At 54.4% G+C, this 283,232-nt stretch overlaps 13 protein-coding genes and 1 long non-coding RNA gene across 18 annotated transcripts in view; 7 read left to right on the forward strand and 7 right to left on the reverse strand.

The window, feature by feature from the left end:
* Nucleotides 1-1,122: 1,122 nt before the first annotated feature.
* LOC309888305 (telomerase protein component 1-like) lies at nt 1,123-25,313 on the reverse strand. 2 transcript variants are annotated; one of them, XM_082780547.1, is made up of 22 exons: nt 25,116-25,313; nt 24,288-24,402; nt 22,891-23,015; nt 20,191-20,284; nt 19,943-20,107; nt 18,902-19,171; nt 17,270-17,669; nt 16,128-16,343; nt 14,272-14,429; nt 12,911-13,012; nt 12,099-12,206; nt 10,673-10,796; nt 10,520-10,587; nt 9,255-9,390; nt 8,112-8,251; nt 7,393-7,505; nt 6,580-6,729; nt 5,724-5,979; nt 5,001-5,106; nt 3,548-3,642; nt 1,893-1,997; nt 1,123-1,375 (listed from the first exon to the last, which is right to left on the reverse strand). In XM_082780547.1, the coding sequence occupies exons 1-22, from the start codon at nt 25,307-25,309 to the stop codon at nt 1,217-1,219; spliced, it is 3,399 nt and encodes a 1,132-aa protein (XP_082636673.1). In that variant the 5' UTR covers nt 25,310-25,313; the 3' UTR covers nt 1,123-1,216. The 2 variants fall into 2 exon arrangements, with proteins under 2 accessions (XP_082636673.1, XP_082636674.1); XM_082780548.1 differs by lacking the exon at nt 1,893-1,997.
* A 442-nt stretch (nt 25,314-25,755) lies between these two features.
* Nucleotides 25,756-68,552, reverse strand: LOC309888173 (telomerase protein component 1-like; the record flags this gene model as incomplete). The annotated part of the gene is made up of 33 exons (XM_082780411.1): nt 68,416-68,552; nt 65,266-65,400; nt 62,866-63,027; nt 62,022-62,144; nt 60,002-60,037; nt 55,169-55,266; nt 51,705-51,829; nt 50,465-50,574; nt 50,284-50,365; nt 49,192-49,237; nt 48,027-48,144; nt 45,180-45,341; nt 44,366-44,434; nt 44,155-44,279; nt 43,395-43,460; nt 43,163-43,303; nt 41,776-41,949; nt 41,590-41,689; nt 39,744-39,862; nt 38,934-39,050; nt 36,002-36,104; nt 35,744-35,905; nt 32,833-33,110; nt 32,612-32,753; nt 31,927-32,097; nt 31,749-31,841; nt 30,910-31,039; nt 30,226-30,370; nt 29,916-30,082; nt 29,686-29,774; nt 28,685-28,799; nt 25,851-26,490; nt 25,756-25,768 (listed from the first exon to the last, which is right to left on the reverse strand). Exons 1-33 carry the CDS (start codon nt 68,491-68,493, stop codon nt 25,756-25,758), a joined length of 4,434 nt encoding a protein of 1,477 aa, XP_082636537.1. The 5' UTR covers nt 68,494-68,552.
* Nucleotides 68,553-70,431: 1,879 nt separating this feature from the next.
* On the reverse strand, nt 70,432-83,808 carry OSGEP (O-sialoglycoprotein endopeptidase). 3 transcript variants are annotated; one of them, XM_082780555.1, is made up of 11 exons: nt 83,562-83,808; nt 82,521-82,640; nt 81,643-81,818; nt 80,605-80,700; nt 80,445-80,494; nt 80,243-80,321; nt 79,280-79,345; nt 73,116-73,206; nt 72,950-73,025; nt 72,772-72,870; nt 70,432-70,606 (listed from the first exon to the last, which is right to left on the reverse strand). In XM_082780555.1, exons 1-11 carry the CDS (start codon nt 83,674-83,676, stop codon nt 70,567-70,569), a joined length of 1,008 nt encoding a protein of 335 aa, XP_082636681.1. In that variant the 5' UTR covers nt 83,677-83,808; the 3' UTR covers nt 70,432-70,566. The 3 variants fall into 3 exon arrangements, 2 of the variants coding, with proteins under 2 accessions (XP_082636681.1, XP_082636682.1); XM_082780556.1 differs by lacking the exon at nt 72,772-72,870; XR_014319138.1 differs by lacking the exon at nt 72,950-73,025 and having other exon boundaries at nt 70,451-70,606.
* On the forward strand, nt 83,697-103,445 carry APEX1 (apurinic/apyrimidinic endodeoxyribonuclease 1). Its single transcript, XM_082780562.1, has 4 exons — nt 83,697-84,024; nt 89,241-89,386; nt 94,857-95,049; nt 100,182-103,445. Exons 1-4 carry the CDS (start codon nt 83,982-83,984, stop codon nt 100,694-100,696), a joined length of 897 nt encoding a protein of 298 aa, XP_082636688.1. The 5' UTR covers nt 83,697-83,981; the 3' UTR covers nt 100,697-103,445.
* Nucleotides 103,446-104,364: 919 nt separating this feature from the next.
* On the reverse strand, nt 104,365-118,037 carry PIP4P1 (phosphatidylinositol-4,5-bisphosphate 4-phosphatase 1). The gene is made up of 7 exons (XM_082780563.1): nt 117,943-118,037; nt 116,969-117,141; nt 115,270-115,376; nt 113,403-113,508; nt 109,337-109,389; nt 107,938-108,028; nt 104,365-105,885 (listed from the first exon to the last, which is right to left on the reverse strand). The coding sequence occupies exons 1-7, from the start codon at nt 118,013-118,015 to the stop codon at nt 105,742-105,744; spliced, it is 747 nt and encodes a 248-aa protein (XP_082636689.1). The 5' UTR covers nt 118,016-118,037; the 3' UTR covers nt 104,365-105,741.
* Nucleotides 118,038-128,071: 10,034 nt separating this feature from the next.
* On the forward strand, nt 128,072-142,465 carry PNP (purine nucleoside phosphorylase; the record flags this gene model as incomplete). The annotated part of the gene is made up of 5 exons (XM_082780412.1): nt 128,072-128,249; nt 131,160-131,263; nt 133,352-133,527; nt 136,062-136,243; nt 142,170-142,465. Coding segments are annotated over 5 exons (912 nt in total), but the record flags the coding sequence as incomplete, so codon positions are not given.
* Nucleotides 142,466-150,777: 8,312 nt separating this feature from the next.
* LOC309888310 (protein NDRG2-like) lies at nt 150,778-173,785 on the forward strand. Of its 2 annotated transcripts, XM_082780553.1 has the most exons (15): nt 150,778-150,976; nt 157,090-157,201; nt 157,287-157,407; nt 159,857-159,919; nt 163,211-163,271; nt 165,983-166,069; nt 168,443-168,499; nt 169,767-169,861; nt 171,706-171,750; nt 171,877-171,928; nt 172,053-172,100; nt 172,225-172,260; nt 172,397-172,448; nt 172,567-172,596; nt 173,547-173,785. In XM_082780553.1, the coding sequence occupies exons 1-15, from the start codon at nt 150,947-150,949 to the stop codon at nt 173,684-173,686; spliced, it is 1,029 nt and encodes a 342-aa protein (XP_082636679.1). In that variant the 5' UTR covers nt 150,778-150,946; the 3' UTR covers nt 173,687-173,785. The 2 variants fall into 2 exon arrangements, with proteins under 2 accessions (XP_082636679.1, XP_082636680.1); XM_082780554.1 differs by lacking the exon at nt 172,567-172,596 and having other exon boundaries at nt 150,782-150,976; nt 173,547-173,783.
* A 3,008-nt stretch (nt 173,786-176,793) lies between these two features.
* On the reverse strand, nt 176,794-195,937 carry LOC309888309 (alpha-1B-glycoprotein-like). The gene is made up of 8 exons (XM_082780552.1): nt 195,476-195,937; nt 193,600-193,638; nt 190,737-191,033; nt 186,232-186,534; nt 183,547-183,867; nt 182,183-182,476; nt 178,190-178,291; nt 176,794-176,988 (listed from the first exon to the last, which is right to left on the reverse strand). Exons 1-8 carry the CDS (start codon nt 195,504-195,506, stop codon nt 176,906-176,908), a joined length of 1,470 nt encoding a protein of 489 aa, XP_082636678.1. The 5' UTR covers nt 195,507-195,937; the 3' UTR covers nt 176,794-176,905.
* LOC309888316 lies at nt 182,492-199,535 on the forward strand. The gene is made up of 3 exons (XR_014319139.1): nt 182,492-182,679; nt 197,089-197,312; nt 199,128-199,535. It is a non-coding gene; the product is annotated as an uncharacterized lncRNA (long non-coding RNA).
* Nucleotides 199,536-244,595: 45,060 nt separating this feature from the next.
* LOC309888175 (olfactory receptor 14C36-like) lies at nt 244,596-246,328 on the forward strand (the record flags this gene model as incomplete). Its single annotated transcript, XM_082780413.1, has 2 exons — nt 244,596-244,614; nt 245,451-246,328. 2 exons carry the CDS (start codon nt 244,596-244,598, stop codon nt 246,326-246,328), a joined length of 897 nt encoding a protein of 298 aa, XP_082636539.1.
* Nucleotides 246,329-259,520: 13,192 nt separating this feature from the next.
* On the forward strand, nt 259,521-260,483 carry LOC309888176 (olfactory receptor 14C36-like; the record flags this gene model as incomplete). The annotated part of the gene is made up of 1 exon (XM_082780414.1): nt 259,521-260,483. One exon carries the CDS (start codon nt 259,521-259,523, stop codon nt 260,481-260,483), a length of 963 nt encoding a protein of 320 aa, XP_082636540.1.
* Nucleotides 260,484-265,156: 4,673 nt separating this feature from the next.
* On the reverse strand, nt 265,157-266,092 carry LOC309888177 (olfactory receptor 14J1-like; the record flags this gene model as incomplete). Its single annotated transcript, XM_082780415.1, has 1 exon — nt 265,157-266,092. The coding sequence occupies one exon, from the start codon at nt 266,090-266,092 to the stop codon at nt 265,157-265,159; it is 936 nt and encodes a 311-aa protein (XP_082636541.1).
* Nucleotides 266,093-271,031: 4,939 nt separating this feature from the next.
* On the reverse strand, nt 271,032-271,967 carry LOC309888178 (olfactory receptor 14C36-like; the record flags this gene model as incomplete). Its single annotated transcript, XM_082780416.1, has 1 exon — nt 271,032-271,967. The coding sequence occupies one exon, from the start codon at nt 271,965-271,967 to the stop codon at nt 271,032-271,034; it is 936 nt and encodes a 311-aa protein (XP_082636542.1).
* Nucleotides 271,968-278,559: 6,592 nt separating this feature from the next.
* LOC309888180 (putative olfactory receptor 1F12P) overlaps nt 278,560-283,232 on the forward strand; it is a gene marked incomplete at both ends in the record, with an annotated part of 8,096 nt that continues 3,423 nt past the window's right edge. Inside the window, 3 exons of the mRNA XM_082780418.1 lie at nt 278,560-278,564; nt 279,732-279,981; nt 280,258-280,407. Of these exons, the coding sequence (XP_082636544.1) occupies nt 278,560-278,564; nt 279,732-279,981; nt 280,258-280,407 (405 nt within the window). The remainder of the gene's footprint in view (nt 278,565-279,731; nt 279,982-280,257; nt 280,408-283,232) is intronic.

Here is a 283,232-nt window from a genome sequence, read left to right on the forward strand (position 1 = left end):
AGAAGCCGAGAGCTCGGGACCGGCACCGGGACCCCCGGAGCCCCCCCTCCCCGGTGCCCTCCCCTGCCCCCGGAGGCCTTGACGAGCCCGTGAAATCCGCGCTGCCCCGCTAGCTCCGGGCAACGCGAGCGAAGCCGCGAGCCGCTTCCCCTTTTTTTATTTTTATTTTTTTTTATTTAATCTACGACGCCGCTAAAAGCCCGGCGCCTGCTGCTGGCGGCGGCGGGAGGAACGCGGGTCGACCCCCAACCCCCCCCCCCCCCCCTTAAATCCCCCCCCTTTTCCACCCGCCCCTCCCCCCCCCCTCCGATCCGCACCCTTCGGCGTCCCGCAGCCGACTGAGCGCCCCCCGGCGCCGCCGCGCTGCCCCCGCCTTGGCCACGCCCCCCACGGCGCGCGATTGGCTGAGAGGCGGGGGGGAGGAGGGGGAGGAGGGGATTGGGGGAAAGGAGGGAGGGGGCGGGGTTTAAAAGGGGAGGGGGCGGGGCTTGGGGTGAGGGGGAGAAGGGGAGAGGGGTAGGGGAGGGGGAGGGGTTTAGGGGGAGGGGCGGGTTTAGGGGCTAAGGGGCGGGGTTAAGGGGAATGGGCGGGGTTTAGGGGGTAAGGGGCGGGTTTAAGGGGAGGGGGCGGAGTTAAAAGGGAATGGGCGGGGCTTTGAGGCTAAGGGGCGGGGTTTGGGGGCAGGGGGCGGGGCTTAGAGGGCAGGGGCGGGGTTTGGGGGAAAACGGGCGGGGTTTAAGGGGAGAGGGCGGGGTTTTGAGGCAGGGGGCGGGGTTTAGAGGCTAAGGGGCGGGGTTTTAAGGCGGGAGGCGGGGCTTAGAGGGCAGGGGGCGGGGTTTTGAGGCAGGGGGCGTGGCTTAGGGGGCAATTGGTGGCTTAGGGGGGCGTGGCCTTTCAGAGAGGGGCGTGGTTTACCGAAAGGGGGTGTGGTTGTGCCGTTAGGGGGCGTGGCTTGAGCCAGAGGGGCGTGGCTTCTCAAAAATGGGGCGTGGTTTGTGCTTTTGGGGGCGTGGCCTCAAGAATAAGGGTGTGGCTTCCCGGAAAGGGGGCGTGGCTTTCGGAAAAGGGGCGTGGCTTCAACATGGGGGCGTGGCCAATGACGACACAACACAGGGGGCGGAGCCAAACGCCTTTATTCCCTCCGAGGGGGGCGTGGCCTCACAGAAAGGGGCGTGGCCTCGCAGAAAGGGGTGTGGTCTCGTCGGTGGGCGTGGCCTCAGGGGGTGGGCGTGGCCTCGGTGGTGGGCGGGTCCCAGCGCAGGCAGTAGACGCCGCCCAATTGGTCGCCCACCGCCAGCCAGGGGGCGGAGCCTGCCCGGGGGCGGGGCCTGACGGCCAGGCACGTGATTGGCCCGGGGCAGCGGTAGTAGGAGAGCTGGGAGGGGGGGAAAGGGGGCGGGGCTTAGCGGTGAGGACACGCCCCCTTCCGTTAAGCCCCGCCTACTAAATGCTAATTAGGTGTCTATCAGCCTTAAGCCCCGCCCACCGCCTGTAAAGCCCCGCCCACACCCCCAAACCCCGCCCACCTCCTCCCCAAGCCCCGCCCCTTGCCCCCACCCACCTCAAGCCCCGCCCCTTTAAGCCCCACCCCTTTTAGCCCCGCCCCTTCCCCACTCCCTCCATTCATCCTGGTGCCTTGAAGCCCCTCCCACTTAAGCCACGCCCCCTTTAACCCCTCCCACTTAGGCCACGCCCCCTCCATACCCATCCCACTCAGGCCACGCCCCTTTTAGCAACACCCCCTTAAGCCCCGCCCCCTCCCACCCCACCCTCCACCCCTGTCTACGCCCCCACCCCCAAACCACGCCCCCAAACCCCCTCCCACTTAGGCCACGCCCCCTCCGGACCCCTCCCACTTAAGCCACGCCCCCTTTAGGCCACGCCCCCCTCACCGGAGCCCCGCCCCTCGGGTGCCAGAGCCGGGCCAGCCCGTCCCGCGCCGTCGTCACCAAGGCCCCGCCCACCGTCCCCAGCGCCGTCACCGCCCACCGCGACACCTGGCCCCGCCCCCCCGGGATGTGACGTCACCGGTGACGTCACCGGTGACGTCATCGGCTCCGCAAAGACCCCAAAAAAGACCCGAAAGACCCCAAAAAGCCAACAGTGGGCCCAAAGATGACCCCAAAGACCCCAAAGACCCCAAAATTGGCCCAAATGACCCCAAAATTGTCCCAAATGACCCCAAAGATGACCCCAAAGGCCCCAAATATGACCCCAATGACCCCAAAGACCCCCAAAATGACCCCAAAGACCCTAAGGATGACCCCAAAGACCCCATTGTTGACCCCAAAGACCCCAATGACCCCAAAAGTGTCCCAAATGACCCCAAAATTGACCCCAATGACCCCAAAGACCCCAAAGTTGACCCCAAAGGCCCCAAATATGACCTCAAAGACCCCAAAGTTGACCCCAAAGACCCCAAAGGTGACCCCAATGACCCCAAATACCCCAAAGACCCCAAAAATGACCCCAAAGGCCCCAAAGTTGACCCAAAGACCCCAAAATTGACCCCAAAGACCCCAAAGATGGCCCCAATGATCCCAATGACCCCAAAAGTGTCCCAAATGACCCCAAAAGTGTCCCAAATGACCCCAAAGATGACCCCAATGACCCCAAAGACCCCAGAGGTGTCCCCAAAGACCCCAAAATTGTCCCAAATGACCCCAAAGATGACCCCAAAGACCCCAAAGACCCCAATGTTGACCCCAAAGACCCCAAAATTGACCCCAAAGACCCCAATGACCCCAAAAGTGTCCCAAATGACCCCAAAGATGACCCCAAAGACCCCAAAGGTGACCCCAAAGACCCTAACGATGACCCCAAAGACCCCAAAGGTGACCCCAAAGACCCTGATGATGACCCCAATGATCCCAAAGACCCCAAAATTGACCCCAAAAACCCCAGAGGTGTCCCCAAAGACCCCAAAGGTGACCCCAAAGACCCCAATGTTGACCCCAAAGACCCCAAAGACCCCAAAAGTGTCCCAAATTACCCCAAAATTGACCCCAAAGTCCCCAAAGGTGACCCCAAAGACCCCATTGTTGACCCCAAAGACCCCAAAGACCCCAAAAGTGTCCCAAATGACCCCAAAATTGACCCCAAAGACCCCAAAGGTGACCCCAAAGACCCCAAAAATGACCCCAGAGACCCCATTGTTGACCCCAAAGACCCCAAAGACCCCAAAAGTGTCCCAAATGACCCCAAAATTGACCCCAAAGACCCCAAAGGTGACCCCAAAGACCCCAATGTTGACCCCAATGACCCCAAAGATGACCCCAAAGACCCCAATGACCCCAAAGATGTCCCCAAACACCCCAAAGTTGACCCCAGAGACCCCAAAGATGACCCCAAAGACCCCAAAGATGACCCCAAAGACCCCAATGACACCAAAGACCCAAAAGGTGACCCCAAAGACCCCAAAGTTGACCCCAAACACCCCAAAGTTGACCCCAAACACCCCAAAATCGGCCCAAATGACCCCAAAGACCCCAACGTTGACCCCGATGACCCAAAATCGTCCCCTTTTCCCCCAAAAAGTCGTCCTCACCCTGCGCTGGTGCCACTCCAGGTGCCGGTCCCGCTGCCCCCACCCCGCGCACACCCAGAGGGTGCCGTCGGAGCGGGACAGGTACAGCCCCGTGTCTGCCAAAAGACCCCAAAAACGGAGAATTTACCCCCAAAAAACGGTCCCGCGCCGCCCCGAAACCCCCCACGGCAAAAAAACGGCACGAAAAAATCCCAAAACCTACCGAATTTACCCCAAAAACTGCCCCCGCGCCGCCCCAAATCCCATAAAACATAAAAAAGAAGCCCAAGAATACCCAAAACCTACAAAATTTACCCCAAAAGATGACCCTATGCTGCCCCGAAACCCCCCACGACAAAAAAATGCACAAAAAAATCCCAAAACCTACAGAATTTACCCCAAAAGATGGCCCCACGCCACCCTAAATCCCATAAAACATAAAAAAGAAGCCCAAGAATACCCAAAACCTACAAAATTTACCCCAAAAGTTGCCCCCATGTAACCCCAAATCACCCTATGACACAGAACTGACCTTAAAAACCCCAAAACTTACAAAATTTACCCCAAAAGATGGCCCCGCGCCGCCCCGAAACGCCCCACAACAAAAAAATGGACAAAAAACCACCAAAACCTACAGAATTTACCCCAAAAACTGTCCCCACGCCACCCCGAATCCACCCACAATGAAAAAAGGAGTACTAAGAACCCAAAAACCCCAAAATTCACCCCAAAAGACAGCCCCGCGCCGCCCCGAAACCCCCCACGACAAAAAACGGCACAAAAAAATCCCAAAACCTACAGAATTTACCCCAAAATATGCCCCCATGCAACCTCAAATCACCCCACAACACAGAACTGACCCTAAAAGCCCCAAAACCTACAAAATTTACCCCAAAATCTGCCCCAAACCACCCCAAATCCCCCCACACCAACAAAACGGCACCGAGAATCCCAAAACCTACAGAATTTACCCCAAAATCTGCTCCGCACAGCCCCCAAACCCACCCCACAACATAAAACCAACCCCCAAAACCCCAAAATAGCGAAATTTTACCCCAAAATCTGCCCCCGCACCACCCCAAATCTTGAAAACCTATGAACACCCCTAAAAACCCCAAAATCCCTAAAATTCACCCCAAAACCTGACCCCGCACCACCCCAACCCCCCCCGGATATATAAACAACACTAAAAAACCACCAAAATCCCCCAAATTCACCCCAAAACCTGCCCCCACACCCCCCAAACCCTCTAAATCCCCAAAACAACGCAAAAACCCCAAAATCCCTCAAATTCACCCCAAAAATATTACCCCACCCCACCCCAATCCCCACCCCCAACACCCCCCTTCCCCTCCAAAACCCCTAAATCCCCCGATTTCACCCCAAAACCCCTCCGATCGGCCTCGAAAGGGCCCCAAAAGTGATTTTTTGCCCAAATTTGCCCAAAATCGCCGGTTTTTGCCCCAAAACTCACCTGGCAGCAGGCAGCCCCCCGTGAACCAGCGGGTGGGGCCGTGGGGGGGCAGCGGGGCCCCCCGCACCGGGACCACGACGGCCTCGAACCCCGTCCCGTGCGGAGCCTGGCCCCAAAATCGCCCCAACTTGACCCAAAATCCCCCCCGGGCCGTAATCCCGCCCGTAATCCCGCGTAATCCCGCATAATCCCTCCATAATCCCGCACTATTCCCACGTAATCCCTGCCAAAACCCCAAATCATCCCAAATCCCCTCAACCCCATAATCCCCCTCAACCCCATAATCCCCCCCAACCCCATAATCCCTGCTAATCCCGCCCTAATCCCCCCTAATCCCGCCCCAATCCCCCTTAATCCCCCCTAATCCCGCCCCAATCCCCAATAATCCCCCCTAATCCCGCCCCAATCCCCCTTAATCCCCCCTAATCCCGCCCCAAATCCTCCTTAATCCCCCCTAATCCCGCCCCAATCCCCAATAATCCCCCCTAATCCCGCCCCAATTCTCCATAATCCCCCCTAATCCCGCCCCAAATCCTCCTTAATCCCCCCTAATCCCGCCCTAATCCCAAATAATCCCCCCTAATCCCGCCCCAATCCCCCATAATCCCCCATAATCCCGCCCGAAACCCCAATAATCCCCCCTAATGCCGCCCCTAATCCCCCTTAATCCCCCCTAATCCCGCCCTAATCCCCAATAATCCCCCTAATCCCGCTTAATCTCACCAGGTGACACAGGTAGGGGTCCGCAAGCCCCGCCCACAGCAGCCACCCCCCCCCGGGCAGCGCCTGCACCCCAAAAGGGGTCCCGTGGAGGGAGAAGGGGGCGGGGTCTTCGTCCGTGACGTCATCATCCGTGACGTCATCGGTGACGTCATCGGTGACGTCATCGGTGATGTCATCATCCAGGGGGGGCTCGGCCCCGTCCCGCCGCAGCAGCTCCAGGAGCGGCCCCACGGAAGGGGAGGGGGAGAGGGCGACCCTAAAAAAGGGGGGAGGAGGGGGTGGGGGGGACCCCAAAAAAACCCCAAATCCCCCCGAATCCATCCCAAAAGTGCATAATCCCCCGTAATCCCCCATAATCCCCTGTAATCCCCCCAGTATCCCCCCAAAACCCCTTAATTTCCCCCATAATCCCCCGTAATCCCCCGTAATCCCCCGTAATCCCCCGTAATCCCCCCAGTATCCCCCCAAAACCCCTTAATCTCCCCCATAATCCCCCATAATCCCTCCATAACCCCTTAATTTCCCCCATAATCCCCCATAATCCCTTAATTTCCCCCATAATCCCCCATAATCCCCTCAAAACCCCTTAATGTCTCCCATAATCCCCCGTAATCCCCCCATAATCCCTTAATTTCCCCAATAATCCCCCCTAATACCCCCAAAACCCCTTAATTTCCCCCATAATCCCCCATAATCCTGCCTAATCCCCCCATAACCCCCTAATTTCCCCCATAATCCCCCGTAATCCCCCCAGTATCCCCCCATAATCCCTTAATTTCTCCCATAATCCCCCGTAATCCCCTTAATTTCCCCCGTAATCCCCCATAATCCCGCCTAATCCCGCCTAATCCCGTACCGGAGGGGCCGCGCCCCGTCCTTCCCCCAGCCCCAGAGGGCGCCGTCGGCGAGGGCGATGAGCACGGGGGGGGAGGGGCCGGCGTCACGTGACCGGCACAGGTGGATTATGGGGCATGGCAGGTGGGCGGGGTCAGGGAAGCGCTTTAATCTATGGGATTAAGTGGGATTAGGGGATTACGGGGGATTAGGGGATTATGGGGGGAAAAGGGGGGTATAGGGTCGTGGGATTGGGGATTATTATGTGGGATTATAACACGGGATTATGGAATCATACGGGATTATATTGGATTATTCAATGGAATTATGGGATTATATGGGAATTATATGGGATTATGATATGGGATTATGGGATTATATGGGATTATATGGGATTGTAATATGAGATAATGGGATTATACGTGATTATAATCTGGGATTATGGGATTATATGGGATGATATGGGATTATTTTATGGAATTATGGGATTATATGGGATTATATGGGTTACATGGGATTATGGGATTATATATTATATGGATTACATGGGTTTATGGGATTATATGGGATTATATGGGATTCTTATATGGGATTATGGGATTATATGGGATTATATGGGATTATATGGGATTATATGGGATTATATGGGATTATTTAATGGGATTTGGGATTATATGGTATTATATGCGATTAATATATGGGATTATGGTATTATATGGGATTATACGGTGAAAGGGGTTATAGGACTGGGATTATGGGATTACGGGAGGAAAATGGGGCTATGGGGCCGTGGGATTAGGGGATTATGGGGTTGTGGGATTAGGGGATTACCCACCTGAGCCTCCCCTGGCGGCCCCGCAGCGCCCAGAGCTCCAGGCGCCGCCCCGCGGCCACCAGGAGGCGCCGCTGGGCCCAGAAGGCCACGGCCGACACGGGGGGCGGGGCGACCTGCGGGATTATGGGATTATTAGGGGATTATTATGGGATTAAGGGATTATGGGGACGTAGGGCTGCCCCTAAAGTTTGGGGTCACGCACGGGATTACGGGGTCGGCCATCGGGATTTAGGGAAACAAGGGATTATGGGGTCAGACATGGGATTATGGGGTCACCCGTGGGATTATGGGGTCAACCATGGGATTATGGGGTCACCGATGGGATTATGGGGTCGCCTATGGGATTATGGGGCCTCCTATGGGATTATGAGGTCACAGACGAGATTATAGGGCCACCCAAGGCGTTACGAGGGTTACCAACGGGATTACATGGGATTAGGGACGTTATACATGGGATTATATGGGATTATGGACGCTACCCATGGGATTATGGACGTTACCCATGGGATTATGGGGTTTACCCATGGGATTAGGGACGTTACCCTTGGGATTATATGGGATTAGGGACGTTACCCATGGGATTAGGGGCGTTACCCATGGGATTATGGACATTATCCATGGGATTATGGGTGTTACCCGCGGGATTATGGGGTTTACCCGCGGGATTATGGGGTTTACCCGCGGGATTATGGGGTTCCCCCGCGGGATTATGGGATTACCGTGGCACGCGCCAGCACCCGGCCGTTCTCCCATAGGGCCAGGTGCCCCCCGGGGCCCCCCGATGCCACCCGCGCCCCCCGGGGGTCCCAATCCAGGGCGGCCACGGGGCCCACGGGGAGGGGCGGGGCGGGGTCGTCGTCTGCGGGGGGAACACAGGGATTACAGTCCCATAATCCCGTAATCCCATATCCCCATTCCCCCCTGCAAGGCCATAATCCCATTTCCATACGCCATAATCCCATCCCGGATCGCCATAATCCCGTAATCCCAACCCCCAAAACCCCATAATCCCATAATCCCACACACCCCTGACATCCTAATGCCATAATCCCACATCCCTACACCCCCTAACTCCATAATCCCATAATCCCAACCCCCAAAACCCCATAATACCATAATCCCTACCCCCCAAACCCCATAATCCCATAATCCCTACCCCCAAATCCCCATAGTCCAATAATCTCTACCCCAAACCCCCATAATCCCAACATCCCTACCCCCCAAACCCCATAATCCCATAATACCAACCCCCAAACCCCCATAATACCATAATCCCTACCCCCCAAACCCCATAATCCCATAATCCCTACCCCCAAATCCCCATAGTCCAATAATCTCTACCCCAAACCCCCATAATCCCAACATCCCTACCCCCCAAACCCCATAATCCCATAATACCAACCCCCAAACCCCCATAATACCATAATCCCTACCCCAAAACCCCATAATCCCATAATCCCAATTCCCAAAACCCTATAATCCCATAATCCCAACCCCCAAAACTTCATAATCCCATAACCCCAACCCCTTAATCCCATAATCCCAACCCCAAACCCCATAATCCCATAATCCCAATCCCCAAAACCCCATAATCCCATCATCCCACGCCCCCAAACCCCATAATCCCGTAATCCCTACCCCCCTAACTCCATAATCCCATCATCCCACGCCCTCAAACCCCATAATCCCATCATCTCTACCCCCAAACCCCATAATCCCAACCCCCAAACCCCATAATCCCGTAATCCCAACCCCCAAACCCCCATAATCCCATCATTTTACGCCCCCAAACCCCCCTAATCCCATAATCCCAGGTCTCCCCGACCCCCCGAGGCCCTAATCCCATAATCCCATGGCCTCACCTTCCCGTTCCAGGTCCCAGAGGGCCAGGAGCCCGCAGTCGCTCGCCGCCAGCACCTTGCCCCCGGCGCCCCCCGGCACCACCGCCAGCCCCACGGCGCGGCCGGGCAGCGAGCCCAGGGGGCGGGGCGGGGCCGGCTGGGGGCGGGGCCACGAAAAATCCCAAAAAACGGGAAAAACGCCGAAAATCCGGCGAAAATCCGACGAAATTTGGGCGAAATTTGGGCGAAATTTGGGCGAAAATTGGACGAAAATTGCACGAAAATTGCACGAAAATTGCACGAAAATACACAAAAAATTGAGAAAATTTGAAAAAAATAAGGGAAAATGACACCAAATTTGACAGAAATTACACAAAATTAGACAAAAAATAGAAAGGATACATCAAAAATGCAAAAATACAGTAAATAATTAACCCCTAATTAGCTAATTAGCCCCTTCATTAACCAATTAGCCCCCCAAATCCCCCTAATCCCTTACCTCCCACCCCCCGCAATCAAGTTCCAACCCCCTAATTAATTAATTAGCATCTCTAATTAACTAATTAACCCCCTTAATTAACTAATTAACCCCCTAATTAACTAATTAACCCCCTTAATTAATTAATTAACCCGCCAAATCCCCCAATTCCCCCCCAAACCCCCCTTAATCCCTTACCCTCCACCCCTGCCAATTAACATCCGCCCCCCTAATGACCTAATTACCCTCCCTAATTACCTAATCTCCCTCTTAATTACTTAATTATCCCCTCGTTAATTAATTAACCCCTTTAATTACTTAATTAAACCCAAATCCCCCACTTTCCCCCCCGAAATCCCCCCAAATTCCCCAATTCCCCCCCCCAATTCCCCATTAATCGGGCTAATTACCCTCCCTAATTACCTAATCACCCCCTTAATTAACTAATTACCCCTTAATTAACTAATTAACCCCCTTAATTAATTAATTAAACCCCCAATTCCCCCCCAAAACCCCCTTAATCCCTTACCCTCCACCCGCACCAATTAACATCTGCCCCCCTAATGACCTAATTAGCCTCTCCAATTACCTAATCTCTCCCTTAATTAATTAATTACCCCATAATTAACTAATTAACCTCCTTAATTAATTAATTAACCCCCCAATTCCCCCCCTAAACCCCCCTAATCCCTTACCCTCCATCCCCGCCCATTAACATCCGCCCCCCTAATGACCTAATTACCCCCTAAATTAATTAATTACCCCTTTAATTAACTAATTAACCCCCCTAATTAGCTAATTAACCCACCTCCGTCGGGTGCCAGAGCCGGGTGCGCCCGTCGCTCCCCGTCACCGCCACCAGCGCCCGGGGGGCCCCTGGGGGTCACCCCATAATTAATTAATTAGCTAATTAACTAATTAATTAGGGGTGGTGACGTCATCACAGGGGGGCGGGGCTTACCCGGCGGGGCGACGTCGCCATTGGCCGGCGCCCGGAGGTGACCCCGGAGGTGACCCCGGGGGCGCCCGGCCCCGTCCCACGAGGTCACGGCCCCACAGCGGGACACGGCCACCAGGACGCCGCCCTGCCCCATAGATCCCGCCCCATAGATCCGGACCCATAGATCCGGACCCATAGATCCTGCCCCATAGACCTGGACCCATAGATCCGGACCCATAGATCCTGCCCCATAGATCCGGACCCATAGATCCGGACCCATAGATCCCGCCCCATAGATCTGGACCCATAGATCCGGACCCATAGATCCTGCCCCATAGATTCCCATAGATCCCAGCCCCATAGATCCTGACCCATAGATCCTGACCCATAGATCCGGACCCATAGATCCACAAAGATCCCAGCCCCATAGATCCTGACCCATAGATCCCATAGAGCCCACCCCATAGATCCGGACCCATAGATCCTGACCCATAGATACGGACCCATAGATCCTGACCCATAGATCCCACCCCATAGATCCCGCCCCATAGATCCGGACCCATAGATCCCGCCCCATAGATCCCCAAAGATCCCAGCCCCATAGATCCCATAGAGCCCAGCCCCATAGATCCTGACCCATAGATCCCATAGATCCCAGCCCCATAGATCCCAGCCCCATAGATCCCAGCCCCATAGATCCCCGAGATCCCAGCCCCATAGATCCCAGCCCCATAGATCCCAGCCCCATAGATCCTGCCCCATAGATCCGGACCCATAGATCCCAGCCCCATAGATCCTGCCCCATAGATCCCGCCCCATAGATCCTGACCCATAGATCCCCAAAGAACCCAGCCCCATAGATCCGGACCCATAGATCCCCAAAGATCCCAGCCCCATAGATCCCGCCCCATAGATCCGGACCGATAGATCCCGCCCCATAGATCCGGACCCATAGATCCCGCCCCATAGATCCCATAGATCCCAGCCCCACAGATTCTGCCCCATAGATCCCATAGATCCCAGCCCCATAGAACCCAGCCCCATAGATCCCAGCCCCGTAGATCCTGACCCATCGATCCTGCCCCATAGATCCCAGCCCCATAGATCCCATAGAGCCCAGCCCCATAGATCCCAGCCCCATAGATCCCAGAGATCCCAGCCCCATAGATCATGCCCCATAGATCCCAGAGATCCCAGCCCCATAGATCCCAGAGATCCCAGCCCCATAGATCCCGCCCCATAGATCCTGACCCATAGATCCTGCCCCATAGATCCCAGCCCCATAGATCCTGCCCCATAGATCCACCCCACAGTTCCCCAGCCCCATAGATCCTGCCCCATAGCTTCCCAACCCCACGTATCCCGCCCCACAGACCCTGCCCCACACACCCTGCCCCACACCTCCCTCCCCCCCCCCAGCCCCACACTTGTGGGTCCCGTCACTCACGTGCCCCCCGAGGGCGCAGGGGGGTCCCGGCAGCCCCCCAAGTTGCCGCAGCCGCTGCCCCCCGGCCACGTCCCACAGCCCCACGCTGCCGTCCGCCGCCCCCGACACCTGGGGGGCAGCCCCATAGAAAGGGGGCCGGGGGGGACACCCGGCCCCATAGGAGGCCCCCCGGCCCCATAGAAACCCCATAGAGAGCTCCAGCCCCATAGATCCCCCTCCAGCCCCATAGGGACCCCCCTGCCCCATAGGGAGCCCCCCAGCCCCATAGGGACGCCCCAGCCCCATAGGGATGCCCCTGCCCCATAGATCCCCCTCCAGCCCCATAGGGACCCCCCTGCCCCATAGAGAGTCCCCCAGCCCCATAGATCCCTCCCCAGCCCCATAGGGAGACCCTGGCCCCATAGGGAGCCCCCTGCCCCATAGGGAGACCCCCAGCCCCATAGAAACCCCATAGGGCCCCCAGCCCCATAGATCCCTCCCCAGCCCCATAGGGAGACCCTGGCCCCATAGGGACCCCCCTGCCCTATAGGGAACTCCCAGCCCCATAGGGAGACCCCCAGCCCCACAGGGACTCCCCCAGCCCCATAGAAACCCCATAGGGCCCCCAGCCCCACAGATCCCGCCCCATACCCCCTCCTGCCCCATAGATCCCCCCCAGTCCCATAGGGACCCTCCCAGCCCCATAGCGACCCCTGAACCCCATAGGGACCCCCCAGCCCTCCCCAGCCCCATAGATCCCAGCCCCATAGATCCCCCCCAGCCCCATAGATCCCCCCCCAGCCCCATAGATCCTGCCCCATAGCGCCCCGTACCAGCAGCTCCCGGGCCCAGCCCAGGGCCGTGATTTGGTCCCCGTGGGCCTGGGGCCAGCGCCGCAGCTCCCGACCCACGGCAACGCCCCACACCACCAGGGCCTGCCCCATAGAACGGACCCATAAGTGCACCCGGACCCATAAGTGCACCCGGACCCATAAGTAGCCCCAGACCCATAAGTAGCCCCGGACCCACAAGTAATCCCAGCCCCATAAGTAGTCCCAGCCCCATAACCAACCCCGGCCCCATAAGTAACCCCAGACCCATAAGTAGCCCCAGCCCCATAAGTAGACTCAGCCCCATAACCAACCCCGGCCCCATAAGTAAGCCCAGACCCATAAGTGCACCCGGACCCATAAGTAGACCCAGACCCACAAGTAATCCCAGCCCCATAAGTAGTCCCAGCCCCATAAGTAGACCCAGACCCATAAGTAGCCCCAGCCCCATAACCATCCCTGGCCCCATAACCAGCCCCACACCCATAAGTAGCCCCAGCCCCATAACCACCCCCAGACCCACAAGTAGCCCCAGCCCCATAACCCACCCCATAGCGCCCCATAGTGCCCCATAACCCCCCCCATAACCCCATAATCCCCCCATAACCACCCCATATCCCCCCATAACCCCCCATAACCCACCCCATAGCGCCCCATAGCGCCCCATAGTGCCCCATAACCCCCCCATAACCCCATAACCCCCCATAATCCCCCCATAATCCCCCCATACCCACCCCATATCCACCCCATAACCACCCCATACCCACCCCATAGTGCCCCATAGCGCCCCATAGCGCCCCATAACCCACCCCATAACCACCCCATATCCCCCCATAACCACCCCATATCCCCCCATATCCCCCCATAACCCCCCATAACCCACCCCATAGCACCCCATAGTGCCCCATAACCCACCCCATAACCACCCCATAACCCCATATCCACCCCATAACCACCCCATAACCCCCCACACCCACCCCATAACCCCCCATAACCCCCCATAACCCCCCATAACCCCCCATAACCCACCCCATAGCACCCCATAGCGCCCCATAACCACCCCATAACCCCATATCCACCCCATAACCACCCCATATCCCCCCATAACCACCCCATATCCACCCCATAACCCCCCATAACCCACCCCATAGCGCCCCATAGTGCCCCATAACCCACCCCATATCCACCCCATAACCCCCATAACCACCCCATATCCCCCCATAACCCCCCATAACCACCCCATATCCCCCCATAACCACCCCATAACCCCCCATAACCCACCCCATAGCGCCCCATAGCGCCCCATAACCCACCCCATAGCGCCCCATAACCCACCCCATAGCCGCCCCATAGCCCCCCCGTACCCGGTCGGTGCCGCCGGTGCCCAGCAGGGTCGCAGTGGGGCTGAAGGCGGCGGCCGTGGGGTGGCCCCGGTGGGGGTGCAGGAGCTGCCCCACGGCCGGGCAGGACTTGGGGGGCAGCCCCACGGCGTCCGCGGGGCACAGCCACAGCGCCCCGTCCTCTGCCGGACACAGACCCCATAGGGACCCCATAGAGACCCATAGAGCCCCATAGGGACCCATAGACCCCATAGGGACCCATAGACCCCATAAACCCCATAGAGACCCCATAGGACCCATAGGGACCCATAGAGACCCATAGGGACCCATAGAGACTCATAGGGACCCATAGACCCCATGGACACCCCATAGGACCCATAGGGACCCATAGACCCCATAGAGACCCCATAGGACCTATAGAGGCCCCATAGACCCCATAGAGACCCATAGGGACCCATAGACCCCATAGAGACCCATAGGGACCCATAGACCCCATAGAGCCCCATAGGACCCATAGGGACCCATAGACCCCATAGACACCCCATAGGACCCATAGGGACCCATAGAGACCCTCCAGCCCCATAGAGCCCCATAGGGACCCATAGACCCCATAAACCCCATAGAGACCCCAGAGGACCCATAGAGCCCCATAGAGACCCCCAAGCCCTATAGAGACCCCATAGGACCCATAGAGACCCCATAGGACCCATAGGGACCCCATAGGGACCCATAGAGCCCCATAGAGACCCCCCAGCCCCATAGGGACCCATAGACCCCATAGAGCCCCATAGGGACCCATAGAGCCCCATAGGGACCCCCAGCCCCATAGAGACCCCATAGAGACCCATAGACCCCATAAAGACCCCATAGGACCCATAGAGACCCCATAGAGCCCCATAGGACCCATAGGGACCCATAGAGACCCCCAGCCCCATAGAGCCCCATAGGGACCCATAGACCCCATAGAGACCCCACAGAGACCCATGGGACCCATAGACCCCATAGACCCCATAGGGACCCCATAAAGACCCCATAGACCCCATAGAGACCCATAGGGACCCATAGGGACCCATAGGGACCTATAGACCCCATAGGGACCCATAGGGCCCCATAGGGACCCCCCAGCCCTATAGGGACCCATAGACCCCATAAAGACCCCATAGGACCCATAGAGCCCCATAGGGACCCCATAGACCCCATAAAGACCCCAGAGGACCCATAGAGCCCCATAGAGACCCCCAAGCCCTATAGGGACCCATAGACCCCATAGAGACCCCATAGGACCCATGGGACCCATAGAACCCCATAGGACCCATAGGACCCCATAGAGACCCATAGAGACCCCCCAGCCCCATAGCGCCCCATAGGGACCCATGGGACCCATAGAGACCCCCAAATCCCCCAAATCCCCCCAAATTTTCCCAAATTCCCACAATTTCCCCCCAAATTCCCCCGATTTTCCACAAAAATCCCCCCAAAATCCCCCAAAATCCCCAAATTTCCCCAAATGTCCCCCAAAATCCCCAAAATCCCCCCAAATTTTCCCAAATTCCCACAATTTCCCCCCAAATTCCCCCAAAATCCCCCCAAACTCCCCCAAATTTCCCCAAATTCCCCCCAAAATCCCCCAAATCCCCCCAAATTTTCCCAAATTCCCACAATTTCCCCCCAAATTCCCCCAAAATCCCCCCAAAATCCCCCCAAATTTCCCCAAATTCCCCCAAATTTTCCCCAAATTTCCCCCAATCCGCCCCATAGAGCCCCCAGGCCCCGCCCCCTTCCCCAGGCCCCGCCCCCTTCCCCCAGGCCCCGCCCCCTTCCCCCAGGCCCCTCCCACTTCGCCCAGGCCCCGCCCCCTTTTTTAGGCCCCGCCCCCTCACCTGTGCCCACCGCCAGCCCCGTCTCGGCCCCAGCCAGGGCCGTGATTGGTCCGCGCCGCAGGGGGCGGAGCCAGAGGGGGCGTGGCCTGGCGGGGGGGGCGGGGACGGCCCAGCCCCACAGCGTCCCCCCAGGCCCCGCCCCCACCAGCTTGGCCCCGCCCACCCAGGCCAGGTGCGTCACCAGGCCCCGCCCACCGCACCGCCAGGGGGCGTGGTCTAAAAGGGGGAGGGGCAAAAAGAGGGAGGGGCAAAAGGGGAGGGGTCGTGACGTCATTGATTGAACCCAAATTGGCAGAATTTTCCCCAAAATTTCCACGAATTGCCCCAAATTCCCTCAATTTCCCCAAATTGTCACTTTTTTCCCCAAATTTTCACATTTTTTCCCCAAATTCCCACAATTTACCTAATTTCCCACAATTTTCCCCCAAATTCTCACATTTTTTCCCCAAATTTCCCTAAATTTTCCCAAATTCCAACATTTTTTCTTAAATTCCCACAAAATTTCCCCAAATTCCCACAAATTTTCCCCAAATTCCCACAGAATTCCCACAATTTTCCCCAAATCCCCACAAAAATTCCCCTAATTTCCACAATTTTCCCCAAATTCCCACAATTTTCCCCCAAATTCCCACTAAATTTCCACAAATTCCCACTAAATTCCCACATTTTCCCCAAATTTCCACATTTTTTTCCCATATTCCCACAAAAATTTCCCAAATTCCCACAAATTTTCCCCAAATTTCCCACAAATTTTCCCCAAATTCCCTAAATTCCCACATTTTTCCCCAAATTCCCATGATTTCCCCAAATTCCCATAATTTTACCCCAAATTCCTCCCAAATTCCCACAATTTCCCCCAAATTCCCACAAAATTTCCCCCAATTCCCCCCAAATTCCCCCAAATCCCCCCAAAATCCCCCAAATCCCCCAAAACTCCCCAAATTTCCCCAAATTCCCCCAAAGTTTCCCAAATTCCCCCAAATTTTCCCCAAATTCCCAGAATTCCCCCCAAATCCCCCAAAATCCCCCCAAATCCCCCCAAACTCCCCGAAATCCCACAAAATTTCACCAAACTCCCCCAAATTTCCCCCAAATCCCCCCTTCCTTTTGGTCACGTGACCCCGTTAGGCCCCGCCCCTCACCCCACGGGGCCCGGTACAAGGCCACGCCCCCCCGGGGCTGCCCCACGGCCACGCCCCCTCCCCAGGGGTCGAAGGCCACGCCCAGCGCCGTCGTGACGTCATCGAGGGGGGCCGTGACGTCATCGGTGACGTCATCAAAGTCTTCGATGACGTCATCGGGGTCTTCAATGACGTCATCAGGGTCTTCGATGACGTCATCGGGGTCTTCGATGACGTCATTTGGGCCTCCAATGACGTCATCGGGCTTTCCAATGACGTCATCGGGCGCCCCGATGACGTCATCGGGCTCTCCGATGACGTCATCGGGGTAGTTGATGACGTCATCACGGCGGGCGGTGACGTCATCGAGCGGGGGGAGCTCCGCCTGCAGCCGGCCCGGCCCCGCCTCCCACACCAGCACCTGGATTGGGGGGAAATGACCCAAAAACGCCCGGATTCGGCCCAAAATCCCATAGAATGACCCCGCTCCAGTAAAAGGAGCGAAACCGAGCCGAAATCGGCAAAATTCACCCCAAATTCCTGCAGTTTTCCATGAAGTTTCCCCAAATTCCTGCAAATTTACAATTTTTTCCCAAATTCTCACAAATTCACACAATTTTTTCCCAAATTCCCACAATTTTTCCCCAAATTCCCTAAAATTTCAATTTTTTGTGCAAATTTCTACAAAATTTCCCTAAATTTTCCACAAAAACTCCAAAATTTCCCTCAAGTTCCCACAAAATTTCCACAAATTCCCTAAAATTTCACATTTTTTCCCAAAAATTCCACAAAATTTGCCCAAATTTTCCACAAAAACTCTAAAAATTCTCTCAAGTTCCTGCAAAATTTCCCCAAGTTCCCTAAAAAATCCCAAAATTCCCCCAAATTTCTACAAAATTTACCCAAATTTTGGACAAAACTCCAAATTTTCCCTCAAATTCCCACAAATTTTCCCCAAATTCCCTAAAATTTCAATTTTTTCCCCCAAATTTCCACAAAACTTCCCCAAATTTTCCACAAAACTCCAAAATTTCCCTCAAATTCCCCAAAATTTCCCCGAATTCCCTAAAAATTCCCAAATTTTCCCCAAATTTCCACAAAATTTCCAATTTTTTGTGCAAATTCCCACAAATTTTCCCCAAGTTTCCCTAAAAATCCCAAAATTTCCCTCAGATTTCCCCCTACTTCCCCAAATTTTTCTAAAAATTTCCAAAATTTGGGCAAAATTCCCCAAATTTCCCCCAAATCCCTCCAAATTTCCCCCAAATCCTTCCAAATTTTCCTAAATTCCCCAAAATTTCCCCAAATTTTTCTAAAATTTCCCAATTTTTTAAAAATTTTCCTAATTTTTTCTAAAATTTCCCCAAATTTGCCCAAAATTTCCCCAGTTCCCCCCAAATTCCCCCAAATTCCCCAAATTCCCCCAATTTCCCCCCAAACCTCCCTTTAGGCCCCTCCCCTTCCCCTTAGGCCCCTCCCCTTTCCTTAAGCCCCTCCCCTTAGGCCCCTCCCCTTCCCCTTAGGCCCCTCCCCTTCCCCTTAGGCCCCTCCCCTTCCCTTTAGGCCCCTCCCCTTCCCCTTAAGCCCCTCCCCTTTCCCTTAGGCCCCTCCCCTTCCCCTTATGCCCCGCCCCCTTTAGGCCCCGCCCCCTACCTGCCCCCCGGGCCCGGCCGTGAGGATCCGGGTGGGCGGGGCCGGGGGCGGGGCAAAGGCCATGCCGGTCACGTGACCTCCAACCACGCCCAATCGCAGCGGGCGGGGCGGGGGCGGGGGCGGGGCCTCGCCGGGCCCCGCCCACAGCGGGGCGGCCTCGGGCCACGCCCACAGGCGCAAGGCCCCGCCCACCTGGGCGGCGGCCAATCGCGAGCCGTCGGCGCTCCAGCACAGGGCGCAAAATGGCCGCCCCCGGCACGGGCCCAGCTCCTGCACCAGTACAGACCAGTATGGACCAGTATGGACCGGTACGGACTGGTATGGACCGGTATAATCCAGTATGGACCAGTACGGACCAGTATGGATTAGTATGGACCAGTATGGACCGGTATAGACCAGTATGGACCAGTATGGACCAGTATGGCCCAGTATAGACCAGTATAAACTGGTACAGGCCTGGAGAGTACAGGCCAGTATAGACCAGTATGGACCAGTATAGCCCAATATGGCCCCATTACCCCTCCCAGTCCCCTCCCAGTCCCTCCCAGTATATCCCAGTATATCCCAGTATACCCCCAATCCCCCCCCAGTACCTCCCAGTCCCTCCCAGTCCCCTCCCAGTGCCTCCCAGTGCCCCCCCGACCCCTTCCCAGTCCCTCCCAGTGCCCTCCCAGTCCCTCCCAGTATCTCCCAGTACATCCCAGTATCCCCCAATCCTCTCCCAGTCCCTCCCAGTGCCCCCAAACCCCCCAAATTCCCCCCAAAACCCCCCCAAACCCCCCCCCAGTCCCTCCCAGTCCCCTCCCAGTCCCTCCCAGTATATCCCAGTCCCCTCCCAGTATATCCCAGTATATCCCAGTTGCCTCCCAGTATCTCCCAGTCCCCCTAAACCCCCCAAATTCCCCCCAAAACCCCCCCAAACCCCCCCAACCCCCCTCCCAGTCCCTCCCAGTCCCTCCCAGTCCCCCCCAGTCCCCTCCCAGTCCCTCCCAGTCCCTCCCAGTCCCTCCCAGTCCCTCCCAGTATCCCCCAGTCACTCACCAGTAGGGCCCCTCCCCCCCCCCCCAGCAGGGCCAGGCGCCCCCCCCACCCCCCCACGGCCACCGCCCCTCCCCCCCCCCCCCCGGGCCGGACCCCCAGGGCCAGGAGGGGGGGGCCGAGGGGGCGGAGCCAGAGGGGGGCGGGGCCTGGGGGGAGGGGCCACGCCTGGAAGAGAGTGACATCATCAGTGACGTCATCACGGGTGGCCACGCCCCCTCCCCGAGGCCACGCCCCCCCCCCCCCCTTACCTGCAGGGTCCCATCCAGGCCGGTGCTCAGCACCCCCCCGGGGTGGGGGCTCAGCGCCGTCACGGGGCCACGGTGGGCCTGGGCGCCCCACAGCCTGCCCCATAGCGACCCATAAGTGACCCCTAAGTGACCCCTAAGTGACCCCATAGCTGCCCCATAGCGACCCCATAGCCATCCCATAATAATCCCATAATGATCCCATAGCTGCCCCATAAGTGACCCATAGCGACCCATAAGTGACCCCAGAGAGACCCCTAAGTGACCCATAGCTGCCCCATAGCTGCCCCATAGCGACCCATAAGTGACCCATAAGTGACCCCATAGCTGCCCCATAGCCATCCCATAATGATCCCATAAGTGCCCCATAAGTGCCCCATAGCAACCCATAAGTGCCCCATAAGTGCCCCATAAGTGACCCCATAGCGACCCCATAGCGACCCCATAGCCATCCCATAATGATCCCATAATGATCCCATAGCTGCCACATAAGTGCACCATAAGTGACCCCTAAGTGACCCCTAAGTGACCCCATAGCTGCCCCATAGCTGCCCCATAGCGGCCCCATAGCGACCCCATAACCATCCCATAATAATCCCATAATGATCCCATAAGTGCCCCATAAGTGCCCAATAAGTGACCCATAAGTGACCCACAAGTGCCCCATAGCGACCCATAAGTGACCCCTAAGTGACCCCATAGTGACCCATAGCCTGCCCCATAGCGACCCATAAGTGACCCCTAAGTGACCCCTAAGTGACCCCATAGCTGCCCCATAGCGGCCCCATAATGATCCCATAGCTGCCCCATAGCACCCCATAAGTGACCCCTAAGTGACCCCATAGTGACCCATAGCCTGCCCCATAGCTGCCCCATAGCGACCCCATAATGACCCCATAATGACCCCATAATGACCCCATAATGATCCCATAAGTGACCCATAAGTGACCCCATAGCGACCCATAAGTGACCCCTAAGTGACCCCTAAGTGACCCCTAAGTGATCCTATAGTGACCCATAGCCTGCCCCATAGCGACCCATAAGTGACCCCATGGCTGCCCCATAGCTGCCCCATAGCGGCCCCATAGCCATCCCATAATGATCCCATAAGTGCCCCATAAGTGACCCATAAGTGCCCCATAGCGACCCATAAGTGACCCCATAATGATCCCATAGCTGCCCCATAAGTGCCCCATAAGTGCCCCATAAGTGCCCCCTAAGTGACCCCATAGCTGCCCCATAGCTGCCCCATAGCGCCCCATAAGTGACGTCGGAGTGACCCCATAGCGACCCCATAATAATCCCACAAGTGCCCCATAAGTGACCCACAAGTGCCCCATAAGTGACCCCTAAGTGACCCCATAGCGACCCATAGCCTGCCCCATAGCGCCCCATAAGTGACCCCTAAGTGACCCCATAGCTGCCCCATAGCGGCCCCATAGCGACCCCATAATGATCCCATAGCTGCCCCATAAGTGACCCCTAAGTGACCCCTAAGTGACCCCAAAGTGACCCCATAGCTGCCCCATAGCTGCCCCATAGCGACCCATAAGTGACGTCGGAGTGACCCCATAGCGACCCCATAATAATCCCATAAGTACCCCATAAGTGACCCATAAGTGACCCACAAGTGCCCCATAGCGACCCATAAGTGACCCCATAGCGCCCCATAGCTGCCCCATAGCGGCCCCATAGCCATCCCATAATGATCCCATAATGATCCCATAGCTGCCCCATAGCACCCCATAAGTGACCCCTAAGTGACCCCATAGTGACCCATAGCCTGCCCCATAGCGACCCATAAGTGACGTCAGAGTGACCCCATAGCTGCCCCATAGCAGCCCCATAGCGGCCCCATAATGATCCCATAGCTGCCCCATAAGTGCCCCATAAGTGACCCCATAGCTGCCCCATAGCGACCCATAAGTGACCCATAAGTGACCCCAGAGAGACCCCATAGCTGCCCCATAGCCATCCCATAATGATCCCATAATGATCCCATAAGTGCCCCATAGCGACCCATAAGTGCCCCATAAGTGACCCCATAAGTGCCCCATAGCGACCCATAAGTGACCCATAAGTGACCCATAGCCTGCCCCATAGCCTGCCCCATAGCGACCCATAAGTGATGTCAGAGAGACCCCTAAGTGACCCCATGGCTGCCCCATAGTGGCCCCATAGCAACCCAATAATGATCCCATAGCTGCCCCATAAGTGCCCCATAAGTGCCCCATAAGTGCCCCATAAGTGCCCCACAAGTGACCCACAAGTGACCCATAGCGACCCATAAGTGACCCCATAGCAACCCCATAGCCATCCCATAATGATCCCATAAGTGCCCCATAAGTGCCCCATAGCCTGCCCCATAGCACCCCATACGTGCCCCATAAGTGCCCCATAGCTGCCCCATAGCGCCCCATAAGTGACCCAGAAGTGCCCCATAGTGCCCCATAGCGCCCCATAACCACCCCATAAGCACCCCACCCCCGCCCCATAGCTGCCCCATAGCGCCCCATATCTCCCCATAACCACCCCATAGCTGCCCCATAGCGCCCCATAAGTGCCCCATAGCGCCCCATATCTCCCCATAACCACCCCATAGCTGCCCCATAAGTGCCCCACACCCACCCCACACCCACCCCACACCCCCCCACCCCCGCCCCATAGCTGCCCCATAGCCGCCCCATAGCGCCCCTCCCCCACCTGTGCCCCCTGCGCAGGTCCCAGAGCTCCAGGTCCCCCCCGGCCCCGCCCAGCGCGATGACGTCATCGGTGACGAAAGCCACGGCCGTCACCCCCCCCACGCTGCCCTGCAGCTCCTGCAGCACCTGCAACCAGTACGGACCAGTATAAACCAGTACAGACCAGTACAAACCAGTACAGACCAGTACAGACCAGTATAAACCAGTATAGACCGGTATAGACCAGTATAGACCAGTATGGACCAGTATGGACCCACCCACAACCCCTTCTCCCCCACCTCCCGCCCCAGTCTCACACCAGTATAAACCAGTATAAACCAGTATAGACCAGTACAAACCAGTATAAACCAGTACAGACCAGTATAAACCAGTATAGACCGGTATAGACCAGTATAGACCGGTATAGACCAGTATAGACCAGTATGGACCGGTATAAACCAGTATAGACCCATCCCCAACCCCTTCTCCACAACCTCCTGCCCCAGTCTCACACCAGTATAAACCAGTATAAACCAGTATAGACCAGTACAAACCAGTATAAACCAGTACAGACCAGTATAAACCAGTATAGACCGGTATAGACCAGTATAGACCGGTATAGACCAGTATAGACCAGTATGGACCGGTATAAACCAGTATAGACCCATCCCCAACCCCTTCTCCACAACCTCCTGCCCCAGTCTCACACCAGTATAAACCAGTATAAACCAGTATAGACCAGTACAAACCAGTATAAACCAGTACAGACCAGTATAAACCAGTATAGACCGGTATAGACCAGTATAGACCGGTATAGACCAGTATAGACCAGTATGGACCGGTATAAACCAGTATAGACCCATCCCCAACCCCTTCTCCACAACCTCCTGCCCCAGTCTCACACCAGTATAAACCAGTATAAACCAGTATAGACCAGTATAAACCAGTATAGACCAGTATAGACCAGTATGGACCAGTATGGACCAGTATGGACCAGTATAAACTCATCCCCAACCCCTTCTGCCCCACCTCCCGCCCCAGTCTCACACCAGTATAAACCAGTATAGACCAGTATAAACCAATATAGACCAGTATAGACCAGTATAAATGCCCAGCTCCCCCTCCCAGTCCCTCCCAGTCCATCCCAGTTCCCTCCCAGTCCCTCCCAGTTTGTCCCAGTTCCCTCCCAGTCCCCCCATTTCCCCTCCCAGTCCCTCCCAGTCCCTCCCAGTTTGTCCCAGTTCCCTCCCAGTTCCCCCCAGTCCCTCCCAGTTTGCTCCCAGTATGACCCAGTCCCCCCATAACCCCTTCCCAGTCCCTCCCAGTCCCTCCCAGTCCCCCCCAATCCCCTCCCAGTCCCTCCCAGTCCCTCCCAGTCCCCTCCCAGTCCCCTCCCAGTGCTCCCAGTGCTCCCAGTACCCGGCCGTTACTGGTTTCCAGCAGCTGGGCCCCTCCCCGGGCGCTGCCCACGGCCGCCCCCAGCCCCGAGGGGGCCACGGCCACGGCCAGGGGGGAGGGGGCGGCCTGGGGGGGTCTGCGGGGAGGATTTTGGGGTGAATTCCGGCGATTTTGGGACATTTGGGAATTGGGGGAATTTGGGGTGAATTCGGGGGATTTTGGGACATTTGGGAATCGGGGGGTTTTGGGGGGAATTCGGGCGATTTTGGGACATTTGGGAATTGGGGGATTTTGGGGTGAAATCGGGCAATTTTGGGACATTTGGGAATCGGGGGGATTTGGGGGGAATTCGGGGGATTTTGGGACATTTGGGAATCGGGGGGATTTGGGGTGAATTCCGGCGATTTTGGGGCATTTGGGATATGGGGGATTTGGGGTGAAATCGGGCGATTTTGGGACATTTGGGAATCGGGGGGGTTTGGGGTGAATTCGAGGGAATTTGGGACATTTGGGATATGGCAATTTTGGGGTGAGTTTGGGGTTATTTGGGGTGAATTTGGGGCATTTGGGATATGGGGGATTTTGGGGTGAATTCCGGCGATTTTGGGACTTTTGGGAATCGGGGGGATTTGGGGTGAATTCGAGGGAATTTGGGACATTTGGGATGTGGATCATTTTGGGGTGAATTCAGGCAATTTGGGGGCATTTGGGATATGGGGGATTTTGGGGTGAATTCGGGGCGATTCGGCCCGTTTGGGATCAGGGCGATTTTGGGGTGAATTCGGGGCAATTCGGGTCATTTGGGCCGGGAATCATTTTGGGGTGAATTCCGGGGATTTTGGGGCTCACCTGCGGGGCCGGGGGGCTCCGGGGGGGGGGCGGGGGCAGCGCAGGAGCCGGGAGCCGGGGGGCAGCAGCTGGGGGAGGGGCAGCTCCTGCGCCAGCCCCATAGCGAGGGCCTGCCCCATAGCGGGACCCTGCCCCATAGCGAGGGGGTCCTGCCCCATAGCGAGCTCCTGCCCCATAGCGGGACCCTGCCCCATAGCGAGCTCCTGCCCCATAGCGAGCTCCTGCCCCATAGCGGGACCCTGCCCCATAGCGAGCTCCTGCCCCATAGCGAGCTCCTGCCCCATAGCGGGGGGCTGCCCCATAGAAAGGGGGTCCTGCCCCATAGCAGGATCCTGCCCCATAGAGGGACCCTGCCCCATAGCGAGGGGGTCCTGCCCCATAGCGAGCTCCTGCCCCATAGCGAGCTCCTGCCCCATAGCGGGATCCTGCCCCATAGAAGGACCCTGCCCCATAGCGAGGGGGTCCTGCCCCATAGCGGGATCCTGCCCCATAGCGGAGTCCTCCTGCCCCATAGCGGGGGGCTGCCCCATAGAAGGACCCTGCCCCATAGCAAGTGGCTGCCCCATAGCAAGGTTCTCTGGCCCCATAGAGGGGTCCTGCCCCATAGAGGAACCCTGCCCCATAGCGAGGGGGTCCTGCCCTATAGCGAGCTCCTGCCCCATAGCGGAGTCCTCCTGCCCCATAGCAAAGTTCTCCGGCCCCATAGCAAGCTCCTGCCCCACAGAAGGACCCTGCCCCATAGAGGGGTCCTCCTGCCCCATAGCAAGGTCTTTCTGCCCCATAGCAAGCCCCTGCCCCCTAGAAAGGGGGGCCTGCCCCATAGAAGGATCCTGCCCCATAGTGAGCTCCTGCCCCATAGCGAGCTTCTCCTGCCCCATAGCAAGGTCTTTCTGCCCCATAGAGGGGTCATCCTGCCCCATAGCAAGCTCCTGCCCCATAGCAAGATCTTTCTGCCCCATAGCAAGGCTCTGCCCCATAGCAGGGTCCTCCTGCCCCATAGCAAGCTTCTCCAGCCCCATAGCGATGTCCCCGTGCCCCATAGCGGACTCCTGCCCCATAGCGAGCTCCTGCCCCATAGCAAGGTCTTTCTGCCCCATAGCAGGCTCCTGCCCCATAGCGGTGTCCCCCAGCCCCATAGCAAGCTCCTGCCCCATAGCAAGCTTCTCCGGCCCCATAGCAAGGCTCTGCCCCATAGGAGGCTCCCCCTGCCCCATAGCGGGCTCCTGCCCCATAGCGGGGTCCCCCTGCCCCACAGGCAGCAGCGGCTCCAGCCCCACGGGCGGCTCCTCGGTCGCCAGCCCCATAGCGGCCTCCACGGCCGCCAGCAGCGGCTCCAGCCCCACGGCGCGCACGGCCCCACGGCGCTCGGCGGCTCCTGGGGGACGCGGCAATGGGGCTGGACCCATAGCGACCCATAGGGACCCCATAGGGACCCCATAGGGACCCATAGGACCCATAGGGACCCCCCAGCCCCATAGCGCCCCATAGAGCCCCATAGGACTCATAGGGACCCATAGAGACCCATAGAGACCCCTTGGCCCCATAGAGGCCCCCCAGCCCCATAGCGCCCTATAGGGACCCATAGGACCCATAGAACCCCATAGAGACCCCCTGGCCCCATAGCGCCCCATAGAGACCCATAGGACCCATAGGGAACCCCCAGCCCCATAGCGCCCCATAGAGACCCATAGCTGCCCCATAGCGCCCCATAACCACCCCATAGCGCCCCATATCCCCTCACCCCTGCCCCATAGCTGCCCCATAGCTGCCCCATAGCTGCCCCATAGCTGCCCCATAACCACCCCACCCTGCCCCATAGCGCCCCATAGCGCCCCATAACCACCCCACCCTGCCCCATAGCTGCCCCATAACCACCCCATAGCGCCCCATATCCCCCCACTGCTGCCCCATAGCGCCCCACATCCCCCCATAATCACCCCACCCTGCCCCATAGCTGCCCCATAGCTGCCCCATAGCGCCCCATATCCCCCCATAGCGCCACATAACCACCCCATAACCACCCCATACCCACCCCATATCCCCCCACCTCTGCCCCATAGCTGCCCCATAGCGCCCCATAACCACCCCATAGCGCCCCATATCCCCTCACCCCTGCCCCATAGCTGCCCCATAACCACCCCACCCTGCCCCATAGCTGCCCCATAGCACCCCATAACCACCCCATATCGCCCCATAGCGCCCCATATCCCCCCATAACCACCCCATACCCACCCCATATCCCCCCACCCCTGCCCCATAGCTGCCCCATAACCACCCCATATCACCCCATAACCACCCCATACCCACCCCATATCCCCCCACCTCTGCCCCATAGCTGCCCCATAGCTGCCCCATATCCCCCCACCCTGCCCCATAGCTGCCCCATAGCTGCCCCATAACCCCCCCACCCTGCCCCACAGCTGCCCCATAGCTGCCCCATAACCCCCCCACCCTGCCCCACAGCTGCCCCATAGCTGCCCCATAACCCCCCCACCCTGCCCCACAGCTGCCCCATAGCTGCCCCATAACCCCCCCACCCTGCCCCACAGCTGCCCCATAGCTGCCCCATAACCCCCCCACCCTGCCCCACAGCTGCCCCATAGCTGCCCCATAACCCCCCCACCCTGCCCCACAGCTGCCCCATAGCTGCCCCATAACCCCCCCACCCTGCCCCACAGCTGCCCCATAGCTGCCCCATAACCCCCCCACCCTGCCCCACAGCTGCCCCATAGCTGCCCCATAACCCCCCCACCCTGCCCCACAGCTGCCCCATAGCTGCCCCATAACCCCCCCACCCTGCCCCACAGCTGCCCCATAGCTGCCCCATAACCCCCCCACCCTGCCCCACAGCTGCCCCATAGCTGCCCCATAACCCCCCCACCCTGCCCCACAGCTGCCCCATAGCTGCCCCATAACCCCCCCACCCTGCCCCACAGCTGCCCCATAGCTGCCCCATAACCCCCCCACCCTGCCCCACAGCTGCCCCATATCCCCCCATAACCCCCCCACCCTGCCCCACAGCTGCCCCATAGCTGCCCCATAACCCCCCCACCCTGCCCCACAGCTGCCCCATATCCCCCCATAACCCCCCCACCCTGCCCCACAGCTGCCCCATAGCTGCCCCATAACCCCCCCACCCTGCCCCACAGCTGCCCCATATCCCCCCATAACCCCCCCACCCTGCCCCATAGCTGCCCCATAGCACCCCATAACCACCCCATATCGCCCCATAACCACCCCATAACCACCCCATAGTGCCCCATAACCACCCCATAACCACCCCATAGCTGCCCCATAACCCCCCCACCCTGCCCCATAGCGCCCCATAGCTGCCCCATAACCCCCCCACCCTGCCCCATAGCTGCCCCATAGCTGCCCCATAACCACCCCACCCTGCCCCATAGCTGCCCCATAGCACCCCATAACCACCCCATATCGCCCCATAACCACCCCATAACCACCCCATAGTGCCCCATAACCACCCCATAACCACCCCATAGCGCCCCATAACCACCCCACCCCTGCCCCATAACCCCCCCACCCTGCCCCACAGCTGCCCCCCAACTCACTCAGGGCCCTGGCGCCGTGGGGCAGCCCCCCGAGGGCCCCGGCCCCCAGCAGGGCGCGGACGAAGCCGACCCCGCGCAGGAGGCCCCACAGCGGGGCCCAGAGCTCCGCCTCCGCCTGGAGGACACGCCCACCACGGGGTTAGCCACGCCCACAAGCCCTTAGCCACGCCCACAACCCATTAGCCCCGCCCCTGCCTCCAAACCCTCCCCCCCCGCCTCCAAAACCCCGCCCCCTGCCCCATAGACATCGATACCGGGAGCCCCGCCCACCACCCTTAGACCACGCCCATAATCCCTTAACCACGCCCACAACCCCATAGACCCGCCCCCTTACCCGTAGCCCCGCCCACAACCCATTAGCCACGCCCCCTGCCCTTATAACCCCGCCCCCTGCCCCATAGGGACCAATATCGGAGGCCCCACCCACCATTTGGCCACGCCCACCACCACAGGCCACACCCACAACGAGATTAGCCACGCCCACAAACTCGTAGCCCCGCCCATTACCCCTTAGCCACGCCCCCTGCCTCCAAAACCCCGCCCCCTGCCCCATAGGGACCCATATCAGGAGCCCCACCCACCTTGTGGCCACGCCCACAACCCATCAGCCCCGCCCCCTTACCCTTAGCCCCGCCCACAACCCATTAGCCCCGCCCCCGCCTCCAAAACCCCGCCCCCTGCCCTTATAACCCCGCCCCCTGCCCCATAGGGACCCATATCAGGAGCCCCGCCCACCATTTGGCCACGCCCACCACCCGTAGGCCACGCCCACAACCCAATAACCACTCCCCCAACCCCTTAGCCCCGCCCCCAGCCCCTTAACCCCGCCCCTTTCCCCTAAACCCCGCCCCCTTCCCTTCTAACCCCGCCCCCGCCCCATTCCAGAAGCCCCGCCCCCCTTGGCCACGCCCCCACCCCCTTTAAGCCCCGCCCCACCCCCTTTAAGCCCCTCCCCCGGCCCCTTTAAGCCCCGCCCCCCTCCCCCCGGAGGCCCCGCCCACCAGGAGGCGTGGCAGCAGCGCCAGGCTCTCGGCGGCCCCGCCCTCGAAGCTGCCGTCCAATCGGGGGTCGGCGGCGCGAAGCTCCGCCCCTAGGGAGGGCAGAGATTGGCTGAGGGGCTCCAGGCCACGCCCCCTGCCCCTAAACCCCGCCCCCTGCCCCTAAACCCTGCCCCCTGCCCCTAAACCCCGCCCCTTCCCCTTTAAGCCCCGCCCCCTTGCCCCCATCTTACCGGCCAATAGGATCCGGGCTAGCTTGGGCGTGTCGGGGGCGTGGCCCCGGAAGTGACGTCGTGGCCCCGCCCCCAGGAAGGCCCGGGCGGCCTCGGCCAATGGGGAGCTGCCCAGGTGGAGGCGGGCCCCCGGGGCGGCCAATGGGGAGCCGCAGGCCTCCAGGAGCCTGGGAAAAGGGGCGGGGCCACGTCAGAAGGGGGCGTGGCCAAGACGGAGGGGGCGTGGCCAAGCCGGGAGGGAGCGTGGCCGGGTGGGCGTGGCCACGGAGGGACAGGGGGCGGGGCTTGGGGGCAGGGGGCGGGGCCTCACCAGCGCAGGTCCCGGAGCAGGGCCCAATGGGGGGCGGGGCAGGGGGCGGGGCCAGCGGCCGCCGCTGCCTCCGCCCACGTGGGGGTGGCCCCGCCCACTCGCTGCCCCGCCCCCAGCACGGCCAGCAGCTGCCCCTCCCCCAGGCCTGCGGGGAACGACCAAATAAGGGCAAAATTACCATATATGGAAAAAACGCTGAAATATGCAAATTAATATGCAAATTAGCCTCATTTTATGCTAATGAGGTGTTGCTCTGGAGGGCAGCTGGATGTCCTTATATGGTAAGGCCTAATTGGCGCCATATGCTAATGAGCAGCCCGCATTTTTTCCCATCATGACCATATATGGCAAGCTGATATGGACATGCAAATGAGGATGCTAATTTATGCAAATGAGGTGTCCATATATGGAAGGGGAAGTGGTATATTAGAAGGAGATGCCCATATATGGCGATGAAACACTAATATATGCAAATGAGGGCGACTATAGATGGAATTAACCCTCCCTTTCCCATATATGGTAATATATGCTAATATATGCAAATGAGATGACCATATATGGAGATAGACATTAAATATACGGTGTTAGATATGCAGATTATGCAAATTTCCTGCCCATATATGGAGTTGATGCCCCCTTAATCCCACCCTAAGCCCATATAAGGCGTGAGGGGGCGTGTCTCACCGTGGGGGGCGGCGTCGAGGGCGGCCAATGAGAGGGCGAGGGCGGGGCCGTGGCGCTGCTGGAGGCGGAGCAAGAGGCGGCCCAGCAGCCCCGGCAGGGTGGGCGGGGCCGAGGACAGCTCCTGGGTCACCTGGGGGTGTGGCCAATCCGGTGGGCGTGGCCTCCGGGGTTGGGCGTGGCCTCGGTGGGTGTGGCCGGGGGCGGGGCTTAGGGGATGGGGTAGGGGTGGGCGGGGTTTAGGGGGCGGGGGGAGGGGTGGGGTGGCCATAATCTGGGTGGGAGGGGCATAATCCGGGTGGGCGGGGCCATAATCCGGGTGGGCGGGATCATAATCCGGGTGGGCGGGGTCATAATCCGGGAGGGGTGGCCGTAATCCGGGTGGGCGGGGCCATAATCTTGGTGGGAGGGGTCATAATATGGGTGGGCGGGGTCATAATCCGGTGGGCGGGGCCATAGTCTGGATGGGAGGAGTCATAATATGGGTGGGAGGGGCTTAATCCGGATGGGCGGGGCCGTAATATGTGTGGGCGGGGCCATAATCTGGGTGGGAGGAGTCATAATCCGGGTGGGCGGGGTCTTAATCTGTATGGGCGGGGCCATAATCCGGGTGGGCGGGGCATAATACGGGTGGGAGGAGTCATAATACGGGTGGGCGGGGTCTTAATCTAAATGGGCGGGGCCATAATCCGGGTGGGCGGGGCCTTAATCTGGATGGGCGGGGCCATAATCCGGGTGGGCGGGGCCATAATCTGGGCGGAGGGGGTTCGGGGATGGGATGCCGGGAAGGGGGTGGGGCTTAGGGAGTGGGCGTGGCTCGTAGGGGAGGGGGCGGGGCTTACGTCCTCATGGCGGGCGAAGGCGCCGAGCTTGGCCAATAGGAGCTTGAGGTAGAGCGGCTGCCGGGCCCCGCCCTTGGCCAGCACCCGCCGCACCTAGGGGTGACGTCATCGATGACGTCATCCAGCGGGATTAGCCAATGGGCGGGGCTCCCGGGATTAAGGGGCGTGGCCTACCCACCTGGTCGGGCTCCAGGCTCCGCCCACTCCTCTTAAGCTCCGCCTCCAGGAGCCGGGCGCGGTCGCCGGGGGGCAGCGGCCCCAGGGGCAGGTGGTGCCAGGCCCCGCCCACTTCCTCCCAGGGGGCGTGGCCTGGGCGGGGCGTGGGGGCGCTCAGCACCAGGGTCACCCGCTGATTGGATGGGGAAGAAGGGGGCGGGGTCAGGTGATTGGTGGCTCCTCCCCCTTGGATTACGGCCCCGGGATAGCGTGGTATGGCCAGATTATGGCCCCGCCCACCCGGATTATGGCCCCGCCCACCCATATTATGCCCCGCCCACCCAGATTATGGCCCCTACCCCCGGATTATGACCCCGCCCACCCTGATAAAGGCCCCGCCCACCCGGATTACGACCCCGCCCACCCAGATTATGGCCCCTAGCCCCGGATTATGACCCCGCCCACCCAGATTAAGACCCCGCCCATCCAGATTATGGCCCAGCCCACCCAGATTATGCCCCGCCCACCCAGATTATGGTCCCTCCCACCCGTATTATGGCCCCGCCCACCCGGATTATGGTTCATCCCCCGGATTATGACCCCACCCCCCCAGATTATGACCCCTCCCACCCGGATTATGGCCCCTCCCACCCAGATTAAGCCCCTCCCACCCGGATTACGCCCCCCTTTTAGCCCCGCCCCCTTACCGGCGGCAGCGTGGCGGGCAGCCAATCGCGGCGCGGGGCCCCGCCCTCGTGCAGCGCCCCCGGGTCGTCGACCACTAGGACGAGGCGGAGCCCGCGGGGAGGGGGCGTGGCCAGGAGCGAGAGGAGGCGGAGCCTCAGCGACCTGGGGGCGGGGCCGAAATGAGAGTGGGCGGGGCTACAGGCGAAGGGGGCGGGGCTAGGGGGAGGGGGCGGGGCCTCACCCGTAGCTGGCGCCCTCCAGGGGGGTGTGGCCTTGGTGGGCATGGCCTCCGGAGTGGGCGTGGCCTTCCGGGTGGGCGTGGCCTTCCGGGTGGGCGTGGTCTCCCGGGGGGGCGTGGCCTCGGAGGCGGGCCAATTGGGCGCAGAGGTGGGCGAGGGCCAATCGGGCGTCGGCTTGGTCGGGCCGCGCCCCCGCGAAGTGATAGGCCGGCAGGCAGCGGGGGCGGGGCCTGCGGGGGGAAGGGGGCGGGGCCTGGCGCAGGGCGCCCACCAGGGCGGCCTATGGGAGGGGGAGGGGGAGGGGTTAGGCCACGCCCACTCGGCTTTATAAGGGGTAGGGCGGGATTATGGCCATATATGGGCGTGGGGTCTGGGTTAACCCGCCCGGAAGCCCCGCCCCTTTGTCCTTATATGGTCAACGGGTGGTTATTCCCCACTGAAGCCCCTCCCCTTTGTCCTTATATGGTCATTGTCCCATTTCCGCCCCCCAGAAGCCCCTCCCCTTTGCCCATATATGGAAATATACCTCTATAACTCCCTAGAAGCCCCTCCCCTTTGCCCATATAAGGTCACGACCCTCCATATCCCACCCGGAAGCCCCTCCCTTTTGCCCATATATGGTCTTTGATGCAATTCCAGTCCCCATAAGCTCCTCCCCTTTGCCCATATATGGCCATTGTCCCACTTCCACTCCCCAGAAGCCCCTCCCATTTGCCCATATAAGGTCACCACCCCCCATATCTCCTCCAGAAGCCCCTCCCCTTTGCCCATATATGGAAATCTACTGGCTATAGTTCCCTTTAAGCCCCTCCCCTTTGCCCATATAAGGCCACCACCCCCCCAGAAGCCCCTCCCCTTTGCCCATATAAGGTCACGATCCTCCATATCCCACCCGGAAGCCCCTCCCCTTTGCCCATATATGGAAATCCCTTGTCTATTCCTCCCTGGAAGCCCCTCCCCTTTGCCCATATAAGGAAACACACCACGATAGCTCCCCGGAAGCCCCTCCCCTTTGCCCATATAAGGTCACCACCCCCCCATATCTCCTCCAGAAGCCCCTCCCCTTTGCCCATATATGGCCACCACTCGCCATATTCCCTCCGGAAGCCCCTCCCTTTTGCCCATATACGGTCATTGTCCCATTTCTGCTCCCCAGAAGCCCCTCCCCTTTGCCCATATAAGGAAACACACCATGATAGCTCCCCGGAAGCCCCTCCCCTTTGCCCATATATGGAAATCTCCTGGCTATAGCTCCCTTTAAGCCCCTCCCCTTTGCCCATATAAGGCCACCACCCCCCAGAAAGCCCCTCCCCTTTGCCCATATATGGAAAATTTCTGTCCATTACTCCCCGGAAGCCCCTCCCCTTTGCCCATATAAGGTCACGATCCTCCATATCCCCCCTTAGAAGCCCCTCCCCTTTGCCCACATATGGAAACACCCCACCCTAACTCCCCGGAAGCCCCTCCCCTTTGCCCATATATGGAAATCTCCTGGCTATAGCTCCCTTTAAGCCCCTCCCCTTTGCCCATATATGGAAATACACCGCTCTAGCTGCCCGGAAGCCCCTCCCCTTTGCCCATATATGGCCACCACTCGCCATATTCCCTCCGGAAGCCCCTCCCTTTTGCCCATATACGGTCATTGTCCCATTTCTGCTCCCCAGAAGCCCCTCCCCTTTGCCCATATAAGGTCACGATCCTCCATATCCCACCCGGAAGCCCCTCCCCCTTGCTCATATATGGAAATACACCACTCTAGCTCCCCGGAAGCCCCTCCCCTTTGCCCATATATGGAAACAAACCACTATAGCTCCCCACAAGCCCCTCCCCTTTGCCCATATATGGAAATCTCTTGTCTGCTGCTCCCAGGAAGCCCCTCCCCTTTGCCCATATATGGAAATAAACCACTATAGCTCCCCGGAAGCCCCTCCCTTTTGCCCATATACGGTCATTGTCCCATTCCTGCTCCCCAGAAGCCCCTCCCCTTTGCCCATATAAGGAAACACACCACGATAGCTCCCCGGAAGCCCCTCCCCTTTGCCCATATAAGGTCACCACCCCCCCATATCTCCTCCAGAAGCCCCTCCCCTTTGCCCATATATGGAAATACACCGCTCTAGCTCCCCGGAAGCCCCTCCCCTTTGCCCATATATGGCCACCACTCGCCATATTCCCTCCGGAAGCCCCTCCCTTTTGCCCATATACGGTCATTGTCCCATTTCTGCTCCCCAGAAGCCCCTCCCTTTTGCCCATATATGGAAATCTACCGGCTATAGCTCCCTTTAAGCCCCTCCCCTTTGCCCATATAAGGCCACCACCCCCCAGAAGCCCCTCCCCTTTGCCCATATATGGAAACACCCCACCCTGGCTCCCTGGGAAGCCCCTCCCCTTTGCCCATATAAGGAAACACACCATGATAGCTCCCCGGAAGCCCCTCCCCTTTGCCCATATAAGGCCACCACCCTCCAGAAGCCCCTCCCCTTTGCCCATATATGGAAAATTTCTGTCCATTACTCCCCGGAAGCCCCTCCCCTTTGCCCATATAAGGTCACGATCCTCCATATCCCACCCGGAAGCCCCTCCCCTTTGCCCATATAAGGTCACCACCCCCCATATCCCACCTGGAAGCCCCTCCCTTTTGCCCATATATGGAAATCTCCTGGCTATAGCTCCCCGGAAGCCCCTCCCCTTTGCCCATATAAGGTCACCACCCCCCATATCTCCTCCAGAAGCCCCTCCCCTTTGCCCATATATGGCCACCACTCACCATATCCCCCCAGAAGCCCCTCCCCTTTGCCCATATATGGAAATCTCCTGGCTATAGCTCCCTTTAAGCCCCTCCCCTTTGCCCATATAAGGCCACCCCCCCCCAGAAAGCCCCTCCCCTTTGCCCATATATGGCGGCGGGCCCACCAGGAAGACGGTGCGGCCGTCGCCGGGCTCCCCGGTGACCAGCAGGCGGCTGTGGCGGCCATCTTGGATGGCGGCGGCCGTGGCGGCCACCAGGCGCTGCCGGGCGCTGCCGGCGGCCATCTTGGCGGCCAGGAAGGCCTCCTGCAGGGAGGGCGGGGGGCCCTGGCGGGAAAAAAAAGGAAGGGGGCGGGGCCTCGCTGATGACCTCACCGCCGGCAGGAAGTGACGTCACGGGGCCCGGGCGATGACGTCACGCACCCGCAGGAAGTGACGCTGCAGCAGGGCCCAGACGTCGGCCACCACGCGCTCCACGAAGGCCTCCAGGCCCCGCAGCTCCCCGGCCTCCCAGCGGCACCCGTAGCTATAGGGGGGGACACAAAGGGGGCCTTGGGGACCCTATAGGGCCTTGGGGACCCCATAGGGGCTTGGGGACCCCATAGGGGCTTGCGGGACCCCATAGGGGCTTGGGGGACCAATGGGGGCTTGGGGAAGCCAATGGGGTCTTGGGAAACCCAACGGGGTCTTGGGAAAGCCAATGGGATGTTGAGGAACCCAATGGGGTCTTGGGGACAAAAGGGGACGTTGGGGACCCTATAGGGCCTTGGGGACCCCATAGGGGCTTGGGGGACCCCATAGGGGCTTGGGGGACCAATGGGGGCTTGGGGAAGCCAATGGGGTCTTGGGAAAGCCAATGGGGTCTTGGCGAACCCTATGGGGTCTTGGGGTCCCTATAGGGTCTTGGGGGATTCAATGGGGTCTTGGGGACCCCAAAGGGGCTTGGGGGACCCCATAGGGGCTTGGGGACCCCATAGGGCCTTGGGGACCCCATAGGGGCTTGGGGGACCAATGGGGGCTTGGGGAAGCCAATGGGGTCTTGGGAAACCCAACGGGGTCTTGGGGAAGCCAATGGGACATCAAGGAACCCTATAGGGTCTTGGGGTCCCTATAGGGTCTTGGGGTCCCTATAGGGTCTTGGCGAACCCAATGGGGTCTTGGGGACCCCATAGGGGCTTGGGGGACCAATGGGGGCTTGGGAAACCCAACGGGGTCTTGGGGAAGCCAATGGGATGTTGAGGAACCCAATGGGGTCTTGGGGACAAAAGGGGACGATGGGGACCCCAAAGGGACTTGGGGACCCCATAGGGGCTTGGGGGACCCCATAGGGGCTTGGGGGACCAATGGGGGCTTGGGGAAGCCAATGGGGTCTTGGGAAACCCAACGGGGTCTTGGGAAAGCCAATGGGATGTTGAGGAACTCAATGGGGTCTTGGCGAACCCTATAGGGTCTTGGGGACACAAGGGGATGTTGGGGACCCTATAGGGGCTTGGGGACCCCATAGGGCCTTGGGGACCCCATAGGGGCTTGGGGGACCAATGGGGGCTTGGGGAAGCCAATGGGGTCTTGGGAAACCCAACGGGGTCTTGGGGAAGCCAATGGGATGTTGAGGAACCCAATGGGGTCTTGGGGACAAAAGGGGACGTTGGGGACCCTATAGGGCCTTGGGGACCCCATAGGGGCTTGGGGGACCAATGGGGGCTTGGGAAACCCAATGGGGTCTTGGGGAACCCAATGGGGTCTTGGCGAACCCTATAGGGTCTTGGCGAACCCTATGGGGTCTTGGGGACACAAGGGGACGTTGGGGACCCTATAGGGTCTTGGGGACCCCATAGGGGCTTGGGGGACCAATGGGGGCTTGGGGGACCCCATAGGGGCTTGGGGGACCAATGGGGGCTTGGGGAAGCCAATGGGGTCTTGGGAAACCCAACGGGGTCTTGGGAAAGCCAATGGGATGTTGAGGAACTCAATGGGGTCTTGGCGAACCCTATAGGGTCTTGGGGACACAAGGGGATGTTGGGGACCCTATAGGGGCTTGGGGACCCCATAGGGCCTTGGGGACCCCATAGGGGCTTGGGGGACCAATGGGGGCTTGGGGAAGCCAATGGGGTCTTGGGAAACCCAACGGGGTCTTGGGGAAGCCAATGGGATGTTGAGGAACCCAATGGGGTCTTGGGGACAAAAGGGGACGTTGGGGACCCTATAGGGCCTTGGGGACCCCATAGGGGCTTGGGGGACCAATGGGGGCTTGGGAAACCCAATGGGGTCTTGGGGAACCCAATGGGGTCTTGGCGAACCCTATAGGGTCTTGGCGAACCCTATGGGGTCTTGGGGACACAAGGGGACGTTGGGGACCCTATAGGGTCTTGGGGACCCCATAGGGGCTTGGGGGACCAATGGGGGCTTGGGGGACCCCATAGGGGCTTGGGGGACCAATGGGGGCTTGGGGAAGCCAATGGGGTCTTGGGAAACCCAACGGGGTCTTGGGAAAGCCAATGGGATGTTGAGGAACTCAATGGGGTCTTGGCGAACCCTATAGGGTCTTGGGGACACAAGGGGATGTTGGGGACCCTATAGGGCCTTGGGGACCCCATAGGGGCTTGGGGACCCCATAGGGGCTTGGGGACCCCATAGGGGCTTGGGGGACCAATGGGGGCTTGGGAAACCCAACGGGGTCTTGGCGAACCCTATAGGGTCTTGGTGAACCCTATGGGGTCTTGGGGACACAAGGGGACGTTGGGGACCCTATAGGGTCTTGGGGGATTCAATGGGGTCTTGGGGACCCCATAGGGGCTTGGGGACCCCATAGGGGCTTGGGGGACCAATGGGATCTTGGGAAACCCAACGGGGTCTTGGGAAAGCCAATGGGATGTTGAGGAACCCAATGGGGTCTTGGGGACAAAAGGGGACGTTGGGGACCCTATAGGGCCTTGGGGACCCCATAGGGGCTTGGGGGACCCCATAGGGGCTTGGGGGACCAATGGGGGCTTGGGAAACCCAACGGGGTCTTGGGAAACCCAATGGGGTCTTGGCGAACCCTATGGGGTCTTGGGGACACAAGGGGACGTTGGGGACCCTATAGGGCCTTGGGGACCCCATAGGGGATTGGGGGACCAATGGGGGCTTGGGGGACCCCATAGGATCTCGGGACAGCCAATAGGATCTCGAGGAACCCCATAGGGTCTTGGCGACCCCATTGGGCCATCGAGGACCCCGCAGACCCCAGAGGGCATCAGGGCCCCCACCGATGACGTCACCGCCCCCCGATGACGTCACCACCCCCTTGATGACGTCACCGCCCCCTGATGACGTCACCACCCCCTTGATGACGTCACCGCCCCCCCGATGACGTCACCTCCTGACGGCCGCCACCCCCGGGTGCTCCTTAAGCTCCGCCTTCAGCGCCGCCATCATGGCCGCCGCCTCCGCCGACTCCGCCCCGTAGTCGCCCCGCCGGTCCTCGGGCACCTCCCTGCGCCCCCATTGGCTGGATCAGGCCACGCCCCCTCCCTCCGGGCCACGCCCCCTTCCCCGGGATTAACCACGCCCCCCCCCGCGCGGTTGGTGGCCGTGCCCCACTAGGGTGGTGGCCACGCCCCCTGGTTGGTGGCCACGCCCCCCTTTTGGGTGGCCACGCCCCTTTAGGTGGTGGCCACGCCCCCTTGGTTGTGGACACGCCCCCTCTGTGGTGACCACGCCCCTCTAAGGTGATGGCCACGCCCCCTAGGTGGTGTCCACGCCCTCTGAGGTGGTGGCCACGCCCCCTGGGTGCTGGCCACGCCCCCTAGGTGGTGGCCACGCCCCCGTGTGGTGGCCATGCCCCCTTGTGGGTGGCCACCCCCCCCTTTTGGGTGACCACGCCCCCTTGGGGTGGTAGACACTCCCCCTAGGTTGTGACCCCGCCCCTCAGGTTGATGGCCTCGCCCCCGGGTGGTGGCCACGCCCCCCTCTGTCATAGCCCCGCCCCCATTTTTGGTGTCTCCGCCCCCTTTTGGTGGCCACGCCCCTTTTCGGTGGTGGCCACGCCCCCCGGGTGCTGGACACGCCCCCTTGGTGGTGGCCACGCCCCCTGGGTGGTGGCTCCGCCCCCTTTCAGTGTCCAGGCCCCCCGGTTTTGGCCCCTCCCCTTTCTGACAGTGGCCCCGCCCCCCGCCCCCGCCCTTACTGGAGGAAGGCGGGGTCTCGCATGTAAATGAGGGCGGGGGCGGGGCCGTGGGCGGGGCTCCAGCGCTGGAGGAAGGTGCGCAGCTCCAGCTCCGTCACCGAGCGCCCGGGGGGCAGGCCCTGGACAGGAGAAATTGGGGCGAAATCAGGGGAAAATGGGGTCGATGGGGACCCAATGGGGACCCAATGGGGTCAATGGGGACATAATGGGAACATAATGGGGACATAATGGGGACAATGGGGTCAATGGGGAGCCAATGGGGACAATGGGGACCCAATGGGGTCAATGGGGACCCAATGGGGTCAATGGGAAGCCAATGGGGAGCCAATGGGGTCGACGGGGACACAATGGGGACAATGGGGACCCAATGGGGACCCAATGGGGTCAATGGGGACCCAATGGGGTCAATGGGGACACAATGGGGACCCAATGGGGTCAATGGGGTCAATGGGGACCCAATGGGATCAATGGGGAACCAATGGGGTCAATGGGGACCCAATGGGGTCAATGGGAAGCCAATGGGGAGCCAATGGGGTCGACGGGGACACAATGGGGACAATGGGGACCCAATGGGGACCCAATGGGGTCAATGGGGACCCAATGGGGTCAATGGGGACACAATGGGGACCCAATGGGGTCAATGGGGTCAATGGGGACCCAATGGGATCAATGGGGAACCAATGGGGTCAATGGGGACCCAATGGGGACAATGGGGACCCAACAGGGACCCAACGGGGACCCAATGGGGTCAATGGGGACATAATGGGGTCAATGGGGAGCCAATGGGGTCAATGGGGTCAATGGGGACATAATGGGGACATAATGGGGACAATGGGGACCCGATGGGGACCCAATGGGGCCAACGGGGACCCAACGGGGTCCCAACGGGGTCAACGGGGCCAACGAAGACCCAACGAAGACCCAGTTGGGACCCAATGGGGACAATGGGGCCAACGGGGACCCAATGAAGACCCAGTTGGGACCCAATGGGGACAATGGGGCCAACGGGGACCCAACGGGGGCCAACGGGGACAATGGGGACCCAATAGGGTCAATAGGGACCCAATGGGGCCAACGGGGACCCAACGGGGACCCAACGGGGTCAACGGGGCCAACGGGGACCCAATGGGGACCCAAGGGGGACAATGGGGCCAACGAAGACCCAACGGGGACAATGGGGACCCAATGGGGTCAATGGGGTCCCAATGGGGTCAATGGGGAGCCAATGGGGTCAACGGGGAGCCAATGGGGTCAATGGGGTCAATGGGGACCCAATGGGGACCCAACGGGGTCAATGGGGACAATGAAGACCCAATGAGGACCCAACGGGGACCCAATGGGGTCAATAGGGCCAACAGGGACCCAACGGGGCCAACGGGGACCCAACGGGGACAACGGGGACAACGGGGACCCAACGGGGGCCCAATGGGGCCAACGGGGACTCAACGGGGACAATGGGGACTCAATGGGGTCAATGAGGACATAATGGGGTCAATGGGGACAATGAGGACCCAACGGGGACCCAATGGGGACCCAACGGGGTCAACGGGGCCAACGAAGACCCAACGAGGACCCAGTTGGGACCCAACGGGGTCAACGGGGCCAACGGGGCCCCAACGGGGACCCAACGGGGACAATGGGGACCCAATAGGGTCAATAGGGACCCAATGGGGCCAACGGGGACCCAACGGGGACCCAACGGGGTCAACGGGGCCAACGAAGACCCAACGGGGACCCAATGGAGACCCAACGGGGACAACGGGGACAACGGGGACCCAACGAAGACCCAGTTGGGACCCAACGGGGCCAACGGGGCCCCAACGGGCACCCTTGGGTGCCCCCTCACCGCGGGCGGCGTGCCGGCGCCGCGCTGGCCGTAGCGCTCGCCCAGCACCCCCAGCAGCACGTCGCTGCGCGCCACCTCCTCCAGGCACAGCTCCTGCCTCCTGCGGGGGGGGGGGGGGGCGGGGTGAGCACCCATGGGTGCTCCCCACCCCCCCCCCCCCACCCTCCCTGTGACCCCCTGGCTGACCTCTGGGGGTCGGGGGCGGCCACCCCCCAGCGCAGGTCGATCTCTTGCAGGCCCAGACCCCGAGGGGCCGCCAGCGCCCGCAGCCGGGGCAGCGCCGCCCGCACCAGGGCGTCTCGCTCCGCCCCCAGATCCCGGAAGGTCGACGACACGAAGAGGCGGACGCAACGCCATTGGCTGGCCGAGGAGGAGAGGGGCGGGATCACGGGGGAGGCGCCGGGAGAGCTTGCCGGGGCGCGGGGACCACCCGATCCCACAGGATCCCGCCAGATCCCCACCAGATCCCAGCAGATCCCATCAGAACTGCTCGGATCCTCCGTAATATCCCACCAGATCCCACCAGATCCCACCAGATCCCACCAGAACCCCTCAGATCCCACGGGATCCCAGCAGATTCCGCAAGATCCCCCGTAATATCCCACCAGATCCCACCAGAACCCTTCGGATCCCATCAGATCCCATCAGATTGCCCATAATATCCCACCAGATCCCACCGGAACCCTTCGGATCCCACTGGATCCCACCAGATTCCATCAGATCCCCCATAATATCCCACCCGATCCCACCAGAACCCCTCAGATCCCACCCGATCCCACCAGATCCCACCAGATCCCCCATAATATCCCACTGGATCCCACCTCAACCCTTCTGATCCCACCAGATCCCCCATAATATCCCACTGGATCCCACCCAAATCCATCAGATCCCACCGGATCCCACCAGATCTCGCAAGATCCCCATCAGATCCCCCATAATGTCCCACCAGGCCCCACCAGAACCCTTTGGATCCCACCAGATCCCACAATAAACCCACAGATCCCACCAGATCCCCAACGGATCCCCCATAATATCCCAGCAGACCACACCAGAACCCCTCAGATCCCACCAAATCCCACCAGATCCTGCAAGATCACCACCAGATCCCCCATAATATCCCACCAGATCCCACCGGGTCCCACTGGATCCCACCAGACAACACCAGAACACCTCGGGTCCCACCAGATCCCACTGGATCACCACCAGATCCCACCAGAACCCATCAGATCCAGCACAATACCCCAGCAGACCACACCAGATCCCCTCCAGATCCCCCATACCCCACCGGATCCCATCAGATCCCATTGGACCCTGGACTCCCCACCTCACCAAAGACAGATCCCTTCCCTTTTCGATCCCAGTAGATCCCAGTTCAACCCCCAGTACCCCAGTAAACCCCAACAGACCCCAGCAGATCCCAGTTGATCCCACTGGGTCCCAGTAGATCCAATCGGGTCCCAGTGGATCCCAGTATGCCCCAGTAGATCCCAGCAACTCCCAGTAGGCCCCCACCCCCCGAAGACCCCCCCCGATACCCCCCCTCCCCCGGGATCGAGTGGATCCCCGGCCTCACCTGATCAAGGGGGGCGGAGGGGGCGGGGCCTCGCCGGTGGGCGGGGCCGGGGGCGGGGCCGGGGGCGGGGCCAGGCCGTAGCGGGCGGGGGCGGCCTCGACGTAGGCCAGGATCTGGGAGGCGTCGCCCTCGGCCACCAGCCTGGGGGGGCGGGGCCAGGTCAAAAGGGGGCGTGGCTTAACTAGGCCACGCCCCCCCTCCCTCGATAAGCCCCGCCCCCTTCCCGGCTCACCTGAGCACCGATTCGTTGAAGCCGGCCAATGTCAGCGTGTCGCTGCGCCAGGGGGGCCAATGGAGGCTGGGGGCGAGGGGGCGGGGCTTAGGGGGAGGGGGCGTGGCCTACAGAGTGGGCGTGGCCTACCTATGGGGCGAGGCCTAGGAATGGGCGTGGCCTGGGGAGGGGCGTGGTATAACAAGGGGGCGTGGTGTATCGAGGGGCGGGGTTTGTAGGAAAGGGGGCGTGGCTTAATGAGAAGGGGGCGTGGCCTCGTAAGGGGGAGTGGTCGTTAATGGGCGGGGCCTGATGGGAGGGGCGGGGCCTAAAGAGAAGTGGGCGTGGCCTTTAAGGGGCAAGGAAGCGGTGCGGCTCGATAAGAAGGGGGCGTGGCTTAGTGGGAGGGGGCGTGGTCTGGCAAAAGGGGGCGTCGCTTAGCGGGGTGTAGTCAGGGACCAATCAGATGGGGTGGTGGGGAGGGGGCGTGGCCTGGTTAAAAGGGGGCGTGGCCAAATGTAAAGGGAGGGGCGTGCAATAATCCAGGGGAGGGAACGGGAAAGGGGCGTGGCCTAATGAGAAGGGGCGTGGCTTAACGGAAGGGGCGTGGCTTTATGAAGTGGGCGGGGCTATGGAGAGGGGCGTGGCTAAAGAGGAAGGGGGCGTGGCCACAGGGTCTTATAGGGAGGGGGGCAACAGAACAAGGGGCGTGGCTTGGGTTTTGGGGGCGTGGCTTCGCGGAGAGGGGGCGTGGCTTCCCGGAGAGGGGGGCGTGGCTTACTCGAAGGGGCGTGGCGTGACGTTGATGACGCGGCAGGGGCGGGGCTGGCGGCTGCGCAGGCAGAGCAGCGCCTCATTGGCTGCCGGCAGATCGGGGGCGGGGCTTAGGATGAGGAGGGTGGAGACCTGGGAGGGAGGGGAGGGGGCGTGGTCAGAGCCAGGAGTGGGCGTGGCCTCGGTGGGGGGCGTGGCCTAAAAGGGGGCGTGGCCACCTCCTCGCCGCTCTCCACCAGCTCCCAAATGGCCTCGACGGTCGCCGACGAGTCCGAAGGGGGCGTGGCCTAAAAGGGGGCGTGGCCACGAGTGGGCGTGGCCACGGAGAAGGGCGTGGTCACTGGGTGGGCGTGGTCGCGAGTGGGCGTGGCCACAACGAGCCCCGCCCCTTCGTTTAACCCCTCCCATTGGGCTTAATCCCCGATGTACCCTTTATGTTAGCCCCGCCCCTTTCCCGTTAGTCCCGCCCCTTCCATTTAACCACGCCCCTTCCTTAAGCCCCGCCCCCGCTCCCTTCCATTTTAGCCCCGCCCCCTCCCCGTACCCCCTCCCTTAAGCCCCGCCCCTTCCCAAAGCCCCGCCCCCTTTCCCTTTAGCCCCGCCCCTCCCCGTTAGCCCCACCCCTTTCCCTTTAGCTCCGCCCCTTTCGATTAACCACGCCCCTTTCCTTAATCCCCGCCCCCTGGAGCACCCCAATTTAGCCCCTCCCCTCCCTTTAGCCCCTCCCCACCCCCCTTAAGCCCCGCCCCCTTAATCACTCCCTTAAGCCCCGCCCCTCCCTTTAAGCCCCGCCCCCTTAATCCAACACTAAGCCCCGCCTCCTCCCTTTAAGCCACTCCCACTCCCTTATGCCCCACCCCCTTTAGCCCCACCCCTTCGCCCCTCCCACCCCGAGACCACTCCCCTTCAAGCCCCGCCCCCCTCAACCCCCTTCCCCTTTAAGCCACGCCCCCTTTAAGTCCCTCCCTTCAAGCCCCGCCCCTTTAGCCCCCACGCCCTTGAGGCCCCGCCCCCTTTAGGCCCCGCCCCCACCTGCAGGCTCCGCCTCAGGGCCCTGGCGGCTCCCAGCAGCCCCCCGGGGCCCGGAGGGGGCGGGGCCTGGCTCTGGCCCCGCCCACAGATCAGCAGACGCCCCGCCCCTTCCGGGGACAGGCCCCGCCCCAGCAGGGCCAGCAGGGCCGCCGCCTCCTGCGCCTAATTAGGGGGTCATTAGGGGGTAATTAGGGGGGTAATTAGGGTAATTAAGGGGTTAATTAGGGTAATTAAGGGTTAATTAGCTTAATTAGGGCTTAATTAAGCTTCCCCAGCCCCAAATTCCCCTTTTTTCCACCCAAATCCCCCCGGAACCCCCTCCCCACCCCCTCCCCGACCCCAAAACCCCCCCGACCCTATAACGACCCCATAAGTCCCCATAGCCCCTATATGGCCCTATAGCGCCCCGATACCTTCCCCAGCCCCAAATTCCCCATTTTTCCACCCAAATCTCCCCCTTTTCTCCCCAAATCCCCCCGGAACCCCCTCCCCGACCCCACAACCCCCCCGACCCTATAACGCCCCCCTCCGGCCCTATAAGTCCCTATAACCCCTATATGGCCCTATAACCCCTTATAACGCCCCGATACCTTCCCCAGCCCCAAATTCCCCTTTTTTCCACCCAAATCCCCCCGGAAACCCCTCCCCGCCCCCTCCCCGACCCCATAACCCCCCCGACCCCACAACCCCCCCGACCCTATAACGCCCCTATAACATCCTATATGGCCCTATATGGCCCTATAACGCCCCGATAACTTCCCTGACCCCATAACCCCCATTTTTCCCCCCAAATCCCCCTTTTTTCCCCCAAAACCCCCTCCCCGCCCCCTCCCCGACCCCAAAACCCCCCCGACCCTATAACGACCCTATAACATCCTATATGGCCCCATAGCCCCTATATGGCCCTATAACGCCCCGATACCTTCCCCAGCCCCAAATCCCCTTTTTTTCCACCCAAATCCCCCCGGATCCCCCTCCCCGACCCCTCCCCGACCCCACAACCCCCCCGACCCCATACGACCCTATAACGACCCCATAAGTCCCTATAGCCCCTATATGGCCCTATAACGCCCTGATACCTTCCCCAGCCCCAAATTCCCCATTTTTCCACCCAAATCCCTCTTTTTTCCCCCCAAATCCCCCCGGAACCCCCTCCCCGACCCCACAACCCCCCCGACCCTATAACGCCCCCCTCCGGCCCTATATGGCCCCATAGCCCCTATATGGCCCTATAACGCCCCGATACCTTCCCCAGCCCCAAATTCCCCATTTTTCCCCCCAAATCCACCTTTTTTCCCCCAAAACCCCCTCCCCAACCCCTCCCCGACCCCACAACCCCCCCGACCCTATAACGCCCCCCTCCGGCCCTATAAGTCCCTATAACCCCTATATGGCCCTATAACGCCCCGATACCTTCCCCAGCCCCAAATCCCCCTTTTTTCCCCAAAAATCCTCCCGGATCCCCCTCCCCGCCCCCTCCCCGACCCCACAACCCCCCCGACCCTATAACGCCCCTATAACATCCTATATGGCCCTATATGGCCCTATAACGCCCGTATAACTTCAGTGGCCCCATAACCCTTATTTTTCCCCCCAAATCCCCTTTTTTTCCCCCAAAACCCCCTCCCCGCCCCCTCCCCGACCCCACAACCCCCCCGACCCTATAACGCCCCCCTCCGGCCCTATAAGTCCCTATAGCCCCTATATGGCCCTATAACACCCCGATAACTTCCCTGACCCCATAACCCTTATTTTTCCCCCCAAATCCCCCTTTTTTCCCCCAAAACCCCCTCCCCGCCCCCTCCCCGACCCCAAAACCCCCCCGACCCTATAACGACCCTATAACATCCTATATGGCCCCATAGCCCCTATATGGCCCTATAACGCCCCGATACCTTCCCCAGCCCCAAATCCCATTTTTTTCCCCCAAAATCCTCCCGGATCCCCCTCCCCGCCCCCTCCCCGACCCCACAACCCCCCCGACCCTATAACGCCCCCCTCCGGCCCTATAAGTCCCTATAGCCCCTATATGGCCCTATAATGCCTGTATAACTTCCCTGACCCCATAACCCTTATTTTTCCCCCCAAATCCCCCCTTTTTCCCCCAAAACCCCCTCCCCGCCCCCTCCCCGCCCCCACAACCCCCCCGACCCTATAACGACCCCATAAGTCCCTATATTGCTCTATATGGCCCTATAACGCCCATATAACTTCAGTGGCCCCATAACCCTTATTTTTTCCCCCAAATCCCCCCTTTTTCCCCCAAAACCCCCTCCCCAGCCCCTCCCCGACCCCATAACCCCCCAACCCCATACCCACCCCATACGGCCCTATAACGCCCTATAAGTCCCTATAAGCTCTATATGGCCCTATAACGCCCCGATACCTTCCCCAGCCCCAAATTCCCCATTTTTCCACCCAAATCCCCCCGGATCCCCCTCCCCGCCCCCTCCCCGCCCCCATAACCCCCCCGACCCTATAACGCCCCCCTCCGGCCCTATAAGTCCCTATAGCCCCTATATGGCCCTATAACGCCCCGACACCTTCCCCAGCCCCAAATCCCCCATTTTTCCACCCAAATCCCCCTTTTTTCCCCCAAAACCCCCTCCCCGCCCCCTCCCCGACCCCACAACCCCCCCGACCCTATAACGCCCCCCTCCGGCCCTATAAGTCCCTATAGCCCCTATATGGCCCTATAACACCCCGATAACTTCCCTGACCCCATAACCCTTATTTTTCCCCCCAAATCCCCTTTTTTTCCCCCAAAACCCCCTCCCCGCCCCCTCCCCGACCCCACAACCCCCCCGACCCTATAACGGCCCCATAAGTCCCTATATGGCCCCGTACCCGTGGGGTGCCCCCGGGGCGCAGCAGGAGGTGGGCGCCGTGGGGCAGGGGGGGCAGGAGGGCGGCGGCCACGCGGGCGGCCTCGGACAGGGCCCCCAGCAGCTGGGGGGGGGCGGGGCTAAGGGTAATTAATTAGGGGGCGTTAATTAATTAGGGGGTGTTAATTAGTTAGGGGGCGGGGCCCCATATGGCCCCGTAAGGCCTCATAGGGCCCCATGGGGCCGGGGTTGATTATAGGCGGGGACCCAGGGGTTGGCCCCAGTAATTAATCCCCGTTAATTAATCCCCGTTAATTAATCCCCGTTAATTAATCACCGCTAATTAACGCCGTTAATTAACACCATTTACACCACTAGTTATCCTCCATTAATTAATCCCTTTTAATAGAACCACATTGACCCCATTAATTAACACCATTAATTGACCCCATTAATTAATCCCTATTAATTAATCCCTATTAATTAACTCCAATTAATTAACTCCCATTCATTAACCCCTATTAACAGAACAACATTGACCCCATTAATTAACGCCATTAATTGACCCCATTACTTAACTCCAGATAATTGACCCCATTAATTGATCCCCATTAATTAACACCACTAATTAACACCATTAATTAACCCCCCTTAATTAATCCTTATTAATAGAACCCCATTAATTGACCCCATTAATTAACCACATTAATTGACCCCATTACTTAACTCCAGATAATTAACCCCTATTAATAGAACCCCATTAATTGACCCTATTAATTGACCCCCCATTAATTAACCCCATAAATTGCCACCCACACATTTCTCCCCGTTAATTAATCCCCACTAATTAACCCCATTAATTTATCCCCCATTAATTACAACACATACTTCCCCCATTAATTAACCTCCCATTAATTAACCTCCCATTAATTAATCCTCCCCCATTAACCTCCCATTAATTAATCCTCCCATTAATTAATCCTCCCCAATTAATCACCCCAATTAATCAACCCGAATTAATTAACCCCAATTAACCAACGCCATTAATTACCCCATTATAAACCCACCCCCCTCCCCCTTAATCCCCATTAATCCCCATTAATTACCCCATTAATCACCCCATTAATCCCCCAATTAACCCCCCCCGTTCGTTACCCCGCTAATTAACGGCCCCGTTAATTACTCACCGGCTCCGTCTCCTCCGCAGCTGGCGGCCCCGCCCACGGGGGACGCCTGGGAGGGGGAATTGGGGCAAATTTGGGGGATTTTGGGGGTATTATGGGGTCGTGGGGATATGGGATTATGGGATTGGGATTATGGGATTGGGATTATGGGATTGGGTTATGGGATTATGGGGTTATGGGATTGGGATTATGGGATTACGGGATTGGGTTATGGGGTTATGGGGTTATAGGGTTGGGAAATGGGATTATGGGATTGGGTTATGGGGTTATGGGGTTATAGGGTTGGGAAATGGGATTATGGGATTATAGGATTGGGTTATGGGATTATGGGGTTATAGGGTTGGGAAATGGGATTATGGGATTGGGTTATGGGATTATGGGGTTGGGATTATGGGATTATGGGATTGGGTTATGGGATTATGGGGTTATAGGGTTGGGAAATGGGATTATGGGGTTGGGATTATGGGATTATGGGATTGGGTTATGGGATTATGGGGTTATAGGGTTGGGAAATGGGATTATGGGATTGGGATTATGGGATTATGGGATTGGGTTATGGGATTATGGGGTTATAGGGTTGGGAAATGGGATTATGGGGTTGGGCTATGGGATTATGGGGTTGGGCTATGGGATTATGGGGTTGAGCTATGGGATTATGGGGTTGTAGTATGGGATTATGGGGTTGTCCTATAGGATTATGGGATTATGGGGTTGGGCTATGGGATTATGGGGTTGAGCTATGGGATTATGGGGTTGAGCTATGGGATTATGGGGTTGTAGTATGGGATTATGGGGTTGGGCTATGGGATTATGGGGTTGAGCTATGGGATTATGGGGTTGTAGTATGGGATTATGGGGTTGTCCTATGGGATTATGGGATTATGGGGTTGGGCTATGGGATTATGGGGTTGAGCTATGGGATTATGGGGTTGGGCTATGGGATTATGGGGTTGGGCTATGGGATTATGGGGTTGTCCTATGGGATTATGGGGTTATAGGGATGGGAAACGGGATTATGGGGTTGGGCTATGGGATTATGGGGTTGTCCTATGGGATTATGGGGTCGCGGGGTCCCGACCAATCAGGAAGCCTCACCCGCCTCAGGCTCCGCCCCCATCAGCGCCTCCAGCGCCCGCAGGAACTGGGAGGGGGGCACCCGGCTCCGCCCCACGGCCTCCTGCCCGACCCCAAAAGCGGGGTCACAGCGGGGTCGGGGCCCCCCGACCCCGTTAATCCCGACCCCGTTAATCCCGGCCCCGTAATCCCGGCCCCTTACCGGGTTGCGGAGCCTTCCCACGATGCTTTGCAGCGTCCGGGGCCGAAGCCCCGCCCTCAGCACGCCCCGCAGGTTGCGTAATAGGGCCAGCATCGGGACCGCCCCCGCGGCTGGGGTCAAAGGTTATGGGGTCAATGGGGTCAACGGGGTCAAGGGGGTTAATGGGGTCAATGGGGTCAACGGGGTCAAGGGGGTTAATGGGGTCAATGGGGTCAATGGGGTCAATGGGGTCAATGGGGTCAATGGGGTCAATGGGGTCAACGGGGTCAATGGGGTCAATGGGGTCATTGGGGTCAATGGGGTCAATGGGGTCAATGGGGTCAACGGGGTCAATGGGGTTAATGGGGTCAATGGGGTCAATGGGGTCAATGGGGTTAATGGGGTTAATGGGGTTAATGGGGTCAATGGGGTTAATGGGGTCAATGGGGTCAATGGGGTTAATGGGGTTAATGGGGTCAATGGGGTTAATGGGGTCAATGGGGTCAATGGGGTCAATGGGGTCAGGGGGGTCAATGGGGTCAATGGGGTTAATGGGGTCAATGGGGTCAATGGGGTCAAGGTTAATGGGGTTAATGGGGTTAATGGGGTCAATGGGGTCAATGGGGTCAATGGGGTCAATGGGGTCAATGGGGTCAATGGGGTTAATGGGGTCAATGGGGTCAATGGGGTTAATGGGGTCAATGGGGTCAATGGGGTCAAGGGGGTTAATGGGGTCAATGGGGTTAATGGGGTCAATGGGGTCAATGGGGTCAAGGGGGGCAATGGGGTCAATGGGGTCAAGGTTAATGGGGTTAATGGGTTAATGGGGTTAATGGGATTAATGGGGTTAATGGGGTCAATGGGGTCAATGGGGTCAATGGGGTCAAAGGGGATTAATAGGGTCAAGGGAGGTCAATGGGGTCAACGGGGTCAATGGGGTCAATGGGGTCAAGGGGGTCAATGGGGTCAATGGGGTCAAGGGGGTCAATGGGGTTAATGGGATTAATGGGTTAATGGGATTAATGGGGTCAATGGGGTTAATGGGGTCAATGGGGTTAATGGGGTTAATGGGGTCAATGGGGTCAATGGGGTCGGGGGGGTTATGGGGTCAATGGGGTTAATGGGGTCAAGGGGGTCAAGGGGGTCAACGGGGTCAAAGGGGATTAATAGGGTCAATGGGGTCAAGGGAGCTTAATAGGGTCAATAGGGTCAAGGGGGTCAATGGGGCCAATGGGGTCAGGGGTCAGGGGTGGTCACCGACCAATCAGGCGCTCCCAGGTGTCCCGGCGGGGGAGGCGGGCCCTGCCCCCGGCGCTCAGGGCCCGGTCCCAGGTGAGGGGCGGGGCCAGGCGGGGGCGGGGCCTCGAGGGGTCGCAGCCGGGGGGCCTGGGGTCAGAGGTCACCGCGGGGTCAGCCCCGACCCCATAAATCCCAACCGTCCCCAAAACGTCCCCAAAAGACCCCAAAGACCCCAAAAGATCCCAAAAGACCCCAAAAGACCCCAAATACCCCAAAAAGACCCCCCAAAAAGACAAAATCCCAAAAAGTCCCCCAAAACCCCAAAAGACCCCAAAGATCCCAAAAGACCCCAAAGATCCCAAAAGACCCCAAAGACCCCCAAAAGACCCCAAAATACCCCAAATGCACCCAAAGGACCCCCAAAAACGACAAAATCCCAAAAAATCCCCCAAAACCCCAAATGATCCCAAATACCCCAAAAGACCCCAAAGACCCCAAAAGATCCCCAAACACCCCAATGCCCCCAAAGCCCTCCAAGACCCCCAAAACCCTAAAAACCCCCAAAAAAAACCAAAAACCCCAAAAGATCCCAAAGAACCCAAAAGACCCCAAAAGACCCCAAATCCCCTAAAACCCCAAAAGACCCCCAAAACCCCAAAAGATCCCCAAAACCCCAAATGTCCCCAAACACCCCAACGCCCCCAAAGCCCCCCAAGACCCCCAAGACCCCAAAAGCCCCAAAAAGCCCCGAAATGACCCCAAAATCCTAAAGACCCCAAAGACCCCAAAGACCCCAAAAGACCCCAAAGACCCAAAAATCCCCTAAAACCCAAAAAGATCCCAAAAGACCCCAAAGACCCCAAAAGATCCCCAAACCCCAAATGTCCCCAAACACCCCAACGCCCCCCAAGCCCCCCATGACCCCAAAAGCCCCAAAAACCCCTGAAATGACCCCAAAAAAAACAAAATCCTAAAGACCCCAAACACCCTACAAAAGCCCTAAAACCCCAAAAAGACCCAAAGACCCCAAAAGACCCCAAAAGACCCCAAATCCCCGAAAACCCCGAAAAGACCCAAAGACCCCAAAAGATCCCCAAAACCCCAAATGTCCCCAAACACCCCAACGCCCCCCAAGCCCCCCAAGACCCCCCAGACCCCAAAAGCCCCAAAAAGACCCCAAATACCCCAAAATCCTAAAGACCCCAAAAGACCCCAAAGACCCCAAAAGACCCCAAAGACCCCAAAAGACCCCAAAAGACCCCAAATCCCCGAAAACCCCAAAAAGACCCAAAGACCCCAAAAGACCCCAAAAGATCCCAAAGACCCCAAATGTTCCCAAACACCCCAACGCCCCCAAAGCCCCCCAAGACCCCCAAGACCCCAAAAGACCCAAAAAGACCCCAAATACCCCCAAATCCTAAACACCCCAAAGACCCCAAAAGACCCCAAAGACCCCAAAATCCCCTAAAACACAAAAAGACCCCAAAGACCCCAAAAGACCCCAAAGACCCCAAAATCCCCTAAAACCCAAAAAGACCCCAAAGACCCCAAAAGACCCCAAAGACCCCAAAATCCCCTAAAACCCCAAAAGACCCCAAAGACCCCAAAAGACCCCAAAGACCCAAAAATCCCCAAAAACCCCAAAAGACCCCAAAAGACCCCAAAGACCCCAAAAGATCCCCAAAACCCCAAATGTCCCCAAACACCCCAACGCCCCCCAAGCCCCCCAAGACCCCCATGACCCCAAAAGCCCCAAAAACCCCTGAAATGACCCCAAAATCCTAAAGACCCCAAAAGACCCCAAAGACCCCAAAAGACCCCAAAAGACCCCAAAAGACCCCAAATCCCCTAAAACCCCGAAAAGACCCAAAGACCCCAAAAGATCCCCAAAACCCCAAATATCCCGAAACACCCCAACGCCCCCAATACCCCCCAAGACCCCCATGACCCCAAAAGCCCCAAAAAGCCCCGAAATGACCTCAAAATCCTAAAGACCCCAAAAGACCCCAAAGACCCCAAAAGACCCCAAAAACCCCAAAAACCCCTAAAACCCCAAAAAGACCCAAAGACCCCAAAAGACCCCAAAAGATCCCCAAAACCCCAAATGTCCCCAAACACCCCAACGCCCCCCAAGCCCCCCAAGACCCCCATGACCCCAAAAGCCCCAAAAAGCCCCGAAATGACCCCAAAATCCTAAAGACCCCAAAAGACCCCAAAGACCCCAAAAGACCCAAAATCCCCAAAAACCCCGAAAAGACCCAAAGACCCCAAAAGATCCCCAAAACCCCCAAATGTCCCCAAACACCCCAACGCCCCCAAAGCCCCCCAAGACCCCCATGACCCCAAAAGCCCCAAAAAGCCCGGAAATGACCCCAAAAAAACCCAAATCCTAAAGACCCCAAACACCCTACAAAAGCCCTAAAACCCCAAAAAGACCCAAAGACCCCAAAAGATCCCAAAGCCCCCAAATGTTCCCAAACACCCCAACGCCCCCCAAGCCCCCCATGACCCCCAAGACCCCAAAAGCCCCAAAAAGCCCCGAAATGACCCCAAAATCCTAAAGACCCCAAAAGACCCCAAAAGACCCCAAATCCCTGAAAACCCCAAAAGACCCCAAAGACCCCAAAAGATCCCCAAAACCCCAAATGTCCCCAAACACCCCAACGCCCCCCAAGCCCCCCAAGACCCCCATGACCCCAAAAGCCCCAAAAAGCCCCGAAATGACCCCAAAATCCTAAAGACCCCAAAAGACCCCAAAGACCCCAAAAGACCCCAAAAACCCCAAAAACCCCTAAAACCCCAAAAAGACCCAAAGACCCCAAAAGACCCCAAAAGATCCCCAAAACCCCAAATGTCCCCAAACACCCCAACGCCCCCCAAGCCCCCCAAGACCCCCATGACCCCAAAAGCCCCAAAAAGCCCCGAAATGACCCCAAAATCCTAAAGACCCCAAAAGACCCCAAAGACCCCAAAAGACCCAAAATCCCCAAAAACCCCGAAAAGACCCAAAGACCCCAAAAGATCCCCAAAACCCCCAAATGTCCCCAAACACCCCAACGCCCCCAAAGCCCCCCAAGACCCCCATGACCCCAAAAGCCCCAAAAAGCCCGGAAATGACCCCAAAAAAACCCAAATCCTAAAGACCCCAAACACCCTACAAAAGCCCTAAAACCCCAAAAAGACCCAAAGACCCCAAAAGATCCCAAAGCCCCCAAATGTTCCCAAACACCCCAACGCCCCCCAAGCCCCCCATGACCCCCAAGACCCCAAAAGCCCCAAAAAGCCCCGAAATGACCCCAAAATCCTAAAGACCCCAAAAGACCCCAAAAGACCCCAAATCCCTGAAAACCCCAAAAGACCCCAAAGACCCCAAAAGATCCCCAAAACCCCAAATGTCCCCAAACACCCCAACGCCCCCCAAGCCCCCCAAGCCCCCCATGACCCCAAAAGCCCCAAAAAGCCCGGAAATGACCCCAAAAATGCCACCTGCGGCCCAGCAGCGCCCCCACGTGCTGGGCGGGCTCCCGGATGTGCAGGCGCCGAACCAGCGAGCGCAGCGAGAAGAGAGACGGGGGCAGGGGGGGCTGCGGGGACACGCGACCCCAAAAGGGACCCCAAAAGGGTCACGGGACCCCAAAGGGGCACCGGGACCCCAAAAGGGTCCTGGAACCCCAAAAGAGACCCCAGAACCCAAAGGGAGCCCAAGATCCTAAAAGGGACCCCGAGATCCCAAAAGAGATGCGGGGACCCCAAAAGGAACCCAGGACCCCAAAAGGGTCATGGGATCCCAAAAGGGACCCCAAAAGGGTCACGGGACCCCAAAGGGGCACCGGGACCCCAAAAGGGTCACAGGACCCCAAAAGAGACCCCAGGAACCCAATAGGACCCCAAGATCCCAAAAGGGACCCCGAGATCCCAAAAGGGACCCCAAGAACCCAAAAGGACACCAAGACCCCAAAAGGGACCCTAAAAGGGCCACGGGATCCCAAAGGGACCCAGGACCCTAAAAGGGACCCCAAAAGGGTCACGGGACCCCAAAAGGGGCACCGGGACCCCAAAAGGGTCACAGGACCCCAAAAGGACCCCAATAACCCCAATAGGACCCCAATAACACCAAAGGGACACACGACCCTAAAAGGGACCCTAAAAGGGTCACGGGACCCCAAAGGGGCACCGGGACCCCAAAAGGGTCACAGGACCCCAAAAGAGACCCCAGAAACCCAAAGGGACCCCAAGAACCCAAAAGGACACCAAGACCCTAAAAGGGACCCCAAAAGGGTCACGTGACCCCAAAGGGACCCAGGACCCTAAAAGGGACCCCAAAAGGGTCACGGGACCCCAAAGAGACCCCGGGACCCCAAAAGGGTCACAGGACCCCAAAAGAGACCCCAGAACCCAAAGGGAGCCCAAGAACCCAAAAGGGACCCCGAGAACCCAAAAGGGACCCCAAGAACCCAAAAGGACACCAAGACCCTAAAAGGGACCCCAAAAGGGTCACAGGACCCCAAAAGGGTCACAGGACCCCAAAAGGACCCCAATAACCCCAATAGGACCCCAATAACACCAAAGGGACACACGACCCTAAAAGGGACCCTAAAAGGGCCACAGGATCCCAAAGGGACCCAGGACCCTAAAAGGGACCCCAAAAGGGTCACGGGACCCCAAAAGAGAGCCCAGAACCCAAAGGGAGCCCAGGATCCTAAAAGGGACCCCAAGAACCCAAAAGGGACCCCAAGAACCCAAAAGGACACCAAGACCCTAAAAGGGACCCCAAAAGGGTCACAGGACCCCAAAGGGACCCCAATAACCCCAAAAGGACCCCAATAACCCCAAAGGGACCCCAATAACACCAAAGGGACCCCAGAATCCCAAACGGGACCCAGAGAACCCAAAAGGACACCAAGACCCTAAAAGGGACCCCAAAAGGGTCACGGGACCCCAAAGGGACCCCAGGACCCCAAAAGGGTCCTGGAACCCCAAAAGGGTCATGGAAACCCCAAAAGAGACCCCAGAAACCCAAAGGGACCCCAAGAACCCAAAAGGACACCAAGACCCTAAAAGGGACCCCAAAAGGGTCACGGGACCCCAAAGGGGCACCGGGACCCCAAAAGGGTCACAGGACCCCAAAAGAGACCCCAGGAACCCAATAGGACCCCGAGATCCCAAAAGGGACCCCAAGATCCCAAAAGGACACCAAGACCCTAAAAGGGACCCCAAAAGGGTCACGGGACCCCAAAGGGGCACCGGGACCCCAAAAGGGTCCTGGAACCCCAAAAGGGTCATGGAAACCCCAAAAGAGACCCCAGGAACCCAATAGGACCCCGGAATCCCAAAAGGGACGCATGACCCCAAAAGGGACCCCAGAACCCAAAGGGAGCCCAAGATCCTAAAAGGGACCCCGAGATCCCAAAAGGACACCAAGACCCTAAAAGGGACCCCAAAGGGACCCAGGACCCTAAAAGGGACCCCAAAAGGGTCACAGGACCCCAAAGGGGCACCGGGACCCCAAAAGGGTCACAGGACCCCAAAAGAGACCCCAGGAACCCAATAGGACCCCGGAATCCCAAAAGGGACGCATGACCCTAAAAGGGACCCCAAGAACCTAAAAGGACACCAAGACCCTAAAAGGGACCCCAAAAGGGTCACGGGACCCCAAAGGGGCACCGGGACCCCAAAAGGGTCATGGAAACCCCAAAAGAGACCCCAGAACCCAAAGGGAGCCCAAGATCCTAAAAGGGACCCCGAGATCCCAAAAGGGACCCCAAGAACCCAAAAGGACACCAAGACCCTAAAAGGGACCCCAAAAGGGTCACGGGACCCCAAAGGGACCCAGGACCCTAAAAGGGACCCCAAAAGGGTCATGGGACCCCAAAGGGGCACCGGGACCCCAAAAGGGTCACAGGACCCCAAAAGAGACCCCAGGAACCCAATAGGACCCTGAAATCCCAAAAGGGACACACGACCCCAAAAGGGACCCCAAGAACCTAAAAGGACACCAAGACCCTAAAAGGGACCCTAAAAGGGTCACGGGATCCCAAAAGGACCCCAATAACCCCAAAGGGACCCCAACGACCCCAAAAGGTCCCCAACGACCCCAAAAGGACCCCAGCAACCCAAAAGGGACCCCAACGACCCCAAAAGGACCCCAATAACCCCAAAGGGACCCCACTGACCCCAAATGTCCCCAACAACCCCAAAGGGACCCCAACGACCCCAAATGTCCCCAATGACCCCAAAAGGACCCCAATGACCCCAAAAGGACCTCAATGACCCCAAATGTCCCCAACGACCCCATAAGGACCCCGCTGACCCCAAAAGGACCCCAATGACCCCAAAGGGACCCCAACGACCCCAAAAGGACCCCAACGACCCCAAATGTCCACAACGACCCCAAAAGGACCCCGCTGACCCCAAAAGGACCCAACGACCCTAAAGGGACCCCGATGACCCCAAATGTCCCCAACGACCCCAAAAGGTCCCCAGTGACCCAAAATGTTCCCAACAACCCCAAGGGGACCCCAATGACCCCAAAAGGACCCCGCTGACCCCAAATGTCCCCAACGACCCCAAAGGGACCCCAACGACCCCAAAAGGACCCCAATGACCCCAAAGGGAACCCAACGACCCCAAAGGGACCCCAACGACCCCAAAAGGACCCCAACGACCCCAAATGTCCCCAACGACCCCAAAAGGACCCCAATGACCCCAAAAGGACCCCAATGACCCCAAATGTCCCCAACGACCCCAAAGGGACCCCAACGACCCCAAATGTCCCCAACGACCCCAAAAGGACCCCAACAACCCCAAAGGGACCCCAACGACCCCAAATGTCCCCCAATGACCCCAAAGGGACCCCAACGACCCCAAAGGGACCCCAATGACCCCAAAAGGACCCCAATGACCCCAAAAGGACCCCGCTGACCCCAAACATCCTCAGTGACCCCAAAAGGACCCCAATGACCCCAAATGTCCCCAACGACCCCAAAGGGACCCCAATGACCCCAAAAGGACCCAACGACCCCAAAGGGACCCCAATGACCCCAAATGTCCCCAACGACCCCAAAGGGACCCCGCTGACCCCAAAAGGACCCCAATGACCCCAAAAGGACCCCGCTGACCCCAAACATCCTCAGTGACCCCAAAAGGACCCCAATGACCCCAAATGTCCCAAACGACCCCAAAAGGACCCCGCTGACCCCAAAAGGACCCCAACGACCCCACAGGGACCCCAATAACCCCAAAGGGACCCCAATGACCCCAAAAGGACCCCAATGACCCCAAATGTCCCCAACGACCCCAAAAGGACCCTAAAGACCCCAAAAGGACCCCGCTGACCCCAAAAGGACCCCAACGACCCCAAATGTCCCCAACGACCCTAAAGGGACCCCAATAACCCCAAAGGGACCCCAATGACCCCAAAAGGACCCCGCTGACCCCAAACATCCTCAGTGACCCCAAAGGGACCCCAATAACCCCCAAAGGACCCAACGACCCCAAAAGGACCCTAAAGACCCCAAAAGGACCCCAACGACCCCAAATGTCCCCAACGACCCCAAAAGGACCCCAATGACCCCAAAAGGACCCCAATGACCCCAAATGTCCCCAACGACCCCAAAAGGACCCCGCCGACCCCAAAGGGACGCCGATGACCCCAAAAGGACCCCAATGACCCCAAAGGGACCCCAACGACCCCAAATGTCCCCAACGACCCCAAAAGGACCCCAATGACCCCAAAAGGACCCCAGTGACCCCAAATGTTCCCAACGACCCCAAAAGGACCCCGCTGACCCCAAAAGGACCCCAATGACCCCAAAGGGACCCCAATGACCCCAAATGTCCCCAACGACCCCAAAAGGACCCCAATGACCCCAAAGGGACGCCGATGACCCCAAAAGGACCCCAATGACCCCAAAGGGACCCCAATGACCCCAAAAGGACCCCAACGACCCCAAAAGGACCCCAATGACCCCAAAAGGACCCCAACGACCCCAAATGTCCCCAACGACCCCAAAAGGACCCCTCTGACCCCAAAAGGACCCCAATAACCCCAAAAGGACCCCAATGACCCCAAATGTCCCCAACGACCCCAAAGGGACCCCAATGACCCCAAAAGGACCCCGCTGACCCCAAATGTCCCCAACGACCCCAAAGGGACCCCAACGACCCCAAAAGGACCCCAATGACCCCAAAGGGAACCCAACGACCCCAAAAGGACCCCAACGACCCCAAATGTCCCCAACGACCCCAAAAGGACCCCAATGACCCCAAAAGGACCCCGCTGACCCCAAAAGGACCCCGCTGACCCCGTTGTCCCCTCACCTTCTCCGCCGTCCCCCGTTGGGGTCTTCGGGGCCGCTGGGTTTGGGATTGGGATTGGGATTGGGATTGGGATTGGGGTCGGCCCCGTCCCCGTCCCCGGGGGCGCTGTGGGGTCACAAATGGGGTCAAAAAGGGGGAAATGGGGGCAAAAAGGGGGAAATGGGGCAAAAAAGGGACCAACAGGGCCGTTATAGGGCCAATGGGGCCGTAATAGGGCCAATAGGGCCATAAAGGGGCTAATAGGGCCGTAATAGGGCCAATAGGGCCATAATAGGGCCAATAGGGCCATAATAGGGCTAATAGGGCCAAGAAGGGGCTAATAGGGCTGTAATAGGGCCAATAGGGCCATAAGGGGCTAATAGGGCTATAATAGGGCTAATAGGGCTATAATAGGGCTAATAGGGCCGTAATAGGGCTAATGGGGTCAAAATGGGGCTAATAGGGTCAAGAAGGGGCCAATAGGGCCGTAATAGGGCCAATAGGGCCATAAAGGGCTAATAGGGCCATAAGGGGCTAATAGGGCCGTAATAGGGCTAATGGGGTCAAAATGGGGCTAATAGGGTCAAGAAGGGGCTAATAGGGCCGTAATAGGGCCAATAGGGCCATAAAGGGCTAATAGGGCCATAAAGGGGCTAATAGGGCCGTAATAGGGCCAATAGGGCCATAAAGGGCTAATAGGGCCGTAATAGGGCCAATGGGGCCGTAATAGGGCCAATAGGGCCGTAATAGGGCCAATAGGGCCATAAGGGGCTAATAGGGCCATAAAGGGGCTAATAGGGCCGTAATAGGGCCAATAGGGCCATAAAGGGGCTAATAGGGCCGTAATAGGGCCAATGGGGTCAAAATGGGGCCAATAGGGCCATAAAAGGGCTAATAGGGCCGTAATAGGGCCAATAGGGACGTAATAGGGCTAATAGGGTCAAGAAGGGGCTAATAGGGCCGTAATAGGGCCAATAGGGCCGTAATAGGGCCAATATGGCCAAGACGGGGCTAATAGGGCCGTAATAGGGCTAATAGGGCTGTAATAGGGCCAATATGGCCAAGACGGGGCTAATAGGGCCGTAATAGGGCTAATAGGGCCGTAATAGGGCCAATAGGGCCAAGAAGGGGCTAATAGGGCCATAAAGGGCTAATAGGGCCATAATAGGGCCAATAGGGCCAATAGGGCCATAAGGGGCTAATAGGGCCGTAATAGGGCCAATAGGGCTGTAATAGGGCCAATAGGGCCATAAAGGGGCTAATAGGGCCAAGAACGGGCTAATAGGGTCGTAATAGGGCCAATAGGGCCAAAAGGGGCTAATAGGGCCATAAAGGGGCTAATAGGGCCATAATAGGGCCAATAGGGACAAAAGGGGCTAATAGGGTCGTAATAGGGCCAATAGGGCCATAATAGGGCCAATAGGGACAAAAGGGGCTAATAGGGCCGTAATAGGGCCAATAGGGCTATAATAGGGCCAATAGGGCCAAGAAGGGGCTAATAGGGCCGTAATAGGGCTAATAGGGCCATAAAGGGGCTAATAGGGCCGTAATAGGGCCAATAGGGCCATAAGGGGCTAATAGGGCCAAGAAGGGGCTAATAGGGCCGTAATAGGGCTAATAGGGCCGTAATAGGGCCAATATGGCCAAGACGGGGCTAATAGGGCCGTAATAGGGCTAATAGGGCTGTAATAGGGCCAATAGGGCCATAAAGGGCTAATAGGGCCATAAAGGGCTAATAGGGCCGTAATAGGGCCAATAGGGCCAATAGGGCCATAAGGGGCTAATAGGGCCATAATAGGGCCAATAGGGCCGTAATAGGGCCAATAGGGCCATAAAGGGCTAATAGGGCCAAGAAGGGGCTAATAGGGCCGTAATAGGGCCAATAGGGCCAAAAGGGGCTAATAGGGCCGTAATAGGGCTAATAGGGCTATAATAGGGCTAATAGGGCCGTAATAGGGCTAATAGGGCCATAAGGGGCTAATAGGGCCGTAATAGGGCTAATAGGGCCGTAATAGGGCCAATAGGGCCGGGGGGCGCTCACCTTGCCGGGCCGGCCCCGGTACTTGCCCAGTTGGTGGGGGTCGAAGGCGGCGAAGGCGGCGGCCAGCGCGTCCCGAAGGGCCCGCGGCAACGGGGCCAGCACCCCCGGGTCCGGGGCCAGGCTCTGCGGGGACACCGGGAACTTGGTGGCCACCACCGGGATCTTGGTGGCCACTCCGACCTCGGTGGCCACCACGAGGATCTTGGTGGCCACTCCGACCTCGGTGGCCACCACAAGGACCTTGGTGGCCACTCCAACCTCGGTGGCCACCAGGAGGACTTTGGTGGCCATTCCGACCTCGGTGGCCACCACAAGGACCTCGGTGGCCATTCTGACCTTGGTGGCCACCAGGAGGACCTTGGTGGCCACTCCAACCTCGGTGGCCACCACGAGGATCTTGGTGGCCACTCCAACCTTGGTGGCCACCATGAGGACTTTGGTGGCCATTCCGACCTCGGTGGCCACCACAAGGACCTTGGTGGCCACTCCAACCTCGGTGGCCACCACGAGGATCTTGGTGGCCACTCCAACCTTGGTGGCCACCAGGAGGACTTTGGTGGCCACTCCGACCTTGGTGGCCACCACAAGGACCTTGGTGGCCATTCCGACCTCGGTGGCCACCCTGATGACCTCAGTGGCCACTCTGACCTTGGTGGCCATTCCGACCTTGGTGGCCACCACCGGGCTCTTGGTGGCCATTTTGACCTCGGTGGCCACCACCAGGCTCTTGGTGGCCACTGTGACCTTGGTGGCCACCAGGAGGACCTTGGTGGCCACCACGAGGACTTTGGTGGCCACCCCGCCCTCAGTGGCCACCAGGCGCGGCCTGGGGGGCGGGGCCTACCTGGAAGAGGCGGGGCACGGCCAGCCAATCGGAGGGCAGCAGGGTGACGGCGCCCAGGAAGTGACGTAGGTGGGGGCGGGACCAGGGCGACCCCGCGGCCAGGGCCAGCAGCAGGGAGGCCACCGAGCGCAACCCCAAATCCCGGCGGGCAAATAGGGCCACCTATGGGGTTATGGGGTCAATGGGGTCAATGGGGTCAATGGGGTTAATGGGGGTAATGGGGTTATTGGGGTCAAGGGGGTTAATGGGGTCAAGGGGGTTAATGGGGTTAATGGGGTTAATGGGGTTAATGGGGTCAATGGGGTCAATGGGGTTAATGGGGTTAATGGGGTTATTGGGGTCAATGGGGTTAATGGGTTAATGGGGTTATTGGGGTTATTGGGGTCAAGGGGGTCAATGGGGTTAATGGGGTTAATGGGTTAATGGGGTTAATGGGGTTAATGGGGTCAATGGGGTTAATGGGGTTAATGGGGTTAATGGGGTCAATGGGGTCAATGGGGTTAATGGGGTTAATGGGGTTAATGGGGTTAATGGGGTCAATGGGGTCAATGGGGTTAATGGGGTTAACGGGGTTAATGGGGTCAATGGGGTCAAGGGGGTTAATGGGGTCAAGGGGGTTAATGGGGTTAATGGGGTCAATGGGGTCAAGGGGGTTAATGGGGTTAATGGGGTCAATGGGGTTAATGGGTTAATGGGGTCAATGGGGTCAATGGGGTCAAGGGGGTTAATGGGGTTAATGAGGTCAAGGGGGTCAATGGGGTCAAGGGGGTCAATGGGGTTAATGGGGTTAATGGGGTTATTGGGGTTAATGGGGTTAATGGGGTTAATGGGGTCAATGGGGTCAATGGGGTCAATGGGGTTAATGGGGTCAAGGGGGTTAATGGGGTTAATGGGGTCAATGGGGTCAATGGGGTTAATGGGGTCAATGGGGTCAATGGGGTCAATGACAATGGGGACAAGGAAGGTAATAGGGTCTATAGGGTCAATAGGGTCTATAGGGTCAATAGGGTTAACGGGGTCAACGGGGTCAACGACAACGGGTACAATGGGGTCAATGGGGTCTATGGGGTCAATGGGGTCAATGGGATCAATGGCAATGGGTGCAGTAGGATCAATAGGGTCAATGGGATCAATAGGGTCAATAGGTTTTATAGGGTTAATGGGGTCAATGGGGACAATGACAATGGGGACAAGGAAGGTAATAGGGTCAGTAGGGTCTATGGGGTCAATAGGGTCAATAGGGTCACAGTGGGGTCACAATGGGGTCAATGGGGTCTATGGGGTCAATGGGGTCAATAGGGTCAATGGGGTCAACAGGATCAATAGGGTCAACGACAAGGGGTACAATGGGGTCTATGGGGTCTATGGGGTCAGTGGGGTCAGTGGGGTCAATGACAGTGGGGACAAGGAAGGTAATAGGGTCAATAGGGTCAATAGGGTCAATAGGGTCAATAGGGTCTATAGGGTCAATAGGGTCTATAGGGTCAATAGGGTTAATAGGGTCAATAGGGTCAATGACGATGGGTACAATGGGGTCAATGGGGTCAATGGGGTCAATGGGGTCAATGACAATGGGAACAAGGAAGGTAATAGGGTCAATAGGGTCAATAGGGTCTATAGGGTCAATAGGGTCAATAGGGTCAATGGGGTCAATAGGGTCAATAGGGTCAACGACAAGGGGTACAATGGGGTCTATGGGGTCAATGGGGTCAATGGGGTCAGTGGGGTCAATGGGGTCAGTGGGGTCAATGACAATGGGGACAAGGAAGGTAATAGGGTCAATAGGGTCAATAGGGTCAATAGGGTCTATAGGGTCTATAGGGTCAATAGGGTCAATAGGGTTAACGGGGTCAACGGGGTCAACGACAACGGGTACAATGGGGTCTATGGGGTCACTGGGGTCAATGGGGTCAATGGCAATGAGTGCAATAGGGTTGATGGGGTCAATAGGGTCAATAGGGTCAGTGGGGTCAATAGGATCAATAGGGTCAATGACAACGGGTACAATGGGGTCAATGGGGTCAATAGGGTCAATAGGGTCAACGGGGTCAATGACAATAGGGACAAGGAAGGTAATAGGGTCAATAGGATCAATGGGGACAATAGGATCAATAGGGTCAACGACAACAGGTACAATGGGGTCTATGGGGTCAATGGGGTCAGTGGGGTCAATGGGGTCAATGACAATGGGGACAAGGAAGGTAATAGGGTCAATAGGGTCAATAGGGTCAATAGGGTCTATAGGGTCAATAGGGTCTATAGGGTCAATAGGGTTAACGGGGTCAACGGGGTCAACGACAACGGGTACAATGGGGTCTATGGGGTCAATGGGGTCAATGGGGTCACAGTGGGGTCACAATGGGGTCACAGTGGGGTGATTTGGGGTCGGGGGGGCCTCACCTTGAGGGGGAAGCGGGGGTCGTGCGGGGCCAGGCGGGCGCAGAGGTGGCGCAGGCGCTGCCGCAGGGGGGCCCCGGGGCGCTCGGGGTCGGCGCCGGGCACCAGGGCGCAGCACACGGCGGCCACCAGCTCCAGCTGGGGACATCGGGGGACATCGGGGGACATTTGGGGACATTTCAGGACATTTGGGGGCATTTGGGGGCATTTGGGGTCATTTGGGGACATTTGGGGTCACCAGGGGTCATTGGGGGCATTTGGGGACGTTTGGGGACATTTTGGGACATTTCGGGACATTTGGGGACACTTGGGGTCACCAGGGGACATTGGGGACATTGGGGGACATTTGGGGTCATTGGGGGCATTTCGGGACATTTGGGGACATTGGGGACATTTAGGGACATTTCGGGACATTTGGGGACATTGGGGGCATTTCGGGACATTTGGGGGCATTTGGGGGCAATGGGGACATTTGGGGGCATTGGGGGACATTTCGGGACATTGGGGGACATTTGGGGACATTTCGGGACATTTCAGGGCAATGGGGAACATTTTGGGACATCTGGGGACATTTGGGGCATTTGGGGACATTTGGGGACATTTAGGGACATTGGGGGCAATGGGGGCAGTGGGGACATTTGGGGACACCAAGGGACATTTGGGGACATTTGGGGACATTTGGGGACATTTGGGGTCACCAGGGGTCATTGGGGACATTTGGGGACATTTGGGGACATTTGGGGGCATTTCGGGACATTTGGGGGCATTTGGGGCATTTGGGGACATTTGGGGGCATTTGGGGGCATTTGGGGACATTTGGGGGCATTTGGGGCATTTGGGGACATTTGGGGTCATTGGGGGACATTTCAGGACATTTCGGGACATTTGGGGGCAATGGGGATGTTTGGGATCACCAGGGGACATTGGGGATGTTTGGGGTCACCAGGGGACATTTGGGGACATTTGGGGACATTTCAGGACACTTGGGGGCAATGGGGACATTTGGGGACATTTGGGGGCATTTGGGGACATTTCGGGACATTTGGGGCATTTGGGGTCACTAGGGGACATTGGGGATGTTTGGGGACATTTGGGGACATTTTGGGACACTTGGGGGCAATGGGGACATTTGGGGTCACCAGGGGTTACCAGGGGTCATTGGGGGCATTTGGGGACATTTGGGGGCAATGGGGGGCATTGGGGACATTTCGGGACACTGGGGGACATTGGGGACATTTGGGGACATTTCGGGACATTTGGGGGCATTTGGGGGCATTGGGGGACATTTGGGGACATTTGGGGACATTTCGGGACATTTGGGGGCATTTGGGGGCATTGGGGGACATTTGGGGACATTGGGGGACATTTGGGGACATTTGGGGCATTTGGGGGCATTGGGGATATTTGGGGGCATTTGGGGGCATTTGGGGACATTTGGGGGCATTTGGGGGCATTTGGGGCATTTCGGGACATTTGGGGGCATTTGGGGACATTTGGGGACAATGGGGGGCATTGGGGACATTTCGGGACATTGGGGGACATTGGGGGACATTTGGGGACATTTGGGGCATTTCGGGACATTTGGGGCATTTGGGGGCATTTGGGGCATTTGGGGGCATTTGGGGACATTTGGGGTCACCAGGGGACATTGGGGACATTGGGGGACATTTGGGGTCATTGGGGGTCATTGGGGATGTTTGGGGACATTTGGGGACATTGGGGACATTTCGGGACATTGGGGGACATCGGGGGACATTGGGGGACATTGGGGGTCACCAGGGGTCACTGGGGACATTTGGGGTCATTGGGGGACATTTGGGGACATTGGGGACATTTGGGGTCATTGGGGGACGTTTGGGGACATTGGGGACATTTGGGGTCACCAGGGGTCATTGGGGACATTTGGGGACATTTCGGGACATTTGGGGACATTTGGGGGCATTTGGGGACATTTTGGGACATTTGGGGCATTTGGGGTCACTAGGGGACATTGGGGATGTTTGGGGACATTTGGGGACATTTTGGGACACTTGGGGGCAATGGGGACATTTGGGGTCACCAGGGGTTACCAGGGGACATTGGGGACGTTTGGGGACATTTGGGGACATTTGGGGACATTTGGGATCATTGGGGACATTTCGGGACATTTCGGGACATTTGGGGGCAATGGGGGCATTGGGGACATTTCGGGACACTGGGGGACATTGGGGACATTTGGGGGCATTTGGGGACATTTCGGGACATTTGGGGCATTTGGGGACATTTGGGGGCAATGGGGACATTTGGGGCATTTGGGGGCATTTAGGGACATTTGGGGTCACCAGGGGACATTGGGGATGTTTGAGGACATTTGGGGGCATTTGGGGACATTGGGGATGTTTGGGGTCACCAGGGGACATTTGGGGACATTTGGGGACATTTGAGGTCACCAGGGGTCATTGGGGGCATTGGGGGACATTTGGGGACATTTTGGGACATTTGGGGACATTGGGGGCATTTGGGGACATTTCAGGACACTTGGGGGCAATGGGGACATTTGGGGTCACCGGGGGTTACCAGGGGACATTGGGGGCATTTGGGGACATTTGGGGGCATTTGGGGGCATTTGGGGCATTTGGGGACATTTGGGGGCAATGGGGACATTTGGGGCATTTGGGGACATTTGGGGACATTTGGGGACACCAGGGGTCACTTGGGGTTACCGGGGGGACATCGGGGGTCACCGGGGGGACATTTGGGGCCACCAGGGGTCACCAGGGGACATCGAGGGACATTTGGGGACATTTGGGGTCGCCGGGGGTCCGGGGGTCACCAAGGGACACCGGGGGTCACCGGGGGCCACCAGGGGACATTAGGGGACACTAAGGGACATTTGGGGACATTTGGGGACACTGGGGGTCACCAGGGGTCACCAGGGGGACATTTGGGGACACCGGGGGACACCAGGGGACACTTTGGGGACACTTTGGGGACTTTTGGGGACCCCAAGGGACATTGGGGACACTTTGGGGACATTTTGGGGTCCCTTAGGTGGCTTTGGGGACACCGGGGGTCACCGGGGGTCACCGAGGGGACATTTGGGGACATCTGGGGACATTTGGGGACATTCGGGGTGTCCCCTCCCCCCCCCCCTCCCCGTGTCCCCTCCCCCACCTTCAGCTCCTGCAGCTCCTCCGGGGGGGTCCCCCCCGATGACGTCATCGATGACGTCACCTCCGATGTCCCCTCCATTGTCACCTCCGATGTCACCTCCGCTGTCCCCTCGGTGTCACCCGGGGGGGGGAGGGGCGGCTCCCAGCAGGCCCTGCGGCAGGGGACAAAGGGGAGGGGGAGGGGACAATGGGGGGGAGGGGACAATGGGGGGGGAGGGGCAAGGGGAGGGGACAATGGGGACAAAATGGGGACAATCAGGACGGGGACGGGGAACCGATGGCCCCAAATGGCCCCAAATGGCCCCAAAATGGCCCCAAAATGGCCCCAAATGTCCCCAAATGTCCCCAAAGTGACCTAAAGGACCCCAATTGTCCCCAAATCGTCCCCAAAGTGTCCCCAAAGTGACCTAAAGGGACCTAAAGGGACCCCAAAGTGTCCCCAAATGTCCCCAAAATGTCCTCAAATGTCCCCAAATGTCCCCAAATGTCCCCAAAATGTCCCCAAAGTGACCTAAAGGGACCCCAAATGTCCCCAAATGTCCCCAAAGTCACCTAAATGTCCCCAAAATGTCCCCAAATCTCCCCAAATGTCCCCAAAGTGTCCCCAAATGGCCCCAAAATGTTCCCAAAGTGTCCCCAAATGTCCCCAAAGTGACCTAAAGGGACCCCAGAATGTCCCCAAATGTCCCCAAAATGTCCCCAAATGTCCCCTCAGGGTCCCCCAAATGTCCCCAATGTCCCCAAATCTCCCCAAAATGTCCCCAAATGTCCCCAAAGTGTCCCCAAAGTGACCTAAGGGTCCCCAAAGTGTCCCCCAAATGTCCCCAAATGTCCCCAAATATTCCCCAAATGTCCCCCAAATGTCCCCAAATGTCCTCTAAATGTCCCCAATGTCCCCTAAGGGACCCCAAAGTGTCCCCAAATGTCCCCAAAATGTCCCCAAATCTCCCCTCAGGGTCGCCCAATTGTCCCCAATGTCCCCAAATCTCCTCAAAATGTCCCCAGAGTGACCTAAATGTCCCCAAAGTGTCCCCAAAGTGTCCCCAAAATGTCCCCCTGGGGTCCCCAAATGTCCCCAAATTTCCCCTAAGGGTCCCCAAATGTCCCCAGTGCCCCCCCTTGGAGTCCCCAAATGTCCCCAAAGTTCCCTTGGGGTCCCCAAAGTGTCCCCAAAGTGACCTAAAGGGACCCCAAATGTCCCCAAAATGTCCCCAAATATTCCCAAAATGTCCCCAAATGTCCCCCAGATGTCCCCAATGTCCCCTAAGGGACCCCAAAGTGTCCCCAAATGTCCCCAAAATGTCCCCAAAGTCCCCTCAGGGTCCCCAGTGTCCCCAAAAGTCCCCAAAGTGTCCCCAAATCTCCTCTCAAGGTCCCTAAATGTCCCCAAAATGTCCCCAGTGTCCCCCCGGGGGTCCCTAAAGTCCCCTGGGGGTCCCCAAAATGTCCCCAAAGTTCCCTTGGTGTCCCCAAAGTGTCCCCAGTTCCCCCCTTGAGGTCCCCAAAATGTCCCCAAATCTCCCCAAAGTGTCCCCAAAGTCCCCTGGGGGTCCCCAAAGTCCCCCAAAAGTCCCCAAAATCCCCTAAAGCTCCCCAAATGTCCCCAAAATCCCCCAAATGTCCCCAAAATCCCCCAAAAGTCCCCAAAATCCCCTAAAGTCCCCAAAATCCCCCAAAGTCCCCCAAAAACCCCAAAAGTCCCCAAATGTCCCCAAAGTCCCCAAAATCCCCCAAAGTCCCCCAAATCCCCAAAAGTCCCCCAAATCCCCCAAAGTCCCCCAAAAGTCCCCAAAATCCCCTAAAGGTCCCCAAATGCCCCCAAAATCCCCCAAATGTCCCCAAAATCCCCCAAAAGTCCCCAAAATCCCCTAAAGTCCCCAAAATCCCCCAAAGTCCCCCCAAAACCCCCAAATGTCCCCAAAATCCCCCAAAATCCCCCAAAGTCCCCAAAATCCCCCAAAATGTCCCCAAAATCCCCCAGGGTCCCCCCCAGTGCCACGAAGACCCGGACTCAGGGGGCGGAGCCTTTATTGGGGGGCGGGGCCTGTGACAAAAGAGGGCGTGGCCTGACGAAAGGGGGCGTGGCCTGATGGAAATGGGGCGGGGCTTGATGCAAAAGGGGGCGTGGCCTGGCGAAGGGGGCGGGGCCAGCTCAGTCCCGCCACGTCACCTCCACCTCGTCCGTGCGGTACCTGGGGGACACCGTGACGTCATCGTGACGTCATCGTGACGTCATCGGCACCCCAAAAAAAAAACCCAATGTCCCCCCAAATCCCCCAAAGTCCCCAAAATCCCCCAAAGTCCCTAAAATTCCCCGATATCCCCAAAATTCCCCGATATCCCCAAAATCCTAAATGTCCCCCCAAATCCCCCAATGTCCCCAATGTCCCCAAATGTCCCAAAATGTCCCCAAAATCCCCCAAAGTCCCCAAAATCCCCCAAAGTCCCCAAAACCCTCAATCTTCCCCAAATCCTTGATATCCCCCAAAATCCCCCAATATCCCCAAAATCCCTCAAAATCCCCCAAATCCCTCAAAATCCCCAAAATCCCCCAATATCCCCAAAATCCTAAATGTCCCCAAAATCCCCCAACGCCCCCAAAATTCTCAATGTCCCCAAAAACCCTCAATGTCCCCCAAATCCCCCAATATCCCCCAAATCCTAAATGTCCCCAAAATCCCCCAATGTCCCCAAAATCCCCCAAAGTCCCCAAAACCCTCAATCTCCCCAAAATCCTTGATATCCCCCAAAATCCCCAATCTCCCCAAAATCCCCCAACGCCCCCAAAACCCTAAATGCCCCCAATGTCCCCAAAACCCTAAATGTCCCCAAAATCCTTGATATCCCCAAAATCCTCAATGTCCCCAAAAACCCTCAATCTCCCCAAAATCCCCCAATATCCCCAAAATCCCTCAAAATCCCCAAAATCCCCCAACGCCGCCAAAACCCTAAATGTCCCCAATGTCCCCAAAACCCTAAATATCCCCAAAATCACCCAATATCCCCCAAATCCTAAATGTCCCCAAAATCCCCCAAATCCCCCAACGTCCCCAAAATCCTCGATATCCCCCAAAATCCCCCAAAGCCCCCAAACCCCTCAATCTCCCCAAAATCCCCCAATCTCCCCCAAAATCCCCCAATCTCCCCAAAATCCCCCAAAACCCTAAATGTCCCCAATGTCCCCAAAACCCTAAATGTCCCCAAAATCCCCCAAAATCCCCCCAAATCCCCCAAAATCCCCAAAACCCTCAATCTCCCCCAAATCCCCCAATCTCCCCAAAATCCCCCAACGCCCCCAAAACCCTCAATCTCCCCCAAATCCCCCAATATCCCCAAAATCCTAAATGTCCCCAAAATCCTAAATGTCCCCAAAATCCCCCAATCTCCCCAAAATCCTCGATGTCCCCAAAATCCCCCAAATCCCCCAACGTCCCCAAAATCCTCGATATCCCCCAAAATCCCCCAATCTCCCCAAACCCCTCAATCTCCCCAAAATCCCCCAATCTCCCCAAAATCCCCCAAAACCCTAAATGTCCCCAATGTCCCCAAAACCCTAAATGTCCCCAAAATCCCCCAAAATCCCCCCAAATCCCCCAATATCCCCAAACCCCTCAATCTCCCTCAAATCCCCCAATCTCCCCAAAATCCCCCAACGCCCCCAAAACCCTAAATGTCCCCCAAATCCCCCAAAGTCCCCAAAACCCTCAATCTCCCCCAAATCCTCGATATCCCCCAAAATCCCCCAATCTCCCCAAACCCCTCAATCTCCCCAAAATCCCCCAATCTCCCCAAAATCCCCCAATCTCCCCAAAATCCCCCAAAACCCTAAATGTCCCCAATGTCCCCAAAACCCTAAATGTCCCCAAAATCCCCCAAAATCCCCCCAAATCCCCCAATATCCCCAAACCCCTCAATCTCCCTCAAATCCCCCAATCTCCCCAAAATCCCCCAACGCCCCCAAAACCCTAAATGTCCCCCAAATCCCCCAAAGTCCCCAAAACCCTCAATCTCCCCCAAATCCTCGATATCCCCCAAAATCCCCCAATATCCCCAAACCCCTCAATCTCCCCAAAATCCCCCAATCTCCCCAAAATCCCCCAACGCCCCCAAAACCCTAAATGTCCCCCAAATCCCCCAAAATCCCTCAAAATCCCCCAAAATCCCCCAAAGTCCCCAAAACCCTCAATCTCCCCCAAATCCTCGATATCCCCCAAAACCCCCCAATCTCCCCAAAATCCCCCAACACCCCCAAACCCCTCAATCTCCCCAAACCCCCCAATCTCCCCCAAACCCCCCAATCTCCCCCAAACCCCAAAACCCCCCCGAATCCCCCCAAAAACGCGTCCCCCCCCCCCACCTTTGGGTGACCCCGGAGCGGGCGATGTCGGTCACCTGCCCCGCCCGCAGCATCTCCCACCCGGCCTGGGCGATCATGGCGCCGTTGTCCACGCAGAACCTAAAAAGTCCCCAAATCACCCCAAAAAATCCCCCGCAATGCCCCAAAATCCCCTGAATTCTCCCCAAAACGTCCCCACCTCTCGTCGCTGGCGCAGAGCCGGGCGCCGCGCGCGTCGCACATCTCCTGCAGCATCTCCTGGAGGCGCCGGTTGCCTGCGGGGTGGCGGCGTCTCCGTGTCCCCAAAAATGTCCTTTTTGCCCCCAAAAATGTGTCCCCGCCCCCAGGCCACGCCCCCTACTCACAGCCGACCCCGCCCACCAGCAGCAGCTCCGGGGCGCGGGTCAGGGCCAGGGCGCGCTCCGTCACCTCCACCAGCATGGCGAACGCCGTCTCCTGCGGGGTCAACGGGGTCACCCCGTGACCTTTGGGGTCGCCCCGTGACCTTTGGGGTCGCCCCATAACCAATGGGGTCAACCAGGGCCCAATGGGGTCAACCCGTGACCAATGGGGTCAACGGAGCCCCGTTGACGTCACCCAATGCCGTTGACATCGCCCAACGCCGTTGACGTCGCCCAACGCCTTCGTATCCCCCAAATCCCCTAAATATACCCCAAAATCCCATAAATATGCCCCAAAATCCCCATAAGAATCCCAAAAGGACATGAATGGACCCAAAAAAACCCTTAAGAACCCTCAAAAACCCATAATATACAAAAAATCCCTTAAAATTCACCCAAATCCCATTAAAAACCCAGAAAACCCATAAACTACCCCCAAAACCCTATGAATGGACCCCAAAAAAACCCTTAAGAACCCTCAAAACCCCTTAAGAAGACTCAAAATCCCTTAAAAGCACCCCAAAGCCCCATAAGAATCCCAAAAGGCCATGAATGGACCCCAAAAACCCCTTAAGGGCCCCCAAAAAGTCTTTAAGACCTCCTGCGGGGTCAACGGGGTCAACGGGGTCGCCCCGTGACCTTTGGGGTCACCCCATGACCTTTGGGGTCACCCCATAACCAATGGGGTCAACCAGGGCCCAATGGGGTCAACCCGTGACCAATGGGGTCAACGGAACCCCAATGGGGTCAACCAATCCCGTTGACGTCGCCCAACGCCGTTGACGTCACCCAACGCCTTCGTATCCCCCAAATCCCCTAAATATACCCCAAAATCCCATAAATATCCCCCAAAATCCCCATAAGAAACCCAAAAGGTCATAAATGTGCCCAAAAAAAACCTTAAGAACCCTCAAAACCCCATAATATACAAAAAATCCCTTAAAATTCACCCAAATCCCCTTAAAAACCCAAAAAACCCATAAACTATCCCCAAAACCCTATGAAAGGACCCAAAAAAAACCCTTAAGAACCCTCAAAACCCCTTAAGAAGACTCAAAATCCCTTAAAAGCACCCCAAATCCCCATAAGAACCCCAAAAGGCCATGAATGGACCCCAAAAACCCCTTAAGGGCCCCCAAAAAGTCTTTAAGACCTCCTGCGGGGTCAATGGGGTCGCCCCGTGACCTTTGGGGTCGCCCCGTGACCCCCGGGGTCAACCCGTAACCAATGGGGTCAACCCGTGACCTTTGGGGTCAACCCGTGACCAATGGGGTCAATGGAGCCCCGTTGACATCGCCCAACGCCGTTGACGTCGCCCAACGCCTTCGTATCCCCAAATCCCCTAAATATGCCCCAAAATCCCCTAAATATGCCCCAAAATCCCCATAAGAAACCCAAAAGGTCATGAATGGACCCCAAAACACCCTTAAGAACCCTCAAAACCCCATAATATACAAAAAATCCCTTAAAATTCACCCAAATCCCCTTAAAAACCCACAAAACCCTATGAATGGATCCCAAAAAATCCTTAAGAACCCTCAAAAAACCTATAAGAATACTCAAAATCCCTTAAAATCCCCCCAAATCCCCTTAAATACACCCAAAACCCATTAACAACCTCCCAAAAAACCATAAGAACCCCAAAAGGCCATGAATGGACCCCAAAAACCCCTTAAGGACCCCCAAAAAGTCTTTAAGACCTCCTGCGGGGTCAACGGGGTCGCCCCGTGACCTTTGGGGTCGCCCCGTGACCCCCGGGGTCAACCCATAAGCAATGGGGTCAACCAGGGCCCAATGGGGTCAACCCGTGACCAATGGGGTCAACGGAACCCCAACGGGGTCAACCAATCCCGTTGACGTCGCCCAACGCCGTTGACGTCGCCCAACGCCTTCGTATCCCCCAAATCCCCTAAATATACCCCAAAATCCCATAAATATCCCCCAAAATCCCCATAAAAAACCCAAAAGGACATGAATGGACCCAAAAAAACCCTTAAGAACCCTCAAAAACCCATAATATACAAAAAATCCCGTAAAATTCCCTCAAATCCCCTTAAAAACCCACAAAACCCATAAACTATCCCCAAAACCCTATGAATGGACCCCAAAAAAACCCTTAAGAACGCTCAAAAATCCTTAAGAATACTCAAAATCCCTTAAAATCCCCCCAAAGCCCCATAAGAACCCCAAAAGGCCATGAATGGACCCCAAAAACCCCTTAAGGACCCCCAAAAAGTCTTTAAGACCTCCTGCGGGGTCAACGGGGTCAACGGGGTCACCCCGTGACCTTTGGGGTCGCCCCGTGACCTTTGGGGTCGCCCCATGACCTTTGGGGTCACCCCGTAACCAATGGGGTCAACCAGGGCCCAATGGGGTCAACCCGTGACCAATGGGGTCAACGGAACCCCAACGGGGTCAACCAATCCCGTTGACGTCGCCCAACGCCTTCGTATCCCAAAATCCCCTAAATATACCCCAAAATCCCATAAATATGCCCCAAAATCCCCATAAGAAACCCAAAAGGACATGAATGGACCCAAAAAAACCCTTAAGAACCCTCAAAACCCCATAATATACAAAAAATCCCTTAAAATTCCCTCAAATCCCCTTAAAAACCCAAAAAACCCATAAACTATCCCCAAAACCCTATGAATGGATCCCAAAAAACCCTTAAGAACCCTAAAAACCCCTTAAGAATACTCAGAATCCCTTAAAATCCCCCCAAAGCCCCATAAGAACCCCAAAAGGCCATGAATGGACCCCAAAAACCCCTTAAGGACCCCCAAAAAGACTTTAAGACCTCCTGCGGGGTCAACGGGGTCAACGGGGTCACCCCGTGACCTTTGGGGTCGCCCCGTGACCCCCGGGGTCACCCCGTAACCAATGGGGTCACCCAGGGCCCAATGGGGTCAACCCGTGACCAATGGGGTCAACGGAACCCCAACGGGGTCAACCAATCCCGTTGACGTCGCCCAACGCCGTTGACGTCGCCCAACGCCTTCGTATCCCCCAAATCCCCTAAATATACCCCAAAATCCCATAAATATCCCCCAAAATCCCCATAAGAAACCCAAAAGGTCATAAATGTGCCCAAAAAAACCCTTAAGAACCCTCAAAAACCCATAATATACAAAAAATCCCTTAAAAGTCCCTCAAATCCCCTTAAAAACCCACAAAACCCATAAACTATCCCCAAAACCCTATGAATGGATCCCAAAAAACCCTTAAGAACCCTAAAAACCCCTTAAGAATACTCAAAATCCCTTAAAATCCCCCCAAAGCCCCATAAGAACCCCAAAAGGCCATGAATGGACCCCAAAAACCCCTTAAGGACCCCCAAAAAGTCTTTAAGACCTCCTGCGGGGTCAACGGGGTCAACGGGGTCACCCCGTGACCTTTGGGGTCACCCCATGACCTTTGGGGTCACCCCATAACCAATGGGGTCAACCAGGGCCCAATGGGGTCAACCCGTGACCAATGGGGTCAACGGAACCCCAACGGGGTCAACCAACGCCGTTGACGTCGCCCAACGCCGTTGACGTCGCCCAACGCCTTCGTATCCCCCAAATCCCCTAAATATACCCCAAAATCCCATAAATATCCCCCAAAATCCCCATAAGAAACCCAAAAGGTCATAAATGTGCCCAAAAAAAACCTTAAGAACCCTCAAAAACCCATAATATACAAAAAATCCCTTAAAAGTCCCCCAAATCCCCTTAAAAACCCACAAAACCCTATGAATGGATCCCAAAAAATCCTTAAGAACCCTCAAAAAACCTATAAGAATACTCAAAATCCCTTAAAATCCCCCCAAATCCCATTAAATACCCCCAAAACAACCCCCCAAAAATCACAAGAACCCCAAAAGGCCATGAATGGACCCCAAAAACCCCTTAAGGACCCCCAAAAAGTCTTTAAGACCTCCTGCGGGGTCAACGGGGTCAACGGGGTCACCCCGTGACCTTTGGGGTCACCCCATGACCTTTGGGGTCACCCCATAACCAATGGGGTCAACCAGGGCCCAATGGGGTCAACGGAGCCCCGTTGACGTCACCCAACGCCGTTGACGTCACCCAACGCCTTCATATCCCCCAAATCCCCTAAATATGCCCCAAAATCCCCATAAAAAACCCAAAAGGACATGAATGGACCCCAAAAAACCCTTAAGAACCCTCAAAACCCATAATATACAAAAAATCCCTTAAAATTCCCTCAAATCCCCTTAAAAACCCACAAAACCCATAAACTACCCCCAAAACCCTATGAAAGGACCCCAAAAAAACCCTTAAGAACCCTCAAAACCCCTTAAGAAGACTCAAAATCCCTTAAAAGCACCCCAAAGCCCCATAAGAACCCCAAAAGGTCATGAATGGACCCCAAAAACCCCTTAAGGACCCCCAAAAAGTCTTTAAGACCTCCTGCGGGTCAACGGGGTCAACGGGGTCGCCCCATGACCTTTGGGGTCGCCCCGTGACCTTTGGGGTCACCCCATGACCCCCGGGGTCAACCAGGGCCCAATGGGGTCAACCCGTGACCAATGGGGTCAACGGAACCCCAACGGGGTCAACCAACGCCGTTGACGTCGCCCAACGCCGTTGACGTCGCCCAACGCCTTCGTATCCCCAAATCCCCTAAATATGCCCCAAAATCCCATAAATATACCCCAAAATCCCCATAAGAAACCCAAAAGGACATGAATGGACCCAAAAAAATCTTAAGAACCCTCAAAATTCCTAAATAATGCTCAAAATCCCCTTAAAATTCCCCCAAATCCCCTTAAAAACCCACAAAACCCATAAACTATCCCCAAAACCCTATGAAAGGACCCCAAAAAACCCTTAAGAACCCTCAAAACCCCTTAAGAAGACTCAAAATCCCTTAAAAGCACCCCAAAGCCCCATAAGAACCCCAAAAGGCCATGAATGGACCCCAAAAACCCCTTAAGGACCCCCAAAAAGTCTTTAAGACCTCCTGCGGGGTCAACGGGGTCACCCTGTGACCTTTGGGGTCGCCCCGTGACCTTTGGGGTCACCCCATGACCTTTGGGGTCAACCAGGGCCCAATGGGGTCAACCCGTGACCAATGGGGTCAACGGAACCCCAACGGGGTCAACCAACGCCGTTGACGTCGCCCAACGCCTTCGTATCCCCCAAATCCCCTAAATATACCCCAAAATCCCATAAATATCCCCCAAAATCCCCATAAGAAACCCAAAAGGTCATAAATGTGCCCAAAAAAAACCTTAAGAACCCTCAAAAACCCATAATATACAAAAAATCCCTTAAAAGTCCCCCAAATCCCCTTAAAAACCCACAAAACCCTATGAATGGATCCCAAAAAATCCTTAAGAACCCTCAAAAAACCTATAAGAATACTCAAAATCCCTTAAAATCCCCCCAAATCCCATTAAATAACCCCAAAACCCATTAACAACCCCCCAAAAAACCATAAGAATCCCAAAAGGCCATGGACGGACCCCAAAAAAACCCTTAAGAACCCCAAAACCCCACAAAATCCCCCCAAAACACCTAAAAAACCCCAAAACCCCATAAATTCCCCCCAAAACCCCATGAAGACCTCCCCCAACCCCCCATAATCCACCCCAAAACCCCTTGAAGCCCCTCCAAAACCCCTTAAGAACCCCAAAACCCCATAAACCCCCCCAAATCCCCTCAAAACCCCTTAAAAACCCCCAAACCCCATAAAATCCCCCAAACCCCCTAAAAATCCCCAAAACCCCATAAATTCCCCCCAAAACCCCATGAAGACCTCCCCCCACACCCCATAATCCACCCCAAAACCCCTTGAAGCTCCCCCCAAAGCCCCTTAAGAACCCCAAAACCCCTTAAAATCCCCCCAAAAACCCTAAAAAAAACCAAAACCCCATAAAATCCCCCCAAAACCCCTAAAAAAACCCAAAACCCCATAAATTCCCCCCAAAACCCCATGAAGACCTCCCCCAACCCCCCATAATCCACCCCAAAACCCCTTGAAGCCCCTCCAAAACCCCTTAAGAACCCCAAAACCCCCTAAAACCCCCCCAAAACCCCATAATTCCTCCCCAAATCCCTTTAATATCCAACCCCTTCCCCCAGAAACCCCAAAATCGCCGGAATTCGCCCCAAAACCTGTAGGGAGAAGCAGAGGTCCTCAGCGGTGGCCTCGCCGGTGGCCAGGAGCCGGGGGGCGACCGCCTGGGGGGGGGAGGGGTCTTGATGACGTCACGACCCTTTTAGGGACGCTTCGGTCCTTTGGGGGATTTTGGGGACAATTGGGGGATTTTTGGGACATTTTGGGGATTTTGGGGACATTTTGGGGTCTTTTGGGACTTTTTGGGGTCTTTGAGGACATTTTGGGGTCGTTGGGTTCCTCTTGGGGACACCGGGCTCTTGATGACGTCACGACCCTTTTAGGGACACTTGGGTCCTTTTGGGGACTTTGGGGACATTTGGGGGATTTTTGGGACATTTTGGGGTCTTTTGGGACATTTTGGGGATTTTGGGGACATTTTGGGGTCTTTTGGGCCCTTTTGGGGTCTTTAGGACATTTTGGGGTCGTTGGGTTCCTCTTGGGGACTTTGGGGTCTTGATGACGTCACGACCCTTTTAGGGTTACTTCGGTCCTTTTGGGGATTTTGGGGACATTTGGGGGATTTTTGGGACATTTTGGGGATTTTTGGGACATTTTGGGGATTTTTGGGACATTTTGGGGTCTTTGGGTTCCTCTTGGGGTTGTTGGGTTCCTCTTGGGGACTTTGGGGTCTTGATGACGTCACGACCCTTTTAGGGACACTTGGATCCTTTTGGGGACTTTGGGGACATTTTGGGGGTTTTTGGGACATTTTGGGGACTTTTTGGGGTTTTGGGGGTTTTTGGGGACCTTTTGGGGTCGTTGGGTTCCTCTTGGGGTCGTTGGGGTCTTGATGACATCAAACCCTTTTAGGGACACTTGGGTCCTTTTTGGGATTTGGGGGTCATTTGGGGGATTTTGGGGACATTTTGGGGTCTTTTGGGACATTTGGGGGATTTTGGGGACATTTTGGGGATTTTTGGGACATTTTGGGGTCTTTTGGGCCCTTTTGGGGTCCTCACCTCGACGTGCGACAGCAGCCCCGAGAAGGAGACGTCCATTCCCTTCACCACGTAGGGCAGCTCCACCAGCTTGCTCCCCCTGCGGCCGATTTTGGGTCATTTTCGGGCCATTTTGGGCCATTTCGGGCCATTTGGGGCCATTTTGGGGTCATTTTGATCCATTTTGGTTAATTTTGGGCCATTTTGGGGTCGCCTCGCTCACCTCTTGGCCATCTGCTCGATGTTGTAGCCGGGGCTGGGGTCGTTGGAGATCTGCGGGGGGAAACACACTAAGAACACGCTAAGAACATGCTAATAACATGCTAAGAACACGCTAAGGACACGCTAAGGACACGCGTGTGACGCGGGGGGGGTGGGGCCACCTTGAGCACGCGGGCGAAGCGGTCCAGGCAGTTGCCCACGGCGATGTCCAGCGTCTCGCCGAAGATTCGGTAGCGCCGGCGCGAGAAGGCGATGACCTGGGGGGGGGGGACCCCGGCAGATGTCACGATAGGGCACGATATCGCGAGATATCGCGCGATATCCCACGATATTCCATATTATCCCCATGATATCGCAAGATATCGCACAATATCCCCATGATATCCCACGATATCGCACAATATCCCCATGATATCGCGAGATATCGCACAATACCCCCATGATATCGTGAGATATCCCGCGATACCCCCGTGATATCGCAACAATGCCCCCACGATATCCCATAATACTGTGTGATGTAGCAAGATATCGCGTTATATTGCACGATATCGTGTGATATCCCGTGATATTCCACGATATCGCTCACTATCGTGTGACATAATCGCAGTATCATGCAGGATTTTGTGATATCTCACGATAAAAGACCAATATCTCAGGTTATAACACCAATATAATGGCAACATATCGTGATATAATGCTGATATCTCATGATATAATACCAGTATCTCACGATATAATGCCAAAATCGCCTGATTTAACACCAATATCCCCAATACAATAACAATATATCACAACATAATGTCAATATCTCGTGATATAACAGCTATATCTCGAGATATAACACCAGTGTCCACGATATAACGCCAATATCGCGCGACATAATGCCAATATCATGCAATATAATGCCATATCGTGCGAAATAACACCAGTATCGTGCGATATAACTCCAATATCACGCGATATAACGTCGATATCGTGCAATATAACGCCAATATGGTGCGATATAATTCTGATACCATGCAATATAATGCCAATATCATGCGATATAACGCCAATATCGTGCGATATAATGCCATATCGTGCGATATAATGCTGATATCGCCTGATATAACGCCGATATCGCGCGATATAACGCCGATATCGCCCGATATCACGCGATATCGCCCGCTATCGCGACGGGGGAGGGGAGGGGGGCCCACCTGCGTGTTGCCGCCGCTGACGTAGAGCACGAGGGGGTCGCGGGCGCGGGCCAGCAGGCGCCCCATCTCGATGTGCCCCACGCAGTGGTTGACCCCCAGCAGGGGCCGGTCCCAGAGCTGCGCCAGCGTCCGCGCCACCACCGCCACCACCGCCAGCGGCGCCCCCATGCCGGGGCCTGCGGGGGGGGGGGACAACACGCTAAGAACACGCTAAGGACACGCTAAGGACACGCTAAGGACACGGGAAGGACATGGGAAGGACGTGGGAAGGGGCAGGGGGGGTCGTGGGGGGCTGGGGAGGAGGAAATGGGAGGGGGAGGGGGGGTTCTGGGTGAGATTCTGGCTTGAACATGCTAAGGACATGCTAAGAACATGCTAAGGACATGCAAAGGACATGCTAAGGACATGGTAAGGACACGCTAAGGACAAACTAAGGACAGATTAATGCCAACATAAGGACATACGAAGGCCAGGTTAAGGTCACATGAAGGACACACTAAGGACATGCTAAGCACACGCCAAACACATGCTAAGAACATGCTAAGGACACGTTAAGGACACACTAAGAACACATTAAGGACAACCTAAGGACATACAAGGGACACATTAAGGCCACACCAAGGCCACATGAAGCACATGTTAAGCACGCGCCAAGCACACGCCAAGCACATGCTAAGAACACGCTAAGAACACGCTAAGAACATGCTAAGAACATGCTAAGGACACGCTAAGGACATGTTACGGAGACTCTAAGGACAGCTAAAGGCCAACCTAAGGACATACAAAGGCCACATCAAGGCCACGCCAAGCACATGTTAAGAACACGCTAAGCACATGCTAAAAACATGCTAAGGACACGCTAAGCACACGCCACTGACCGCGGGTGAAGGCGACGGCGTCGACGTCGCGGGGCCCGAGCCCGGCCTCCCGCAGGGCGTCGGCCACCAGCCCCAGCACCGCCCCCCGGTGGTGCCGCCCCGTGGGGCCGGGGGCGAAGCCTGCGGGGTCAAAGGTCACCCGGGGGTCAAAGGTCACGGCCAGGGGTCACCGGGGGTCAAAGGTCACGGGGAGGGGTCATAGGGGGTCAAAGGTCACGGGGGAGGGATCACAGGGGGTCAAAGGTCACGGGGGAGGGGTCAAGGGGGTATTGGACACGTGGGGTTGGGGGCTGGGGGGGTCAAAGGTCATGGGGAGGGGTCAAAGGTCATGGGGAGGGGTCACTGGGGTCACCGAGGGGTCAAAGGTCACGGGCAGGGGTCACCGGGGGTCAAAGGTCACGGGGGAGGGGTCACAGGGGGTCAAAGGTCACGGGGTGGGGTCAAGGGGGTATTGGTCACGTGGGTCGCAGGGGGGGTTAGGGGTCATGGGGGGGTCAAAGGTCATGGGGAGGGGGTCAAAGGTCACCCAGGGGTCAAAGGTCACGGCCAGGGGTCACCGGGGGTCAAAGGTCACGGGGGAGGGGTCACCGGGGGTCAAAGGTCACGGGGGAGGGGTCACAGGGGGTATTGGTCACGTGGGGTTGGGGGTTGGGGGGGTCAAAGGTCATGGGGAGGGGTCAAAGGTCACCGAGGGGTCAAAGGTCACGGGCAGGGGTCACCGGGGGTCAAAGGTCACGGGGTCAGGGGTCAATGGGGGGGCATTGGTCACAGGGGGGGATGGGCACAGGGGGTCAAAGGTCATGGGGAGGGGTCAAAGGTCACGGGGAGGGGTCAAAGGTCACGGGGGCGGGGTCACGGGGTGCGTGACGTCACCGGGCGACGCCGTGACGTCACGGGGGCGGGGCCTAACGGGCCTATAAGGGGGATCGGAGGCAGTAACGTCACGCGGAAGGGCCCCGGGGGGGGGGGGTGGTGCGTGACGTCACGGGGCGGGGCCCCGGGGAGCCGGGGGGCGGGGCGAGTGACGTCACTTCCGCTCACCGTGCCCGGGGGGCGTGACGTAGGTGGCGCGGCGGTTGCTGAGCACGCGGCCGTCGCGCACCAGCCCCGCCCCCACCTTGTTGGCCGAGCCCTCCAGCCCCAGCACCGTCGGCATCGCTGACGTCACCTCTGACGTCACTTCTGACGTCACCGCCGCTCCGCCGCCTCCTCCGCCGCCTCCCCAGCCGCCTCCGGAGCCGCTCCGCTTCCGCTTCCGGCCTCGCGGCGCCTCCCTTCCGGTTCGCGGCGCTTCCGCTTCCGGCTGGCGCTCACTTCCGGCTTCCGGCTTCCGGCCGCCGCCGCCGCTCCTCCACGCGGCGGGCCCCGGGCGCGCGGCCGCCGCTGATTGGCTCCGGGCCCGGCCCCGCGGCGGGCGCTGATTGGCTGAGGCGCGGCGAGGGGGCGGGGCCAGGCGGCGCCATGCCCAAGCGGGCCCGGAAGGAGAACGGCGGCGACAAGGAGGGTGAGTGGGACCAGTATAAACCAGTACGGACCAGTACGGACCAGTACGGGGCGGGGGGGACCAGTACGGACCGGTATGGACCGGGACGGGCCGGTATAACCGGTATAAACCAGTATAAACCAGTATAGACCAGTATAAACCAGTATAAACCAGTATGAACCAGTATAGACCAGTATAAACAGACCAGTATAAACCAGTACGGACCAGTATAGACCAGTAGGGACCGGTACGGGCCGGTATAGATCAGTATAGACCAGTATAAGCCATTATAGACCAGTATAAACCAGTATAAACCAGTATAAACCAGTATAAATAGACCAGTATAAACCAGTAGGGACTGGTACGGGCTGGTATGGACCAGTATAGACCAGTATAAACCACTATAGACCAGTATAAACCAGTATAGACCAGTATAAACCAGTACAAACTAGTATAAACCAGTATAAATAGACCAGTATAAACCAGTAGGGACCAGTAGGGACCGGTACGGGCCGGTATAGACCAGTATAAACCAGTATAGACTAGTATAAGCCAGTACAGCCCAGTATAAACCTGTATAAACCAGTATAAACCAGTATAAATAGACCAGTAAGGACTGGTATGGGCCAGTATGGACCAGTACAGACCAGTATAAACCAGTATAAATCAGTATAAATACACCAGTATACAGCATTATGGACCAGTATAGACCAGTACGGGCCGGTATAGATCAGTATAGACCAGTATAAGCCACTATAGACCGATATAAACCAGTATAAATAGACAAGTATAAACCAGTATGGACCAGTAGGGACCGGTACGGGCTGATATAGACCAGTATAGACCAGTATAAACCAGTATAGAGCAGTATAAACCAGTACAACCCAGTATAAACCAGTATAAACGAGTATAAACCAGTATAAGTAGACCAGTAGGGACCAGTAGGGACTGGTACGGGCCGGTATAAACCAGTATAGACCAATACAGACCAGTATAAATAGACCAGTATAGACCATTGTGGACCAGTATAGACCAGTATAGACCAGTATGGGTCCGTATAGATCAGTATAGACCAGTATAAGCCACTATAGACCAGTATAAACCAGTATAAATAGAGCAGTATAGAGCATTAAGGACCAGTATAGACCAGTATAGGCCAGTATAAGCCACTATAGGCCAGTATAAACCAGTATAAATAGACTAGTGGGGACCAGTACGGGCCGGTATAGACCAGTATAAACCAGTATAGACCAATGCAAATCAGTATAAACCAGTATAACCCAGTATAAATAGACCAGTATAAACCAGTATTGACCAGTAGGGACCAGTATGGGGCAGGAGGGACCGGTATGGGCCAGTATAGACCAGTATAAACCAGTACAGACCCGTATAAACCACTATAAACCAGTGTAGACCAGTGCAAACCAGTATAAACCAGTACAGACCAGTATACACCAGTACAAATAGACCAGCATAAACCAGTAGGGAACCAGTATGAACCAGTATGGGCTGGTACAGGCCAGTATAGACCAGTATAAACCAGTATGAACCAGAATAAACCAGTATAAATAGACCAGTATAAACCAGTAGAGACCAGTATGGGCCAGTACAGACCAATATAAACCAGTATAAAGCAGTATAAGTAGACCAGTATAAACCAGTAGGGACCAGTATAGACCAGTTGAGACCCTTATGGGTTGGTACGGGCCTGTTGGGACCAGTATAACCAGTATAGACCAGTATAAACCAGTAGGGACTGGCGGGGACCAGTATAGACCAGTATAAACCAGTACAAACCAGTAAGGACCAGTAAGGGTCAGGGGGACCAGTAGGAACCAGTACGGGGCACTGGGAGGGGGGCTCCTCCCAGTGCCCCCCCCCAGTGCCTCCCAGTCCCTCCCAGTCCCTCCCAGTACATCCCAGTCCCTCCCAGTACATCCCAGTATACCCCAGTCTCCTCCCAGTCCCCTCCCAGTACATCCCAGTCTCCTCCCAGTATGTCCCAGTCCATCCCAGTCACCTCCCAGTCCCTCCCAGTCCCTCCCAGTCCCCTCCCAGTACCCCAAAACCCCCCCAAACCCCCTCAGAGTCCCTCCCAGTCCCCTCCCAGTATATCCCAGTATACCCCAGTCTCCTCCCAGTATCCCCCAGTCCCTCCCAGTCCCTCCCAGTCCCTCCCAGTCCCTCCCAGTCCCCTCCCAGTACCCCAAAACCCCCCCAAACCCCCTCCCAGTCCCTTCTAACCCCCTCCCAGTGCCTCCCAGTTCACTCCCAGTACCTCCCAGTCCCCTCCCAGTATATCCCAGTATACCCCAGACCCCTCCCAGTATATCCCAGTACATCCCAGTCTCCTCCCAGTCCCTCCCAGTCCCTCCCAGTACCCCAAAACCCCCCAAATTCCCCCCAAAACCCCTCCATATGCCCCTATAACCCCCTCCCAGTCCCTCCCAGTGCCCTCCCAGTATATCCCAGTATCTCCCAGTCCCCTCCCAGTATCCCCCAGTCCCTTCCAGTCCCCCAAAACCCCCTAAAATCCCCCAAATCCCCCCAAACCCCCCCAAACCCACCCCAAACCCCTCCCAGTCCCCCCCAAACCCCTCCCAGTCCCTCCCAGTCCCCTCCCAGTCCCTCCCAGTGCCTCCCAGTAACTCCCAGTGCCCCCCAGTTCCCCCGAAGCGCCCCCCGTCGCCGTGTCCCTACGAGGACCCCCCCTCCCAGTCCCTCCCAGTCCCTCCCAGTCCCTCCCAGTACCCCAAAACCCCCCCAAACCCCCTCCCAGTCCCTCCCAGTCCCCTCCCAGTATATCCCAGTCCCCTCCCAGTATATCCCAGTATACCCCAGTCTCCTCCCAGTCCCCTCCCAGTCCCCTCCCAGTCCCCTCCCTGTCCCTCCCAGTGCCCCAAAACCCCCCAAATTCCCCCCAAAACCCCTCCATATGCCCCTATAATCCCCTCCCAGTCCCTCCCAGTGCCCTCCCAGTATATCCCAGTATATCCCAGTATACCCCAGACCCCTCCCAGTATATCCCAGTACATCCCAGTCCCCTCCCAGTCCCTCCCAGTGCCCCAAAACCCCCCAAATTCCCCCCAAAACACCCCCAAATCACCCCAAAACCCCCTCCCAGTCCCTTCCAGTCCCTCCCAGTCCCTCCCAGTCCCCTCCCAGTCCCCTCCCAGTATATCCCAGTCCCTCCCAGTACACTAAAACCCCCTAAAATCCCCCTAAAACCCCCCTAAAATCCCCCAAATCCCCCCTAAAACCCCCCCAAACCCCCCCCAACCCCCCCCATTCCCCTCCCAGTCCCTCCCAGTTTATCCCAGCCCCCTCCCAGTGCCTCCCAGTAACTCCCAGTCCCCCCCAGTTCCCCCGAAGCGCCCCCTGTCGCCGTGTCCCTACGAGGACCCCCCCTCCCAGTCCCTCCCAGTCCCTCCCAGTCCCTCCCAGTCCCTCCCAGTCCCTCCCAGTCCCCCAAAACCCCTCCAAACCCCCTCCCAGTCCCTCCCAGTCCCCTCCCAGTATATCCCAGTATACCCCAGTCTCCTCCCAGTCCCCTCCCAGTATCTCCCAGTCCCCTCCCAGTCCCTCCCAGTCCCTCCCAGTCCCCTCCCAGTCCCTTATTACTCCTTCCCAGTTCCCCATTACCCCCTCAGAGTCCCTCCCAGTCCCTCCCAGTTCACTCCCAGTATATCCCAGTCCCCTCCCAGTATATCCCAGTATACCCCAGTCTCCTCCCAGTATATCCCAGTACATCCCAGTCTCCTCCCAGTCCCCTCCCAGTGCCCCAAAACCCCCCAAATTCCCCCCAAACCCCCCCAAACCCCCTCCCAGTGCCCTCCCAGTATGTCCCAGTATCTCCCAGTCCCCTCCCAGTCCCCTCCCAGTATATCCCAGTATATCCCAGTCCCCCAAAACCCCCCAAAACCCCCTAAAATCCCCCTAAAACCCCCCTAAATCCCCCCCAAATCACCCCCAAACCCCCCCAAACCGCTCCCAGTTTATCCCAGTCCCCTCCCAGTCCCTCCCAGTGCCTCCCAGTAACTCCCAGTCCCCCCCAGTTCCCCCGAAGCGCCCCCCGTCGCCGTGTCCCTACGAGGACCCCCCCTCCCAGTCCCTCCCAGTCCCTCCCAGTCCCCCATTACCCCCTCAGAGTCCCTCCCAGTCCCTCCCAGTCCCCTCCCAGTATATCCCAGTATACCCCAGTCCCCTCCCAGTATCTCCCAGTCCCTCCCAGTCCCCCAAAACCCCCCAAAACCCCCCAAAATCCCCCAAATCTCCCCCAAAACCCCTCCATATGCCCCTATAACCCCCTCCCAGTCCCTCCCAGTCCCCTCCCAGTATATCCCAGTATCTCCCAGTCCCCTCCCAGTACATCCCAGTCCCTCCCAGTCCCCCAAAACCCCCTAAAATCCCCCAAATCCCCCCCAAATCCCCCCTAAAACCCCCCTAAATCCCCCCCAAATCACCCCCAAACCCCCCCAAACCGCTCCCAGTTTATCCCAGTCCCCTCCCAGTCCCTCCCAGTGCCTCCCAGTAACTCCCAGTGCCCCCCAGTTCCCCCGAAGCGCCCCCCGTCGCCGTGTCCCTACGAGGACCCCCCCTCCCAGTCCCTCCCAGTCCCTCCCAGTCCCTCCCAGTACCCCAAAACCCCCCCAAACCCCCTCCCAGTCCCTCCCAGTCCCCTCCCAGTATATCCCAGTCCCCTCCCAGTATATCCCAGTATACCCCAGTCTCCTCCCAGTCCCCTCCCAGTCCCCTCCCAGTCCCCTCCCTGTCCCTCCCAGTGCCCCAAAACCCCCCAAATTCCCCCCAAAACCCCTCCATATGCCCCTATAATCCCCTCCCAGTCCCTCCCAGTGCCCTCCCAGTATATCCCAGTATACCCCAGTCTCCTCCCAGTATATCCCAGTACATCCCAGTCCCCTCCCAGTCCCTCCCAGTGCCCCAAAACCCCCCAAATTCCCCCCAAAACACCCCCAAATCACCCCAAAACCCCCTCCCAGTCCCTTCCAGTCCCTCCCAGTCCCTCCCAGTCCCCTCCCAGTCCCCTCCCAGTATCTCCCAGTCCCTCCCAGTACACTAAAACCCCCTAAAATCCCCCTAAAACCCCCCTAAAATCCCCCAAATCCCCCCTAAAACCCCCCCAACCCCCCCCCAACCCCCCCCATTCCCCTCCCAGTCCCTCCCAGTTTATCCCAGCCCCCTCCCAGTTTATCCCAGTAACTCCCAGTCCCCCCCAGTTCCCCCGAAGCGCCCCCCGTCGCCGTGTCCCTACGAGGACCCCCCCGTGCGGGCGCTGTCCCCGGGGGGGGCGGCGGCGTCGCTGCGCCTGGCGTCCTGGAACGTGGGGGGGCTGCGGGCATGGATCAAGAAGGGGGGGCTGCAGGTAGGTTTTGGGGCGAAAAACCCCGATTTTGGGCAAATTCGGGCGGTTTGGGGACTGGGGGGGGAAGGGGGGGAGCTGGGGGTGAAGGGGGGGGGGGTTTGGGGGGGGTTTGGGGGGTTTAAGGGGGTTTTGGGGGGGATAAAGGATTTAGGGGATTTGGGGGGTTTGTAGGATTTGGGGCGAAAAACCCCGATTTTGGGCAAATTCGGGCGGTTTCACAATGGGAGGGGTTGGGGGGGAAAGGGGGGGTGAAGGGGGAGGGGGTTTGGGGGGGGTTTGGGGGGTTTAAGGGGGTTTTGGGGGGGATAAAGGATTTAGGGGATTTGGGGGGTTTGTAGGATTTGGGGCGAAAAACCCCGATTTTGGGCAAATTCGGGCGGTTTCACAATCGGAGGGGTTGGGGGGGAAAGGGGGGGTTAAGGGGGAGGGGGTTTGGGGGGGGGTTTGGGGGGTTTAAGGGGGTTTTGGGGGGGATAAAGGATTTAGGGGATTTATAGGATTTGGGGGAATTTATAGGGTTTTTGGGGTTTTGGGGGAAATTTGGGGTTTTGGGGGTTTTGGGGGTTTTGGGGGAATTTGGGGTTTTGGGGGATTTAGGGGGTTTCCGGGGTTTCTGGGGTTTGGGGGAATTTATAGGGTTTGGGGGTTTTAGGGGTTTAGGGGATTTAGGGGGTTTTGGGGAATTTATGGGGTTTTTGGGGTTTTGGGGTAATTTATGTTTTTTTTGGGTTTTTTAGGGATTTAGGGGGTTTTGGGGTTTGGGGGAATTTGGGAGGATTTGGGAGGTTTGGGGGTTTATGGGGTTTTGGGGGTTTTAGGGGATTTGGGGGGTTTATGGGGTTTTGGGGGATTTATGGGATTTGGGGGGTTTTGGGGGTTTGGGGGAATTTCTGGGGTTTTGGGGGTTTGGGGACAATTATGGGGATTCTGGGGTTTGAGGGAATTTATGGGGTTTGGGGGGTTTTGGGGGAATTTATAGAGTTTTGGAGGATTTATGGGATTGGAATTTATGGGATTTGGGGTGACTTATGGGATTTGGGGTGGATTTGGGGAGATTTATGGGATTTGGGGGAATTGGGGGTGATTTTTAGGGTTTTGGGGGATTTATGGGATTGGAGCGATTTATGGGATTTGGGGGATTCCTGGGATTTTGGGGGGATTTATGGGGTTTTGGGGGATTGATGGGCTTGGAATTTATGGGATTTGGGGGGATTTATAGGGTTTTGGGGGATTTATGGAATTGGAATTTATGGGATTTGGGGGATTTATGGGATTTGGGGTGATTTAGGGGGATTTATAGGGTTTGGGGGGATTTACGGGATTGGAATTTATGGGATTTTGGGGATTTCTGGGCTTTGGGGGAATTTATGGGGGATTTATAGGGTTTTGGGGGGTTTATGGAATTGGAATTTATGGGATTTGGGGGATTTCTGGGTTTTGGGGGATTTGGGGTTTATTTATGGGATTTTGGGGTTTATTTATGGGATTTGGGGTATTTATGGGATTCGGGATATTTATAGGATTTGGGATATTTATAGGATTTGGGATATTTTTAGGATTTGGGCCATTTGGGGGCGATTTCTGGGACTGGGCCCGGACATCCTCTATCCATCCTTTTCCGGGTGTTGCCCCCGGCCCGTTTTGGGTTAATTTCTGGCGTTTTTGGGGCCAGTGGGTGCAGGAGGAGGCCCCGGACGTGCTGGATATGGGATTTGGGGAGAACTGGGGGGGATTTATAGGGTTTGGGGGGGATTTATGGGATTTTGGGGACTTGGGGGTTATTTTTAGGGTTTTGGGGGATTTATGGGATTTGTGGGATTTGGGGGATTTATGGGATTTGTGGGGGATTTATGGGGTTTTGGGGGATTTATGGGATTGGAATTTATGGGATTTGGGGGATTTATGGTTTTTTTGGGAATTTAGGGGAATTTATAGGGTTTGGGGGGATTTATGGGATCGGAATTTATGGGATTTGGGGGATTTATGGGTTTTGGGGTGATTTATGGGGGATTTATAGGGTTTTGGGGGATTGATGGGCTTGGAATATATGGGATTTTGGGGATTTATGGGATTTGGGGTTTATTTATGGGATTTGGGGTATTTATGGGATTCAGGATATTTATAGGATTTGGGATATTTATAGGATTTGGGATATTTTTAGGATTTGGGCCATTTGGGGGCGATTTCTGGGACTGGGCCCGGACATCCTCTATCCATCCTTTTCCGGGTGTTGCCCCCGTCCCGTTTTGGGTCAATTTCCGTGGTTTTTGGGGCCAGTGGGTGCAGGAGGAGGCCCCGGACGTGCTGGATATGGGATCTGGGGGGGATTTATAGGGTTTGGGGGGATTTATGGGATTTGGGGGAACTTTGGGGTGATTTTTAGGGTTTTGTGGGATTTATGGGATTTGTGGGGGATTTATAGGGTTTGGGGGGATTTATGGGATTGGAATTTATGGGATTTGGGGCGGTTTATAGGGTTTTGTGGGATTTATGGGATTTGTGGGGGATTTATGGGGTTTTGGGGGATTTATGGGGTTTTGGGGGATTTATGGGATTGGAATTTATGGGATTTGGGGTTATTTATAGGATTTGGGGTGGATTTATAAGGTTTGGGGCATTTATGGGATTTGTGGGATTTATAGGGTTTTGGGATATTTATAGGATTTGGGCCATTTGGGGGCGATTTCTGGGACTGGGCCCGGACAACCTCCGCCCGTCCTTTTCCGGGTGTTGCCCCCGTCCCGTTTTGGGTTAATTTCCGGCGTTTTTGGGGCCAGTGGGTGCAGGAGGAGGCCCCGGACGTGCTGGATATGGGATCTGGGGGGATTTATAGGGTTTGGGGGGATTTATGGGATTGGAATTTATGGGATTTGGGGGGATTTATAGGGTTTTGTGGGATTTATGGGATTTGGGGGGGATTTATGGGATTTTAGGGGATTTATGGGATTGGAATTTATGGGATTTGGGGGATTTATGGGATTTTGGGGGGATTTATAGGGTTTTGGGGGATTTATGGGATTTGAATTTATGGGATTTGGGGTTATTTATGGGATTTGGGGGGATTTATGGGGTTTTAGGGGATTGATGGGCTTGGAATTTATGGGATTTGGGGGATTTCTGGGTTTTGGGGGGATTTGGGGTTTATTTATGGGATTTGGGGGATTTATGGGGTTTTAGGGTATTTATGGGATTTGGGATATTTATAGGATTTGGGATATTTTTAGGATTTGGGACATTTTGGGGCGATTTCTGGGACTGGGCCCGGACATCCTCTATCCATCCTTTTCTGGGTGTTGCCCCCGTCCCGTTTTGGGTTAATTTCCGGCGTTTTTGGGGCCAGTGGGTGCAGGAGGAGGCCCCGGACGTGCTGGATATGGGATTTGGGGAGAACTGGGGGGGATTTATAGGGTTTGGGGGGGATTTATGGGATTTTGGGGACTTGGGGGTGATTTTTAGGGTTTTGGGGGATTTATGGGATTTGGGGGATTTATGGGATTTGGGGGGGATTTGTGGGGTTTTGGGGGATTGATGGGATTGGAATTTATGGGATTTGGGGGATTTATGGGATTTGTGGGGGATTTATAGGGTGTGGGGGGATTTATGGGATTGGAATTTATGGGATTTGGGGCGGTTTATAGGGTTTTGTGGGATTTATGGGATTTGTGGGGGATTTATGGGGTTTTGGGGGATTTATGGGATTGGAATATATGGGATTTTGGGGATTTCTGGGATTTGGGGGAATTTATGGGGGATTTATAGGGTTTTGGGGGGTTTATGGAATTGGAATTTATGGGATTTGTGGGATTTATGGGATTTGTGGGGGATTTATGGGGTTTTGGGGGATTTATGGGATTGGAATATATGGGATTTTGGGGATTTCTGGGATTTGGGGGAATTTATGGGGGATTTATAGGGTTTTGGGGGGTTTATGGAATTGGAATTTATGGGATTTGGGGGATTTATGGGATTTTGGGGGGATTTATGGGGTTTTGGGGGATTTATGGGCTTGGAATTTATGGGATTTGCGGGATTTATGGGATTTGGGGGGATTTGGGGTTTATTTATGGGATTTTGGGGTTTATTTATGGGATTTGGGGTATTTATGGGGTTTTAGGATATTTATGGGATTTGGGATATTTATAGGATTTGGGATATTTTTAGGATTTGGGACATTTTGGGTTGATTTCTGGGACTGGGCCCGGACATCCTCTATCCATCCTTTTCCGGGTGTTGCCCCCGTCCCGTTTTGGGTCAATTTCCGTGGTTTTTGGGGCCAGTGGGTGCAGGAGGAGGCCCCGGACGTGCTGGATATGGGATCTGGGGGGGATTTATAGGGTTTGGGGGGATTTATGGGATTTGGGGGAACTTTGGGGTGATTTTTAGGGTTTTGTGGGATTTATGGGATTTGTGGGGGATTTATAGGGTTTGGGGGGATTTATGGGATTGGAATTTATGGGATTTGGGGCGGTTTATAGGGTTTTGTGGGATTTATGGGATTTGTGGGGGATTTATGGGGTTTTGGGGGATTTATGGGGTTTTGGGGGATTTATGGGATTGGAATTTATGGGATTTGGGGTTATTTATAGGATTTGGGGTGGATTTATAAGGTTTGGGGCATTTATGGGATTTGTGGGATTTATAGGGTTTTGGGATATTTATAGGATTTGGGACATTTTGGGGTGATTTCTGGGACTGGGCCCGGACAACCTCCGCCCGTCCTTTTCCGGGTGTTGCCCCCGTCCCGTTTTGGGTTAATTTCCGTGGTTTTTGGGGCCAGTGGGTGCAGGAGGAGGCCCCGGACGTGCTGGATATGGGATCTGGGGGGATTTATAGGGTTTTGGGGGGATTTATGGGATTTGGGGGAACTTTGGGGTGATTTTTAGGGTTTTGGGGGATTTATGGGATTTGGGGGATTTATGGGATTTGGGGGGGATTTGTGGGGTTTTGGGGGATTGATGGGATTGGAATTTATGGGATTTGGGGGATTTATGGGATTTGTGGGGGATTTATAGGGTTTGGGGGGATTAATGGGCTTGGAATTTATGGGATTTTGGGGATTTCTGGGATTTGGGGGAATTTATGGGGGATTTATAGGGTTTGGGGGATTTATGGGATTGGAATTTATGGGATTTTGGGGATTTCTGGGCTTTGGGGGAATTTATGGGGGATTTATAGGGTTTTGGGGGGTTTATGGAATTGGAATTTATGGGATTTGGGGGATTTCTGGGTTTTGGGGGGATTTGGGGTTTATTTATGGGATTTGGGGGGATTTATGGGATTTTGGGGTTTATTTATGGGATTTGGGGGGCATTTATGGGGTTTTAGGGTATTTATGGGATTCGGGATATTTATAGGATTTGGGACATTTTGGGGCGGTTTCTGGGACTGGGCCCGGACATCCTCTATCCATCCTTTTCCGGGTGTTGCCCCCGTCCCGTTTTGGGTTAATTTCCGTGGTTTTTGGGGCCAGTGGGTGCAGGAGGAGGCCCCGGACGTGCTGTGCCTGCAGGAGACGAAGTGCGCGGCCCCCGCGGTGCCCCCCGAGGTGCGGGCGCTGCCGGGGCTCCCCCACCAGTTCTGGGCCAGCCCCGAGGGGCGCCCGGGCTACAGCGGGGTGGGGCTGCTGGCCCGCCACGAGCCCCTCAGCGTCACCTACGGCATCGGTGAGACCCCAAAAACCCACCCCATAACCCCAAAAAACGGCCCCGTAACCCAAAAACCCCACCCCGTAATCCCAAAGAACCGCCCCGTAATCCCAAAGTTCTCCCAGCGCTTTGAAAGCTGTCTTGAAGGACCTAGAACCGTCTTAATTGGAGCTAAATTGACCCAAAATCTACCTCAAAACTACGAGGTGACCCCCCGATCCCATAAATATCTTGTAGGGGACCCCAAAACCCGACCCCGTAATCCCAAAGAACGACCCCGTAATCCCAAAGATCTCCCTGGGGTTTGAAACGTATGTTGGAGGACCTAGAACCTTCATAATTGGAGCTAAATTGACCCAAAATGCACCTCGAAATTACAAGGGGACACCCCCGACCCCATAAATATCTTGTAGGGGATCCTAAAAGCCAACCCTATAATCCCAAAATCCCACCCCGTAATCCCAAAGATCTCCCCAGGGTTCTAAAACGTACGTTGGAGGACCTAGAACCTTTATAATTGGAGCTAAATTGACCCAAAATGCCCCTCGAAATTACAAGGGGACGCCCCTGACCCCATAAATATCTTGTAGGGGATCCCAAAACCCGACCCCATAATCCCAAAAAACGGCCCCGTAATCCCAAAGTTCTCCCCAGGGTTCTAAAACGTACGTTGGAGGACCTAGAACCTTCTTAATTGGAGCTAAATTGACCCAAAATCTACCCCGAAACCCTTAGGTGACCCCCCGATCCCATAAATATCTTGTAGGGGATCCCAAAACCCGACCCCGTAATCCCAAAAAACGGCCCCGTAATCCCAAAGTTCTCCCAGGGCTTCGAAAGCTGTCTTGAAGGACCTAGAACCTTCTTAATTGGAGTTAAATTGACCCAAAATGCAGCTTGAAATTAGAAGGGGACGCCCCCGACCCCATATATATCTTGTAGGGGATCCCAAAAACTGAACCTATAACCCCAAAATCCCACCCCGTAATCCCAAAGATCTCCCCGGGGTTCAAAATGTACATTGGAGGACCTAGAACCTTCATAATTGGAGTTAAATTGACCCAAAATCCACCCCGAAACCCCTAGGTGACCCCCTGACCCCATAAATATCTTGTAGGGGATCCCAAAACCCGACCCCATAACCCTAAAAGTCGACCCCATAATCACAAAGTTGTCCCAGGGCTTTGAAAGCTGTCTTGAAGGACCTAGAACCTTCTTAATTGGAGCTAAATAGACCCAAAAGCCACCCCAAAATCATCAGGTGACCCCCCGACCCCATAAATATCTTGTAGGGGATCCCAAAAGCCAACCCTATAATCCCAAAAAACGGCCCCGTAATCCCAAAGTTCTCCCCAGGATTCAAAATGTACGTTGGTGGACCTAGAACCTTCATAATTGGAGCTAAATTGACCCAAAAGCCACCCCAAAATAATCAGGGGACCCCCCGACCCCATAAATATGTTGTAGGGGATCCCAAAAACTGACCCTATAACCCCAAAATCCCACCCCATAATCCCAAAGTTGTCCCAGGGGTTTGAAAGCTGTCTTGAAGGACCTAGAACCGTCTTAATTGGAGCTAAATTGACCCAAAATCTACCTCAAAACTACGAGGTGACCCCCCGATCCCATAAATATCTTGTAGGGGACCCCAAAACCCGACCCCGTAATCCCAAAGAACGACCCCGTAATCCCAAAGTTCTCCCAGGGCTTTGAAACGTACGTTGGAGGAACTAGAACCTTCGTAATTGGAGCTAAATTGACCCAAAATCTATCCTAAAATCATCAGGGGACCCCCCGACCCCATAAATATCTTGTAGGGGATCCTAAAAGCCCACCCCATAATCCCAAAATCCCACCCCATAATCCCAAAGTTCTCCCAGGGCTTCGAAAGCTGTCTTGAAGGACCTAGAACCTTCTTAATTGGAGCTAAATTGACCCAAAATCTACCCCGAAACCCCTAGGTGACACCCCGACCCCATAAATATCTTGTAGGGGATCCTAAAAGCCAACCCTATAATCCCAAAATCCCACCCCGTAATCCCAAAGTTCTCCCAGGGCTTTGAAAGCTGTCTTGAAGGACCTAGAACCTTTATAATTAGAGCTAAATTGACCCAAAATCTACCCCGAAACCACCAGGTGACACCCCGACCCCATAAATATCTTGTAGGGGATCCTAAAAGCCAACCCTATAATCCCAAAAAACGACCCCGTAATCCCAAAGATCTCCCTGGGGTTTGAAACATACGTTGGAGGACCTAGAACCTTTATAATTGGAGCTAAATTGACCCAAAATCTACCCCAAAACCCCTAGGTGACCCCCCGACCCCATAAATATCTTGTAGGGGATCCTAAAAGCCAACCCTATAATCCCAAAAAACGACCCCGTAATCCCAAAGTTCTCCCAGGGCTTTGAAACGTACGTTGGAGGACCTAGAACCTTCGTAATTGGAGCTAAATTGACCCAAAAGCCACCCCAAAATCATCAGGTGACCCCCCGATCCCATAAATATCTTGTAGGGGATCCCAAAATCCCACCCCGTAATCCCAAAAAACCGCCCCGTAATCCCAAAAAACGGCCCCGTAATCCCAAAGTTCTCCCAGGGCTTTGAAAGCTGTCTTGAAGGACCTAGAACCTTCTTAATTGGAGCTAAATTGACCCAAAAGCCACCCCAAAACCCCTAGGTGACCCCACGACCCCATAACTATGTTGTAGGGGATCCCAAAAACTGACCCCATAATCCCAAAAAATGACCCCGTAATCCCAAAGTTCTCCCAGGGCTTCGAAACATACGTTGGAGGACCTAGAACCTTCATAATTGGAGCTAAATTGACCCAAAATTTACCCTAAAATCACCAGGTGATCCCCCGATCCCATAAATGTCTTGTAGGGGATCCCACAAACTGACCCTATAACCCCAAAATCCCACCCCGTAATCCCAAAGTTCTCCCAGGGCTTCGAAACGTACGTTGGAGGACCTAGAACCTTCATAATTGGAGCTAAATTGACCCAAAAGCCACCCCAAAACCCTTTGGTAGCCACCAGTTGACCCTTGGTTGCCCCATTGACCCCAAAACCCTTTAGTTGACCCCAAAACCCTTTGGTGGCCACCAGTTGACCCCAAAACCCTTCAGTTGCCACCAGTAGACCCCAAACTACCACTATTGACCCCAAAACCCTTTGGTGGCCACCATTGACCCCAAACCACCACTACTGACCCCAAAACTCTTTGGTAGCCACCAGTAGACCCTTGGTTGCCCCATTGACCCCAAAACCCTTCAATGGCCACCAGTTGACCCCAAAACCCTTTGGTTGCCACCAGTTGACCCCTGGTTGCCCCATTGACCCCAAAACCCTTCAATGGCCACCAGTTGACCCCAAAACCCTTTGGTTGCCACCAGTTGACCCCTGGTTGCCCCATTGACCCCAAAACCCTTCGGATGACCCCAAAACCCTTCAATAGCCTTTATTGACCCCAAAACCATTTGGTAGCCACCAGTAGACCCTTGGTTGCCCCATTGACCCCAAGACCTTTCAATGGCCACCATTGACCCCAAAACTCTTTGGTTGCCACCAGTAGACTCTTGGTTGCCCCATTGACCCCAAAACCCTTCAATAGCCTTTATTGACCCCAAAACCCTTTGGTAGCCACCAGTTGACCCCAAAACTCTTCAGTTGCCACCAGTTGACCCCAAAACCCTTCGTATAGCCCCAAAACCCTTTGGTAGCCACCAGTAGACCCTCGGTTGCCCCATTGACCCCAAAACCCTTCAACGGCCACCGGTTGACCCCAAAACCCTTCCGATGACCCCAAAACCCTTTGATGGCCACCACTGACCCCAGAACCCTTTGGATGACCCCAAAACCCTTTGGTAGCCGCCAGTCGACCCCAAAACCCTTTGTTGGCCACCAGTTGACCCCAAAACCCTTCAATGGCCACCATTGACCCCAAAACCTTCCAGTTGCTACCAGTTGACCCCAAACCCTTTGGTAGCCACCCAACGACCCCCACTAGCCACCCTCTCCCCCCAGGCGACCCCGAGCACGACGCCGAAGGCCGGGTGGTGACGGCCGAGTTCCCAAAACCCTTCAGTGGCCCCCATTGACCCCAAACTCCCACTATTGACCCCAAAACCTTTCCAATGACCCCAAAACCCTTCAATGGCCACCAGTAGACCCCAAAACCCTTTGGTAGCCACCAGTAGACCCTTGGTTGCCCCATTGACCTCAAAACCATCTGGTAGCCACCATTGACCCCAAAACTCTTCAGTTGCCACCAGTTGACCCTAAAACTCTTCAGTTGCCACCAGTTGACCCCAAAACCCTTTGGATGACCCCAAAACCCTTTGGTAGCCACCAGTTGACTCTTGGTTGCCCCACTGACCCCAACACCCTTCAGTTGACCCCCAAGCCCTTCAATGGCCACCAGTTGACCCCAAAACCTTCCAGTTGCTACTGGTTGACCCCAAAACCCTTTGTTGACCACCAGTTGACCCCAAACCCTTTGGTAGCCACCCATCAACCCCTAGTAGCCACCCCTCACCCCTCTCCCCCCCAGGCGACCCCGAGCACGACGCCGAAGGCCGGGTGGTGACGGCCGAGTTCCCAAAACCCTTCAGTGGCCACCATTGACCCCAAACTCCCACTATTGACCCCAAAACCCTTCACATGACCCCAAAACCCTTCAATAGCCTTTATTGATCCCAAAACCCTTTGGTAGCCACCAGTAGACCCTTGATTGCCCCATTGACCCCAAGACCTTTCAATGGCCACCATTGACCCCAAAACTCTTTGGTTGCCACCAGTAGACTCTTGGTTGCCCCATTGACCCCAAAACCCTTCAATAGCCTTTATTGACCCCAAAACCCTTTGGTAGCCACCAGTTGACCCCAAAACTCTTCAGTTGCCACCAGTTGACCCCAAAACCCTTTGGATGACCCCAAAACCCTTTGGTAGCCACCAGTTGACTCTTGGTTGCCCCACTGACCCCAACACCCTTCAGTTGACCCCCAAGCCCTTCAATGGCCACCAGTTGACCCCAAAACCTTCCAGTTGCTACTGGTTGACCCCAAAACCCTTTGTTGACCACCAGTTGACCCCAAACCCTTTGGTAGCCACCCATCAACCCCCACTAGCCACCCTCTCCCCCCAGGCGACCCCGAGCACGACGCCGAAGGCCGGGTGGTGACGGCCGAGTTCCCGTCCCTCTACGTGGTGGCCGCCTACGTCCCCAATTCGGGCCGGGGCCTGGCCCGCCTGCCCTACCGCCAGCGTTGGGACCGCGCCTTCCGCTCCTTCCTCACCTCATTGGACGCCCGAAAACCCGTGGCCGTCTGCGGCGACCTCAACGTGGCCCACGGCGACCTGGACCTGCGGCACCCGCGGGCCAACCGGCGGTCGCCCGGCTTCACCGACGAGGAACGCGAAGGTTTCGGGGCGCTTTTGGGGTCGGGGTTTCTCGACACCTTCCGGCACCTCTACCCGGCCGTGCCCCACGCCTACACCTTCTGGACCTACTTGGGGGGCGCGCGGGGGCGCAACGTGGGGTGGAGGTTGGATTACTGCCTGCTGTCGCGGCGCCTGGAGGGGGCGCTGTGCGATAGCAAGATCCGCAACAAGGTGATGGGCAGCGACCACTGTCCCGTCGAGCTCTTCCTGGCCATATAACGGCCCTATAAGGGGTCTATAGTGCCCTATTACAGCCCTATAGGGTCGTTTTGTAACGGTCCCGTAAGCTCGTCCGATAGCGACCCCGTACGTTGTCCTATAACGGCCCTATAAGGTTGTCCTACAATGACCCTATAAGTTCATCCTATATCGACCCTATAAGTTCGTCCCATAATGACCCCATAAGATGTCCTATAGTGACCCTATAAGTTCATCCCGTAGTGACCCTATAAGACCATCCCATAACGACCCCATAAGTTCATCCCATTATGACCGTAAAAGACCATCCCATTAAGACCCTATAAGGCCATCCTATAACGACCCTAAAATGACCCTATAAGGTCATCCTATAGCGACCCTATAAGCTTGTCCCATAACGACCCCATAAGTTCATCCCATAATGACCCTATAACTTTATCCCATTATGGCCCTATAAGACCATTCCATCATGACCCTATAAACCATCCCATTATGACCCCAAAAGACCCTATAAGGTCATCCCATAACGACCCCATAAGATCATCCCATAATGACCCTACAAGGCCATCCTATAATTACCCCAAAAGACCCCATAACTCACCCCATTGGGTTTGCGTCTTGAGTTGGCTTCGACGCCAACCCTAAAAGCCCCAAACCCACCCGAAACACCAATAAATGACGTCATTGTTTTCTCTATGGGGTCGGTCGGTCCTTATGGGGTGGTTATGGGGTCGCTATGGGGTGGGGCGCCCCCGGCCCCATACCCTGTGGGGTGGAGGTTGGATTACTGCCTGCTGGCGCGGCGCCTGGAGGGGGATGGGCAGCGACCACTGTCCCGTCGAGCTCTTCCTGGCCATATGACGGCCCCAAAACGGCCCTAAAACGGCCCTAAAACGGCCCTATAGGGTCGTTTTGTAACGGTCCCGTAAGCTCGTCCTATAGCGACCCCGTACGTTGTCCTAGAACGGCCCTATAAGGTTGTCCTAAAACGGCCCTATAAGTTCATCCCATATTGACCCCATAAGTTTGTCCCATATCGACCCCATAAGATGTCCTATAGTGACCCTATAAGGTTGTCCTATAATGACCCTATAAGTTCGTCCCATATTGACCCCATAAGTTCATCCCATATTGATCCTATAAGACCATTCCATTATGACCCTATAAACCATCCCATTATGACCCTATAAGGTCATCCTATAACGACCCCAAAATGACCCTATATGGTCATCCTAAAATGGCCCTATAAGTTCATCCCATTATGACCCCATAACTTCATCCCATAATGACCCTATAAGACCTTCCCATTATGACCCTATAAGGCCATCCTATAACGACCCCAAAATGACCCTATAAGCTTGTCCTATAACAATCCCATAAGTTCATCCCATTATGACCCCATAAATTCATCCCATATTGACCCTATAAGACCATCCTATTAGGATCCTATAAGGTCATCCTATAATGACCCTATAAGTTGCCCTAAAATGGCCCTATAAGGTTGTCCTATAGTGACCCTATTAGTTCATCCCATTATGACCCCATAAGTTCATCCCATATTGACCCTACAAGACCATCCCATTATGACCCTATAAGGCCATCCTATAACGACCCCAAAAGACCCTATATGGTTGTCCTATAGCAACCCTATAAGTTCATCCCATAACGACCCCAAAACTCATCCCAAAATGACCCTATAAGGTCACCCCAAAAGACCCCCATAACTCACCCCATTGGGTTTGCGCCTTGAGTTGTGTCCGACGCCAACCCTAAAAGCCCCAAATCCACCCGAAATACCAATAAATGACGTCATCGTTTTCTCTATGGGGTCGGTCGGTCCTTATGGGGTGGTTATGGGGTCGCTATGGGGTGGGGCGCCCCCGGCCCCATACCCTGTGGGGTGGAGGTTGGATTACTGCCTGCTGGCGCGGCGCCTGGAGGGGGCGCTGTGCGATAGCAAGATCCGCAATAAGGTGATGGGCAGCGACCACTGTCCCGTCGAGCTCTTCCTGGCCATATGACGGCCCTATAAGGGGTCTATAGTGCCCTATTACAGCCCTATAGGGTCGTTCTGTAACGGTCCCGTAAGCTCGTCCGATAGCGACCCCGTACGTTGTCCTAGAACGGCCCTATAAGGTTGTCCTAAAACGGCCCTATAAGTTCATCCCATATTGACCCCATAAGTTTGTCCCATAGCGACCCCATAAGATGTCCTATAGTGACCCTATAAGGTTGTCCTATAATGACCCTATAAGTTCGTCCCATATTGACCCCATAAGTTCATCCCATATTGATCCTATAAGACCATTCCATTATGACCCTATAAACCATCCCATTATGACCCTATAAGGCCATCCTATAACGACCCCAAAAGACCCTATAAGGTTGTCCTATAGCGACCCTATAAATTCATCCCATAACAACCCCATAAGATCATCCCATAATGACCCTATAAGACCATCCTATTAGGATCCTATAAGGTCATCCTATAACGACCCCAAAAGACCCTATAAGGTCATCCCATCATGACCCTATAAGGTCATCCTATAATGACCCCAAAAGACCCTATAAGGTTGTCCTATAATGACCCTATAAGTTCATCCCATTATGACCCTATAAGGCCATCCCATAACGACCCCATAACGACCCCATAACGCCCCCATAACTCACCCCATTGGGTTTGGGTCTTGAGTTGGGTCCGACGCCAACCCCAAAAGCCCCAAATCCACCCGAAACCCACCCAAAACGGCAATAAATGACGTCATCGTTTGCTATTTTCTGTTCTTTCTATACCCCCCCCGACCCTATAACACCCCCATAACCCCCCCCGACCCCATAGACCCCCCCTTGACCCCATAACCCCCCCCTTGACCCTATAACCCTCCCTGGCCCTATAGACGCCCCCCGTGACCCCATTAATCCCCCCTGACCCTATAATGCCCCCCCAACCCTATAACCACCCCCCTTGACCCCATAACCCCCCCCCTTGACCCCATAACCACCCCCCTTGATCCTATAACTCCCCCTTGACCCCATAACCCCCCCATTTGACCCCCCTTGACCCCATTGACCCCCCCTTGACCCCATTGACCCCCCTTGACCCTATAACCCCCCCGACCCTATAACCACCCCCCTTGACCCCATAACCCCCCCTTGACCCCCTTTGACCCCCCTTGACCCCCTTTGACCCTATAACCAACCCCCTTGACCCCATAACCCCCCCATGACCCCATAACCCCCCCCTTGACCCCCCCTTGACCCCATTAACCCCCCATGACCCCATAACCCCCCCCTTGACCCCCCCTTGACCCCATTAACCCCCCATGACCCCATAACCCCCCCTTGACCCCATAACCCCCCCTTGACCCCCATTGACCCCCCATGACCCCATAACCCCCCCCTTGACCCCATAACCCCCCCTTGACCCCATTGACCCCCCCTTGACCCCCCTTGACCCCATAACCCCCCCTGACCCCATAGACCCCCCCCATGACCCCATAACCCCCCCCCATTGACCCCATTGACCCCCCCCTGACCCCAATGACCCCCGATGACCCCTTTGCCCCCCTGACCCCGCCCCCTCCCGCCCCCGCCCAATCAGGAGCCGCCTCCGGGTCTGGCCCCGCCCCTTTTTTATCCTTCCCGGGGATACACAACGGGGGGGGGGAGGGGCATGCGGGGGGGGGGGCGGGGCCGTGACGTCACCGCCCCCCCCCGATGACGTCACGCATGTCCTTAGCGTGTTCGGGGCGGGGTCACGTGACCTTAGCGTGTTCCGGGCGGGGTCACGTGACCTTAGCGTGTTCCAGGCGTGTTCGGGGCGGGGTCACATGACCTTAGCATGTCCTTAGCATGTTCCCATGACCTTAGCATGTCCTTAGCATGTTCCCATGACCTTAGCACGTCCTTAGCATGTTCCCATGATCTTAGCATGTCCTTAGCATGTTCCCATGGTCTTAACATGATCACATGACCGTAGCACGTTCCCATGATCTTCGCGTGTCCTTAGCATGTTCCCATGACCTTAGCGTGTCCCGTGAGGCCGGTGTGCCCGATGGGTGTCACGTGACCTTAGCGTGTCCTTAGCGTGTTCCCGGGACCGAAGCGTGTCCAGTGGATGTCCCGTGATCTAAGCGTGTTCTTAACATGTTCCCATGACCGAAGCATGTCCGATGGCTCTCCCATGACGCAGGCGTGTCCGATGGGCATCCCATGACGGAAGCATGTCCTTAACATGTTCCAGGACTCAAGCGTGTCCAATGGATGGCGTATGACTTAAGCATGTCCTTAACATGTTCCCATGACCCAAGCGTGTCCGGTGGCTCTCCCATGCCCTAAGCATGTCCAACACGTGTCCCATGACCGAAGCGTGTTCCCATGACCGAAGCATGTCCGAAGCACGTCACATGACTCAAGCATGTCCAATGGATATCCCATGATTTAAGCATGTCCTTAACATGTTCCATGACTCAAACGTGTCTGATGGATGTCACATGACCCAAGCATGTCCTTAACATGTTCCCATGCCCGAAGCATGTCCAATGGATGTCGCATGACCTAAGCATGTCCTTAGCATGTTCCCATGTCCTTAACATGTCCCACGCCCTAAGCATGTCCTTAACATGTTCCATGACCGAAGCATGTCCAATGGGTGTCGCATGACCTAAGCATGTCCTTAACATGTCCCATGACTCAAGCATGTCCTTAACATGTTCCCATGCCCGAAGCATGTTCCTATGACCGAAGCATGTCAGAAGCATGTCCCATGACCAGGGCATGTCCAATGGATGTCCCATGACCTAAGCATGTCCTTAACATGTTCCATGCCCGAAGCATGTCTGAAGCATGTTCCCATGACCTAAGCATGTCCAATGGATGTCACATGACCAAGGCATGTCCTTAACATGTCCCATGACAAAAGCATGTCCTTAGCATGTTCCCATGACCCAAGCATGTCCTTAGCATGTCCCCACGCCCCCATCCCGCCCGGCGCCCCCACACGCGCCCGACACGCGCCCCACGTGCCAGGCGTGTCCCAGGCGTGTCCCAGGCGTGTTCAGGCGTGTTCAGGCGTGACGGGGCAGGGGGTGGCTGACCCGCAGGCAGCCCCAGTAGCCGGCCCGCAGGAGGCAGGCGCCGGCCCCGGCCACCAGCAGGGCCCAGGCCGCGTGCAGGGCCCCGAAACGCCGGGCGGCCGCCCACGTGCCCACCTGGGGGGGGACCAGTACGGACCAGTAAGGGCCCAGTATGGGCCAGTAACCCAGAAAGGCCCTCCCAGTACATACCGGTAAGGAACGAGGCCGGAAAACGCCGTCCCAGTACAAACCAGTATGCACCAGTAATCCAGAAAGGCCTCACCAGTATCCCCAGGAACCCCAGACCCTCTCCCAGTACATCCCAGTATGGCCCAGTAACCCAAAAAGGCCCTCCCAGTACATACCGGTAAGGAACGAGGCTGGAAAACGCCATCCCAGTACAAACCAGTACGCACCAGTAACCCAAAAGGCTCTCCCAGTATCCCCAGGAACCCCAGACCCTCTCCCAGTACATCCCAGTATGGACCAGTAGGGGCCCAGTAGGGACTGGGAGCCCAAAAAGGCCCTCCCAGTACATACCGGTAAGGAACGAGGCCAGAAAACGCCGTCCCAGTACAAACCAGTACACACCAGTAACCCAAAAAGGCCCCACCAGTATATCCCAGTATGGCCCAGAGTCCTCAAACCCTCTCCCAGTACATCCCAGTATGGCCCAGTAACCCAGAAAGGCCCTCCCAGTACATACCAGTAAGAAACAAGGCCAGAAAACACCGTCCCAGTACAAACCAGTACACACCAGTAGCCCAAAAGAACCTTCCCAGTATCCCCAGTATCCTCCAAACCCTCTCCCAGTATAGCCCAGTGCCCTCCCAGTATATCCCAGTCTCCTCCCAGTATATCCCAGTCGCTCCCAGTGCTCCCCCAAACCCCTCCCAGTGCCTCCCAGTATATCCCAGTATCCCCCAGTCCCTCCCAGTCCCCTCCCAGTCTATCCCAGTATCCCCCAGTACCCTCCCAGTTCCCTCCCAGTATCTCCCAGTCTCCTCCCAGTCCAAACCAGTCCCCCAAAACCCCTCCCAGTGCCCCAAACCCCCCCCATAACCCCTCCCAGTCCCCTCCCAGTCTATCCCAGTATATCCCAGTTGCCTCCCAGTATCTCCCAGTCCCTCCCAGTCCCCCAAAACCCCCCTAAATTCCCCCCAAATCCCCCCATAACCCTTCCCAGTCCCTCCCAGTCCCTCCCAGTATACCCCAGTATCCGCCAGTCCCCTCCCAGTTCCCTCCCAGTACACCCCAGTCCCCTCCCAGTATATCCCAGTACATCCCAATCCCCCCCAAATCCCCCAAATCCCCCCCAAACCCCCTCCCAGTCCCTCCCAGTCCCCTCCCAGTATCTCCCAGTCCCCTCCCAGTCTATCCCAGTATACCCCAGTCTCCTCCCAGTCCCCTCCCAGTATCTCCCAGTCCCTCCCAGTACCCCAAAACCCCCCAAATTTCCCCCAAAACCCCTCCATATGCCCCTATAACCCCCTCCCAGTCTATCCCAGTCCCCTCCCAGTCCCCTCCCAGTATATCCCAGTATACCCCAGTCCCCTCCCAGTCCCTCCCAGTACATCCCAGTCCCCTCCCAGTGCCCCAAAACCCCCCAAAATCCCCCCAAATCCCCCCCAAACCCCCTCCCAGTGCCCCCCAGTCCCTCCCAGTGCCCCCCCAGCCCCCTCCCAGTCCCTCCCAGTATATCCCAGTATACCCCAGTCTCCTCCCAGTATATCCCAGTATCTCCCAGTGCCTCCCAGTCCCCTAAAACCCCCCAAAACCCCCCCAAATGCCCCTATAACCCCCTCCCAGTCCCTCCCCGTCCCCTCCCAGTATATCCCAGTATACCCCAGTCCCCTCCCAGTACATCCCAGTCCCTCCCAGTGCCCCAAAACCCCCCTAAATCCCCCTAAATCCCCCCTAAATCCCCCCCAAACCCCCCCCAAACCCCCTCCCAGTGCCCCCCAGTCCCTCCCAGTGCCCCCCAGTCCCTCCCAGTGCCCCCCCAGCCCCCTCCCAGTATATCCCAGTCCCTCCCAGTATATCCCAGTACATCCCAGTCCCCCAAAATCCCCCCAAAACCCCCCAAAACCCCCCAAAACCCCCCCAAATCCCCCCAAATCCCCCCCAAACCCCCTCCCAGTCCCTCCCAGTCCCTCCCAGTATATCCCAGTGCCTCCCAGTACTCACGGCCAGCCCGCAGGCGGCGGCCCCCAGCAGGATCCCCCCCAGCAGGCAGCAGAGGCAGCGGCGCCGGGGGAGGCCGGAGCCCACCGCGGACCTGGGGGGGGGGGGGGGGACCCTATAGGAGCGCCCCTATAGGGCCCCCCCCACCCTATAGGGACCCCCCCCACCCTATAGGGGCGCCCCCAGCCCTATAGGGACCCCCCCGACCCCCCCACCCCCTATAGGGTCACCCCCACCCTATAGGGCGCCCCCATCCCCTATAGGGCCCCTATAGGACCCCATAAGCCCCTATAGGCTCCCCCCACCCCCTATAGGGTCCCATAACCCCCCCATCCCCTATACATCCCCTATAGGGTCCCCCACCCCCTATAGGACCCCATCACCCCCTATAGGGCCCCCCCCGGCCCTATAGGATCTCCCCACCCCCTATAGGGTCCCCCCATCCCCTATAGCCCCCCCCCCCCCCATAGGGTCCCAGTCACCCCTATAGCCCCCCCCCACCCCATACGTCCCCTATAGGGTCCCCTCACCCCCCATAGGCTCCCCCCACCCCCTATAGGGTCCCATAACCTCCCTCACCCTTATAGGGTCCCCCTTTCCCCTATAGGGTCCCCCTCACCCCTATAGCCCCCCCCCCCACTATAGGGTCCCCCTGCCCCTATAGGATCCCATAACCCCTATAGGGTCCCAGTCACCCCTATAGGGCCCCCCCATCCCCTATATGTCCCCTATAGGCTCCCCTCACCCCCTATAGGACCCCCCCACCCCTATAGGGTCTCCCACCCCCTATAGGGTCCCATACCCCCCCCCATCCCCCATACGTCCCCTATAAGGCCCCCCACCCCCTATAGGGTCCCCTCTATAGGATCACCCCCTATAGGGTCCCCCTGTCCCCTATAGCCCCCCCCACCCCTATAGGGTCCCAATCACCCCTATAGGGTCCCCCCACCCCCTATAGCCCCCCCCCACCCTATACGTCCCCTATAGGCTCCCAATCACCCCTATAGGACCCCATCACCCCCTATAGGGTCCCATAAGCCCCCCCACCCTATACGTCCCCTATAGGGTCCCCCCATCCCCTATAGCCCCCCCCCACCCTATAGGGTCCCCCCTGCCCCCATAGGCTCCCAATCACCCCTATAGGACCCCCCCCCCCCTATATGGTCCCCTATAGGGTCCCCCACCCCCTATAGGGTCCTCCCCACCCCATACGTCCCCTATAGGGTCCCCCCTGCCCCTATAGGACCCCCCCATCCCCTATAGGGTCCCCTCACCCCCTATAGGGTCCCCCCACCCTATAGGGTCCCCTATAGGGTCCCCCCCCCCCCCCATCCCCTATAGGGTCCCCTATAGGGTCCCCCCCCCCCCCCACATCCCCTATATCCCCTATAGGGTCACTCACACCTTGCGGCAGTGGGGGCACCGGGCCAGGCTGCGCTCGGCCAGCTCGCCGCACTAAGGGCACGATTTTGGGCTCAAAACAGGCGATTTTGGGACTTTTGGGGTCAGGGGGGTTTAGGGGACGCTGCCGGGCACTTTTGGGGCCGTTTCGGGCACTTTTGGGGCCCCAAAGCGCTTTTGGGGCCGTTTCCCCACTTTTAGGGCCATTTTTTCCCCATTTCGGTCCCATTTTGGGGCAATTTCGGGCACTTTTGGGTCTCCAGGTGCTTTTGGGGTCATTTCCCCCCCTTTTGGGGTCATTTTAGGGCCATTTCACGATCCTAAATCTACTTTTGGCCATTTTTGGCCATTTTGGGGCCTCTTCTCCCTGTTTCGGTCCCATTTTGGGGCAATTTCTGGCACTTTTGGGTCCCCAGGTCCCTTTTGGGTCCGTTTTACCCCTTTTAGGGTCATTTTAGGGCCATTTTGGGACCATTCCTTGACCCTAAATACCATTTTTGTCCATTTTAGGCCCATTTTGACCCCTTTCCCTCCCGTTTCGCCCCCATTTTGGGGCCATTTCTGGCACTTTTGGGTCCCGGGATCCCTTTTGGGGCCATTTTGCCCCTTTTAGGGTCATTTTAGGGCCACTTTAGGGTAATTGTGGGGCCATTTCCTGATCCTAAATACCATTTTGGGCCATTTTGGGGCCATTTTAAGCCTTTTTTACCCAATTTCACTCCCATTTTGGGGCAATTTCGGACACTTCTGGGTCCCCAGGTCCCTTTTGGGTCCATTTTGCCCCTTTTAGGGTCATTTTAGGGCCACTTTAGGGTAATTGTGGGGCCATTTCCCGATCCTAAATACCATTTTCGGCCATTTTTAGCCTTTTTTACCCAATTTCACTCCCATTTTGGGGCAATTTCAGGCACTTTTGGGTCCCGGGGTCCCTTTTGGGGCCATTTTGCCCCTTTTAGGGTCATTTTAGGGCCACTTTAGGGTAATTGTGGGGCTATTCCCTGACCCTAAATACCATTTTTGGTCATTTTGGGCCCATTTTGAGCCCTTTTTACCCCATTTCGCTCCCATTTTGGGGCAATTTCAGGCACTTTTGGGTCCTCACATCCCTTTTGGGTCCATTTCTCCCCTTTTCGGGTCATTTTAGGGTCATTTTGGGACCATTCCCTGACCCTAAATACCATTTTAGGCCCATTTTGACCCCTTTCCCTCCCATTTCGCCCCCATTTTGGGGCCGTTTCTGGCACTTTTGGGTCCCGGGATCCCTTTTGGGTCCATTTTGCCCATTTTTGGGTGTTTTTGGGGACATTTTGGGGCCATTCCCTGACCCTAAATACCACTTTTGGCCATTTTGGGCCCATTTTGACCCCTTTCCCTCCCATTTCGCCCCCATTTTGGGGCCATTTCAGGCAGTTTTGGGTCCCGGGCTCCCTTTTGGGTCCATTTTACCCCTTTTAGGGTCATTTTAGGGCCATTTTGGGGCCATTTTGGGATCATTTCATGACCCTAAATACCATTTTCGTCCATTTTAGGCCCATTTTGAGCCCTTTTTACCCCATTTCACTCCCATTTTGGGGCCATTTCAGGCAATTTTGGGTCCTCACATCCCTTTTGGGTCCATTTTGCCCATTTTTGGGTGTTTTTGGGGACATTTTGGGGCCATTCCCTGACCCTAAATACCACTTTTGGCCATTTTGGGCCCATTTTGACCCCTTTCCCTCCCATTTCGCCCCCATTTTGGGGCCATTTCAGGCAGTTTTGGGTCCCGGGCTCCCTTTTGGGTCCATTTTACCCCTTTTAGGGTCATTTTAGGGCCATTTTGGGGCCATTTTGGGATCATTTCATGACCCTAAATACCACTTTTGGACATTTTGGGCCCATTTTGAGCCCTTTTCTCCCCATTTCACTCCCATTTTGGGGCAATTTCAGGCACTTCTGGGTCCTCACATCCCTTTTGGGGCCATTTTGCCCTTTTTGGGGTCTTTTAGGGTCATTTTAGGGCCATTTTGGGACCATTTCATGACCCTAAATACCATTTTTGGTCATTTTAGGGCCATTTTAAGCCTTTTTTACCCAATTTCACTCCCATTTTGGGGCAATTTCGGACACTTCTGGGTCCCCAGGTCCCTTTTGGGTCCATTTTGCCCCTTTTAGGGTCATTTTAGGGCCACTTTAGGGTAATTGTGGGGCCATTTCCCGATCCTAAATACCATTTTCGGCCATTTTTAGCCTTTTTTACCCAATTTCACTCCCATTTTGGGGCAATTTCAGGCACTTTTGGGTCCCGGGGTCCCTTTTGGGGCCATTTTGCCCCTTTTAGGGTCATTTTAGGGCCACTTTAGGGTAATTGTGGGGCTATTCCCTGACCCTAAATACCATTTTTGGTCATTTTGGGCCCATTTTGAGCCCTTTTTACCCCATTTCGCTCCCATTTTGGGGCAATTTCAGGCACTTTTGGGTCCTCACATCCCTTTTGGGTCCATTTCTCCCCTTTTCGGGTCATTTTAGGGTCATTTTGGGACCATTCCCTGACCCTAAATACCATTTTTGTCCATTTTAGGCCCATTTTGACCCCTTTCCCTCCCATTTCGCCCCCATTTTGGGGCCGTTTCTGGCACTTTTGGGTCCCGGGATCCCTTTTGGGTCCATTTTGCCCATTTTTGGGTGTTTTTGGGGACATTTTGGGGCCATTCCCTGACCCTAAATACCACTTTTGGCCATTTTGGGCCCATTTTGACCCCTTTCCCTCCCATTTCGCCCCCATTTTGGGGCCATTTCAGGCAGTTTTGGGTCCCGGGCTCCCTTTTGGGTCCATTTTACCCCTTTTAGGGTCATTTTAGGGCCATTTTGGGGCCATTTTGGGATCATTTCATGACCCTAAATACCATTTTCGTCCATTTTAGGCCCATTTTGAGCCCTTTTTACCCCATTTCACTCCCATTTTGGGGCCATTTCAGGCAATTTTGGGTCCTCACATCCCTTTTGGGTCCATTTTGCCCATTTTTGGGTGTTTTTGGGGACATTTTGGGGCCATTCCCTGACCCTAAATACCACTTTTGGCCATTTTGGGCCCATTTTGACCCCTTTCCCTCCCATTTCGCCCCCATTTTGGGGCCATTTCAGGCAGTTTTGGGTCCCGGGCTCCCTTTTGGGTCCATTTTACCCCTTTTAGGGTCATTTTAGGGCCATTTTGGGGCCATTTTGGGATCATTTCATGACCCTAAATACCACTTTTGGACATTTTGGGCCCATTTTGAGCCCTTTTCTCCCCATTTCACTCCCATTTTGGGGCAATTTCAGGCACTTCTGGGTCCTCACATCCCTTTTGGGGCCATTTTGCCCTTTTTGGGGTCTTTTAGGGTCATTTTAGGGCCATTTTGGGACCATTTCATGACCCTAAATACCATTTTTGGTCATTTTAGGGCCATTTTAAGCCTTTTTTACCCCATTTCGCTCCCATTTTGGGGCAATTTCAGGCACTTTTGGGTCCCGGGATCCCTTTTGGGTCCATTTTACCCCATTTAGGGTCATTTTAGGGCCACTTTAGGGTAATTGTGGGGCCATTTCCCGATCCTAAATACCATTTTTGGCCATTTTAAGCCTTTTTAACCCCATTTCACTCCCATTTTGGGGCCATTTCAGGCAGTTTTGGGTCCCGGGCTCCCTTTTGGGTCCATTTTGCCCCTTTTAGGGTCATTTTGGGGCCATTTTGGGACCATTCCCTGACCCTAAATACCACTTTTGGCCATTTTGGGCCCATTTTGAGCCCTTTTTACCCCATTTTACCCCCATTTTGGGGCAATTTCAGGCACTTTTGGGTCCCGGGATCCCTTTTGGGGCCATTTTGCCCTTTTTGGGGTCTTTTAGGGTCATTTTAGGGCCATTTTGGGTCTGTTTTTCATGACCCTAAATACCATTTTTGGTCATTTTGGGCCCATTTTGAGCCCTTTTTACCCCATTTTACCCCCATTTTGGGGCCGTTTCTGGCACTTTTGGGTCCCGGGATCCCTTTTGGGTCCGTTTTGCCCGTTTTTGGGTGTTTTTGGGGTGTTTTTTTTGGGGTGACTCACCAGGAAGGGGGCCCCGCAGTGGGCGCAGGCCACCCGCACGCCGCCGGGGGGGGGCTCGGGGCTGGGCGCCCCCCCCTGCACCGGGCCCAGGTTGATGATGCGCTTACTGGGAGCACTGGGTTATACTGGGAGCACTGGGAGGGGGGGCTGGGGGCACTGGGAGGGACTGGGAGGGGTTTGGGGGGGACTGGGGGATACTGGGAGGGGACTGGGGGGGGACTGGGAGGGGTTTGGGGGGGACTGGGGGATACTGGAAGGGACTGGGAGGGGACTGGGAGGGACTGGGAGCCCCCCCCAGCTGCTCCCAGTGCATCCCAGTGCCCCCAGAGCCGCTCCCAGTTCGTCCCAGTCCCTCCCAGTGCCCTCCCAGTACACCCATAACCCCCTCCCAGTCCTCTCCAGTCCCTCCCAGTACATCCCAGTAACCCCTTACCCCCCTCCCAGTGCCCCCATATCCCCTCCCAGTATATCCCAGTCCATCCCAGTGTCCTCCCAGTATATCCCAGTGCCCCCATATCCCCTCCCAGTCCCTCCCAGTGACCCCAGAGCCCCTCCCAGTATATCCCAGTCCATCCCAGTGCCCCCTAAACCCCCCCAAAACCCCTCCCAGTCCCCCCCAGTATACCCCAGTGCCCTCCCAGTCCATCCCAGTATACCCCAGTCCCCTCCCAGTCCCCTCCCAGTATCTCCCAGTCCATCCCAGTGCCCCCTAAACCCGCCATAACCCTCCCAACCCCCTCCCAGTCCCTCCCAGTCCCCTCCCAGTATATCCCAGTCCCCTCCCAGTCCCCCAAAACCCTCCTAAATCCCCCCAAAACCCCCCCAAATCCCCCCCAAACCCCCTCCCAGTCCCTCCCAGTCTATCCCAGTCCCTCCCAGTATATCCCAGTCCCCTCCCAGTATCCCCCAGTCCCTCCCAGTCCCCCAAAACCCCCCCAAATCCCCCCATAACCCCCCCAAACCCCCCCAAATCCCCCCAAACCCCCTCCCACTCCCCCCCAACCCCCTCCCAGTCCCCCCCAACCCCCTCCCAGTCTATCCCAGTCCCTCCCAGTATATCCCAGTGCCCTCCCAGTATCCCCCAGTCCCTCCCAGTCCCCCAAAACCCCCCTAAATCCCCCCAAAACCCCCCATAACCCCCCCAAGCCCCCCCCAAATCCCCCCAAACCCCCTCCCAGTCCCCCAAAACCCCCTCCCAGTATATCCCAGTATATCCCAGTCCCCTCCCAGTCCCCCAAAACCCCCCTAAATCCCCCCAAATCCCCCCATAACCCCCCAAACCCCCTCCCAGTCCCTCTCAGTCCCCTCCCAGTATATCCCAGTCCCCCCCAATCCCCTCCCAGTATATCCCAGTGCCCTCCCAGTATATCCCAGTCCCCTCCCAGTATCCCCCAGTCCCTCCCAGTCCCCCCAAACCCCCCTAAATCCCCCCAAATCCCCCCAAATCCCCCCATAACCCCCCCAAATCCCCTCCCACTCCCCCCCAACCCCCTCCCAGTCTATCCCAGTCCCTCCCAGTATATCCCAGTCCCCTCCCAGTATCCCCCAGTCCCCTCCCAGTCCCCCCAAACCCCCCTAAATCCCCCCAAAACCCCCCATAACCCCCCCAAACCCCCCCAAATCCCCCCCAGACCCCCTCCCAGTCCCCCCCAACCCCCTCCCAGTCCCTCCCAGTATATCCCAGTCCCCTCCCAGTATCCCCCAGTCCCTCCCAGTCCCCCAAAACCCCCCCTAAAACCCCCCAAAACCCCCCCAAATCCCCCCATAACCCCCCCAAATCCCCCCAAACCCCCCCAAACCCCCTCCCAGTCCCCCCCAACCCCCTCCCAGTCCCCCCCAGCCCCCTCCCAGTCCCTCCCAGTCCCACCAGTAAGGCCGGGGGCAGGCGATGCGGCGGGCGGAGGCGCGGCAGACCAGGAGGCAGTTGCAGGGGCAGCGCACGTACTGCTTGCCCCCGGGGGCCGTCCGGATGGGCTGGGTTGGGGGGGAGAAAAGGGGTCAAAAAAAAACCCAAAATACCCCAAAACCACCCCAAAAACACCCCAAAAAAACAACGGAAAAAATAAGCCCCAAAAACCCCGAATAAGCCCAAAATAACCCAAAATAGCCCCAAATAACCCCCCAAAACCCCGAATAAGCCCAAAATAAGCCCAAATAATTCTAAAATAACCCCAAAATAACCCAAAAATAACCCAAAAACCTCCAAATAACCCCCAAAATAACCCAAAATAACCCAAAAACAACCCAAAAACAACCCCCCAAAAAAAACAAAAACCCCAAATAACCCCAAAATAACCCCAAATAACCCCAAAATAAGCCAAAAACCCCCAAATAACCCCCCCAAAAAAAACAAATAATCCAAAAATAACCCAAAAATAACCCAAATAATTCCAAAATAACCCCAAAATAACCCCAAAAAAAACCAAAACCCCCAAATAAACCCAAATAATCCCAAAATAACCCAAAAATAACCCCAAATAACCCCAAATAAACCCAAAATAACCAAAAAAAAAAAAAAGAAAAAACAAAAAACCCAAATAACCCCAAAATAACCCGAAATTAACCCCCAAAATAACCCAAATAATTCCAAAATAACCCCAAAATAACCCTCCAAAAAAACAAAAAACCCAAATAATCCCAAAATAACCCAAAATAACCCAAAAATAACGCAAAATAACCCAAAAATAACCCCCCAAATAAACCCAAATAATCCCAAAATAACCAAAAACCCCCAAATAACCCCAAATAACCCCAAATACCCCAAAAAACCTCAAATAATCCCAAATAACCCCCCCAAAAACCCAAAAACCCCCAAACCCCCCGAAAAAAACAAAAATAAACAAAAAAACCCCCAAAAAACTAAAAATCCCCCAAAACCCAAAGAAAGGCCCAAAAAAAACCAAAAAAAAACAAAAATCCCCCCAAAAACACCCAAAAAAAACCCAAAAAACTCAAAAAAATCAAAAAAAAAGAAAAAACAGGAAAAAAACAGAAAAGAAAATAGGAAAAAAAAAACAGAAATTCACCAAAATCCCCCAAAACCACCAAAAAACACCAAAAAATCTAAATAAAAGGAAAAAAGGAAAAAAAACAACAAAAAAAAGAAAATCGAGAAAAAAACAAAAAAAACCCAAAAACTCCGAAAAAAAAAACACAAACAAAAAATGAACGAAAAAGCCCAAAAATAACAAAAAAAACGAAAAAAAGGAAAAAAAAAAAACAAAAAAAAACAAAAGAAAAAAAAAAACAAAAAAAAAGAAAAAAAAAGAAAAAAAAGAAAAAAAACAAAAAAAACACAGAAAAAAATAAACAAAAAAACAAAAAACACCAAAGAAGCCCCCAAAAAACCCCAAAAACCCCAAAATAAACCAAAAAAAAAAAAAAGAAAAAAGAAAAAAAAATCGCCCCAAAAAAAACCCAAAAAATTCAAAAACCGCGGGAAAATCCCCGGAAACCGCGGGAAAACCCCGGAAACCGCGGGAAAACCCCGGAAACCGCGGGAAAGGCGGCGCGCCAAAATGACGTCACGCCGCAAGCCCCGCCCCCCTCCCCCCCCCCCCCCTTACCGTGGCCTCGTGGCACCGCCCGCACTTGACCACGTGCTGGTGGGCCTTGCCCTCCACGCTGATTGGCTCCTGGCACACGCGGCACGTGACCGCCGGCCCCGCCCCCCCGTCGGGGCTGCCCAATGGGGAGTAAGGGGGCGGGGCCTCCGAGGGGCCGGCCGGGGGGGCGTTGCCTGGCAACGGGCAGGGAGGGGAGGGGGGAGTGAGGCGGTTGCCTAGCAACGGGGGGCGGGGCTGGGAGGGGGCGTGGCCTCGTTGCCTGGCAACGGCTCCCGGGAGCGGAGGGGGCGTGGCCTCGTTGCCTAGCAACGTTTAGGGAGGGGAGGGGGGAGCGAGTTGGTTGCCTAGCAACGGCTCCCGGGAAGGGAGGGGGCGTGGCCTTGTTGCCTGGCAACGGCTCCCGGGGAGGGAGGGGGCGTGGCCTCGTTGCCTAGCAACCTTTAGGGAGGGGAGGGGGAGCGGCTCCGTTGCCTAGCAACGGGTCTAGCAGGGAGGGGGCGTGGCCTCGCTGCCCGGCAACGGTTCCAGGAGGGAGGGGGCGTGGCCAAGCGGCTCTGGCCACGCCCCCTGGGGTTGTAGCCACGCCCAGGCGCCCCGAGCCGCCCCCTGAGGCCCCGCCCACTGCGGAGAAGCCCGTGTCGAGGCCACGCCTCCTTTATCAAGCCACGCCCACTCGGCCACACCCCTTTACCAAGCCACTCCCCTTCGACACAAGCTCCGCCCATCGCCCTGAAGCCCCTCCCTCCACCCTTAAGCCCCACCCACCACCCTGAGGCCCCTCCCACCCCCATAAGCCCCGCCCACCCCCCTCAGAGCCCCTCCCACCCCCCCAACCCCCTCCCCATCCCCCTCCAGACCCCGCCCACCGCCCTCAAGCCCCGCCCACACCCCTCAAGCCACGCCCACACCCCTTAAGCCACGCCCACACCCCTCAAAGCCCCGCCCACACCCCTCCAGGCCCCGCCCCCTCTCACCCCCGGGGCCCCCCCCGGCCCCAGGCCCCGGAGCCTCCGCGGGCAGCAGCGGCGACCGCTCCCCGTCCGCCATCGCCGCCGCGCTCCTCACGTGACCGCCGCCCCGCCCTCCCATTGGCTCGCTTGCGTCACGTGACCCCCCCTCCCGGCCACCTCCCCCCGTCTCCATAGCGACCGCCCCCCTCCCGTTCCCGCCTCCTCTCCTCCTATTGGCTGCCGCGCGTCACGTGACGCCCCGGGGCAGCTCCCCCCGTCTCCATAGCAACCGCCCCCCTCCCCCTGCCGCTCCCCTGCCCCCTGATTGGCTCCCTGGCATCACGTGACCCCCCCTCTGGCCACCACCCCCCGTCTCCATAGCAACCGCCCCCTCCCCTTTCCCCTCCCTCTCCTCCTATTGGCTCTTTCCCGTCACGTGACTCCCTCCCCGCCACCTCCCCTCGTCTCCATAGCAACCGCCCCTCCCTTCCCCTTCTCCTATTGGCTCCCTGTCATCACGTGATCCCCTTCCGGCCACCTCCCTCCGTTCCCATAGCAACCGCCCCTCCCCTGCTTTCTCATTGGCTCCCTGGCACCACGTGACCCCTTCCCCCACCTCCCCCGTCTCCATAGCAACCGCCCCCTCCCCCTGCCGCTCTACTGCCCCCTGATTGGCTCCTTCACCTCACGTGATCCCCTTCCGGCCACCACCCCCCCGTTCCCATAGCAACCGCCCTTCCCTTTCCCTCCCTCTCTCCTCCCATTGGCTCCCTGGCACCACGTGACCCCTCCCGCCCCCTCCACCCCCATCTCCATAGCAACCGCCCCTCCCTTTCCCCTCCCTCTCTCCTTCTATTGGCTCCGCTCATCACGTGATCTCCCCCCCACCCCCTGTCTCCATAGCAACCACCCGCCCGCCGCTCACCCGCCCTCCCATTGGCTGTCTGGCGTCACGTGATCCCCTTCCGGCCACCTCCCCCTGTCCCCATAGCAACCGCCACCCCTTTTCCCGCCTTCTCCCCTCCTATTGGCTCATTCGCGCCACGTGACCCTACCCACCCCCCTCCACCCCCCGTCTCCATAGCAACCGCTCCTTTTCCCCTTCTCCTATTGGCTCCCGCCATCACGTGACCCCCCACCCCTTTCCACCCCCGTCTCCATAGCAACCGCCCCTCCCTTTCCCCTCCCTCTCTCCCTATTGGCTCCCTCCCCCCACGTGACCCCCCGCTCCCCTCCGTCCCCATGGCAACCCCTCTCCTCCCCCTTCCCTCTCCCTCCCCATTGGCCGGGCCGCGACGCCCCCTTTATGACGTCACCCCCCTTATAAGGGCAGCTCCCGGGGGGGGGGGGGGCGCAGTCGGGGCCGGTTGCTATGGAGGGGAGGTGAGCGCGGGGCGCGCATGCGCAGAACCCCCCGGGGGGGGGGGGGGACCCTTTAGGGGGGGGCCCCGCTCTCGGTGTCCCCCCCGGGGGCTTCCGGGCGGCGCCGCGACCCCGCGCTTTTGGTTCCGCCCCCCGCTTTTTGGTTCCTACCCCCCCTAATTAGCCCCTTATGCAAATTAGATGCTAATTAGATGCTAATTAGACGCTGGTTAGATGCTAATTAGGGTGATTGAGGCCTTTTCTGGGGGTTTTGGGGGGTCTGGGAGCGCTTCCGGGTGGTGCCGTGGGGGTTCAGCCAATGGGAAGGCGCCGCCGCGCTGTCCCGCCCCCCCGGCGGCCAATCAGCGCGCGGCTTCCGGGTTGGGGAGGGGAGGGGGCGGGGCGGAGCGGGAAGGGGTCACGTGGGGGGAGGGGTCACGTGGGGGGCGCTGTGGGGCTGGGGGGGGGCCTATGGGGCAGGCTATGGGGCAGGGGGGTCGCTATGGGGCTGGGGGGGCCCCTATGGGGCTGGGGGGGTCGCTATGGGGCTGGGGGGTCTCTATGGGGCTCGCTATGGGGCTGGGGGGGCCCCTATGGGGTCGCTATGGGGCTCAGGGGACTCTATGGGGCAGGCTATGGGGCTGGGGGGGTCTCTATGGGGCGGGGGGGTCGCTATGGGGCCAGCTATAGGGCTAGGGGGCTCTATGGGGCAGGTTGTGGGGCTGGGGGGGGTCTATGGGGCCTCTATGGGGCTCGCTATGGGGCTGGGGGGTCACTATGGGGCAGGCTATGGGGCTGGGGGGGGTCTCTATGGGGCTGGGGGGTCTCTATGGGGTCGCTATGGGGCACAGGGGCCTCTATGGGGCAGGTTGTGGGGCTGGGGGGTCGCTATGGGGTTGCTATGGGGCCTCTATGGGGCGAGGGAGTCGCTATGGGGCAGGCTATGGGGCTGGGGGGCCCCTATGGGGTCGCTATGGGGCTAGGGGGTGTCTATGGGGCTTGGGAGTCCCTATGGGGCAGGCTATGGGGTCTCTATGGGGCACAGGGGTCGCTATGGGGCCTGCTATGGGGCTGGGGGGGCCCCTATGGGGTCGCTATGGGGCTCAGCAGGCTCTATGGGGCTCGCTATGGGGCAGAAGGGACTCTATGGGGCAGGCTATGGGGCTGGGGGGGTCTCTATGGGGCTGGGGGGGTCTCTATGGGGCTGGGGGGTCGCTATGGGGCAGGCTGTGGGGCTTAGGGGTTGCTATGGGGCTCAGGGGTCTCTATGGGGCAGGCTATGGGGCTGGGGGGGTCTCTATGGGGCTGGGGGGTCTCTATGGGGTCGCTATGGGGCACAGGGGTCTCTATGGGGCCTGCTATGGGGCTAGAGAGTCACTATGGGGCAGGCTGTGGGGCTGGGGGGTGGCTATGGGGTCGCTATGGGGCCTCTATGGGGCGAGGGAGTCGCTATGGGGCAGGCTATGGGGCACAGGGGTAGCTATGGGGCTCGCTATGGGGCTGGGGGGCCCCTATGGGGTCGCTATGGGGCTTGGGAGTCCCTATGGGGCAGGCTATGGGGTCTCTATGGGGCACAGGGGTCGCTATGGGGCAGGCTATGGGGCAGGGGGGGCCCCTATGGGGTCGCTATGGGGCTCAGCAGGCTCTATGGGGCAGGCTATGGGGCACAAGGGCCTCTATGGGGCAGGCTATGGGGCTGGGGGGCTCGCTATGGGGCTGGGGGGTCTCTATGGGGCTCACTATGGGGCAGGGGGGGTCTCTATGGGGCTGGCTATGGGGCTGGGGGGGGTCTATGGGGCCTCTATGGGGCTCGCTATGGGGCTGGGGGGTCGCTATGGGGCAGGCTGTGGGGCCTAGGGGTTGCTATGGGGCTCAGCAGGCCCTATGGGGCAGGCTATGGGGCTGGGGGGGCTCTGTGGGGCTCGCTATGGGGCTAAACGGGGCCTCTATGGGGCTGGGGGGTCCCTATGGGGTCGCTATGGGGCTGGAGGGGTCCCTATGGGGTAGCTATGGGGCCTGGGGGTTGCTATGGGGTCGCTATGGGGCTGGGGGGTGTCTATGGGGCTTGGGAGTCCCTATGGGGCAGGCTATGGGGTCTCTATGGGGCGCAGGGGTCGCTATGGGGCCTGCTATGGGGCTGGGGGGGCCCCTATGGGGTCGCTATGGGGCTCAGCAGGCCCTATGGGGCTCGCTATGGGGCAGAAGGGACTCTATGGGGCAGGCTATGGGGCTGGGGGGGTCTCTATGGGGCTGGGGGGGTCTCTATGGGGCTGGGGGGTCGCTATGGGGCAGGCTGTGGGGCCTAGGGGTTGCTATGGGGCTCAGGGGTCTCTATGGGGCAGGCTATGGGGCTGGGGGGGTCTCTATGGGGCGGGGGGGTCGCTATGGGGCCAGCTATAGGGCTAGGGGGCTCTATGGGGCAGGTTGTGGGGCTGGGGGGGGTCTATGGGGCCTCTATGGGGCTCGCTATGGGGCTGGGGGGTCACTATGGGGCAGGCTATGGGGCTGGGGGGGGTCTCTATGGGGCTGGGGGGTCTCTATGGGGTCGCTATGGGGCACAGGGGCCTCTATGGGGCAGGTTGTGGGGCTGGGGGGTCGCTATGGGGTTGCTATGGGGCCTCTATGGGGCGAGGGAGTCGCTATGGGGCAGGCTATGGGGCACAGGGGTAGCTATGGGGTCGCTATGGGGCTGGGGGGTGTCTATGGGGCTTGGGAGTCCCTATGGGACAGGCTATGGGGTCTCTATGGGGCACAGGGGTCGCTATGGGGCAGGTTATGGGGCTGGGGGGGCCCCTATGGGGTCGCTATGGGGCTCAGCAGGCTCTATGGGGCTCGCTATGGGGCAGAAGGGACTCTATGGGGCAGGCTATGGGGCTGGGGGGGTCTCTATGGGGCTGGGGGGGTCTCTATGGGGCTGGGGGGGTCGCTATGGGGTCGCTATGGGGCACAGGGGCCTCTATGGGGCAGGTTGTGGGGCTGGGGAGTCCCTATGGGGCAGGCTGTGGGGCCTAGGGGTTGCTATGGGGCTCAGGGGTCTCTATGGGGCAGGCTATGGGGCTGGGGGGGCTCTGTGGGGCTCGCTATGGGGCTAGACGGGGTCTCTATGGGGCTGGGGGGTCGCTATGGGGCCAGCTATAGGGCTAGGGGGGCTCTATGGGGCAGGCTATGGGGCTGGGGTGACCCTATGGGGCAGGCTGTGGGGCCTAGGGGTCGCTATGGGGCAGGCTATGGGGCTGGGGGGGCCCCTATGGGGTCGCTATGGGGCAGAGGGGCCTCTATGGGGCCTCTATGGGGCCTGGGGGTCGCTATGGGGCAGGCTATGGGGCTGGGGGGGTCTCTATGGGGCTCGCTATGGGGCTCAGGGGTCTCTATGGGGCAGGTTATGGGGCTGGGGGGTCTCTATGGGGTCGCTATGGGGCTCAGCAGGCTCTATGGGGCAGGCTATGGGGCACAAGGGCCTCTATGGGGCAGGCTATGGGGTTGGGGGGGTCTCTATGGGGCTGGGGGGTCGCTATGGGGTCGCTATGGGGCACAGGGGCCTCTATGGGGCAGGCTATGGGGCTGGGGAGTCCCTATGGGGCAGGCTGTGGGGCCTAGGGGTTGCTATGGGGCTCAGGGGTCTCTATGGGGCAGGCTATGGGGCTGGGGGGGCTCTGTGGGGCACGCTATGGGGCTAGACGGGGTCTCTATGGGGCTGGGGGGGTCTCTATGGGGCTGGGGGGCCCCTATGGGGCTGGCTATAGGGCTAGGGGGGCTCTATGGGGCTGGCTATGGGGCTGGGGTGACCCTATGGGGCAGGCTGTGGGGCTGAGGGGTCGCTATGGGGCTCGCTATGGGGCTGGGGGGCCCCTATCGGGTCGCTATGGGGCTTGGGGGGTGTCTATGGGGCTTGGGAGTCCCTATGGGGCAGGCTATGGGGTCTCTATGGGGCACAGGGGTCGCTATGGGGCAGGTTATGGGGCTGGGGGGGCTCTATGGGGTCACTATGGGGCCCGGGGGTCGCTATGGGGCTGGAGGGGTCCCTATGGGGTCGCTATGGGGCCTCTATGGGGCCTGGGGGTCGCTATGGGGCTCGCTATGGGGCTGGGGGGGTCTCTATGGGGTCACTATGGGGCAGAGGGGCCTCTATGGGGCCTGCTATGGGGCTAGAGAGTCACTATGGGGCAGGCTGTGGGGCTGGGGGGTCGCTATGGGGCCTCTATGGGGCTAGGGAGTCGCTATGGGGCAGGCTATGGGGCTCAGGGGTCTCTATGGGGCAGGCTATGGGGCTGGGAGGGCTCTATGGGGCCTCTATGGGGCTAGAGAGCCGCTATGGGGCAGGCTGTGGGGCACAGGGGCTTCTATGGGGTCGCTATGGGGCTGGGGGGATCCCTATAGGGTTGCTATGGGGCTCAGGGGTCTCTATGGGGCTCAGGAGGCGCTATGGGGCTTGCTATGGGGCTCAGGGGTCGCTATGGGGCAGGCTATGGGGCACAGGGGTCGCTATGGGGCAGGCTATGGGGTTGGGGAGGCTCTATGGGGCTCCTATGGGGCTTGCTATGGGGCCCAGGGGTCTCTATGGGGTCTCTATGGGGCTGGGGTGACCCTATGGGGCAGGCTATGGGGCTAGGGACTCGCTATGGGGCAGGCTATGGGGCTGGGAGGGCTCTATGGGGTCGCTATGGGGCCTCTATGGGGCTGGGAGGGCTCTATGGGGTCGCTATGGGGCAGAGGGGCCTCTATGGGGCCTGCTATGGGGCTAGAGAGTCACTATGGGGCAGGCTGTGGGGCTGGGGGGTCGCTATGGGGTCGCTATGGGGCCTCTATGGGGCTAGGGAGTCGCTATGGGGCAGGCTATGGGGCACAGGGGTCGCTATGGGGCAGGCTTTGGGGCTGGAGGGACTCCCTATGGGGTCGCTATGGGGCTCAGGGGTCTCTATGGGGCAGGCTATGGGGCTGGGAGGGCTCTATGGGGCCTCTATGGGGCTAGAGAGCTGCTATGGGGCAGGCTGTGGGGCACAGGGGCTTCTATGGGGTCGCTATGGGGCTGGGGGGATCCCTATAGGGTTGCTATGGGGCTCAGGAGGCGCTATGGGGCTCGCTATGGGGCTGGGGGGTTGCTATGGGGCACACTATGGGGCACAGGGGTCGCTATGGGGCAGGCTATGGGGTTGGGGAGGCTCTATGGGGTCCCTATGGGGCTCGCTATGGGGCCCAGGGGTCTCTATGGGGTCTCTATGGGGCTGGGGTGACCCTATGGGGCAGGCTATGGGGCTAGGGGCTCGCTATGGGGCTAGGGGGTCTCTATGGGGTCGCTATGGGGCCCTGGGGTCACTATGGGGCAGGCTATGGGGCTGGAGGGAGCCTCTATGGGGCTGGGGAGTTGCTATGGGGCTGGCTATGGGGCTGGGGGGGGCCCTATGGGGTCGCTATAGGGCTGGGAGGGGCCTATGGGGCAGGCTATAGGGCCCAGTGGGGCTCCGTTGACCCCAATGCTCATCCTATGGGGCTCGGTTGACCCCATAGCCCACCCTATAGATCTTGGTTGACCCCATAGCCCACCCCATAGGTTGTGGTTGACCCCATAGCCAACCCTATGGGTTTTGGTTGACCCCATAGGTCTTGGTTGACCCCATAACCCATCCTATGGGGCTTGGTTGACCCCATAACCCACCCCATAGATCCTGGTTGACCCCATTGATCATCCTATTGATCTTGGTTGACCCCATAACCCATCCTATGGGTTTTGGATGACCCCATAGCCTACCCCATGGGTTTTGCTTGACCCCAATGGTCTTCCAATGGGTTTTGGTTGACCCCATAGCCAATCCTATTGATCTTGGTTGACCCCATAGCCAATCCCATTGATCTTAGATGACCCCATAACCCATCCTATGGGTTTTGGTTGACCCCATTGATGATCCTATTGATCTTGGTTGACCCCATAGCCAATCCTATAGATCTTGGATGACCCCATAGCCAACCCTATGGGTTTTGGTTGACCCCAATGGTCTTCCAATGGGTTTTGGTTGACCCCAATGGTCTCGGTTGACCCCATAACCCACCCTACAGATCCGAATCGACCCCATAACCCCCCCTGGGGCTCTTCTATGGGGTGACCCTATAACTTTCTCCCCCCTACAGCTACGAGGCGTGCTCGGAGGCGGCCGCTTGGGTTTTGGGGCGCGCGGCCAAGCCCCCGCGGGTGGCCCTGGTCTGCGGCTCGGGGCGACCCCATAACACACCCCATGGGGCTCGGTTGACCCCAATGGGTCTCTGTTGACCCCAAAGGTCTTCCTATGGGTCTCGGTTGACCCCATAACCCACCCTATAGATCCTGGTTGACCCCATTGATCATCCTATGGGTCTTGGTTGACCCCATAGCCAACCCCATGGGTTTTGGTTGACCCCAATGGTCTTCCAATGGGTTTTAGTTGACCCCATAGGTCTTGGTTGACCCCATAACCCATTCTATGGGTCTTGGTTGACCCCATAGCCAACCCTATAGACCTTGGTTGACCCCAATGGTCTTCCAATGGGTTTTGGTTGACCCCATGGGTCTTGCTTGACCCCATAACCCATCCTATGGGGCTCGGTTGACCCCATAACCCACCCTATAGATCCTGGTTGACCCCATTGATCATCCTATGGGTTTTGGTTGACCCCAATGGTCACCCTATAGATCCTGGTTGACCCCATAGCCAACCCTATGGGTCTTGGTTGACCCCAATGGTCTTCCAATGGGTTTTGGTTGACCCCATAGGTCTTGGTTGACCCCATAACCCATCCTATTGATCTTGGTTGACCCCATAGCCAACTCTATGGGTCTTGGTTGACCCCAATGCTCATCCTATGGGTCTTGGTTGACACCATTGATGATCCTATTGATCCTGGTTGACCCCATAACCCATCCTATGGGTCTTGGTTGACCCCATTGATGATCCTATTGATCTTGGTTGACCCCATAGCCAATCCTATAGATCTTGGATGACCCCATAGCCTACCCCATGGGTTTTGGTTGACCCCAATGGTCTTCCAATGGGTTTTGGTTGACCCCATAGGTCTCGGTTGACCCCATAACCCACCCTACAGATCCGAATCGACCCCATAACCAACCTTGGGGTCTTCTGTGGGGTGACCCTATAACTTTCTCCCCCCTACAGCTACGAGGCGTGCTCGGAGGCGGCCGCTTGGGTTTTGGGGCGCGCGGCCGAGCCCCCGCGGGTGGCCCTGGTCTGCGGCTCGGGGCGACCCCAAAACCCACCCCATGGGGCTCGGTTGACCCCATAGCCAACCCTATGGGTCTTGGTTGACCCCAATGCTCATCCTATGGGTCTTGGTTGACCCCATAACCCACCCTATAGATCCTGGTTGACCCCATTGATCATCCTATGGGTTTTGGTTGACCCCAATGGTCATCCTATAGATTCTGGTTGACCCCATAACCCATCCTATGGGTCTTGGTTGACCCCAATGGTCTTCCAATGGGTTTTGGTTGACCCTATGTGTCTTGGTTGACCCCATAGCCCACCCTATAGATCCTGGTTGACCCCATTGATCATCCTATGGGTTTTGGTTGACCCCATAGCCAATCCCATTGATCTTGGTTGACCCCATAGCCTACCCTATGGGTCTTGGTTGACCCCATTGATCATCCTATAGATTCTGGTTGACCCCATAGCCAACCCTATGGGTTTTGGTTGACCCTATGTGTCTCGGTTGACCCCATAACCCACCCTACACTCTTTGGTTGACCCCATAGACAACCCTATAGATCCTGGTTGACCCCATAGCCAACCCTATGGGTTTTGGTTGACCCCAATGGTCTTCCTATGGGTTCTGGTTGACCCCATAGATCTTGGTTGACCCCATAACCCATTCTATGGGTCTTGGTTGACCCCATAGCCAACCCTATAGATCCTGGTTGACCCCATTGATGATCCTATGGGTCTTGGTTGACCCTATAACCCATCCTATGGGGCTTGGTTGACCCCATAGCCAACCCTATGGGTTTTGGTTGACCCCATAACCAACCTTGGGCTCTTCTATGGGGTGACCCTATAACTTTTCCCCCCCTACAGCTACGAGGCGTGCTTGGAGGCGGCCGCTTGGGTTTTGGGGCGCGCGGCCGAGCCCCCGCGGGTGGCCCTGGTCTGCGGCTCGGGGCGACCCCAAAACCCACCCCATGGGGCTCGGTTGACCCCATAGCCAACCCTATGGGTCTTGGTTGACCCCATAGCCCACCCTATAGATCCTAGTTGACCCCATAACCCACCCCATAGGTTGTGGTTGACCCCATAGCCCACCCTATTGATCTTGGTTGACCCCATAGCCAACCTTATGGGTCTTGGTTGACCCCAATGGTCTTCCTATTGATCTTGGTTGACCCCATAGCCAATCCTATAGGTCTTGGTTGACCCCATTGATGATCCTATGGGTTTTGGTTGACCCTATGGGTCTCGGTTGACCCCATAACCCACCCTATGGGTCTTGGTTGACCCCATAACCCACCCTATGGGTTTTGGTTGACCCCATAGCCCACCCTACAGATCTTGGTTGACCCCATAACCCACCCTATGGGTCTTGGTTGACCCCATTGATGATCCTATTGATCTTGGTTGACCCCATAACCCACCCTATAGATCCTGGTTGACCCCATAGCCTACCCCATGGGTTTTGGTTGACCCCATAACCCATTCTATGGGTCTTGGTTGACCCCAATGGTCTTCCAATGGGTTTTGGTTGACCCCAATGATCTTGGTTGACCCCATAACCCACCCTGGGGTGTGTCTATGGGGTGACCCTATAACTTTCTCCCCCCTACAGCTACGAGGCGTGCTCGGAGGCGGCCGCTTGGGTTTTGGGGCGCGCGGCCGAGCCCCCGCGGGTGGCCCTGGTCTGCGGCTCGGGGCTGGGGGCCCTGGCCCAGGAGCTGGCGGCCCCCCAGCACCTGGACTACGGGGACATCCCCCACTTCCCCCGCAGCACCGGTGGGGATTTGGGGGATTTAGTGGGGTCGGGGGGGTTTAATAGGGTTTGGGGAGGGTTTGGGGGGGATTTGGGGGGATTTGGGGTGGGTTTAGGGGGGATTTGGGGGGGATTTGGGGGGGTAAATGGGGGATTTGGGGGGGAAAATGGGGGGAAAATGGGGGGTTTGGGGGGATTTAGGGGGGATTTAATGGGGGATTTAATGGGGTCGGGGGGTTTAGTAGGGTTTGGGGGGGGGTTGGGGGGAATTTGGGGGGTAAATGGGGGATTTAGGGCTTAAATGGGGGATTTATGGGGGATTGATGGGGATTTATGGGGCTAAATGGGGGGATTTGGGGATTTATGGGGGATTTGGGGGGGATTTGGGGGAGTTTGGGGTGGGTTTAGGGGGGATTTGGGGGGGAAATGGAGGGAAAATGGGGGATTTAGGGGGGATTTGGGGGGAAAATGGGGGATTTAGGGGGGATTTAATGGGGGATTTAATGGGGTCGGGGGGTTTAGTAGGGTTTGGGGGGATTTGGGGGGGATTTGGGGGGGTTTGGGGCGGGTTTAGGGGGGATTTGGGGGGAAAATGGGGGGAAAATTGCGGATTTAGGGGGGATTTGGGGGGTAAATGGGGGGATTTGGGGGATTTAATGGGGTCGGGGGGGTTTGGGGGGGATTTGGGGGGATTTGGGGGAGTTTGGGGTGGGTTTAGGGGGGATTTGGGGGGAAAATGGGGGGTTTGGGGGGGATTTGGGGGGAAAATGGGGGATTTAGGGGGGATTTAATGGGGTCGGGGGGGGTTGGGGGGGATTTGGGGGGGATTTGGGGGGGATTTGGGGGGATTTGGGGGAGTTTGGGGTGGGTTTAGGGGGGATTTGGAGGGAAAATGGGGGGATTTGGGGGATTTAATGGGGTCGGGGGGGGTTGGGGGGGATTTGGGGGGGATTTGGGGGGGATTTGGGGGAGTTTGGGGCGGGTTTAGGGGGGTAAATGGGGGATTTGGGGGGGAAATGGGGGATTTGGGGGGGAAAATGGGGGGAAAATGGGGGATTTAGGGGGGATTTGGGGGATTTAGTGGGGTCGGGGGGGGTTACGGGGGATTTATTGGGGTTGGGAGGGGATTTGGGGGGGATTTGGGGGGATTTGGGGGGATTTATGGGGATTTGGGGGGGTTTGGGGCGGGTTTAGGGGGGTAAATGGGGGATTTGGGGGGATTTGGGGGGTAAATGGGGGATTTGGGGGGGAAAATGGGGGGAAAATGGGGGGAAAATGGGGGATTTGGGGGGGAAATGGGGGATTTAGGGGGGATTTAATGGGGGATTTAATGGGGTCGGGGGGTTTAGTAGGGTTTGGGGGGGATTTGGGGGATTTAATGGGGTCGGGGGGGGTTTGGGGGGGATTTGGGGGGGGCTTGGGGGGGATTTGGGGGGAAAATGGGGGGTAAAAGGGGGATTTATGGGGGATTTGGGGGAGTTTGGGGGGCACTTATGGGGCTGGGAGGTTATGGGGTGGCCACTTACGGGTCCGGGGGTCCCACTTATGGGTCGGGGGGGCTACTTGTGGGGCAGGGCCCCCCACTTATGGGGCAGGGGGTGGCACTCGGGGGGCACTTGGGGCCCACTTATGGGGCCGGGAGGCTATAGGGTGGCCACTTATGGGTCAGGGGGTCCCACTTATGGGGCAGAGATCCCACTTATGGGGCACTTGGGGCCCACTTATGGGGCCGGGAGGTTATGGGACGGCCACTTACGGGTCAAGGGGTCCCACTTATGGGTCGGGGGGGCTACTTATGGGGCAGGGCCCCCCACTTATGGGTCAGGGGGTCCCACTTATGGGTCAGAGGTCCCACTTATGGGGCTGGGAGTCCCACTTATGGGTCAGAGGCCCCACTTATGGGGCCGGGAGTCCCACTTATGGGTCAGGGGGTCCCACTTATGGGTCGGGGGGGCTACTTATGGGGCAGGGGGGCTATGGGGTGGCACTTGGGGGGCACTTAGGAGGGATTTGGGGGGCATTTGGAGCCCATTTATGGGGCAGAGGCCCCACTTATGGGTCAAGGGGTCCCACTTATGGGGAAGGGCCCCCCACTTATGGGGCAGAGGTCCCACTTATGGGGCAGGGGGTGGCACTCGGGGGGCACTTGGGGCCCACTTATGGGGCTGGGAGGTTATGGGACGGCCACTTACGGGTCAAGGGGTCCCAGTTATGGGTCGGGGGGGCTACTTATGGGTCAGGGGTCCCACTTATGGGTCAGAGGGTCCCACTTATGGGTCAGAGGTCCCACTTATGGGGCAGAGATCCCACTTATGGGGCACTTGGGGCCCACTTATGGGGCCGGGAGGCTATGGGACGGCCACTTACGGGTCAAGGGGTCCCAGTTATGGGTCGGGGGGGCTACTTATGGGGCAGGGCCCCCCACTTATGGGGCAGAGGTCCCACTTATGGGTCAGAGGGGCTACTTATGGGTCAGAGGTCCCACTTATGGGGCAGAGATCCCACTTATGGGGCACTTGGGGCCCACTTATGGGGCCGGGAGGTTATGGGGTGGCCACTTATGGGTCAAGGGATCCCAGTTATGGGTCGGGGGGGCTACTTATGGGGCAGGGCCCCCCACTTATGGGGCAGGGGGTGGCACTTGGAGCCCATTTATGGGTCAGAGGCCCCACTTATGGGGCCGGGGGTCCCACTTACGGGTCAAGGGGTCCCACTTATGGGTCAGAGGGGCTACTTATGGGTCAGGGGGTCCCACTTATGGGGCAGAGGTCCCACTTATGGGGCAGGGGGTGGCACTCGGGGGGCACTTGGGGCCCACTTATGGGGCCGGGAGGTTATGGGACGGCCACTTACGGGTCAGTGGCCCCCAGTTATGGGTCGGGGGGGCTACTTGTGGGGCAGGGCCCCCCACTTATGGGGCGCTGCCCCCCCAGTGTCGGGCCACGCGGGGCGCCTGGTGCTGGGCCGCCTGGGGGCGACGCCGTGCGCGGTGCTGCAGGGCCGCTTCCACCTCTACGAGGGATACAGCCCCAGCCAGGTGCGACCCACAAGTGTGGGGCTGGGGGGGGGGATGTGGGGCTGGGAGGGGTGTGGGGTGGGGGTTATGGGGCGCTATGGGGCTGGGGGAGGGAGTTATGGGGCGCTATGGGGCTGGGAGTGGAAGCTATGGGGCTGGGGAGGGAGTTATGGGGCTGGGAGGGGTGTGGGGTGGGGGGTTATGGGGCGCTATGGGGCTGGGGGTGGAATCTATGGGGCTGGGGGTGGAAGCTATGGGGTGCTATGGGGCGCTATGGGGCTGGGGGTGGAATCTATGGGGCTGGGGAGGGAGTTATGGGGCGCTATGGGGCTGGGGGTGGAATCTATGGGGTGATGTGGGGCAAGGGGTGGGAGTTATGGGGTGATGTGGGGCTGGAGGGGGGTGATATGGGGCTGGGGAGGGAGTTATGGGGTGGTGTGGGGCTGGGGGTGGAATCTATGGGGTGATGTGGGGCTGGGGGAGGAGGTTATGGGGTGGAGGGAGGGAGCTATGGGGCGCTATGGGGCTGGAGGGGGGTGATGTGGGGCTGGGGGAGGAGGTTATGGGGTGATGTGGGGCTGGAGGGGGGTGATATGGGGCTGGGAGGGGTGTGGGGTGGGGGTTATGGGGCGCTATGGGGCTGGGGTTGGGAGTTATGGGGCTGGGGGTGGAATCTATGGGGCGCTATGGGGCTGGAGGGGGGTGATGTGGGGCTGGGGAGGGAGTTATGGGGTGGAGGGAGGGAGTTATGGAGCGCTATGGGGCTGGGGGTGGAATCTATGGGGCTGGGGGTGGAAGCTATGGGGCGCTATGGGGCTGGAGGGGGGAGTTATGGGGTGATGTGGGGCTGGGGGTGGGGGTTATGGGGCGCTATGGGGCTGGAGGGGGGTGATGTGGGGCTGGGAGGGGTGTGGGGTGGGGGTTATGGGGCGCTGTGGGGCTGGAGGGGTCCCTCGGGTGCTCCTGGGGGTCCCTTGGGTCCCCCCCCAAGTCCTTCACCCCAAATCCCTCAACCCCAAGTTTTTCACCCCAAAATCCTTCACCCCAAACCCCCCAAAACCCCCCCAAAACCCCCCCAAACCCCCCAAATCCCCCAAAATGCCCCCAAATCCCCCCGTCTGCCCCCAAAACCAGGTGGTGCTCCCCCCCAAACCCCCAAATGCCCCAAAATGCCCCAAAATGCCCCAAAATCCTTCAACCTTGACGTTCCTCAACCCAACGCTCCTCAACCCAACGTTCTTCACCCCAAAACCCCCCAAATCCCCCCAAAATCCCCCCAAATCCCCCCAAATCCCCCCAAAATCCCCCCAAATCCCCCAAAATGCCCCTAAAATCCCCCCAAATGCCCCAAAATGCCCCAAAATCCTTCAACCTTGACGTTCCTCAACCCAACGCTCCTCAACCCAACGTTCTTCACCCCAAAACCCCCCAAATCCCCCCAAAACCCCCCAAATCCCCCCAAATCCCCCCCAAACCCCCCCAAACCCCCCCAAACCCCCCAAAACCCCCCAAAACCCCCCAAATCCCCCCAAACCCCCAAATCCCCCAAATCCCCCCAAACCCCCAAATCCCCCAAAATCCCCCCAAATCCCCCCAAACCCCCCCAAATCCCCCAAATCCCCCAAAACCCCCCAAATCCCCCCAAACCCCCCAAACCCCCTAAAACCCCCAAATCCCCCCAAATCCCCCAAAATGCCCCAAAATGCCCCAAAATCCCCCAAAATGCCCCAAAATCCCCCAAAATCCCCCCAAACCCCCCAAACCCCAAAATCCCCCCAAATCCCCCAAAATGCCCCAAAATGCCCCAAAATCCCCCCAAAATGCCCCAAAATCCCCCAAATCCCCCCAAAATCCCCTAAAATCCCCCAAATCCCCCCAAAATCCCCCGAAATGCCCCAAAATCCCCCAAAATGCCCCCAAATCCCCCCAAAATGCCCCAAAATGCCCCAAAATCCCCCCAAATCCCCCAAAACCCCCCCAAAACCCCCCGAAACCCCCCAAATCCCCCCGAAATGCCCCAAAATCCCCCCAAAACCCCCCCAAACCCCCCGAAACCCCCCGAAACCCCCCAAAACCCCCCAAAACCCCCCAAATCCCCCCCAAAACCAGGTGGTGCTCCCGGTGCGGGTCCTGCGCCTTTTGGGGGTCCGCACCCTGGTGCTGACCAACGCCGCCGGCGGCCTCAACCCCGCGCTCGGCCCCGGGGACCTCATGGTCATCAAGGACCACATCGACCTGCCCGGCCTCGGGGGGCGCGGGCCCCTGGTGGGGGTCAACGATGAGCGGTGAGGGGGCTCGGGGGGGGGTTTTGGGGTGGTCTCGGGGGGGTTTGGGGGCGTCTCGGGGGGTTTGGGGGCGTCTTGTTGGGTTTTGGGGGCGTCTTGTTGGGTTTTGGGGGCGTCTTGTTGGGTTTTGGGGTCATTTGGGGGGTTTGGGGGTCGTCTTGGGGGGCTTGGTGGTCAACTTGGGGTCATCTTGGGGGGCTTGGGGTTGTCTTGGGGGGGTTTGGGGTCATTTGGGGTCATCTCGGGGGTCTTGGTGGTCAACTTGGGGATGTTGAGGGTCATCTTGTTGGGTTTTGGGGTCATCTTGTTGGGTTTTGGGGTCATTTGGGGGGGTTTTGGGGTTGTCTTGGGGGGGTTTGGGGTCGTCTTGGGGGGTTTGGGGGCGTCTCGGGGGGCTTGGTGGTCAACTTGGGGTCTTGGTGGTCATCTTGGGGTCATCTGGGGGGGTTTGGGGTCATCTTGTTGGGTTTTGGGGTCATCTTGTTGGGTTTTGGGGTCAACTTGGGGGTTTTGGGGTCATCTTGTTGGGTTTTGGGGTCAACTTGGGGTCTTGGTGGTCAACTTGTTGGGTTTTGGGGTCATCTTGTTGGGTTTTGGGGTCATCTTGGGGGCTTGGTGGTCATCGTGGGGTCATCTTGGGGGGTTTTGGGGTCAACTTGGAGTCTTGGTGGTCAACTTGGGGATGTTGAGGGTCATCTTGTTGGGTTTCATGGTCATCTTGTTGGGTTTTGGGGTCGTCTTGGGGGGTTTGGGGGGCGTTTGGGGGTCTTGGTGGTCAACTTGTTGGGTTTTGGGGTCATCTTGTTGGGTTTTGGGGTCATTTGGGGGATTTGGGGTCATCTTGTTGGGTTTTGGGGTCATCTTGTTGGGTTTTGGGGTCATCTTGGGGGTTTGGGGGTCGTCTTGGGGTCTTGGTGGTCATCTTGGAGTCATCTTGTTGGGTTTTGGGGTCATCTTGTTGGGTTTTGGGGTCATTTGGGGGGTTTTGGGGTCATCTTGGGGTCTTGGTAGGCATCTTGGGGACATTGGAGGTCAACTTGGGGTCTTGGTGGTCAACTTGGGGATGTTGAGGGTCATCTCGTTGGGTTTTGGGATCATCTTGTTGGGTTTTGGGGTCATTTGGGGGGTTTTGGGGGCGTCTCGGGGGGTTTTGGGGACGTCTCGGGGGGTTTGGGGTCATTTGGGGGATTTGGGGTCATCTTGTTGGGTTTCATGGTCATCTTGTTGGGTTTTGGGGTCATCTTGTTGGGTTTTGGGGTCATTTGGGGGATTTGGGGTCATCTTGTTGGGTTTGGGGGTCGTCTTGGGGGGGTTTGGGGTCATCTTGTTGGGTTTTGGGGTCATTTCGGGGTCTTGGTGGTCAACTTGGGAGTCTTCGTGGTCAACTTGAGGGGCTTGGTGGTCATCTTGTTGGGTTTTGGGGTCATCTTGTTGGGTTTTGGGGTCATCTTGGGGGTCTTAGTGGTCATCTCGGGGTCTTCGTGGTCAACTTGGGGTCTTGGTGGTCAACTTGTTGGGTTTTGGGGTCATCTTGTTGGGTTTTGGGGTCATCTTGTTGGGTTTTGGGGTCAACTTGGGGGGTTTTGGGGTCATTTTGGGGGCTTGGTGGTCAACTTGTTGGGTTTTGGGGTCAACTTGGGGGTTTTGGGGTCATCTTGGGGGTTTGGGGGTCGTCTTGGGGTCTAGGTGGTCAACTTGGGGTCTTGGTGGTCATCTTGGGGTCATCTTGGGGGGGTTTGGGGTCATCTTGGGAGTTTTGGGGTCATCTTGGGGGGTCTTGGTGGTCAACTTGGGAGTCTTCGTGGTCAACTTGAGGGGCTTGGTGGTCATCTTGTTGGGTTTTGGGGTCATCTTGGGGGTTTGGGGGTCGTCTTGGGGTCTTGGTGGTCATCTTGGAGTCATCTTGGGGGTTTTGGGGTCGTCTTGGGGGGTTTTGGGGTCATCTTGGGGGGGTTTTGGGGCGTCTTGGGGGGGTTTTGGGGCGTCTCGGGGGGTTTGGGGGCGTCTTGGGGGGTTTTGGGGTCATTTGGGGGCTTGGTGGTCAACTTGGGGGGCTTCGTAGTCAACTTGGGGTCTTGGTGGTCATCTTGGGGTCATCTTGTTGGGTTTTGGGGTCATCTTGTTGGGTTTTGGGGTCATTTGGGGGGTTTTGGGGTCATCTTGGGGTCTTGGTAGGCATCTTGGGGACATTGGAGGTCAACTTGGGGTCTTGGTGGTCAACTTGGGGTCATCTGGGGGGGTTTGGGGTCATCTTGTTGGGTTTTGGGGTCATTTGGGGGGTTTTGGGGCCATTTTGGGGTCTTGGTGGTCATTTTGGGGGCTTGGTGGCCATCTTGGGGTCTTGGTGGCCATCTTGGTGACCTCCCAAGACCTTTTTGGGGTCTCCACCGCGCCGCAGCCAACCCGAAGACCCCCAAACCCCCCCCGATTTTGGTCGGGGTCTCCACCGTGCCGTAGGCGACCCAACGCCGTCACGCCGCCCGTTGACGCCCCCCAAAACCCCGTTTTTTGCGTTTTTTCCCCCAAAAAAACAGCTTCGGGCCTCGTTTCCCCCCCATGCTGGACGCCTACGACCCCGAGCTGAGGCGCCTGGCCCTGGAAATGGCCCCCCCGGAGCTGCGGGCGCGCGAGGGGGTCTACGTGGGGGTGGGCGGCCCCAGCTACGAGACCGTGGCCGAGTGCCGCTTCCTGCAGCGCATCGGCGCCGACGCCGTGGGTGAGTCCCGGGGGGGGGGTCGGGGAGGGGGGGGGGCAAAATCCCAAAAGGGGGGGTCCAAAATGTCATGGGGGGGGGCGAAATCCCATGGGATTAGGCCAAAATCCCATGGGAGTAGGCCAAAATCCCATGGGATTAGCCCCAAATCCCATGGGATTAGGCCAAAATCCCATGGGAGTAGACAAAATCCAACAGGAATAGTCCAAAATCCCATGGGAGTAGGCCAAAATCCCATGGGATTAGCCCCAAATCCCATAGGAATAGCCCAAAATCCCATAGGATTAGGCCAAAATCCCATAGAATTAGGCCAAAATCCAACAGGAATAGGCCAAAATCCCATGGGAGTAGGCCAAAATCCATGGGAGTAGCCCAAAATCCAAAGGGAGTAGGCCAAAATCCCATAGGATTAGCCCAAAATCCATAGGATTAGGCCAAAATCCCATGGAATTAGGCCAAAATCCAACAGGAATAGGCCAAAATCCCATGGGAGTAGGCCAAAATCCCATGGGATTAGGCCAAAATCCCATAGGATTAGCCCAAAATCCATAGGATTAGGCCAAAATCCCATGGGAGTAGGCCAAAATCCCATGGAATTAGGCCAAAATCCATAGGATTAGGCCAAAATCCCATGGGAGTAGCCCAAAATCCTATGGGAGTAGGCCAAAATCCCATGGGATTAGCCCAAAATCCATAGGATTAGGCCAAAATCCCATGGAATTAGGCCAAAATCCAACAGGAATAGGCCAAAATCCCATGGGAGTAGCCCAAAATCCCATAGGATTAGCCCAAAATCCCATGGGAGTAGGCCAAAATCCCATGGGAGTAGGCCAAAATCCCATGGGAATAGGCCAAAATCCAAGGGATTAGCCCAAAATCCCATGGGAGTAGCCCAAAATCCAACAGGAATAGTCCAAAATCCCATGGGAGTAGACAAAAATCCAACAGGAATAGGCCAAAATCCCATGGGATTAGGCCAAAATCCATGGGATTAGCCCCAAATCCCATGGGAGTAGACAAAATCCAACAGGAATAGGCCAAAATCCCACAGAAGTAGCCCCAAATCCCATAGGAATAGACCAAAATCCATGGGAGTAGCCCAAAACCCTACAGAGATAGCCAAAACCCCATGGGAGTAGGCCAAAATCCAATGGGAGTAGCCCAAAATCCCATAGGATTAGGCCAAAATCCCATGGAATTAGGCCAAAATCCATAGGATTAGGCCAAAATCCCATGGGATTAGCCCAAAATCCATGGGATTAGCCCCAAATCCCATAGGAATAGCCCAAAATCCCATAGGAGTAGCCCAAAATCCCATGGAAGTAGCCCAAAATCCATGGGAGTAGACCAAAATCCAACAGGAATAGGCCAAAATCCCATAGGATTAGCCCAAAATCCATAGGATTAGGCCAAAATCCCATGGAATTAGGCCAAAATCCCATGGGAGTAGCCCAAAATCCCATGGGAATAGGCCAAAATCCAACAGGAATAGGCCAAAATCCCATGGGATTAGCCCAAAATCCATGGGATTAGCCCAAAATCCATGGGAGTAGCCCAAAATCCCATGGGAGTAGGCCAAAATCCCATGGAATTAGGCCAAAATCCCATAGGATTAGCCCCAAATCCATAGGATTAGGCCAAAATCCCATGGAATTAGGCCAAAATCCAACAGGAATAGGCCAAAATCCCATGAAAGTAGCCCAAAATCCCATGGGATTAGCCCCAAATCCCATGGGAGTAGGCCAAAATCCATAGGATTAGCCCCAAAATCCATAGGATTAGCCCCAAATCCCATGGGAGTAGCCCAAAATCCCATGGGAATAGGCCAAACCCCATGGAAGTGTAGCAGGGTGGACACCAGGGGCCCTTAGCGTGTTCTTAGCGTGTCCTTAGCGTGTCCCGGCCCTCTTTAGGCATGAGCAAGACCCTGTGACCCAAACAAGACCCCAAACATGCTAAAAACACCCTAATGACACGCTAAGACACGCTAAAAACACGCTAAGACACCCCAAAACCACACCAAGACACCCTAATAATACACTAAGACACCCTAATTACATGCTAATAACATGCTAAGAACACACTAGGAACACGCTAGGAACATGCTAACCCCCCAATATCCCCCCAATATCCCCCCAATATCCCCTTAAACCACCCCAAAACCCCTTTTCTTCCCCCAAACCCCCTCCCTAACCCATATAGGACCGCGATCATGCCAAGAACACGCTAAGCACATACATGTCCAATACACCAATTCCTCCAAAGAGCAAAATAATGATAAAAAATGATAGAAAATGATAGAAAAGAGTGGTAAAACCCTAAAAATTGGGGTCGGGGGGCGTAGGAGGGGGTACACCGGGGGCCCTTAGCGTGTCCTTAGCATGTCCTTAGCATGTCCTGGCCCTCTTTAGGCATGAGCAAGACCCTGTGACCCAAACAAGACCCCAAACACGCTCAAAACACCCTAATGACACGCTAAGACATGCTAAAAACACGCTAAGACACCCCAATAACACACCAAGACACCCTAATAATACACTAAGACATAATAACACACTAATATCATGCTAAGAACATGATAGGAACATGCTAGGAACACACTAGGAACACGTTAACCCCCCAATATCCCCCCAATATCCCCCCACAATCCCCTTAAACCACCCCAAAACCCCTTTTCTTCCCCAAAACCCCTCCCTAACCCATATAGGACCGCGATCATGCCAAGAACATGCCAAGCACATACATGTCCAATACACCAATTCCTCCAAAGAGCAAAATAACGATAAAAAATGATAGAAAATGATAGAAAAGAGCAGGAAACCCCTAAAAATTGGGGTCGGGGCGCGTAGGAGGGGGTACACCGGGGGCCCTTAGCGTGTCCTTAGCGTGTCCTTAGCATGTCCTGCCCTTTTTCCAGGCATGAGCAAGACCCTGAGACCCAAACAAGACCCCAAACACGCTCAAAACACCCTAATGACACGCTAAGACACGCTAAAAACACGCTAAGACACCCCAATAACACACCAAGGCACCCCAATAATACACTAAGACACCCTAATTTCATGCTAAGAACATGCTAAGAACACACTAGGAACATGCTAGGAACACACTAGAAACATGCTAAGCCCCCAATATCCCCCTAAATGCCCCTAAACCACCCCAAAACCCCTTTTCTTCCCCCAAACCCCCTCCCTAACCCATGTAGGACCGCGATCATGCCAAGAACATGCTAAGCACATACATGTCAAATATGAAAACACCCCAAAGAGCAAAATAATGATAAAAAATGATAGAAAATGATAGAAAAGAGCGGGAAAACCCTAAAAATGGTGGTCATGGGGTATAGTAGGGGGGACACCGGGGGCCCTTAGCGTGTCCTTAGCGTGTCCTTAGCATGTCCTGGCCCTCTTTAGGCATGAGCAAGACCCTGTGACCCAAACAAGACCCCAAACACGCTCAAAACACCCTAATGACACGCTAAGACACGCTAAAAACATGCTAAGACACCCCAATAACACACCAAGACACCCTAATAATACACTAAGATCTGATAATAACATAAGAACATGCTAATAACATGCTAAAAACATGCTAGGAACATGATAATAACACGCTAGGAACACGCTAAGCCCCCAATATCCCTCTAAAATCCCCTTAAACCACCCCAAAACCCCTTTTTTTTCCCCAAAACCCCTCCCTAACCCATATAGGACCGCGATCATGCCAAGAACACGCTAAGCACATACATGTCCAATACACCAATTCCTCCAAAGAGCAAAATAATGATAAAAAATGATAGAAAATGATAGAAAAGAGCGGGAAAACCCTAAAAATTGGGGTCGGGGGGCGTAGGAGCGGGTACACCGGGGGCCCTTAGCGTGTCCTTAGCGTGTCCTGCCCTTTTTCCAGGCATGAGCAAGACCCTATGACCCAAACAAGACCCCAAACACGCTCAAAACACCCTAATGACACGCTAAGACACGCTAAAAACACGCTAAGACACCCCAATAACACACCAAGACACCCTAATAATACACTACGACACCCTAATTACATGCCAATAACATGCTAAGAGCATGCTAAGAACACGCTAGGAACATGCTAACCCCCCAATATCCCCCCAATATCCCCCTAAATCCCCCTAAACCACCCCAAAACCCCTTTTCTTCCCCCAAACCTCCTCCCTAACCCATATAGGACCGCGATCATGCCAAGAACATGCTAAGAACACGCATGTCTGACCTACTAATCCCCCAAAGAGCAAAATATTGATAAGAAGTGATGGAAAATGATAGAAAAGAGTGGGAAAACCCTAAAAATGGTGGTCATGGGGTATAGTAGGGGGGACACCGGGGGCCCTTAGCGTGTCCTTAGCGTGTCCTTAGCATGTCCTGGCCCTCTTTAGGCATGAGCAAGACCCTGTGACCCAAACAAGACCCCAAACACGCTCAAAACAGCCTAATGACACGCTAAGGCACGCTAAAAACACGCTAAGACACCCCAATAACACACCAAGACACCCTAATAATACACTAAGACACCCTAATTACATGCCAATAACATGCTAAGAACACGCTAAAAACATGCTAGGAACATGATAATAACACGCTAGGAACACGCTAAGCCCCCAATATCCCTCTAAAATCCCCTTAAACCACCCCAAAACCCCTTTTTTTCCCCAAACCCCCTCCCTAACCCATGTAGGACCGCGATCATGCCAAGAACACGCTAAGCACATACATGTCCAATACACCAATTCCTCCAAAGAGCAAAATAATGATAAAAAATGACAGAAAATGATAGAAAAGAGTGGTAAAACCCTAAAAATTGGGGTCGGGGGGCGTAGGAGGGGGGACACCGGGGGCCCTTAGCGTGTCCTTAGCATGTCCTTAGCATGTCCTGGCTCTCTTTAAGCATGAGCAAGACCCTGTGACCCAAACAAGACCCCAAACATGCTCAAAACACCCTAATGACACGCTAAGACATGCTAAAAACACGCTAAGACACCCCAATAACACACCAAGACACCCTAATAATACACTAAGACATAATAACACACTAATATCATGCTAAGAACATGATAGGAACATGCTAGGAACACACTAGGAACACGTTAACCCCCCAATATCCCCCCAATATCCCCCCAAAATCCCCTTAAACCACCCCAAAACCCCTTTTCTTCCCCCAAACCCCCTCCCTAACCCATATAGGACCGCGATCATGCCAAGAACATGCTAAGAACATACGTGTAAAACACACTAATCCCCCAAAAGAGCAAAATAACGATAAAAAATGATAGAAAATGATAGAAAATAGTGGTAAGACCCTAAAAATTGGGGTCGGGGGGCGTAGGAGGGGGTACACCGGGGGCCCTTAGTGTGTCCTTAGCATGTCCTTAGCATGTCCTGGCCCTCTTTAGGCATGAGCAAGACCCTGTGACCCAAACAAGACCCCAAACACGCTCAAAACACCCTAATGACACGCTAAGACACGCTAAAAACACACTAAGACACCCCAATAACACACCAAGACACCCTAATAATACACTAAGATCTGATAATAACATAAGAACATGCTAATAACATGCTAAAAACATGCTAGGAACATGATATGAACACGCTAGGAACACGCTAAGCCCCCAATATCCCCCCAATATCCCCTTAAACCACCCCAAAACCCCTTTTCTTCCCCCCAAACCCCTCCCTAACCCATATAGGACCGCGATCATGCCAAGAACATGCTAAGAACATACGTGTAAAACACACTAATCCCCCCAAAGAGCAAAATATCGATAAGAAGTGATAGAAAATGATAGAAAATAGTGGCAAAACCCTAAAAATTGGGGTCGGGGGGCGTAGGAGCGGGTACACCGGGGTCCCTTAGCGTGTCCTTAGCGTGTCCTTAGCGTGTCCCGCCCCCTTTTTTCCAGGCATGAGCACGGTGGCGGAGGCGGTGGCGGCGCGGCACTGCGGGCTGCGGGTGCTGGGGCTGTCGCTGATCACCAACGCCACCCCCCTGCCCCCCGAGGACGGGGGGGGGGACGCGGCCACCCCGCGGGACCCCCCGGGACCCCCCGGGACCCCCCGGGACCCCCCGGCCGGGCACCAGGAGGTGCTGGAGGCGGCCGAGGCCGGGGCCCGGCACCTGCGGGAGCTGCTGGCACGCCTGGCCCCGCGTCTGGACGCGGGGGGACACGCGTGATCACGGAATGGGGCGGGGGAGGGGGGTGAGGGGGTGTGGGGGCGCGGGGAGGACATGGGAAGGACACGCTAAGGGGGACCAGGACACGTTTAGGACATGTTAAGGGTGGGGACATGTTTAGGACACGCTAAGGGGGACCAGGACATGGGTAGGACATGCTAAGGGGACCAGAACATACATAGAACATGCTAAGGGTGACTATAACATGGGTAGGACATGCTAAGGGGACCAGAACATACATAGAACATGCTAAGGGTGGGGACATGGGTAGGACATGCTAAGGGGGACCAGGACATGGGTAGGACATGCTAAGGGTGGTGACATGGGTAGGACATGCTAAGGGGGACCATAACATACATAGGACATGCTAAGGGTGACTATGACATATATAGGACGTGCTAAGGGTGGTGACATGGGTAGGACATGCTAAGGGGGACCAGAACATACATAGAACATGCTAAGGGTGGGGACATGTTTAGGACACGCTAAGGGGGACCAGAACATACATAGAACATGCTAAGGGTGGGGACATGGGTAGGACATGGGAAGGGTGACTATGACATATATAGGACATGGGAAGGGTGGTGACATGGGTAGGACATGCTAAGGGGGACCAGGACATACATAGAACATGCTAAGGGTGGGGACATGGGTAGGACACGCTAAGGGGGACCGTAACATATATAGGACATGCTAAGGGGGACCAGGACATACATAGAACATGCTAAGGGTGACTATGACATGGGTAGGACATGGGAAGGACATGCTAAAGGTGGTGACATGGGTAGGACATGCTAAGGGGGACTATAACATGGGTAGGACATGTTAAGGGTGGTGACATGTTTAGGACATGCTAAGGGGGACCAGGACATACATAGAACATGCTAAGGGTGGGGACATGGGGAGGACATGCTAAGGGGGACCAGGACATACACAGGACATGCTAAGGGTGACTATAACATGGGTAGGACATGCTAAGGGGGACCAGAACATATATAGGACATGCTAAGGGGGTTGTGACATGGGGAGGGCGTGGGAAGGACATGTTAAGGGTGGTGACATGTTTAGGACATGCTAAGGGGGACCAGGACATACATAGAACATGCTAAGGGTGACTAGGACATGGGTAGGACACGCTAGGGTGACTATGACATGGCTAGGACATGGGAAGGACATGCTAAGGGGGACCAGAACATACATAGGACATGCTAAGGGTGGTGACATGGGTAGGACATGCTAAAGGGGACCATAACGTACATAGAACATGCTAAGGGTGACTATAACATGGGTAGGACATGCTAAGGGGGAGTAGGACATGGTTAGGACATGCTAAGGGTGATGACATGGGTAGGACGTGCTAAGGGGGACCAGAACATATATAGGACACGCTAAGGGGCATTATAACATGGGTAGGACATGCTAAGGGGGACCAGAACATGGGTAGAACACGCTAAGGGGGACCAGGACATGTGTAGGACACGCTAAGGGGGATTATAACATGGGTAGGACATGCGAACGGTTATAACATGCGTAGGACACGCTAAGGGGGACCAGAACATACATAGAACACGCTAAGGGCGACTAGGACACGTTTAGGACACGCTAAGGGCGGCGACGTGCCAAGGGCAACGCCAACACGCTAAGGACACGCTAAGGAGAAGACGCGTGGGATGACAACATGCTAAGGACATGCTAAGGATTACAACACGCTAAGGAGGACACGTGTGGGATTACAACATGCTAAGGACATGCTAAGGATTACAACACGCTAAGGAGGACACGCGTGGGATGACAACATGCTAAGGACATGCTAAGGATTACAACACGCTAAGGAGGACACGTGTGGGATTACAACACGCTAAGGATTACAACATGCTAAGGAGGACACGCGTGGGATTACAACATGCTAAGGACATGCTAAGGATTACAACACGCTAAGGAGGACACGCGTGGGATTACAACACGCTAAGAACACGCTAAGGACGCCCACAGGGTAAGGGCCCCGGGCTGCAACACGCTAAGGACACGGAGAACACGCTAAGGACACGGCCCTGCTGCCACTGCATGCTGGGAGGACGGACACATGTTGTTAGCGTGTTAATCCCGTGTTAATCCGGATTGAATCCCCGTGTTAATCCCGTGTTAATCCCGTGTCAATCCCGTGTTAATCCGGATTGGATCCCTGTGTCAATCCCGTGTTAATCCCATGTTAATCCGGATTGAATCCCCGTGTCAATCCCGTGTCAATCCCGTGTTAATCCCGTGTCAATCCCGTGTTAATCCGGATTCTACCCCGTGTCAGTGCCGTGTTAATCCAGATTACATTCCGTGTTAATCCAGATCGAGTCCCGTGTCAATCCCGTGTCAAGCCCGTTTTAATCCGGATTCAATCCCCGTGTCACTCCCGTGTTAATCCCGATTCGGCCCCGTGGTAATCCCGTGTTAATCCAGATTCAGTCCCGTGTCCATCCCGTGTCGATCCGGATTCCACCTTGTGTTAATCCCGTGTTAATCCAGATTCAATCCCGTGTCAATCCGGATTCAGTCCTGTGTCAATCCCGTGTTAATCCCGTGTTAATCCGGTGTCAATCCAGATTCCACCTTGTGTCAATCCCGTGTTAATCCAGATTCAGTCCTGTGTCAATCCCGTGTTAATCCCGTGTCAATCCCGTGTCAATCCAGATTCAATCCCGTGTTAATCCAGATTCAATCCCGTGTTAATCCAGATTCAGTCCCTGTCCATCCTGTGTCAATCCCGTGTTAATCCAGATTCAGTCCCGTGTCCATCCCGTGTTAATCCTGTGTCAATCCGGATTCCACCCCGTGTCAATCCCGTGTCAATCCGGATTCAATCCCGTGTCAATCCGGATTCAGTCCTGTGTCCATCCCGTGTTAATCCGGTGTCAATCCAGATTCCACCCGGTGCCAATCCCGTGTTAATCCCGTGTTAATCCGGTGTCAATCCAGATTCCACCTTGTGTCAATCCCGTGTTAATCCAGATTCAGTCCCGTGTCCATCCCGTGTTAATCCGGTGTCAATCCAGTTCCCACCTTGTGTCAATCCCATGTTAATCCGGATTCAATCCCGTGTTAATCCAGATTCAGTCCCGTGTCCATCCCGTGTTAATCCCATGTCAATCCAGATTCCACCTTGTGTCAATCCCATGTTAATCCAGATTCAATCCGGTGTCAATCCAGATTCAATCCTGTGTCAATCCCGTGTTAATCCCGTGTCAATCCCATGTTAATCCAGATTCCACCTCGTGCCAATCCGGTGTCAATCCAGATTCCACCTTGTGTCAATCCCGTGTTAATCCAGATTCAGTCCCGTGTCCATCCCGTGTTAATCCCGTGTCAATCCAGATTCCACCCGGTGTCAATCCTGTGTTAATCCGGATTCAATCCCGTGTCAATCCGGATTCAGTCCTGTGTCAATCCCGTGTCAATCCAGATTCAGTCCCGTGTCCATCCTGTGTTAATCCGGTGTCAATCCAGTTTCCACCTTGTGTCAATCCCGTGTTAATCCAGATTCAATCCCGTGTTAATCCAGATTCAGTCCCGTGTTAATCCCGTGTTAATCCAGATTCCACCCGGTGTCAATCCCGTGTTAATCCAGATTCAATCCCGTGTTAATCCCGTGTCAATCCGGATTCAGTCCTGTGCCAATCCCGTGTTAATCCCATGTTAATCCGGTGTCAATCCAGATTCAATCCCGTGTTAATCCCGTGTTAATCCAGATTCAATCCCGTGTTAATCCCGTGTTAACCCCATGCTAATCCCATGTCCCCCCCCCCGGGACCACCCCCTCATTAACGCCGGGCATTAATTACCCCTCCCCCGGCCCCCAATTAACGCCGTGTGCCTAATTAAGTCCTAATTAATTCAGTCCTCATTAATTCACTCCTAATTAATCCATTCCTCATTAATTCGTTCCTAATTAATTAGGAATTAATTAGGCATTATTTCCTAATTAATTAATTTCCTCATTAATTCATTCCTAATTATTTCATTCCTAATTAATTCACTCCTAATTAATCCATTCCTAATTAATCCATTCCTAATTAACCCATTCCTAATCAATTAGGAATTAATTAGGAATTAATTAGGAATTAATTAGGAATTAATTAGGAATTAATTAATTCCTCATTAATTAATTAGCTCCCACCCCCCCCCTAGTTAATTAGGAGTCCCGGATTAATTAGGCGCGGCTCCTTAATTAGGTCGAAAACTCCCTAATTAGGCGCAGTTCATTAATTATTTGTCATTAATTAACTAGGCGCCGTTAATTAATTAATTAATTAAGAGCCCTCATTAAAGAGCGCGATTATGCAAATGAGGCCGTGGGCGTTGCCGGGGGGGGTGGGGGAGGGGCCTTGAGGGCGCGGCTCGTTAGCGGGGGCGTTAATGAGCGGGGCGGGGGAGGGGCGGGGCTCCTAATGAGGGGGCCCTCCTGGGGGGGGCCCTATAGGGGCAGGGGGGGGTCCTATAGGGGCGGGGGGGGCTATAGGGGAAGGGGGGGCCCTATAGGGTCAGGGGGGTCATGGGGAGGTGCTATAGGGGCAGGGGGGGCCCTATAGGGTCCTATAGGGTCCTATGGGGTCATGGGGAGGTCCTATAGGGGAAGGGGGGGTCCTATAGGGGCGGGGGGTCCTATAGGGTCATGGGGGGTCCTATAGGGTCAGGGGGTCATGGGGGGGTCCTATAGGGGCAGGGGGAGGTGCTATAGGGTCAGGGGGGGCCCTATAGGGTCCTATAGGGTCCTATGGGGTCATGGGGGGTCCTATAGGGGAAGGGGGGGTCCTATAGGGGCAAGGGGGGTCCTATAGGGTCAGGGGGTCATGGGGGGGTCCTATAGGGGCAGGGGGAGGTGCTATAGGGTCAGGGGGGGCCCTATAGGGTCCTATAGGGTCCTATGGGGTCATGGGGGGGTCCTATAGGGTCATGGGGTCGGGGGGGGCCCTATAGGGTCATGGGGGTCCTATAGGATCATGGGGGGTCCTATAGGGTCATGGGGACATATAGGGTCCTATAGGGGCAGGGGGAGGTCCTATAGGGGAAGGGGGTCATATGGGGTCCTATAGGGGCAGGGGGGTCCTATAGGGGCCCCGGGGGGCTATAGGGGAAGGGGGGGGTCCTATGGGGTCATGGGGGGGTCCTATAGGGTCGGGGGGGTCATGGGGAGGTCCTATAGGGTCAGGGGGGGCCCTATAGGGTCCTATAGGGTCCTATGGGGTCATGGGGGGGTCCTATAGGGGAAGGGGGGGTCCTATAGGGTCGGGGGGGTCCTATAGGGGCAAGGGGTCATGGGGAGGTCCTATAGGGTCAGGGGGGGCCCTATAGGGTCCTATGGGGTCATGGGGGGGTCCTATAGGGGAAGGGGGGGCTATAGGGTCGTGGGGGGTCCTATGGGGTCCTATAGGGGCAGGGGGGGTCCTATAGGGGCACAGGGGGGCTATAGGGGAAGCGGGGGTCCTATAGGGTCATAGGGGGTCATGGGGGGGTCTTATAGGGTCATGGGGGTCCTATAGGGTCGGGGGGGTCCTATAGGGTCATGGGGACATATAGGGTCCTATAGGGGCAGGGGGGTCCTATAGGGGCACAGGGGGGCTATAGGGGAAGGGGGGGCCCTATAGGGTCATAGGGGGTCCTATAGGGTCATGGGGGGTCCTATAGGGTCAGGGGGTAATGGGGGGGTCCTATAGGGTCATGGGGGTCCTATAGGGGCAAGGGGGGTCCTATAGGGTCAGGGGGTCATGGGGGTGTCCTATAGGGTCATGGGGTCGGGGGGGGGCTCTATAGGGTCAGAGGGGTCCTATAGGATCATGGGGGGTCCTATAGGGTCATGGGGACATATAGGGTCCTATAGGGGCAGGGGGGTCCTATAGGGGCACAGGGGGGCTATAGGGGAAGGAGGGGCCCTATAGGGTCATAGGGGGTCCTATAGGGTCAGGGGGTCGTGGGGGGGTCCTATAGGGTCGGGGGAGGTGCTATAGGGTCATGGGGGTCCTATAGGGGCGGGGGGGGTCCTATAGGGGCATGAGAGTTCTATAGGGACATGGGGTCATGTGGGTCCTATAGGGCCAGAGGGACAGGGGGGTCCTATAGGGACATGGGGGGGTCCTATAGGGACCTATTCCTATAGGGTTCAGGGGGGTCCTTAGAGGGCCATGGGTCCTCTATGGATCCTATATGGCCCTATAGGGTCCGGGGGGGTCCTTATAGGGCCCTGAGTCCCTATAGACCCCATAGGGCCCTATAGGGCTGGGGGGGGTCCTTATAGACCCTATGGGGCCCTAAAGGGTTGGGGGGGATCCTTGTAGGGCCGTGGGTCCCCTATGGACCCTATAGGTACAGGGGGGTCCCTAGAGGGCCATGGGTCCCCTATGGGGCCCTGAGTCCCCTATAGTCCCTATGGGGCCCTATAAGGCCGGGGGGGGTCCTTATAGGGCCATGGGTCCCCTATAGTTCCTATAGGGCCCAGGGGGGTCCTTATAGGGCCATGAGTTCCCTATGGACCCTATAGGTACAGGGGGGTCCCTATACGGTGCAGGGGTCCCCTATGGACCCTATGGGGCCCTATAGGGTCTGGGGGGGCCCTTATAGGGCCCTGAGTCCCTATGGACCCAATAGGGCCTTATAGGGCCGGGGGGGTCCCTATAGGGCCGTGGGACCCCTATGGACCCTATAGGTACAGGGGGGTCCCTCTAGGGTCCTGAGTCCCCTATGGACCCTATGGGGCCCTATAGGGTCTGGGGGGGGCCCTTTTAGGGCCTTGGGTCCCCTATGGGGCCCTGCATCCCCTATAGTCCCTATGGGGCCCTATAAGGCCGGGGGGGGTCCTTATAGGGCCATGGGTCCCCTATAGTTCCTATAGGGTCCAGGGGGGTCCTTATAGGGCTGTGGGTCCCCTATGGGGCCCTGAGTCCTCTATAGTTCCTATAGGGCCCTATAGGGCCCAGGGGGGTCCTTATAAGGCCCTGAGTCCCTATGGACCCAATAGGGCCTTATAGGGCCGGGGGGGTCCCTATAGGGCCGTGGGACCCCTATGGACCCTATAGGTACAGGGGGGTCCCTCTAGGGTCCTGAGTCCCCTATGGACCCTATGGGGCCCTATAGGGTCTGGGGGGCGTCCTTATAGGGCCGTGGGTCCCCTATGGGGCCCTGAGTCCCCTATAGTCCCTATGGGGCCCTATAGGGCTGGGGGGGGTCCTTATAGGGCCATGGGTCCCCTATAGTTCCTATAGGGTCCAGGGGGGTCCTTATAAGGCCCTGAGTCCCTATGGACCCCACAGGGCCCTATAGGGCTGGGGGGGTTCTTATAGGGCCATTTGTCCCCTATGAGTCCCTATAGGGTCCGGGGGTCCCCTATGGATCCTATGGGGCCCTATAGGGCCGGGGGGGTCCTTATAGGGCCTTGAGTCCTTATGGATCCTATAGGGCCCTATAGGGTCCGGGGGGGTCCCTATAGGGCCGTGGGTCCCCTATAGACCCTATAGGTACGGGGGGGTCCCTATAGGGTCCGGGGGTCCCCTATGGACCCTATGGGGCCCTATAGGGTCTGGGGGGGGCCCTTTTAGGGCCTTGGGTCCCCTATGGGGCCCTGCATCCCCTATAGTCCCTATGGGGCCCTATAGGGCCGGGGGGGTCCTTATAGGGCCATGGGTCCCCTATAGTTCCTATAGGGTCCAGGGGGGTCCTTATAGGGCTGTGGGTCCCCTATGGGGCCCTGAGTCCTCTATAGTTCCTATAGGGCCCTATAGGGCCCAGGGGGGTCCTTATAAGGCCCTGAGTCCCTATGGACCCCATAGGGCCCTATAGGGTCCGGGGGGGCCCTTATAGGGCCTTGAGTCCTTATGGACCCCATAGGGCCCTATAGGGTCCGGGGGGGTCCCTATAGGGCCGTGGGACCCCTATAGACCCTATAGGTACAGGGGGGTCCCTATAGGGTCCGGGGGTCCCCCATGGATCCTATGGGGCCCTTATAGGGCCGGGGATCCCCTATGGACCCTATAGGGCCCCCATAGCCCCCTATAGGCCCTATAAGACCCCCATAGGCCCCTATAGGCCCCTATAGGGCCCCCCTATGGCCCTCGGGACCCCCCTTTTCGGGTCCCCCCCGTGACGTCACCGCCCCTCCCCCCTCCCCCGCTGGGCGTGGGGGGGGTTCCCCGGGGTGGGGGAGGGGCGGGCAAAGGCAAGTGAAGGTGGCGGGGGAAAATCCTTTAAAAATACCCCAAAAAAGCCCTAAATTGCCCCAAAAAGAGCCCGGGGGTGATCTCCGGGCGTTTTTCTACCCCCCCCGTGGGTTTTGGGGCCGCTCCCCCCCTCCCCTAATTAACGCCCCGCTGTTAATTAACGCCCCCCCCCCCCTTCAAAATGGCGGCGGCGGGGAGGGGGCGGGGCCTCGGGGCGTGACGTCAGAGGGGGTGACGTCAGAGGTCGTGACCCCGCCCCCCTCCCCAATTCCCTCCCCCCCCCCCCCCCACTTCGCGTCGTGACCCCAAGATGGCGGAGCCGAGGGAGGAGGGCAGCGAGGTGAGGGGGGTTTTGGGGGGAAAAAGGGGGGATTTGGGCAAATTGGGGGGGGAGGGGGGAAATTGGGGGTCTGGGGGGGGAATTGGGGGGGAATCTGAGGGGAAAAGGGGGGTTTTTGGGGAAAAGGGGGGGATTGGGGTGAGAAATGGGGGGTTCTGAGGGGAAAAGTGTGGGTTTGGGGGGAAAAAGGGGGATTTGGGGGGGGAAATAGGGATTCTGAGGGGAAAAAGTGGGATTTTGGGGGGAGAAAGGGGGGTTCTGAGGAGAAAAGTGGGTGTTTTGAGGAAAAAGTGGGGGTTCTGAGGGGAAAAGTGGGGTTTTTGAGGGAAATCTGGGGGTGCTGAGGGGAAAAAGTGGGATTTATGAGGAAAAAGTGAAGGTTCTGAGGGGAAAATTAGTTTTTTTTGGGGAAAAAGGGGGATTTGGGGGGGGGAAATAGGGATTCTGAGGGGAAAAAGTGGGATTTTGGGGGGAGAAAGGGGGAATCTGAGGGAAAAAGTGGGTGTTTTGAGGAAAAAGTGGGGGTTCTGAGGGAAAAAAGTGGGATTTATGAGGAAAAAGTGAGGGTTCTGAGGGGAAAATTAGGTTTTTTTTTGGGGAAAAGGGGGATTTGGGGGGAAAAAGTGGGATTTTGGGGGGAGAAAGGGGGAATCTGAGGGAAAAAGTGTTTTTTTTTGAGGAAAAATGGGGGGATTTGGGGGGAAGAAGGGGGGTTCTGAGGGAAAAAGTGGGATTTTTGAGGGGAGAAAGGGGGAATCTGAGGGAAAAAGTGGGGGTTTTGAGGAAAAAGTGGGGGTTCTGAGGGGAAAAGTATGGATTTTTGGGGAAAAATGGGAATTTGGGGGGGAAAAGGGGGGTTCTGAGGGAAAAAGGGGGGTTTTGGGGGGAGAAAGGGGGTTGTGAGGGGAATAAGGAGGGATTTGGGGGTGAAAAGTGGGATTTTTGAGGGAAAAGTGGGGGTTCTGAGGGGAAAAGTATGGATTTTTGGGGAAAAAGGGGGATTTGGGGGGAAAAAGTGGGATTTTGGGGGGAGAAAGGGGGAATCTGAGGGAAAAAGTGGGGTTTTGGGGGGATAAAGGGGGGTTCTGAGGAGAAAAGTGGGTGTTTTGAGGAAAAAGTGGGGGTTCTGAGGGAAAAAGTGGGGTTTTTGAGGGAAATCTGGGGGTGCTGAGGGGAAAAAGTGGGATTTTTGAGGAAAAAGTGAAGGTTCTGAGGGGAAAATTAGGGTTTTTTGGGGAAAAAGTGGGGATTTGGGGGGGGGAGAAAGGGGGATTCTGAGGGGAAAAAGTGGGATTTTGGGGGGAGAAAGGGGGAATCTGAGGGAAAAAGTGGGTGTTTTGAGGAAAAAGTGGGGGTTCTGAGGGAAAAAAGTGGGATTTATGAGGAAAAAGTGAGGGTTCTGAGGGGGAAATTAGGGTTTTTGGGGAAAAAGGGGGATTTGGGGGGGGAAATGGGGATTCTGAGGGGAAAAGTGGGAGTTTTGAGGGGAGACAGGGGGTTTCTGAGGAGAAAAGTGGGTGTTTTGAGGAAAAAGTTGGCTTTCTGAGGGGAAAAAGTGTGATTTTTGAGGGAAATCTGGGGGTGCTGAGGGGAAAAAGTGGGGTTTTTGGGGAAAAAGTGAGGGTTCTGAGGGGAAAATTAGGGGTTTTTGGGGAAAAAGGGGGATTTGGGGGGGGAAATGGGGATTCTGAGGGGAGAAAGGGGGGTTCTGAGGGAAAAAGAGGGTGTTTTGAGGAAAAAGGGGGGGTTCTGAGGGAAAAAAGTGGGATTTATGAGGAAAAAGTGAGGGTTCTGAGGGGAAAATTAGGGTTTTTTTGGGGGAAAAGGGGGATTTGGGGGGAAAAAGTGGGATTTTGGGGGGAGAAAGGGGGAATCTGAGGGAAAAAGGTTTTTTTTGAGGAGAAATGGGGGGATTTGGGGGGAAGAAGGGGGGTTCTGAGGGAAAAAGTGGGATTTTTGAGGGGAGAAAGGGGGAATCTGAGGGAAAAAGTGGGTGTTTTGGGGAAAAAGTGGGGGTTCTGAGGGGAAAAGTATGGATTTTTGGGGAAAAATGGGAATTTGGGGGGGAAAAGGGGGGTTCTGAGGGAAAAAGGGGGGTTTTGGGGGGAGAAAGGGGGTTGTGAGGGGAATAAGGAGGGATTTGGGGGTGAAAAGTGGGATTTTTGAGGGAAAAGTGGGGGTTCTGAGGGGAAAAGTATGGATTTTGGGGGAAAAAGGGGGATTTGGGGGGAAAAAGTGGGATTTTGGGGGGAGAAAGGGGGAATCTGAGGGAAAAAGTGGGTGTTTTGAGGAAAAAGTGGGGGTTCTGAGGGGGAAATTAGGGGTTTTTGGGGAAAAAGGGGGATTTGGGGGGGGAAATGGGGATTCTGAGGGGAAAAAGTGGGATTTTGGGGGGGAAAGGGGGAATCTGAGGGAAAAAGTGTTTTTTTTTGAGGAAAAATGGGGGGATTTGGGGGGAAGAAGGGGGGTTCTGAGGGAAAAAGTGGGGTTTTGGGGGGAGAAAGGGGGTTGTGAGGGGAATAAGGAGGGATTTGGGGGTGAAAAGTGGGATTTTTGAGGGAAAAGTGGGGGTTCTGAGGGGAAAAGTATGGATTTTGGGGGAAAAAGGGGGATTTGGGGGGGAAAAAGTGGGATTTTGGGGGGAGAAAGGGGGAATCTGAGGGAAAAAGTGGGGTTTTGGGGGGATAAAGGGGGGTTCTGAGGAGAAAAGTGGGTGTTTTGAGGAAAAAGTGGGGGTTCTGAGGGAAAAAGTGGGGTTTTTGAGGGAAATCTGGGGGTGCTGAGGGGAAAAAGTGGGATTTTTGAGGAAAAAGTGAAGGTTCTGAGGGGAAAATTAGGGTTTTTTTGGGAAAAAGTGGGGATTTTGGGGGGAGAAAGGGGGATTCTGAGTGGAAAAAGTGGGATTTTGGGGGGAAATCTGGGGGTTCTGAGGGGGAAAAGTGGGTTTTTGAGGAAAAATTGGGGGATTTGGGGTGAATAATTGGGATTCTGGGGGGAAAATTGGGATTTTTGAGGGAAATCTGGGTTATTTTGGTGGAAAAAGTGGGATTTTTGAGGAAAACCTGGGGGTTCTGAGGGGCAAAGTAGGGGTTTTGGTGGAAAAAGGGGGATTTGGGGGGAAAATCAGGGGGTTCTGAGGGGAAAAAGTGGGGTTTTTGAGGAAAAATGGGGGAATTTGGGGTGAAAATGGGGATTCTGAGTGGAAAAGTGGGATTGTTGAGGGAAATCTGGAGGTTCTGAGGGGAAAAAGTGGGGTTTTGGGGGAAAAATGGGGGATTTGGGGTGAAAGTTTGTTATTGTGAGGGGTAAAGTGGGATTTTTTGAGGGAAAAAGTGGGGATCTGAGGAGAAAAGTGGGATTTTTGAGGAAAAATTGGGGGTTCTGAGGGGAGAAGTAGGGGTTTTGAGGGAAAAAGGGGGATTTAGGGGGAAAATTGGGGGTTTTGAGGGGAAAAAGGGAGGATTTGGGGGGAAGGAGGGGAAATCTGGGGGAAAAAGTGGGTATTATGAGAGAAAAAGTGGGATTTTTGAGGAAAAATGGGTGTTAGAGGGGGAAAAGGGGGATTTTGGGGTGAAAAAGGGGGAATTGGGGCAAAAAAGAGGGATTCTGAGGAGAAAAAGTGGGATTTTGTTTGAAAAAAGTGGGTTTTTGAGGAAAAAAGGGTGATTTTGAGGTAAAAATTGGGAATTGGGGGAGGAAGGGGGGCTTGGGGGAAAAAAAAGTGGGATTTTGAGGGAGAAAAGGAGGGTTTGGTTGTAAAAATCACCATTTCAGGCCCAAAATAGATATTTTTGGGGAAAAGGGGAGGTTTTGAGGGGAAAAAGTTGGATTTTGGGGGAGAAAGAGGTGTTTTGGGGAGGAAAAGGGAAGATTGGGGGAAAATTGAAGGTTTCTTTGGGGAAAAAACGGGGTTTTGGGGTTAAAAAATGGGATTTTGAAGGAAAAGGGAATTGGGGAGTAAATGGGGGGATTTGGGTGGTGATGAGGGAGTTTTGGGGGCAAAAAGGGTGATTTTGGGGGTAAAATGAGAATATTTGGGTCTAATGGGGAAATCTGAGGCTAGAGGGGTGATTTTGGGGTCAAATGGGCAAATCTGGGGCCAAACGGCCGATATGGGGCCAAAACAGGCAATTTTAGGTCAGAGGAGCCAATTTTGGGGTTAAAACGGTCGATTTAGGCACAAAAACCGCAAATTTTGGGGAAAAACAAGGCATTTTGCATCACAAGGCACATTTTGGGGCGCAAAGAAGCAGTTTTGGGTAAGAAGGGCAGGCAATTTGGGGACAAAAGTGCCAGTTTGGGGCAAAAATGGGCATTTTGGGGGCCAAACAGGCAAATTTTGGGGCCAAATGGGTGATTTTGAGGATGAAACGGTCAATTTTGGGGCCAAACGGGCAGTTTCTGAGGTGAAATTGGTGATTTTTAGGGCAAAATGGTTAAATTTTGAGGCGAAATGAGTGATTTTGAGGACCATAATGGTAAATTTGGGTCCAAATGGGTGATTTTTGAGGTAAAATAGGTGATTTCTAGGGACAAATGGGCAGATTTGGGGCCAAATGGGTGATTTCTGAGGGAAAAATTGGCAATTTTGGAGCCAAATGGGGGATTTTTTGGGGAAAAGTGGGCAATTTTGGGTCGAAATGGGCGATTTTGGGGCCAAATGGGTGTTTTTTGAGGTGAAACGGGCAATTTTGGGTGCAAATGGGTGATTTTTGAGGGAAAATGAGGCAATTTTGGGGCCAAATGGGTGATTTCTGAGGGAAAAGTGGGCAATTTTAGGGCCAAATGCGTGTTTTTTTGGTCAGAATGGGCAGTTTTGGATTGAAATGGGTGATTTTGGGGCCAAATGGGTGATTTTTAAGGGAAAAGGAGGCAGTTTTGGGGCCAAATGGGTGATTTTTAAGGGAAAAGGAGGCAGTTTTGGGGCCAAGTGGGTACAGTTGGGGCCAGATAGGTGATTTCTGAGGGAAAAGGAGCCAATTTTGGGGCCAAATTGGTGATTTTTGAGGGAAAAGTGGGCAATTTTGGGTCAAAATGGGTGATTTGGGGGCCAAATGGGCGATTCCTGAGAGAAAAGTAGGCAATTTTGGGGCCAAATGGGCGTTTTTTGGGGGAAAAGTGGGCAATTTGGGGTCGAAATGGGCAATTTTGGGTCCAAATGGGTGATTTTTAAGGGAAAAGGAGGCAGTTTTGGGGCCAGATGGGCGATTTCTGAGGGAAAATGAGGCAATTTTGGGGCCAAATGGGTGTTTTTTTTATCAAAATGGGCAATTTTGGGTCGAAATGGGTGATTTAGGGGCCAAATGGGGGATTTTTGAGGTGAAATGGTCGATTTTGGGGCCAAATGGGTGATTTTTAAGGGAAAAGTGAGCGATTTTGGGGCCAAATGGGTGATTTTTGAGGGAAAAGTGGGCAATTTTGGGGCCAAATGGGCAATTCTTGAGGTGAAATGGGCGATTTGGGGGCCAAATGGGTGATTCCTGAGGGAAAAGTGGGCAATTTTGGGGCCAAATGGGCAATTTTGGGGCCAAATGGGCAATTCTTGAGGTGAAATGGGCAATTTTGGGGCCAAATAGGCAGTTTTTGAGGGGAAAAGTGGGCAATTTTGGGTCAAAATGGGTGATTTGGGGGCCAAATGGGCGATTCCTGAGAGAAAAGTAGGCAGTTTTGGGGCCAAATTGGTGTTTTTTTTTATCAAAATGGGCAATTTTGGGTCGAAATGGGTGATTTTGGGGCCAAATGGGGGATTTTTGAGGTGAAATGGTCGATTTTGGGGGCAAATGGGTGATTTTTAAGGGAAAAGGAGGCAATTTTGGGGCCAAATGGGCGATTCTTGAGGTGAAACGGGCGATTTGGGGTCCAAATGTGCGATTTCTGAGGGAAAAGTGGGCAATTTTGTGGCCAAATGGGTGTTTTTTTTATCAAAATGGGCAATCGGGGGTCAAAAAGGGCGATTTTGGGGTCGAAAAGTCCGATTTGGGGCCGAGCGGGCGATTTCTGCGCGAAAACACGGACGTTCGGGGCCGCCCTTCCCCTTTCGGGTCCGGCCGTCCCAGAGGGGGGGTTGAGGACCCCGCTTTTGGGCTCCAACTCCCTGTTTTTGGGGCCGGCAGCGGGTGGTGGCGCTGGTGGAGACGCCCTACGGGCCGGCGCGCGTCGCCGCCGTGGGGTCGCCCCGGCCGGGCCGCCCCGCGCTCCTCACCTTCCCCGACGTCGGCCACACGCGTGAGTGACCCTAAAAGAGGGTTTATGGGGTCGGGAGGTCGCGTGAGGCCCCTCCCCGACCCTATAAACCCCCCCCCGACCCCAGACGAGTCGTGTTTCGCCCCGCTCTTCGCCCACCCGGAGATGCAGGAGATCGCCCGCGGCTTCCTGCGCCTGCACCTCGAGGCGCCCGGCATGGAGGAGGGAGCCCCCCCGTACCCCTCGGGGTCTGTGCCGGCCCTATAAACAACCCCCCGGCCCTATTAAACCCCCCCGGCCCTATAAACCACCCCCCGGCCCTATTAAACCCCCCCGGCCCTATTAAACCCCACACAGCCCCATTGAGACCCCCCTGCCCTATTAAATCCCCCTCAACCCTATTAAACCCCCCCCGGCCCTATTGGCCCCATTGACCCCACCCGGCCCTATTAAACCCCCCTTGGCCCTATTAAACCCCCCCCAGCCCCATTGAGCCCCCTCGGCCCTATTAAACCCCCCCCAGCCCCATTGAGCCCCCTTGGCCCTATTAAAGCCCCCTTGGCCCCAATAATCCCCCCTTGGCCCTATTGAGCCCCCCCGGCCCTATTAATACCCCATCAACCCCATTGAGACCCCCCGGCCCTATTAAACCCCACACAGCCCCATTAATCCCCCCCCGGCCCCATTGAGCCCCCTCGGCCCTATTAAACCCCCCCCGGCCCCACTGAGCCCCCCTGACCCTATTAAACCCCACACAGCCCCATTGAGACCCCTCGGCCCTATTAAATCCCCCTCAACCCTATTAAACCCCCCCCGGCCCTATTGGCCCCATTGACCCCACCCGGCCCTATTAAACCCCCCTCGGCCCTATTAACCCCCTTCAGCCCCATAAGGCCCCCCCGGCCCTATTAAAGCCCCCTCGGCCCTATTAAACCCCACACAGCCCCATTGAGCCCCCCCGGCCCCATTAAATGCCTCTTGGCCCTATTAAACCCCTCCAGCCCTATTAAACCCCTCCTGACCCCATTGAGCCCCCCTTGACCCCATTAATCCCCCCTCGGCCCTATTGAGCCCCCCCGGCCCTATTAATACCCCATCAACCCCATTGAGACCCCCCGGCCCTATTAAACCCCACACAGCCCCATTAATCCCCCCCCGGCCCCATTGAGCCCCCTCGGCCCTATTAAACCCCCCCCGGCCCCACTGAGCCCCCCTGACCCTATTAAACCCCACACAGCCCCATTGAGACCCCTCGGCCCTATTAAATCCCCCTCAACCCTATTAAAGCCCCCCCGGCCCTATTGGCCCCATTGACCCCACCCGGCCCTATTAAACCCCCCTCGGCCCTATTAACCCCCTTCAGCCCCATAAGGCCCCCCCGGCCCTATTAAAGCCCCCTCGGCCCTATTAAACCCCACACAGCCCCATTGAGCCCCCCCGGCCCCATTAAATGCCCCTTGGCCCTATTAAACCCCTCCAGCCCTATTAAACCCCTCCTGACCCCATTGAGCCCCCCTTGACCCCATTAATCCCCCCTCGGCCCTATTGAGCCCCCCCGGCCCTATTAATACCCCATCAACCCCATTGAGACCCCCCGGCCCTATTAAACCCCTCCCGACCCCATTGAGCCCCCTCGGCCCTATTAAACCCCCCTCGGCCCCATTGAGCCCCCCTTGGCCCTATTAAACCCCCCTTGATCCCATTGAGCCCCCTTGGCCCTATTAAACCCCCCCCAGCCCTATTGAGACCCCCTGGCCCTATTAAACCCCTCCCGACCCCATTAATCCCCCCCCAGCCCTATTAAACCCCCTCGGCCCTATTGGGCAACCATTGGCCCTATTGACCCCACCCGGCCCTATTAAACCCCCCTCAGCCCCACTGAGCCCCCCTTGGCCCTATTAAACCCCTCCCGACCCCATTGAGCCCCCTTGGCCCTATTAAAGCCCCCTTGGCCCCAATAATCCCCCCTCGGCCCTATTGAGCCCCCCCGGCCCTATTAATACCCCATCAACCCCATTGAGACCCCCCGGCCCTATTAAACCCCACACAGCCCCATTAATCCCCCCCCGGCCCCATTGAGCCCCCTCGGCCCTATTAAACCCCCCCCGGCCCCACTGAGCCCCCCTGACCCTATTAAACCCCACACAGCCCCATTGAGACCCCTCGGCCCTATTGAGTCCCCCTCAACCCTATTAAACCCCCCCCCGGCCCTATTGGCCCCATTGACCCCACCCGGCCCTATTAAACCCCCCTTGGCCCTATTAAACCCCTCCCGACCCCATTGAGTCCCCTTGGCCCTATTAATGCCCCATCAACCCCATTGAGCCCCCCCGGCCCCATTAAATCCCCCTGGCCCTATTAATGCCCCATTGAGCCCCCATTGACCCCATTGGCCAACCGTTGACCCCACTGAGCCCCCCTTGGCCCCATTAACCCCAAATCCACCCCACTGAGCCCCCTGGGCCCTATTAACCCCCCTCGGCCCCATAAACCCCCCCCTGGCCCCATTAACCCCAAATCCACCCCGTTGGCCAACCGTTGCCCCCATAAATCCCCCACCAACCCCATTGCCCCCCATCGACCCCACAACCTTCCCCCTGACCCTATAACCCCCCCCTGACCCTATAACCCCCTCCCTGACCCCATAACCCCCCTCCCCGACCCTATAACCCCCCTGACCCTATAACCCCCCCCCAGGTACCAGTACCCGTCCCTGGAGCAGCTGGCCGAGATGATCCCCTGCGTCCTGCAGCACCTCAAGTGAGCCACCCTATAGCGACCCTATAAGGCCCTACAGACCCCAGAACGGCCCTAGAAGGCCCCATAGACCCCAGAACAACCCTATAAGGCCCTATAGACCCCAGAATGGCCCTATAGGCCCTATAGACCCCAGAACAGCCCTATAGGCCCTATAGACTTCGTAACAACCCTATAGACCCCATAGATCCCAGAATGACCCTATAAGGCCCTATAGACCCCATAGACCCCAGAATGACCCTATAAGGCCCTATAGACCCCATAGACCCCAGAACGACCCTTTAAGGCCCTATAGACCCCATAACAACCCTATAAGGCCCTATAGACCCCATAGACCCCATAACGACCCTATAAGGCCCTATAGACCCCATAACGACCCTATAAGGCCCTATAGACCCCAGAACAACCCTATAAGGCCCTATAGGCCCCATAACGACCCTATAAGGCCCTATAGGCCCCATAACGACCCTATAAGGCCCTATAGACCCCAGAACAACCCTATAAGGCCCTATAGACCCCATAATGGCCCTATAGGCCCTATAGACCCCATAGACCCCAGAACGACCCTATAAGGCCCTACAGACCCCAGAACGGCCCTATTGGCCCTATAGACCCCAGAACAGCCCTATAGGCCCTATAGACTTCGTAACAACCCTATAGACCCCATAGATCCCAGAATGACCCTATAAGGCCCTATAGACCCCAGAATGGCCCTATAGACCCCATAGACCCCAGAACGACACTATAAGGCCCTATAGACCCCAGAACGGCCCTATAGGCCCTATAGACCCCAGAACAACCCTATAGGCCCTATAGACTTCATAACAACCCTATAAGGCCCTATAGATCCCAGAATGACCCTATAAGGCCCTATAGACCCCATAGACCCCAGAATGACACTATAAGGCCCTATAGACCCCAGAATGGCCCTATAAGCCCCCATAGACCCCATAAGAGCCATATAGACCCTATAGACCCCAGAACGGCCCTATAGACTCCATAACAACCCTATAGACCCCATAGATCCCAGAATGACCCTATAAGGCCCTATAGACCCCAGAATGGCCCTATAGACCCTATAGACCCCATAATGGCCCGATAGGACCTATAGACCCCATAACAACCCTATAAGGCCCTATAGACCCCATAGACCCCAGAACAACCCTATAAGGCCCTATAGACCCCATAGACCCCAGAACAACCCTATAAGGCCCTATAGACCCCAGAACGGCCCTATTGGCCCTATAGACCCCAGAACAGCCCTATAGGCCCTATAGACTTCGTAACAACCCTATAGACCCCATAGATCCCAGAATGACCCTATAAGGCCCTATAGACCCCATAGATCCCAGAATGACCCTATAAGGCCCTATAGACCCCATAGACCCCAGAATGACCCTATAAGGCCCTATAGACCCCATAGACCCCAGAACGACCCTTTAAGGCCCTATAGACCCCATAACAACCCTATAAGGCCCTATAGACCCCATAGACCCCATAACGACCCTATAAGGCCCTATAGACCCCATAACGACCCTATAAGGCCCTATAGACCCCAGAACAACCCTATAAGGCCCTATAGGCCCCATAACGACCCTATAAGGCCCTATAGACCCCAGAACAACCCTATAAGGCCCTATAGACCCCATAATGGCCCTATAGGCCCTATAGACCCCATAGACCCCAGAACGACCCTATAAGGCCCTACAGACCCCAGAACGGCCCTATTGGCCCTATAGACCCCAGAACAGCCCTATAGGCCCTATAGACTTCGTAACAACCCTATAGACCCCATAGATCCCAGAATGACCCTATAAGGCCCTATAGACCCCATAGATCCCAGAATGACCCTATAAGGCCCTATAGACCCCATAGACCCCAGAATGACCCTATAAGGCCCTATAGACCCCATAGACCCCAGAACGACCCTTTAAGGCCCTATAGACCCCATAACAACCCTATAAGGCCCTATAGACCCCATAGACCCCATAACGACCCTATAAGGCCCTATAGACCCCATAACGACCCTATAAGGCCCTATAGACCCCAGAACAACCCTATAAGGCCCTATAGGCCCCATAACGACCCTATAAGGCCCTATAGACCCCAGAATGGCCCTATAAGCCCCCATAGACCCCATAAGAGCCATATAGACCCTATAGACCCCAGAACGGCCCTATAGACTCCATAATGGCCCGATAGGACCTATAGACCCCATAACAACCCTATAAGGCCCTATAGACCCCATAGACCCCAGAACGACCCTATAAGGCCCTATAGACCCCATAGATCCCAGAATGACCCTATAAGGCCCTATAGACCCCATAGATCCCAGAATGACCCTATAAGGCCCTATAGACCCCAGAATGGCCCTATAGACCCCAGAATGGCCCGATAGGACCTATAGACCCCATAACAACCCTATAAGGCCCTATAGACCCCATAGACCCCAGAACGACCCTATAAGGCCCTATAGACCCCATAATGGCCCTATAGGCCCTATAGACCCCATAACAACCCTATAAGGCCCTATAGACCCCATAGACCCCAGAACGACCCTATAAGGCCCTATAGACCCCAGAACGACCCTATAAGGCCCTATAGACCCCATAATGGCCCTATAGGCCCTATAGACCCCATAACAACCCTATAAGGCCCTATAGGCCCCATAGACCCCAGAACGACCCTGTAAGGCCCTATAGACCCCATAACAGCCCTATATGCCCTATAACAGCCTTATAAGGCCCTATAATGACCCTATAAGGCCCTCTACCGACCCCACAAGACCCTATAATGGCCCTATAAGGCTCTATAGACCCTATAATGACCCCATAAGGCCCTTTAATGACCCTACAAGACCCTATAAAGCCCTATAGTGAGCTTATAAGGCCCCATAACCACCTGATAAGGCCCTATAACAGCCCTACAAGACCCTATAGCGGCCCTATAACGACACTAAAAGGCTTTATAAGGCCCTATAAGGCCTTATATGGCCCTATAATGACCCTATATGGCCCTATAAGGACCCTATAAGATCCTATAGTGACCCTATAACAACCCTATAAGGCCTTATAAGGCCCTATAGTGACCCTATAAGGCATTATGAGGCCCTATAAGGCCTTATAAGGCCCTACAAGACCCTATAACGACCCTATAGGGCCCTGTAACGACCCTATAGGGCCCTATAGCGACCCTATAGGGCCCTGTAGCGACCCTATAGGGCCCTCGAAGGCCTTGTGGGGTGGGGGCGGCGGGGCTGACCCTATATCTTCCCCCCCCCCGACCCTATAACAGCGTCAGGAGCATCATCGGGATCGGCGTCGGGGCCGGGGCCTTCGTGCTGGCCAAGTTTGGGGTGAGTGGGGTCGGGGGGGGGTTATGGGGTCGGTTATGGGGTCGGGGGGGTTATGGGGGGGTTATGGGGTCATGGGGGGGTTATGGGGTGGTTATGGGGTCGTAGGGGGGTTGTGGGGTGGGTTATGGGGTCATGGGGGGTTATGGGGTGGGTTATGGGGTTATAGGGTGGGATATGGGGTTATGGGGTGGGTTATGGGGTCATAGGGGGGTTATGGGGTCATGGGGGGGTTATGGGGTGGGTATGGGGTCATGGGGGGGTTGTGGGGTCGGTTATGGGGTCACTGGGGGGTTATGGGGTCGGTTATGGGGTTATGGGGGGTTATGGGGGGGTTATGGGGTTATAGGGTGGGATATGGGGTTATGGGGTGGGTTATGGGGTCATAGGGGGGTTATGGGGTCATGGGGGGGTTGTGGGGTGGGTTATGGGGTCATGGGGGGGTTATGGGGTGGGTTATGGGGTCATGGGGGGGTTATGGGGTGGGTTATGGGGTCATGGGGGGTTATGGGGTGGGTTATGGGGTCATTGGGGTGGTTGTGGGGTCATTGGGGGGGTTATGGGGTGGGTTATGGGGTCATGGGGGGGTTATGGGGTGGGTTATGGGGTCACTGGGGGGTTATGGGGTGGGTTATGGGGTCACTGGGGGGGTTATGGGGTGGGTTATGGGGTCGGGGGGGTTATGGGGTGGGTTATGGGGTCATGGGGGGTTATGGGGTGGGTTATGGGGTCATTGGGGTCACTGGGGGGTTATGGGGTCACTGGGGGAGTAATGGGGGGGTTATGGGGTGGTTATGGGGTTATAGGGTGGGTTATGGGGTTATGGGGTCGGTTATGGGGTCGGGGGGGTTATGGGGGAGTTATGGGGTCATGGGGGGGTTATGGGGTGGGTTATGGGGTCATTGGGGTGGGTTATGGGGTGGGTTATGGGGTCGGGGGGGTTATGGGGTGGGTTATGGGGTTATGGGGTGGGTTATGGGGTCGTTGGGGGCTTATGGGGTGGGTTATGGGGTCGTAGGGGGGTTATGGGGGGTTATGGGGTGAGTTATGGGGTCACTGGGGGGTTATGGGGTCGGGGAGGGTTATGGGGTGGGTTATGGGGTCGTTGGGGGGTTATGGGGGGGGTTATGGGGTCATGGGGGGGTTATGGGGTGGGTTATGGGGTTGTTGGGGGGTTATGGGGTGGGTTATGGGGTCACTGGGGGGTTATGGGGTCGGGGGGGTTATGGGGGGGTTATGGGGGGGTTATGGGGTCATAGGGGGGTTATGGGGTGGGTTATGGGGTCTAGGAGGTTTTATGGGGTTTTTGGGGGGTCATTGGTGGGTTTTGGGGAGTTATGGGGTCACTGGGGGGTTATGGGGTGGGTTATTGGGGGATAATGGGGTCACTGCAGGGTTTTGGGGTGGGTTACGGGGTTTTGGGGGGTTTATGGGGTTTTGGGGGGTTTATGGGGTTTGTAGCGGGGTTCTGGGGTTTTTAGGGGCTTTATATTTTTGGGGAGGGGTTTTGGGGGTTTTTAGGGGGGTTAGGATATTTTATAGGGTGATTCCGGGGTCTTTGGGGGCATTTCTGCTTTTTAGGGGATTTTTGGGGTTTGTTTTTTTGTGGGGTTTCCAGTTTTGTTTCTTTTAGTGGGGTTTTGGGGTTTTTTAGTGGGGTTTTGGGGCTTTTTAGTGGGGTTTTGGGGTTTTAGTGGGGTTTTGGGGCTTTTTAGTGGGGTTTTGGGCTCATTGAGTGGGTTTTTGGGGTTTTTTATTGGGATTTTGTGTTTTTTTATTGGGGTTTTGGGTTCTTTATTGGGGTTTTGGGCTCTTTAGTGGGGTTTGGGGTTTTTCAGTGGGGTTTTTGGGCTCATTCAGCGGGGTTTCGGGTTTCTCAGGGGGTTTTTGGGTTAATTTAGTGGAGTTTCGGGTTCTTTAGTGGGGTTTTGGGTTTTTTTTGTGGGGTTTTGGGGTTCTTAGTGGGGTTTTGGGGTCTTTAATAGGGTTTGTGTTTTTTTCAGTGGGGTTTTGGGCTGGTTCTGCAGGTTTTTGGGATTCTTTAGTGGGGTTTTGGGATTCTTTAATAGGATTTGTGTTTTTTCAGTGGGATTTTGGGCTGGTTCTGCGGGGTTTTGGGCTTCTTTAGTGGGGTTTTGGGTTCTTTAATAGGGTTTTGGGTTTCTTTAATAGGTTTTTGGGCTTCTTTAGCGGGGTTTTGGGTTCTTTAATAGGGTTTGTGTTTTTTCAGCAGGGTTTTGGGCTGGTTCCAGGGGTTTTTGGGCTTCTTTAGTGGGATTTTGGGCTTCTTTAGCGGGGTTTTGGGTTCTTTAATAGGGTTTGTGTTTTTTCAACGGGGTTTTGGGCTTCTTTAGTGGGGTTTTGGGATTCTTTAATAGGGTTTGTGTTTTTTCAGCAGGTTTTTGGGCTTCTTTAGTGGGGTTTTGGGATTTTTTAATGGGGTTTGTGTTTTTTCAGCGGGGTTTTGGGCTGGTTCCAGGGGTTTTTGGGATTCTTTAGTGGGGTTTTGGGATTTTCAGTGGGGTTTTGGGCTTCTTTAATAGGGTTTGTGTTTTTTCAGCGGGATTTTGGGCTGTTTCCGGGGGTTTTTGGCTTCTTTAGCGGGGTTTTGGCTCCTTCGACCGGCTTGGTGTTTTCTCAGCGGGTTTTTGGGCTGCTTCCTTGCATTTTGGGGCAATTTTGGGGTTTTTTTGATGGTGTTTCCTTCCCCGCAGCTGAGCCGCCCGGAGGCGGTGGAGGGCCTGGTGCTGGTCAACATCGACCCCCAGGCCAAGGGCTGGATGGACTGGGCCGCGCACAAGGTGGGTGGGGCCCTATAGGCCCCTCCCCCTATAGGCCCCTCCCCCTATAGGCCCCTCCCCCTATAGGCCCCTCCCCCTAGAGCCCCTGCCCCTATAGGCCCTCCCCCCGGAGCCCCTGCCCCTATAGGGCCCCCCCTACAGGGCCCCAAATCCCTCCCGGGGCGCCCTATACGTTCCCGGGGGGCCCCTATAGATCACCTATAGGGCCCCTATAGGGTCCCTACAGGTCCCTATAGGCCCCAGGTTCCTACAGATCCCCTATATGTTCCCCAGGGGCCCCTATAGGGCTCCTATACGTCCCCATAGATCCCCCATAGGTTCCCTGCAGGTCCCCTATAGATCCCCTATAGGCCCCAGGTTCCTATAGATCCCCTGGATGTTCCCCGTGGGTCCCTATAGGGCTCCTATAAGTCCCCTATAGATCCCCTATAGGCCCCAGGTTCCTGTAGGTCCCCTATATGTTCCCCATGGGTCCCTATAGGGCTCCCATACGTCCCCATAGATCCCCTATAGGTCCCCTATAGGTCCCTATAGGCCCCAGGTTCCTACAGGTCCCCTATATGTTCCCCATGGGCCCCTATAGGGCTCCTATACGTCCCCGTAGATCCCCCATAGGTTCCCTGCAGGTCCCCTATAGATCCCCTATAGGTCCCTATAAGCCCTAGGTTCCTCTAGGTCCCCCTATATGTCCCCATAGATCCCCTATAGGTTCCGTACAGGTGCCCTATATGTCCCCTATAGGCCCCAGGTTCCTATAGGTCCCCTATATGTTCCCCATGGGTCCCCATAGGTCCCCTATAGGTCCCCTATATGTTCCCCATGGGTCCCCATAGGTCCCCTATAGGTCCCCTATATGTTCCCCATGGGTCCCTATAGGGCTCCCATACGTCCCCATAGATCCCCCATAGGTTCCCCAGAGGTCCCAGCTTCCTGTAGATCCCCTATAGGGTCCCCTATAGATCCCCTACGGGCCCCAGGTTCCTGTAGATCCCCTATATGTTCCCCATGGGTCCCTATAGATCCCCTATAGGTTCCCTGCAGGTCTCCTAGAGGTCCCCTATAGGCCTCAGGTTCCTACAGGTCCCCTATATGTTCCCCATGGGTCCCTATGGGGCTCCTGGAAGTCCCCTATAGATCCCCTGCTGGTCCCCTATAGATCCCCTATGGGCCCCAGGTTCCTTTAGATCCCCTATATGTTCCCCATGGGTCCCTATAGGGCTCCTCGAAGTCCCCATAGATCCCCTATAGGTCCCCTATAGGTCCCTATAGGTCTCCTGTACGCCCCAGGCCCTTATAGATCCCCTTTAGGTCTCCTATAGGTCCCTATAGATCCCCTATACATCACCTATAGGTCTCCTATATGTCCCAGGTCCCTGTAGGTTCCCCATAGGTCCCCTGTATGTCCCCTATAGGTTCCCTTCACCTTCCTGTCAGGCTCCCGTGGGTCCCTATAGGTCCCCTCGTGGGTCCCTATAGGTCCCCTGTAGGTCCTCGTGCCCCTATAGATCCCCTCTGGGTCCCTGTAGATCCCCTGTGGGTCCCTATAGATCCCCTATAGCCTCTGGGTCCCCTATAGGTGCCTATGGCCCCCTATGGATCCTGTGGGTCCCTGTGGCCCCCTATGGATCCCATGGGTCCCTCTGGATCCTATGGGTCCCGATGGGTCCAGGTGGATCCCGGTGGCCCCCTATAGATCCTGTGGGTCCCACTGGGCCCCTATGGATCCCATGGGTCCCTATGGGTCCCAGTGGCCCCCTATGGATCCTATGGGTCCCTATGGATCCCATGGGTTGCTATAGGTCCCTGTGGGCCCCTATGGATCCTATGGGTCCCAGTGGCCCCCTATGGATCCCATGGGTCCCTATGGATCCTGGTGGGCACCTATGGATCCCATGGGTTGCTATAGGTCCCTATGGCCCCATAGGGATCCTCTGGGTCCCGGTGGCCCCCTATGGATCCCAGTGGGTTCCTATGGATCCCATGGGTCCCTGGGGATCCCTATAGGTCCCGGTGGCCCCCTATGGATCCCATAGGTCCCAGTGGGTCCCTATGGATCCCATGAGATCCCGGTGGCCCCCTATGGATCCCAGTGGCCCCCTATGGATCCCATGGGTCCCTATGGGTCCTGATGGTCCCCTATGGATCCCGTGGGCCCCTATGGATCCTATGGATCCCAGTGGGTCCCTATGGATCCCGTGGGTTGCTATAGGTCCCGGTGGCCCCATATGGGTCCTGGTGGCCCCCTATGGATCCCGTGGGTCCCTATGGATCCCAGTGGGTCCCTATGGATCCTATGGGTCCCAGTGGCCCCCTATGGATCCTGGGGGTCCCGGTGGGCCCCTATAGATCCCGTCCCCTCCCCTCCCCCCCCAGCTGTCGGGGCTGACATCGTCCACCACCGAACTCATCCTGGGGCACCTCTTCACGCAGGTACTGGGGGGACTGGGGGGGACTGGGAGGGACTGGGGGGGACTGGGAGGGGATTGGGGGGGACTGGGAGGGACTGGGAGGGACTGGGAGGGGATTGGGGGGAACTGGGAGGGACTGGGAGGGGATTGGGGGGAACTGGGAGGGGATTGGGGGGAACTGGGAGGGACTGGGGGGTTACTGGGGGGAACTGGGAGGGACTGGGAGTCACTGGGAGGGACTGGGGGGGTGACTGGGGGGGACTGGGGGGAACTGGGAGAGACTGGGAGGGACTGGGGGGTGACTGGGAGGGACTGGGAGTCACTGGGGGGGGGGACTGGGGGGAACTGGGAGGGACTGGGAGGGACTGGGGGGAACTGGGAGTCACTGGGGGGGTGACTGGGATCACTGGGGGGTAACTGGAGGGTAACTGGGAGTAACTGGGGGGTAACTGGGAGCGACTGGGGGTGACTGGGGGGTAACTGGGATCGTTGGGAGGTAACTGGGAGTAACTGGGGGGGTCCCTGGGGTAACTGGGAGTGACTGGGGGTAACTGGGGGGTTACTGGGAGCAACTGGGATCACTGGGGGGTAACTGGGAGCAACTGGGTTAACTGGGGGGGTAACTGGGAGTTACTGGGGGTAATTAGGGGGGTAACTGGGGGGGAAACTGGGTTAACTGGGAAGGTCTGGAGGGTAACTGGGATCAGTGGGAGGTAACTGGGAGTGACTGGGGGGTAACTGGGAGGGGGACTGGGATCACTGGGGGGTAACTGGGAGGCAACTGGGGTGACTGGGGGGGTAACTGGGAGTGACTGGGGGTAAATGGGGGGCAACTGGGGTAACTGGGACTTACTGGGGGTAACTGGGATCACTGGGGGGCTAACTGGGAGTAACTGGGTTAACTGGGGGGTAACTGGGAGGCGTCCTGGGGGTAACTGGGAGCAACTGGGTTAACTGGGGGGTAACTGGGGGGGGTCCTGGGGGTAACTGGGAGTAACTGGGTTAACTGGGGGGTAACTGGGATTACTGGGAGGTAACTGGGAGGGGTCCTGGGGGTAACTGGGGGGAAACTGGGATTACTGGGAGGTAACTGGGATTACTGGGAGGTAACTGGGGGGCTCCTGGGGTAACTGGGAGGGTCTCTGGGGCAACTGGGAGTTACTGGGAGGGGGCTGTGGGGCAAACGGGGGAAACTGGGAGCGACTGGGATGACTGGGGGTGACCGGGGGCGTAACTGGGAGCTAACTGGGAGCTAACTGGGAGCTAACTGGGAGGCACTGGTGCGGCAGGAGGAGCTGGCGGCCGCCCCCCCCGCGGTGCAGCAGAGCCGGGAGCGCCTGGGGGCGGCCCCCAACGTGCCCCTGCTCTGGGCCATGTACAACAGGTACTGGGAGCACTGGGAGGCACTGGGAGGCACTGGGAGGGACTGGGAGGGGGACTGGGGGGGACTGGGAGGGACTGGGAGGGGTTGGGGGGGGACTGGGGGGCGCTGGGAGGCACTGGGAGGGGGTTTGGGGGCACTGGGAGGGGGTTTGGGGGGGTTACGGGGTACTGGGAGGGGACTGGGAGGCACTGGGAGGCACTGGGAGGGTACTGGGAGGGACTGGGAGGGGGACTGGGAGGCGCTGGGAGGGAACTGGGAAGCACTGGGGCGTACTGGGAGGTGGTTATGGGGTGCTGGGAGGTTACTGGGTGGTACTGGGAGGGACTGGGAGGTTATTGGGACATACTGGGAGGGACTGGGGGATTACTGGGGTGTACTGGGATGTACTGGGAGGGACTGGGATGTATTGGGACATACTGGGAGGGGACTGGGAGTGACTGGGAGGGACTGGGGGATTACTGGGGTGTATTGGGACATACTGGGAGGGGGACTGGGAGTGACTGGGATGTACTGGGAGGCTACTGGGATGTACTGGTTCATACTGGGAGGCTACTGGGAGGTTACTGGGGTGTTACTGGGAAGCACTGGGGCATACTGGGAGGTGGTTATGGGGTACTGGGAGGTTACTGGGTGGTACTGGGAGGGGGCTGGGAGCGACTGGGAGGTTACTGGGACATACTGGGATGTACTGGGAGGGACTGGGGGATTACTGGGATGTATTGGGACATACTGGGAGGGGACTGGGAGTGACTGGGATGTACTGGGAGGTTACTGGGACATACTGGGAGGTTACTGGGAGGCACTGGAAGTTACTGGGAGGGGGCTGGGAGTGACTGGGAGGTTACTGGGACATACTGGGATGTACTGGTTTTTACTGGTACCGGTTCATACTGGTGTGTACTGGTTTATACTAGTCCATACTGGTTTATACTGGTCTGAACTAATCTGTACTGGTGCATACTGGTTTATACTGGTCCGTAGTGGTCCATACTGGTGTGTACTGGTCCATACTGGTTTATACTGGTCCGTACTGGTCTGTACTGGTGTATACTGCTACCGGTTTATACTGGTTTATACTGGTCCATAGTGGCCCATACTGGTCCATACTGGTCTGTACTGGTCTGTACTGGTTTAGACTGGTACCGGTTTATACTGGTGTGTACTGGTCTGTACTGGCCCATACTGGTTTATACTGGTCCGTACTGGTGTGTACTGGTCCATACTGTTTTATAGTGGTCCGTACTGGTTTGTACTGGTGTGTACTGGTCCATATGGGTCCATACTGGTTTATACTGGTACCAGTTTATACTGGTGTGTACTGGTTTATACTGGCCCATACTGGTCTCTTCTGGTCTGTACTGGTTTATACTGCTACCAGTTTATACTGGTGTATACTGGTCTGTACTGGTCCATACTGGTTTATACTGGTCCGTACTGGTTTATAGTGGTCCATACTGGTCCGTACTGGTCCATACAGGTTTGTACTGGTTTATGCTGGTACCGGTTTATACTGGTGTGTACTGGTGTGTACTGGTTTATACTAGTCCATACTGGTTTATACCAGTCCATACTGGTCCATACTGGTTTGTACTGGTGTGTACTGGTTTATACTGGTGTGTACTGGTCCGTACTGGTTTATACTGGTACCGGTTTATACTGGTGTGTACTGCTTTATACTAGTCCATACTGGTTTGTAGTGGTGTGTACTGGTCCATACTGGTTTATACTGGTTTATACTGGTCCATACTGGTTTATACTGGTTTGTACTGGTCCATACCGGTCCATACTGGTCCATACTGGTCCATACTGGTCCACACTGGTTTATACTGGTCCCTTTCCCCCAGCCGCGGTGACCTGGGCCTGGAGCGCAACGGGGCCGTGACCCTGCGGTGAGCGCCGTGACCCCCAGTAACCCCGTGACCTTTGACCTTTGACCCCCAGTAACCCCACGACCTTTGACCTTTGACCTCCGGTGACCTTTGACCTCGGGTGACCTTTGACCTTTTGACCCCCAGGTGCCCGGTGCTGCTGGTGGTGGGCGACCACTCCCCCCACGAGGACGCCGTGGTGAGGGGGGGGGGGCGTGGCCTCCGTGTGACGTCACCGAGGGGGGCGTGGCCTCGGGGATGACGTCACCGAGGGGGGGCGTGGCCTCGCGGCTGAAGCCCCGCCCCCTTTATGCCCATATAAGGTGGAGTGCAACGCCAAGCTGGACCCCACCCAGACCTCCTTCCTCAAGGTGGCCCCGCCCCCCTCCTCCTTAACCACGCCCCCTCCCCCTTAACCACGCCCCCCGCTCCTTAACCACGCCCCTTGTCCCTTGACCACGCCCCCTGACGCGTGGCCCCGCCCCCTTCTTGCAGATGGCCGACGGCGGGGGGCAGCCGCAGCTCAGCCAGGTGAGGGGGGGGGGGCAGGGGGCGGGGCCAAAGGGCAGGGGGCGGGGCCAAAGGGCAGGGGGCGGGGTCAGAGGGCAGGGGGCGGGGCCAGAGGGCAGGGGGGCGGGGTCACGACCTTTGACCTTTGACCCCGCAGCCGGCCAAGCTGACCGAGGCCTTCAAGTACTTCGTGCAGGGGATGGGCTACGGTGAGCCATGGGGGGGGGAGGGGGGGAAATGACGTCATCGAAGGGGGCGTGGCGTCGCCGGGGGGCGTGGCCAGCCTGGGCCACGCCCCCCCCGCGCTGATAGGCCCCGCCCCCTCAGTCCCCTCGGCGGCGGAGCGGCGCGGCGCAGGTAGGGGCGGCGCCGACGTCAGCGCTGACGTCAGCGCTGACGTCACCGCCCTGGCCCCGCCCCCTCGTAACCCACGCGTGACGTCACAGCCCCGCCCCCTCCCCCCCGTGTGATGTCACGCGTGACGTCATCACCCGCTTAACCCTAAAAGGAAGGGGGGCGGGGGGGGGGGGACTAAAAGGGGGCGGGGCCTAAAGGGGGAGGGGGTGGAGGGGGCGGGGTCAACGGGGGCGTGGCCCGAAGGGGGTGGGGAGGAAGGGGGAGGGGCTTAAAGGGAGGGGGCGTGGCCTAAAGGGGAGGGGGAGGGGCTTAAGAGGTGGTGGTGCCCCCCTACTAACAGCGCAGGGGGTGTGGCTTGCACTGAGGGGGCGTGGCTTGCACGGAGGGGGCGTGGCTTGCACCGAGGGGGGCGTGGCTTGATGGAGGGGCGTGGCCTAACCCGGTGTGGCCCCCGAAAGGGGGCGTGGCTTGAATGAAAGGGGCGGGGCTTAGCCGCCCCTGCCCAGCCTTAACCCTGCTGTGTGCTCTATGGGGGGGGCGGGGCTTAAAGGGAGGGGGCGGGGCTTCACCGAAGGGGCGTGGCTTCACGGAAGGGGCGTGGCTTTAACAAAGGGGCGTGGCTTAGGGGAGGGGGCGGGGCTTAAAGGGGGGTTAAAATGGAAGGGGAGGGGGGAGGGGGGTAAAAGGGGGCGTGGCTTCACTGGGCGTGGCCTAAGGGGGCTTGGGGGCGTGGCTTGAGGCTTGGGGGCGTGGCTTAAAGCAGGGGGCGTGGCTTAGGGCAAAGGGGGCGTGGCCTAAAGCCCCTTATAGGGGGGAGGGGGGAGGAAGGAGGGGGCGTGGCTCCGTGGGGCGTGGCCCTAGAGGGGCGGGGCTTGATGGGCGTGGCCTAAGGGGGCGTGGCCACTCGGGGGGCGTGGCCTAACGTGGCCCCGCCCCCCCGTTTCCGGCAGCGGCGGCGGCGGCCATGACGCGGCTCTCGCGCTCCCGCACGGCCTCGGTCTGCAGCAGCTCCTCGGGGGGCGGGGCCGGCGAAGGGGGCGGGGCCCGGGGGCGGAGCCTCTCGCGGGGCAGCACCGGCGGCGCGCCCTGAGCCGCGACCCCAAAACCGCCCGAATTCGCCCCAAAAACGCCCCCCTGGGAGCCTTCAGCCCCAAACCGGAAGTGACGTCACCAATAAACACCCCCCCGTGCCCGTCTCGCTCTGCGCATGCGCCGTTGCCAGGCGACGCCCGGAACCCTCCCCCCTCCGTTGCTAGGCAACGCGGCCCCGCCCCCCTCTAAAACCCCCTCCGTTGCTAAGCAACGCGGCCCCGCCCCTCCCTGAAACCGGCTCCGCGCATGCGCACGAGCCCGGCGCCGGCTCCCGTCGCCATGGCAACGCGCGCATGCGCAGCCGCTCCCCCTCCCCCCTCCCGACCGGGCTTTTCGCGCATGCGCAGTGGTTTAGAGAGGGGGAGGGGGGAGGTTTTTGGGGGAAAACCGCGCGGTTTTGGGCAAATTGAGGGGTTTTCGGGGGAAAGCAGGGGTTTGGGGGGGTTTAAAGGGTTAAGGGGGGTTTTAGGGGTTTTTTTGGGGGGGTTTTAGGGGGGATTTGGGGGGTTTTGGGGGTGGAATGGGGAAAGGAGGGGGTTTTGGGGTGAATTCTGGAGGTTTTGGGACATGGGAGGGTTTTTGGGGGCAGAAATGGGTATTTTGGGGTTTCAGGGGGGCACTTGGGGGGTAGGAAGCATTTTTGGGGTGCAGGAGGGCACGAAGGGGGGTCCAGGGGGCGATTTGGGGGCAAATGAGGTAATTTGGGGGCAAATTAGGTAATTTTGGGGTCCAGGAGGCCGTTTTGGGGCAAATTAAGCGATTTTGGGGTTCAAGAGGTTATTTTGGGGCAAAAGAGGCCACTTTTGGGGTACAGAGGGCCACTTTGGGGGGTAAGAAGCGTTTTTGGGGTGTGAGGGCCAGTTTTGGGGGGTCTATGAAGCCTTTTGGGGCAAAAGAGGCTGTTTTGGGGCAAAAGAGGCCGTTTTAGGGTATTTCAGGCCGTTTTGGGGCAAAAAAGGCCATTTTTGGGGTGCGGGAGGCCGTTTGGGGCAAGAGAGGCCGTTTTGGGGCCAAAAGAGGCTGTTTTGGGGCACGGGAGGCCACGTAGGGGATCCTAGAGGCCGTTTTGGGGGCAAAAGAGGCGGTTTTGGGGTGTGGGAGGCCGTTTTGGGGCAAAAGAGGCTGTTTTGGGGCAAAAGAGGCAGTTTTAGGGCAAAAGAGGCTGTTTTAGGGCAAAAGAGGCCGTTTTGGGGCAAAAGAGGCTGTTTTGGGGCACGGGAGGCCACATTTGGGACACAAGAGGCCACATTTTGGGGCACGGGGAGGCATTTTGGGGCGTGGGAGGCCGTTTTGGGACAAAAGATGCGATTTTGGGGCAAAAAAGGCTGTTTTGGGGCGTGGGAGGCCATTTTGTGGGCCCAAGAGCCCATTTTGGGCCAAAAAAGCCCATTTTTGGCGCCGTTCCATGGGCGCGCTGTCCCAAACCGCCTTCACCCTCCCCCCTCCCCCAAATTCCCATCACCCCCTCGACCAACCGAGCCCCGAAACGGCGTTTTTTCCCCCAAAAAATGCTTCCCATGATCCCGTTCGGCCAACGGCGCCCGAAAATGAGCGGTTTTGCCCCAAAACGGGTTCTCGGCGTTCCGTGGGCCAACCGAGGCCGCGCCGCCTCTTCCAAGCCAACCCAACCAATGGAGAACCTTCAACGCAACCCAACGCAACTCAACGCAACTCAACGCAACCCAACCCAATGGAGAACCTTCAACCCAACCCAACCCAACCCAACCCAACTCAACCCAACCCAACCCAACCCAACCCAACCCAACCCAACCCAACCCAACGCAACTCAACCCAACCAATGGAGACCCTTCAACCCAACCCAACCCAACCCAACCCAACCCAACCCAATGGAGAACCTTCAACCCAACCCAATGGAGAACCTTCAACCCAACCCAACTCAACTCAACCCAACCCAACTCAACCCAACCCAACTCAACCCAACCCAACCCAACTCAACCCAACCCAACCCAACCCAATGGAGACCCTTCAACCCAACCCAACTCAACCCAACTCAACCCAACCCAACCCAACTCAACCCAACCCAACCCAACTCAACCCAACCCAACCCAACTCAACCCAACCCAACCCAACTCAACCCAACTCAACCCAACCCAACCCAACTCAACCCAACTCAACTCAACTCAACCAATGGAGAACCTTCAACCCAACTCAACCCAACCCAACCCAACCCAACTCAACCCAACCCAACCCAACCCAACCCAACCCAACTCAACCCAACTCAACCCAACCCAATGGAGACCCTTCAACCCAACCCAACCCAACCCAACCCAACCCAACCCAATGGAGACTCTTCAACCCAACTCAACTCAACCCAACTCAACCCAACCCAATGGAGACCCTTCAACCCAACTCAACCCAACCCAACTCAACCCAACCCAATGGAGACCTTTCAACCCAACCCAACCCAACTCAACCCAACCCAACCCAACCCAACTCAACCCAACCCAACTCAACCCAACCCAACCCAACCCAATGGAGACCCTTCAACCCAACCCAACCCAACCCAACCCAACCCAACCCAACCCAATGGAGACCCTTCAACCCAACCCAACTCAACCCAACCCAACTCAACCCAACCCAATGGAGACCCTTCAACCCAACCCAACCCAACTCAACCCAACCCAACCCAACCCAACCCAACTCAACCCAACCCGACTCAACCCAACGCAACCCAACGCAACTCAACCCAACCAATGGAGACCCTTCAACCCAACCCAACCCAACCCAACTCAACCCAACTCAATGGAGACCCTTCAACCCAACCCAACCCAACCCAACTCAACCCAACTCAATGGAGACCCTTCAACCCAACCCAACCCAACTCAACCCAACTCAACCCAACCCAAGCCAACCCAACTCAACCCAACCCAATGGAGACCCTTCAACCCAACCCAACCCAACCCAACCCAACTCAACCCAACTCAACCCAACCCAACCCAACCCAACCCAATGGAGACCCTTCAACCCAACCCAACCCAACCCAACCCAACGGTGTCCTCCACACCCCATCGGCCATCCCCTCCCCCCCCACCCCCCATTTTGGGCCCGTTTCATCCAATTTCCCCCCCCCCCGCGGGCTCCTTTCGGCCATCTTGGCGCTTTATTGAGTGGCCGCTCCCCGGAGCCGACGCCGGGGGGGGCAAATTTTGGGGCAAAAAAGAAGAAAAAAGGGTTTTTGTCACCCCCCCAACGGAGGTCAGGCCTCGCTCCTGTCGACGCCTGTCATGGGGTAAGTGCCGGGGTCTTCCTTGTTGTAGAGCCCCTTCCAGTGGGCCCTCCCTGCCGAAAATTCAACTTATTTTTCCCCAATTTCCCCTTTTTTGGGCCGTTTCGGGCTCAAAAAGGTCGCGGCAAGCCCAAAGCGCCCACCCTCGCTTGGCTTTTTTGGGGGAAAACTTTGGGATTTTGGGGTTTCCCGATTTAAGGGCGCGCCATCAAGGCCCTCAACCCAACGCCGTCTCCTTGCTGTGCCCCTAAAGTGTTTTTTTTATCCTTAATCCCCCTTTTTTGGTTAAAAATGGACTTTTTCTCCTGAAAAGGCTCATGGGAAGCCCAAACATCCCACGCTTGCTTGGATTTTGGGGAGAAAGTTGAGGATTTTGGGGTTCTTCTGTCTAAGGACGCGCCCTCAACCCAACGCCATCTCCTTGCTGTGCCCCTAAAGTGTTTTTTTTTTTATCCTTAATCCCCCTTTTTTGGTTAAAAATGGACTTTTTCTCCTGAAAAGGCTCATGGGAAGCCCAAACATCCCACACTTGTTTAGATTTTGGGGGGAAAATTTGGGATTTTGGGGTTTCCTGATCTAAGGGCGCGCCATCAAGGCCCTCAACCCAACGCCGTCTCCTTGCTGTGCCCCTAAAGTCTTTTTTTTATCCTTAATCCCCCTTTTTTGGTTAAAAATGGACTTTTTCTCCTGAAAAGGTTCATGGGAAGCCCAAACATCCCACACTTGCTTGGATTTTGGGGAGAAAGTTGAGGATTTTGGGGTTCTCCCGTCTAAGGATGCGCCCTCAAGGCCCTCAACCCAACACCGTCTCCTTGCTGTGCCCCTAAAGTGTTTTTTTTCTCCTTAATCCCCCTTTTTTGGTTAAAAATGGGCTTTTTCTCCTGAAAAGGTTCATGGGAAGCCCAAACATCCCACACTTGTTTAGATTTTGGGGGGAAAGTTGAGGATTTTGGGGTTCTCCAGTCTAAGGACGCGCCCTCAACTCAACGCTGTCTCCTTGCTGTGCCCCTAAAGTGTTTTTTTTATCCTTAATCCCCCTTTTTTGGTTAAAAATGGGCTTTTTCTCCTGAAAAGGTTCATGGGAAGCCCAAACATCCCACGGTTGCTTGGATTTTGGGGGGAAAAATTGGAATTTTGGGGTTTCCCTATCTAAGAACGCGCCCTCAAGGCCCTCAACCCAACACTATTTTCCCGCTGTGCCCCAAAATTGATTTTTCATGTTATTTTGACCGTTTTTCCCCCATTTTTGCTCACCTCTCCTCCTCTGGCAGAAGCAGACGACCCCCAGCAGCCCCAGGAGCAGCGCGGCGGCGGCGGCGGCGCACCCGGCCACCAGCGGGACGGGCAGAGCCGGGGCTGTCCAAAACACCCCAAAACACCCCAAAAACAAGGTCAGCAACCTCAGAGAATGAATTTTGGGGTCATTTCCCTCCTTTTTCACTGATTTCCCTGCCTCTTCTTTCAATTTTTCCATCCCTTTTCTCAATTTTCCCAATTCCTTCAAGGATTTCCTTCTTTCCCCCCAAAATTTCTCCATCTTTTTCAAATTTTCCACCTCTTTTTACAAATTTCCCCTCTTTTTTTTCAAAATTTCCCTCTTTTTTTTCAAAATTTCCCTCTTTTTTTCAAGTTTTCCCTCTCTTTTTTCAAATTTTCCCTCTTTTTTTTTCAAATTTTCCCTCTTTTTTTTTCAAATTTTCCCTCTTTTTTTTTTCAAATTTTCCCTCTTTTTTTTCAAATTTTCCCTCTTTTTTTTCAAATTTCCCCTCTTTTTTTCAAATTTCCCCTCTTTTTTTCAATTTTCCCCTCTTTTTTTCAAGTTTTCCCTCTCTTTTTTCATTTTTTCCATCTTTTTCCAATTTCTCCACTTTTTTCCCCATTTCTCCCCCTCCCTTTTCAATTTCTTCACCTCCTTTCTCATTTTCTCTGCCTCCTTCTTCAATTTCCCCAATTCCTTCAATTTTTTTCTGCCTCCTTCTTTAATTTCTCCCCCTCCTTTAACCATTTTCCCCCTCTTTTAACCATTTTCCTCCTCTTTTAACCATTTCTCTACCTTTTTAAACAATTTTCCGCCTTCTTCAATGATTTCCCTGAATATTTTTCCACCTCCTTTTTCATTTTTTCTGCCTCTTTTTTCAATTTCCCCACATCCTTCAACGATTTTCCTGTTTTCCTTCATTTTTTCTGCCCTATTCTTTAATTTCTTCACCTTTTTTAACCATTTTCCCAGTTTTTTAACCATTTTACCACTTTTTTAACAGTTTTCCTCCCTTTTTAACCATTTTCCCACCTTTATTAACCATTCTCCACCCCTTTTAACCATTTCCATCTCTTTTTAACCATTTCCCTCCCTTTTTAACCGTTTCCCACCTTTTTTAACCATTTCTCCACCCTTTTTAACCATTTTCCCACCTTTTTTTAACCATTTCCCACTTTTTTTAACCATTTCTCCACCCCTTTTAACCATTTTCCCACCTTTTCTAACCATTTCTCCACCTTTTTTAACCATTTTCCCACCCTTTTTAACCATTTTCCATCCCTTTTAACCATTTTCCTCCTCTTTTAACCATTTTTTACCCTTTTTAACCATTTCTCCACCTTTTTCAACCATTCCCCACCTTTTTCAACCATTCCCCACCCCTTTTAACCATTTCCACCTCTTTTTAACCATTTCTCCAACTTTTTTAACCATTTTCCCACCCTTTTTAACCATTTTCCATCCCTTTTAACCATTTTACACCATTTTAAACCATTTTCCACCCTTTTTAACCATTCTCCACCCCTTTTAAGCATTTTTCACCCTTTTTAACAATTTCTCCACCTTTTTTAACCATTTCTCCACCTTTTTTTAACCATTCCCACCTTTTTTTTAACCATTTTCCACCTTTTTAACCATTTCTCCACCCCTTTTAACCATTTTCCCACCTTTTCTAACCAATTCCCACCTTTTTTTATCCATTTTCCACCCTTTCTATTTCCCACCTTTTTTAACCATTTCCCACTTTTTTTTAACCATTTCCCACCTTTTTTTAACCATTTCTCCAACTTTTTTAACCATTTTCCCACCCTTTTTAACCATTCTCCACCCCTTTTAACCATTTTTCACCCTTTTAAACCATTTCCACCTTTTTTTAACCATTTTCCACTCTTTTTAACCATTTTCCCACCTTTTTTAACCAATTTCCATCCTTTTTAACCATTTCCCACCCTTTTTAACCATTTTCCACCTTTTTTTTAACCATTTCCCACCTTTTTAAATCTTTCTCCACCCTTTTTAACCATTTTCCACCTTTTTAACCATTTTCCCACCTTTTTTTAACCATTTCCCACTTTTTTTAACCATTCTCCACTTTTTTAACCATTTTCCACCCTTTTTAACCATTTCCCACCTTTTTTAACCATTCCCCACCCCTTTTAACCATTTCCCACCTTTTCTAACCATTTCCCTCCCTTTTTAACCATTTTACCCCATTTTTAACCATTTTCCACCCTTTTTAACCATTCCCCACCTTTTTTAACCATTCTCCACCCCTTTTAACCATTTTCCACCTATTTTAACAATTTCTCCACCTTTTTAACCATTTCCCACCTTTTTAACCATTCCCCCCCTTTTCTAACCATTCCCCACCTCCTTCTTCACCTTCCCCCCCTCCTTTCCCAATTTCCCCCTTTTTTCCCCCAATTTCCCTCCTCCCCTCCCTGCTGACTTCGAGGATCTTCCGGTGCCTTTCCCCACCTCTAAAAAAACCCATTTTCGCCTTAATTTTGAGCCCATAACTCACATTTTCACCAACCCAACCCAACCTCATCTTCCTCACCCAACCCAACGCGCTCTTCCTCCACAACTCATCATCATCTTCCTCACTCAACTCAACATCATCTTCCTCCCCCAACCCAACCTCATCTTCCTCTCCCAACTCAACGCGCTCTTCCTCTTCCAACTCAACATCATCTTCCTCACTCAACCCAACGTCATCTTCATCCCAAACTCAACCTCATCTTCCTCTCCCAACTCAGCGCGCTCTTCCTCCCCAACTCAACCTCATCTTCCTCACTCAACCCAACCTCATCTTCATCCCAAACTCAACGCGCTCTTCCTCTCCCAACCCAACGCTCTTCCTCTCCCAACTCAACCTCATCTTCCTCCCCAACTCAACCTCATCTTCCTCACTCAACCCAACCTCATCTTCATCCCAAACTCAACGCGCTCTTCCTCTCCCAACCCAACGCTCTTCCTCTCCCAACTCAACCTCATCTTCCTCCCCAACTCAACATCATCTTCCTCTTCCAACTCAACCTCATCTTCCTCACCCAACTCAACGCAATCATCTCCCAACTCAACGCGCTCTTCATCTTCCAACTCAACGTCATCCTCCCCAACTCAATGTCATCTTCCTCTTCCAACTCAACGCAATCATCCCCCAACTCAACGCTCTTCCTCTTCCAACTCAACGTCATCCTCTCCCAACCCAACTCTTCCTCTCCCAACTCAACTCTTCCTCTTCCAACCCAACGCGCTCTTCCTCTCCCAACTCAACCTCATCTTCCTCTCCCAACTCAACATCATCTTCCTCTCCCAACCCAACGCGCTCTTCCTCTTCCAACTCATCATCATCTTCCTCCCCAACTCAACACGCTCTTCCTCTTCCAACCCAACCTCATCTTCCTCTCCCAACTCAACGCACTCTTCCTCTCCCAACTCAATGTGATCTTCCTCTTCCAACTCAACATCATCTTCCTCTCCCAACTCAACGTCATCTTCCTCCCCCAACTCAACGCGATCATCTCCCAACCCAACGCGCTCTTCCTCTCCCAACTCAACCTCATCTTCCTCTCCCAACTCAACTCAATCATCTCCCAACTCAACGCTCTTCCTCTCCCAACCCAACGCGCTCTTCCTCCTCCAACTCAACATCATCTTCCTCTTCCAACCCAACTCAACCTCATCTTCATCCCCAACTCAACCTCATCTTCATCCCCCAACTCAACGTCATCTTCATCCCCAACTCATCATCGTCATCTCCCAACTCAACATCATCCTCCCCCAACTCAACGTCATCTTCCTCTTCCAACTCAACGCGCTCTTCCTCTCCCAACCCAACACGCTCTTCCTCCTCCAACTCAACCTCATCTTCCTCTTCCAACCCAACGCTCTTCCTCCCCAACCCAACGCCCTCTCCCACCCCCTCCCCATCACCCCCCCTCCCCCCCAGCCCCCTCCGACGCCTTCTCCCCCCCCCCCCTCACCTCTCACGGTGACCACCAGCGCGCGGCTGAGGGGCGAGGGCACCCAACGCCGGCTCACCCTCTCCTCGTACCGACAGGAGAAGCTCCCGCCCGTGTTTTTGGCCACGGGGAGGCTGAAGAGGACCCGGTCCCGGGCCCCGGTCTCCGAAAACTGTTGGGCGCCATCTTTGTAGACGTAGAACCTCCTCTCGCCCGCCACGCTGCCGTTGACCGCGCACGTCACCCCCAAGGTGTCCCCGGCCCGAACTTCGCCCGAGGGGGGGTCCAGGAGCAGGCCCGGAGGGCCCGGCAGGTCTGTGGGGGCCAAAAAAATAAAGATTTCCAGGCGAAAAATTCATTTTTTGGGAAAAAACGCCGCGTTCGGCGCCAAAATGAGCTATTTTTAACGAATTCGGCTTATTACGGCGGCGTCAACGGGTTGTTGGGGGCGACCAAGAGGTTTGGAAGAGGTGGAGAAGACCCCGAAGGGGAATTGGGCCAATTTCCAGCTAACCAGGGTGAGTTTGGGTAATTTTAATCGTTTTCAGCTAGCGAGGGGAGGCGAGAAGGCGTTTTTGGCTGTTTTTTGACCGTTTTTTGACCGTTTTTGACTGTTTTTGACTGTTTTTTGACTCTTTTTTGACTCTTTTTTGACTGTTTTTTTGACTTATTTGACTGTTTTTGACTGGTTTTGACTGGTTTTGACTGTTTTTGGCTGGTTTTGACTGGTTTTGACTGTTTTTTGACTTTTTTGACTGTTTTTGACTGTTTTTTGACCTTTTTGACTGGTTTTGACTGGTTTTGACTGGTTTTTGACTGGTTTTGGCTGGTTTTGGCTGGTTTTGACCCGTTTTTTCTCGAATTTTAGGAATCAGAGCTGAATCTGAGGCTGGATTTGGAAAATTGGGGGCCTCCGAGCGCTCCTCGAGGTGGATTTTGGGGAATCGAGGTTCCTCCAATGACTTTTTGGGGTCAATTTTGGGGAAAAAAGGTCAATCCAACACCTTTTTGGGCTGGATTTTGGGGAATTGAGGTTCCCCAACCACCCCTCAAGGTGGATTTTGGGACCCAAGGACCCTCCAATGACTTTTTGGGGTGGATTTTGGGGAAAAAAGGTTAATCCAACTTCTTTTTGGGTTGGATTTTGGGAACCGAAGTTCCTCCGATGACTTTTTGGGGTGGATTTTGGGGAAAAAAGGTTAATCCAACACCTTTTTGGGGTGGATTTTGGGGAATTAAGGTTCCCCAACCACCCCTCAAGGTGGGTTTTTGGGAACCGAGGTTCCTCCGACGACATTTTGGGGCGGATTTCGGGGACCCGAGGACCCTCCAGACCCCCCCCCCCCCACCCGAGCCAAATTTTTTTGGGGGGGGTCCCCACCTACCCTTGACGGCCACCTCCAAGCCCGGGCTGGGGGGCGACGCCAGCCACGTCCCCCCCACCTCCTCCTCGACCCCGCAGCTGAAGGTCCCCCCGAAACCCTTGGGGGTCTCCGGGATCAGGAGCTCCGAGGACCCCCCCGGGGGGGTCCCGGGGGGATTTTTGGGGTCCGGGGGGCTCCTGGGGATCTCGATCCCGTTCCTATAGAAGCGAAACCGGAGGCCGGGGGCGGCCCCGGGTGCAAGGCAGGTGAGTCGCAGGGGGTCGCCCTCGCTCAGCTCGGTGAAGGGGGGCTCCACGTCCAGGCGGGGGGCCGGGGGGGGCTCTGAAAATGAGAAAAAACGGGGAAAAAGGGTTAAAATTAAAGCAGGGGGGAGCTGGAATGAAAATCGGGAAGAAAAACGGCGATTTCGGGGTCGGGAGGAACGTCTGGATGGATCCCAACGGGGAATTGAGGATGGTGAAGTTGGGTTTGGAACAGCCCGCCATTGAATTTGGGGAGGAAAATGGCAATTTTAGGTCAGGAGGAACGTCTTGATGGACCTCAACATGGAATTGAAGATGGAAAATTTGGGTTTAAAACTTCAAGAATTAAATTTGAGGAGGAAAATGGCAATTTAAGGTGAAGAGGAACGTCTTGATGGACGTCAATGGGGAATTGAGGATGGAAATTTTGGGTTTAAAACTTCAAGAATTAAATTTGAGGAGGAAAATGGCAATTTAAGGTCAGGAGGAACGTCTTGATGGACCTCAACATGGAATTGAGGATGGAAAATTTGGGTTTAAAACTTCAAGAATTAAATTTGAGGAGGAAAATGGCAATTTTAGGTGAAGAGGAACGTCTTGATGGACCTCAACGGGGAATTGAGGATGGAAATTTTGGGTTTTCAACATCCCAAAGTTAAATTTGAGGAGGAAAATGGCAATTTAAGGTGAAGAGAAACGTCTTGATGGACCCCAAAATGGAATTGAGAATGGAAAATTTGGGTTTGAATCATCAAGAATTCAATTTGAGGAGGAAAATGGCAATTTAAGGTTAGGAGGAACATCTTGATGGACCCCAAAATGGAATGGAGGATGGAAAATTTGGGTTTGAATCATCAAGAATTAAATTTGAGGAGGAAAATGCCGATTTGAGGTCAGGAGGAACGTCTTGATTGGACCCCAAAATGGAATTGAGGATGGAAATTTTGGGTTTAAAACTTCAAGAATTCAATTTGAGGAGGAAAATGGCAATTTAAGGTTAGGAGGAACATCTTGATGGACCCCAAAATGGAATGGAGGATGGAAAATTTGGGTTTGAATCATCAAGAATTAAATTTGAGGAGGAAAATGGCAATTTTAGGTGAAGAGGAACGTCTTGATGGACGTCAATGGGGAATTGAAGATGGAAAATTTGGGTTTGAATCATCAAGAATTAAATTTGAGGAGGAAAATGCCGATTTGAGGTCAGGAGGAACGTCTTGATGGACCTCAAAATGGAATTGAAGATGGAAATTTTGGGTTTGAATCATCAAGAATTAAATTTGAGGAGGAAAATGGCAATTTTAGGGGAGGAGGAACGTCTTGATTGGACCCCAAAATGGAATTGAGGATGGAAAAGTTGGGTTTGGAACAGCCCGCCATTGAATTTGAGGAGAAAAATGGCAATTTTAGGTCAGGAGGAACGTCTTGATGGACCTCAAGATGGAATTGAGGATGGAAATTGTGGGTTTGGGACATCCCAGAGTTAAATTTGAGGAGGAAAATGGCATTTTAAGGTGAAGAGGGACGTCTTGATGGACCCCAAAATGGAATTGAGGATGGAAAATTTGGGTTTGAATCATCAAGAATTAAATTTGAGGAGGAAAATGGCAATTTTAGGTCAGGAGGAACGTCTTGATGGACCCCAAAATGGAATTGAGGATGGAAAATTTGGGTTTAAAACATCAATAATTAAATTTGAGGAGGAAAATGGCAATTTAAGGTCAGCAGGAACGTCTTGATGGACCTCAACATGGAATTGAGGATGGAAAATTTGGGTTTAAAACATCAAGAATTAAATTTGAGGAGGAAAATGGCAATTTTAGGGGAGGAGGAACGTCTTGATGGACCCCAAAATGGAATTAAAGATGGAAAATTTGGGTTTTTGACATCCCAGAGTTAAATTTGAGGAGGAAAATGGCAATTTTAGGTCAGGAGGAACGTCTTGATGGACCCCAAAATGGAATTGAAGATGGAAAATTTGGGTTTTCAACATCCAAGGGTTAAATTTGAGGACAAAAACGCCAATTTAAGGTGAAGAGGGACGTCTTGATGGACCCCAAAATGGAATTGAGAATGGAAATTTTGGGTTTAAAACATCAATAATTAAATTTGAGGAGGAAAATGGCAATTTAAGGTGAAGAGGAACGTCTTGATGGACCTCAACGGGGAATTGAAGATGGAAAATTTGGGTTTAAAACTTCAAGAATTAAATTTGAGGAGGAAAATGCCAATTTAAGGTTAGGAGAAACATCTCAATGGACCTCAACATGGAACTGAGGATGGAAAAACCTCTTAAAAACATCAATTTTGGGCCAAAATGTCCATCACTTGACGATTGGGGCAGCTGGATGAAGACCGCCCCGCAACATCACACCCCACCGTTAGCCGCGCTCCCCCCCACGCCCCAAAACGCCAGGATTTGACCCCAAAACCCCCTCCTTACCCTTGACGAAGACCTCCAGGGCCTCGCTGGGGACGGAGAGGATCCAGCGGCCTTGGACGCGCTCTTCGTAGGCGCAGCTGAAGTTCCCGCTGTGGTTTCGGCCGCTGGGGGCCACCAGGAGCCCGATTTGGTGGCCCCCCATGGCCACCTCCACCCCCTCGGGGGCCTTGGACGGGCCCTTGAAGAAGCGGAAGCGCGGCCGCACCGCGCGCGCCGGGGCCGTGCAGAGGAAGAGGAGCGGGGAGCCTTCGCCCACCACCCGCGCCGTCGCGTTGAGGGCCAGCGTCGGGGCAGGAGGAGGGTCTGGGGGCCAAAAATTTGGGGAAAAAACGTCAAATTTTGGTCCAGGACTCGGTTTTAACACGATTTGGGTTTTTTTTTGGGGAAAAATGGGGGTTTGGGGTGCGGAATGCGGTTTGGGGAGGAAAAGGGTGATTTAAGGAAAAGGAGGAATGTCTTGGTGGACCTCAACGTGGAATTTAGGTTGGAAAATTTGGGTTTTGAACATCCCACGGTCAAATTTGAGGAGGAAAATGGCAATTTAAGGTCAGGAGGAACGTCTTGATGGACGTCAACGTGAAATTTAGGTTGAAAAATTTGGGTTTGGGACATCCCAAAATTAAATTTGGGAAGAAAATGCTAATTTAAGGAAAAGGAGAAATGTCTTGGTAGACCTCAACGTGGAATTGAGGATGGAAAGTTTGGGTTTGGGACGTCCCAGAATTGAATTTGGGAAGAAAATGGCAATTTAAGGTCAGGAGGAACGTCTTGATGGACCTCAACATGGAATTGAAGATGGAAAATTTGGGTTTAAAACTTCAAGAATTAAATTTGGGGAGGAAAATGCCAATTTGAGGTCAGGAGGAACGTCTTGATGGACGTCAACGTGGAATTGAGGATGGAAAATTTGGGTTTGGATCGTCCCAGAATTGAATTTGAGGACAAAAATGGCAATTTGAGGTTATGAGGAACATCTTGATGGAGCCAAAAATGGAATTGAAGATGGAAAATTTGGGTTTGGGACATCCCAAAATTGAATTTGGGAAGAAAATGGTAATTTTAGGTGAGGAGGAACGTCTTGATGGACCTCAACATGGAATTTAGGTTGGAAAATTTGGGTTTTGAACATCCCACGGTCAAATTTGAGGAGGAAAATGCCAATTTAAGGTCAGGAGGAATGTCTTGATGGAGCCAAAAATGGAATTGAAGATGGAAAATTTGGGTTTGGGACGTCCCAGAATTGAATTTGAGGAGGAAAATGGCAATTTAAGGTTAGAAAAAACATCATTATGGACCTCAACACTAAATTTAAGGAGGAAAATGTCAATTTAAGGTTATGAGGAACATCTTGATGGACCTCAACGTGGAATTAAAGATGGAAAACTTGGGTTTGGAGCATCCCAGCATGAAATTTGAGGAGGAAAATGGCAATTTAAGGTTAGAAAAAACATCATTATTGACCTCAACATGAAATTGAAGACGGAAATCTTGGGTTTGGGACATCCCACGGTCAAATTTGGGGAGGAAAATGCCAATTTATGGTTAGAAAAAACATCATTATGAACCTCAACACTAAATTTAAGGAGAAAATGGCAATTTAAGGTTATGAGGAACATCTTGATGGACCTCAACGTGGAATTAAAGATGGAAAACTTGGGTTTGGGACATCCCACAGTCAAATTTGAGGAGGAAAATGGCAATTTAAGGTTAGAAGAAACATCATTATGGACCCCATCATGAAATTAAAGACGGAAATCTTGGGTTTGGAGCATCCCAGCATGAAATTTGAGGAGAGAAATGCCTATTTAAGGTTATGAGGAACATCTTGATGGACCTCAACATGGAATTAAAGATGGAAAACTTGGGTTTGGAGAATCCCAGAATTAAATTTGAGGAGGAAAATGGCAATTTAAGGTTAGAAGAAACATCATTATGAACCTCAACATGAAATTAAAGATGGAAAATTTGGGTTTTCAACATCCCATGGTCAAATTTGGGGAGGAAAATGGCAATTTGAGGTTAGAAAAAACATCATTATGAACCTCAACATGAAATTAAAGACGGAAATCTTGGGTTTGGGGCATCCCAGCATGAAATTTGAGGAGGAAAATGGCAATTTAAGGTTATGAGGAACATCTTGATGGACCTCAACATGGAATTGAAGATGGAAAATTTGGGTTTTCAACATCCCAGAATTAAATTTGAGGAGGAAAATGGCAATTTAAGGTTAGGAGGAACATCATTATGGACCTCAACATGAAATTAAAGATGGAAAACTTGGGTTTGGGACATCCCACAGTCAAATTTGAGGAGGAAAATGGCAATTTAAGGTTATGGGGAACATCATTATGGACCTCAACACTAAATTTAAGGAGGAAAATGGCAATTTAAGGTTAGGAGAAACATCATTATGGACCTCAACATGAAATTAAAGATGGAAAACTTGGGTTTGGAGCATCCCAGCATGAAATTTGAGGAGGAAAATGCCAATTTAAGGTTAGAAGAAAAATCATTATGAACCACAACACTAAATTTAAGGAGGAAAATGGCAATTTAAGGTTATGAGGAACATCCTGATGGACCTCAACGTGAAATTAAAGACAGAAAACTTGGGTTTGGAGCATCCCAGCATGAAATTTGAGGAGGAAAATGGCAATTTAAGATTAGAAAAACCATCATTATGGACCTCAACATGAAATTAAAGACGGAAATCTTGGGTTTGGAGCATCCCAGCATGAAATTTGAGGAGGAAAATGGCAATTTAAGGTTAGGAGAAACATCATTATGGACTTCAACATGGAATTGAAGATGGAAAATTTGGGTTTTCAACATCCCAGAATTAAATTTGAGGAGGAAAATGGCAATTTAAGGTTATGGGGAACATCATTATGAACCTCAACACTAAATTTGAGGAGGAAAATGGCAATTTAAGGTTATGAGGAACATCTTGATGGACCTCAACGTGGAATTAAAGATGGAAAACTTGGGTTTGGGACATCCCACAGTCAAATTTGAGGAGGAAAATGGCAATTTAAGGTTAGAAAAACCATCATTATGGACTTCAACATGAAATTAAAGACGGAAATCTTGGGTTTGGAGCATCCCAGAATTAAATTTGAGGAGGAAAATGCCAATTTAAGGTTAGAAGAAACATCATTATGAACCTCAACATGAAATTAAAGACGGAAATCTTGGGTTTGGATCATCCCATGGTCAAATTTGGGGAGGAAAATGGCAATTTAATGTTAGAAAAAACATCATTATGAACCTCAACACTAAATTTAAGGAGGAAAATGGCAATTTAAGGTTAGGAGGAACATCTTGATGGACCTCAATATGAAATTGAAGACGGAAATCTTGGGTTTTCAACATCCCGCAGTCAAATTTGAGGAGGAAAATGCCAATTTAAGGTTAGAAATAACATCATTATGGACCTCAACATGAAATTAAAGACGGAAAACTTGGGTTTGGGCCATCCTATGGTCAAATTTGAGGAGGAAAATGGCAATTTGAGGTTAGAAAAAACATCATTATGGACCCCAACATGGAATTAAAGACGGAAATCTTGGGTTTGGGCCATCCTATGGTCAAATTTGAGGAGGAAAATGCTAATTTAAGGTTAGAAGAAACATCATTATGGACCTCAACATGAAATTGAAGATGGAAAACTTGGGTTTGGAGCATCCCACAGTCAAATTTGAGGAGGAAAATGCCAATTTAAGGTTAGGAGGAACATCTTGATGGACCTCAACATGAAATTGAAGATGGAAAATTTGGGTTTCAACATCTCGGAATTAAATTTGAGGAGGAAAATGGCAATTTGAGGTTAGGAAAAGCATCATTATGGACCTCAACATGAAATTAAAGATGGAAAACTTGGGTTTGGGACATCCCACAGTCAAATTTGAGGAGGAAAATGGCAATTTAAGGTTAGAAAAAACATCATTATGGACCCCATCATGAAATTAAAGATGGAAAATTTGGGTTTGGAGCATCCCAGAGTCAAATTTGAGGAGGAAAACGGCAATTTGAGATTAGAAAAAACATCATTATGAACCTCAACACTAAATTTAAGGAGGAAAATGGCAATTTAAGGTTATGAGGAACATCTTGATGGACCTCAACATGGAATTAAAGATGGAAAACTTGGGTTTTCAACATCCCACGGTCAAATTTGGGGAGGAAAATGGCAATTTAAGATTAGAAAAACCATCATTATGGACCTCAACATGAAATTAAAGACGGAAATCTTGGGTTTGGAACATTCCAAAATTAAATTTTAGGAAAAAAATTGCCAATTTAAGGTTAGAAAAAACATCATTATGAACCTCAACATGGAATTGAAGATGGAAAACTTGGGTTTTCAACATCCCACGGTCAAATTTGAGGAGGAAAACGGCAATTTGAGATTAGAAAAAACATCACTATGAACCTCAACATGAAATCTTGGGTTTGGAGCATCCCAGCATGAAATTTGAGGAGGAAAACGCCAGTTTGAAGCCCACCTCTGACATTGATGTTCACAGCTCTGCTCTCCCGCGAGCGCGTGGGCCGGCGGTAGCGGTCGAGGACGGTGTAGGTACAGGTGTGGGGACCCCCGTCCTTGGGGCCGGTGACGTTGTAGGTGTAGGTGTAGGTCCTCCAGGAGCTCCTGACGTCCAGCCAGCTCCCAGTCCGGGAGAACTGGAAGCCCTGGACCTTACTGGTGGACCTGGGGGCCACGCAGCGGATGGAGACGGTGTCCCCGATGAGGTACTCGGCCTTCTCCGGCGTCACCGTGATGTTGGGAGGAGGAGGAAGGGCTGGAGGAGAAAGGGTGGTTTTGGGGAGAAAATCTAGGAAAGTGGGGCCCGCCTGGCGCCGACCCAAAATTCGGGGTTTTTTGGCCGCCACGGGGGCGTCGCGGAGGCGAATTTGGGGTTTTTTGGCAAAAATGGAGGTGTCTTGGAAGCAAATTTGGGCTTTTTGGCCACGATGGAGGCATCTCGGAACCAAATTTGTTTTTTTTTTTCGCAAAACTGGAGGTACCTCAGAACTAAATTTGGGATTTTTTTGCAAAAATGGAGGCATCTCGGAACCAAATTTGGGATTTTTGGTCACGATGTGGGTATCTCAGAACCAAATTTGGGCTTTTTAGCCACGATGGGGGTGTCTCAGAGCCAGATTTAGGGTTTTTGGCAACAATGGAGGCATCTTGGAACCAAATTCGGGATTTTTTTGCAAAAATAGAGGTATCTTGGAAGCAAATTTGGGCTTTTTGGCCACAATGGAGGTATCTCAGAATCAAATTTGGGCTTTTTCGCAAAAATGGAGGAACCTCAGAACCAAATTTGGGCTTTTTAGCCACGATGGGGGTGTCTCAGAGCCAAATTTGGGATTTTTTTTTGCAAAATTAGAGGTATCTCAGAACCAAATTTGGGCTTTTTGGGGGTAAAATCAAGGAAGATGGGGCCCGCCTGGCGCCGAACCAAAATTTGGGGTTTTTTGGCCGCCACGGGGGCGTCGCGGAGGCGAATTTGGGGTTTTTTGGCAAAAATGGAGGTGTCTTGGAAGCAAGTTTGGGCTTTTTGGCCACGATGGAAGCGTCTCGGAACCAAATTTGGGATTTTTTTTGCAAAAATGGAGGTACCTTGGAACTAAATTTGGGTTTTTTGGACTCAATGGAGGCATCTCAGAACCAAGTTTGGGCTTTTTTGCAACAATGAAGGTATCTCAGAACCAAATTAGGGCTTTTTTGCAAAAATGGAGGAACCTCAGAACTAAATTTGGGCTTTTTAGCCACGATGGGGGTGTCTCAGAACCAAATTTGGGCTTTTTGGCAATGATGGAAGTATCTTGGAACCAAATTTGGGATTTTTTTGCAAAAATAGAGGTATCTTGGAAGCAAATTTGGGCTTTTTGGCCACAATGGAGGCATCTCAGAATCAAATTTGGGCTTTTTCGCAAAAATGGAGGAACCTCAGAACCAAATTTGGGCTTTTTAGCCACGATGGGGGTGTCTCAGAGCCAAATTTGGGATTTTTTTTTGCAAAGTTAGAGGTATCTCAGAACCAAATTTGGGCTTTTTGGGGGAGAAAATCAAGGAAGATGGGGCCCGCCTGGCGCCGACCCAAAATTTGGGTTTTTTTGGCCGCCACGGGGGCGTCGCGGAGGCGAATTTGGGATTTTTTGGCAAAAATGGAGGTGTCTTGGAAGCAAGTTTGGGCTTTTTGGGCACGATGGAAGCGTCTCGGAACCAAATTTGGGATTTTTTTGCAAAAATGGAGGCATCTCAGAACCAAATTTGGGATTTTTCGCAAAAATGGAGGTATCTTGGAACCAAGTTTGGGCTTTTTTGCAAAAATGAAGATATCTCAGAACCAAATTAGGGCTTTTTTGCAAAAATGGAGGAACCTCAGAACTAAATTTGGGCTTTTTAGCCACGGTGGAGGGGTCTTGGAACCAAATTTGGGATTTTTTTGCAAAAATGGAGGTACCTTGGAACCAAATTTGGGATTTTTTTGCAAAAATGGAGGCATCTTGGAACCAAATTTGGGCTTTTTTTGCAAAAATGGAGGCACCTCAGAACCAAATTTGGGATTTTTGGTCACGATGTGGGTATCTCAGAACCAAATTTGGGCTTTTTAGCCACGATGGGGGTGTCTCAGAACCAAATTTGGGCTTTTTGGCAATGATGGAAGTATCTTGGAACCAAATTTGGGATTTTTTTGCAAAAATAGAGGTATCTTGGAAGCAAATTTGGGCTTTTTGGCCACAATGGAGGTATCTCAGAATCAAATTTGGGCTTTTTCGCAAAAATGGAGGTACCTCAGAACCAAATTTGGGCTTTTTGGCCACGATGGGGGTGTCTCAGAGCCAAATTTGGGATTTTTTTTTGCAAAATTAGAGGTATCTCAGAACCAAATTTGGGCTTTTTGGGGGAGAAAATCAAGGAAGATGGGGCCCGCCTGGCGCCGACCCAAAATTTGGGGTTTTTTGGCCGCCACGGGGGCGTCGCGGAGGCGAATTTGGGATTTTTTGGCAAAAATGGAGGTGTCTTGGAAGCAAATTTGGGATTTTTTGCAACAATGGAGGTATCTCAGAACCAAATTAGGGCTTTTTGGCAAAAATGGAGGTATCTCGGAACCAAATTTGGGCTTTTTCGCAAAAATGGAAGTACCTCAGAACCAAATTTGGGCTTTTTGGCCACGATGGGGGTGGCTCAGAACCAAATTTGGGCTTTTTGGCCACAATTTTCATTGTTTTGGTGCTGAGGTGAAAAAGAGGAAGGTGGGACCGCAGTGGCTTTAGTGCCGAGACGCGTGAGGTTTTGGGGTAAAAATGGGGAAATTTGGGTCCGAATGGGTCGCCCGTCCCCAAAATTTTTACCTGTTGGTAACCCCTGGAGGAGGATTATCGGGAGGAAAGCTGGAAGAAAAGGGAAAAAACGTCAATAAGGGGAAGGGGAGGGTGCTAAAAAGAGGTGAAAAAAGAGGAAAAATGGGAAAAATGTGTGGAAATGGTGATTTATTGATGTGGAGGAAAGGAGAGGAAATGGAAAAAGATTGAGGGGAAAAAGGAAAAGGGAGAGAAGGGAAAATAGAAAAAAGAGAAAAAGGGAAAAATAGGAAAAAAAAAAGGGGGAAAAAAAGGAAAAACTCAGAAAAAAAAGTGAAAAGAAAGAGAAAAGAAAGGAAAACCTCAAAAATGGGAAATTAAAAGAGGCGGGGTTTGGGCGGTGCCAAAAGCAACAGAAATGAAAGAAAAAAGTCAGCGCCCTGATGGGAAATGTAGGGGAGAGGTGGAAGAAATGGGGGAAAATGTGACGAGATTGGGAAAAAAGATAAAGAAATGGGGGAAAATGTGATGAGATTGGGGAAAAAGATAAAGAAATGGGGGAAAATGTGATGAGATTGGGAAAAAAGATTAAGAAATGGGGAAAAATGTGATGAGATTGGGGAAAAATATAAAGAAATGGGGAAAAATGGGATGAGATTGGGGAAAAATATAAAGAAATGGGGAAAAAACAGGTAGAAATGGGGGAAAAGCAGTTGGAGGTGGGGAAAAAAACAAGGAAATGGGGAAAAATGGGTAGAGGTGGGGAAAAATTGGTAGAAATGGGGAAAAAAACAAAGAAAAGGGGAAAAATGGGTAGAGGTGGGGAAAAAAATAAATGGGGACAAAGCAGGTGAGGAAAAACATAAAGAAATGGGGAAAAAAAACAGAAATGGGGAAAAACAAAACAAAACAAAACAAAAAACAAAGAAATGGGGGAAAAAACACCCAAAGAAATGGGGAAAAAACAAAGAAATGGGGAAAAAAAACAACAAAGAAATGGGGAAAAATGAAGAAATGGGGAAAAAAAACACAAGGAAATGGGGAAAAAAACAAGTAGAGGTGGGGAAAAAATCAAAGAAATTGGGAAAAAAGATGTAGAAGTAGGAAAAAAGATGTAGGGTTGGGGAAAAAACAAAGAAATGGGGAAAAAAACAAGGAAATGGGGAAAAAAACACGTAGAGGTGGGGAAAAACACAAAGAAATTGGGAAAAAAAGATGCAGAAGTAGGAAAAAAGACGTAGAAGTAGGAAAAAAGATGTAGAAGTAGGAAAAAAGACGTAGGGTTGGGGAAAAAACAAAGAAATGGGGAAAAAAACAAGGAAATGGGGAAAAAAACAAGGAAATGGGGAAAAAAAACAAGTAGAGGTGGGGAAAAAATCAAAGAAATTGGGAAAAAAAGATGCAGAAGTAGGAAAAAAGACGGGGGGTGGGGAAAAAAGATGTAGAAATAGGAAAAAAGACGTAGGGGTGGGGAAAAAACAAAGAAATTGGGAAAAACACGTAGAGATTGGGGAAAAATGCAAAGAAATGGGAAAAAAACACGTAGAGATTGGGGAAAAAATGCAAAGAAATGGGAAAAAACACGTAGAGATTGGGGAAAAAATGCAAAGAAATGGGAAAAAACCACGTAGAGATTGGGGAAAAAATGCAAAGAAATGGGAAAAAACACGTAGAGATTGGGAAAAAAGCAAAGAAATGGGAAAAACACGTAGAGATTGGGGAAAAAATGCAAAGAAATGGGAAAAAAAGGGGAAGAGGCCGAGGAGCGAGGGAGAAGTTGGCGTAGAAAAGACGGAAAAAGGGGAGGAGGAAAAAACGGGCATGGGAATGGGGGAAAAAAGGGAGGAATTGGGAAAAAGGGGAGGATGAGGAGTGGGAAAAGGAGGAAGAGGAGGAGGAGGAGGAGGAGGAGGGGAGGAAGGCTCACCCAGCAGGGGGATGAGGTGAAGGAGCCCCATGGCGCGCCCTCGTCTTGCCCTCGCTGCCGGGACGGGAACATCTCCTTCCCCCTCCGCATCCGCCACGTCAGCCCCCAGTTGCTGGGGAACAAAAACGTCAAAAAAAGTCCAAAAAGGCCAAAAAAAATTAAAAAAAAATCAACAACAAAAAAATCGACACAAAAAAATTAAAAAAAAACCGAAAATTGCGACATTTTCCCTTGGCGCGCCGTCAAGAGCCAACGCGGCGTTGAGCAATTCGGCGGGTTCCGCCCCAAAAAGTGCCCGCCGGAGGTGGCTTTGCGGCGGGCGGCCTCTTCCCCGTGGGGGAAATGGGGTGAAAAACCTGCTTTTTGGGGTTGTTTCGGGGCGGGGGCGGTGGTTTTTGGGGCGGCGGGGATCTCCGCGCCGCGTTGCGCCGAAGAAGGGGCTCCAGTCAACGCGTTGACCATGGGGGGGTCGCCGCCTCGTTTTGAGGCTTTTTAGAGGTTTTTGGCGACTTTCGTAGTCACCAAAAAAAAAAAAAAACAAAGCGGCGGGGAAGACCAGAAATAACCCTGAATCGGTGATTTTGCTGATGCGTTTTGGGGGAAATTGAGGCAGTTTTGGTTCCCGATTTGCGAGGAAACCTCAGCGGCAACCCCGAAGTTCCTCTTCGCCGGCCCGCCCTCGGCTTCCTCGTTTTGGGTGAAATCGTGACTCATCCTGCCCAAAAAAAGCGGCTTTTTGGGCAATTAATTAATTATTTTAGGTGATTATCCCCAAAAAGAGCCAAAATTGGAAAATCCGGAGGACCCTCGGGGCCGAGATCGGGGCCGTGATGGGTTTTTACCCTTTTTTTGCGGGGTTTTGCCGATTTGTTTGTTTTTTATGGTGATTTTTGGAGAAGGGATCGGGGTGGTTGTGGGATCGGTGGGGGGCGAAAATGTTCAGATCGGTGGATTTGACACAAAAATGTGTGTTTAGCAGGGGGATTGAAGAAAATGTGAATTGAAGAGAAATGGCAATTAACAAAAATGTCAATTAATTAACAAAAATGTGAATTGAACAAAAATGTCAATTAACAAAAATGTGAATTGAACAAAAATGTCAATTAACAAAAATGTCAATTAACAAAAATGTGAATTGAACAAAAATGTGAATTGACAAAAATGTGAATTAACAAAAATGTGAATTAACAAAAATGTCAATTAACAAAAATGTGAAGTTAACAAAAATGTGAATTAACAAAAATGTCAATTAACAAAAATGTGAATTAACAAAAATTGTGATTGATACAATTGGGATTTTAACAAAAATCTACGTTTAACACAAATGTGTGTTTGAAGATGTGAATTTACCAGAAACGTGAATTTCTCAAAAATGTGAATTTCTCAATACTGCGAATTTACCAGAAATGTGAATTTCTCAGAAATGTGAATTGAACAGAAACGAGTAACAGAAACGTGAATTTAACAGAAACGTGAATTTTACAGAAACGTGAATTTTACAGAAAAACGAATTTAAAATAAACTGGAATTTACACAAAAATGACTTGAACAAAAAATGTGGATTTAACAAAAACACGAATTTAACCCAAATTTCTGTTTTTATCTGCTTTCAGGTACAGGAACCGGCTCTGATTGGCCCCGAAGACGGGCACCGCGTGCACCAACCACAAAATTTAATTTTTTTACTCATTTTTGGCGGATTTAAGGTTTGAAGCACGAGGCCCTGTTGCCTTTTCGGGAGAATTTTTGCGTATTTTGGGCAAATTGGGCTGGAAAACGTCTTTTTGAAGAGCGTCGGGGCCGTGTTTCGGACGCGCTCGTCCCTTGCGGTGTCCCGGTAGGTTTGGGGTGGAAAAGTGGGAAATCAGCCCAAAATAAGACCTCCGGGGGTCTTTGAGGAGGCTTGGGAGAAGTCGTGGTCATGGTCATGGTCAACCCCAAAAATCAGTAGAAAAAGGGCAAAATTCCCCTCAAAACCTCAAAAATTGATAGAAAAAGGGCAAAATTCCCATTTTCAAACCCCAAAAATCCGTAGGAAAAGGGCAAAATATTCTTTCAAACCCCAAAAATCGATAGAAAAAGGGAAAAAATTCCCTCCAAACCCTAAAAATCAGTAGAAAAAGGGCAAATTTCCCTTTTTTAACCCCCAAAAATCAGTAGAAAAAGGGCAAAATTCCCATTTTCAACCTCCAAAAATCAGTAGAAAAAGGGCAAAATTCCCCTCGGAACCTCAAAAATTGATAGAAAAAGGGCAAAATTCCCATTTTCAAACCCCAAAAATCCGTAGGAAAAGGGCAAAATTTTCCTTCAAACCCCAAAAATCGATAGAAAAAGGGAAAAAATTCCCTCCAAACCCTAAAAATCAGTAGAAAAAGGGCAAATTTCCCTTTTTTAACCCCCAAAAATCAGTAGAAAAAGGGCAAAATTCCCATTTTCAACCTCCAAAAATCAGTAGAAAAAGGGCAAAATTCCCCTCGGAACCTCAAAAATTGATAGAAAAAGGGCAAAATTCCCATTTTCAAACCCCAAAAATCCGTAGGAAAAGGGCAAAATATTCTTTCAAACCCCAAAAATCGATAGAAAAAGGGAAAAAATTCCCTCCAAACCCTAAAAATTAGTAGAAAAAGGGCAAAATTCCCCTCAAGACCCCAAAAATTGATAGAAAAAGGGCAAAACTCCCCTCCAAACCCTAAAAATCAGTAGAAAAAGGGCAAAATTCCCATTTTTAACCCCCAAAAATTGATAGAAAAAGGGCAAAATTCCCATTTTTAATCCCCCAAAATCAGTAGAAAAAGGGCAAAATTCCCATTTTTAACCCCCAAAAATCAGCAGAAAAAGGGCAAAATTCCCATTTTTAACCCCCAAAAATCAGCAGAAAAAGGGCAAAATTCCCATTTTCAACCCCAAAAAATCAGTAGAAAAAGGGCAAAATTCCCATTTTTAACCCCCAAAAATTGATAGAAAAAGGGCAAAATTCCCATTTTTAATCCCCCAAAATCAGTAGAAAAAGGGCAAAATTCCCATTTTTAACCCCCAAAAATCAGCAGAAAAAGGGCAAAATTCCCATTTTTAACCCCCAAAAATCAGCAGAAAAAGGGCAAAATTCCCATTTTCAACCCCAAAAAATCAGTAGAAAAAGGGCAAAATTCCCATTTTTAACCCCCAAAAATCAGTAGAAAAAGGGCAAAATTCCCATTTTTAACCCCCAAAAATTGATAGAAAAAGGGCAAAATTCCCCTCAAAACCCTAAAAATCAGTAGAAAAAGGGCAAAATTCCCCTCAAGACCCCAAAATTGACAGAAAAAGGGCAAAATTCCCCTCAAGACCCCAAAAATCAGTAGAAAAAGGGCAAAATTTTCCTTCAAACCCCCAAAATCAGTAGAAAAAGGGCAAAATTCCCATTTTCAACCCCAAAAAATCAGCAGAAAAAGGGCAAAATTCCCATTTTCAACCCCAAAAAATCAGCAGAAAAAGGGCAAAATTCCCAATTTCAACCCCAAAAAATCAGTAGAAAAAGGGCAAAATCCCCTTTCAGCCCCCCAAAATAAGTAGAAAAATGGTAAAATCCCCCTCCCACCCCCAAAAATAATAGGAAAAGGGCAAAAATCCTAAATTTCAGTAGGCTAACGCTTTTTTTCTTGAAATCCTTTAGGTTTTGGGGTCTTGACCGCGCCGGGCGGACGAAGGAACGAAGCCTTTTTTTTTGGGGCAATATTTGTCGTTTTGAAGTATTTGGAGCTAATATTTGTAATTTTGGGGTATTTTACCATTTTGAGTTGATTTTTATTTTAAAATATTTGTAATTTTGGGGTGTTTTACCATTTTGAGATGATTTATAGTTTTAAATATTTGTAATTTTGGGGTATTTTACCATTTTAGATGATTTTTAGTTTTAAATATTTGTAATTTTGGGGTATTTTACCATTTTAGATGATTTTTATGTTTAAATATTTGTAATTTTGGGGTATTTTACCATTTTGTGAAACTTGCTATTTTTAAACATCTCTCATTTTGGGGCTATTTCACCATTTCCGAATAAATCCCAGAAAAACCCACAAGAGTCTCTTTTTTTTGTGTCATTTTACCAAAATCCCGGGATCTGATACCGTCTCCTGCCCCCCATTTTAAGCTAAAAAAAGGGTATTTTGGGGTCCGACGATAACAGATTAGACAATTCTTCCCCAAAGACCCCGTGGGGTCTCTATGGGGTCCCTATGGGGTCTTTTTGGGGCCTTTTTGGGGTCTTTTTGGGGTCTTTTTGGGGCCTTTTTGGGGTCTTTTTGGGGGTCTTTTTGGGGTCTTTTTGGGGTCTTTTGGGGTCTTTTTGGGGTCTTTACAGGGTCTTTTTGGGATCTTTTGGGGTCTTTTGGGGTCTTTTGGGGTCTTTTTGGGGATCCTATAGGGTCTTTTGGGGTCTCTACGGGGTCTCTAGGGGTCCTTATAGGATTCTATGGGTCCTATGGGTCCTATGGGTCCCTATGGGTCCTATGGGTCCCTATGGGTCCTATGGGGTCCCTATGGGGTCCCTGTGGGTCCCTGTGGGGTATTTTTGTCCCCCCCCCCCCCACCTGCGGGCGCCGACGGGGACAAAGCGGGGACAAAGTGGTGGCCCCCGGGGGGGGAGGGGAGGGGAGGGGGGGGGATGTGGGGCTGCCCCATAGAGCCCGCCCCATAGATCCTGCCCCATAGATACTGCCCCATAGAGCCTGCTCAGAGCCCCATAAGGGTCCCAGGACTGTCCCTGCCCCATAGATCTTGCCCCATAGATCCTGCCCTTTATATCCTGCCCCATAGATCCTGCCTTGTTTGTCCTGCCCCATAGATCCTGCCCCATAGATCCTGCTCAGAGCCCCATAAGAATCCAGGACCGTCCCTGCCCCATAGATCCTGCCCTGTGAGTCCTGCCCCATAGATCCTACCCTATAGATCCTGCCCCATATGTCCTACCCTATAGATCCTGCCCCATAGAGCCGGCCCCATAGATCCTGCCCTATGCATCCTGCCCCATAGATCTTGCCCCATAGATCCTGCCCTATGCATCCTGCCCCATAGATCTTGCCCCATAGATCCTGCCCTCTCTATCCTGCCCCATTGATCCTGCCTTGTTAGTCCTGCCCCATAGATCCTGCCCTATATATCCGACACTCTATATCCTGCCCCATAGAGCCTGACTTGTTTGTCCTGCCCCATAGATCCTGCTCAGAGCCCCATAAGAGTCCCAGCACTGTCTCTGCCCCATAGATCCTGTCCAATGCGCCTGCCCCATAGATCCTGCCTTATTTGTCCTGCCCCACAGATTCTGCCCCATAGATCCTGCTCAGAGCCCCATAAGAGTCCCGGGACTGCCCCTGCCCCATAGATCCTGCCCCATAGATCCAGCCCCATAGATCCTGCCCCATAGAGCCTGCCCTATAGATCCTACCCTGTATATCCTGCCCCATAGATCCTGCCTTGTTTGTCCTGCCCCATAGATCCCGCCCCATAGATCCTGCCCTATATATCCTACACTCTATATCCTGCCCCATAGATCCCCAGCCCCATAGATCCAACCCTGTATATCCAGACCCACAGATCCTGCCCCATAGATCCTGCCCAAAAGATCCTGCCCTATAGATCCTACCCTATACATCCTGCCCCATAGATCCTGCTCAGAGCCCCATAAGGACCTCAGCACTGTCCCTGCCCCATAGATCCTGCTCAGAGCCCCATAAGAGTCGTGGGACTATCTCTGCCCCATAGATCCTGCCCCATAGATCCTGCCCTATATATCCTGCCCCATAGAGCCTGCCCCTTAGATCCCAGCCCCATAGATCCTGCCCTATATATCCTACACTATATATCCTGCCCCATAGATCCTGCCCCATAGATCCTGCTCAGAGCCCCATAAGAGTCCCGGGAGTGCCCCTGCCCCATAGATCCTGCCCCATAGATCCAGCCCCATAGATCCTGCCCCATAGAGCCTGCCCTATAGATCCTACCCTGTATATCCTGCCCCATAGATCCTGCCTTGTTTGTCCTGCCCCATAGATCCCGCCCCATAGATCCTGCCCTCTCTATCCTGCCCCGTAGATCTTGCCTTGTTTGTCCTGCCCCATAGATCCTGCCCCATAGATCCAGCCCCATAGATCCTGCCCCATAGATCCCGCCCCATAGATCCTGCCCTATATATCCTACACTCTATATCCTGCCCCATAGATCCCCAGCCCCATAGATCCAACCCTGTATATCCAGACCCACAGATCCTGCCCCATAGATCCTGCCCAAAAGATCCTGCCCTATATATCCTACCCTATAGATCCTGCCCCATAGATCCTGCTCAGAGCCCCATAAGGACACCAGCACTGTCTCTGCCCCATAGATCCTGTCCAATGATCCTGCCCCATAGATCCTGCCTTGTTTGTCCTGCCCCATAGATCCTGCCCCATAGATCCTGCTCAGAGCCCCATAAGGACCTCAGCACTGTCCCTGCCCCATAGATCCTGCCCTGTGAGTCCTGCCCCATAGATCCTACCCTATATACTCTGCCCCATAGATCCTGCCTTGTTTGTCCTGCCCCATAGATCCTACCCTCTATATTCTGCCCCATAGATCCTGCCCTATATATCCGACCCTCTATATCCTGCCCCATAGAGCCTGACTTGTTGGTCCTGCCCCATAGATCCTGCTCAGAGCCCCATAAGAGTCCCAGCACTGTCTCTGCCCCATAGATCCTGTCCAATGATCCTGCCCCATAGATCCTACCCTCTATATCCTGCCCCATAGATCCCAGCCCCATATATCCTGCCCCTTAGATCCCAGCCCCATAGATCCTGCCCTCTATATCCTGCCCCATAGATCCTGCCCCATAGATCCTGCCCCATAGATTCTGCCCTATATATCCTGCCCCATAGAGCCTGCCCTCTATATCCCACCCCATAAATCCTACCTTGTTTGTCCTGCCCCATAGATCCTGCCCCATAGATCCTGCCCTCTATATCCTACCCCATAGATCCTGCCCCATAGATCCTGCCCTATTTATCCAGCCCCATAGATTCTGCCCCATAGATCCTGCCCCATAGATCCTACCCCATAGATCCTACCCTCTATATCCTGCCCCATAGATCCTGCTCAGAGCCCCATAAGGACCTCAGCACTGTCCCTGCCCCATAGATCCTGCCCTGTGAGTCCTGCCCCATAGATCCTACCCCATAGATCCTGCTCAGAGCCCCATAAGAGTCCCGGGACTGCCCCTGCCCCATAGATCCTGCCCCATAGATCCTGCCCCATAGATCCAGCCCCATAGATCCTGCCCCATAGAGCCTGCCCCATAGATTCTACCCTATATACCCTGCCCCATAGGTCCTGCCTTGTTTGTCCTGCCCCATAGATCCCGCCCCATAGATCCTGCTCAGAGCCCCATAAGAATCCAGGACCGCCCGTGCCCCATAGATCCTGCCCCATAGATCCTGCCCAAAAGATCCTGCCCTATATATCCTACCCTACAGATTCTGCCCCATAGATCCTGCTCAGAGCCCCATAAGAGTCCCGGGACTGCCCCTGCCCCATAGATCCTGCCCCATAGATCCTACCCTCTATATCCTACCCCATAGATCCCAGCCCCATAGATCCAACCCTGTATATCCAGACCCCCAGATCCTGCCCTCTATATCCTGCCCCATAGATCCTGCCCCATAGATCCTACCCTCTATATCCTGCCCCATAGATCCCAGCCCCATATATCCCGCCCTTTAGATCCCAGCCCCATAGATCCTGCCCTCTATATCCTGCCCCATAATCCTGCCCCATAGATCCTGCCCCATAGATCCTGCCTTGTTTGTCCTGCCCCATAGATCCTGCTCAGAGCCCCATAAGTACCCCAGCACTGTCTCTGCCCCATAGATCCTGCCTTGTTTGTCCTGCCCCACAGATTCTGCCCCATAGATCCTGCTCAGAGCCCCATAAGAGTCCCGGGACTGCCACTGCCCCATAGATCCTGCCCTATAGATCCTACCCTCTATATCCAGCCCCATAGATCCCAGCCCCATATATCCCGCCCCTTAGATCCCAGCCCCATAGATCCTGCCCCATAGATCCTGCCCCATAGATCCTACCCTATAGATCCTGCCCCATAGATCCTGCTCAGAGCCCCATAACGACCTCAGCACTGTCCCTGCCCCATAGATCCTGCCCTGTAAGCCCTGCCCCATAGATCCTGCCCCATGGATCCTGCTCAGAGCCCCATAAGAGTCCCGGGACTGCCCCTGCCCCATAGATCCTGCCCCATAGATCCTACCCTATATATCCTGCCCCATAGATCCCAGCCCCATAGATCCTGTCCTCTATATCCTGCCCCATAGATCCTGCCCCATAGATCCTACCCTATAGATCCTGCCCCATAGATCCTGCTCAGAGCCCCATAAGGACCTCAGCACTGTCCCTGCCCCATAGATCCTGTCCAATGATCCTGCCCCACAGATCCTGCCCCATAGATCCTGCCCAAAAGATCCTGCCCTATATATCCTACCCTATAGATCCTGCCCCATAGATCCTGCTCAGAGCCCCATAAGGACCCCAGCACTGTCTCTGCCCCATAGATCCTGTCCAATGATCCTGCCCCATAGATCCTGCCCTGTTTGTCCTGCCCCACAGATTCTGCCCCATAGATCCTGCTCAGAGCCCCATAAGAGTCCCGGGACAGCCCCTGCCCCATAGATCCTGCCCCATAGATCCTACCCCATAGATCCTGCCCCATAGATCCTACCCTCTATATCCTGCCCCATAGTTCCCAGCCCCATATATCCCGCCCCTTAGATCCCAGCCCCATAGATCCTGCCCTCTATATCCTGCCCCATAGATCCTGCCCCATAGATCCTGCCCCATAGATCCTGCTCAGAGCCCCATAAGGACCTCAGCACTGTCCCTGCCCCATAGATTCTGCCCTGTAGGTCCTGTCCCATAGATCCTGCTCAGAGCCCCATAAGAGTCATGGGACTATCTCTGCCCCATAGATCCTGCCCCATAGATCCTGCCCTATATATCCTGCCCCATAGAGCCTGCCCCATAGAGCCTGCCCCATAGATCCTGCCCTATATATCCTACACTATATATCCTGCCCCATAGATCCTACCGTCTCTATCCTGCCCCATAGATCCTGCCTTGTTTGTCCTGCCCCATAGATCCTGCCCCATAGCTCCCACCCCCCCAGCATCCCCGTCCCGCGCCCCACAGCCCCAGCCCCCCAAGTCCCCCGGGGACGCCCCCGATAATCCCCGGTCCCCGCCGGGCCGGAGCCCCCCAAATCCCCACGGCAGCTGCTGGGCCCCCCCCGTCCTCTCCCCCCCCAACCTTGGCCTTCTATGGGGCAGCTATGGGGCGAGTGTAGGGTGGTTATGGGGCGCTATGGGTCACTTATGGGGCAGCTATGGGGCACTTATGGGTCACTTATGGGGCGATTATGGGGGTGCTATGGGGCGAGCGTAGGGTGGTTATGGGGCGCTATGGGGAACTTAGGGGTCACTTATGGGGCGACTGTGGGCACTTATGGGGCACTTCAGGGACACTTATGGGGCACTTATGGGGCAGCTATGGGGCAGCTATGGGGCGAGCGTAGGGTAGTTATGGGGCGCTATGGGTCACTTATGGGGCAGCTATGGGGCACTTATGGGGCGATTATGGGGCACTTATGGGGCACTTCAGGGACACTTATGGGTCACTTATGGGGCAGATATGGGGCGGCTATGGGGCAGCTATGGAGCAGCTATGGGGGGTGCTATGGGGCGAGTGTGGGGTGGTTATGGGGCGCTATGGGGCACTTATGGGGTACTTAAAGGACACTTATGGGGCAGCTATGGGGCAGGTGTGGGGTGGTTATGGGGCACTTATGGGGCGGCTATGGGGCACTTATGGGGCAGCTATGGGATAATTATGGGATAGTTATGGGGTCGCTGTGGGGCACTTGTGGGTCACTTATGGGTCACTTTTGGGCCGGCTATGGGGCAGGGATGCCCCCCCCCCCTTAGCCCCCCCCGCCCCACATCTTTAAAAGCCGTGGGGCAGCGGTGGGGCTGGCGTGGAGCTGCTGCGGGTGGGTGGGGGATGTGGGGCGCTATGGGGCTGGGGGGGGTGCTGTGGGGCACGGGGGGGTGCTATGGGGCGCTATGGGGCAGGAGGGTGCTGGGTGGGTGTGGGGCGCTGTGGGGCTGGGGGGTTGCTATGGGGCTGGGGGATGTGGGGCGCTATGGGGCAGGGGGGCGCTATGGGGCACGGGGGGCTATGGGGAGTGTGTGGGGATGTGTGGGGCTCTATGGGGCAGGGGGGTGCTATGGGGAGTGGGGGGGGTGTGGGGATCTATGGGGCGCTGTGGGGCAGGGGGGTGCTATGGGGCACGTAGGGGATGATGTGGGGCACTATGGGGCGTGTGGGGTGCTATGGGGCGCTATGGGGCAGGGAGTCTCTATAGGGCAGGTAGGGGATGTGGGGCGTGTGGGGCGCTATGGGGCAGGGGTTGCTGGGCGATGTGGGGCGCTATGGGGTGTGTGTGGTGGATGTGTGGGGCGCTATGGGGCAGGGGGGTGCTATGGGGCTATGGGGAGTGTGTGGGGATGTGTGGGGCACTATGGGGCAGGGGGTCTCTATGGGGCATGTAGGGGATGTGGGGCATGTGGGGTGCTATGGGGCAGGGGAGTGCTATGGGGCACAGGGGGTGTGGGGCGCTATGGGGCACAGGGGGTTGTGGGGTGCTATGGGGCAGGAGGGTGCTGGGGGATGTGGGGTGCTATGGGGCACGGTGGGGCTCTGGGGAGTATGGGGGGGATGTGTGGGGCGCTATGGGGCACAGGGAGGGTATAGGGTGCTATGGGGCAGGGGGGTTGCTGTGGGATGTGGGGCGCTATGGGGCAAGTGGGGGGCGCTATGGGGCACAGGGGTGCTATAGGGCACGGGTGCTGTGGGGCGCTATGGGGCAGGGAGGTGCTATGGGGCACATAGGGGATGTGGGGTGTATGGGGCGCTATGGGGCAGGGGGTTGCTATGGGGCGCTATGGGGCGCTGTGGGTCACAGCCCCTCTCCCCCAGCCCCACAGATCCGGATCCTTTTCCTGTGCCAGACCCACGGACTGAAGGTGCGGGGCTGCTATGGGGCAGGAGGGGGCGCTATGGGGCAGGGGGGGCGCTATGGGTCAGGGGGGACGCTATGGGGCAGGGGGGGGCGCTATGGGGCAGGGGGGGCGCTATGGGGTGGGGGAGGTGCTATGGGGCACAGCTTGCTATGGGGCAGGGGTCACCCCTACGGGTCCCACCCCTCGCTATGGGGCACAGCTTTCTATGGGGCCAGGCTCATTTCTATGGGTCCCGCCCCCTTTCTATGGGGCAGGACTCACCCCTATGGGTCATGACCCTTCGCTATGGGGCAGGGCTTGCTATGGGGCAGGGTTCACCCCTATGGGTCCCACCCCCTTTCTATGGGTCCCACCCCCTTTCTATGGGGCAGGACTCACCCCTATGGGTCATGACCCTTTGCTATGGGGCACAGCTTTCTATGGGGCAGGGCTCGCTATGGGGCAGGACTCACCCCTATGGGTCCCACCCCCTTTCTATGGGTCCCAACCCCTTTCTATGGGTCCCGCCCCCTTTCTATGGGTCCCACCTCCTTTCTATGGGTCCTGCCCCCTTTCTATGGGTCCCACCCCCTTTCTATGGGGCAGGGCCCACCCCCATGGGTCCCACCCCCTTTCTATGGGTCCCGCCCCCTTTCTATGGGGCAGGGTTCACCCCTATGGGTCCCACCCCCTTTCTATGGGTCCCGCCCCACGGCTATGGGTCGGGCCTCATTTGCATGTCCCCGCCCCCTAGATGACGTCAGAGGCTCTGGGCGTGGCCGCCCCCTTCCCGCCCGGCCCCGCCCCCCGCCCCCCGCGGCCTCTGCACCGCCACCGGGGAGTTATGGGGTTATGGGGTTATGGGGTCAGGGGGGTTATGGGGTCAATGGGGTCAAGGGGGTCAATGGGGTCAATGGGGTCAATGGGGTCAATGGGGTTAATGGGGTCAATGGGGTCAAGGGGGTTAATGGGGTCAATGGGGTTAATGGGGTCAATGGGGTCAAGGGGGTCAATGGGGTCAATGGGGTCAATGGGGTCAATGGGGTCAATGGGGTCAATGGGGTCAAGGGGGTTAATGGGGTCAATGGGGTTAATGGGGTCAAGGGAGATTTATAGGGTCAAGGAGGTCAATGGGGTCAATGGGGTCAATGGGTTAATGGGGTCAATGGGGTCAATGGGGTCAATGGGGTCAATGGGGTCAATGGGGTTAATGGGTTAATGGGGTTAATGGGGTTAATGGGGTTAATGGGGTTAATGGGTCAAGGGGGTTAATGGGGTCAATGGGGTCAAGGGGGTCAATGGGGTCAATGGGGTCAATGGGGTTAATGGGGTCAATGGGGTCAATGGGGTCAATGGGGTCAATGGGGTCAATGGGTTAATGGGGTTAATGGGGTCAATGGGGTCAAGGGGGTCAATGGGGTCAATGGGGTCAATGGGGTTAATGGGGTCAATGGGGTCAAGGGGGTCGATGGGGTCAATGGGGTCAATGGGGTTAATGGGGTCAATGGGGTCAAGGGGGTCGATGGGGTCAATGGGGTCAATGGGGTTAATGGGGTCAAGGGGGTCAATGGGGTTAATGGGGTCAATGGGGTCAAGGGGGTCAAGGGGGTCAACGGGGTCAATGGGGTCAATGGGGTTATGGGGTTAATGGGGTCAATGGGGTCAATGGGGTCAATGGGGTCAATGGGGTCAATGGGGTCAATGGGGTTAACACGGGGATTTGGGGGCAGGAAGGGTCAATTTGGGGTCAGGGGGGCTTTGGGGTGAAAAAGGGCGGATTTGGGGGCGTACGGGGAGGGAAAGGGTTAAGGAGGGGGGTTTGGGGTGAGAAAAGGCGATTTGGGGGCTTTCTGGGGGAGAAAAGGGGATTTGGGGTGGAAAAGTGGGATTTGAGGGGATTTTGGGGCGGGAAAAGTGAATTCGGAGGATTCGGAGCGAAAAAAGGTGAGTTTGGGGTGAAATGGGTGGATTTGGGGTGAAATGGGTGGATTTGGGGTGAATTGGGTGGATTTGGGGTCAAACGCTGGATATGGGGAGATTTGGGGTGAAAAGGGGCGAATTTGGGGTCATTGAGGGTAGCAAAGTGGCAGTTGGGGGGATTTTGGGGCGAATTCAGGGGATTTGGGGTGAATTCGGGGGGGTGGAGTGAATTTGGGGGCAATTTTGGGGTGAATTTGGGGAATTTGGGGTAAATTTGTAGGGAACTGGTGACTGGGGGTGAATTTGGGGAGAAAAGGGGTGAATTTGGGGGCAATTTTGGGGTGAATTTGGGGAATTTGGGGTGAATTTGTAGGGAACTGGTGATTGGGGGTGAATTTGGGGAGAAAAGGGGTGAATTTGGGGGCATGTGGGGTGAATTTGGGGGTTTTGAGGTGAAATTGGAGGATTTTGGGGTGAATTTAACAGGATTTGGGGGTGAATTTAATGGGATTTTGGGGTGAGTTTAATGGGATTATGAAGTTAATTTAATGGGATTTTGGGGTGAATTTAACAGGATTTTGGGGTGAATTTTAGGGGATTTTGGGGTGAATTTAATGGGATTTTGGGGGCAATTTAATGAGATTTTAGGGTGAATTTAAGGGGATTTGGGGGTGAATTTAAGAGGATTTTGGGGTGAATCTAATGGGATTTTGGGGTGAATCTAATGGGATTTTGGAGTGAACCTAATGGGATTTTGGGGTGAATTTAACGGGATTTTGGGGTAAATCTAATGGGATTTGGGGGTGAATTTATGGGGATTTTGGGGTGAATTTAACGGGATTTGGGGTGAATTTAAAGGGATTTTTGGGTGAATTTTATGGGATTTTGGATTGAATTTATGGAGATTTTGGAGGTGAATTTTATGGGATTTTGGGGTAAATCTAATGGGATTTTGGGGTGAATCTAATGGGATTTTGGGGTGAATTTATGGGGATTTTGGGGTGAATTTTATGGGATTTTGGAGTGAATTTATGGGGATTTTGGGGTGAATTTAACAGGATTTTTGGTTGAATTTAACGGGATTTTGGGGTGAATTTAAAGGCATTTTGGGGTGAATTTAATGGGATTTGGCGATGAATTCAATAGGATTATGGAGTTAATTTTATGGGATTTTGGGGTGAATTTTATGGGATTTTGGGGTGAATCTAATGGGATTTTGGGGTGAATTTTATGGGATTTTGGAGTGAAATTATGGGGATTATGGGGTGAATTTAACGGGATTTTTGGTTGAATTTAACGGGATTTTGGGGTGAATTTAAAGGCATTTTGGGGTGAATTTAATGGGATTTGGGGATTAATTCAATAGGATTATGGAGTTAATTTTATGGGATTTTGGGGTGAATTTTATGGGATTTTGGAGTGAATTTATGGGGATTTTGGGGTGAATTTAAAGGGATTTTTGGTTGAATTTAACGGGATTTTGGGGTGAATTTAACAGGATTTTGGGGTGAATTTAACAGGATTTTGGGGTGAATTTAACGGGATTTTTGGGCAAATCGGGGCGAATCCCTGGTAAATCCCGGGACTTTTGGGGTGAATTCGGGGGGATTTGGGGTCTGACCCCTCCGGGACCCCCCGCAGACCCTGACGGTGCCTGAGGCCGACGTTTAACCCCAAAACCCGCCCAAATTTGACCGTCTCGAGGACGTGGCCATGCTGACCTTCCTCCACGAGCCCGCCGTGCTCTACGACCTGAAGGAGCGCTACGCCGCCTGGATGGTCTACGTGAGCCCTGGGGGGTTGGAACCGGGCTGTCCCCGCTCTAGAACCCTTGGGACACCTAGAACCTGGAGGTCCCGTGTCTCCAGGTCCCTTGGGGCACCTAGAACCCAGAGGTCCCATGTCCAAACCCCTTGGGACACCTAGAACCAAGGTCTTCAGGTCCCTTGGGACACCTTGAACCAAGGGGTGCCACCTCCAACCCCCTTGGGACACCTAGAACCAAGGTCTTCAGGTCCATTGGGGCACCTAGAACCTGAAGGTCCCACCTCCAGACTCCTTGGGACACCTAGAACCTGGAGGTCCCCTGTCTCCAGGTCCATTGGGGCAACTAGAACCCGGAGGTCCCATGTCCAGACCCCTTGGGACACCTAGAACCAAGGTCTCCAGGTCCCTTGGGACACCTAGAACCCATAGGTTCCCACTTCCAGACCCCTTGGGACACCTAGAACCTGGAGGTCCCCTGTCTCCAGGTCCATTGGGGCAACTAGAACCCGGAGGTCCCATGTCCAGACCCCTTGGGACACCTAGAACCAAGGTCTCCAGGTCCCTTGGGACACCTAGAACCCATAGGTTCCCACTTCCAGACCCCTTGGGACACCTAGAACCTGGAGGTCCCGTGTCTCCAGGTCCCTTGGGGCACCTAGAACCCGGAGGTCCCATGTCCAAACCCCTTGGGACACCTAGAACCAAGGTCTCCAGGTCCCCTGGGGCACCTAGAACCAGGAGATCCCACCTCCAGACCCCTTGGGACACCTAGAACCTGGAGGTCCCATGTCTCCAGGTCCCTTGGGACACCTAGAACCAGGAGATCCCACCTCCAAAGCCCTTGGGACACCTAGAACCAAGGTCTTCAGGTCCCTTGGGACACCTAGAACCTGGAGGTCCCATGTCAAAACCCCTTGGGACACCTAGAACCAAGTCTCCAGGTCCCTTGGGGCACCTTGAACCAAGGGGTGCCACCTCCAACCCCCTTGGGACACCTAGAACCAAGGTCTCCAGGTCCCTTGGGACACCTAGAACCCATAGGTTCCCACTTCCAGACCCCTTGGGACACCTAGAACCTGGAGGTCCCGTGTCTCCAGGTCCATTGGGACACCTAGAACCAGGAGATCCCACCTCTAAACCTCTTGGGACACCTAGAACCAAGGTCTCCAGGTCCCTTGGGACACCTAGAACCCAGAGGTCCCACCTCCAGACCCCTTGGGACACCTAGAACCAAGGTCTTCAGGTCCATTGGGACACCTAGAACCCAGAGGTCCCATGTCAAAACCCCTTGGGACACCTAGAACCGAGGTCTTCAGGTCCATTGGGGCACCTAGAACCAGGAGATCCCACCTCCAGACCCCTTGGGACACCTAGAACCTGGAGGTCCCATGTCTCCAGGTCCCTTGGGACACCTAGAACCAGGAGATCCCACCTCCAAAGCCCTTGGGACACCTAGAACCAAGGTCTTCAGGTCCATTGGGACACCTAGAACCTGGAGGTCCCATGTCAAAACCCCTTGGGACACCTAGAACCAAGTCTCCAGGTCCATTGGGACACCTAGAACCCAGAGGTCCCACCTCCAAACCCCTTGGGACACCTAGAACCAAGGTCTTCAGGTCCATTGGGACACCTAGAACCAGGAGATCCCACCTCCAGACCCCTTGGGACACCTAGAACCTGGAGGTCCCCTGTCTCCAGGTCCATTGGGACACCTAGAACCAGGAGGTCCCACCTCCAAACCCCTTGGGACACCTAGAACCAAGCCCTCAAGATCTTTTGGGGTCCCTAGAACTGGGATATCCCATTTCCAGCCCCTTGGGCCACCTAGAACCAAGACCTCAAGACCTTTGGGGCCACCTAGAAGCGGGATGTCCCATTTCCAGACCCCTTGGGCCACCTAGAACCAAGATCTCCAGACCCTATAGCCCACCTAGAATGGGATTTCCATTTCCAGCCCCTTGGGCGACCTAGAACCAAGCCCTCAAGACCTTTTGGGCCACCTAGAATGGGATTTCCATTTCCAGACCCCTTGGGCCACCTAGAACCAAGATCTCCGGACCCTATAGGCCACCTAGAATGGGATTTCCATCTCCAGCCCCTTGGGCCACCTAGAACCAAGACCTCAAGACCTTTTGGACCACCTAGACCAGGGAAATCCCTTTTCCAGACCCCTTGGGACACCTAGAACCAAGCTCTCAAGACCTTTTGGGCCACCTAGAATGGGATTTCCACCTCCAGCCCCTTGGGCCACCTAGAACCAAGATCTCCGGACCCTATAGGCCACCTAGAATGGGATTTCCATTTCCAGCCCCTTGGGTGACCTAGAACCAAGACCTCAAGACCTTTTGGGCCACCTAGAATGGGATTTCCATCTCCAGCCCCTTGGGCGATCTAGAACCAAGACCTCAAGACCTTTGGGGCCACCTAGAAGCGGGATGTCCCATTTCCAGACCCCTTGGGACACCTAGAACCAAGATCTCCGGACCCTATAGGCCACCTAGAATGGGATTTCCATTTCCAGCCCCTTGGGCCACCTAGAACCAAGCCCTCAAGACCTTTTGGGCCACCTAGAAGCGGGATTTCCACCTCCAGCCCCTTGGGCGACCTAGAACCAAGACCTCAAGACCTTTGGGGCCACCTAGAAGCGGGATGTCCCATTTCCAGACCCCTTGGGCCACCTAGAACCAAGATCTCCGGACCCTATAGGCCACCTAGAATGGGATTTCCATTTCCAGACCCCTTGGGTCACCTAGAACCAAGATCTCCAGACCCTATAGGCCACCTAGAATGGGATTTCCATCTCCAGACCCCTCGGGCCACCTAGAACCAAGACCTCAAGACGTTTTGGACCACCTAGACCAGGGAAATCCCATTTCCAGACCCCTTGGGCCACCTAGAACCAAGATCTATGGACCCTACAGGCCACCTAGAATGGGATTTCCACCTCCAGACCCCTTGGGCCACCTAGAACCAAGCTCTCAAGACCTTTTGGGCCACCTAGAACTGGGCTATCCCATTTCCAGCCCCTTGGGCCACCTAGAACCAAGCTCCCAAGACCTTTTCGGCCACCTAGAATGGGATTTCCACCTCCAGCCCCTTGGGCCACCTAGAACCAAGATCTCCGGACCCTATAGGCCACCTAGAATGGGATTTCCATTTCCAGCCCCTTGGGTGACCTAGAACCAAGCTCTCAAGACCTTTTGGGCCACCTAGAACTGGGATATTCCATCTTCAGCCCCTTGGGCGACCTAGAACCAAGACCTCAAGACCTTTGGGGCCACCTAGAAGCGGGATGTCCCATTTCCAGACCCCTTGGGCCACCTAGAACCAAGCTCTCAGGATCTTTTGGGGTCCCTAGAACTGGGATATCCCATCTCCAGCCCCTTGGGCCACCTAGAACCAAGACCTCAAGACCTTTGGGGCCACCTAGAAGCGGGATGTCCCATTTCCAGACCCCTTGGGCCACCTAGAACCAAGATCTATGGACCCTATAGGCCACCTAGAATGGGATTTCCATCTCCAGGCCCCTTGGGTCACCTAGAACCAAGATCTCCAGACCCTATAGGCCACCTAGAATGGGATTTCCATTTCCAGACCCCTTGGGCCACCTAGAACCAAGATCTATGGACCCTATAGGCCACCTAGAATGGGATTTCCATCTCCAGGCCCCTTGGGTCACCTAGAACCAAGATCTCCAGACCCTATAGGCCACCTAGAATGGGATTTCCATTTCCAGCCCCTTGGGTGACCTAGAACCAAGCTCTCAAGACCTTTTGGGCCACCTAGAATGGGATTTCCCTTTCCAGACCCCTTGGGTGACCTAGAACCAAGATCTCCAGACCCTATAGGCCACCTAGAATGGGATTTCCATTTCCAGACCCCTTGGGTCACCTAGAACCAAGATCTCCAGACCCTATAGGCCACCTAGAATGGGATTTCCATCTCCAGGCCCCTTGGGCCACCTAGAACCAAGCTCTCAAGACCTTTTGGGCCACCTAGAACTGGGATATCCCATCTCCAGCCCCTTGGGCCACCTAGAACCAAGCTCTCAGGATCTTTTGGGCCACCTAGACCAGGGAAATCCCATCTCCAGCCCCTTGGGCCACCTAGAACCAAGATCTCCAGACCCTATAGGCCACCTAGAATGGGATTTCCACCTCCAGCCCCTTGGGTGACCTAGAACCAAGCTCCCAAGACCTTTTGGGCCACCTAGAATGGGATTTCCACCTCCAGCCCCTTGGGCCACCTAGAACCAAGATCTCCAGACCCTATAGGCCACCTAGAATGGGATTTCCACCTCCAGACCCCTTGGGCCACCTAGAACCAAGCTCTCAAGACCTTTTGGGGTCCCTAGAACTGGGATATCCCATTTCCAGACCCCTTGGGCCACCTAGAACCAAGACCTCAAGACCTTTTGGGCCACCTAGAATGGGATTTCCACCTCCAGCCCCCTCGGGCCACCTAGAACCGGGTTGTCCCCTCCTGGCGGGGGTGGCCCTGACCTCCTTGTCCCCCCCCCAGACCTACTCGGGGCTCTTCTGCGTCACCGTCAACCCCGACAAGTGGCTGCCGGTCACTTTTTAGGGCGGGGAGCCCTAAAACGGGCTTTTTTTGCCCCAAAAAACGTGACGGGCCCGCTTGTGGGGTCTACCGATGGGTCGAGCCGGCCCAACCCCACGGGGTTTTGGGGTCCCACCTCCCCTGCCCCACCTCAGACCCCCAACCCCCCAAAATCGGCCCGTTTCACCCCAAAAATAAAAACAATGGGTGGGGAGCCCTAAAACGGGCTTTTTTTGCCCCAAAAAACGTGACGGGCCCGGTTGTGGGGTCTACCGATGGGTCAAGCTGGCCCAACCCCACGGGGTTTTGGGGTCCCACCTCCCCTGCCCCACCTCAGACCCCCAACCCCCCCAAATCGCCCCGTTTCACCCCAAAAAAAAACAAAACGATGGGTGGGGAGCCCTAAAACGGGCTTTTTTTGCCCCAAAAAGTGACGGGCCCGGTTGTGGGGTCTACCGATGGGTCAAGCCGGCCCAACCCCACGGGGTTTTGGGGTCCCACCTCCCCTGCCCCACCTCAGACCCCCAACCCCCCCAAATCGCCCCGTTTCACCCCAAAAATAAAAACAATGGGTGGGGAGCCCTAAAACGGGCTTTTTTTGCCCCAAAAAACGTGACGGGCCCGGTTGTGGGGTCTACCAATGGGTCAAGCTGGCCCAACCCCACGGGGTTTTGGGGTCCCACCTCCCCTGCCCCACCTCAGACCCCCAACCCCCCAAAATCGGCCCGTTTCACCCCAAAAAAAAACAAAACGATGGGTGGGGAGCCCTAAAACGGGCTTTTTTTGCCCCAAAAACGGGGGGGGGGGGGGGTTTTCACCCCAAATTCACCCCAAAATTGCCCCCAAATTCACTCCACCCCCCCGAATTCACCCCAAATCCCCTGAATTCGCCCCAAAATCCCCCCAACTGCAACTTTGCTACCCTCAATGACCCCAAATTCGCCCCTTTTCACCCCAAATCTCCCCATATCCAGCGTTTGACCCCAAATCCACCCATTTCACCCCAAATCCACCCATTTCACCCCAAACTCACCTTTTTTCGCTCCGAATCCTCCGAATTCACTTTTCCCGCCCCAAAATCCCCTCAAATCCCACTTTTCCACCCCAAATCCCCTTTTCTCCCCCAGAAAGCCCCCAAATCGCCTTTTCTCACCCCAAACCCCCCTCCTTAACCCTTTCCCTCCCCGTACGCCCCCAAATCCGCCCTTTTTCACCCCAAAGCCCCCCTGACCCCAAATTGACCCTTCCTGTCCCCAAATCCCCGTGTTAACCCCCTTGACCCCCTTGACCCCCTTGACCCCCTTGACCCCCTTGACCCCATTGACCCCATTGACCCCATTGACCCCATCGCCCCCCTTGACCCCATTGACCCCATTAACCCCATTAACCCCATTAACCCCATCGCCCCCCTTGACCCCATTAACCCCATTAACCCCATTGACCCCATTAACCCCATTGACCCCATTGACCCCATTGACCCCATTGACCCCATTAACCCATTGACCCCATTGACCCCATTGACCCCATTGACCCCATTGACCCCATTGACCCCATTGACCCCATAACCCCCCTGACCCCATAACCCCATAACCCCATAACTCCCCGGTGGCGGTGCAGAGGCCGCGGGGGGCGGGGCCGGGCGGGAAGGGGGCGGCCACGCCCAGAGCCTCTGACGTCATCTAGGGGGCGGGGACATGCAAATGAGGCCCGACCCGTAGCCGTGGGGCGGGACCCATAGCGGTGGGGCGGGACCCGTAGGGGTGGGAGCCGGCCCCATAGGCAGGGGTGGGACCCATAGGGGTGAGCTCTGCCCCATAGAAAGGGGGCGGGACCCATAGAAAGGGGGCGGGACCTGGCCCCATAGAAAGGGGTTGGGACCCATAGAATGGGGTGGGACCCATAGGGATGAGCCCAGCCCCATAGCGAGCCCTGCCCCATAGCGAAGGGTCATGACCCATAGGGGTGGGCCCTGCCCCATAGAAAGGGGGTGGGACCCATAGAATGGGGTGGGATCCATAGGGGTGAGCTCTGCCCCATAGAAAGGGGGCGGGACCCATAGAAAGCGGTGGGACCCATAGAAAGGGGGCGGGACCCATAGGGGTGGGCCCTGCCCCATAGAAAGGGGGTGGGACCCATAGAAAGGGGGCGGGACCCATAGGGGTGGGCTCTGCCCCATAGAAAGGGGGCAGGACCCATAGAAAGGGGTTGGGACCCATAGAAAGGGGGTGGGACCCATAGAAAGGGGGTGGGACCCATAGAAAGGGGGTGGGACCCATAGGGGTGAACCCTGCCCCATAGCAAGCCCTGCCCCATAGCAAGCTGTGCCCCATAGCAAAGGGTCATGACCCATAGGGGTGAGTCCTGCCCCATAGGAAGGGGGTGGGACCCATAGAAATGAGCCTCGCCCCATAGAAAGCTGTGCCCCATAGCGAGGGGTGGGACCCGTAGGGGTGACCCCTGCCCCATAGCGAGGTGATGTGCCCCATAGCGAGCTGTGCCCCATAGCGCCCCCACCTGCCCCATAGCACCTCCCCCACCCCATAGCGCCCCCCCTGCCCCATAGCGCCCCCCCTGCCCCATAGCGCCCCATACACCCCACATCCCCTATGTGCCCCATAGCACCTCCCTGCCCCATAGCACCCCATAACCCCCTGTGCCCCATAGAGCCCCACACTCCCTGTGCCCCATAGCACTCCCCTGCCCCATAGCACCCCACATGCCCCACATCCCCTACATGCCCCATAGAGACCCCCTGCCCCATAGCGCCCCACACATCCCCACACACTCCCCATAGCCCCATAGCACCCCCCACGTGCCCCATAGCGCCCCACACATCCACCACACACACCCCATAGCGCCCCACATCGCCCAGCAACCCCTGCCCCATAGCGCCCCACACGCCCCACATCCCCTACCTGCCCTATAGAGACCCCCTGCCCCATAGCGCCCCATAGCACCCCACACACCCCCCCGTGCCCCATAGCACCCACACGCCCCATAGTGCCCCACATCATCCCCTACGTGCCCCATAGCACCCCCCTGCCCCACAGCGCCCCATAGATCCCCACACCCCCCCACTCCCCATAGCACCCCCCTGCCCCATAGAGCCCCACACATCCCCACACACTCCCCATAGCTCCCCCGGGCCCCATAGCACCCCCCTGCCCCATAGCGCCCCACATCCCCCACCCACCCGCAGCAGCTCCACGCCAGCCCCACTGCTGCCCCACGGCTTTTAAAGATGTGGGGCGGGGGAGGGGAGGGGGGGGGGGGCATCCCTGCCCCATAGCCGGCCCAAAAGTGCCCCATAAGTGACCCACAGCGACCCCATAACTATCCCATAATTATCCCATAGCTGCCCCATAAGTGCCCCATAGCCGCCCCATAAGTGCCCCATAGCGCCCCACACCTTCCCCATAGCTGCCCCATAGCTGCCCCATAAGTGTCCTTTAAGTACCCCATAAGTGCCCCATAGCGCCCCATAACCACCCCACACTCGCCCCATAGCACCCCCCATAATCGCCCCATAAGTGACCCATAAGTGACCCATAGCGCCCCATAACCACCCCACGCTCGCCCCATAGCTGCCCCATAGCTGCCCCACAAGTGCCCCATAAGTGTCCCTGAAGTGCCCCATAAGTGCCCATAGTCGCCCCATAAGTGACCCTTAAGTTCCCCATAGCGCCCCATAACCACCCCACAGCCGCCCCACACCTGCCCCATAGCTGCCCCATAGCTGCCCCATAGAAGGCCAAGGTTGGGGGGGGAGGGGACGGGGGGGGCCCAGCAGCTGCCGTGGGGATTTGGGGGGCTCCGGCCCGGCGGGGACTGGGGATTATCGGGGGCGCCCACGCTGGGGGGGTGGGAGCTATGGGGCAGGATCTATGGGGCAGGACAAACAAGGCAGGATCTATGGGGCAGGATAGAGACGGTAGGATCTATGGGGCAGGATCTATGGGGCAGGATATATAGTGTAGGATATATAGGGCAGGATCTATGGGGCAGGATCTATGGGGCAGAGATAGTCCCATGACTCTTATGGGGCTCTGAGCAGGATCTATGGGGTAGGATCTATGGGGCAGGACTCACAGGGCAGGATCTATGGGGCAGGATATAGAGGGCAGGATCTATGGGGCAGGATCTATGGGGCAGGATCTATGGGGCAGGGACAGTGCTGAGGTCCTTATGGGGCTCTGAGCAGGATCTATGGGGCAGGATCTATAGGGTAGGATCTATGGGGCAGGATCTATGGGGCAGGATATAGAGGGCAGGATCTATGGGGCTGGGATCTAAGGGGCGGGATATATGGGGCTGGGATCTATGGGGCAGGATATAGAGGGTAGGATCTATGGGGCAGGATCTATGGGGCAGGGGCAGTCCCGGGACTCTTATGGGGCTCTGAGCAGGATCTATGGGGCAGGATCTATGGGGCAGGACAAACAAGGCAGGATCTATGGGGCAGGATAGAGACGGTAGGATCTATGGGGCAGGATCTATGGGGCAGGATATATAGTGTAGGATATATAGGGCAGGATCTATGGGGCAGGATCTATGGGGCAGGCTCTATGGGGCAGGATCTATGGGGCAGAGATAGTCCCATGACTCTTATGGGGCTCTGAGCAGGATCTGTGGGGTAGGATCTATGGGGCAGGATCTGTGGGGCAGGATCTGTGGGGCAGGATCTATGGGGCAGGGACAGTGCTGAGGTCCTTATGGGGCTCTGAGCAGGATCTATGGGGCAGGATCTATAGGGTAGGATCTATGGGGCAGGATCTATGGGGCAGGACAAACAAGGCAGGATCTATGGGGCAGGATCTATGGGGCAGGAGAAACAAGGCAGGATCTATGGGGCTGGGATCTAAGGGGCGGGATATATGGGGCTGGGATCTATGGGGCAGGATATAGAGGGTAGGATCTATGGGGCAGGATCTATGGGGCAGGGGCAGTCCCGGGACTCTTATGGGGCTCTGAGCAGGATCTATGGGGCAGAATCTGTGGGGCAGGACAAACAAGGCAGGATCTATGGGGCAGAGACAGTGCTGGGGTCCTTATGGGGCTCTGAGCAGGATCTATGGGGCAGGATATAGAGGGCAGGATCTATAGGGCAGGATCTTTTGGGCAGGATCTATGGGGCAGGATCTATGGGGCACGGGCGGTCCTGGATTCTTATGGGGCTCTGAGCAGGATCTATGGGGCAGGATCTATGGGGCAGGATCTATGGGGCAGGATCTATAGGGTAGGATATATAGGGCAGGATCTATGGGGCAGGATCTGTGGGTCTGGATATACAGGGTTGGATCTATGGGGCTGGGGATCTATGGGGCAGGATATAGAGTGTAGGATATACAGGGCAGGATCTATGGGGCAGGATCTATAGGGTAGGATCTATGGGGCAGGATCTATGGGGCTGGATCTATGGGGCAGGATCTATGGGGCAGGATCTATGGGGCAGGGATAGTCCCACGACTCTTATGGGGCTCTGAGCAGGATCTATGGGGTAGGATCTATGGGGCAGGACTCACAGGGCAGGATCTATGGGGCAGGGACAGTGCTGAGGTCCTTATGGGGCTCTGAGCAGGATCTATGGGGCAGGATCTATAGGGTAGGATCTATGGGGCAGGATCTATGGGGCAGGGGCAGTCCCGGGACTCTTATGGGGCTCTGAGCAGGATCTATGGGGCAGAATCTGTGGGGCAGGACAAACAAGGCAGGATCTATGGGGCAGGATCATTGGACAGGATCTATGGGGCAGAGACAGTGCTGGGACTCTTATGGGGCTCTGAGCAGGATCTATGGGGCAGGATCTATAGGGTAGGATCTATGGGGCTGGGATTAAGGGGCGGGATATATGGGGTAGGATCTATGGGGCAGGGACAGTGCTGAGGTCCTTATGGGGCTCTGAGCAGGATCTATGGGGCAGGATCTATAGGGTAGGATCTATGGGGCAGGATCTATGGGGCTGGATATATGAGGTAGGATCTATGGGGCAGGATCTATGGGGCAGGGGCAGTCCCGGGACTCTTATGGGGCTCTGAGCAGGATCTATGGGGCAGGATCTATGGGGCAGGATATAGAGGGCAGGACCTATGGGGCTGGGATCTAAGGGGCGGGATATATGGGGCTGGGATCTATGGGGCAGGATATAGAGTGTAGGATATATAGGGCAGGATCTATGGGGCAGGATCTATGGGGCAGGATCTATGGGGCAGGACAAACAAGGCAGGATCTATGGGGCAGGGTATATAGGGTAGGATCTATGGGGCAGGCTCTATGGGGCAGGATCTATGGGGCAGGACTCACAGGGCAGGATCTATGGGGCTGGGACGGTCCTGGATTCTTATGGGGCTCTGAGCAGGATCTATGGGGCAAGATCTATGGGGCAGGACAAACAAGGCAGGATCTATGGGGCAGGGTATATAGGGTAGGATCTATGGGGCAGGATCTATGGGGCTGGATCTATGGGGCAGGATCTATGGGGCTGGATCTATGGGGCAGGGATAGTCCCACGACTCTTATGGGGCTCTGAGCAGGATCTATGGGGTAGGATCTATGGGGCAGGACTCACAGGGCAGGATCTATGGGGCAGGGACAGTGCTGAGGTCCTTATGGGGCTCTGAGCAGGATCTATGGGGCAGGATCTATGGGGCAGGACAAACAAGGCAGGATCTATGGGGCAGGATATACAGGGCAGGATCTATAGGGCAGGCTCTATGGGGCAGGATCTATGGGGCTGGATCTATGGGGCAGGATCTATGGGGCAGGATCTATGGGGCAGGGATAGTCCCACGACTTTTATGGGGCTCTGAGCAGGATCTATGGGGCAGGATCTATGGGGTAGGATATATAGTGTAGGATATATAGGGCAGGATCTATGGGGCAGGGACAGTGCTGAGGTCCTTATGGGGCTCTGAGCAGGATCTATGGGGCAGGATCTATAGGGTAGGATCTATGGGGCAGGATCTATGGGGCAGAATCTATGGGGCAGGGACAGTGCTGAGGTCCTTATGGGGCTCTGAGCAGGATCTATGGGGCAGGATTTATAGGGTAGGATCTATGGGGCAGGGATAGTCCCACGACTCTTATGGGGCTCTGAGCAGGATCTATGGGGCAGGATCTATGGGGCAGGACAAACAAGGCAGGATCTATGGGGCAGGATATAGAGGGTCGGATATATAGGGCAGGATCTATGGGGCAGGACAAACAAGGCAGGATCTATGGGGCAGGATAGAGAGGGTAGGATCTATGGGGCAAGATCTATGGGGCAGGATGCATAGGGCAGGATCTATGGGGCCAGCTCTATGGGGCAGGATCTATAGGGTAGGATCTATGGGGCAGGATCTATGGGGCAGGATCTATTGGGCAGGACAAACAAGGTAGGATCTATGGGGCGGGATATACAGGGTAGGATCTATAGGGCAGGCTCTATGGGGCAGGATCTATGGGGCTGGATCTATGGGGCAGGGACAGTGCTGAGGTCCTTATGGGGCTCTGAGCAGGATCTATGGGGCAGGATCTATAGGGCAGGATCTATGGGGCTGGGATCTAAGTGGCGGGATATATGGGGCTGGGATCTATGGGGCAGGATATAGAGTGTAGGATCTATGGGGCAGGATCTATGGGGCAGGGGCAGTCCCGGGACTCTTATGGGGCTCTGAGCAGGATCTATGGGGCAGAATCTGTGGGGCAGGACAAACAAGGCAGGATCTATGGGGCAGGATCATTGGACAGGATCTATGGGGCAGGATATAGAGGGCAGGATCTATGGGGCTGGGATGTATGGGGCAGGGATAGTCCCACGACTCTTATGGGGCTCTGAGCAGGTTCTATGGGGTAGGATCTATGGGGCAGGATCTGTGGGGCAGAATCTATGGGGCAGGGACAGTGCTGGGACTCTTATGGGGCTCTGAGCAGGATCTATGGGGCAGGATCTATGGGGCAGGATATAGAGGGCAGGATCTATGGGGCTGGGATCTAAGGGGCAGGACATATGGGGCTGGGATCTATGGGGCAGGATATAGAGGGCAGGATCTATGGGGCTGGGATCTAAGGGGCGGGATATATGGGGCTGGGATCTATGGGGCAGGATATAGAGGGCAGGATCTATGGGGCAGTATCTATGGGGCAGGATATAGAGGGCAGGATCTATGGGGCTGGGATCTAAGGGGCGGGATATATGGGGCTGGGATCTATGGGGCAGGATATAGAGGGCAGGATCTATGGGGCAGGATCTATGGGGCAGGATCTATGGGGCAGAGACAGTGCTGGGACTCTTATGGGGCTCTGAGCAGGATCTATGGGGCAGGATCTATAGGGTAGGATCTATGGGGCAGGATCTATGGGGCAGGATATAGAGGGCAGGATCTATGGGGCTGGGATCTAAGGGGCGGGATATATGGGGCTGGGATCTATGGGGCAGGATATAGAGGGTAGGATCTATGGGGCAGGATATAGAGGGTAGGATATACAGGGCAGGATCTATGGGGCAGGATCTGTGGGGCAGGATCATTGGACAGGATCTATGGGGCATGGACAGTGCTGGGACTCTTATGGGGCTCTGAGCAGGATCTATGGGGCAGGATCTATGGGGCAGGACAAACAAGGCAGGATCTATGGGGCAGGATATACAGGGTAGGATCTATGGGGTAAGATCTATGGGGCAGGATGCATAGGGCAGGATCTATGGGGCCGGCTCTATGGGGCAGGATCTATAGGGTAGGATCTATGGGGCAGGATATAGAGGGTAGGATCTATGGGGCAGGACAAACAAGGCAGGCTCTATGGGGCAGGATATAAAGGGCAGGATCTATGGGGCAAGATCTATGGGGCAGGATCTATGGGGCAGGGACGGTCCTGGATTCTTATGGGGCTCTGAGCAGGATCTATGGGGCAGGATCTATGGGGCAGGACAAACAAGGCAGGATCTATGGGGCAGGGTATATAGGGTAGGATCTATAGGGCAGGCTCTATGGGGCAGGATCTATGGGGCAGGATCTATGGGGCAGGGATAGTCCCACGACTCTTATGGGGCTCTGAGCAGGATCTATGGGGTAGGATCTATGGGGCAGGAGAAACAAGGCAGGATCTATGGGGCAGGATATATAGGACAGGATCTATGGGGCTGGGATCTAAGGGGCAGGATATATGGGGCTGGGATCTATGGGGCAGGACAATCAAGGCAGGATCTATGGGGCAGGATATACAGGGTAGGATCTATGGGGCAGGACTCACAGGGCAGGATCTATGGGGCAGGGACGGTCCTGGATTCTTATGGGGCTCTGAGCAGGATCTATGGGGCAAGATCTATGGGGCAGGACAAACAAGGCAGGATCTATGGGGCAGAGTATATAGGGTAGGATCTATGGGGCAGGATCTATGGGGCTTGATCTATGGGGCAGGACAGTCCTGGGACCCTTATGGGGCTCTGAGCAGGCTCTATGGGGCAGTATCTATGGGGCAGGATCTATGGGGCGGGCTCTATGGGGCAGCCCCACATCCCCCCCCCTCCCCTCCCCTCCCCCCTCCGGGGGCCACCGCTTTGTCCCCGCTTTGTCCCCGTCAGCGCCCGCGGGTGGGGGGGGGGGGGACAAAAATACCCCACAGGGACCCACAGGGACCCCATAGGGACCCCATAGGACCCATAGGGACCCATAGGACCCATAGGACCCATAGAATCCTATAAGGACCCGTAGGGACCCCATAGTACCCCATAGGACCCATAGGACCCATAGGGACCCATAGGACCCATAGGGACCCATAGAATCCCATAGGTCCCATAGAGCCCCATAGAGACCCCCCCGCCCCATAGAATCCTATAAGGCCCCATAGGGACCCCATAGCACCCCATAGAGACCCATAGCACCCCATAGGACCCATAGGGACCCATAGGACCCATAGGACCCATAGAATCCTATAAGGACCCATAGGGACCCCATAGCACCCCATAGAGACCCATAGAGACCCCATAGGACCCATAGGGACCCATAGGACCCATAGGACCCATAGAATCCTATAAGGCCCCATAGGGACCCCATAGCACCCCATAGAGACCCATAGCACCCCATAGAGACCCCATAGGACCCATAGGGACCCATAGGACCCATAGAACCCCATAGGGTCTTTACGTGGACGTCCGTAGGAGCATCGACGTGACGTACTTTCACAGCCATCTATTTAATTGTCTGTCTAATTATTTCCTTAGCTAGAACCTCATCATTTCTCATTGAATTCATATGATATGGGTTAATACTAACACTATTATTTATAGTTTCCTATCTGTCAGTATAAAATAGGTCTTGTGCAGTCATCCTTTTGGAAAGGCCAATCTCACAGGAGGCGTACAAGAGAAGGAGCTTCCTCCGTTTTTTGGAAAATTGGAACATGATTTGATTTGAATTAGGAAAACCCTCCTGCACCTGAGTGCAGCCAGGTCTCTAAGGAAAGCAGGTGGGAGCTGGTGCAAAGGAGCTGTAACATCCAGCTGCAGACTTCAGTGCAGAAGTCTGATGTAAGGAAAAGTGATGCAAGGAGTAGATGGACAATGAGAGAAATGGCATGGCTGGGGTGGTGAGGAACAAGGTTGTCCGTGCAGTGTCAGACCTCAAGAGTCTGCTTTTGCTCCCTATGTATAGCTCCTTAGGAGCAGCCCTAGATCACTATCAATTGGAGAATGACAATCTGAATTGAAACACAACAAAATTCACCCTTCAAAATGAGACATATATCTAATAGATACTCTTTGAAATCTTTCTTCTTAACTATACAATGAAAGCTCTGCAATTAGCTGTACAATGCTTGAAGACTTGAAGAAAATGATGGGAGAGATATGGCTTCTTAGGAGTTTCTGCATTTTAATGAGTTCTGTGGTGTATTCTGGTGCTGAGTCGATGGAGCTCAGGTACTGAGAGGAGAGTGATGCAACAATGTAAGACGGCAAAGTCAGAAGGAAAAGTTGAAGTGACTTGGAGTATTAATGGGCCCCACTGAGGGCTGTTACTATGAAAGCCTCTCCGGGGACATGTTAGGGCAGATAATTGGAGGCCTTGATTACAGACAGGCAAAGTACTGTGCTGAGAAATGTCTTTGTTGGTTTTGGTGAAGTAAAAGGTCCAGGGTCTGACCCCAGCTATTGGGAGAGAAGATCCTGCACCCCCAAGTCTGGCTCCGGACTCTTCCTGGGGGTCTGTGGGATGTGGTGGGCAGTGTGATGCCACGGGAAGAACAATGATATGACAACTCCCAGCCTCTGCACAGGGTCATAAGAAAGCCATGAGGCCCCATTGCAATGACTGTATTTCATCTCCTCATAAGCTCTAGACAAGGGGACAAAAATGTCCTTTTTGCCAGCACCCACCTCTTTGTCCTCTCCAGACTTTGCTGTGCTGTCCCACACTTTTCCCTATTTCCCTGAAGTCTGCAGATACCTATGTCTGTTCACCACCTTGATTTCATCCTGGATATTACATCATTGCAACGATGTCTCGTCAACCCTCACTAGCTGTTCCTTGAAACACAAAGCTATGGTTTGATCACAGACACTCTTTGGGTGACCTCTGGCACCACAGCACTACCCTTTGAGAGACATTTCTTCCTTCTCATGGCCAATGCCGAAATTCCAAAGTACACTCTGTGGAAGTTTTCTCTCCTGCTCTTTCCTAATTCTAAAGAAAGCCCCATTCGGGTGGAAACCACTCCTGAAGTAGGCATCCCAACACATCAGGACTCACTGGACTCCTCTGTTGAGCCCAGGAGACAGCAGTGAATGGAGCCCACAGAGCATGAGCCTGTCCGAGGTGGACTGAGCAGAGCTCAAGTGCTCAATCTGGTGTGAGCAGGCAGAGGAGAGCTCTGCAGCTCCAGGGCACACAAAAGCCCCACCAAAGGAGCCTGGCAAGTGATTCCTTGCAGCCCTGGGGCAATGGCAGTGACCCCATGAGCTGGGTCTGCCTCCCAGCCTGCCCAGCACAGCCCTGCAGAGTGCCCCCATGCCCTGGACACCAGAACCCCTTCCTCTGCAGAACAGCACCATCAGCTGGGGTTCGGGCTGGGGCTGGGGCTTGGAGGGAGCTTCCCTGAGTGTCTGCTAGGCCAGCTTCAGGCTTTTGGATGTGAGTGTGATCTTCACTGTGCACAAGGAGCTGAGAGACCACCAACAGGCATGGGGCTGGAACATTGCCTGCAAGGTCCCTCCTGCCCTAGCACCTCCCAGGACTGGCACGGAACTGGCTCCTGTGTGTCAGAGAGGCTGGGAGTCCAGCAGGTGTGCCATGAGCTTGGAGGATCACAACCAGATCATTTTTACCTGGGCAGGTCCTGGCCCAAAAAGGGGGTGTTTTCTAGGTGTGGCATTATAAGCTCAGTGGTGTATCAGAAGCACTAAGTCCAGCAGGAAGTGAAAGGCTATTGAAGGGCCTGTGAGGTGACTGCTTTCGGAAGTAGCTGACAGGTCACCCTTGACTCCTGGCTGGGATCTGTGCCTTTAGGCTCACATCTGCCAGTGTCCATGGTAGGGCAGCAGAAGGCACTTGCTGTGCATGTAGTTTCTGAGATCGGCTCTTTCTAAGTACCTGGTAGGCCCCATAGTGGAAGAGGTCTTGGATAGGGGTTGTCATGTCAGAGGTGTCAGCTTTTGCCTGAAGTCATCCTTTAGGACTGCTTTCAGTTTTCTACACAGAGGGGGCCACTGCCTCCAAGATGCTTGGGGCAAACTGAACCATGCATGAGGGTTTGGAAAAAGATAGCCTGGGTGCACAGAAGCCATTCCGTATCCAGAAGTTGGAGGCAGGAAACAAAATTTTGGGGTGGTACAAGAGCTGCTGGGCACATTGTGCAGGGTTCACCTACAGCCTTTGTGTTCTTTTCCATCCTGACTTAGGTGCCACGTCAGTCTCAAGAAAGGAGTAGCCAACAGATATGAGACAGATACTCTGAGATCATGAAAGCCATCAGAAAGCTGCCCCTAGGAAGATGACTGATATGGGGAAGTCAGGAGAAGCCTGGCAAGGAGACATGTAAGATTTGAGGGAGGGAAGAGGAGTTTGGCCAGCAGAAATTAATGATTTCTGTGAGGTTAGAACGTTCAGGTAATGTTGATTCTGCTGTAACACTGACTTCAAACAGTCATGTAAGGCCTTTCCCTTATTTCAACGAGTGATATTAATCCCTAAAGCTAAATGCTACTCTACACCCTGACAGGAATTCACTACTCTTATGCCTGACCTCAAAGTATCCCTTGAAGCCAAAACGCAGCCCATAGCCCCTTTCCCTTACCTTTACTCTCTTGCTTACCCTGATCTGATCAGCTTGTGGGGCACAAGAAGGAGATGGGTGGGAATGCTCTGAGGAGCTCAGCTCTGCCTCAGCATCTCCTGCCCCAAAATGAGCAATGTGACTGTGGCAGGGACTGTGAGGTCACTTCTGTCTCTGCACTTGATAGGGCAGCAGCAGGAACGTGTCACGCAAAGGGACTGTGAGGTCATTTGTGTCTGGAGGTGGCAGGTCACCCTTGACTTCTCCCTGGGAGCTGCACTTTTGGGCTGACATCTGGCAGTGGCCCTGCTAGGCCAGCAGAAGGCACCTGCTTGGCATGCTGACTGTTGGCATTGCTTCCTTGCAACACTGTGCAGGGCTGCGGAGGTGTCAAAATGAAGTTCTTCTAGTAGCATCACAGTACCCACCACATCCCACAGACCCCAAGACTAGCCCTCAGCCAGAGAGGGGGTTGCAGGATCTCTTCTCCCAGTGGCTGTGGTCAGGCCTTGGCTCTTCTTCACTGAAACCAACCAAGACCTTTCTCAGCACAGTGCTTTGCCTGTCTGTAACCATGGCCTCCAATTATCTGCCCTAACATGTCCCTGGGGAGGCTTTGTTAGTAACAGGCCTCAGTGGGGCCCATTAATACTCCAAGTCACTTCAGCTTTTCCTTCTGACTTTAGCTTCTCAAGTGGTTACATCACTCTCCTCTCAGTACCTGAGCTGAGTACAGGGGGACAATCACTTCCCTGGACCTGCTGGCCACAATGTTTCTTATGCAAGCCTGGATGCCGTTGGCCTTCTTGGCCACCTGAGCACACTGCTGCCTCATATCCAGCCGACTATCCACCAGTACTCCCACGTCCTTCTCTGCCAGGTAGCTCTCCAACCACTCATCTCCCAGCCTGGAGCTCTGCTTGAGGTTGTTGAGCCCCAGGTGAAAAACCCAGCACTAGAACCCCAGAAAACCAAAGAGCAGGGAGCAACCCCTTGACTGTGTTCCTGATAGCACATTTGGAAGAGGTGTGCAGGGTTCTGGGTTTGCCCTGAGCAAGACCCTCCTGCTACTGTGGTGCTAGCAGGGAGGCAGCTGTGACCCGGGGCTGCACAGTGCCTGCTGCTGCCTGTAGCCACAGGGATGCCACTGCAGAGAGAACAGGACTGTCACCAAGGCCTATGAGATCTGATGGCTTATCCGAATAAAAGAGCACAAGAGAACACACTGGAAGCCAGAAGAGAGCAGCAGTGACAAGGCCACGTCCTGCTGCTGGCCATGGCCATGGCCCCAGAGAAGCAGCAGCCCCCACCCAAACTCCATGTAGCAGCTGGGCTCGCAGTCCTAAGCCCCTCCTGTGTGCTGGGGCTGCTATCCCAGCTCCAGAGGGAATGGGAAGAGATTGAAGCAGATTACAATGTCGTTCTGATGATTTTGTTTTGTTTTCATAGAATCATAGAATCATAGAATCATAGAATATCCTGAGTTGGAAGGGACCCTTAAGGATCATCAAGTCCAACTCTTGACACCGCACAGGTCTACCCAAAAGTTCAGACCATGTGACTAAGTGCACAGTCCAATCTCTTCTTAAATTCAGACAGGCTCGGTGCAGTGACCACTTCCCTGGGGAGCCTGTTCCAGTGTGCAACCACCCTCTCTGTGAAGAACCCCCTCCTGACGTCCAGCCTAAATTTCCCCTGCCTCAGCTTAACCCCGTTCCCGCGGGTCCTGTCACTAGTGTTAATGGAGAAAAGGTCTCCTGCCTCTTGACACCCCCTTACGAGGAAGTTGTAGACTGTGATGAGGTCTCCCCTCAGCCTCCTCTTCTCCAGGCTGAACAGGCCCAGTGACCTCAGCCGTTCTTCGTACGTCTTCCCCTCCAGGCCTTTCACCATCTTCGTAGCCCTCCTCTGGACACTCTCCAACAGTTTCATGTCCTTTTTATACTGTGGTGCCCAGAACTGCACACAGTACTCGAGGTGAGGCCGCACCAGCGCAGAGTAGAGCGGGACAATCACCTCCCTTGACCTACTAGCGATGCCGTGCTTGATGCACCCCAGGACACGATTGGCCCTCCTGGCTGCCAGGGCACACTGCTGGCTCATATTCAACTTGCTGTCTACCACGACCCCCAGATCCCTCTCTTCTAGGCTGCTCTCCAGCGTCTCATCGCCCAGTCTGTACATGCAGCCAGGGTTTCCCCGTCCCAGGTGCAGGACCCGGCACTTGCTCTTATTGAACTTCATGTGGTTGGTGATCGCCCAGCTCTCCAACCTATCCAGATCCCTCTGCAAGGCCTTTCCACCCTCATTCGAGTCCACAACTCCTCCAAGTTTGGTGTCATCAGCAAACTTGCTCAAAATACCTTCTATTCCTACATCCAGATCGTTTATAAAAATATTGAAAAGTACCGGCCCTAAAACCCATGCAGCACTACAGTCTACGCAGAGGGAAGGGATCTAGGAATGTTGGTCAACACTTACCTGAACATGAGCCTGAAGTGTGCCCAGGTGGCCAAGAAGGCCAATGGCATTCTGGCTATTTTCAGCAGCAGTGTAACCAGAAGGACCAGGTGAAGGCTTCTCTCCCTGTACTCTGCTCTGGTGAGGCCACCCCTCAAGTACTGAGTACCTCTTGCTCTGGCCTGGGCAGAGGGACTGGCCCAGAGGGGCACAGGCGCTCTGTGCTAGGGCTCTGTTGGACCTGGCAGCAGGGGTGCCGGCATCTCACAGACCTCCATTTCCTGGTGCCGTGGCTGACCCTGGACTGGGGCTGCTGGGGAGGCTGAGGAGCTTTTGTCCCAGCAGCTGCGGTGCCTTGTGAGGGGCTGAGGCTGCGGTGGCCATGCCCCGAGCTCTGCAGCAGCCTGTGGCAAGGCAACCGTGAGTGTGGTTGCCACAAGCCCTGCCTACCCTCCTCCTGTCACGCTCCGTCAGGTGGCTGCAGCAGAGGGAACCTCCAGCCAGCTCCTGGCTGGGCTCTGCCACTCACCTCTCCAGTGCCATCCCTGCTGCCTTGGGGTGCTCTGTGAGGCTCTGGGTGACCTCGCAAGGCCTTCTGGCCAGCACATCTCCTGTGGGACAGCCAGGCCACGTAATGGCAGGGACCTCACCACCACCCTTCCAGCCCCCTCCCCTCCCCTCAGCTGTGGCCTTGTCTCTGCTGGCAGGAGTGGCCTGGGGAGGCGCTTCCTGGCCTCCCCTTGCCTCCTGCCAGCTGCTGCCCACTTAGGCTCCTGGCACAAACATGGCCGTGCACCAAAACCACTGCTCGTGCTGCCTTTGCTGCCTTGCCCTGTCCTCTCCCTTGGCTCCTTGTGTCTTTCACAGCCAAAGGAATCCCTTTGCTGTAACCACCCTGTCCCCTGCCCTGCAGGACAGCAGAGACAGGGCAGGACATGGTACACAGGGGCCTCAGAGCTTCAAGGAAGCAAATCCCAGAGCTGCATTCAGGTCTTGCACTTTGAACTAGACAGTGTCTGAAGGTGCCTTCCAACTGGACTGTTCTGTGCTATTCAGGCAGATGCCCCGTGGTTGTTTCTCTCAGCATGAAGGGACCTCGGGACACTCTCTGCCCCATTGGCTTTCATGACACCCCTAGGGATAGCTGATGGCCTTTGTGCTCATTCGTGTTCCCTTGCATACCATGTGCCCGCTGGCAGCAGCAGCAGCAAATGTTTCCTGTTCCCGTGTCTCCCCTGTACATGGACAGGCCCTGCTCTTCTCCTGAGCCACCCCATCTACCAGGGAGCCTCTCCCAGGTGAGCCTGTCTGTGCTGGCCTGGCCAGTCACTGCTGCAGCCCCTGGCCATGCTCTCCACAGCCCCAGCTGGCGGTGCTGCTCTGCAGAGCCAGGGGGCTGTGGTGCCTGGGGCACGGGGGCACTATGCAGAGCCATGCTGGAGAGGCTGGGGGGCAGAGCCAGTTGGTGGGGGCCCTATCACAGACTGCCTCCCACAACTGTGGCCATGGGGTGCTCAGAGGTGCCCAGCCTGGCTGAGTGAGGAGCCTCTTTGGACTCTCTTCCTTGGGCACGTTCGGATCTGAAAGCAGCTCTGACCGCAGAAGTGAGCCTTCAGGCACAGCCCTTTTAGGGGAGAGATGATTCTCTGTAGGCCAGGTGTGTCACTGCCGTGCCCACTGCCTGTCCATTCCTGCAGTCCCAGCACAGCCCCACAGCAGCACTGGAACCAAGCCACGGGAGCAGCAAAAAAAAAAAAAAACAAAAACAAACAAACAAAAAAAACTTTAATTGGATAAAAGGCACAATAAAATGCAGAATTATATTTCTTTCTGGACAACTTTTGTAATAAAACTGAGGGGAAAATAATCAGCACAAGAACATAAGACAGGCTTTGTTTATTACGCAAACCTTTAAGAGTGATTTGCAGAACAGGGCAGGCAGCTTATTGCTTGTGAAATACAGTTGGTCTTCAGTTTCCACACAGCATTCTTAAGTTCATGGTTCCTCAGGCTGTAGATGAGGGGGTTCACTGCTGGAGGCACCAGTAAGTACAGAACTGTCACTATAAGGTCCAGGGTATGGAATGAGATGTAGGGGGACTTCAGGTGGGAAAACATGGCTGTGCTGAAATTCAGAGAGACCACAGTCAAGTGAGGGATGCGTGTGGAGAAGGCTTTGTGTCGTCCCTGCTGTGAGGGCATCCTCAGCACAACCCTGAAGATCTGCACATAGGACAGAATAATCAAAACAAAACACCAACTCAGTAACAAAAAACTAGCTATAGTAATTCGAATTTCCCATAGGTAAGATTCTGAGCAGGAGAGCCTGATGATCTGGGGGATCTGACAGAAAAATTGGTCCAGGGCATTGCCATGGCTGAGAGGTAAAGAAAATACATTGGCAGTGTGCAGTACAGCATTGAGAAAGCCACTGCTCCAGGCAGCTGCTGCCATCAGGGCACAAGCTCTGCTGCCCAGGAGGCTCCCGTAGTGCAGGGGCTTGCAGATGGCAATGTAGCGGTCGTAGGCCATAACAGTGAGAAGGGAAAATTCTGCTGAAAACAAAAAGACTAACAGAAAGACCTGTGCAGCACATCCTGCATAGGAAATGGTCCTCATGTTCCAGAGGAAATTTGCCATGGCTTTGGGGAGAGTGGTGGAGATGAGGCCAAGGTCAAGGAGGGCGAGGTTGAGGAGGAAGAAGTACATGGGGGTGTGGAGGCGGTGGTCGCAGGCTATGGCTGTGATGATGAGGCCGTTGCCCGGGAGGGCAGCCAGGTAGATGCCCAGGAAGAGCCCGAAAGTCAGGAGCTGCAGCTCGCGCGTGTCTGTGAATGCCAGAAGGAGGAACTCGGTGATGGAGCTGCCATTACACATTTATCACCTCTGAGCAAGGGAGCCTGTCCAAAAGAAAAAAATTACAGCGTAAAATGTAGTTACTTCTCTGACCAAAACCCACTGCAAGTCTCATAGAACACCTTACCACACAATAATCTGTGCCGCTTTCTTTTCAGGAAGAGCTTTCTGCAGCTCCTTAGCTTATGTCTGGTTGTTGCTCTGAGGGTGCCAGAACAAGCGTGGGGATCTTCTGTGCGCTCTTAGGTAGTCAGTCCTGGTCTGCAGCAACCCTTAGAAGGGAACCTGGAGTGATCTGAGAAGTCTGCTAGCCAGGGACATCTCCCCGTTTGCAGGTCATGAGAAGGTCAAATAATTCCCTAAGAAAAAACAAAGGTAATGTTGGTTCTGTCTGTACACTGAGGTGTGTGAGGTGCCTTATATCTACAGCAATGATCAAGGAGCCTTAGTCTTTAGTACTACTACTCCATTACTATCCCTCTGAATCACCACACAGGTGGGAAAATGAAAGCAGAGAAAAGTGCACTGCCTTCAGGTAGGTCTTGCCTTGCAGTTTTGCTGTGCAGTGCCCTGGGGAGCTGTGGGGCTGTGAGCAGCCTGCCCCAGGCAGCAGGACCCTGGCCTGCCGTGCCCTGCCATGCCGGGGGGGCTCCTTCCACCCACAGCTTCTCCCTGCAGCCCCTGGGCAGCTCCCCGTGCAGGCTGAGTGCTGAGCCTGGCAGGCGGCAGAGGCCCTGCCCCAGCACACAGCCCCTGGGGCACAGCAGGGACCACAGGCTCTGCACCACAGCCCTGGGCACCCCTGCCTGCATCCCCGGCTGCACTGCCTGCAGCCGGCCCCAAGAGAAGGGAGCCCTCGGGCCCTGCACGCTGACCCTGCAGCACACAAGCCCTGTGTCCTTCAACTCCAACACCGAGCGTCCTCCTGACAGCTCCCATCAGCTGAGGGCTGTGCCAGCTCCAGGAGAGCCTGGCAGGCTCTGCACCCTGAGACTTACTGTGGAGAGGTGGCTGGCAAGATTTCTCCCTCTGTCAGCTCTTCCCTGCCTTCTCCCCCCCTCAGGCTGCCCTGAACCTCTCTCCCCCTTCTCTCTTCTCCCCATGCCAGCTGCAGGCAGTGCCCCCAGCCCTGCAGTGCCTGGCAGAGGAGCTTGATCTGGGTGGCTGAAGCAGCTTCTCCAGTAGTCCAAGTCTGATGCAAACTCCAAAGCCTCTCACAGTGCTAATGGTCCCACTGAGGGACATTATTGTCAAGGCCTCCCCATGGACTTGTTAGAGCAGAAAAGTGTAGGCAGTGATGACGGGGAGACCAAGGCCCAGGAAAGGTGACCCTGATGCTGAGGAAACCTTGATGTGTCCCATGAAGTCCAACAGTCGGGCCCTGACCCCAGCCTCTGGGAAGGGAGATCCTGTCCCTCCAGTGGGTTTAGGGCTCTTCCTGGGTCAGCCCAGTGTGGGGACTGTTTCAAGCATGTATCATTGACCTGGGAAAGTATCTGCCTGTTAGTTTGACTCCAGTGCCAGGGAAGCTCATGGAGCAGATTATCGTGACTGTCATCAGGCAGCACTTGCAGGGCAAGCAGGTGATCAGGCCCAGTCAGCATGGCTTTATGAAAGGCAGGTCCTGCTTGACGAACCTGATCTCCTTCTATGACTAAGTGACGCGCTGGGTGGACGAGGGAAATGCTGTGGATGTGGTCTACCTTGACTTCAGCAAGGCTTTTGACACCGTCTCCCACAGCATTCTCCTTGAGAAACTGGCTGCTTGTGGCTTGGACTGGTGTATGCATCGTTGGGTTAGAAACTGGCTGGATAGCCGGGCCCAAAGAGTCGTGGTGAATGGAGCCAAGTCCAGTTGGAGGCCAGTCACTAGTGGCGTCCCCCAGGGCTCGGTGCTGGGGCCGGTCCTCTTTAATATCTTTATCGATGATCTGGACGAGGGCATTGAGTGCACCATCAGTAAGTTTGCAGATGACACCAAGCTAGGTGCGTGTGTCGATCTGCTTGAGGGTAGGAAGGCTCTGCAGGAGGATCTGGCTGCACCAATGGGCTGAGGCCAACTATGAAGTTCAACAAGGCCAAGTGCCGGGTCCTGCACCTGGGGCACAATAACCCCAAGCAGAGCTACAGGCTAGGAGAGAAGTGGTTGGAAAGCTGCCTGGCAGAGAAGGATGTGGGAGTACTGGTTGATAGTCGGCTGAATATGAGGCAGCAGTGTGCTCAGGTGGCCAAGAAGGCCAACGGCATCCTGGCTTGTATCAGAAGCAGTGTGGCCAGCAGAGCTAGGGAAGTGATTGTCCCCCTGTCCTCGGCTCTGGTGAGGCCGCACCTTGAGTACTGTGTTCAGTTTTGGGCCCCTCACTACAAGAAGGACATCGGGGTGCTCCAGCAAGTCCAGAGAAAACACAAAGCTGGTGAGGGATCTGGAGTCCTATGAGGAGCAGCTGAGGGAGCTGGTCTTGTTCAGCCTGGAGAAGAGAAGGCTCAGGGGTGACCTTATTGCTCTTCCTAAGTATATTAAAGGAGGCTGTAGTGAGGTGGGGTTTGGTCTATTCTCCCACGTGCCTGGTGACAGGACGAGGGGGAATGGGCTAAAGTTGTGCCAGGGGAGGTTTAGGTTGGATATTAGGAAGAACTTCTTTACTGAAAGGGTTATTAGGAATTGGAACAGGCTGCCCAGGGAAGTGGTGGAGTCACCATCCCTGGAGGTCTTTAAAAGATGTTTAGATGTAGTGCTTAGTGATATGGTTTAGTGGAGGACTTGTTAGTGTTAGGTCAGAGGTTGGACTCAATGATCTTGAGGTCTCTTCCAACCTAGACAATTCTGTGATTCTGTGATTTGGTGAATCTCCACGTCTCACCACGATCTGTATCAATCAATCCCTGCATCTCACCATGACCTGTATCAATCTCTGCATCTCACTGCGATCTCTGTATCAAGCAATCTCCGTGTCTCACCACGATCTGTACCAATCAATCTCAGCATCTCACCGCAATCTCTGTGCTCGGAGTCTCTCAGGTCTCTCAGATTCTCTCAGGTCTCTCACGTCTCTCTGCGTGTCTCAGCCTGTGCAGGTGCCATGTGTTGCAGGAAAAACGGTTGAAAACACAACAGACACTAGAATGGTCAGATCATGCTCTCTCTCTTTATTACCTGACTAGCCTGACTTTTATAGCATTCTTAACTGGGGCGGATAGTGTCTCACACAAGATTATTGGTCAAAAGCACTCAGACAAAGAACTGCACGAAAACAACCCAACCTGCAAGAAAACAACCCCCTTGTGATTAGCAGTCATGTAGATGTTGTCCTTGAAGCCAGCTGCTGGCAACAACATTTTTCTAAATTCCTCAACTGGGCAATGTGGGAACACTGTCATGGGAACTTCTCATAGTCGTCCTGGTAGCTTGGTTTGCTCAGCTGCATCAAGCCATGGGATCTTTGCTGTTTCAAAAATCCCTCAACAAAAGATCTCTCAGCAGCCTGTTCCAGTGCCTCATCTCCAAGTGAAGAATTTCTTCCTAACCTCTAATCTAAATCTCCCCTCATTTAGCTTAGAACCATTCCCCCTTCTTCTGTCATTATCTGATTGAGCAAAGAGTCAATCTCCATCTTTTTTATAAGCTGCTTCAAGTACTGAAAGGCCACAAAGAGGTCACCCTGGAGCCTTCTTTTCTCCAGGCTGAACAGTCCCAGCTCTCTCAGCCTTTTTTTTCATAGGAGAGGTGCTTCAGCCCCTTGATCATTTTTGTGGCTCTCTTCTGGACCAGTTTTAAAAGATCCACATCCTTCTCGTGTTGGGGTCTCCAGACCTGGACACAGGACTCCAAGTGAGGCCTCACAAGGGCAGAGCAGAGGGGGACAATCACCTGCCTCCATGTGCTGCCCACTCCTCTCTTGATGCAGCCCAGAATGCAGTTGGCCTCCTGGGCTACAAGCACACACTGCTGGCTCATGTCGAGCTTTTTGTCCAGCAGAACCCCCAAGTACCTCCCAGCAGGGATCCTCTCAATGAGTTCTTCTCCCAGCCTATCCTCATGTCTGGGATTTCCCAAGCCTAGTGCAGAATCTTGCACTTGGACTTGTTGAACCTCCTTAGATTCACAGGGACCCAAATTTCAATCTTGTCCAGCACTCTTTGGTTGGCACCCCTTCCTCTGTTGCATCAACTACACCACTCAGCTTGGTGTCATCTGCACACTTGCTGAGGGTGCACTCGATCACACTATGTCATTGATAAAGATATTAAACTGTACCAGTCCCAAGACAGACTCGTGACAGACGCTACTCATCACCAGCATCCACTCTGATATAGAGCCATTGAGCACCACTCTCTGGGTGTGACCTTCAGGCCAACACCTTATCCACTCAGTGGTGCAGCCATCAAATGCGTATCTCTCCAATTTGGAGATCAGGATGTCATGCGGGATACTGTAAATGGTCTTACTGAAGTCCAAGTAGATGACATTGGTTGGTCTTTGCTTGTTGTCTGATGCGGTCACTCCATTTTAGAAAGCCACCAGATTGGTCAGGCAAGATTTGGCCTTTGGTGAAGCCATGCTGGGTGTCTGAGATCACTTCTTTTCCATGATCTTGCCAGGCACAGAGGTGAGGCTCAGCAATCGGTGGTTCCCTGGGTCCTCCTTTCTACCCTTTTTTAAAAATGGGAGTGATGTTTTCCTTTTTCAGGTCACCAGGGACTTCAGCCGACTGCCAGGACTCTTCCAATATGATGGAGAGAGGCTTGACAACTACATCAGCCAGTTCCCTCAGGACCCTGGGATGCAAGTCATCATGCCCCATAGACTTGTACTTGTTGAGTTCCATCAGGTGGTCTCAAACCTGCTTTTCACTTAGAGTGGGTGGGACTTTGCACCTCCAGCCTCCATCTATGGTTTAAGGGAAATGAAAGACTTGGGAAGCCTGACTGGCAGAGAAGACTGAGGCAAAGATGTTGTTGAGTCCCTCAGGCTTCTGCATGTCTGTCATTACCAGTTCACCCTTCTCATTCATCACAGGGGGTACACTGTCCTTGGCCTTTCTTTTCTGAGCAATGTATCTAAAGAATCTCTTCCTGTTATTCTTTGTGTCCCTTGCCAAGCTGAGTTCCATGTGAGACTTGGCTTTCCTTATCCCATCCCTGCACATCCAAAACTGAAACATGTGAGAGGGCCTGGGAAAAGTAACCCTGGATCCTTAGAAGCCATTTGGGAAACAAATCTTGTAGGTAGGAAGTGTGATTTTGTGGAGGTACAGAGCTGGTGGGCACATTGTGCAGAATGCTCCTAAAGACCGTTGTGTCCTTTTCCTTCCTGACTACAATGATACTTCCTTCCCAGTAATGGAGGAGCCAATAGAGGTGAAAAAAGATACTCTGTGATCATGAATGTCATCAGAAAGCTGACCCCATTAAGATACGGGGAGGTTAGGAGAAGCATGGACAAGAGAGATGTGAAATTTTGGGGTGAGAAAATGAGAATGGCCATTAGAAAATAATGATTTCATAGAGGTAAGAAGGTGCATGTAATGTTGATGCTGTAGTAACACTGACTTAAAAGAACCATGTATGGCCCTTACCTTATTTAGGCGGTAATTTTAATCCCGAAACCTAAATGCTACTCCAACACTCTGACAGGAATCCCCTACTCTAATGCTTGAATTCAAAGGATCCCTTCAAGCAAAACTTAGCCCATAGCCCCTTTTTCTTTCCTTTATTCTCTTACTCACCCAAATGCCTTCCGTGGACACTAGTATTAAAATGCTCTACTGATCCTTAGATTTCTTGGCAGACCAAAATAAAACCCTAAACCACAGAACTTATCCATACCCTAACCACAGAAGAACACCAAACATTCCCAATAAAACTCTGTTTAATCTCTAACACAGAAAAGTGAGCCCGAGTCCCTAAGGGACTAGGGAGATGCAAGCTCTGCCTCAGGATCTTCTGCCCCAGCAGGAGGAATGTGACCATGACAGTGACTGTGAGGTCACTTCTGTCTCTGCACTTGATAGGGCAGCAGCAGGAACGTGTCATGGAAAGGGACTGTGAGGTCACTTGTGTCTGGAGGTGGCAGGTCAGCCTTGACTTCTCCCTGGGAGCTGCACTTTTGGGCTGACATCTGGCAGTGGCCCTGCTAGGCCAGCAGAAGGCAGCTGCTTGGCATGCTGACTGGGGGATCCCCTCTGCCTCCAGAGCCAGGAGGACCCAGGCAGAAAGAAGGCCCCCATATGGGTTGTCCTGTCCCTTCTGCTTGAGTCCATGAGTGGGCAGCAGCAGGCACAAGGCTTGGCACAAGGAGTCAAGGCCGTGCGGTGGGGGAGACAAGGCACCATACTCCACACGGGGAAGACACCACATGGGGGAGACAGTGCTCCAGCCTCTGTCAGCAAAGGGGGACAGCACTCCCAGCTGCACCTTCTGCATGACCGCAGTGCTTCCTGCTGGGGGCCATGTCCTACGGTCAGCCCTGGGCTGTATGCCACCCCTGTGCTCTGAAAGGCTCAAGAAGTGGAAGGCCTGACTCCAGAAGGCAGCTGTACCTGAACCAGGGGAATTTCTCTCATGTGCAGTAATTCTTTCTCCTCCCAGCTACTGTTCTGTGGCCCCAGTGTCATAGACACCTTCTGTGGTTTTACCCCATTGCTGGAGCTCTTCTGCAGTGCCACGGTGATACTCGTGGTCTTTCCTTTCATAATCTACATTTGGGATCTTCCTTCCTTCTTTCCTTCCTTCCTTCCTTTGGATCATCTTCCTCTTCTCTTTCCTGCAGTTTTCATGTGTGTGCATCCTCTGTTGATAAGCCCAAGGCCTTATCCACCTGCTCTTCTGTCCTCATGAGTGTCACTGTTTTCTATGACACCGTTGTCACTGTCTGTGTAAAGCCCATAAAGGCTGTGCTCAGAGGTTTTAACCAAGCCCTTTCTCATACCTTCATCATCCCCCTGTCAGTCCTAGGGTTGCTTATAGGTAGTATGGGAAGGGTGAGAGATGTGCTGGTGGAGCTGCAGACGTCATCATAAGACTTATCTCAAAGACCTTGGAAAGGACAGATTGATCAAAGAGGTTCCTCGGGACGTGGAAAAGGCAGATGTCGAAAGCATCTTGTACTTCAAGGCTGAGCAGAAGGATGATTAAGCCTAATCATGAATTAGAATGCCAGCGTTAACCCTAGCCCTCACCCAAGAACTAAACAAAACTCTGACCCACAAGGCTTGCCCTTTTCCTACACCTTGAGCAGGCATCTTGAGCAGAATTGCTCCCTCAAAGCCCTTCCATTGCATTAGCCCTAGAAGTTGACCTCTAATCCCTAAATGTTAAATTGACCACCTAACCCTCCACCACACACACAACACATCTCATCTTCAAACCCACTCCTATCCCTAACTTCAGCTGTTTGTCCCCTTGGGGCAGGGCAGTGACTGTGATGTCCTTGAGCAAAGAATCACTCTCCATCTTTTTTATAAGCCCCCTTTAAGTACTGAAAGGCTGTGATGAGGTCACCCTGGAACCTTCTTTTCTCCAGGCTGAACAGCCCCAGTGCTCTCAACCTTTCTTCATAGGAGAGGTTCTCCAGCCACTTGATCATCTTCTTTGCCTCCCAGCCTCCATCTATGGGTTCAGGGAAATGAAAAACTTGGGAAGCCTCACTGGCAGGAAAGATTGAGGCAAAGATGTTGTTGAGGCCCTCAGGCTTCTCCATGTCTGTCATTACCAGTTCACCCTTCTCATCCATCAGAGGGGGGTACACTCTCCTTGGCTTTTCTTTTCTGAGCTATGCATCTATCGAATCTCTTCCTGTTATTCTTTGCATCCCTTGCTAAGCTCAGGTCTATCCGCGCATTGCTTTCCTTATCCCTTCTCTACACATCCAAAAATGAAGCATTCATAAGGGCCTGGAAAAAGAACTCGAGATCCATGGAAGCTATTCTGGAAACAAAACTAGTAGGTAGGATGCGCAATTTTGTAGAGAGGCAGAGCTGATGGGCATACTGGGCAGGATGCTCCTTTAGGCCCTTTTCCCTCCTGACTACAATGCCACTTCTCTCTGAAGAACAGAATAGCCCACAGAGGTGAGACATATACTGCCTATGTCACGGATGTCATCGGAAAGCTGATCCCAATAAGATATGGGGAGGTCAGGAGCAACCTGGACACGAGAGATGTGAGATTTTCAGGTGGCAAGAGGAGCATGGCCAGCAGAAATTAATGATTTCGTAGAGGTAAGAGGCATCATGAAATGCAGATTGTGCATCAACACTGACTTGTAGAGTCATGTATGGCCCTTACACTATTTTAACCAGTAGTCTTAATCCTTAAATCTAAATGCTCCTCCAGCACTCTGACAGGAATCCATTTCTCTAAAGCTTGAACACAAGGTATCCCTTGAAGCAAAACTCACCCCATACCCCCTTTCCATTACTTTTACCCTTTTACTCACCCTAACCCCTTTCCTTAATATTAGTATTAAAATACTCTATTTAACCCTCGGCTTCTAGGCAGACCTAAAAATGACCTAAACTACAGAGCCTGACCATACCCTAAACACCAAACCTTCCCAGTAAACATTTGTTTACTCTCAAACCCAGAAAGTTGAGCCTTAGTCCCTTGGGAACTAGAAAGCAGTCAGCTATGCCTGAGGATCTCATGGTCCAGCAGGAGGAATGTGACTGTGGCAGTGACTGTGAGGTCACTTCTGTCTGGAGGTGGCAGGTCAGCCTTGACATAGACCTGGCATCTGCACTTTTGGGCTGACATCTGGCAGTGGCCCTGCTGGGCCAGCAGAAGGCACCTGCTTGGCATGCTGACTGGGGGATCCCCTCTGCCTCCAGACCCAGGAGGACCCAGGCAGAAAGGAGACCCCAAGACGGGTTGGCCTTTCCCTTCTGCTTGAGTCCATGGCTGCACAGCAGCAGGCACAAGGCTTGGCTGTGTCTAGCCAAGAAGCTGCAAGGCCAGCAGCAAGTCCATGCCTTGGAAGGTGCTGCTGAGGTGACTTGTGTCTGGTTGGCTGACAGGCGGCAAGGAGCCTGCTGGGTTGGGATGCCTACTTCAGGAGTGGTTTCTACCCTGATGGAGCCTGCTTTGGCAGTAGGAAAGAGCAGGAGAGAAAAAAAAAAAAAAGACACAAACCACCCTAAAAGTTAGGCACTGGCCATGAAAAGGAAGAAGTGACCAGGGGAACAACTGGTCTTGCTGCTAGTAACAGAGGCAAAGAAGGCATTAAGTACCTCAGCCTTTACCTCATCTCTTGGCACCAGGTTTCCCCCCACATCCAGTAATTTATGACGATTCTTAATCCTCTTTAATTTAAAGTATTTATATAAGCAGTGTTTATTGTCTTTGACAGGAATGGATTGATTAAGCTCCAGCTGGGCTTTGGCCCTTCTAACTTTGTCCTGCACAGCCCCATAACATTTAGGACACAGCTCCCGAGAAACTGACAGCATGCATGAGAATGAAGAACAGAAAAAGTAGAATCTGGCAGCCTTCCACCCACTACCTTTCTGTGACTGTGCTGCAATTCCATTTAGCCAGTTACTCCTGTATTATCCAAACATTGGTTTAGTGGAGGACTTGGTAGTGTTAGGTCAGAGGTTGGACTCGATTATCTTGAGGTCTCCTCCAACCCAGACGATTCTGTGTGATTCTGTGTCCCCTGTACCTCCCAATACTGCTGTCTTGTCAGAGACAGCACAATCACATGAAGGCTGAACTGTCTGCCTGCGGACAGGAACATCTGACAGAACAGAGCATCAGTGTGGTGGGAGCTTGAGAAACTACAGGATTTTGTCTAAAGAAACCTCTAGACATTTACAAGGAGAAGAGCCCAGTCCTGAACGAGAGGGAGAGTAACGCCACATATCAGAGCAGACTGGGACACTGCAGAGTACACAGGACGAGGAGGGCCTGGGCACCACAAGGGATGCCATATGAGCAGAGGTGCCTCCTCACGAGGAACCAGACCAGCTTTCTACAAAGCTGCCTCATGAGGAGCACGGCCACCAAAAAGATCTGAGTTATCATGCTCATATCAGATCCGGTATGACACCACAAGGACAAGTGTCTTCAACTAACCAGTGAAGAGGTACAGGTCTGGGATTCTCTAGGCCATCCTGGTTTGGAGAGGAGCAAGGGCTATGACAAGGCTCAAAGTCCCAGCAGGACCCAGGTCTTTGTGTCCATGGCTATGGCTGTTGTCTCTGCCACTGAGTCCTTAGAGGAGACAGCTGATTGGTAAAGCACCAGGGCCTCATTGCCTCCTCGCCCCCACCCATGAACCAGGCAGGAGTCGTACCATTCTCCTGCACTTGGCCATGCACATCCCCATCTCCTACTGCCCCACAAAGAGCCCTGAGCAACCTGTCAAGGGAAAGGATCCCCCTTAAAATGGGATGGATGTCAAGTCCTGGCCCTTGTGCTTGTGACACACATCCACTTTTCCTACACATCAGTGTTACCTTCACATTGCCTTTGTCTCCTTGTCCTCACTGCCTCCAGGGTTCTGCTCTAACGAGCTCCAAGGGAGGCTGTGTCAGTGCTGGCCTTCAGGGAGACACTGCAGGAAACTTGCCTCTGACTTGGACTTCTGGAGAGCTGTCTTCAATTGTCTCTGAGGGCCTGAGGTTCGTGGGCTCATCAGCAAAGCCCCCAGAGGGGTGATTGCAGTGCCTTGGGCTGGTGCTGTGCTGCTGAGCTGGGCTGGGCTCGTGAGCCCAAGGGGAGCTCGTGGCAAGAGGGCCGTGGTGCAGAGAGACAGCTGTGCCCAGGAGCAGCTCCTCTGCACAGCACATCAGGAAAGAGACATAGAAGCACAGACACAGAGAGAAGAAAATGAGAGAGGGGCTGAAGGCAGTTGGCAGTGGGAGGATGCTGAGAGCTGCCTGCAGGAGAAACCTGCACAGCCCTTGACAAGGTAAGTGTCTGGCTGCAGGGCCATGCAACTGCAGATCCTGGAAGGGTCTCCTCCTGCTGGGTCTTGTTTCTGGGAGGGCAGTGGGCAATGCAGTAGGCTTTGAGAGTCCTGCTGGGTTGCAGTGTGAGGTGAGGAAGTCTGGCAGAAGCCCCTTGGAGTGCCCTAAGGCAGGTGCCCCCGGTCAGCCCAGAACACCCTGCCGTGGCTGGCCATGCCGGGCTCTCTGTCAGCTGCCCCGTAGCTCCTGCAGCCATGGAGGTGCCCCTTGGCAGGGCCCTGTTGGTGGCAGGGTGCTGCAGGGCAGCGTTGAGCACAGCCGAGTGAGATGGGGTCTGTGCACATCGGTAGGGGGAAAGAAGAGGAGTGTGCAGAGCAGCAGCTCCTGGCAGGGACAGCTGCAGGCAGCAGAGAGAGGGGCAGGTGGCCAGAAGGAGCTGTTGGCAGAAACGCAGTGGCAGGGGGGATTCGGGCACCTCGTGGCCATGCCCTGCAGTGCAGATGCCTTCCCCTGGAGCAGCCCCTCCCTGGCCTCCTCTCCCCCTGCAGCCCATGGGCTGTGGGGCAGGCAGGGGTAGAAGAGAAGGTAGAGCTCAAAGAGATGCTCCCAAGCTCTGTCTGTGTGAGAACTTCACCTCAGGTGAGGTTTCTGTCCAGCTGCACTTGGACTGGGGCTTCTCTGCTCTCAGTTCTCTACAGTTTCTTCTCAGGGAAACTCATGAGCTGGATGGTTCTGCGGCTCAAAGACAGGAAACACAGGGTATATTAGAACACGACATGTGGGCAGTGGCCTGTGTAACTCTGCATTCAGATGAGTTGTTTGAAATAACACTGAAAAGCTCATTGATCTGACCAGTGAACTGAACTTGAGCTTCCCCCATGTTCCTGATTCCTTCCTGCTGTATAGCAGAGAGGACTCCTCTGCAGCCTACAGCAGCCCCTGCTCCCAGTGCCACTCTCAGCCAGCACCAGCCACAGCTCAAGCAGGAGAGATGCCAAAAGATTTTCGTGCAAAGAGAGAGGCTCAGGTTATGGGGTGCTTTAAGAGACACAATAGGTTTTCCTCAGAGAACTCTGTTTTAACATTCTTCTGCATTTTGCTCTTTACCAGGAAAGCATGTGTATGGACAGCAAATGCCCAACATCAGCTCCGTGAGTGAGTTCCTCCTGCTGGCATTCGCAGACACGTGTGAGCTGCAGCTCCTGCACTTCGCGCTCTTCCTGGGCATCTACCTGGCTGCCCTCCTGGGCAACGGCCTCATCCTCAGCGCCGTAGCCTGCCACCACTGCCTCCACACCCCCATGTACTTCTTCCTCCTCAACCTGGCCTTCCTTGACCTGGGCTGCATCTCCACCACTCTGCCCAAAGCCATGGCCAATGCCCTCTGGGACACCAGGGCCATCTCCTATCAAGGCTGTGCTGCACAGGTCTTCTTTTTATTCTTCTTTTTTAGTTCAGAGTACTATCTCCTCACTGTCATGGCCTACGACCGCTACGTTGCCATCTGCAAGCCCCTGCACTACGGGAGCCTCGTGGGCAGCAGAGCTTGTGCCCAGATGGCAGCAGCTGCCTGGGGCAGTGGCTTTCTCAATGCTGTCCTGCACACGGCCACTACATTTTCAGTGCCCCTCTGCCGAGGCAATGCTGTGGACCAGTTCTTCTGTGAAATCCCCCAAATCCTCAAGCTCTCCTGCTCAGATGCCTACCTCAGGGAAGTTGGCATCCTTGTGTTTAGTGTTTCTTTAGTCCTTGGTTGTTTTGTCTTCATTGTCGTGTCCTATGTGCGGATCTTCAGGGCAGTGCTGAGGATATCCTCCTCTCAGGGACGACACAAAGCCTTTTCCACGTGCCTCCCTCACCTGGCCGTGATCTCCCTGTTTGTCAGCACAGCCACAGTTGCCTACCTGAAGCCCCCTTCTATCTCCTCCCCATCCCTGGACCTGGTGATGGCAGTTCTGTACTCGGTGGTGCCACCAGCAATGAACCCTCTCATCTATAGCGTTAGGAACCAGGAGCTCAGGAATGCTTTGATTAAAACTGTTTCTATACATGCTTTTTAAGCATCAGAGATGTGCTGTGCTCATTATTATTATTGTCATAATCAATAATGTAAAATAAAAATATTAATTGGAATGAGAAGTTATTTGGGAAACTGAGGGAACAATTTTTATTGTTTAAATTTTTTTATTTAACATCTTTAATTTTTTTAAATATTATTTTTATTTGAATAATGGATTTTTTAACCATCATCATGCTAATTTATTTACCTTATCCCAGTCATCTCATGTACCTGTAGACCTAGGTTTCCTCCGTGAATAAAGACAATAAGGAAAGCATCCGAAATACATTCAGAATGTCACTGGTCAGAGGTCCCGTGTCCTCATGGGAGCAGCCCCAGCACGCAGGAGGGGCTCAGGACCAAGAGCCCAGTTGCGACATACAGGAGCAGCCCCAGTGTCCCTTGGGGCTGTCCCTCACTGCCCGTTGGGCTCTGCCTCTCTGCTGCCTTTGGGTTGGTGCTGCTGCTTCCCTGGAGCCATGGCCATGGCCAGCAGCAGGACGTGGCCTTTTCCCTGCTGCTCTCTTGGCTTCCAGTTTGTTCTCTTGTGCTCTTATGTTTGGGTTAGCCCTGAGATCTTGTCTACCTTAGTGACAGTCCTGTTGTCTCTGCAGTGGCATCCCTGTCCCTGCAGGCAGCAGCAGGCACTGTGCAGCCCTGGGTCACAGCTGGCTCCCCTCCCAGCACCACAAAAATACAATGGGCTACTCATGGCAAACCCAGATACCTGGAAGCCTCTTCCATTGCTGCTGCCAATGGGTCTCGCAGGAAAAGCTTAATGGACCCGTAGCATAATGCACCAGCATCACCATAGTTGGCCCCAGCCCAGGAGACACTAGAGAGGCCCAGAGCCACCTTTGTGCATGCAGCTGCGGTGCCTTGCAAGGGGCTGGGGCTGTGGTGGCCATGCCCAGAGCCCTGCAGCAGCCTGCACTGGACACTGCCTGGGGGCCAGCCCAGCCTGGGCTGCTGCGTTGGGCTGGGCTGGGCTGGGGAGAGGACAGGGAGGTGGGGAGAGGTGGGCAGGGGCTGGGCTGGACTGGGCAGTGCCCGGCAGAGGGCAACAGCAGTGTCAGGGAGTGGTGGCAGCATGCAGGGGAGGGCTCCCAGCAGGGCTTGGTGCTGCAGAGCCAGGGCTGCGCCAAGGGAGCCCAGAGCTGCAGGGGCAGGGGAGAGGAGGCCGAGGGCCAGGGCGGCTGCTGCAGGGGCAGGGAGCTCAGCATGGCCCTTGCAGCCCCCTGCCCTGGGCCTGCCTCTGCCCTTGGGCTCGGCCCCGGCCTTGGCTCTGCTGGCAGGAGCGCTCTTGCCATGCGCTTCCTGGCCTCCCCTCACCTGCTCACAGCTGCCCACTCAGGCTGCTGCCACAAACATGTCCTCACCAGCAGCACCACCCCTTGGGCTGCTTCTGCTGGCCTCCCCCAGCCCACTGCCTTGACTCCTTGTCTCTGCTGGGCCCCAATTCCTTCACCGAAATTCCTTCATTCACTGTCAGCACCCTCTCCCCTGCCATGGTGGGATGTGTTTCCACTGGGCCGTCTACCAGACACAGTTATAAATACAACAAGCAGGAGTGGAGGGGTCTTGCTTCCAAACAGGGGGAGAAAGGGACAATCAGGAAGAAAAGGGACAATCAGGTTTACTGGACTGGGTATATTTAGTGGCCTGGCACATCAGATCCACAAATGTATTGGGCTCTACTGGACACCAGTGCAGAGTGTACCCTAATGTCATCAAGCTAGAAAGAGGTAGAACCCACCTGTATTTCTGGAGTGACAGGGGCAGCCCAAGAGAAAACTGTACTGGAGGCTGAAGTGAGTCTAACTGGGAAGAAATGGCCAAAGCACCCCATTGGGACTGGCTCAGAGGCTATGTGCATCCTCGGCTTAGACTGCATCAGGAGAGGGAACTTCAAAGTTTCAAGAGGGCACCACCGGTGGGGCTTTGGCAGAGCTGCCTTGGAGACAAAGGACATGAACCAGTTGTCTACCTTGCTTGGCCTTCCACAGAATCCTTCTGTTTGGGGTTTGCTGAGGGGTGAAGAACAGCAGGTGCCAATGGCTACCATGGTGGCGCACCTGAGGCAATGTCGCGCTAACCGAGACTCCCAGATTGCCATCCATGAGCTGGGTCATCAACTGGAGAGCCAAGGTGTAGATGTAGAGCTTGGGAGCTTGGTTTAGTGATGGCCTTGTCAGCACTAAGACAAAGTTGCCTGACCTGGGTGACAGGTCCCAGAGTAGTGTCAGGCACAATGCAATTCTTTTTACCTTCTGCATCTGTAGCACAGGACGTAGGACTTTGCCCTACTCTATTGACTGGGCAGCTCTTTTCACTTTACTCAATTTAGGTTTCCATGTCTGGAAGGGGCAATTTCCCAAAAGCGGCCAATCTCATGGGTACAGCTACAGCCAATGAACATATATTTCCTTTAATTTTCTTCCTGAGTATTCCATGGAAGACCCAATAGAGACTATGGATGTCCAGTTGTCTACTAAGATTCATTTACAATTTATCAGATCCCAACGGTCATTTCAAATATTATTTATTTTATATTATTTTATTTATTTTATTTTATTTTATTTTATTTTATTTCATTTTATTTTATTTCATTTCTTTTTATTTTATTTTATTTATTTTATTTTATTTTATTTTATTTTATTTTATTTCATTTCATTTCATTTCATTTCATTTCATTTCATTTCATTTCATTTCTTTTCACTCTATTTTACTTTATTTTACTTTATTTTACTTTATTTTACTTTATTTTATTTTATTTATTACTTTAATTGTTTCCCAAGGAACCCCTGACTCGTCTTAGAATGGGTTTCATGTGTGGGCTGGGCTGCAGTTACACGGACAAAGACCACTGCTGGCAGTGGAGGTGTCAGACCTCCAGACTCTGCTTTTCCTCCTGATGGAGTTCTCCAAAGAAGTCACCCTGGATGAATAGAAATACGAGAATGATGCTCCAAATGGAAATGCAACAACATTCAGCCTTTGAATCAAGAAAATATTTTTATTCTGTGCTTTGTGAAATCTTTTCCCTTAACTACGTCCTGCAGGTCTTTACTGACATCTGCTGGTTTGGGGAAGTGCCTCAAACACAATGGGGCCACTGGAGGTTTTCCCTGGTTGCTTATGGTCAGACAGCAAAGCTCTGCCAGAATACCCAGTATTTTTTTCAGTACTTGAATGATAAAGCAACAACTCATCAGCTCAAAAGATTCAATCCCTTCCGTAAAATGTCTCATATGAAGTGTAATTTCTATCATGAAGAAATGTGATTTTTCAGGATGCATATTCATCCCAGGAGAAGAAATACTGGTGTTCAGCTGTAGTTGCATTGTCATCGCTTTTCTATCATGGTGTGCTCCCTCCCTCATCTTCCAGGCACAAAACTCATCTTGATTACATAGACCCTGCTGAATGTCCCCTTTCCAGCTGCCTCTCTGGATCTATGCACTTCCCATCATTCTCCTGGTTTGCCCTCCTCTTACCGTTTAATCATTCAGACCACTCTCAGTGACCCAGTTGCTGCTTGGAGTTTCAGTGAGTTCAAGGTCGCCCATCTCTCAGCAGTTTGTCTAATGGTTTCCTTAGTAAGACCCTCCTCGTTTATCATTGAATTAGTATGATATGGATTAATATTAACACAATTACTTAAAATTTCCTATTAATCACTGTAAAATACATCATGTACAGTCATCCTTTTGGGAAGGTAAACATCACGGGAGGCAACAAAATAAGGAACTTGAACTTTTTTTTTTATTATTATTATTTTTTAAATTGCAGCATGATTTCCTGTTGTTTGTTTTGAAATAGGAAAAACCCTGCTCTTCCCACCTAAGCAGGGCTTCAAAGGTCAAAACCTAGACCAATTCCTATAGCAGAATGATGCTCTAAACTGAAACACAACAAAATTCAGCCTTTCAAATGAAGAAAGATTTTTATTAGATGCTCTTTGAAATCTTCCCCCTTAACTACAACATGAAAGCTCTCCAATTAGCTGAACAAGTCTTGAATACTTGAAGAAAATGGTGGGAGAAAAATGGCTCCTTACGAGTTTCTGTGTTTTAATGAGTTCCATGGTGTATTTTGGTGCTGAGTCAAAGAAACTTGGGTACTGAGCGGAGAATGATGCAACTGTGTGAAAAAGCAAACTCAAAAGGAAAAGCTGAAGTGCCTTGGAGAATTAATGGGCCCCACTGAGGGCTGTTACTAACAAACCTTCCCCAGGGACTGCTTAGGGCAGATAATTGGAGGCCATGATTGCAGACAGGCAAAGCACTGTGCTGAGAAAAGTCTTGGTTGGTTTTGGTGAAGCAAAAGGTCCAAAGCCTGTCCCCAGCCACTGTGAGGAGAGATCCTGCACCCCCCTGTCTGGCTCAGGACTTTTCTTGGGGGTCTGAGGAATGCGGTGGGCAGTGTGATGCCACGAGAGGAAAACTTGTATGACACCATCCTGTCTCTGCACAGGGTTACAAGGAAGCAAAGAGGCTGCATTTCAATGACTATGTCTCATTTTCTCATAAGCTCTAGGCAAAGTGTCAGGACTGTTGGGGCCTTCCCTTTTTAACAGCAACCTGTGTCTTTTCCTTTGCACGCTTTCCTATGCTGTCAAACACTTTGTCTTATTTCCTGGAAGTCTGCAGACCCCCTATCTCTGTTCACCACCTTGCTCTCATCCCAGCATTTCCATCATTTCACCAACGTCTCATCAACCCTCACCAGCTGTTCCTTGAAAAACAAAGCTAGGGTCTGATCATAGATACTCAGCAGCACCTTCCAAGCCAGGGGCCTGCTGCTGGCCTTGCAGTTTCTTGTGGAGACACAGCCAAGCCTTGTACCTGCTGCTGCCCAGTCATGGACTCAAGCAGAAGGGACAGGACAACCCATCTGGGGGCCTTCTTTCTGTCTGTGTCCTCCTGGGTCTGGAGGCAGAGGGGATCCCCCAGTCAGCATGCCAAGCAGGTGCCTTCTGCTGGCCTAGCAGGGCCACTGCCAGATGTCAGCCCAAAAGTGCAGATCCCAGGGAGAAGTCAAGGGTGACCTGCCACCTCCAGACACAAGTGACCTCACAGTCCCTTTCTGGGAGACGTTCCTGCTGCTGCCCTATCAAGTGCAGAGACAGAAGTGACCTCACAGTCCCTGCCACAGTCACATTCCTCCTGCTGGGGCAGGAGATCCTGAGGCAGAGCAGAGCTCCTGAAAGCATACCCACCCATCTCCTCCTTGTGGCCCACAAGCTGATCAGATCCATGGCCCCTCACATTAATTTGGAGTTAGGGTTTTGTTTAGGTCCCTTAAGCAGTTTTCTAGTGTTAAATAGGCCATTCTAATGCTACTATTAAGGGCAGAGATCAGAGTGATTAAGAGAGTAAGAGCTAGGGGAAGTGGCTATGGGCTGAGTTTTGTCTTCTAGGGATACTTTGAGGTCACTCATTAGAGTAGTGGATTCCTGTCAAGGTGCTGAGTAGCATTTAGGTTTAGGAATTTAGTTTACAGGTTGAAGCCAGGGAATAGCTTCATATGACTATTTTAAGTCACAGTTACGGCAGCATCAGCAGAACCTGAACCCTCTTACCTCTACAAAATCCTTAATTTTGGCTGGCCAAGCCCCTATTCCCTCCTCTCAGTCTCACATTTCTCCTGGGCTGTCTTCTGATTTCCCCATATCGGTTATCTTTTTAGGGGCATGTTTATGATGCCTTTCATGATCTTAGACTATCTGTCACTGCTATTTTGGCTACTCTATTCCCGAGAAAAGTGGCACTTAATACATGATGGAAAAGGACACAAATGTCCATCAGAACAGCCTGCACAATGTGCCCACCAGCTCTGCAGTGCCACAAAAGTGCTGTTCCTGCCTACAAGTTTCCTTTCCAGAATGGCTCCTATGGCTCCAGGGTAACTTTTCCCAGACACTCACTTCCCCAGACCACACCACTCTTGCCCGCAGGTCCCACGTGTCTCTCCAACCCTCCCTTCTTCCCCTGCAGTAGTGGCACCTCAGCGCAGCAGGTTGGTGCATCTCCAGGCTCAGGGGTGTTTCCTGAGGGCCTGCCCTGTGTGGGGAGTGGTGGGGAGGAAGAGAGCAAGGTCATCTCCTGGGGCATGGCTGAGCACAGCCCAGCCATCCTGCACCGTGGGCAGGCCCCTGCTCCCAGGCTGAGGCACACATGCAAGGTGGACACTTGTCCATCGGTCCAGCTTCACACAGGGACCTTCAGCCCTGCCCCAGTCCCAAGATTGGGCTACTTCTCCACCCACAGACATATACTGCTTTCCATTTGGGGACTCAGGCAGGACTTTAAGGATCTGCAAAAGCCCTGAGTGTCCTTGTTTCTCACAGCCTTCTCACAAGTCTTTCTCCTGGCCCTCCCCACTGCCCAGCACTGCCTCTCAGTTGGCAGTCGGTGACCCTTCAGAAGGGCCTTTGGGCTTCCTCAATTGTACTGGTGCTTATTAGCAACTTCCTGGCTCCTTCCAGGGCCTTCTTGTCCCTCATGAGGACACTGGCTCTGGCTGGGATGGAGTTGCTCTCTGCAGAACAGTCCCTGCGGTGCTGTGTTTTTAATATGTGACCAGAGCAATGTTGGTCACCCACGGCTGTAGTCGCTGTTCCTGTGCAGTGTTTGCACAGCATCAAGGCTTTCTCTGCTTCTCACTCTGCCCCACCATCGAGTCGGGTTCCACTAGACCAGGTTGCTCAAAGCCCCATCCAACCTAGTCTTGAATACTTCCAGGGATAGGGCATCCACAGCTTCCCTGGGCAGCCTGTTCCACTGCCTTACCACCCTCTAAGTCAAGAACTTCTTTCTAATAGCTAATCTACATCTACCCTCTTTCAGTTTAAAACCATTACCGCTACTCCTATCATGACACTCTGATGAAGAGTCCGTCCCCAGCTTTCCTGTAGGCCCCCTATTGGTACTGGAAGGGCTCTTTAAGGTCTCCCCAGAGCCTTCTCTTGTCCAGGCTGAACAAACCCATCTTCCTCAGCATGTTCCTAGGAAAAGGGCTGCAGCCCATTGATCGTCCTCATGGCCCTCCTCTGGACTCCTTCTAATAGATACACATCCTTATTGGGGCCTCAGGGCTGAACACAGTACTTGAACTGTGGCCTCACAAGCCCTCCTAACAGATCAACATTCACTCCAAACTTGGTGTCAACTGCAAACTTACTGAGGGTGCACTCGATCCCCTCATCCACATCATTGATGGAGATATTGAAGAGAACAGGCCACAGTACTGGGCCCTGGGGGACACTAAGGACAGGCCTCCATCTGCATTTATTCACATTTACCATGACTTTGGTCCAGTTTTTAACCCAACAAAGCGTACACCTGTCCAAGCCTTGAGCAGCCAGTTTCTCTGGAGAATGTTGTGGGAAAAGATGGAAAAGCCTTACTGCGGTCTAGGTAGAGCACATCCACAGCCTTTCCCTCATCCACTGAGAGCATCACCTTGTCACACCTTGCGATCTGATTTGCCAAGACAAATTTGACCTGCCTTTGACAAACCTATGCTGACTGGGCCTGATCACCTGTTTGTTCTGGAAGCGTTGTGTGATGGAATTCAAGATAATCTGCTCCAAGAGCTTCCCCAGGACTGAGTTCAGACTGACAGGCTTGTAGTTCCACGATCCTCCTTCCAGCCGTTTTGTAGGTGACCATCACAGTTACTAGTCACCAGTTGACTGATAGCCAGGACTGCTGATAAATGATGGAAGGCAGCTTGGTGAGCACTTCTGCCAGCTCCCTCAGCACCCTCGGATATATCTCATCTTGCTCTATAGACTTGTGAACACCCTCCATGAGGGATGCCATACGAGCAGTGGTGCCTGCTCACCAGGAACCAGGCCAGCTTCCTACAGAGCTGCCTTACGAGGGGCATGGCCACCAAGAAAATCTGAGTTATCTGACTCAGCTCAGATGTGATGTGACACCACATGGACAAGTGTCTACAAATAGCCAATAAAGAGGTACAGGTCTGGGATTCTCTAGGCAATCCTGATTTGGAGAGGATCAAGGGCTATGACAAGGCTGAAAGTCCCATCAGGACTCAGGTCTTTGTGTCCATGGCTATGGCTGTTGTCTCTGTCACTGAGCCCTATGAGGAGACAGCTTATCATTAAAGCACCAGGGCCTCATTGCCTCCTCGCCCGCACCCATGAAACAGGCAGGGGTTGTACCATTCTCCTGCACTTGGCCATGCACATCCCCATCTCCTACTGCCCCATAAAGAGCCCTGAGCAAGGTGTGAAGGTGTGAACGGAAAGGATCTCCCTTCCCAGGGGACATGGGTCAAGGCCTGGCCCTTGTGCTTGCTGACACACATCCACTTTTCCTACACATCAGTGTCACCTTCACATTGCCTTTGTCTCCTTGTCCTCACTGCCTCCGATGTTCTGCTCTAACAAGCTCCAAGGGAGGCTGTGTCAGTGCTGGCCCTCAGGGGGACACTGCAGGAAACTTGCCTCTGACTTGGACTTCTGGAGAGCTGTCTTCAATTGTCTCTGAGTACCTGAGGTTCGTGGGCTCATCAGCAAAGCCCCCAGAGGGGTGATTGCAGTGTCTTGGGCTGGTGCTGTGCTGCTGAGCTGTGCCGGGCTCATGGGACAGAGAGAGCTCGTGGCAAGAGGGCCGTGGTGCAGAGAGACAGCTGTGCCCAGGAGCAGCTCCTCTGCACAGCGCAGTAGGGCTGGGGGCTCTGACCACAGCTGGTACCCAGGCAGAAGGGGATTCCAGGCAGCCTGGAGGCTGTGGGCAAAGGAGAGCTCAGTGCAGCAGAAACCTTCACAGCTCTGCCCACGGTAAGTTTCTGGCTGCACGACAATGCAGGGCAGGCTCCTGGAAGGGGCTTCTGTATGCGCAATGCCTCTGCCTGGCCAGGAGCTGCCAGGATGCCTCTCGTGGCTTGTGCGGTGTGGAGGAGAAGATGCTGCAGGGCAGCCTTGGACAGAAGATGAGCAGGTCAGAGTCTGCCTGCAAAGAGAAGGCACTTTCTGCACTCTCTGCCTGCCTCATCCTGCTATGATTGTGGGGCAGACTCTGCATTAACAGAGTGGCTGGGTTTGCCCAGGTGATGGAGCTTCCTGTTGCGTTTGAATAAGACATAAACAGGTTAGTGATGAACCCGAGAACATCCCTTCAGTTCTCTCTGCTTACACACTGCACCAGGGCTTTGCTGAGATATTCATTAAGGACCTGCAGACAGGGAGATCTCCCCAGAGCTGTCCTCATCCCCGGCAGCTGTCTGCAGGGCTGAGCTTGGCACACAGCGGGTGGAATGGGGGCTGTGAGCATTGACGGGAGGAGCCGTGGGGACAGAGAAAGAGCTGCTGGCAGGGACAACTGCAGGCAGCAGGGACATAGACAGGCAGTGAGAGGGAGCTGCTCCCTCCCTGCCATCCCCTGCAGTGCAGGCGCCTTCCTCACAGCAGCCCCTGGTCTCCTCTCTTCCCCTCACAGCTTCTGCCACGGCATGTATAACCTGGGGGGCTGAGAATATGGGGTGTCTGAACCCTAAATCTCTGTGTCACTAGACACATTTGCTGCAGCCCCCTCCACCTTCCTCCGTGGAAGAAGGCACAGAATCAGAGAATCATAAAATATCCTGAGTTGGAAGGGACCCACAGGGATCATCGAGTCTAACTCCTGGCTCCATACAGGTCTTACCCCCAAACTTCTACCATATGACCGGGAGCATATTCCAAACTCTTCTTACACTCCAGAGCTCTTGTCCCTCTGCTGTCTGTGCAGGGTAGATGGCACAGGGCTGTGAGGACAGGCTCTACCTCATCGACACCACAGCCTCTGCACTGGGTTGGGTCCGCCCTGCCTGCCCACGCCTGCTTCTCTCCCTTGCCCAGGGTGCCAGCTGGTGGTGCCTGATTCTGACAGGGAGTGCTGTGCACGAAGGGTGAAGCAGGAGGAGATGCTTCCTGTTTTCTCCGGCCAGACACGCATGATCCACCTGCTGGTTTTGTCTCCTGGGTATTGAACAGGGAAGACGCACAACAGAGTCACACAGCCAAACACCCCGCACTCAGAGGGAGAGCAGAGGGAGCCCAGGAACCTTCCCTCTTGGAACCTCGAATGGAGCAGAGTAGGCTCATTGGGAGCTGCTGGGCAGAGGAGGCTGCAGTGTACAGGACATTCAGCAAGCACAGAGCAGGGCTCCAGACAGGGAGATAGACAATGATCCTCTTGAAACAGGTAATTTAAGGCTTTAACTGTGAATTAACTGAATTATGCTAACAGACATTACTCGTGACACTCTATTTATATTTTTTTCTCATTTGGCAGTGTCCATGTCCAAAGTCAGCAAATGCCCAACATCAGCTCAGTGAGCGAGTTCCTCCTGCTGGCATTCGCAGACACACGCGAGCTGCAGCTCCTGCACTTCTATCAAGTGCAGAGACAGAAGTGACCTCACAGTCCCTGCCACAGTCACATTCCTGCTGCTGGGGCAGGAGTCTGGTGGTTTTACCGTGTTAGGCAGCTAAACACCACAATCGCTCTCTCACTCCCCCTCCTTAGATGAAAAAGAGAAGAAGTAAAGTAAAGAACAACTAATAATTATTAAATAATAATTATTAAAGAAAAATTACTATGAACTAAACTATTTAACTAAAGAGAAAAAAAAGGGTATGGGGAAAAAGGAGGGGGAAAGTGAAACACAAACAAACAAACAAAACAAATAAAGGCTATATGGAAGTGCAAAGGAAAGAAATTGCTCTCTACTTCCCACAAATGTGCCATGCTTGACCACATCCTTGAAGCAGGGCCTCAACACACATAGTCGGTGTTCGAGAGGAGGACCGATATTTTCCCAACAAGAGCCCACCCCTCCCCTCTTCTTCCTGTTTCCACCTTTTATTACTGAGTGTGACATCATATGGTATGGAATATCCCTTTGGTTGATTTAGGTCAGCTGCCCTAGTGAGGTTGCTTTTCTCACTTTTTTTTTCCCACCCGCTAGGAGGGTTAGAGAGAGTCCTGATGCTGTGTGAGCACTGCTCAGCAGCAGACACAACGCTGGTGTGATCCCACTGCTGTTCTAGCTCCACATGCAGAGCACAGCACTGTATGGGCTGCTGCAGGGAAAGTTAACATCCCAGCCAGACCCAGTACAGTAACTTTGTTTGGACGTTGTTGTCCATACAAAATACATGAAGGCTCTCCTCAGAGCTTTTAACCAAGATTTTTGGTTAGTCCAGCTGGCATCCTTACAAGTGGTGTCCCTGAGGGGTCGGTACTGTGACCTATCTTGTTTAAGGTCTTTATTGATGACCTAGATGAGGGGATTGAGTGTACCCTCACTAAGTTTGCAATGACACCCAGTTGGGAGGTAGTGTTGGTCTGCCTGAGGATCTGTAGGTGGCCCTTCAGAGGGACCTGGATAGGCTGGATTGCTGGGTTGAGGTGAATGGGATGAGGTTCAACAAGGCCAAGTGCAGGGTCCTGCACTTTGGCCACAATAACTCCATGCAATGCTATAGGCTTGGGGCAGAGTGGCTAGAAGACTGTGAAGAGGAAAAGGACCTGGGAGTGTTGATGGATGCTCGGCTGAACATGAGCCAGCCGTGTGCCCAGGTGGCCAAGAAGGCCAAGGGCATCCTGGCCTGTATTAGAAATAGTGCAGCCAGCAGGAGCAGGGAGGTGATGATCCCCCTGTACTCAGCTCTGGTGAGGCCACACCTTGAGCACTGTGTTCAGGTTTGGGCCCCTCACTACAAGAAGGACATCGAGGTCCTGGAACATGTCCAGAGAAGGGCAACCAAACTGTTGAAGGGTATGGATAACAGGTCTTATGAGGAGTGGCTGTGATTGTTTAGTCTGGAGAAGAAGAGGCTCAGGGGAGACCTCATTGCACTCTACAACCTTGTACAGCTAATTGCAGAGCTTGCAAGATGTAGTTAAGGAAGAAGATTTCAAAAAGAACCTAGTGAAAATATCTTTTGTTTTTAAAGGCTGAATTTTGCTGCATTTCAGTTTTGAGCATCATTCTCCTATTGCTGTTGATCCAGGAGGACTTCTTTGGAGACCTTTATCAGGAGGAAAAGCAGAGTCTGGAGGTCTGACACCTCCACTGCCAGCAGTGGTCTTTGTCCCTGTAACTGCAGCCCAGCCCAGCACGTGGAACACTTTCTAACACAAGTCATGGGTTCCTTGAGAAAAAAATAAAAATTAAATTAAAATAAAATAAAATAAAATAAAATAAAATAAAATAAAATAAAATAAAATAGAAATAAAATAAATTAAAATAAAATAAATTTGAAATAAAATAAATTCAAAAAGACCATTGGAACCTGAGAAATTCAGCCTGAATCTTACTAGAAAACTGGACATCCACGGTCTCTCTTGGGTCTGCTGTGGAAAACTCAGAATGAAAACTAAAGAAAATATTTCTTCAAGTGGCTGTAGTTGTACATATGAGCTTGGGGAAATTGGCCCCTTCCAGCCATGGAAAACTAAACTAAGTAATGTGAAAAGGCCTGCCCAGTCAATAGAGTAGCTATTGACTGGGCAGCTCTTCTCACAAGGCAGATATCCCAAAACCCCACTGGTGGTGCCCTCTTGGAACTTTGCAGTACCCTCTCCCAAAGCAGTCTATGCCGAGGATGCACAGGAGGATGTCTCTGGGCCAGTCCCATTGGGGTGCTTGTGCCATTCCTGCCCATTTAGACTCAGTTCAACCTCCAGTACAGTTAACTGCTGGGATCCCCCTGTCACTTGAGAAATATAGGTGGGTTCTATTTCTACCTAGCTTGATGGCATTAAGGTACCCAGTGTACCGGTGTCCAGTAGAGCCTGATACATTGGTGGGACTGATATGCCAGGCCATCAAATATACCTAGTCCAGTAAAGCCGACAGTCCCTTTTCTCCCCTTCTCCACCTGTCTGGAAGCAAGACCCCTCTAGCCCTGCTCCCAGTATTCATTACTGTGTCTGGTAGAAGGCCCACTGGAAAGCATGTCCCACCATGGCAGGGGAGAGGGCACCGAGAGCCAAGGAATGCAATTCGGTGCAGAAGTTGGGACCCAGCAGAGACAAGGAGTCAAGGCAGTGGGGTGGGGGAGGCCAGCAGAAGCAGCCCAAGGGGTGGTGCTGCTTCTGAGGACACGTTTGTGGCAGCAGCCTGAGTGGGCAGCAGCTGTGCGCAGGCGAGGGGAGGCCAGGAAGTGCATGGCAAGAGCGCTCCTGCCAGCAGAGCCAAGGCCGGGGCCGAGCCTAAGGGAACAGGCAGGCCCAGGCCAGGGGGCTGCAAGGGCCAGGCTCCTGCACTTCGTGCTCTTCCTGGGCATCTACCTGGCTGCCCTCCTGGGCAACGGCCTCATCCTCAGCGCCATAGCCTGCCACCACCGCCTCCACACCCCCATGTACTTCTTCCTGCTCAACCTCGCCCTCCTCGACGTGAGCTGCATCTCCACCACTCTACCCAAAGCCATGGCCAATGCCCTCTGGGACACCAGGGCCATCTCCTATCAAGGCTGTGCTGCTCAACTCTTCTTTTTTGTCTTCTTCTTTGGTTCAGAGTTTTTTCTTCTCACAGTCATGGCCTACGACCGCTACGTTGCCATCTGCAATCCACTGCACTACGGGAGCGTCCTGGGCAGCAGAGCTTGTGCCCAGATGGCAGCAGCTGCCTGGGGCAGTGGCTTTCTCAATGCTGTCCTGCACACGGCCAACACATTTTCCCTGCCCCTCTGCCAAGGCAATGCTGTGGACCAGTTCTTCTGTGAAATCCCCCACATCCTCAAGCTCTCCTGCTCAGATGCCTACCTCAGGGAAGCTAGGGTACTTTTCTTTACTCTTTGTTCAGTCTTTGGTTGTTTCATTTTCATTGTGCTGTCCTATGTGCAGATCCTCAGGGCAGTGCTGAGGATGCCCTCTGAGCAGGGCCGGCACAAAGCCTTTTCCACGTGCCTCCCTCACCTGGCTGTGGTTTCCCTCTTTGTCAGCACTGCCATGTTTGCCTACCTGAAGCCCCCCTCCATCTCTTCCACATCCTTGGACCTGATAATGGCAGTTCTGTACTCGGTGGTGCCTCCAGCACTGAACCCCCTCATCTATAGCATGAGGAACCAGGAGCTCAAGGATAGAGTGAAGAAAATCTTTGGATACACTGTTACAGTAATATTCCAGTAGACCTAACTGTACTTTTAGTTTAAAATGTGTTTATGACAATCTCATATATTTTTTGTATTTCTATTTCTTAATAATAGTGCTTCTGATTAATTTTTTTTCCCAGCCTCCTACCTTTTAATTTAATTTTATTTATTTATATATATATATTATGTTATTTTCTCATGTACATATCAAACCAGGCTTCCTGTTTAGATAAAGACAATAAAGAAACAGAAATTCTGTTGAGTCCATGACTGGACAAAAGAAACAGAAAAGAAAGAAGAAACAGAAATTCTGCTGACTGTGGGATCCCCTCTGCCTACACACCCAGGAAGACCAAGACAGAAAGGAGGCCCCCAGATGGATTGTCCTGTCCCTTCTGCTTGAGTCCATGAGTGGGCAGCAGCAGGCACAAGGCTTGGCTGTGTCTAGCCACGAAGCTGCAAGGCCAGCAGCAGGCCCCTGGCTTGGAAGCTGCTGCTGAGGTGACTTGTGTCTGGTTGGCTGAGAGGCCGCAAGGAGCCTGCTGGGTTGGGCTGCCTACTTCAGGAGTGGTTTCCACCCTGATGGAGCTTCCTTTGGTTGTAGGAAAGAGCAGGAGAGAAAAAACTGCCACAAAGTGCACCTTGAAAGTTATGCACTGGCCACAAGGAGGAAGAAATGTCCCTCAAAGTATATTGCTGTGGTGCCAGAAGTCAACTAAAGAGTGTGATCAGATCCTAGCTTTCTGTTTCAAGGAACAGCTAATGAGGGTTTGTGAGACATGGGTGAAATGATGGAAATGCTGGGATGAGAACAAGGTGGTGAACAGAGATGGGCGTCTGCAGACTTCAAGGAAATAGGGCAAAAGTAGGATAGCACAGGAATGCCTGCAGAGGATAAGGCAGAGGGCGCTGGTAAAAAGGGAAGGCCCCAACAGCCCTGAGGTTTTTGTTCCTTTGTCTGATGAGGACATGAGTAGTCATTGCACTGGAGCCTCATTGCCTCCCTGCAAACCTGTGCAAATGGAGGTGTCGTACCATTGTTCTTCCCAAGGCATCACACTGCCCACCACATCCCACAGATCCCCTGGAAAAGCCCTGAGCCAGACATGGGGTACAGGATCTCGCCTCCAGTAGCTGGGGTCAGGCCTTGGCCCTTCTGCTTCGTCAAAGGAAACCAAGACTTTTCTCAGCACGCTGCCTTTGCCTGTCAGCAATCATGGCTTCCAATTATGTGCCCTAACAAGTCCCTGGGGAAGTTGTCTTACTAACAGCCCTCAGTGGGGCCCATTAATACTCCAAGTCACTTTGACTTTTCCTTCTGACTTTACATTCTTAAGCAATTGCATCGCTCTCCTCTCTGAGGAGTTCCATGGTATATTTTGGTGCACAGTCCATGAAGCTCAGTACCTGAGCTTCATTGACTGTGCATGTAAATACACCATGGAACTCATTAAATTGAAGAAACTCCTAGGATCTCTTCAATACTTTTCTTCATGACTTCAAAACTTGTACAGCTAATTACAGAGCTTGTGTGATATTCTTAAGGAAGAAGATTTCAAAAAGCACCTAGTACATATCTTTTCTTGTTTTAAAGGCTAAATTTTGCTGCATTTGAGTTTTCAGCATCATTCTTCTATTGCTATTGATCCAAGGAAACTTCTTTGGAGACTTCAATAGGGAGCAGAGAAAAGCACAGTCTGGAGGTCTGAAATCTCTACTGCCAGCAGTGGTCTTTGTCCCTGTAAGTGCAGCCAAGCTCAGCGCATGAAACCTTTTCAAAGACAAGTCAGGCATTCCTTGGGTAAAATAATGAAGCAAATAATAAATAAAATAAAATAAAATAAAATAAAATAAAATAAAATAAAATAAAATAAAATAAAATAAAATAAAATAAAATAAAATAAAATAAAATAAAATAAAATAAAATAAAATAAAATAATAAAGAAGTTGAAATGACCATCAGAACTTGAGAAATTCTGGTTAAATCTTATTAGACAACTGGACATGGTTCTCTTGTGTCTTCTGTCAAAAACTCAGGATGAAAAGTAAAAAAATATATCTTCAAGTGGCTGTAGATGTACCCATGACCTTTGCCTCTTTTGGGAAATTGTTCTCTTTCAGCCACGGAAACCTAAATTGAGTAATGTGAAAAGACCTGCCCAGTCAATAGAGTAGGGCAAAGTCCTTCTTCCTGTGCTATAGATGCAGAAGGCAAAAAGAATTGCATTGTGCCTGACACTACTCTGGGACGTGTCACCCAAGTCAGGCAACTTTACCTTAGTGCTGACAAGTCCATCACTAAACTACGCTCCCAAGCTCTACATTTACACCTTGGCTCTCCAGTCGATGACCCAGCTCATGGATGGCAATCAGGGAGTCTCGGTTAGCATGACGCTGCCTCAGGTGCTCCACCATGGTAGCCATTGGCACCTGCTGTTCTTCAGCCCTCAGCAAACCCCCAACAGAAGGATTCTGCGGAAGGCCAAACAAGGTAGACAACTGTTTCATGTCCTTTGTCTCCAAGGCAGCTCTGCCAAAGCCCCACCCGTGGTGCCCTCTTGAAACTCAGAATTCCCTCTCCTGAAGCAGTCTATGCTGAGGATGCACATAGCCTCTGGGCCAGTCCCAATGGGGTGCTTTTGCCATTCCTTCCCAGTTAGACTCACTTCAGCCTCCAGTACAGTTAATGGGTTCCCCCTGTCACTCCAGCAATACAGGTGGGTTCTACCTCTTTCTAGCTTGATGGCATTAGGGTACTCCGTGCACCGTTGTGCAGTAGAGCCTGATACATTTGTGGATCTGATGTGCCAGGCCATTAAATATATACAGTCAAGTAAACCTGTTTCTCCCTTTCCTCCCTGCCTCCCCCTGGCTTGAAGCAGGACCCCTCTAGTCCTGCTCATAGTATTCATTGCTGTGTCTGGTAGACGGCCCAATGGAGACACGTTCTGCCATAGCACAGTAATTCCATGGGGCAGGGGAATGGAGCCAACAGTCAAGAGACACATTTGGGTGGGGAAGGTGGGGTGGGGCCCAGTAGAGACAAGGAGTCAAGGCAGTGGGGTTGGAGAGGCCAGCAGAAGCAGCCCAAGGGGTGGTGCTGCTGGTGAGGACACGTTTGTGGCAGCAGCCTGAGTGGGCAGCAGCTGTGCGCAGGCGAGGGGAGGCCAGGAAGTGCATGGCAAGAGCGCTCCTGCCAGCAGAGCCAAGGCCGGGGCCGAGGCCGAGCCCAAGGGCAGAGGCAGGCCCAGGGCAGGGGGCTGCAAGGGCCATGCTGAGCTCCCTGCCCCTGCAGCAGCCGCCCTGGCCCTCGGCCTCCTCTCCCCTGCCCCTGCAGCTCTGGGCTCCCTTGGCGCAGCCCTGGCTCTGCAGCACCACGCCCTGCTGGGAGCCCTCCCCTGCATGCTGCCACTGCTCCCTGATGCTGCTGTTGCCCTCTGCCGGGCACTGCCCAGCCCAGCCCAGCCCCTGCCCACCTCTCCCCACCTCCCTGCCCTCTCCCCAACCCAGCAGCCCAGGCTGTGCTGGCCCCAGGGCAGTGCCCACCACAGGCTGCTGCAGGGCTCTGGGCATGGCCACCACAGCCCCAGCCCCTCTCAAGGCACGACAGCTTCTGGCACAAAGGTGTCTCTCGGCCTCCCCAGCAGCCCCTGCACTCAAGAGATGGAGGTCTGTGAAGCTGCAGGAGCCCTGCTCTCTTGCCTGGCAGATCCCCAGCACACAATGCCTGTGCCCCGCAGGGCCAGCCCCGCTCCCCAGGCCAGCACAAGAGGCCTGGCCCAGCCACAGAGCAGCTCCACATTCCTCTCCAGTATGCCATTTGCCATCAGACCCAGCACAGGTGGGACAGTCCCAGGCCAGTCAAGGCCAGCTATTGTTTGCTGAGCCATGGCCAGCCAAGAACGGAGCTCCCAGTCCAGCACTACACTAACACTCTGAAATTCTGATCCACGGTGAAGCCCCAAAAAGCAAGAGGCCCGTTCATGCAGCAGTTCCTTGGGCATATTCCTAGCACCAGCTTTGGAAGAGCTGTGCAATGAAAGAGATGCCACTGTACAGACCGCAAGATTGTCAGCAAGATACATGAGATCTCAAGACTTAGTTGAATGTGAAAGCACAAGAGAACAATGAGGAAGACAAAGGGAGCAGCAGTGACAAGGCCACATCCTGCTGCTGGCCATGGCCATGGCTCCAGGGAAGCAGCAGCCCTGACCCAAAGGCAGCAGAGAGGCAGAGCCCAGTGGGCAGTGAGGGGCAGCCCCAAGGGCCACCGGGGCTGCTCCTGCATGTGGCATCTGGACTCTTGGCCCTGAGCCCCTCCTGCGTGCTGGGGCTGCTCCCCCATCTCCAGAGAAGATGGGAAGAGAGGGATACTGAGACCAATGAATTTCCGCTGACTTCTTTATTGTCTTTATCTACCTAGGAAGCATGGATCAGTGTGTACATTAGCTGATATGGTAAAAAATTACACAAAATATAACATTCAGAATGCTGAGAACTACGTTATAAAATACAAATAAAATATTGTTAAAATATTAACAGAGAAAAATAATTTTAAAAATGTTCTATCATTTTCCCAAATATCCTTTGATTTCTGATAGGATTACTATTAATGACAATGTTATGATAACACTAGGAATGATAAAAATGATACAATATAATGTGAATCAAAACATTTGCATATTATTAAGAATACATCTTCTGAACACATCATGGATGCTTAAGAGGAATGTATGGAAAGAGTTTCCTCACTGCATTCTTGAGCTCCTCGTTCCTCATGCTGTAGATGATGGGGTTCAGTGCTGGAGGCACCACCGAGTAGAGAAGTGTGACCACCAGGTCCAGGGATAGCGAGGAAATGGAGGGGGGCTTCAGGTAGGCAAATATGGAAGTACTGACAAACAGGGAAACCACAGCCAGGTGAGGGAGGCACGTGGAAAAGGCTTTGTGCCGGCCCTGCTCAGAGGGCATCCTCAGCACTGCCCTGAAGATCTGCACATAGGACAGCACAATGAAAACAAAACAACAAAGGACTAAAGAAACACTAAACACAAGTGCCCCAACTTCCCTGAGGTAGGCATGTGAGCAGGAGAGCTTGAGGATGTGGGGGATTTCACAGAAGAACTGGTCCACAGCATTGCCATGGCAGAGGGGTAGGGAAAATGTGTTGGCCGTGTGCAGGACAGCATTGAGAAAGCCACTGCCCCAGGCAGCTGCTGCCATCTGGGCACAAGCTCTGCTGCCCACGAGGCTCCCGTAGTGCAGGGGCTTGCAGATGGCAATGTAGCGGTCGTAGGCCATGACGGTAAGAAGGGAAAACTCACCTACAACCAAGAAAGCAAAGAAAAAGACCTGAGCAGCACATCCTTGATAGGAGATGGCCCTGGTGTCCCTGAGGGCATTGGCCATGGCTTTGGGCAGAGTGGTGGAGATGCAGCCCACATCGAGGAGGGCGAGGTTGAGGAGGAAGAAGTACATGGGGGTGTGGAGGCGGTGGTGGCAGGCTACGGCGCTGAGGATGAGGCCGTTGCCCAGGAGGGCAGCCAGGTAGATGCCCAGGAAGAGCATGAAGTGCAGGAGCTGCAGCTCACGTGTGTCTGCGAATGCCAGCAGCAGGAACTCGCTCACAGAGCTGATATTGGGCATTTTCTGACATCCTCTGTTGGAGAGCAAATGTTAGAGCAAAGTTAGAAATGATTTGGATGAGGAAAACCTGTTACAAGTCTTACAGAACCCCCAAACAGAGCCTCTCTCTGCAGCTCTCCTGCTTGAGTTGTGGCTGGTGCTGGCTGAGTGGCATGGGGAGCTGGGGTTGCTGTGGGCTGCAGAGGAGTCCTACCTGCAGCAGGATGGAATCAGGAACATGGGGGAAACTCAAGTTCAGTCCACTTGTCTGGTCAATGAGTTTGCAGAGTTTTCTTACAAACAACTCATCTGAATGCAGAACAGAGCTGCAGTGCTTTACTTGCTTTAATGTTATTTGGTTGGCCCTGTAACGCTTAGGTGAATTATTGGATGATTGAATGCTTTGACTCTTCATGTGTGCTCCTGGTGAAATCCTGTGGATGCCAGGAGGCAATGGGACTGTCCCTTGGTGAAGACTGAGCAGAGCAGATCTGCCCAGCAGTGAGCTTGGGCATGAGAAGAAACTGGAGACAGCTGAGAGCAGAGAAGCCCGACTCAAAATGCAGATGGACAGAATGCTCACCTTATCTCCAGATGTGTGATCAGGATCTCAGCTCTTCCCTCCTAGATAGGAGTGCAGAAGCCTCAAACCAGCTGCCCACAGACAGCCATCCAGCAGCACAGACATGGCCTTAGCAAGGAGGTGTCTTCTCCTTGGGGCACCTGGATAACACAAGGATGCCACGAGAGAGCTGCATCCTGCTGGAGAGCAGCCTGCAGCCCAGGAGGATGCCCCACAGACAGAGCTGGATATTCGCAAGCTGGACTGTCCCATATCCCAGCTGCACCCCTGTAGGGTCTGGAGGACGCTTGACCACCCCTGTCTTATCTGATCAGGGATAGCAAGGTAATGACACTCCAAGGGGCTTCTGCCAGACTTCCTCACCTCACACTGCAACCCAGCAGGACTCTCAAAGCCTACTGCATTGCCCACTGCCCTCCCAGAAACAACACCCAGCAAGAGGAGACCCTTCCAGGACCTGTAGCATGGCCCTGCAGCCAGACCCTTACCTTGTCAAGGGCTGTGCAGGTTTCTCCTGCAGGCAGCTCTCAGCATCCTCCCACTGCCAACTGCCTCCAAGCCCTCTTTCCTTCTCTTCTCTCCTCTCCTCTGCCAGAACCAGCTGTGGTCAGAGCTTCCAGCTCTGCTGCGCTGTGCAGAGGAGCTGCTCCTGGGCACAGCTGTCTCTCTGCTTCATGGGACTTTCTGAAATGTGTTTTATCTGTCCCACAAGACCGACCCAGCTCAATAACAGAGGCCCAGCCCAAGGCATTGGAATCACCCCTCTGGGGGCTTTGCTGATCAGCCCACAAGGAGTCAATTAGGCTCTGGTGCTTTAATGATTAGCTGTCTCCTCAAAAACTTCAGTGGCAGAGACAATAGCCATAGCCATGGACCCAAATATCTCATAACGCAGCTCTTTAGGAAGCTTCCCTGGTTCCTTGTGAGAAGGCACCACTGCTTGTATGGCATCAGCATTGTGGAAATCACTCCTGAAGTAGGCATCCCAACCCAGCAGGCTCCTTGCGGCCTCTCAGCCAACCACACACAAGTCACCTCAGCAGCAGCTTCCAAACCAGGGGCCTGCTGCTGGCCTTGCAGCTTCTTGGCTACACACAGCCAAGCCTTGTGCCTGCTGCTGCCCACTCATGGACTCAAGCAGAAGGGACAGGACAACTCATCTGGGGGCCTTCTTTCTGCCTGGGTCCTCCTGGCTCTGGAGGCAGAGGGGATCCCCCAGTCAGCATGCCAAGCAGGTGCCTTGTGCTGGCCTAGCAGGGCCACTGCCAGATGTCAGCCCAAAAGTGCAGCTCCCAGGGAGAAGCCAAGGGTGACCTGCCACCTCCAGACACAAGTGACCTCACAGTCCCTTTGCGTGACACATTCCTGCTGCTGCCCTATCAAGTGCAGAGATAGAAGTGACCTCACAGTCCCTGCCACAGTCACATTCCTGCTGCTGGGGCAGGAGATGCTGAGGCAGAGCTGAGCTCCTCAGAGCGTTCCCACCCATCTCCCTCTTGCGGCCCACCAGCTGATCAGATCAGAGTGAGCAAGAGACTAAAGATAAAGGCAAATGGCTATAGGCAGTGTTTTAGCTTGAAGGGATACTTTGAGGTCAGGCATAAGAATAGTGGATTCCTGTCAGGGTGTGGAGTAGCATTTAGGCTTGGGGATTAATGACACTGGCTAAAATAGGGGAATGGCTTTACATGACTGTTTTAAGCCAGCATTACAGCAGAATCAACATTGCCTGAATGTTCTAACCTCACAGAAATCATTAATTTCTGCTGGCCAAGCTCCTCTTCCCTCCCCCATATCTCACATCTCTCCTGGCCAGGCTTCTCCTGACTTTCTCATATCAGTCTTCTTCCTAGGGGCAGCTTTCTGATGGCTTTCATGATCTCAGAGTATCTGTCTCATATCTGTTGGCTACTCCTTTCTTGAGACTGACGTGGCACCTAAGTCAGGATGGAAAAGAACACAAAGGCTGTAGGTGAACCCTGCACAATATGCACAGCAGCTCTTGTACCACCCTAAAAATTTTGTTTCCTGCCTCCAACGTTTGGATATGAAATGGTTTCTGTGCACCCAGGCTATCTTTTCCCAAACCCTCATGCATGGTTCAGTTTGTCCCAAGAGTCTTGGAGGCAGTGGCCCCCTCTATGTAGAAAACTGAAAGCAGTCCTAAAGGATGACTTCAGGCAAAAGCTGACACCTCTGACATGACAACCCCTATCCAAGACCTCTTCCTCTATGGGGCCTACCAGGTACTTAGAAAGAGCCGATCTCAGAAACTACATGCACAGCAAGTGCCTTCTGCTGCCCTACCATGGACACTGGCAGATGTGAGCCTAAAGGCACAGATCCAAGCCAGGAGTCAAGGGTGACCTGTCAGCTACTTCAGAAAGCAGTCACCTCACAGGCCATTTAACAGCCATTCGCTTCCTGCTGGACTTAGTGCTTCTGACGCACCACTGAGCTTATAATACCACACCTACAAAACACCCCCTTTTTGGGCCAGGACCTGCCCAGATGGAAATGATCTGGTTGTGATCCTCCAAGCTCATGGCACACCTGCTGGGCTCCCAGCCTCTCTGACACACAGGAGCCGGTTCCGTGCCAGTTCTGGGAGGTGTTAGGGCAGGAGGGACCTTGCAGGCAATGTTCCAGCCCCATGCCTTTTGGCGATCTCTCAGCTCCTTGTGCACAGTGAAGATCACACTCAAGTCCAGAAGCCTGAAGCAGACCTAGAAGACACTCAGGGGAAGCACCCTTCCAGCCCCAGCCTCAGCTGGCCGAGCTTCTCTGCAGGGCGAGGGGGCTGTGGTGCCTGGGGCACGGGGGCACTCTGCAGGGCTGTGCTGGGCAGGCTGGGAGGCAGACCCAGCTCAGGGGGTCACTGCCATTGCCCCAGGGCTGCAAGGAATCACTCGCCAGGCTCCTTTGCTGGGGCTGCTGTGTGCCATGGGGCTGCAGAGCTCTCCTCTGCCTGCTCACACCAGATTGAGCACAGGAGCTCTGGTCAGTCCACCTTGGAGGAGATCCCCCCTTAGGAGGGAAGTGCTGCAGTGGAGGCCAGCTGTGCCACTGCCGTGCCCACTGCCTGTCCCTGCCTGCAGTCCCAGCACAGCCCCACAGCAGCACTGGCACCAAGCTCCAGGAGCAGCTGGGCCTGACCCCACCAGCAGGGCTCAGCAGGACAGGGCAGCAGTGGCAAGAGAGCAGCTCTGCATGTCCCAAGCGCTGGTGCTCCCTGGCCGTGCTGCTGGGATGGGACTCTTTTCCTCTGCACCCGTGAGCACAGGCACTGCCCCTGCAGAGGCAGGCCTGATCTAAGAGGAGAGATGTCAGACAAAATGGCAGTTGAATTTTAACTCCATTAAGGTTAAATTCACAGAGAGAATGGCTTCACATGCATAGAGTCTATAAGCTATATTCAACAGGTACATCCATATCATTTTAATGTGTGCTCATTAGCTGAATTAATGTAATAAGAATATGCACAAACACAACCACAACAAAAATAAATAAGAAAGAAAGAAAGAAAGAAAGAAAGAAAGAAAGAAAGAAAGAAAGAAAGAAAGAAAGAAAGAAAGAAAGAAACACTAACAGGTATACTGGCTCTTCCTCCAATTATTGACATTGCAAGTCACGTGCAGAAGCAGATCAGAAATTTCTTGCATCCAAGAAACATCTAGTCAGTAATTTCCACAAGGCATCCTTGAGCTCCTGGCTCCTCATTCTACAGATGAGGACGTGCTCTGCTGGAGGCACTACTGAGTACAGAACTGCCACCACCAGGTCCAGGGATGGGGAGGAGATGGAGGGAGCTTCAGGCAGGCAACCATGACAGGTCTGAGGGAGACGGACACCATGGCCAGGTGCGGGGGACATGTGGAAAAGGCTTTGTGCCAGCCCTGCTATAGAGACAACAGGACTGTCACCTAGATACACAAGGTCGAATCCAAATACAATAAGTGGCAGCTGGGCTCTTGGCCCCAAGCCACTCCTGGTTGCTGAGGCAGCTGCCCCAGCTCCAGAGGAGATGGGAAGAGAGGGATACTGAGAGCAATGAATTTCTGATGGTATCTTTATTGTCTTTATCTACCAAGGAAGCCTGGTTCTCTATGCATGTTAGATGATATGGTCAAAGCAAACACAAAATATAACATTCAGAATGCTAAGAATTACATTATTAAAAACAAAATAAAATATTTTTAAAATACTAACAGAAAAAAAATATTTTTTAAAATATTGTATCATTTTCCCAAATAACATTTTATTTCTTTTATGATTATTATTAATGATAATGTTTTGATAGCACTAGTAATGATATAAATGATATGATATAATATGAATCAAAATTGCATATAATAAGAAATACATCTTCTGAACACATCACTGATGATTAAGAAACATGTATTGAAGAAGTTTCCTCACTGCATCCTTCACCTCTTGGTTCCTCATGCTGTAGATGAGGGGGTTCAGTGCTGGAGGCACCACCGAGTACAGAAGTGCGACCACCAGGTCCAAGAATGGCGAGGAAATAGAGGGGGGCTTCAGGTAGGCAAATATGGCAGTGCTGACAAACAGAGAGACAACGGCCAGGTGAGGGAGGCACGTGGAAAAGGCTTTGTGCCGGCCCTGCTCACAGGGCATCCTCAGCACTGCCCTGAAGATCTGCACATAGGACACCACAATGAAAACAAAACAACCAAATGTTAAAGAAACACTAAACACAAGTGTCCCAACTTCCCTGAGGTAGGCATCTGAGCAGAAGAGCTTGAGGATGTGGGGGATTTCACAGAAGAACTGGTCCACAACATTGCCTTGGCAGAGGGGCAGGGAAAATGTGTTGGCCGTGTGCAGGACAGCATTGAGAAAGCCACTGCCCCAGGCAGCTGCTGCCATTTGGGCACAAGCTCTGCTGCCCACGAGGCTCCCGTAGTGCAGGGGCTTGCAGATGGCAACGTAGCGGTCATAGGCCATGACGGTGAGGAGATAATACTCTGAGCCAAACAAGAAGAATAAAAAGAAGACTTGAGCAACACATCCTTGATAGGAGATGGCCCTGGTGTCCCTGAGGGCATTGGCCATGGCTTTGGGCAGAGTGGTGGAGATGCAGCCCACGTCGAGGAGGGCGAGGTTGAGGAGGAAGAAGTACATGGGGGTGTGGAGGCGGTGGTGGCAGGCTACGGCGCTGAGGATGAGGCCGTTGCCCAGGAGGGCAGCCAGGTAGATGCCCAGGAAGAGTGCGAAGTGCAGGAGCTGCAGCTCACGCGTGTCTGCGAATGCCAGCAGGAGGAACTCTCTCACAGAGCTGACGTTGGGCATTCTCTGACATTGAACACAGTTTTCTATTAAAGAGGAAAATGCAGAAAAATGTTAAAACACTTTTCTCTGAGGAAAACCTATTGTTTGTCATAGAGGACCCCCAAACAGAGCCTCTTTTTTCAGGAGAACCTTTCTGCATCTCTCTTGCTTGAGCTGCAGTTGGTGTTGGCTGAGAGGGGCACGGGGAGCAGGGGCTGCTGTAGCTCCATAGGAGTCCTTCCTGATGTGCAGCTGGAGAGAAACATGGGAGAAAATTACATTCCGTCCACTGGTCAGATCCGTGAGATCTGCAGTGTTGTTGCCAAAAACTCATCTTAATACAGAGGCAGAGCTGCAGGGATTTTGTTTCCTTTGTTTTGTTCCTATTATCCCAGTAACACTTAGGAGAGGTATTGGATGGTTGAGCTCCCTGACATTTCCTGTGCACTCCCAGAGAAACCCTGTGGGTGCCAGGAGCCAAAGGGGCTGTCCCTTGGTGAAGACTGAGCAGAGCAGCTCTGTCGATCAGACCAGTTCTCAACAGTCAATTTTCACCCCTCTGAGCTGCAGGACAATCGCTTTCAGGTGTTTCCCTGAGAAAAAATGTAGATGACTGCTAATCGAGGAGGGCCAAATCAAGCCAGAGTTTGAGAGCTTCTCCTCGTATGGGCTCTGCCTGTACTGCTGGCCATGCCTGCCCCACAGCCCATGGGCTGCAGGGGGAGAGGAGGCCAGGGAGGGGCTGCTCCAGGGGAAGGCGTCTGCACTGCAGGGCATGGCTGCGAAGTGCCCGAATCCCCCCTGCCACTGCATTTCTGCCAACAGCTCCTTCTGGCCGCCTGCCCCTCTCTCTGCTGCCTGCAGCTGTCCCTGCCGGGAGCTGCTGCTCTGCGCCCACCTCTTCTTTCCCCCTGCCCGTGCTCACAGACCCCATCCCACATGGCTGTGCTCAGCACTGCCCTGCAGCACCCTGCCACCAACAGGGCCCTGCCAAGGGGCACCTCCATGGCTGCAGGAGCTACGGGGCAGCTGACAGAGAGCGCGGTATGGCCAGCCAGGGCAGGGTGTTCTGGGCTGACTGGGGGCACCTGCCTTAGGGCACTGCAAGGGGCTTCTCCCAGACTTCCTTACCTCACACTGCAACCCAACAGGACTCTCAAAGCCTGCTGCATTGCCCACTGCCCTCCCAGAAACAAGACCCAGCAGAAGGAGACCCTTCCAGGAGCTGCAGCTGCATGGCCCTGCAGCCAGACACTTACCTTGTCAAGGGCTGTGCAGGTTTCTCCTGCAGGCAGCTCTCAGCATCCTCCCACTGCCAACTGCCTTCAGGCACTCTCTCCTTCTCTCCTCTCTGTGTGCCAGCTGCTGTCAGAGCCCCCAGCCCTGCTGCGTTGTGCAGAGGAGCTGCTCCTGGCCACAGCTCTCTCTCTGCACCAGGGCCCTCTTGCCACGAGCTCTCTCTGTCCCACGAGCCCAGCCCAGCTCAGCAGCACAGCACCAGCCCAAGGCACTGCAATCACTCCTCTGGGGGCTTTGCTGATGAGCCCACACACGAACCTCAGGCACTCAGAGACAATTGAAGACAGCTCTCCAGAAGTCCAAGTCAGAGGCAAGTTTCCTGCAGTGTCCCCCTGAGGGCCAGCACTCACACAGCCTCCCTTGGAGCTCATTAGAGCAGAACCCTGGAGGCAGTGAGGACAAGGAGACAAAGGCAATGTGAAGGTGACACTGATGTGTAGGAAAACTGGATGTGTGTCAGCAAGCACAAGGGCCAGGTCTTGTTGCATGGCACACAGGAAGGGAGATCCTTTCCCTTCACACCTTGCTCAGGGCCCTTTTTTGGGCAGTAGGAGATGGGGATGTGCATTGCCAAGTGCAGGAGAATGGTATGACCCCTGCCTGGTTCATGGGTGGGGGCGAGGAGGCAATGAGGCCCTGGTGGTTTACCAATCAGCTGTCTCCTCATAGGCCTCAGTGGCAGAGACAACAGCCATAGCCATGGACACAAAGACCTGGGTCCTCTTGGGACTTTGAGCCTTGCCACAGCCATTACTCTTCTCCTCACCAGAGTGTCTGAGGGACTCCTGGACTTCCAAATCTTCTACTGCTGGATGCAGACCCTTCTGTGGGTAGTGTCACATTCGATCTGAGCTGAGTCTGATAACTCAGATCTTCTTGGTGGCCATGCTGCTCATAAGGAGCTCTGTAGGAAGCTGGCCTGGTTGCTGGTGAGCAGGCACCACTTCTCGTATGGCATCCCTCGTGGTGCCCAGGCCCTCCTCCTCCTGGGCACTGCTCACTCAGCAGGGTCCCAGTCTGCCTCCATGTATGGGGTTCCTCTTCCTCTGGTGCAGGACTGGGTTCTCCTCCTTGTAAATGTCAGGAGGTTTGCGTAGGCAAAATCCCGCAGTTTCTCACAGTTGCCCCACACTGATGCTCCATTCTATCAGCTGTTAATGTCTGCAGGCAGATGGCTCACCCTGACTATGCTGTTTCTCACAAGATAACAGTAGCAGGAGTTTGCAGGACAGTTTGTATTATACAGCAGGAACTAATTGAATGGAATTACAGCACAGAATCAGTGAAGGGTGGGGGATAGAAGGCTCCCAGATTCCACTTTTTTTGTTCTTACTTCTCATGCATGCTGTTACTTTGTCTGGAACTGCATCCTATATACAAAACACAGTACTCTATCGTCTAATAGGAAGGAAATTAAGTCTATCCCAGCCAACACATGGACAATATCCACTCCATATTCCATACCATATGCACCGTGCTCAGCTCCAGTACTTTTCAGTTAATCACCACCACCTTTTCTCAGATGATATGCACACAGATATATCATGCCCTTAGTCTGTGGGTGTACAGGAGTTGGCTAGGATCGAGATAATTTTCCTCCTAGTAGCTGGTATGAAGCTGTGTTTTGGATTTAGCATGAGGCCCATAGTACTAGGGCCAGTCCTCTTTAATATTTTTATCAATGATCTGGATGAGGGGATCGAGTGCACCCTCAGTAAATTTGCAGATGACACCAAGGTAGGTGCATGTGTCGATCTGCTCGAGGGTAGGAAGGCTCTGCAGTAGGATCTGGATAGGCTGCACCGATGGGCTGAGGCCAACTATGAAGTTCAACAAGGCCAAGTGCCGGGTCCTGCACCTGGGGCACAATAACCCCAAGCAGAGCTACAGGCTGGGAGATGAGTGGTTGGAAAGTTGCCTGGCAGAGAAGGACCTGGGAGTGAATGTTGATAGTCGGCAGAATATGAGCCAGCAGTGTGCTCAGGTGGCCAAGAAGGCCAACGGCATCCTGGCTTTTATCAGAAGCAGTGTGGCCAGCAGGGCTAAGGAAGTGACTGTCCCCCTGTACTCAGCTCTGGTGAGGCCACACCTCTAGTACTGTGTCCTAGTAGTTCAGTTTTGGGCCCCGCGCCACAAGAAGGACATCAAGGTGCTCCAGCAAGTCCAGAGAAAACACGAAGCTGGTGAGGGGTCTGGAGTCCCACGAGGAGCGGCTGAGGGAGCTGGGCTTGTTCAGCCTGCAGAAGAGGAGGCTCAGGGGTGACCTTATAGCTCTCTACAGCTACCTCAAAGGAGGCTGTAGCGAGGTGGGAGTTGGTCTGTTCTCTCACATGCCCAGTGACAGGATGAGGGGCAATGGGCTGAAGTTGCACGAGGGGTGTTTTAGGTTAAATATTAGGAAGAAATTCTTTACCGAGAGAGTTGTTATGCATTGGAATGGGCTGCCCAGAGAAGTGGTGCAGTCACCATCCCTGGAGGTCTTTAAATATGTTTAGATGTTGAACTTAGTGATATGGTTTAGTGGAGGACTGGTTAGTGTTAGGTCACAGGTTGGACTCAATGATCTTGAGGTCTCTTCCAACCTAGACAATTCTATGATTCTGTGATTCTGAGGGAAGAAGAGCTTGGCCAGCAGAAACTTATGATTTCATAGAAGTAAGATGGTTTATGTAATGTAGATGCTGTGGTACAACTGACTTAAAACAGTCACATATGGCCCTTTCCTTACTTGACACAGTCATTTTAATCGCTAAACATAAATGCTACTACAGTACTCTGAAAGGAATCATTTTTTTTCCTCTTGCTAACCCTAATGTCTTCCCTTAACATTAACATGAAAATGCTCTATTTAAACCTAGACTCCTTGGCAGACCTAAAAAACCCTAAACCGTAGATCCGTTCTATGCCTTAACCACAGACCTGACACCACTAGCAGGACAACACACACTCCCACTAAAACTTTGCTTATTCTCCAAACCAGAAAGAGAAAAACAGGTACCTAGGGGGCAAGAGAGAGGTCAGTTCTACCTCGTGATCTGATAGCCCAGCAGGAGGAATGTGACTGTGGCAGGGACTGTGAGGTCACTTCTGTCTCTGCACTTGATAGGGCAGCAGCAGGAATGTGTCATGGAAAGGGACTGTGAGGTCACTTGTGTCTGGAGGTGGCAGGTCACCCTTTACTTTTGAGAAGTCAAGGCACTTGCTTGACATGCTGACTGGGGGATCCCCTATGCCTCCAGAGCCAGGAGGACCCAGGCAGAAAGAAGGCCCCCAGATGGGTTGTCCTGTCCCTTCTGCTTGAGTCCATGACTGCACAGCAGCAGGCACAAGGCTTGGCTGTGTCTAGCCAAGAAGCTGCAAGGCCAGCAGCAGGCCCCTGGCTTGGAAGCTGCTGCTGAGGTGACTTGTGTCTGGTTGGCTGACAGGCCGCAAGGAGCCTGCTGGGTTGGGATGCCTATTTCAGGAGTGGTTTCCACCCTGATGGAGCTTTCTGTGGTAGTAGGAAAGAGCAGGAGAGAAAAAACAGCCACAAAGTGAAACTTGAAGTGTAGCTCTGGCCATGTTGTGGAAGAAATATCCAGGGGAAGAACTGGTCTTGTTGGTAGAGACTGAGGAAAAGAAGGCATTATGTTCCTCAGGTTTTTTCATCAGGTTTTCCCACACACCCATTAAAGATGATCATTCTTCTAAATCCTCTTTTATAAAAGTATTTATATACACTTTTTTTTTCTTTTTTTTTTTTTTTTTTTTTTTTTTTATCTTTGACAGTAGTAGATAGATTGAGCTCCAGCTCGGCTTTGGCCCTTCTAATTTTCACCTGCACAGCCCCATAACATTCAGGACACAGCTCCAGACAAACTGTCAGCATGCATGAGAAGGAAGCACAGAAGAGGTGGAACCTGGCAGCCTTCCATCCCCTACTCTCCTGTGATTCTATGCTGCACTTTTATTCAGCTTCTTACTCCTGTATTATCCAAACGATCCATGCAGCTCCTGATGCTGCTATCTTGTCAGAGACAGCACAGACACGGGAAGGTTGAACTATCTGCCTGCAGACATGAACACCTGACAGAATGGAGCATCTGTCCAGTGGAATCTTGAGAAACTGCAGTAGTTTGCCTAAAGGAACAACTTGAACAATAAGTGCCTAGTCCTGTGCCAGAGGAAGAGGAACTACACATCAGGGCAGACTCTACTGAGGGAGCAGTGACCAGGAGGAGGAGGGCCGGGGCACCACGAGGGATGCCTTATGAGCTGTGGTGCCTGCTCACCAGGAACCAGGCCAGCTTCCTACAGAGCTGCCTTATGAGGATCAGGACCTCCAAGAAAATCTGAGTTATCATACTCAAGCTCAGATCCAGTGTGGCACCACACAGAAGAGGGTCTGCAGCCCTCAGGAGGTACAGGTCTGGGAGTCCCTAGGACAGCCTGGTGTGGAAAGGATCAAGGGCTCTACGAGGGATCAAAGTCACAACCCAGGTCTTTGTGTCCATGGCTATGGCTGTTGTCTCTGCCACTGAGGCCTATGAGGAGACAGGTGATCGTTAAAGCACCAGGGCCTCATTGCCTCCTCACCCCCAACCATGTAGCAGGCAGGGGTCGTACCATTCTGCACTTGGCAATGCACATCCCCAACTTCTACTGCCCCACAAAGAGCCCTGAGCAACCAGTCAAGGCAAAGGATCTCCCTTCATGTGTGCCATGCAATAAGACCTGGCCCTTGTGATTGGTGACACACATCCAGTTTTCCTACACATCACTGTCACCTTCACATTGCCTTTGTCTCCTTGTCCTCACTGCCTCCAGGGTTCTGCTCTAACGAGCTCCAAGGGAGGCTGTGTGAGTGCTGGCCCTCAGGGGGACACTGCAGGAAACTTGCCTCTGACTTGGACTTCTGGAGAGATGTCTTCAATTGTCTCTGAGTGCCTGAGGTTCGTGGGCTCATCAGCAAAGCCCCCAGAGGGGTGATTGCAGTGCCTTGATCTAGGCCTCTGGTGCTGAGCTGGGCTGGGCTCCTGCAACAGATTAAACTAATTTGAAAAGGGATCCTGGTGCAGAGAGACAGCTGTAGCCAGGAGCAACTCCTCTGCACAGCGCAGCAAGACTGGGGGGCTCTGACCGCAACTGGCACACAGAGAGGAGAGAAGGAGAGAGGGCTTGGAGGCAGTTGGCAGTGGGAGGATGCTGAGAGCTGCCTGCAGGAGAAACCTGCACAGCCCTTGACAAGGTAAGTGCCTGGCTGCAGGGCCATGCAGCTGCAGGTCCTGGAATGGTCTCCTCCTGCTGGGTGTTGTTTCTGGGAGGGCAGTGGGCAATGCAGTAGGCTTTGAGAGTCCTGCTGGGTTGCAGTGTGAGGTGAGAAAGTCTGGTCGAAGCCCCTTGGAGTGCCCTAAGGCAGGTGCCCCCGGTCAGCCCAGAACACCCTGCCGTGGCTGGCCATGCTGTGCTCTCTGTCAGCTGCCCCGTAGCTCCTGCAGCCATGGAGGTGTCCCTTGGCAGGGCCCTGTTGGTGGCAGGGTGCTGCAGGGCAGTGCTTAGCACAGCCGCGGGGAATGGGGTCTGTGAGCACAGGCAGGGGGAAAGAAGAGGTGGGCGCAGAGCAGCAGCTCCCGGCAGGGACAGCTGCAGGAAGAACAGAGGGGCAGGCAGCCAGAAGGAGCTGTTGGCAGAAACGCCGTGGCAGGGGGGATTCGGGCACCTTGCGGCCATGCCCTGCAGTGCAGACGCCTTCCCCTGGAGCAGCCCCTCCCTGGCCTCCTCTCCCCCTGCAGCCCATGGGCTGTGGGGCAGGCAGGGGTAGAAAAGAACGTAGAGCTCAAAGAGATGCTCCCAAGCTCTGTCTGTGTGAGAACTTCACCTCAGGTGAGGTTTCTGTCCAGCTGCACTTGGACTGGGGCTTCTCTGCTCTCAGTTCTCTACAGTTTCTTCTAAGGGAAACTCATGAGCTGGATGGTTCTGCGGCTCAAAGACAGGAAACACAGGGTATATTAGAACACGACATGTGGGCAGTGGCCTGTGTAACTCTGCATTCAGATGAGTTGTTTGAAATAACACTGAAAAGATCATTAATCTGACCAGAGAACTGAACTTAAGCTTCCCCCATGTTCCTGATTCCTTCCTGATGTACAACAGGAAGGACTCCTCTGCAACCCACAGCAGCCCCTGCTCCCAGTGCCACTCTCAGCCAGCACCAGCTTTACCTCAAGTAAGAGAGCTGCAGAAAGGTTCTCCTGCAAAGAGAGATGCTCAGGCTGGAGGGCGCTCTAAGACTTGTAATAAGTCTCCCTCAAAGACATGTGAACTAACATTGTTCTGTCTTCTCTTCAACAGACAATGTGTTCAATGTCAGCAAATGCCCAATATCAGCTCTGTGAGCGAGTTCCTCCTGCTGGCATTCGCAGACATGCGCGAGCTGCAGCTCCTGCACTTCGCGCTCTTCCTGGGCATCTACCTGGCTGCCCTCCTGGGCAACGGCCTCATCCTCAGCGCCATAGCCTGCCACCACTGCCTCCACACCCCCATGTACTTCTTCCTCCTCAACCTCGCCCTCCTGGACCTGGGCTGCATCTCCACCACTCTGCCCAAAGCCATGGCCAATGCCCTCTGGGACACCAGGACCATTTCCTATCAAGGATGTGCTGCTCAGGTCTTATTTTTATTCTTCTTGTTTGGTTCAGAGTACTATCTCCTCACTGTCATGGCCTATGATCGCTACGTTGCCATCTGCAAGCCCCTGCACTACGGGAGCCTCCTGGACAGCAGAGCTTGTGCCCAGATGGCAGCAGCTGCCTGGGGCAGTGGCTTTCTTATTGCTGTCCTGCACACGCCCACTACATTTTCCCTGCCCTTCTGCCAAGGCATTGTTGTGGACCAGTTCTTCTGTGAAATCCCCCACATCCTCAAGCTCTCCTGCTCAGATTCCTACCTCAGGGAAGTTTGGGCACTTGTGTTTAGTTTTTCTTTAGCATTTGGTTGTTTTGTTTTCATTGTTTTCTCCTACATGCAGATCTTCAGGGCAGTGCTGAGGATGCCCTCTGAGCAGGCCCGGCACAAAGCCTTTTCCACGTGCCTCCCTCACCTGGCCGTGGTCTCCCTCTTTCTTAGCACTGCCATGTTTGCCTACCTGAGGCCCCCCTCCATCTCTTTCCCATCCCTGGACATGGTGGTGGCTGTTTTGTACTCAGTGTTGCCTCCAGCAGTGAATCCCCTCATTTACAGCATGAGGAACCAGGAGCTCAAACATACAGTGAGGAAACTATTTTATACCTCTTTCTTCAGCATTAATAATGTGCATAAAATACTAATAGAATTTCTGCAAACAAACACTCTTAGTGCAAATTCTTGAAAGTAATTTTCTTTATTATTATTTCCTTTAACTTGTGGCATTGATTTAATGTTATTCTAAGCCTCCTAATTATTATTTTATTATTATTATTATGACGCTGATAATTTCAAATACCTTTACAATCAATATTCTTGTTTAAATAAAGAAACTGGGACAATTTCATTAGTCTCTACTGCAATCTCTTCCCATCACCAGTGCCTCCAGCAGTGAACACACATGAGGAACTTGGAACTAAGGGATGCAGTGAGGACACTGCTTGAATACATATGCTTCTGGTTCTTTGACTATAACAATAAGCTTATAATCAGAAACACCTATTTTTTCAGAAATCTTTAAGATACTTTTTTTTTCTTTTTATTTGTCTGTGTTGTTATTTTCACTAGCTATTGTTTCAGATATAAATAATATTAATCTTAGCCTCCTACTTCTTAAAGATTTACCTACAGAACCAGGCTTCCTGTGTAGATAAACAATAAAGAATCCAGAAGAAATTCATTGGTCTGAGCTGCCATCTCTTCCGATCCCCTCAGGAGCTGGGGGAGCACTTGTTGAGGCACTTGTGTTTTAGTATTTCTTTAGCCTTTGGTTCTTTTGTTTTCATTGTGCTGTCCTATAGCCTATGTGCAAATCTTCAGGGCAATGCTGAGGATACCCTCTGAGCAGGGCCGGCACAAAGCCTTTTCCACGTGCCTCCCTCACCTGGCCATGGTCTTCCTCTTTCTCAGCACTTCCACGTTTGCCTACCTGAAGCCCGCTTCCATCTCTTCCCCATCTCTGGACTTGGTGGTGTCACTTTTGTACTCAGTAGTACCTCCAGCAGTGAACCCCCTCATCTACAGCATGAGGAACCAGGAGCTCAAGGTTCCAGTGAGGAAACTGTTTCTATATGTGCTTCTTAAGCATCAGTGTTGTTAACATTATTGTGATTTGTATCATATCGTTTTTTGTACTTAGTATTATTATCATATTGTACTACTAATAATAATCCTCTAAATGCTACCATTCTATCTGAGAAGCTGACATGAGAGATTTTCATTTCATTTTTCATTTTGATTATTTTCATAACTTTTGATATTGGCTTAATTTTTTAAGTAATTTATTTACTTTAACTACGTCTTCTAATCAACCTATTGAACTAGATTTCCTCTGTAAGTACAGACAATAAAGAAGACAGCATAAATTCATTGGACTCAGTATCCCTCTCTTCCCATCTCCTCTGATTCTGGGGGGAGCAGCCCCAGCACGCAGGAGAGGCTCAGGGCCAAGAGGCTCACCGCCCACTGGGCTCTGCCTCTCTGCTGCCTTCGGGTTGGGGCTGCTGCTTCCCTGGAGCCATGGCCATGGCCACCAGCAGGACGTGGCCTTGTCACTGCTGCTCCCTTTGGCTTCCTCATTGTTCTCTTGTGCTTTCACATTCAACTAAGTCTTGAGATCTCATGTATCTTGCTGACAATCTTGTTGTCTGTACAGTGGCATCTCTTTCATTGCACAGCTCTTCCAAAGCTGGTGCTAGGAATATACCCAAGGAACTGCTGCATGAATAGGAACCCTACTTTACTGGGCTTCACTATGGATCAGAATCTAAGAGTGCTCAGTGTAGTGCTGTACTGAGAGCTCCCTTCTTGGCTGGCCATGGCTCAGCAAACAATAACTGGCCTTGACTGGCCTGGGACTGTCCCCATGGTGCTTAGTCTGATGGCAAATGGCATGCTGGAGAGGAATGTAGAGCTGTGGCAGGGAGGTGGGGAGAGGTGGGCAGGAGCTGAGCTGGGCTGGGCAGTGCCCGGCAGAGGGCAACAGCAGCGTCAGGGAGCGGTGGCAGCATGCAGGGGAAGGCTCCCAGCAGGGCTTGGTGCTGCAGAGCCAGGGCTGCATGAAGGGAGCCCAGAGCTGCAGGGGCAGGGGAGAGGAGGCCGAGGGCCAGGGCGGCTGCTGCAGGGGCAGGGGAGAGGAGGCCGAGGGCCAGGGCGGTGCTGCAGGGGCAGGGAGCTCAGCATGGCCCTTGCAGTCCCCTGCCCTGGGCCTGCCTCTGCCCTTGGGCTTGGCCCCGGCCTTGGCTCCGCTGGCAGGAGCGCTCTTGGCATGCGCTTCCTGGCCTCCCCTCGCCTGCGCACAGCTGCTGCCCACTCCAGCTGCTGCCACAAACGTGTCCTCACCAGCAGCACCACCCCTTGGGCTGCTTCTGCTGGCCTCCCCCACCCAACTGCCTTGACTCCTTGTCTCTGCTGGGCCCCGTCTTCCCCACCCAAATATGTCCCTCGGCTGTCAGTGCCCTCTCCTCTGCCATGGTGGGACATGCTTTCCAGTGGGCCGTCTACCAGACACCGTAATGAATACTATGAGCAGGACTAGAGGGGTCTTGCTTCCAGACAGGGGGAAGCAGGGAGGAAAAGGACAGTCGGGTTTACTGGACTGGGTATATTAGATGGCCTGGCACATCAGTCCCACCAATGTATCAGGCTCTACTGGACACAGGTACACTGGGTGCCCTAATGCCATCAAGCTAGAAAGAGGTAGAACCCACCTATATTTTTCAAGTGACAGGGGAATCCCAGCAGTTAACTGTACTGGAGGCTGAAGTGAGTCTAACTGGGCAGGAATGGCACAAGCACCCTAATGGGACTGGCCCAGAGATATCATCT

This window comes from Aythya marila (assembly GCF_965140915.1).
Source record: "Aythya marila genome assembly, chromosome: 28".
NCBI lineage: Eukaryota > Metazoa > Chordata > Aves > Anseriformes > Anatidae > Aythya > Aythya marila.

Excerpts from the sequence above, each read along its gene's own strand:
- LOC309888305 (XM_082780547.1), bottom strand. The coding sequence starts at position 25,309 with ATGGGGCAGGGTCCCGCTATGGGGCAGGAGCTCGCTATGGGGCAGGAC. Across the intron at positions 24,403-25,115 it reads GGAGCCCCCCGGCCCCGCAG|ACCCCCCCAGGCCGCCCCCT; the intron begins GTGAGCCCCAAA and ends TCCTCCCCGCAG. Across the intron at positions 20,285-22,890 it reads GACCTGCGCAGGGGGCACAG|GCTGTGGGGCGCCCAGGCCC; the intron begins GTGGGGGAGGGG and ends GCTATGGGGCAG.
- OSGEP (XM_082780555.1), bottom strand. The coding sequence starts at position 83,676 with ATGCCGACGGTGCTGGGGCTGGAGGGCTCGGCCAACAAGGTGGGGGCG. Across the intron at positions 82,641-83,561 it reads CGTCACGCCCCCCGGGCACG|GCTTCGCCCCCGGCCCCACG; the intron begins GTGAGCGGAAGT and ends TTGACCCCGCAG. Across the intron at positions 80,322-80,444 it reads ATCGAGCAGATGGCCAAGAG|GGGGAGCAAGCTGGTGGAGC; the intron begins GTGAGCGAGGCG and ends AATCGGCCGCAG.
- APEX1 (XM_082780562.1), top strand. The coding sequence starts at position 83,982 with ATGCCCAAGCGGGCCCGGAAGGAGAACGGCGGCGACAAGGAGG. Across the intron at positions 89,387-94,856 it reads TCAAGAAGGGGGGGCTGCAG|TGGGTGCAGGAGGAGGCCCC; the intron begins GTAGGTTTTGGG and ends TTTTGGGGCCAG. Across the intron at positions 95,050-100,181 it reads CAGCGTCACCTACGGCATCG|GCGACCCCGAGCACGACGCC; the intron begins GTGAGACCCCAA and ends CTCTCCCCCCAG.
- PIP4P1 (XM_082780563.1), bottom strand. The coding sequence starts at position 118,015 with ATGGCGGACGGGGAGCGGTCGCCGCTGCTGCCCGCGGAGGCTCCGGGG. Across the intron at positions 117,142-117,942 it reads GGCCGGGGGGGGCCCCGGGG|GCAACGCCCCCCCGGCCGGC; the intron begins GTGAGAGGGGGC and ends GCCCGTTGCCAG. Across the intron at positions 105,886-107,937 it reads CCGCCGCCTGCGGGCTGGCC|GTGGGCACGTGGGCGGCCGC; the intron begins GTGAGTACTGGG and ends GTCCCCCCCCAG.
- LOC309888310 (XM_082780553.1), top strand. The coding sequence starts at position 150,947 with ATGGCGGAGCCGAGGGAGGAGGGCAGCGAG. Across the intron at positions 171,929-172,052 it reads CCCCCCACGAGGACGCCGTG|GTGGAGTGCAACGCCAAGCT; the intron begins GTGAGGGGGGGG and ends TGCCCATATAAG. Across the intron at positions 172,597-173,546 it reads GGCGGAGCGGCGCGGCGCAG|CGGCGGCGGCGGCCATGACG; the intron begins GTAGGGGCGGCG and ends CGTTTCCGGCAG.
- LOC309888309 (XM_082780552.1), bottom strand. The coding sequence starts at position 195,506 with ATGGGGCTCCTTCACCTCATCCCCCTGCTGG. Across the intron at positions 182,477-183,546 it reads CTTGGAGGTGGCCGTCAAGG|ACCTGCCGGGCCCTCCGGGC; the intron begins GTAGGTGGGGAC and ends TGGCCCCCACAG. Across the intron at positions 178,292-182,182 it reads GCTGGTGGTCACCGTGAGAG|CCCCGGCTCTGCCCGTCCCG; the intron begins GTGAGGGGGGGG and ends TGTTTTGGACAG.